This window comes from Myotis nattereri (genome assembly GCF_964212035.1).
Source record: "Myotis nattereri genome assembly, chromosome: 7".
NCBI lineage: Eukaryota > Metazoa > Chordata > Mammalia > Chiroptera > Vespertilionidae > Myotis > Myotis nattereri.
The window spans coordinates 6,128,872-6,379,485 of record NC_138082.1 but is presented as its reverse complement, the minus strand read 5'-3'; the positions used below and the strand labels follow the sequence as shown (position 1 = coordinate 6,379,485).

The 250,614-nt window shown below is 46.9% G+C and overlaps 1 protein-coding gene across 1 annotated transcript; it reads left to right on the top strand.

The window, feature by feature from the left end:
• Positions 1 to 78,729: 78,729 nt before the first annotated feature.
• On the top strand, positions 78,730 to 250,066 carry HECW2 (HECT, C2 and WW domain containing E3 ubiquitin protein ligase 2; the record flags this gene model as incomplete). The annotated part of the gene is made up of 28 exons (XM_081095984.1): positions 78,730 to 79,018; positions 122,290 to 122,397; positions 128,509 to 128,603; positions 133,314 to 133,380; positions 138,294 to 138,463; positions 141,150 to 141,292; positions 145,543 to 145,643; positions 146,069 to 147,463; positions 148,891 to 148,986; positions 153,045 to 153,195; positions 154,427 to 154,530; positions 155,050 to 155,174; positions 162,188 to 162,373; positions 176,801 to 176,935; positions 181,157 to 181,259; positions 182,480 to 182,576; positions 195,867 to 195,950; positions 200,104 to 200,213; positions 209,959 to 210,079; positions 211,742 to 211,855; positions 223,054 to 223,206; positions 225,128 to 225,226; positions 228,482 to 228,611; positions 229,611 to 229,757; positions 230,618 to 230,732; positions 233,664 to 233,749; positions 234,764 to 234,876; positions 248,328 to 250,066. The coding sequence occupies 28 exons, from the start codon at positions 78,730 to 78,732 to the stop codon at positions 248,437 to 248,439; spliced, it is 4,749 nt and encodes a 1,582-aa protein (XP_080952110.1). The 3' UTR covers positions 248,440 to 250,066.
• Between the last annotated feature and the right edge of the window lie 548 nt (positions 250,067 to 250,614).

The window sequence follows — 250,614 nt, the reverse complement described above, 5'->3', positions numbered from 1 at the left end:
CTCCTTTGCGTAAGAATCGCCTGTCTTTCATAGTTCAATGGCAGTGGTGGCCAGTAGGTGTTCCAAGTAATTATGGCTGTCACCTTTTCCATACTCCCTTACAATCCTCAGAAGCTTGGTCAGCATGTCTGAATAAGAAGAAATGTATGTATTTCTTTTATAAGTAGGATGACTATGTAAATTTTTTTTGGTCCAGACAAGGACATTTCTGAGAGTAAAAAGGGAGCACCAGATCAAGAACTATATAACCCAGGGCTCTCCCAGGAAAACTGTGAAATATGGTTGTCTTAACTATGACCCAAGTCATTAGTTTTTTTTTAAAAAAATATTTTTATTTAATTTAGAGAGAGAGAGAATAAGGGAGATGGAGAGAGAGAGAAGCATTGATGTGAGAGAGAAATCAGCTGCCTGCTGCACACCCCCTACCAGGGATTTAGCCTGCAACCCAGGCATGTGCTCTGACCAGGAATCGAACCAGCAACCTTTCTGGGCACGGATGGTGCTCAACCAACTGAGCCACACTGGCCAGGGTGTCATTAGCTTTTATACAAAGAATACCCATAGGATAGAAAAATGTCCTTAGCTTCTAGATTAGTTCATCACATATACATATATATGTGTGTGTGTGCGTGCATATATACTTATATGTATATGTTTATACAAATATTGATCATATATCTGTAGATATGTACATTATGGGGTTGAGATGAACCAGTTAAGAAGGCCTAGTCCAGCGCTTCTCAACCTGTGGGTCGCAAACAATGAAAATACATCCTGCATATTAGATATTTACATGACGATTCATAACAGTAGCAAAATTACAGTTATGAAGTAGCAACGAAAATAATTTTATGGTTGGGGGTCACCACAGCATGAGGAACTGTATGAAAGGGTCGCGGCATCAGGAAGGTTGAGAACCACTGGTAGTCATTTGGAAAACTGGCCTTCATCATCTCTTTCAAGGATTGACTTCTCAGCTAAACTCTCAGCAACCAGCCTTTCCAAACTTGAGTTCATCTCCTCACCTGGGTAATTGTAATACCCATCCTGTTGGTATAATTTTCTTGCTTGAAAATCTTCGCCAGCTCTCCATTTTCTGTTTAAGTCTCAAGGTGAGGTCCCAGACAGTTTGGTGGTCAGAAAGAAAAAGCAATGAAAAGTTCCATTCATTCATTCCACTACTATTTATTGAGCCCTCCTGTGATTCAGTCTCTGATCTAGTTGCCGGGAACTACCAATGAGTAAAACAAAGATCCCTGCCCTTGTGAAGTTTTCTTTGTATTGGAAATGGAGGGGTGGGAGTGGGAGACAGATAATAAACCAAATAAATAAGTAAATTACATGGCATGCCAGGTAAGGAGGCAAGTGCTTTGGGAAAAAGAGAAAGTAGAGCAAGGTAAATATTGTTGAGCAGGCTTCATGGTGAAAGAGACCTTAACAAAGACTTAAAACAGCGGTTCTCAACCTGTGGGTCCCGACCCCTTTGGTGGTGACCCTTTCACAGGGGTCGCCTAAGACCATCCTGCATATCAGATATTTACATGACGATTCATAACAGTAGGAACGTTACAGTTAGGAAGTAGCAACGAAAATAATTTTATGGGTGGGTCACAACATGAGGAACTGTATTTAAAGGGCCAGAAGGTTGAGAACCACTGCCTTAAAAGGAGGCGAGAGGCGTTATTCATGTAGATACCTGAGGGTGGGTGTTCCAGGCAGAGGGAACAGCCATTGTGAAGGCCCAAAGGTGAGAATGTTCAGAGGTTAGCAAGATGGGGTGGGGTGGCCAGGGGGGTGGTTGGAAATGAGATCAGAAAGGGGGTGTAGGAGTGACAGAGCATGTATGAGAGTGTTTGTGATTGTAGCAGAAAGCCCCTCATGTCCTTAAAACTCACAATATTAAACATGGTGTCTGTGCTATAAACACTGCACTGGTTAACCTAGCTCACCTTACCCAGGGTGCCCTTTGTCTTGGTTAGTATACTTCTTATATCACTTGCTTGTTCATTTGTTAAAATACCATTTTGGTTGTCGCTGGTCTTAAGCGGGCTCCCCATTTCACAAAAATACATCAGCGGCTCAAAAGTGGTTCATGGAAGAGTGACAGTAGTGATGAAGATAGTCATGCTAATGCCACAGTTCAGTGCATCATAAACATACTTAGAGACCCGAATCTCACTGCAAAGATAAAATGCGAATCTCTGTGTCTAAAAACAAGGGAATCTGTGGGAGCAACAATTTCAAAACAGTACCTGAAATTGACAAGTGCCGATGGAAGTGTGACAATGGTCTCAGAACTGTTTATCGTAGGGTTTACCATCCCTTTGCTCCTACTCCCCCGTCATCGCCTGTTATGAAACGTTGTCTAACCGTGGCACGAAGCCATGGGTGTTTTGGTGTCATTTTCAAACAAAGCACAGTGGCTTCTCTGTTACGCGATTGAAGTTTTCCAGGACACGCCCACAATAAAGCTTTCCATGACAAAATTAATGGATGCCATTGCTGCATGTAGGGAAGAGACTGGAACTCTGGTAGCATCGTTCGGGGATCCTTGGCGCAAAAGTGAGCCATATTATTGAAAAGACACTTGGAAAGTCAGCGGGGAGGTGAGAGACACACATTATCCTTAGAGAGAAACCAGAAGTTATCGACAGAATTCCTTTGTCAAATGACACGGTTGGCTGTTGCATCACATCAGTGGAGTAAGAGTGAGAGAGCGATTCCTATCAAGTACACGCCAGTGGGTATTTCGCTTTCTGGCTGGATGAAACCACCGGTGTCATGCAGAGGATGAATCAGCTCTTGGCATCTGTTCAGGGAGGAGTGCTTGGCGCGAGGCTTTGTTTATCCCCGAAAACCCGAGCGATGAGGCGAAGAGGTCTTTCTTTTCGTGAGCCATTATGCATGAACCTGGAAGGGTTAGTCAGGGGGCAGGACGACAATGCACTGGTTTTATGTTCAGATAAGAAGGTGGTGGCTTTGTGAAGAAAGGAAGTTGCACCTAGAAGCCCATCTGCAGGCTGCTCCATTCACAGAGAAGGTAAAGGGCCTCTGAACTTGAGGAAATACTAACAGGAAGAGGGGAAACTGGATGCAGTGACATTGGGATCCCTGTGTAGGTGCGTGCAGTGATGGGCAGGGAGTCTAACACTTCTCCACGCAGGTGGATGCTGGCTGTTTAGGGAGTCGCGCTCATGTCATATTTTGCCAGTGGAGTAGGAAGTACATTTATTTCTTCACGACAGTGATTAGAAACGAGTTCTCTCACATCAAGTGGCATACCACAGTGAGCCATGCCAAGGACGGGCAGGGAAGGAAGACTTGTTAACAAAACATTGTGCCACAGCCCTAGCTGGTTTGGCTCAGTGGATAGAATGTCAGCCTGTGGACTGAAGGGTCCTGGGTTCGATTCTAGTCAAGGGCGCATGCCTGGGTTGTGGGCTTAATCAATGAATCAGTGATTCTCTCTCATCATTGATATTTCTATCACTCTCTCCCTCTCCCTTCCTCTCTGAAATTATATATATATATATATATATATTTTTAATTATATATATATATGTATATGTATATATATATATATCTCAAACAAACAAAAGTTCTGCTACAATCTTAGCACACTCTCTCCCTCTCCCTTCCTCTCTGAAATTATATATATATATATTTTTAATTATATATATATGTATATGTATATATATATATATATATATATATATATATATCTCAAACAAACAAAAGTTCTGCTACAATCTTAGCACTAGGAACTTTTTTTTGTTAAAAGAGTAGGAGGTCTCGCCCCGACTGGTTTGGCTCAGTGGATGGAGCGTTGGCCTATGGACCGAAGGGTCCCGGGTTCGATTCCAGTCAAGGGCATGTGCCTTGGTTGTGGGCACATCCCCAGTGGGGGGTGTGCAGGAGGCCGCTGATTGATATTTCTAGCTTTCTATCCCTCCCCCTTCCTCTCTGTAAAAAAATCAATAAAATATATTTAAAAAAAAGTAGGAGGTCTACACTGACCGTAATGGGTTAAGGCGGTAATTTTTTCAGTAATAGACAATCCTTTCAATACTAAGCATACTCCTTGTCAGTGACCCGTTGGAAGAATGAAAGCACAAAGAAATGGAACTTAGGCCCAGGAATTCCACTGGGTATTTGGGAGCCTATAGAGACCCATGGTGGGAGGAACCTGGGCTTTGGGATTGTGCTTTAAGATACTGGGTGACGTGGGGTACAGGTACGAAGAGGTCACGTCGCAATTGGACATGACCTTTCGTACACTTTTGCCTTAGGCTTGGCCTCATTTCAGACAAATGGACTTGATACTCAGAGGTCTTCAGGACATGATGTGTATTGCCCCTGACCTCAGCTAGAAAGCATGAAGGGTCTCTAGTTTTCTTGGGTTCTCTTTGCACAGGCCTCCCACCTGGAATGCCCACCAATTCTACTTACTTCTCCAGGCTCCACATCTCCATTGTCTTCCTGTAAGCAAGTAAAAACAGTGTTTTCATCTTCTTCTCCCCACCTTACCCTTCTGAAGAAGAAGGCATTCCTAAAAGTCAATGCGGCTTCCTTTACCAGTGCTTGACCGTAATGGTGGGGGTAGAGTGAGCATCATAATTGGGGAGGGGAGGGAAGGGACTTTAATGGGAAGTGTGTTTGATTTGACATCTCCCCCCTCCCCCCACACCCCTGATGCAGATATGGCACCCTGCCTGGGAATCACCAGTGTGGAGCGATTCGGTGGTGCTTTAGGGGGTGCCCTGCTTGTTCCTGGTAGTCTTTTTGCCAACTAGACTTCAAGCACTCTGAATATATGGCACGTTGGCCGACCCCTCTGTATAATGCCAAGTATTGATCACAGAATGAATGTGCAATAATCAATGCCTGATGGCTGAAGGAACCATCTGCTTTTTCTTCTCACAGACCATTATGAAAGGCTGTTATTTATGTGAGTCCGATATTAAGTTGGCACAGATGCTGAAAGATGAACATTTTTGTCGTTTTAAAATGGCAGGAAGTCAAGTCTTGGAGGTCTCATTCATTCAGAAAATTCTCATCGCAGGAACCGCCTTCTCCTTTTGTAAGTTTGCTGACTTGTTGCTCTTCTAAGTGCAGTTCACACACCAGCAGCATCTGGTCACCTGTTAGACACGCAGACGTTCAGACCCCGTGCCAGACCCACTGAATAAGAAATCAGAGTCTGCGTTTTAACAAGACCCCCAAACGTGTTGTGTGCACGGTGAGTTGGAGAAACACTGTTGTAACTCAGAACTCAGGAAGTGAGCAGGAACATTGACCTGCAAGGAGAAGTCATCTGGAAATGAAGGTCTTTTGGTCTGTGGGTGAGGTCTTCAATGCTGTCTGCCATGTGGCCTGGACTTAGACTTCTTGGAGCAGGTTGCCAGGCCAGCAGATGCCCCTGCAGGCGCGCCCTGGAGGAATTCAGTAACTGGGTGATGCCCAGATGATAGACATGACGGTGATTCCGAGGAGGTGAAGCAGCTGTTGGAGCGAGACACCAGGAGACCTTGGCAAAGGTAGAGGACGTGCCCACCCAGGCTACAACCAGAGAGAAGGGAGGAGGGCATCCCTTTATGATTAGAAAAAACCTTGACTTTCGGGATTTGGACTCAACCCCTTCAGAGGCAGCCGGTCACAGATGAAACCACCTGGATGCGTTGTGCGTGGAAAGCCTGTGAAGTGGTGAGGATCACAGAGAGGAGACATTCTTTTTTAAAAAAAAATATATTTTATTGATTTTTTACAGAGAGGAAGGGAGAGGGATAGAGAGTTAGAAACATCGATGAGAGAGAAACATTGATCAGCTGCCTCCTGCACACCTCCTACTGGGGATGTGCCTACAACCAAGGTACATGCCCTTGACCGGAATCGAACCTGGGACCTTTCAGTCCCCAGGCTGATGCTCTATCCACTGAGCCAAACCGGTTAGTTAGGGCAGAGAAGAGACATTCTTTATCCGAGGACAAAGAAGTGTCACCACTCAGCTCACCCAACTGTTGCCACATGGGAATTTAGTATTTTCAGAGTTTTTAAATGAAGCTGAAGATGTCCATTTGTATGTAAAGCATCTCTTGACTGTAATATGTTGGTTATTAAAATGTTTGTAGAACAGCTCAGGCCACACAAAATCCACATGTTTCCTGCATCTGTTTTACAACCCCGTTCTGGAGCAACAAAGCATATGAGGTGGCACGATTCCTGGCTTTCTTAGGGCAGGGCACCAAGCACAGGTAGAAGCGTTACCGTCCTGGAGGGACCCTTTGGGATTTTTACTAAATAAAAGAAAAAATGTTGGCCGGCCTGGCTCAGTGGTTGAGTGTCCACCTATGAACTAGGAGATCATGGTTTGATTCCCAATCAGGGCACATGCCTAGGTTGTGGGCTCGATCCCCAGTGTGGGGCGTGCAGGAGGCAGCCCATCAATGATTCTCTCTCATCATTGATGTTGCTATCTCTTTCTCCCTCTCCCTTCCTCTCTGAAATAAATAGAGATATATTTAAATAAAAAAGAAATAAAGATATAAAAGAAGGGAACTGTGTTTGCTTTGATGACCTGACTTAAAATATAATATACTAGAGGCCTGGTGCACCAATTTGTGTATGGGTGGGGTTCCTCAGCCTGGCTGGTGATCGGGGCCAATTGGGGCCATCTTGCCCAGTCCTGATAGGGGGTGGACGTCTGGGAGGAGGGACCACAGGAGGTTGGCTGTGGGAGCTCACTGACCACCAGGGGCAGCTCCTGTGTTGAGCATCTGCCCCCTGATTGTCAGGGTGCATCATAGCTACCGGCCGGTCATCCAGTAGTAATGATCGCTTAGGCTTTTGTATATATAGATACCTGAAGAACCTCAGTAACTAATCGTGTTTGAAGGAAAGAGGTAGATGTCTAAAGGAATAAAACGTAGGCCCTGAAAATCTGAAATGGAAGGAAGCCTGGGTTGGGATGCTGGTAGGAATGGAGAAATGGATGTTTCTCTGCACCCTCAGGCTAGGAACACACACTGCAGAGGGCAGTCAAGGCCGGGGGGCTAGACCCTACCTGGACCTTCTTGTGCTGGGAGAGGGGTGTGACTGGAGAGAGAATTTGAGTTAATTTATCTTTGGCATCTAGTTGTTGATTTGGGCAGCTGCTAATATTTGATGTTTGTTGGAATTGGGTTTTTAATTATAGTTTGCTATGTTAAAATTAGCATTTTGTATATTTTGAGAGTGAAAACTAGGGGAAGGAATCAAAATTCTTTCCAAAGACTTATTACTGATTTTTTTTTCTTGTTAACAACAAAATTTCCTGTGGGTCTGGACCTAGCACGATATGGGTCAGTGAATGTTTGTTGCCCTGAGTGATTTAAGACAAAATATAATTTATTTTCTCTTTTGCTAAGTCATTCTGTAGGTATTCATTTTCCTTAACGGATTAAAAAAAATAACAGCTTTATTGAGATATTCCATACCATGAAATTCACCATTTTAAGGTATATCATTCAGGTGGTTTTAATATATTTACAAAGCTGTGCAACTATCACCACTGTGTAATTCCAGAACCTTTTTTCATCACCCCCAGAGAAGCTCAGTGCCCATTAGCAGCCACTCCCCAGGCCAGGGCAACCACTACTCTGCTTTCTGTCTCTATATATTTGCCGGTTCTAGACATTTCATATTAGATTTATATACTGTGGAGTCTTTTGTGGCTAGCGTCTTTCACTTGCCATAATGCTTTCAAGGTTGACACCTGTTGTAGCAGTACTTCACTCTTTTCTAGCCAAATAAAATTGCGTTGTATGGGTATACCATATCTGTTCATCAGTTGATGAACAGTCGAGATGTGTTCACTTTCTGGCTATTAGGAATAATTCTGCTGTGAGTGTTTGTGTAAACGTTTTTGTGTGTCTATGTGTTTTAATTTCTCCTGGGTATACACCTTGGAGTAGAGTTGCTGGGTTGTATGGTAACTCTACTTTCATCATTTTGGAGTTTTGCCAAACAGTTTTGCAAAGTGAGTGCACCCATTTTTACAGTCCAACCAGCTATGTTTACAGGTTCCAATTTCTTTATATCCTTGCCAGCACTTGTTGTTGGTTTCCCTTTTTGATTTTAGCCACCCCAGTGGATGCGAAGTGGGATTTCATTGTGGTTTTGATTTGCTTTTCCCTAATGGCTAATTATGTTGAGCATCTTTTTGTGTGCTTATTGGCATTTGTATATATTCTTTGAAGGAATGTCTGTTCAAATCCTCTGCTGATTTAAAAATAGTTATTTATCTAATTACTTTTATACTAGAGGCCCAGTGCACCAAAATTCCTGCACTCGGGGCGGGGGGGGGGGGGCAGTGTCCCTCAGCCTGGCCTGCACCCTCTCGCAGTCTGGGACCCCTCGGGGGATGTCCACCTGCTGGCTTAGGCCCACTCCCCAGGGGACCGGGTCTCAGCTGGCAGTCAGGAGTCCTTGAGGGATGTCCGACTGCGGGCCTAAGCTGCAGTTGGACATCCTTAGTGCTGCTGTGGAGGCAGGAGAGGCTCCCGCCACTGCTGCTGCGCTCGCAGCCATCAGCCGGGCTTGTGGCTGAGTGGAGCTCCCCTGGTGGGAGCGCACTGACCACCAGGGAGCAGCTCCTGCATTGAGCGCCTGCCTCCTGGTGGTCAGTGCGCATCATAGCGACCGGTCATTCCCGGTCGTTCCGCCTTTAGGGTCAGTTTGGGTCGTTCACCTTTTATTACATAGGATTGTACAGACCCTTGCGAGACATATGACTTGAACAGTTTTTCCTGTTCTGTGGACTGTCTTTTCACCTTCTTGCCGGTGTCACTTGTGTGTTCCGTGTCGTACCTATCCTTGTTGATCTTCTGATTGTTCTATCCATTGTGGAAAGTGGAATAATGGCCCCTCCAACTGTTGTTAAATCGGCGACTTCTCCCTCCAGCTCTGGTCGTTTTTACTTTTGTATTCTGTAGCCTTTTTGTGAGGTACAGGTATGTTTATGCTAATCATTATGTATGTTTTTTGAATTTACCCACTCTTTTGCTATAAAATATCCTTCTTTCTCTCTATTAACAATTTTTGTCTTACTGTCTATTTTGTTTCATATTAGTATTCCCACTGCAGTTCTTTTTTGGTTACTGTTTGCGTGGTATATCTTGATAAACTTTTACTTTCATCCTACTTATGTCTCGGAATCTAAAGTGTCTCTTTGATGCAGCATATAGTTGTATCATTTAAAATATGTATTCTGACCATCTCTGCCTTTTTACGGAGGGCTTATTTATATGTAATTTAATTACTGATAATCACGTAGCATATGTTTGCCTTCTTGCTATTGGTGATCTGTGAGGTCTTCTATTTTTTTTTTTTTTAATTTCCAGATTCCTCCATGACTGTGCTGTCTTGTGTTAAATATATATTTTCTAGTGTGTCATTTAAAGTCTGTGGTTGCTTTTCTGGAGAATTTTCATAGACCTTTACTTCATCATTCCTGAGGCTATTATGATTTTTTGGGGAGTTATTTTCTTAGTGGTTGCCCTGGGGGTTACAATGAACTTCTTAACATAAAACAAACTAGTTCAGATGAATTTCAACTTAATTTCAAAAGCATACAAAAACTTTATTATAGCCCCATTCCTTGTTTTATGCATCATAAAGTCATCAGTCCACTTTTATAATTATTACCTTATTCAGTTGTCTTTTAAATCAAATAATGCTTCAGTGAACATAGGGGTGCATATATTCTTTCAAATGAGTGTTTCGGGTTTCTGTGGACATATTCCTGGAAGTGGAATTGCTGGATCATAAGGCAGTTCCATTTTTTGAGGAAACTCCTCCTCTTCTCCACAGTGGCTGCACCAGTCTGCAATCTCACCCAACAGCACACGAGGGTTCCCTTTGATCCAGACTCTTGCCAACACTTGCCGCCTGCTGACAGGGGCGAGGTGACATCTCCTTGTGGTTTTAACTTGCAATTCTCTGATGAGTAGTGACGTTGAGCCCCTTTTCTTCATGTCTCTTGGCCGTCTGTATGGCCTCTTTTGCCGAGACACTTTTTGATTTACTACTTTATTTTCTGTGGATGGGCTGTATTTCCTTGTTTATGTGTGTGTTGTAAGTTTTTATTGGGAAATGGACATTTCAAATAACATAACATGGGAACTCTATGTCAGATTTTCCTCCCTCCCCAGGGTTTGGTGTGTTCTTTGTTTCGTTACTCTCGCACAGAATACTTCCGACACTTCCAGTCACCAAATGTTGGACGTTCCCCCCACCAAGCAGTTCTCTGACGCCAGATGGGTGCCCTACAGTTTCACTCAGTTCTGACACCATCTACCCGGAGTCGCACCAGGCCCCACAGTGAAGGGCTCAGTCTCTTGACCGCTTCCCATCTTCGATGCCCAGGTTGCCCACAACTTCTGTACGACGTGGCCACACACCTGAGGTTCCCATGACCTCCTCCCCTTTGGGTTATTTTGCTTTGCTAGAGCCGCCCACAGAACTCAGGCAAATATGTATGCACGTTGACCAGGGTATCAGAGGATGTGGGAAAGGACATAGGTGAGCAGCCAGAAGAAGAGGTACATAGGGCGAGGCCTGGGAGGATGCTGAGTATGGGAGCTCCTGCCCCGAGGAGATGGGGTGAGTCACCCTCCCAGTGTGGACGCGTTCATCCCCCTGGAAGCTCTCCAAGCCCCATGCACGAGGATTTTTCAGAAGGCTTTATCAGGTAGGTGTGATGGAGCATGAACTCCATTTCAGCCCTTGTCTTTTTCAGGAGAATGGGGGCCGGGGGGAGAGGAGCCATCCAGGAGCTCATGCAGAGTTGCCTCATTGGAACAAAAGACATTCTCATCACCTGGAAATGACAAGGGTTTCAGGAGCTCTATTTTTTTAAAAATGTTTTTATTGATTTCAGAGAGGAAGGGAGAGGAAGGGAGAGACAGAAACATCAGTGATGAGAGAGAATCATTGACTGGCTGCCTCCTGTATGCCCCACAGTGGGGATGGAGCCCACAACCCGGGAATCGAACCGTGACCTCCTGGTTCTTAGGTCGACATTCAACCACTGAGCCACACCGGCCAGGCAGCAGCTAGACATGAGGTCCAGGATGGCTAGGCTCACTGAGCACTTTTGTTTTGTTTTGTGGCTCTGCCATTCCTTAGGGTGCTGTCATCGTCTGTGGGGTTGAAGCTGCCTCAGCCCCACATGTGGGTTCCAGCCATGAGAAGAGAGGGAAGCATGTGGATTGGAAGGTGCATGGACCACTTCCACTCAGGTGATAACTTGGTTCACCAGTGAGCAGCTTGGCGAGCACTTGGTCCATGACCACACCTCAACTGCATGGGCTGGCAGATGTACCCTCTGGCTGGATGGTCATACGCCCAGCTAAAGCCATGTTCCTAGGAAAGAAGCAGAGAACAGATTTTGGGCAATGCCTGGCCATCTATCTGATACTTAACTTATCTGAATCTTCATTTCCTCCTCTCTAAAATGGTGGTAATAATAGTCTCTCCTTCAGACGGTTGTCTGGAGGGTTCGCTAAGGCAATACATATGTTATGTATTCAGTTTCTGGCATATAAAATATGCTTAATAAAGATAAGCTTTTAACTCTGAAGATATTTTTCTAATGACAAGAGCAACTATTGCTGTTTTTGTTTTTAATGCTGAGAGAGCTCAAGCAATGCTGACTTTACTTCAGGAAAATTGTACTTATTTACTTTTGGAAAATGGAAAGCAGTGAAAGGCACTGAACTGAATACATGGAGATCACAGATAGAGAAGCGTATTGCCTAGGCTTTTTGTTCAGCTTATTTTTTTAAAAGTATTATTAATGAAATGTTTCACACTATTTCTTAGAATGGTTTTAATGTAGATAACGCATAAATAGGTTTTGAGGTAAGTAGTCCATTAGAGCAATTTAATTTCACTTGTGAAATTTTAGTTAGATTTTCCTTTTAAAATGGGTCATCGCTAGAAGCAGTTCATTTATTTGGCAAGATATTTTTAGCATATAGGTTTGCTGCAGAAGTGAGAATTCTAAAATGCCTCTCATTTTAAACGTTTTTCTTATTGTCGCCTGGGGAAATAAACTATGAAACCTCTTACTAACTTAAAGGAACTCCCAAATTTTTTATTATCGGTAGTTTTAAAGATATACAAAAGGAGAGGAAACTTACTAGTATTATAAACTGCCTGATTTTTAAAGTATGTTTTGCATATTATTTGCCAGTGGCGGTTAGAAAGAATCATTTAAATCTATAACAAATTATTGTCTTTAATCTTTCATAACCAGTTATTATTTTGAACAAAGAAAGATATGTTTATTTTGGGTTTTAGTTTCCATATTCATTTTATCTTGTCAATTGTTAAGGATCATTTATTAATATATTTTAAAACGAGTCCAAGCAGAAGCCATTTTTTGGTCCAAAGAATAAAGGTGAAAAGCCACCAGGCAGTTATATGGGGGCTGTCATTAGTGATGTAAGGTTGTACGTTAATTTGGTTAAGTCAGAGTCTGTTTCCATTGGAAATGCATTTTAAATATGAGAAAACTGACCTTTAAGTCTATTTGTGTATTAATACCTTACTTTGTTTTATGATAGGAACATAAGAAACAAACAAGTGAAGAATATGTTACGTTTTGGCTTTGTTAGTTAAATTTAGCATCTCTAAAATGTGTTCATTTGCTGCGTAAGAATGCTTCCTTGGTTTTCTATGTCTGGGGCCAAATGCCAAAAGAGATATGCATGCCATCTGTTTTGTCACCATCAATTTTAGAGTAAATTTCCCCAATTCAGGCTGATATTTAATCCGCAGCTTTTAATATATTTTTTTTATCGGTATATAGAATCACGGCTGGCTTATTTTGTGGTGAGCTCACGATGATCGTTACATGTGGTAAGACAGGGATGGAGTCTATGCACCCACCAGCCTTGTAGTCACCCTGGCTGGACTTCGTTGTTAACTTGAGGGGAGCCCTGGGCTAAGACAGCCTTGACTTTTACCAAAGGGCTCCTCTAACTGTCTCTGAAGAAAGAGATTGCGTTGGAAAAAATCGAAAGCCCAGAAACAAAAATTAGCACTAGCTTTAATGTATTGCCTACTAGACTACCCTGCTCATTACACTTTTGATGCTCTATTATACTTTCAAATACTTTTTAAATCACAATCTATATGGATTTGTAATACTGAACGCATAGTGCAGAGATAACTGTAATTGTTACCTAATTCCAAGGACAAACTTCTGCAGTAGGAGGCATGAAGTTGTGGAGCTTTTATGGGAAAAATAAGGCTGAGGGGGAATACATTTTTTTCTTTATTGATTAAGGTATTACATATGTCTTCTTCTCCCCGTATGCCCCCCTCCCAGTCCATGCCCTCACCCCCGTAGCGTCTGTGTCCATTGGTTATGCTTGTATGCATGAATACAAGTCCTTTGGTTGATCTCTTACCCCCTCACCTCCCGCCTTCCCTCATAGGTTGGACGGTCTGTTCGATGCTTCTATGACTCTGGATCTATTTTTTTTTCATCGGTTTATGTTGTTCATTATATTTCACAAATGAGTGAGATCATGTGATATTTATCTTTCTCCGACTGGCTTATTTCACTTAGCATAATGCTCTCCAGGTTCATCCATGCTGTTGTGAATGGTAGGAGTTCCTTCTTTTTTACAGCAGCATAGTATTCCATTGTGTAGATGTGCCAAAGTTTTCTAATCCATTCATCTGCTGATGGGCACTTGGGCTGTTTACAGATCTTAGCTATGGTGAATTGTGCTGCCATGAACATAGGGGGTGCATATATCCTTTCTGATTGGTGTTTCTGATTTCTTGGGATATATTCCTAGAAGTGGTATCACTGGGTCAAATGGCAGTTCCATTTTTAATTTTTTGAGGAAACTCCATACTGTTCTCCACAGTGGCTGCACCGGTCTGCATTCCCACCAGTAGTGCACGAGGGTTCCTTTTTCTCCACATCCTCTCCAGCACTTGTTTGTTGATTTGTTGATGATAGCCATTCTGACAGGTGTGAGATGGTACCTCATGGTCGTTTTGACTTGCATCTCTCAGATGACTAGTGATTTTGAGCATGTTTTCATATGTCTCTTGGCCTTCCGTATGTCCTCTTTCGAAAAGTGTCTATTTAGGTCCTTCGCCCATTTTTTTGATTGGATTGTTTATCTTCCTTTTGTTAAGTTGTATGAGTTCCTTGTAAATTTTGGAGATTAAACCCTTATCACATTGGCAAATATGTTCTCCCATGCAGTGGGCTTTCTTGTTTTGTTGATGGTTTCTTTTGCTGTGCAGAAGCTTTTTATTTTGATATAGTCCCATTTGTTTATTTTCTCCTTAGTGGGAATAAAAATTTAATGAATGTTAAAAACATTTTTCCTTCATTTTTGATCATTAATATTGAAAACTTATCTGCAAAAAAGCGGACAAAAGAAGAAAAAGCACTCATACACTTCTCATTTGTACCGATCAACTGTTACTTACCTATCAGCTGTTAACATCCTGTCCTCTCTACATATCTATATATTTTTTTCTGAGCTTAAAAAAGTGGTTTGCAGACACCATTGCACATCACTTCTACATACTTTTATGTTTCCTAAGAATGAAGACATTTTTCTATCATACCCCAAATTATTATTATTGCTATTATCATTGTTGAACCTAAGAAAATGAACCATAATTCAGTGATACCATTGTCATGTATGTTTCATATTGAAATTATCCCACCACTTTTAAAAAAAACCCAGGATGCAATAAAATGTCATGCATTGTGCTTGATTTTCCTTTGTCTTCCTTCTGTTTTGTTTTGTGACATTAATTGCTTTGAAGAGTTTCGACCAGTTGTTCCACATGTTGGATTTGTCTACCTGTTCCCCACTTTTTAGGTTCAGGTCAAGCATTTTTGGCAAAGAGACAACTGAGGTGATATCACCCACTGCACCACACCAGGAGGCACACGGGAGCTGAGTCTCTTGCTGTCGGTGATCATGGAGTGGGGTCTCCTGGTTAGTGGTGGCCACCGTAGCCTCCCCATGTACCAGCGCACTTGTCCTTTTATGACTAGTAGGCAATCGGTGGGATAATGCTCAAGATCACCTACGCATCCTGTTCCTTAGTAATCTTTCCCTGTGTCTTCCACGGTGGCTCAGTGGTTGAGCGTCGACCTATGAACCAGAAGGTCATGGTTCAATTCCCGGTCAGGGCACATCCCGGGTTGCGGGCTCGATCCCCAGTAGGAGGTGTGCAAGAGGCAGCTGATCAGTGATTCTCTCTCATCATTGATGTTTCTATCTCTCTGCCCCCCTCCCCTTTTCTCTGAAATCAATAAAATATATATTAAAAATATTTCCCCAAGTACTTCTAGCTGTCAGATGTGACTCTTACCTGATCAGTTACACTGAGGTTGCAAAGGGGTTATTTTCTGATTGTGTCATTCCTGTTGCATCTGATAGTTGGCATTCTGCAAGAACTTCTCTCCCCCGTCCTCCCCCTACTAGCATGGACTCATGGATTCATGGATTTTTAAAATGAAATCTGTCATCATCGATTGCCAATATCATCCCGCTGGATGGGCCGGTTATCCTAAATCTGGCGCCTCTCATGTTCTTTACACACGACTCCTGGAGCCTTTGAGCGCTTTCCCGCTTTCGGGAATGAAATAGAGGTGTATTTATTTTCTAACAAAGTAAATCAAAGCATCCTGGACTCTTTACACAATTAAATTTCCTCCTATTAGCAACTGTTGGATGGGAGAGGCTGCTTCCCTGTCGGTCAGGGTGTGTGCATCACTCGATTTGCTGAGTGTTACGAGCATATCCGGAGGCCAGTGTTTGGTGTCTTTCCCAAAGCTGTCCTTTTCTGATTTCCGATTCAGGATTAAAACCTCAGAGCGATGCCTCCTGGGACCGTGTGTGGTCCCGGAGAAGTGGAACAGCGTGATGCTGACGATGGAAAAAAGCTTTGGAACCGCCCTCCCCACATGCACCTTCACTGCCTCTCCCTCCGCCCACACACGTTGGCAATACTGTGTTCACTGGTGCTCACCGGCCATTGTCTTTCACAAATTTTAAATGGGAAAACCGCCACTACTTCTCTGCTGCCCACGTTACCTCCTTTTCCTGCTCCCACCTCTCTTCAAGTCAGGGGTCCTCAAACTTTTGAAACAGGGGGCCAGTTCACTGTCCCTCAGACCGTTGGAGGGCTGGACTATAGTATATAAAAAAAACTATGAACAAATCCCTATGCACACTGCACATATCTTATTTTGAAGTAAAAAAAACAAAACGGGAACAAATACAATATTTGTATTTGCATGTGGCCCGCGGGCCGTAGTTTGAGGACCCCTGCCTTAAGCGTTCATGAACCACTGAATTGCCTTTGAAAATGGTGGTGTTTCTAGTTGGGGAGAGATCGGAGTGGGGGAGGGAAGGAGCTGGGAAGAACCTCATTCCGGTGGACACTGTTCCATCCATCCGTGTTTCCCTATATTCAGTGTAACACCTGTGACTCTAGCTGTGCAGCGTTATTCAGGCTGCACTTCTCCCTTCTTGGCCACAGGGTGCTTTTAGGAGACTCCACCCAACACCTCGCTGAAACCTGGACACGCTGTCTACAGCATTGTCGTAACCCACCACGGCGGCAAGCCCGTCATAAAGGGAATGGTGTTTGGCATGACTTATTCCTGGCGAAACCCTGTTGTGTCCTCGGGAAGGCCTCCTCATTGCCCCCGAAGTTCTCACAAACTACTTGCCCGTTTCAGAGGTTTGCAGGCGGGAAGGAAGCTCTGTGATTTCCAGAATCTACCCTTTCCCCTGGCCCCTGGCCCTGTCTGGGCCTTTTCTTTTCTTTCTTTCTTTCTTTCTTTTTTTTGCAGCTGGATGTTGGCTGTGAGCTAATCAGGAAAAACTCTGACCAAGACGTCACAGTATGGGCCTCTTTTATGAAAAATTATTTTTGAGGACCCGTCGAGAAGATGTTTGCAGACTTCCTTTGGAGAAAAGCTGACTTAAAGGAATGTTCTGGAGGTGCTTGTCAATTATTATTGCAAAAGAGAGGTCTTGTCATTGAACTAGAAAAAAAATTTATTTGTAGGTTATCAAAAAAATGAACACACAATAAGGAGTTTCTGTAATGCTCAGTTCCCGGGAGAGAAGCGGGGAGCGCCGGCGTGAGGGCCTCGGTGAGGACACGGGTCGGACACCTTTGCTTCTGGTGGCTGGTCTCGGGGTGGCAGCGCGTGGGCGTTCGCCAGGCACGCAGGACCTTAGCGCCATCGGCCCTGCCCCGTCAGCTTCCCCCGGGGCGCATTCGCAGGCGGGGCTGGCGACAAGGCTCATCGCGTGAAGTGCCCTGGATACTAACGGGCATGCTTACGGCAGTCCAGAGTGAACGCGTTGCAGGCATTGATTGTAAACTCTTGATTCAGTATGGTTGTCAGATACTGACCTTCCCTCTCTGCTCCTAAGAAGCTTTAAAGAGATGCTTTCCAAATACCAAGAGTACTATTTTTAAATATATTTTTATTGACTTCAGAGAGGAAAGGAGAGAGAGAGCATTAGCGGTGAGAGAGAATCATGGATCGGCTGCCTCCTGCACGCCCCACACTGGGGATCGAGACTGCAACCTGGGCCTGCGCCCTGACCGGGAATCGAACCATGGCCTCCTGGTTCATAGGTTGATGCTCAACCACTGAGCTAATAAAAGTGGGGTTAACTGATAACTCCCAGGGTGGTTGTGAGATTCTGATGAGATAAAACATTAAATGTCTACTACTGTGGCAGGCATAGGTGTCCAATGAATAATTGGTACACACCACTGTATACTAATTAAGTATAATATTAAGTATGTTAAATAACTTCTTACCAGTTGTTGTTTTTTCATTCCTGCCCCAGCCAAATGGAGTAGGGATTTAAGTAGCTTCTGACTTGCCATCAGATATATTTCCAAGTGATTCTTTGCCAGGTCAGCATCTGTCATTGCCACCAATGGCAGACATGGGCCTTCAAGGCGCGGGGCTTTCCACCGGGTGGGTTCATCCCTGGATCACAGCCAGCAGGGATCACGTGTCCGGAAAGTTTAGAATATTCCAATTTACGCAGAGGATATGCCCACATGTAGTCAGAGTCCGGAGAAAGAGCGGCGATGTGTGAAGCAATGACATTAACTCGTGGTGAAAGGGCTTTGGTGAGTTAAACATGTCTGGGTGGTTGCAGTATGTGGAATCCTTTTCCCTGAGGGAGGCGATGACATGCAGGACTTGCTCATGTAATCCCCCAGAAAGGAAATTTTCCTTTTCAGTTTAGAAAGGATTCAGAATTCAATGTAAGGCTCTATGGCCAAATTCAGCTTGCAGTGGGAAGCTAGAAGGTACGGCACAAAATCCCTAATTTATCAGCGTTGTTGCTGCAAATGTTTGATTAGAACCTTTCCCCTTCTCTCTTCTCTCTTGGAGCCCGGAGCCACTTCTGAGCCCCGGGTCTCTGATTGTAGACAAACCTGGAATGCCTTGATTGTTTTAAACTTAAGTGGTTATTGTTTGGAATTTTCTTTCCAAGTGTTTAATCAGTGTCTGCGTTTCAGCTGCTTTTTCTTCTCTTCCTCCTCCTTTTTATTTTATTGTCCAGCCCTTCCTTTTACCATTGACCTGAAGTGTACTCTTATCTAATAAAATTTTCTATAGAACTCATGCCATTTATGCAGTAAATGTTTTGATAGGGCCTATGCTTGTTTTTCCTTCTTAGTTTTACATGAGGGGCAGTCTGTGCATTCCTGATGTAAGCTGTTTATGCTTGGTGTCTTTATTCTGGGTTTACTGTACAGGTTTATTTATTTATTTATCTTTTAAACGGGAGGGGTGAGTGCTATGCCTTGTACTGTGGTCTTTATTGTTTGTGGGTCTGTTGTCCAAAGCAGGGATTTTTTTTTTTCTGATCGCTTGTCCTTGTGTTCATTTTATAAGGTTGAGAATTTATTTCTGGGTGATCTAAAATTGCTGCAGTACCAGTAGTAACTTTCCAACACAGCAGTTTTGCACATCACTGAGTCTACTGCTTATTGTTCTTCTAGGCTTACCTTCTCCAACCACTGACTTCGTATTCGTGGACCGAAGTGCCCCAAAGCCACACTGCATGCTGGGAAGTGTAGTTGGTGGGAATTCAAGTGGACTTGGTCGCAGACAGGAAGTGTTGGCATAAGGGGGCTCCCCGCTGCCTTACGAAGCAGTATGAGGGAGCAGTTTGCTTCTCTTGGTGTGCAAAGCCTGGATTCTGGTGTGGGGGATGCATGTTTTTGGGGTGCGTGGGTGCAATGCTCCTGTCTTACTACCCACTCATTCACTTAGGTCTCAGGGCTTCAGGTGAGAGATGTCTCTCCAGTGTTTTGATAGTCGTGGAGCCATTTGTTGAGTTTCCGTGCTGTGGAAATGTCACCGAGAAGACAGTGCGCCGAGGGGAAGTCAGGGGTAGCTTGCTTTCTGCCATGTTTTTCAGAAATCCTGTTAAAAAGTCCCTCACCCTTGTCTGCGGTGTCTGGGCGGTGCCTTCCTGATGAGCAGCCTCCTGGCCTCTCTGTTGCTTGGGGCGGAGTCATTCGCGTGAGATGTCCAGGTTGCTGACCGAGGAGGCCTATTGGTTACGTGGAAGTGACACTCTGAGGGTTGCGTGGGTTGGATATAGTTGATGGCTCACATGGATGGTGTCTGGCTGAAAACCCATGTACTATATGGGGTGTCAATTTGATTGTCTATAAGGCTCTATCAGAATCCCCTTTGGTCTAGTGCAGTGATGGCGAACCTATGACACGCGTATCAGAGGTGACACGCGAACTCATTTTTTTGGTTGATTTTTCTTTGTTAAATGGCATTTCAATATATAAAATAAGTATCAAAAATATAAATCTTTGTTTTACTATGGTTGCAAAGATCAAAAAATTTCTATATGTGACACAGCACCAGAGTTAAGTTAGGGTTTTTCAAAATGCTGACACGCCGAGCTCAGAAGGTTCGCCCTCACTGGTCTAGTGAGTTATCAGCCTGAAGACTTCTCAGAGTGTTACTTTGCAAATCAGAGTTTCAATGCAGATGTCTCCTAGACCAACAATTTGTTGCAATTTTCTACCATGTTTTCTTAGTAACTGCTTCATCTGCTAATAAGTAGGATGGCAATTGGGTAGTCCAATTGCAGGGTGTAAGGCAAGCATCTATTACCATGTTACCATTTGTAATGCTCGATTTACTTGTTTATTCGCTGTCTCCTCAGAAGTCTAAGCGGTGGACATATCTGTTTTATTCTGCACCCAGAGCCTCCTGTGTTTTCTGGCATATGATAGATGCTTCATACATATTGGCCGAGTGAATGAATGAACTTGCAAGCCACGGTACCTTCTCAGGCTATAGGGGGCTTGTATTTATAGACTCACGTTTTTGACTTTTGTTTGCTCAGCCACAACTTTGACGAACTTGATTCCAAAACCTCTTCCAGGTGTTGTAGAAGCATTGCATGTGATCCGCACAGTTCTAGAGATGAGTAGACTTTGAACCAAATTGTGTTTCCGGAGAAGAACCTGGGTTTGCATGTGAAATGTATGTTCTCATGACTTGCAGGAACAGTTGGTAGCTTCCAGCCTATCTCCATTGGGTTCCCAGAAGGCAGTTGTGGTGAAACGTAACAGCCCCTGGGAAGGAAGGGGGTCGTGTTGCCCTTTCCCCCCACCACAGCCAACTCTCCCGGGGCTTGGAGCCAGGCCGGGCTCAAGGAAACCGTTTGGGTCAGGTGGGGTGGAGGTTTGGAGAGGTTTCTGGGTCCCAGGCTTGTGCCGCGGCGCTGCGGTCTCAGGCTGGATCTGGGATGCCTTCCTCCTGATTCTCTGAGGAGGAGGCGGCTTCCCCCTCACTGCCTGCGGGCCTCCACCCTGTCCCACCGAAGGGAAGGGCAGTGGAACCACGCGGCGGCGATCCTGGCCAGCGGCAGAGGAAGAGGAGAGGGCGGGTGGGGAGGGGGGCTCCCGCCAAGGAGTCAGGTCACTGGTGGACCCCGGGGAGCAGAAGGGAGCAGGGCTCCCCTGTGCCTCTCAGAGCGATCGTGTTGGGAGAAGGTGAGTTGGGGAACAGAACGACTCCTTTGTGCCGTCCTCCGTGCTTTGTGTTTCCTCTTTCAGTAGCAGGACTTCTCTGCTAATGGACTACCTTTGTTTCTCTGAAGCTGAAGGTCAGCTCATGGTCTGTGGGTGAGACGGATGGAGGCCGTCTGGAAGTTCTGGGGAGAGTGGAGAAAGTAGGAAGCAGTTGCCGTGAGGTTGGACCAGAGAGCCGCCTTGGGACAGGCTAGAAGGGTTTCCGGGCCACTGAGGGCCTGAGGGCTCCTTCTGGGAATGAAGTGTGTCTGGCCCGAGCCTGGCGGTGCTGCATCACATCCTTCAAGGAGCCTTCTTCGACCCTAAACACTCAATTCTGATTTCGCACCTACCTCTCTCGCCCTGCTACTCCTCTGTCAGCCTGGGCAGGAACGTTAGCCTCCCTGCATCTTTTCCCTCAAGGACAGGGCAAGCCTTCTTTCTCTGTAGGACCTAGTGCTGTGCTCATCTCATATTAGGCTCCGGGTTTCATGTGAATTAACCAAAACAAGGGAAGAAAAGGGGAGAGGCGATTCAGGATGGTTATTGTCATGAACGCTGTAGAGTAGCGAATGTTCAGAAAGAGTGATCATCAACAGCAAGAAACGCTGGGAAAAGGAAATCAGGGAAGAATGAGAAGTAGTGCGTCTGTGAAGGAAGTCGGTGATGACCGCGGGGAGCAGAGTTTCAGGCAGAATCCGCACCCAGAAGTCAGATCGCAGGGGCTGATGAAAAGAATGCACGACTAAATAACATGATATTTCCTCAAAGCGTAATGTGACTTTCAGTTCACATTCTCTTCCAAACGAGGGAGCAATTATTGTACATCTAAGTTTAAAGGAAATGTATAGTCATGTTTCCGGTTTAAAGAAAGGCACCGGAGACTACATTTAGATGACTTGACACTGAATAGTACTGCAGGGTGCCGATCGCCGTCAGCTCAAAATAATTCACAGGCCAAAGCGGCACATCTTGGGGAGGCCTGCTCTGAACCCCTTTAATATAGGAGAAGCTGTTTTATCATTGAAAGAACTTCCAGCGAAAATGCCGTGGCCGAAGTAATGTCTTAGTTTCCCTTTTTATTTAGTTCATTTCTACTCCATAGAGAGACGTCTAGAGCAATAGAGAAAACACCTTCCTAATTGTGATTCGTTTTGTAGGGGAATCACATCACTGGTAGGACTTGAATTTAAGTTGGGATTGGAACATAAAACTGGTTATCGAGACCAGGAAATGAAGCTTGGGAGGACCTAAGTTGGTAATGTCCTCGGAAGACTATAAGGTCAGTCTACATCTGCATGGCCAGCGCGTTAACCAGTGGGTGAGTTCATCAAACTAGTGTCAGGTGCCACCTGAGCACAGTTCCGAGCCGTAAGCAGGCAGACAGGGTCAGCATACCCAGACTGTCCAGGTAAGCAGATCTCCAGTACAACTGTCAAAGGAGCAGATCTCCAGTACAACTGACAGAGGAGCAGATCTCCAGTACAACTGACAGAGGAGCAGATCTCCAGTACAACTGACAGAGGAGCAGATCTCCAGTACAACTGACAGAGGAGCAGATCTCCAGTACAACTGACAGAGGAGCAGATCTCCAGTACAACTGACAGAGGAGCAGATCTCCAGTACAACTGACAGAGGAGCAGATCTCCAGTACAACTGACAGAGGAGCAGATCTCCAGTACAACTGACAAAGGAGCAGATCTCCAGTACAACTGACAAAGGAGCAGATCTCCAGTACAACTGACAGAGGAGCAGATCTCCAGTACAACTGACAGAGGAGCAGATCTCCAGTACAACTGACAGAGGAGCAGATCTCCAGTACAACTGACAGAGGAGCAGATCTCCAGTACAACTGACAGAGGAGCAGATCTCCAATACACTTGGCGAAGGAGCAAATCTCTAACCTTTGAAAACCCAACAAAAATTGGGCAGGCCTCCGAGATCAGCACAGCCCAGGATGTTACTTTGTGCTCTTTGCTTTAAGGTCCCGTGTTCATCCGTGAGGACTGGCACCTTAGACGTTGACAAACGACGATCCCCTCAACCTCTGACTCATGCCTTCCCTGGCCTCTACCTGGTGGTTCACACACCTTGTGAGAAATGGCCCGGGGTCCAGTTCAACCTAGAATCCTATAGCGTGGCCCGAAACATACCCGGTCCGTTGGTAAATATGCTTTGCTGGGAGAATCATTTCTTGTTCAGTTCTTCTGGGGAAATGTCTGTGGAGGCAACGCTGGAGCAAGTTGCTTTTATTAGAATCTGTCTACGTAGATAGAAACTTCAGCCAAAAAGTGCCTTTTTTTGGTCAGGAAAAAAACACTATAAAAGTAAGTTTTAGTCAGAGTAGTTTTATGTGCGGTATGGCGTTGATGTAGACATTGAAGGATGTGGGAATGTTTAAAAAGAATAAGAATGGTACCTGTCAGAGAAACTATGGTTTTTACCAGCAAAATTGGGTGGAGGTTAATGAAATATTTTTGCAACCATTAAAAAAAATGTAAATATATGGATAAATCTTACAAACATGTTGAGGATAGAAGACCCCAAATAACATGACAATATAGTTCTACACCCATAGGGTTCAAAAATAAGTAAAACCCAACTGTATTGTTTTGGGATGTATTCAGCTGTGGTAAAACTCCGAAGGAAAGGGAGGAGGTCCCTTTCCTAAAAGAATGACCGTAACCCTCCTGGAGGAGGGAGGGGTGTGTGATGGGGAAGGGGCGGGGCACACCAGGACTCCTGATTACAGGCAGTGCTTTGTATTTTCACCCACATTGCAGTCCCACAGGTGTCCACCTTACAGTTGCTTGTTACATTGTGCCCTTATGTCTTCTGCATTTTCTGTACCTATTACGTTTTCCAATAAAAAGGCTTTAGAAAGAGGTAATGGCCGTAGTGAGTATGCAGTCTTTGGCCTCAGATTTAAAGGGCTCCTAAGTGTGTGTTAGGGGTTGAATGGTGCCCACCCCCAACATTCCTAAGTTGAAGTCCTAACCCCCAGCACCTCAGAATGAGGGCTGATTTGGAGATAGGGACTTCACTGAGGTGATCAAGTTACAGTGATGTGACCGAAGGTGGACCTCAACCCAATATAACTGGGATCCTTATAAAAAGGGGAAATGTCAACACCAAGCGAAGACAGGGGAAGATGGCCACCTAACCAGCCAAGGAGAGGGCTTGGGGCAGACCCTTCCCTCGCAGCCCTCCGGAGGGACCAGCCCTGCACGCCATGACTGTGGACTTCTCGCCTCCAGCACCGAGACAGGCTCCGTGGAAAGCCAGCCAGTTTGCGGTGCTGGTTACGGGAGCCCTGGCAGAGTAGTAAGGATTTACTTTATCTTTCACTCAGTGACTTTACTCATTACTGTGACCTGTTTGGGGGTTTTTCAAAGTAGAGCAGGGACAGCTACTCTTCCCCATGGGACTTAGGAGTCTCTAATTAAGGCGACCGAAGAAGGCTAGAAACCAGGATGTGGCTTATTCTCAGGTCATCGAGCTTTTGTTTAATACGATGGTTACCTAATTATTTTTTCAGAGCCCTGTTTTTGGTTTTGTTTTGGCCTTTCTCTTTTTGTAAACACCTGTGCGTTTCATGTAGCGACGTCACGGTGGATTTCTTATTAGTGCTCCTTAAGCAGTGAGTTGCATTAGCTTAGTAACCTCATCCATGTGGACCAGACCTCACGCAAGTGTTCTCAGATGATGGGAGCTGCTCAGGGAAGGAGTCCCCCAAACGATGTTGGACAGCACAATTCCACTCAGTTGCCCCCCGTGGCTGGTGTGGAATTTTGTTTCCTTGCTGCCCTTGAAGCTGGGCATGGTCATCTGAAACAGTTTAGCCAACAGGGGAAGGGTGGGCTGCCATTTCTTTTCCCTCCTTCCTGCTGCCAGGGACATGGTGAGACTTGAAGCAGTCATGCGACGAGGAATGTGAGCTCTTCCTACCTGGGCTGCTTGCCTCCGGACTATGAAATGTTAAGACACAAACATGCCCCTTGTTCAGGCCACTGTACTTTCCAGTGCCTGTGCAACAGCGCCTGCATCTCCAACCCCAGATAACGCACCCAGTGGTTCGAGGAAGGTGAGGGCTATAGGTTTCCCATCAATTCCCTCCGTTGCCTCCATGCATTAGGAAAATGCATGTTTGTTTATAAGAGGGCATAAAAATACACCTGCAACCCATTTTGGGAGTTTAATGAAATGTGTGTGTCTGCCCCTTCGGGCTTTTATTTGCTTAAGATGTTCACCTGAGGCAAACATGGTGAGTTGTAGGGGAAGGATTCAGTTCAGCACAGAGCTGGCGTCGGACCACCAACACAGTCCAGATAAACTGCGCGAGTGTGGACCCAGCCGAGGCCCTGCTCCCGGGTTCAGCCTCGTGAACGTGCTAGTTCTGCCCCTCCGTGGACTGGTGGGGTGCCCCTGGAGTATTTCTAGCCAATTCACAAGTCGTGGACATCTCAGATTTCAACAATACGAGCCCATTTCTAAAGTCCATTTTGGTAACTGACAACCATAGTTTTCTATGAGAGGTAAAGATAGCTGAAAAACTTACAGTGGCTGTCTCTCAACGTGGCCTTTCGATGAATTCACTCTTCATAACGAGTTGTAAAGGGAATTTCAGACCACACAGGAGCTGTAGTACTTTCCTGATAGCTTAGCTTCTTGCTGAGTCTTCTACTGTCTTTCTCTTATGGACTGCCTTTCCCCTAGAGCCCTCATAGCCTTTTGTTATTTGTGGCTTTAAAGTTCCTGTTTTTACTTTCCCTTAAATTTGTTTCTGTTCTTCCACTATATGATGGCTCCGTATACAAGCTGCATTAAAATACCCCGAGAAAGGATCTGATGGAGTGGCTTCACCACCGTTCAGTACACTTTATCCATCCCACGGTCTCCTGCCTGGCCAGCTTGAAGGCCAATGGTCTATCTCATGTCCGGCCTAGAGCTGACACCTTTAGGTCAAACACCAACCCCTGGGCCAGATAGTTGTAGTCAGGGTTGCAGGGTAGATTTTACAAAGGTTGAAAAACTGATGCACAAGGAACTGTTTCCGGACCCTTGTTCTTGAAGTGGGGCAGACACCAAGTTTCTAGGAGTCCTCTCCAGAACTTTCCTTGACGCTGGAAACCAAACAGCGACATAAAGGTCACAAACCAGGTATCCTGGCAACATTCGGACAAGTGGAGTGAAGTAAATCCACAAACTATATTTACGGAGTGTCTTCCAGACACTGTGCGAGACCCGTCATCAAGTCATCCAAACTGTCATCCTTAGTAAACAAATGGTGACGACAGCTAGTGGGGGAGACAGCCATTTGTTCACTCTCTCCCTGGCCTGGTTAATTAGGACAGGGGCTGGGGGCGGTCCTCGGAGAATCCAGTGCACACGGGATTTGTGCCCGAAAGGATGGAGAAGAGAGACACACTGAGCCTTTATTTGCATAAAAGGTAGCTACAGTAGGACATACACTCACAAAGATTCACACTTTTCTTGTCCTGTGAATTTCTTACAGCAGTGAGCATAAACACCTCCTCATCCTCAAAATGATGTGGGTTTAAAGAATCCACCTTAAAGTATAAGAGCTATATGCTCACCTTAATTGAAAATATTAACATATTCTGACAGTTGGAAACTGTTGAGTTTTGCTACAGTAAGTGATTTTTTTTGCTGTTGGAATTCACTGGAAGGAATTCATAGCATTTAATTTAGAGGAATTAAGAGTTCTCTTGGGTGTCTTAGAATTTAATAATCTATGTAGTGGCTTTCGATTTCTCTCAGTACTTGGGATCCAAACATGCATCTCCTTAAGAACTTGAGACCAAGGGATGGGTATATGATTGCCCTCTGAAGTTAAATGGAGCGGAGCCTGAATGGCTGATGGCTTGCAGGGTGAATTGAATGTGTCAGTGCAAGTGGGATTGATCAGGAGTCGCAGAAAGATGTCCGGGGATGAACGCTGGCCTGCCCGGGGGTAGATATGATGCTCTGAGTTACTTTAAACCGGGGGTGGGGAATATCCAGCCCGCGGGGAAATCGTTTGGTCTGGCCCTGCCAAGGCATTAGGGGTGAAGCCGCTCATAAGAAAAAATCAATCATGGTCATTGTTAACCCCCTTCCCTGCCCCCACTTTTGTCAGTTTGTAGTGGTTTTATTCTGTATTTCCAGATTTACATATAAACAGCCTGAGCTTTGGGACCTCTGTGACTTATGTGCATACTTTGCTGTTTTTTCCACTTTAGAACCATAAATGTCAATGTAGAGCCCCGCATATAATTGCAAACACCATCAAGTCAAGAGAAATGACTAAACAGCATAAAGTCAAGAGAAATGACTGAATTAAGTTTCCTTTGAGCTTGTCTTATATGTGTATATTGCTTTTAACAATCAAGACTTTCATTAGAAAGGGATGTTGCTCGTTTTTACTTTAGCTCATTATATGTACTAGGGATTTGGGTTTAAAATTGGTCTTTTTCTGGGGGGAAGACACACTCGCACGTTCAGCACATGCTGTTGAAAGAACTCCCAGTCCTAGTTTCATACCCAGGAGGATCAGTGATAAATATCCACAGTTAAGTTGAAATAGAAAGCAAAGGATCATGGGATTCTAGAATTGCTGGGGTCCCTGGGAGAGGTTCTCTGCCACTGTGCTCAGCAAGTGCACTAAAAAAAACCCTTCATTGTTGAAAGTATTACATATGTTCCCTTTTTCCTCCCATTGACTCCCTCTAGCTCACCCCCCTACCACCCCCGCCCTAGGCCTTCACCACCCTATGGTCTGTGTCCATGGGTTATGCATATACAGTGGGGCCTTGACTTACGAGTGTCCCGACTAATGAGTTTTTTGAGATACCAGCTGTCTCTCCACCGATTTTTTGCATTGAGTTGATAGAGTAATTTGAGTTAATGAGCTCCTTAACGAATTCGGTCTAGGAACGAATTAAACTCGTAAGCCAAGGCCCCACTGTATGCAGAAAACAAGTTCTTCGGTTGATCTCTTCCCACATAAGTTAATAATTTTGTATGGCCCTCAAATGAAAAAAGGTTCCCCACCCCTGCTAAACTAATGCTGATTAAACATTCAAATCATATTATGAACTCTCCTTACTTCCATTCCATTTTCTCTGACAAAACTCTTATGTGTGAAACAAGACTTCCTTTTGTTTGCAAGAGGGAATTCTACCTCCAAGTGGCGTAAGCAAGGAAGGGGACCCATTCTCTCACTGATGCCAAGTTCAGGGGGAATCCGGTCTCAGGCGTGGCTTGGCGCCGAGGTGAAATGATAATGCCAGGCAGTGGCTCTCTCTGCCTCTTCGTCCTGCTCGCCTGTTCGGCTTCATGTTCAGTCATTGCTCTCTTCTTGCCGTGACTCTCGGCATCTCCCTGCTCATATCCTCATCGGTTAGTCATCCCACCCATCACCGGGCAGTTTCACTCCCTGACTGGCCAGTCCTGGGACAAGTGGCCATCTAACCGTCCAAACCAGGGGTCCTCAAACTTTTTAAACGGGGCCAGTTCACTGTCCCTCAGACCGTTGGAGGGCCGGACTATAGTTTTTAAAAAAAACTATGAACAAATTCCTATGCACACAGCGGCGGCCCGCGGGCTGTAGTTTGAGGATCCCTGGTCCAAACCATAGGTTCTCTCAATGGGGAGCGAGTAGTTCTCAAAAGCAAAGTTTTGTAACCAGAATAAAGGGATAGGCAGAAATGGCCGCTTTCCTCTCTCGTTCTGTGCTTTGGTTTGCATGTAATGTGCCCACAGGAAGAAAATGCACTTGTCTCCGTGTTAAGTGCTTCCATGCTCCTGGACAGAGCCTTCCCTGTGAATTAAGACATTAGCAGTGTGTGTGTGTGTGTGTGTGTGTGTATGTGATGTGTGCATACATGTGTGTGGCATGTGTGTGGCGTGTGCATGCATACATGTGTGGTATGTGCACATGCATGTGCGTGTGTGTGGTGTGTGTCCGTGCGCGCGCGCGGTGTGTGTCCATGCGTGTGTGCGTGTGTAGTGTGTGTGTGTGGTATGTGTGTGGTGTGTGTGTGTGGTGTGTGTGCATGCATTTGTGGTGTGTGTGTGTGGTGTGTGTGTGTGGTGTGTGTGCATGCATTTGTGGTGTGTGTGTGTGGTGTGTGTGCATGCGTGCATGTGTGTGTGTGGTGTGTGCATGCATTTGTGGTGTGTGTGGTGTGTGCATGCATTTGTGGTGTGTGTGTGGTGTGTGCGCGCGTGTGTGTGTGTGTGTGTGGTGTGTGTGCGTGTGTGTGGTGTGTGTGTGGCGTGTGTGTGTGTGGTGTGTGTGGTGTGCACCCACACTCATAGGTAGGTCTGATGAGTTATGATTGGGTGAATTTACCCTGAGAGATGTGTCTACTTTGACTATGGTAACTGATTGGGCTGCAAAGCCTTCCGGAGTGAGGGGCAGAGCCTGCCCTGGGCAGACAGTCTGAGGTGTGAGACCCTGTGGAGGTGACTTTTCCTTGCTGTTCCCCTGGCTTGTTCCTTTGAATTCCCACCAAGATGACCACGGTGTGTGTGGCGTGTCAGTTTCTAAAAAGCGCGTGGCCACAGGAAGATGCGCGTTCCCACCACAGAGCTGGCTGTCATCTAGCCAGCTTTCTGTTTACTACAAATACTCGCTAGAGACCTCGATTTGACTCGCTGTCCGAGAAGCAGCCCTGTTTCTCTTCCCATCCTACTTCCTGCTGTGCAAATAGGACTTGGGCGGAATTCATTTCCCACAAATGGAACCTGTGGACTTGTACCGTGTCTTCTGATCTGAGGTGAGTCTTGTAGACAGCATGTGTAAGGGTTTTGGTTTCCTATTCACTCAGCCGCTGTACGTCTTTAGATGGGAGCATTTAATGCATTTGTAGTGAAAGTAATTGCTGATAGCCCGGCGGGAGTGGCTCAGTCAGTTAAGCAGCATCCTGTGCATCAAAACGTTGCCGGTTCCCTTCACGGTCAGGGCGCATGCCTACCTGGGTTGTGGGTTGGATCCCTCGTCGGGGCACCTACAGAAAGCAACCGGTCTGCTATGCAGGGGCTGACCCCACAGAGCTGGATTTGCTCCAGCAGGGCTCTGATGCCCTCTGAGCCTGCCCCTTGAGTGTGCCACGTGTGGAGTGCCACGTGTGGAGTGCCACGTGTGGAGAGGTCGGGTGGCGCTTCGCTGTGGTTGGAAGCTGTCCACTGGGTTCCCTGGCTCTGCTCTCCCTGCCTCCCACCCAGAGTTGCAGGCCAAGATCAGCGGCTCCCTTTGTCCTGCCCAGGGCCACGGGCATAGGCTGATCTGCAGATGGCTGCTCCTTGTGCTGGGCTTGGAGGTGCCCAGGGGAGGCCCAGCTGTGCACCAGGCTGGCTGCTGCAGCGTCGGGCCTGGGGTCACTTAGCCGGAGGTACCGGTACACCAAGGCCAGATGCTGCTTGCTTGGGGTTTGTGAGCCTTTGAGAGATTTTTGCTAAGTCTGCAGCATGAGCCTCGGCAGGCTGTTTGTATGTATGGAAAAGCCACTGGGAACAGCTTGGATGGGCCAGCATTTGGGCAGGGCTGGGTATTAGGGTGGCATGAACAGTGTTAGCCAGGTTGATGGAGACTCAGATATGGCACCTGCCTGCTGGATCAGTGAGGGGAGGGCCCAGAAAAGGAACAGTGGCCTCTGCCAGCACTTCTGTCTGGGAGAAAGCTGCCCCTCCTGATGCCAGACAGTTCAGTTCCTTCCCATATGTCCTTGGCACCTTTCGAGCTCAGAGTGAGTGAGTCTAAGTTGGTATGTGGGCCCTTTAAGAGAAACTGCCTGTGGACCTCACCCAGCCACAATATCTGCTGGTTTTCACAGCCAGAAGTTATGGGGACTTCTCTTCCCAGCACTGGAACCCTGGGCTGGGGACCCTGATGTGGGACTGGGACACCTGGTTCTCTCAGGGGGGACCTCCATAGCTGAGATATCCCTTCCAATTAAAAAAAAATATTTTTTATTGATTTCAGAGTGGAAGGGAGAGGGAGAGAGAGAGGGAAACATCAATGATGAGAGAGAAGCATTGATTGGCTGCATTCTGCGTGCCCCCTAGTTGGAATGCAGCCCTCAACCTGGGCATATACCTTGACTGAGAATGAACCGTGACCTCCTGGTTCATAGGTCAACGCTCAACCACTGAGCCACACTGGCTGGGCTCCCTCCCAATATTTAACTGTCCCAGGTTCTGTGGCCCAGCCCCTTCCGCATCTCCATTCCTCATACTAGTCTCAGTGGCTTCTTCTGACATTCTCAGTTATGGATTTCCGTTCAACTAGACTGTGGGAAGTTCTGAGTAGTTGTTCTGTAGTTTAGTTTTCATTCTGATGTAGTTTTGGGAGGATGGGAATACAGTGTTTACCTACTTTGCCATCTTGACTGGAAGCCAGAGAGTGTTTACTATAAAGATACGGAGTGGCGGAAGGGCACACACGAGCTGAGGAGGGTTTTATCGACAGTCTCTTGCCACAATGCTAACTTCCCAAGTGTTCCTTATTTTCAGTTCCTGATACATTCTCCGTCATGTAAATAGGATAACCAGCCATTCCTTGTGTAATCTTTCTGTGTGGGGATTAAAAACACTGTATTTTCTGATAGTGACCTCTATTTTTTTGTTTTGTTTCATAATAATGTATGATAAAAGACGATGGTATTTTACATTTAGATTCCTTAGGCACTAATATTCCTTCTATACTTGGTTACTAAGTACTGATGAATTTCATCGACTTAATAGATGTCTTTAGCTTAGGAACGTAAAGAGCAATGGGTAGGTCAATGGGTAGAGCAACTACTTGCTCTTTCAATTTTTAAAAGCTTACAGGAATAATAATCAGTGATAAAAATATGTGTCTATTGCCTAACATTCGGAACCATTTTTTTATTGTTGACAGTATTACAGATGTCCGCCCCCTTTTTGCTCCCCTCCACCCAAGCCCCACCCCACCCCACCCCAGGCCTTCCCCACACTTTTGTCTGTGGCCATGGTTATGCATATCTGGACATTTCCGTTCCCCCTCTCCCCCTGCCCCCTACCGAGGTCTGTTACTATTGTGTTCCATGCACCCTACCTCTGGACCTGACTGCCTAACATTTTACAGATGTTTCTGCCATCCAAGCCTCCCACTCCCGCGAGGAGGGGTGGGGGGAATATTCCCATTGTACACATTTGTGACATGAGCCTCAGGGGCCCCGCAGGGGGTGAGCTCCTTCCACGGGACGTTAGGCGTGTTCACAGTTTCTCTGCCTACACATCTGTAGCCCCGATTTAAGACCCTAGGGTACTTCTGGGCTTCTGCCACTATGCTATTTGGGCAATAATTCCTTCCTTGCTTTTAGGACAAAAAAAAAAAAAAAAGGAATAGACGCTTCCTTTTCAGATGACCACTTCTCACCGTTGGAAGGACTCCGTGTTGTTGTTCAGAGACTTTTTTCCTCATCTCCGAAGAGTATGTCTGACGCGCCCAGGAAGCTGCCTGGCAGTGGGCTGGTCTGTCCGGAGGCGGCAGCTGCTTCCCAGGCAGGTTCCCGGCTTTCGTTTCTGCCAAGTTTGGATGAGCAGCCTGCAGGCTGGCCCCTGTTCTGGCTCATATCACAGGGTTGTCCTTCAAATAAAAGCAAGGGTACCTGGGAGGGAAACAGACGAGCAAAAATGGAAGTGTCAGAATCTGGTGGCTCAGGGTACATTTGCGTAGTTGTAAAGTTTTCAGCAAGATGTAATTAAAAAAAAAATGCTCAAGGTTGGGCGTGGAGGGGGCGCTTGGCTAAGTCTGTGATTACCTGAGCTCCCAGGTGGCTGCCCGGGTAGAAGATAAGATAATCCACGTTGGAGCCACACTCTCTCCTAACTGTAAAGTGGGCAGTTCCGCAGAACTCCTTGGCAGTGCCCTCTCCGAGGCTCACTGAGTGTGTGGGTACCTTTCATGTTGCCAGGGCGAATCCGAGGCCGCTGCGATGACTAGCGAATTATCCTTCGTATTTCCCCCACCGCCATTCAGCGTTTGGGAAGTGTGGTCCAGAACTACTGTGTTAAAATCTCTTGGGTCGGGCCTTAGCCGGTTTGGCTCAGTGGATAGAGCATCCGTCTGCAGACTGAAGGGTCCCGGGTTTGATTCCAGTCAAGGGCACATGCCTGGGTTGCAAGGCTCAATCCCCAGTAGGGAGGGTGGGGGATGCAGGAGGCAGCCTATCAATGGTTCTCTGTCATCATTGATATTTCTATCTCTCTCTCCCTCTCCTTTTCTGAAATCAATAAAAATATATTTTAAAAAAACCTCTTGGATTGGGGGCTAGGATTCTTAATTTTAAATGAGCTCCCCAAGCATTCACAGATGCTTTTCAATTTGAGAACCACTTTCTCCTTCCCCATCTTCTTGTTTGCCTTTATCGCAAGCTGCTGAGATACACTGCTTTGTGGGGCCAAATCGCTTTGTGGAAGGGGGTGGGAGGATGCGGGGAAAGATCCTATAAGGTAGAGAAAGAGCGGAAGTTCTTGGCTGTCTCCACTAGTCTCTGTGTGTCTCCTGAGCACTGGTCAGCCACACCTCAGCCCGGCCTGCTCTCCGCCCGGCTCATGCTGTCCCTGCTTTTATGAGAAATCTTTTAATAATGAGAATCATCTGGGCTTTGTCTGGTCTGCTTGGCAGAACTCTGCGGTCTCCCAATCCTGTTCCAATTGAATGACAAACCTTTGGATCCAGCGGACCGTCCCCGGGATGGATGTTTGAAACCCTCTGGGATCTGTTGCCCACTCTCCAGCCTGTCCCATCGTCTACACAGCATAGCCCTCCTTCCAAGCAGGTCCCCCTCCCCTTTGGTCCTGTTTTTGCTTATGTCTAGGAGCACAGTTTCCGAGGGGCACATTTCGAGGCTGATTTGGGTTCTGTGGGAACTGAGTTGTTTCCTAGGAGCAGGGGGCCCTGATTTGGATGAAGGGGGAAGAAGAATCGTTTTCGTCCTTCTTCCTAGGATGGTTATGACTCGAGGCAAAATTAAACCGAAAGGAATTGGTTTTTGCCCTCTCCTTCCCTTTCACTAGTTTCCCCTGTTTTGGCCTCGGCATTTGATGTTAGGTCATCAGGCTATGAGATGGGTCATGTGTGGGGAGCTCTGGGCTCGTTCCGTTACAGCAGCGGCCGCTTTGCACCCAGCACCCCCGCCGAGGCAGCCAGCAAAGGCCCGATGAATTGCAGCGGCCCCCCAACGCCGCGGATTGCTGCTCAGTTTACTCAGGCAGCACCCTGGCCATTTGGCGGATTAATGGTGGGGGTAACTGGCCCGCAGCTCTCAGTTCCTCGTCCAGGAGGAAAGTTGGATTATGTGCCTCCTGAAGACCACTTGCCACTGAACTTTTCAAGATGTTTAATCTCCTTTTCTCCTTCACGCTGGCGGTGAGTCCTGGATGGGAGCGTCTAGGCCTCGAATGGTAGACTCAGGTGGTTAGCGAGACATTGTTATTGCCCGGCCGGCGTGGCTCTGTGGCTGAGTGTTGACCTATGAACCAGGAGGTCATGGTTTGATTCCCGGTCAGGGCTTCTGCTCCGGTTGTGGGCTTGATCCTCAGTGTGGGGCGTGCAGGGGGCAGCCGGAAAAAAAAAGAAAAATTGCTATTTTTTTTATTGCTCATCTTGCTCCTTATCAAGAGAAGAATTCTAGAAGTTGATGGGGGCATAGCTCTACAGGAAGCAGGGGTTTTGTGGGGTGGAGCATGACAGCTCTTCTCTTAGGCAGTGTGGTGAGAAATGGGCTTCAAACACGGCCTTTTGGGGGCCGGCTCTCTTAGCTGTCGATGACGGGGAGTGCTTTCAGGGATGTCTGACGGCTTGCTTCCTTAGCTGCTTGTGCGGATGGGTAGAGACTGAAGGAGACCACATTCGTTGAGGAGTTACCGGCTTTGCTGCTTTAGTGTTTGCCATTTCAAAAACTCCCCCATTTAGATTCGGGGGCCGTGTGGCAGCTGAAACAGGAATTGACTTTGCTGTCCCAGGCCTGTGGGAGGATGGTTTGCCTCTGATACAATCTGGGGCAAGAAAAGCACAAAAAGTGCCCCATGTGTCCCGGGTCACCCTGTGAGCCAGGGGGCCCACTGAGCAGGCGAGTGAGTGCCATCTTGCCTCACCGCAGAGACTGGCAGGGGAAGTGCTGTCCCAGGCTGGGACTGGCGGTCGGTTGCACAGGTTCCTGGGAGCTACTTTTAGCTCTTTGAAACATTTCTATTTCCAAGCCCCACATCTCCCTCCTGCGTCACCGCAGCTGGCCTACATTCGCCAGAATATGTAGTCTCCCGTCTGATATTTATGGGAGATGGAGGGAGGCCCAAGGGAATAGAAGGGATTTAGCTACCTCAGCCCCCTCCTTCTCATTTCTCAGGCTGAACGCATTCTTTCATGGTCTGTAGGTAGGTATTATTGAAAGAGGAGAAAAGGCCCAGCCAGCGTGGCTCAGTGGTTGAGGTCGACCTATGAACAAGGAGGTCCTGGTTCGATTCCCGGTCAGGGCACATGCTCAGTTACAGGCGCGATCCCCAGTAGGGGGCATGCAGGAGGCAGCCAATCAATGATTCTCTCTCATCATTGATGTTTCTCTCTCCCTCTCCCTTCCTCTCTGAAATCAATAAAAATATAAAACAAAAACAAATAAACAAACAAAAAATGCCACTCAGCCAGTGTGACTCAGTGGTTGAGTGTCAACCTATGAAGTAGGAGGTCAAGGTTTGATTCCCTGTCAGGGCACATGCCCAGGTTGCAGACTTAATCCCCAGCAGGGGGTGCTCAAGGCAGCCAATCAATGATTCTCTCTCATCATTGATGTGTCTCTCTCTCTTTCTCTCTCCCTTCCTCTCTGAAATCAATAAAACTATAAAAAAAGAGGAGAAAAGTAACACCCCCCCTCCAATGTTTCGCACTCACCATATTGAGACCACAGGGCATGTTGCTCGTAATTTACCCCTCACTAATGCTGACGTATAAGCAGCTCAGTGTGCGTGGCAGGGAGAGCTGCACCATTTAAGGACAACTCGGAGTAAAGATTTTTGCTGCACAAGGACAGGAGACCCTGACACAAATAGAGACTCCTTTACAGCCGGACTGACCCTCCCTGTGTTCAGGAAATAGGACTGTAAAACTAAAAATAGAACTGCCATATGACCTATCAACCCCACATTTGGGCATTTACCTGAAGAAATCTAAACCCTAATTCTAAAAGACACATGCATCTCTCTGTTCATCGCAGCCTAAGTGTGCATCGCTAGATGAATGGGTAAAGGGAAGGTGGCACATACATTCAGTGGAATCTTACGCAGCCATATAAAAGAATGAACTCTTGCCATTCGCAACACCATGGGTGGAACTAGAGGGTATTATGCTAAGTGAAATAAGTCAGACAGAGGAAGACGGACACAATATGATTTCACTTATATGTAAATTTCCAAAAACAAAATAAGTGAACAAACAAGACAGAAACAAACTCATAGATAAGAGGACATTTTGATAGTTGCCAGAAAGGAGGCGTGTTGGGGTGATTGGTGAAAAAAGGGTAAGAGGTTAAGAGATACAAATAGCCAGTTACAGAAACAGTCACAGGGATGTGAAGTATAGTCCGTGATATTGTAATAACTGTGTGTGGTATCAGGTGGGTACTAGACTTACTGGGGTGAGTGCTTCGTAAGATACATGAATGTCTAACCGCTGTCCTCTATACCTGAAACTAATAATGTATGTCAACTGTAATTGAGACATTTAAGAAACACCTGGATGTTGTAATTTATACGTATTACTTTCCAGTTGTCTGCTCTCACTCAGTTTAGGACACATAGCAGGAACGTGTTAGTGGACACATCTGATCAGTATAAGCAACTGAAAGCAGAGTTCTGGGAGTAGTGCGTGACAGTAAACCAGGGAGCGGGAATGAAAAAGCCGAATCACAGCCCAGCCCAGCCGATAGCTCACGATCAGTATCCAAACAGCAGATGCACTGGGTTGGCCGGCTCATGGCAGTGAGGCTATACACGATCTGCCGTGACCGTGTTTCACAAGGCTAGTATTATTATTTTAGGCCCGAGCAAAGTCTGGTTTCTTGTTCTGGATGCAAAGCAAGAGTGGAAGATTGTAAAGCTTTCATCTCAGGCAGTTCATTAAATTCGGACTCTGCTGTTGACCTCATCCTGTTTTACAGTGAGGTAAGCAGAGCCAAGAAGTCAGCCCGGTTTAAGGTGACGGTAACAGCGCTCCTTGCCTATTTAAACACATGGCCAGTGGAAAACAAAGAATGAAATGACACCTACATATTTATCTTCTGGTGCCATGGACAAGGGTACGTATGTTTAAGGAATAGGAGCCTTTCCATTCGACAGCCTGCAGATTGAAGGGCGGGGGGTGGGGGGTGGGGGGGGGCGCAGGCGGGAAAGGGGAGAAAGGGAAGTGAGATACAGGTAAGGAAAACAGAATGTGAGCTGTCCCTTGGCTGCTGTGATTCAAAGTAACGTCAAGGGGGAGAGCTCTCTGTGGTGGCTGAGGCTGCTTCATATCATGGAAGTGGCTCTGACATGTCCGACATCAGCGATAGACATCAGTGTGCGAGAGACACAGCACTGGGAGTAGAGAGGGGTCATTGGTTGCTGATTTCCAGCCAACATAGGGATCTCTCTTACAGTTTCTTTATAGGGGAGAAGGTAACTTGGGTTTGAACATTTTCACAACATTATAATTTACTTGTTTATCAATAGATCAGTCTTCATGGAGAGGGAAAGAGAGCATGGATGAGGCATGCCCACTGTCTCAAGGCCCTGAGCATGTATTCATAACAACTATTAGTATTTACCTGTATTTTCCCGTGTACTTGCTGGGTATTCCTATCCCCCTCCAGTGTACCATTCTCGGTCACTCCAGGCATCGCGGGGGAATGCACAGAAGCCAACAGCTCTTTGAGTCCTAGGGTGTATTACTCAAGTAGGACGGTTTTGCCCTCTCAGTACTAGCACATCCTTTCTGTCCTAACTGTTAGCTTAATTATGTGCAGGAACATCGATTCCTTATGGTGTGGTTTATAGTGTGTGGTTGTAACCCTCGGCCTCATTCCATTGCTGTTTCTGAGAAAACTATTAGAGAGCGTCTTGGCCAGAATGGCTCTCATTAGTCAAATCACTCTTTCAGCTCTCCGTAACCACAGCTCCCTGCACAGATCAGTAAAACCCTACTTGACAGTCTTGGGGGCATTTCGCTAAGGCAGATCAGAGAAAACCCATCTGCTTTCACTCAAGTCTTTGCATGGGAGATTTAAGTTGTGAATTGGGAGTTCTGCAGAATGCGAAGTTGTAAGGATGTAGAATGCTCTGTCCTCTGGCTGGTGTCGGAATGAGAAGAACCAGGCAGGACCACATAACTCGGATGAAGAGTGGGCGAACAATGAAGCAGTGATGGGCTGACAATGCCTGGGATGTGCACAATACAAGAGCCTTCTTTTCTCCTTCGTTTTGTTTTGCTTTTGGAAGGAGCGTCATGTTCTGGTCGGTGGAGCCGGGGATGAAATGCCAGGTTACCAGGGTTCTAGTCTTGGGGCTTCTGTCATGGACTCCCAGCGTGGACCTTGAAAATCTATTAACTTTTGGTTGTTTCAGGCAGTGAATTATTTTTTAAAGTGGGGGAGGCTGAGTGTGTTCTGTCTTCCATGTAGCGAACAGGATGGTAGTAATTTAAGTTATGTAATTTAAAAATGATATATTTGACTTGGTTTTCCATTAATTAGTCCATTTCCCATAGTGTAGGGACCAGTGTTAACGTAATATTTAATTAATTGCTTGGAAAATTCATCACACACTTGTGCAGTGACATCATTTGAAGAGATATATTTAAACGTCTGTATCATTTTTATTGAGGGAAGAATTTGGCGTGTTAAGTAATGGCCCAAATGATCTCCTGGAAATATAGGCGAACATTAATCAGAGACGCCACCACCATCCAGTCGCCCTCGCCTCCATCATCAGCATCGGTTGAGCCCTTGTGATGGGACTCATTTTCTAGAAGAGGAAAATGAAGCTTTGAAAGGACAGCAGCTCAATCTTTTACAGTCTCTGTAAACAAACAAAAAAAGGAAGAAATCGTTATCATTATACTTTTTAAATGTTGAAATACTAAAATTTGGAAGCCTGAGAGTCTTCATGTCTGGGAGCTTTCTTTAAGCAGTAATTTACATAACTGCTTATAAAATTTTAACCAGGACATAAAAAGCACTTAATGTTTCTTTAAATTTTTCACTGGAATAATCCTTGGAGAGGACTGTAACTCAAGTTTCTCTGAAATGCATTATTCATTCATTCATTCATTCATTCATTCTATTATTGGCCATGCTATTCCAGATGTCCCCCATGCCCTCCCCCGTTTGCCCACCTGCGTCCAGCCTCCCTCCCCACTGCCCGCCTTCACCACATTGTTGTCCATGTCCACGGGTTAGACATATTTGCATATACGTTTTTTGGCTAATGTCTTCCAGTTCTCTCCCCTCCCCCCTGCCTCCCCTCTGAAACCTGTCAGCCTGTTCCATGTTTCCATACCTCTGGTCCTATTTTGTTCGTCAGTTTATTTTGTTCATTAGATCCCACGTGTAAGTGAGATCATATGCTACTTGTCTTTCTCTGGCTGGCTTATTTCGCTTAGCATAGTACTCTCCAGGCCCCTCCATGCTGCTGTAAAGGATAAGATTTCCTTCTCTTTTCACAGCTGCAGAGTGTTCCGTGGTGTAAATGTACCACAGCCTTTTTATCCACTCATCTCCTGATGGGCACTTGGGCTGTTTCCAGATCTTGGCTATTTATTGTAAATTGTGCTGCTAAGAACATAGGGGTGCATGCATTCTTTCTGATTGCTATTTCGGCATCCGTAGGATATATTCCCAGAAGTGGGATCATTGAGTCAAAAGGCATTATTTTTAATATTTATGCAGCTGTAGCATTCTATCTTGTATATATACACACACACACACACACACACACACACACGCACACATACTTAAAAACTCTGATTTAAGTCATTCAACACTGGTTAACATTTGACATTTCAACAAAGTTCCCCTTTGCAGTGCTTTCAGCATTGCCTCCCGCCCTGAGTGCGGCTCCCAAGTTTGGCAAGTACACTCTTAGGTCGCTTACAGTGCTGGGTTAGCATGAAGGGATTAAAATGTGTCACCCATAAAGTCAGTTATGACTTAATAACTAATGAAAGGTGTTTTTTTTGTTTTGGCTTCACTTCATAATAAGTGACAAAATTTAAGAGAGGTGGTGCGAGATAGCAGAAAGTGCTTTTTAAAACACCTTCACCTGAGGGTATGTTTTTATTGATTTGAGAGCGAGAGGAAGGGAGGGAGCGAGGGAGGGAGAGAGAAATATCGATCAGCAGGGGTCAAACCCCCAACCTTTTGGTGCACAGGACGACGCTCCCATAAACTGAGCCCCGGGCCAGGGCCAGGAAAATGCTGTGAAGTGACCACCGTGGGCCTCTTTCTGGTCCCTCCACTTCCCAGCACTGGACCTACAAGAGAACCGTGATTCTTCATGTGTGAAATGGAGCGTCTGCTGCAGTAGATGGTTGTGAAGATGAAAGGAAATGATGCCTTTCTGCTTGTCTGGCCCCTGCCCGATGTGTTCACAGCCATTGGGTTTGGCAGGGGTACGAGCAATGCCAAGGGAGGGGACGCATGGCTTTAGCATTGCGTACGTACTTTCTCCTGTGTATCCTCACTGTGCTGTTTCACGTCTTAGCTAGCGCTCTCCTGCTCACCGTGCGTTTTTCTGACCTCGTAAATAATTTTGTCTTACGTTTGGTGAGCTATTACTCACGCATTTCCTTCTGTGGGAGCAGCACATGGGTCGGAACTAGATGGCATTTCCGGAGACCTGCGTGCCTCCATGTGACCTGTTCTGCGTAACCCTGGGGCATCCATGCACGTTCATTAAACACTGCCGTTGGAAATCCGCTCTGAGTATTGGGTTCCAAACTGACCTAAGCAGTTCTGGGTGTGCAGCACTATTGGGCACATTGGCTTTGATAGACACCTGTAACTTCCAATCATTAGGAGTGACTTTCTTACTGGGCTACAGTGGAAGTTTCAGGCTTCATTCCATGGCACATAAAGACGTGTATTAGCAAGTAGGTTCAAAGCCCTCATGTAATCTGCTCTGTCAGCGCCGGATTCCCAGCCATCCGTCACCTTGGTGTCCCCTAGGGGCATGTGACGCAATGCAACCCTTGGGTTATGTTCAAGTTCACTGTAAATTAAGTATGTGCTATAGATAGTTGATGAAAGAAGTCCTCAGATCTTTTAAAAAAAAAGTATAACCGTTTCCACCCTAATTACAACAAGTTGTACTTCCGTTCACTTGTAAGACACATGAAAATATAGAAAAACATAAATGTGCCCGATTCCCATCACACTGGTTTTCTTGGCTTAATTGTTCTTCCCCCGCCACTAGACCGCTGTACCGATTTTTCGGTAATTTCCACACAAAGGTGGAATATTGGCGCTAGATGAAAGGTAGACCTATTTTCTACAATGTCTCCAAGTTCCACCTTATTCTAACCACTTGTTTGCATGTAACTAACATTTTTCTATATCATGTTGGTTTTTTCTCTTTAATGCTCAGGAGCCCAGGGATAGGGGACAGTTAGGTTCAGGGCCTCAGGTCTGGCAGGATTAAACCTCATTACCCCAGTGTCCCCTGGAAGCAAGAAGAAGGTCAGAATCACGGGTAGTCTGTGAACCTGCACACCTCTTCCTCTGAGTGCTTCGGGGAGCGTTTGCCTTTTTGCCATCAGGGGACTTTTTGCCATCAAGAGTGGAGTGGCGAGGAGACGTGCCTCCGAGTGTAAGCAGTGACTTCCGTTTCAGCGGAGCGTGTGATGGAATGTCACGCTTCTGTGTTTTCAAGAAAGAAGAGCGCGTGCACACAGATCGTAGGCCGACATGCTGATGGCCGGCCGCAGCTGGCTGCCTCACGCTCTTCCGTGTATTCGTGTTTATTTGGATTTTTTTGGCCAGCGGAGTCACCGCTGCGTCATTGTGGGGACGCTGCTGACGGAGGCTTTGCATCCTGCTGTGCTGGGAGCCTGGGAACTGGGTGGCAGAGGAACAGCTCTTTCCCAGGAGGCGGGAGTTCCAGTCCCGCCCCCACCCCCTCTACGGTGTCAGGCTGGAAACGCACCTGCTCTTAACCCCTCCCCGCCTTGGCCCTCACTGTGGCCCAGGGAGAGTCCGATCCCTCCGATGGCTGAAGGTTGCATTAACTGAGATGGTGTATACAAAGCACCTGAATACACGCTAGCTGTTATTCATATTAGATGCATAAAGCATGGTTATCAATGGAGTCAGTTCTTGTCCCGAGGCGGCCCCCTGTTGGCTCCCTCTTGGTGCTCAGCTCTGGACATGCTGCTGAGAACAGAGAAATGACCTGTCCCTTCCGATGACCCGGTTTTCCCAGGCGATGCTAGCCTTACGATACCTGTGGCTTTGCCTTTGCATAGCTCCCCTGTTCTGGAATGTTCTCTCACTGTTTCTTCAGTCTCACCTATCCTAATCTGTAATCGTGTACTTGTGTGTGTGCTCACTGATTTACTACCACATGGATGTCTGCTGGGCCTTCTCTGTTTTGCGCGCCGCCGAATGTTCACCCCCAGCTGAGTGAGGCCCGTGCGCGTTTGCTGGGGAAGGGAAGTGAAGGAGTTGGTGCCGCGGGCTGGCGGGGGTGTGGGATGGGTTTGCGTTTGTGCAGTGTGCAGTGCAGCAGTCACGGTGACTGAATTTCTACTGGGATTACTCCGGAAAATGAATGGACATATTGATTGATGTTTTGGTAAATTGATCAATTACATTTTTGGTGCTTGTGTTTTTCACATATTTAGGAATGTCATATGTTATCATACCTATGTTATCATCACTCAGATTACAAAGTCCAATTTCTGGAGATTTTCAAGAGGGTATGGGAGAAGTTCTTACTAATTGCTTGCTGTTATAATTCGGAGGTGGAAAGTAAGTCACCATTAACTTAGTTTCTACTAATTAAAACTACAGAGCTCTACCATAATTAGAACTGCTTGTCCATAGCTCTTTTGGGCTTTTGAGCCTACCATTAAAAAATAGATGGCTAAATAAAAGGAAAAAATACTATAATCCCCATATTTGTAGAAAATAACTACTAAAATCCTACTTTAAAAAAAAAGCCAGTCTCTTTATGAAGTATAACAATGAAGGAAATATATTGAAAGAAAATCTTACAACCTTATGAACCATTTTTATTTTTCTACATTTGAGCTAGAAGCTTATGTAAACATTTTTCAGTGTATTTTTGCCCTGACTTTGGTAGAACGGTTTCTTACAGAATAATAATGGTGGTTATTTGAAAGCTCAAGATGAAAATATTTATAAAAAGAAACCCTGTAGGAAGTAGTTAATGGCGTTCTCTCCAGAGATGGGCAAAATATGGAGGGGGAATGAATATAATGCGTGCTCATCCCCCACTAAGATAACTTTGGGGGACATGGGGGTGCAGGGCAAAGAAGCAGAAGGCTGGAGAGAGGCATTCCGGGGTGATTTGCATATCCTCAGAAATGTTAGTGGGAGGCCGGGATGAAGGAGTTAAATCTTCTAAGGAACCAAAACACTGTTTTCTCTAATTATACCCCCACCTACGCATCCTCCACACAGCCCTCCCCCCACACGGGTGCCTTCATAATCCATGGATTTTGAAAGTCAGACACTTCATGGGCATGAGCTGTCGTGAGAATCCGGTGGTTTTCTTTCATGGGCCCTTCAGTTGGGATCTTGAAGGAAACGTCTAGTGGTTTAGTTTTATATTTTAGCTGCATCGCAGGGACGGGTGGAAATATTTAGCTCTTTTGTCTTGAAGGTACCCGGAGACTTGACAGACACGAGCTTCTATATTTGACACCGGGTGACTTACTAACTGCTCTTTTCCTCCCCTCCGCAGGGGTAGCAAAGGAGTAGAAAACGGCTTAGAGAAAGTAGGCCACAAGACTTAACAGAAGAAAAGCAAGATAATGTATTTATGTCTCCGTCCATTTTTTTCAGACTCTGCTAGAGACAGTTGCAGGCTAAAAATATCTGCTTGCCTAAAGTGGTTCATGTCCCCCCGACCCCCAACATAAATTGTCCAACTGGTGTAAGCAAACAGTCCTTAAAGTACACTCGCCTGTTACAGAATTTCCCGCAACAGTTTACAGCAATGAGCCCAGGTTCCCAGGGCCCATGGGAGTCACAGAGGAATGTTGGCGTCATAGGAGAAAAGTAGTGGGACAGACTATTGTGAGGGTCAAGGCCGGAGGATAAAGCCTATTTGTTAGCTTAATTTATAGCCTTTACATATTGAGACATACGGAGGGGAGCCTCCATGTGTACTCCTGCCTGAACCTTGCAGATATTAGGAGTGGACCTGCATAAGAGGTGCCCCGCCCTCACCCTTCACCGCCTGCTGGTGTTGGAGGGATCAGGGCTGGGTCAGAGCAGGCCTCTCCCCCCAACGTAAGCTGCACCGGGCAGGGACCCTCATGGCTTCTGCTCACTATTGTTTCTTACAACAATGCCTGTTGCATACTTACTGAACGAAAGGAGGAGTCATAGGATCTGAGCACTGTGGGAGGGAGGGAGTGATTGAGCAGTAGCGGGGAAGAGCAGGTATGGACCCTTAGCAGCTCCACTGGGGTGCAATTATGTGTCATAGTTCACCTGTGTCAGGATATGCTCCCATATCCATTCCCTTTGGATCTTATGAACTCTGAAAATTTTTGTGTCATTTAGGGACCCTCAAATGTGTGACTTTGACAAGATGTTCTTATTTGACTTGGTAGCATATTCTCTCTCTGAGGGAAGGGAACTCCATGATAATGTCTTGATTCACATTTTCACCACAAATATCCATTATAGGGTGGCATGTAATTTGATTACTTTGGAAGAAAGAAAGAAAAAAAAGAAAAGAAAAAAGCAAAACAAACATATAAATAAAACCCTAGACTACCAGAGTTGGTTAAATGATGACATAGAAGCAGGAAATCAGTATAAAAACCACGGTGATTGATCATTGAGACGAAATTTTTTTAGCACAATGGAAACATTAGGTTTTCTGACTCTTTTTTCATGTATGTGCTTGCATGGTTTTAAAAGCATTTCCTAAAATAAATAACACCGCCTATGGGAATTAGATTCAGGGAAAGGCAAGGGCATTCGTAACGAAGAATGCTAAACTCAGTGTGACCTAAGTGACTCGTTGGCTTGTCATGGAAATCATTTGGATTGCTGGGAGAGAATGTGAAGTGGGATTTGTCCTGTGTCCTGGTCTTTTTTCAGGAGAGCATCCCATAGTTGAAGCTTAGTAAAATGTTTTATGCTGATCTCGTTTCTGGCTTTGGAAAATCATGCAGCAACCTTTTTACCTGATGTTCGAGAGAAGTCTAAGTACTCATATCTCCAAACCAGAAGGTAGTTTTTCTCTCCTATATTTAACTAGAGGCCCAGTGCATGAAATTCGTGCACCGGTAGGGTCCTTAGCGGCTGCCGGCTATTGGCCGGGGCCCTCCTTGGTTCTGCGCTGCCCCCTGGTGGTCAGTACACATCATAGCGAGTGATCGAACTCCCGGTCGGTTGAACTCTCGAGGGGACCCTTTGCATATTAGGCTTTTATATATATAGGTTAGAAGTAAGCCTAAGTCACTTAATGTTTTCATTTACAATAGGACTTGTTGGCTTGGACACTGAGTCTTTTACATGTTGAAGGAGTATTTGAAAAGTTGAACACAGGGGAATCTCTGTGCTCTCGGGAATATAACTGTAAAACAGTTGGAGGACTTAGCCTGTTGGTGCTAATTTGAGAACTGGTAGTTTGTTCCTAAAAAAAAAAAAAATCTCTTTTCTGTCAGTTTCTGGAATTGTGGCATCTCTTCTGTCTGTTTAATACCATGCAAAATTCGAGTTTCAAAGAAAACATTTCAAAAGTGAGTCACCTTTTAACTTATAATTTTAAACAATTCTCATTTTACAGTTTTCTTAAGAGACAGATAAAGAAAATGTGTTTCTGCCTCTACTAACAGATTATTTTTATTACATGAAACTTCTGTGTATTATTTACTACTTAAACTTCTGAAAAGAGACACCCTCTGAACAAGGATTAAATTAAGAGGCGGTTTTACTATGTCATTATTTGCACTCATTGATCTTTCCTCCGTATCTTTCTCTGCCAATACATTCCAAAGAGTAAAGGCTTTATTTTTGGAAGTGATTTTAGCCCGCCGATGAGGGGAGGGAAAAGGAGGATGTCCTCACTGCTGGATACTTGCCCTCCATCTGTGGGTGCCATGTTCCTCAGGCCACGCCTACCTTCATCTTGATTTCTGAAGTGTTGAGTTTTGGGTAGGTGACTACCTTGTTGGCAGAGAGAGGGCAGAGGACAAAGAGAAGTAGCCGTGGGGGAAATGTGGACGAGAAATGGCAATGCAGAGGGGACAGTGGGCTCCCTGACCCCCAGGATGTCTAGGTAACTCATTTCCAGTGCTGTTCTGAGACAGCGTTTGGTGGGTTTTGAAAAACACAGTGTGCTGAATTGTCATGAAAGCTGAGGTTATTCAACTTCAGGAATTCAGTGGTAAAGTGGTAAAGTGATGTTCATGGTGCTAGTTTTTCTTTCTCTTAGATAGCTTTGTTTGACAGAATAAAAAGTCATTTACTCTGTGTTAGTCCCGGTAATGTTTTTGGAATTTTACTACTCTGTGAAGCTCCAAGGCCTGCCGTTCACTCTTTTGATGGCATTAGTGTTTGGTCTTTTTTTCCAGCAGTGGGAGTTGTTTCTAGGAAAATTCGGTGAAATGCTCACATCTTTTACTGGTGGAAGATTTCATGTGTGTAAGTACACATGTATTTTATGTGTTTATGTGTTACGGAGATCAGCCCACTGCGAATGCCTGTGTTTTCTTTCGGTCGTGAGATGGGGAACTATGCTTTAAGTTCCCTCAGTCTTGAGTTGTATCAAATCATATGATGGTCTTCTAACTAAAACTTGAAATTCAAAATGCTGGATCTTTGTCAAAAAACTTGAAGGCAACAAAGGCAGCAAGTTCTGTAGTTCATTGTGTTTTCACATGTATTATGTCATTTAATTCTCACAACTTGGAGCTGTAGAGGTAGCACCATTCACTGAGAATTTCAGTGATGAGCAAGGAGCTTACTGTGTCTTTCTGTTTTGTTTTGAGGAGGCCCTTCCTTCCTTCCTTTCTTCCTTCCTTCCTTCCTTCCTTCCTTCCTTCCTGCCTGCATGTTTTTATTGATTTCAGAGAGGAAGGGACAGGGAGATAGAAACATCATTGATGAGGGAAGATCATTGATCAGCTACCTCTTGCACACCCCTCCCTCCTCCCCTCCCGGGGGATTGAGCCTGATACCCAGGCATGTGCCCTGACAAGGAATCAAACCCTGACCTCCTGGTTCACAGGCTGACGCTCAACCACTGAGCAACACTGGCCGGCAAGCATGCATTTTAATATGTTTTTGAGTCCAAGCAAACCCCAGAATTCAATGTAATTGGAACCTTTCCCAAGTTAAGGACTTTAAATCTGCCTTTGAGAAGGTTACCAGTGAAGATCAAAGATGTGGGAAACTGTGGATTCTAAGATTAAACCCAGCATCATTTTCTAAGTTAGGCCCCTATCTAAATAGCTTTTCTTATACCTTCTCAAGTCTTTTGAGGGTTCCCTTACTTTGAAACTGTTAAATGCAAAGAGCATTATTTCCATTTGCTTGTCCAATGTGTTAAAGTTAGCCAACTAACTAACTTGATTTAAGAAAATTAAGAGTTCTTAAGGCTGGCAGTGGGCCAATGAAAGGAGTGCTTTCATCTCCTGCAGTTGGAATGAATTTACGCCTTTTGGGGAAGCAGTTTTTCAGTACATCCTGTGAACTTTAAATAGGTGACCTTTCAAAATCCTACTCTGCATCCTTCTTCTAAGAAATAATCAGAAGTGCATGCAACCCTTTATGCACAAAGATGTTCACCATAATCTTGTTCATAAAAAATGACCTTTGGGCTAGTGCCAATCAGTGGGAGTGGTTAGAAAACTATGTAATATTATATTTACATAGCTTCCAAAATGACACATGCTGAGAATTGTTAATTCAGTGAGAAAAGAAAACACGTTTGCTAGGATGTTGAGTGACAAAACAAAACAGGTTGTAAGATGTAGACAAATCCCGATAATCGGGAGTGACAGCAGCTTGAAACTCCAAGATGCCTTCAGCTCTCTGATGAGCTGGTGCATTTTCATGGCAGAAGAGCGGCTGTGTGATTCATTCAAGTCTGTGGCCGTTCATTTCCCCTTTCCTGGGCCAGGTACTAAGCCGGGCCCGAGACACAAAGATGGAGAGCCTAACATCTCCAGTGTCTGGCCCGGCTGGTGTGGCTCAGCGGTTGAGTGTCGATCTATGTACCAGGAGGTCACGGTTCAATTCCTGGTCAGGGCACATGCCTGGGTTGCAGGCTCGATTCCCCAGGAGGGGAGTGTGGGAGGCAGTCGATCAATGATTCTCTCTTATCATTGATGTTTCTACCCCTCTTTCCCTCTCCCTTCCTCTCTCTGAAATCAATAAAAAGATATTTTTAAAAAAACCTCCAGTATCTGCATGCAAACTTGGTATTTGCTCCTGCGTGTTCAGTGGCGAGCGGCGGAGTTCTAGGTAAAGGTCACGGCCTGGGTTTCTTTCCTGGGCGGACGGCCTTGTTTGCTTTAGGAATCAAGGTGGGACAAACCGGGCATAGGCAGGAAGCCGGGAAATGCAGTTTTCTTTAGGGAATTCTAACTGGACAGGTTCGTCTGAGCAGTTTCAGTGTGTGTATGTTGGGGGAATCTATAGACTGTAGAATTGGGAGTCACATTGATACACCTTTTAATGTTGCCTCCACCATCTCCCTCCTGGGGGCTCTGAGCGTGTTGGTTTGTATTCATCTAGGCCTGTGGTCGGCAAACCGTGGCTCGTGAGCCACATGTGGCTCTTTGGCCCCTTCAGTGTGGCTCTTCCACAAAATACCGACTTCTGCGCATGGGCCACGAAGTTTCAATCGCACTGTACGTGCATTCCCCCACGTGGTATTTTGTGGAAGAGCCACACTCAAGGGGCCAAAGAGCCGCATGTGGCTCGCGAACCGTGGTTTGCCGACCATGGGTCTAGGCCATTGGTTCTCAACCTTCCTAATGCCGCAACCCTTTGATACAGTTCCTCATGTTGTGGTGACCCCCAACCATAAAATTATTTTTGTTGCTACTTCATAACTGTAATTTTGCTACTGTTCTGAATCGTCATGTAAATATCTGATATGCAGGATGTATTTTCATTGTCACAAATTGAACATAATTAAAGCATAGTGATTAATCACAAAACAATATGTAATTATAATTATATGTGTTTTCCGATGGTCTTAGGCAACCCCTGTGAAAGGGTCATTTGACCCCCAAAGCACTTGAGAACCGCTGATCTAGGCTATCCGTTGGGAGAGGGCCCATCTTCCCGACTTACCTGAGAATTCCTAAAAGGCAGGGACTAGCACCAAGACTTGGTCAACTTTAGGTTCACGTCCCCTGGCGTTTGGTAGTGTGTGGCAAAGGGTAGGCACACAATACATGCTTGGAAACAACGCATTAGTGATAGAGTCTCAGTTAACAATTGCTGTCACATGGACTAGATGGATGGATGGAGAAAAACCAGGCTGACATTTGAGTTCTGTACACATATACGCCCCTCAGTGCCGTCATGCTCAGGGGTGAACTCACAGGAGGAATGTTGGTCTGTTGTATAGGCCAGTGCAGGGATACAGTGTTTTATATCTGCTGCCTCACAGGGACCTAACAGGTGCGAGACAGACAGAAACCTTGGCTCCTCGGAAGAGAAGTTCTATGCAATTCTACACGGGGAGTTTGCCGCTTTTAACTCCAGTGGGAGTTCGTTGGCAAGTGAAGAATGAAAAAGGGCTTAGGGTTCAGAGGAGACGACATGTAAGGAGAATATGAGTGTGATGGTTACAAAACATACTTGAGATTAGTCAGATTGGTAGAATATAAACACATGAGAATTAATGGACAGGTACATGTATAAGTATGTGTATTATGCGCGTATATAAGAAAAAAATTAATCAGTTTTCTCCTATCAGCACAAGTATATTGCATTTGGGGTTAATGAAGATGAAAAATAAGGAAACAATCAATATAGGTTTTCTTGAGTCTGATGTTTCAAATACTGTACTAGTTTCTGAGGCTACCATGATCCCAGGGTTTTATATTTTCTTAGTGTTACAGGGCACAGACACACACACGCACACCCACACACTTAAACTTGAAACTAATATGTGCAAGCGTGTACTCTAGGAATTTCAGCCAGTTTTTATTGTTATTTTGGAGCAGGTCTAGAATTTTCAGCCTCTCTCTGTTGTCACTGACAAGCCGTGTGCAGTCAGGCCTGGGATGGAAAGCATTTCATTTTAGAATTAAAGCCCATCTAGGTCAATGAAAGACGGATATTTGGAAAGGTAAATGATAGGCATCAGTGGCATTTCTTGCCTATCGCACAAAGTCCCAAATCCTCGCTGCCTTTTTAACCTCTCCAGTCTGGTTATGCCCACGGTGCCACATCATGAACGGTCCGTGGTAGCCAAGTTTTCTCTCAATTTCCTGCCTCTTCTTCCCTGCTGAGTATGATGCTAGCTGCCCTGTGCCCTGTGCTGAGAGCCTTCTGTCTCTTATCTCAGAAAATCCTAGTGGTGACTAAGATAGTTGCTGTCAATCTCTTGTGGGTTCATGGTTGTGTCCAAAGTCACACAGCTAGTTGTTGTCAAAGTTTACGATCCACCAGGTTCTGTGACCATAAGCCTGGGCCCCTGCTGGCCTGCCTTCCCCACTGCCCCGACGGCCCCGTCTCTCTCTGCTGGTCTGAATCCTGCCCATTCCGCAGGCCGGGAACATGAGGTTTGGTGCTATTTTGACTTGAAAAGTCATGATGATAGTAGAAAAATAGGAAAATCCTGGAAGGCAAAAATAAAAAAAAATTAGAGATCTAGCCACGTGGAGAACATCTTACATACATGACATTCATACCTTTCCCCCTAGTTTTATACGGATGCAGGTGTATTTGTGTGGCATGTGCATGTATGTGTGTGAATGTAGAGTCTTTGTGATAAGCTTAAGAGTTTAATGTGTATGTTCTTTTGAAATGTGCTTTCTTATTATGTAAAAATGTATCGTGGAATGAACATTTCCCAGTGCCGTTAGATACGCCTTTGTAACATCATTTCAATAACGACCTCCCCTGCTTGTGGCAAGTGCAGTAAGGCTCGCTGCCCGTCACTCGGTCAGCTCGGAAATGTAAAGAAGTCACGGAGCCACGGTGCTGTGTCAGTGCTGTGAGCCTTCCCCCCTATGCTTGGTCTCCTTTAAAAGCTGTTTCCATGTGGGTGGGCATACTTGTCAGTGCTGTGACCTTACTGGTGTTGACTGTAAGAAGGGATTCATTTCTGCTCCTTATTAGACGCCTTGGAGAGGGAGGCCTGGGGGAGACCCCGTGGGGAACATGAGCAAGCTGGCTTAGAGGCGTGTCGGTGTGCTGCTCAGTGGGCCTGTGCCCGTCTCACCGAATCCTCTCTGCTCTCAGAATGTGCACATGCCGTTTCCCACTTTAAAGATGAAATATAGCAAATGGGGTTTCAAAAACATCGCGGTCTTTGAAGCTATCCTATGTGTTACTTGCGAGTTCTAGGACTGCACCCCTGCCCGCTTTTGAGAACTCAGGCTTGTTCCGTTCCCTGGCCAGCTAATTGGAGAATACCTAGTACAGGCATCCCGAGAGATCCAAATGCGATTGTCCTGAGAGATTCCAGGGTTCCCGGGAACGCTGGGGCCTTTGCCACCATTGTCATTGGGGCTGTACTCCTGGGCGCACTGCCTCGTCATGCGTTGATCTAGGGCAGTGGTCCGCAAACTCATTAGTCAGCAGAGCCAAATACCAACAGTACAGCGATCGACACTTCTTTTGAGAGCCAAGTTTTTTAAACTTAAACTATATAGGTAGGTACATTGTTATTAACTTAATTAGGGTCCTCCTAAGGCTTAGGAAGAGCCACACTCAAGGGGCCAAAGAGCCGCAGTTTGCCGACCACGGCTCTAGTGGAATTGCTGTCTTTATGTGGAACTTTTATCCTGTAACAATATCAAAATCTTGAGCCACGCGCCGATGGTCAGCACTACAGTTTTGAGATGATTCAGTTCATTCGATATGTGGCTCCTGTATTAGAAGACAACCAGGTCACAGTCGAGTGGCCTGACAGGGCGTTGCCTGGCCCAGTGTGGCATGTAATTAAAAAAATGTATTTTTACTGATTTCAGAGAGGAAGGGAGAGGCAGAGAGAGAAAAAAGCATCAACGATGAGAGAGAATCATGGATCGGCTGCCTCCTGCACACCCCCTCCTGGGGATCGAGCCCACAACCCCGGCACGTGCCCTGGCCAGGAATCGAATCATGACCTCCTGGTTCATAGGTCAATGCTCAATCACTGAGCCACACCGGCCGGGCTGGGTGTGGCATCTGACTGAAGGCAGTTATCTGTAGACCCTCTCCTGCAGGGCTGTGACCCAATAGACCAGCGTGTTTTCCTGGAGAGAGAGAGTGGCGTGTGGCTGCACGGAGAGCTGGGGGCTGACATCAGCATGTGGGAAACTAGGAAGCAAGGTCTGCACAGGGTCACCTTTCCCAGGGGTGCAGGGGCCTTTCCTTAGGAGCTGCCCTGCGCATCATCGCCCAGGGACGGGGTATAGGGACGCTTACCCATCTGTCATGGTGCCGCTTGGACAAGAAGAGCAGTTTTTAAAACCCTCTGTTTGAGGATTTGGCCTTGGCCCTACTTGCCTAAGGAGGAGACGAGCAGAGGTGAAGCTGCGTCCGTTGCTCTGCACTTGCCTTTGGGGTCACGTGGGGAAGGGGGCACTGAGCGTTTCCGTTCCTGTGTCACAGCCGCAGCTTCGTCACTGCGTGCAAATACCATCCCCTTCATCTGGCTCTGCACACAGGGCGAGGACGCGGCAGTAATGAAGGCTGCTTCATCCCGTGTCTTCTCCCCACTTCTGTCCCTTCCCGGGCTTGGTGTGGCCGCAGGTTTTGTTTTTGCTGTTGGGACACGTGCGTGTGTCAGGCTGGCAGAGGCGGGGGCCTGAGGGTTTCCCGGAACCACACTTTCCTCTGCGCCCAGGGCACTGCCTCTGCCTCCTGTGGCCTGTGCCATGGGCTTGGCCTCCACCCTGCACGCCCACGGCGAGCTGTCTAACTGCGCAGCCCACACTCAGCATGGATGTGGGGAGCAGGCAGGCAGCTCAGTGGGGGGGCTCCGGGGAGCTAGGGACATGCACCCAGAGATGTGTGCCCCCGGTGAGGCCTCGTGGCGTGGCTTCGAGTGTATGCATTTCCTTCCTCTCTGAACTGCTCTTGGCTCTTCTGTTAAGTCCTTCCTCCCTCCCTCTCTCCCCTCTTCCTCCCTCCCTCCTCCCTCCCCCCTCCCCTCTATCAGGGCAGTCAGCCCTCACAGGAACTCTGGAGTCAGAATCAGACCTAGAATGCCACCACACTCCTTACAGAATTCCCAGGAATCCCCGTGTTCCCGCACCCTTGCTGTGCGGTGCAGGTGGGAGGGATGGATGCTATATTTGGTATTGCTGAGAGGTAGGTGCAGTGCGTTGTGATGAAAGAAGCCAGTTCTGAAGTGATTTAGGACTTTGCTTTCTGTGTTTTTGAGAATTCCAACTTCTTACTTATTTTACTTCTTTCTCTTTCTCCTTCATTTTTCTAAGTATCTTCCTGCCCCACACTTTTGGTCATATGGTTCGTCTTAAAACTCATTTTTTATTTTCTAATGAATTAGTTTTCAAGCCCTTATTTTCCTTATCATCTCCTTGGCCACTTCTCTTCCCAGTCTCTTTCCCGGACACCTCTTCCTCAGGCTCCTTGCTCTACTGATGCCCTCCCTGTCTGTCCTTGACCTGACCTTGACCTGTCTGTCCTTGACCTGACCTTTTTCTCTTCCCATTTCAACTCCGTGCTCTGCCCCGGACTCAGTGCCTCTCAGCGGCACCTGCTGGAGATCTCGACTGCGATGCTTCACAGATAACTCACCCGCAACATGCCCGGGATGGAACTCATCATTTTCTTACAGCTTCTCTTTTCCAGCTGCTCTTTCTCTTGGGATCCTGCTCTTCGGAAAACGGGGGTGAGGATGGGGGGGGAGGGGGAAAGGTGGGGGAGGTTGTCTGGACTCTTCCTCCTTTCAGTCATTGATTCCCCAGTCAGTCACTCCCAAGCCCGATGGCTTTTCCTCCTTAATAACTGGTAGCTGTCTCCGCCCCCCCCCCCCCCCCCAATCCCCCGCCTCACCGCCCGTGACCTAGAATCCTGCGGTAGAGCCTGCAGTGGCTCCCAGCTTGCCACCCACCCAGAGGACAGTCTGCCACAGTGAATATGTAACCTTTGTGCTTGATCACCTCCCCATCACTTCCATGGTTTTCAAGATGAAGTTGAAACTTTTGAGGGCACATTCGAAGGCCTCTATGATTTGCTTCTTCAGGTCTCATTAGCCTTCTGGTTGCTGTTTGCCGCACACCTCCCCCATCCTGAAAACCCGCTCGCCGATGCACACACGCACTCTCACTGTTCCCTTCCCTTTCAGGTGAACTGCAGTTCCCGGACATGCCATGTTCTAGCTTCCTCTTTTGTTTCTGCTTGTTGGTTTGGTGAGTCTAGGGGGTGGGAGCAGGACACAGCTGAAGCATACCATGTTTTCTGTATTGAACATGTCCTAATAAATGGTCCTCTGCTTTGAGACTCCGGCTGTTAGGTTCATTTACTCAGTCTCATGCACTTGAGAGAAGAAATTAGGAACTTTAGTAATGCTTTCATCAAAAATTTATCTATCCTGGGATGACCTGTTCCATCCATAATGTACCTGGTAGGAATTAACCCTAAACAAGTAGTCAGTAATGGAGACACAGTGCAAATTGTTCGATAAATCTTTCCATTATCTGATAGGAAGCGGCAGATAGCCCTCTACCGAAGCTTTGCACCTTTTGTAGAGATGAGTAGCTCCCTCACCACAAGTCACAAAATAAATGTCGGCATCAGTGGGCACTGCCCAAGGCCCATGACCTTTCCTGAGGTTTCTGAGCTGGTATCCAGCTGAGTGTTTGTGAAGGATTCTTGGAGAAGGCCTTCTGTGGTCCAGTATGAGAACGTTGCCATCTTAGGATAGCAATGCCCACTCTCTTAGAAATATATCCATTTCCCTAATTTATGGCTTCATGATATTTGTAGAATCCACCCACCGCTAATTCTGCTTCTGCCAAAATGCAAGCCTTGTAGTAGCCGGCTGCTGTGCTTTCTTACCCTGCCTGCTCACTGCTGAGCTGATCCATGATCCATGGGACTAGTCATCTCATTTCCACTGAAAGGTAAATTTAATTTTTATTATGCATTTCCTAAAACCATATCCTTTCTGTTATGAATTCAGCCGGCAGTTGGCTTAAACGCCAAGGAGTTTACTTTGAAATGCAGCCTCTTTGAACAGATATTTATATAATAAGATGATACTCCTGGGTTTTACATAGAGTCTTTCTCTTCTAAAGGGCCTTTGCCACAGATTTTCTTTGTTGGCTCCTGCAGTTGGTTCTGGAGAGATTCTGGCTGTGCTGTGATAGGCAGAGCCCCACCCCCTCGCCCAGGCTTGGTGCTGGGCCATTTTCTACACGTGCCCGGCCTGCTCCTGGGCGAGTACCCAGCGCTGACTCCGCTCCGGTCACAGCGCGCTCTCAGCGTCCCAGGCTGGGCCCTGATCCCACCCTGGATTTCTAAGGAATTTATTCTCTCTCTTTTTCTTTTCCCTTCTTTTAAAAACAAACACCCAGCACTAATAAATCCAGGCTCGGTGCTACCCTGGTTGGCATGCCTGTCACCCTTTATCTTGAAGGCTGACAGAAAGTTTCATCGGTAGAAAGTTGGCAGACAGCCTGTTCTCAGGCGGCAGCTTTTCATCCTGTGGTTCAAGATATTTTTCACGTAGAAATTCTCTCTTCAAAACCCAGCCGTCCTCTACAATTTCTGTTTTTTCCCTCCAGGGTTTGGGTATAAGTGGCTTGGACGGGTGGTGGCTAAAATCGGTTGATGGTCATCTTGAACAGCGGTTTTTGGATTTTGTGCCCTGTCAGTAAATACTTATTTACACATGAGGTACACTTGCCACTATTAAAGAGCATATTATAAATTGTTATATAAATTAATATAAGTAATTCATACTTGTGTCTATTATGTGTACGGCAGACAAAATCTAGGAATCAAAAGGATTTGATGAAAAAAAAAATACTCATATTTTCTTCTTGAGCCCAATGCCCCTCACTTTAGAGAGCACTGATTTAGAAAGCAAAGGATGATTCAGTGCACCCCAATTCTTTTTGAGCTACACCACTCATCCCAGTTGGATGTTTCTGAAGGGTGAAGTTTTTAGTAAACTTCCAAATGAATATAACGAGTACAGCCTCTGGTCAGAATTCATTGTTCTGAGTTATCTATTCAGGGAGTGTGGTTACCAGTTCACCCAGATAAAGTCTTCACTTTTATTATGAAATATTTAAGACATACAAGACGTGTCTACCACCTTAAAAATAAAACATCACCTTCCTCCTGCAGAGGGATCCTGCCTCCTGATTGGCTGTTTCCATGCACTCATAGACCTAGGTTTGGCTCTCAAACAATGTGCTGTTTTGCATTTTTAAAATTTTATGAAAAACTTGCATACATATATATATATATATATATATATATATATATGGTATGTATTTGTCTACCACTCTGAGCTCCTCCCGATAGTTTCAAATGGTTTGGGCACCTGCAGTCCCTCCCTCCTGCAGCCTCAGGAGTATTTCGTGCTCCTGCCCCTCACGGCACTGTCTCCATCTTGTCCCTGTGAATGCTTTGGAAGTTCCCAGAGGTGGCGGGATCTTAGAATTGTTGGTTCTTACAAGTTCTGTTCTTGTCTTTTTTTAAAAAAATTCTTTATTGTTGAAAGTATTACATATGTCGCCTTTTCCCCCCATTGTCCTCTCCCAGCCTGCCCCTGCTCCCCAAGTTCTGCTTACTTAAAGTAAAAGCTCATCTTACTAGCTAAACTCATACCATCTGAACCCAGGACAGAATAGATTTGGATAACTTTTTGGAGAGGAGAAATTTGGAGGGCAGTCAAAGAGGTGTACGTACTTTCCTCATGCCTTACCTGAAGCTGCTGATTTGAGGTCCCTGAAGCTTGGAAAGAGATGTACACAGTGGCTTCTGGGCCAGTGGGAGCCAGCTCCAGCACACCACTTAAAGGGACCCCCACTTCCTAACTCAATATCCAAGTCTCAGCAACAAGTAATAGGTTTGAATAACGTGATTTCCCTCAGTATGGAACTCATGGGTGTGGTGGAGCTGTGGGGGGTCATTCATTGGTCCTCAATCATTGGATTTTTCTAGTATGTGGGTGTGATGAAAAGAATTCTTAGAATTTAGACTAATTTTCTAGTTTCTAAAAAGTATTCTTTTTAAGCATCTCTGTTATAGAGGGATTAAGAGGTGATGGGATTAGAGGTTATGAGTAAAGATTAATAACTGCCTATTTGGACAGCCCGTGAAAGCAGTTCTTTGAAAGAATATATGCATAGCAGATATTTAATAAATATTTACCAGATGATTGATCTAAGGAAAGAGCCAAAGAGAGAGGAATAATTCCTTCGTGCACTTTGGAATTGCACAAGGATAGAGGAATGTCAAACAAGGAACTGGAAAGCTTCATCCTTATTTGATGTCCTCTTGGCTCTAGGGTCAACCAGATGGCCAAGGATTTGCCTGGCACCATTATGAAACATGAGTTCATTTGAACTTAATATAAATCTAGGTATTTGAGAAAGTGGACTAATCTTTTTTTTGGACAAAGTAAAAGATAAGCAGGTTCCCTTAAGCAAAATTAGGTAGAAAAGCAGTAGAAGAGATGGTGAATATAAGAGCATCCTAAAAATCACTGTACAGTTTGGGCCCATATTATCCTGGGCACATGGTTATTTTTGTAATCTGTTCTTATTTTGGAAGGCTAAAGTCACTGAATCTAGTTGTTTTTTTAAAAAAATTTATGATATTTATGATTTTGAATTTGAATCCCTAATTAAAGCTAACTACTGCTTCATAGATAATCCAGCTAAGAAAGTTGAAGCCTGTTGCCTTGAATAAACACAGCTGAATTAGGAAGAAGGCTAGCTTTGCCAAAATCTTATTTTATAACTTGAAGTTCCAAAAAGCAATAGAAAACCAACTTCATAGCATTTCCCAAAATATTTCAACCCATATGCTTAAAAAATTACTGCCAAATACTTTAATTTGTTAGTAAGAAACAAAATGCATTCTCTTAGAGCTGTGCTTTGGGATTGGCCCTTCATCCTCCACTGAGGTGTATACAGAATTGCCTCTCCAGGAGGGAGTTAGCAGGACAGGCAAATCCCACCCCCTTCTTAGAGCAGTTGTTTTATAGACAAGTAATCTTATCCTATTTGCAGGTTTATCATCCTGTTCCCTAGCATGTGCACATAACTTATGGACACAGACAATAATGTGATGAAGGCCTTGGAGGGGGAGGGGGCAGGTGCAGGGTGTAAGGGATCATTTGGGGGGGAAAAGGGGACATCTGTAATACTTTCAACAATAGAGATAAATTAAAAAAAAATTGTCAAAGCACTAACCCATTTGCCATCCCTGAATTCTTATAGGTTTGAGCATAGCCATTGAGGTCATTACAGGCTGAGCCTTTGCCTCAAGTTTTCCTTTGACGTTTTCCTCTTCTTGATAGTTTTGTAATGGATAGAGGACTGAATATCTGAGTTTAGTCGTCAAAAACCTGTCATTTGATATCAAGAAAGGAAATAGGAGTCTGCTTTAGTTTGGGTGGAGCCTTCATGGTTGGTAAACACTACACAACACAACACAACACAACACAACACAACACAACACAAACACCGATGATACTTGGGATTCTAATTCCTGGCAAGACCATTTGGCCCTGGATCCACACTGCATTTTTCCCCTCCTATACAACATATCCAGTTTTTTAGGTGGGAATTCTGGGGTATATTCAAAGGCCCTAAAATGAGAGTTAAGAGAAGGCAATAACAGCTGGTGATAATGTGGAATCACTTGCTTTTTTTAGGTGCCATTTTCTTAATGGAACTGTTGAAAGATCCAAAATGAAATAAGGACCCCCAAGTGGGTGGCAGTTTTACTGTATTCCTCTTCAGAAGTATTGGTAAAGGAGCTTTCAGAAATATTTTAAGAAGCATAGAGATGGCTTTAAAAGTGAAATAAAAAGACTTAACTCCTCAGAGGCGGAGGAGGGAGGCTGGTGTGGGAGCTTAAAATAGTACTTACCCTCAGTTCTTCCTGTGAAGCTGCCGGCACCATTTGATTTTATTTCTTGGGTCCAAATGAAGCTCAGATAATGAATGCTGCTGATTGGTTCAGTGGCCACTGTGGATTTTAAGGAAAGAGAGTCCCTGGACAGGTGCTGTTGCCGGGCGGCTGCCGTGTAAAATGTGGGGAGTCTCAGGGGGAGGAGGACCTGATAGAATTCCAAGAACAAAGAGAACAGGTAGTCCAGTTAAACCACTTTGGAAAGGGTCTCACTTTATAATGTAAAATAGGATAGTGCATAACCAAGTTTAAAAATATATATGTTTTTATTGATTTCAGAGAGGAAGGGAGAGGGAGAGAGAGAGAAACATCAATGATGGGAGAGAATCATTAATCAGCTGCCTCCCTCACACCTCCTACTGGAGATCTAGCCCGCAACCTGGGCATGTGCCCTGACTGGGAGTCGAACCGTGACCTCCTGGTTCATAGTTCGATGCTCAACCCCTGAGCCACACCAGCGGGGCTTATATGAGCAAGTTCTAAGCAATGATGCCAGCTGTCGCTCTGCAGTTACTACTGTTAACAGTCATAATGACAGCGATGCCAGTCTATGTTAGTATCGGAGGAAGCCCAGCTCCATAGTTCTTAATTTTCATTTCTATTAAAATTCCCACTTTGCTGTTACAATTGAAATTTAAAAAATATATATTTTGTGCAGGGTTGCCTGACGATGCTACTTTGGATCTGTTTCTATTTATTCCCAAACATTCCAGACACTAGGGCATTTCTCTCTCTTCCTCTCTCTCTCTCTCTTTTAGGAGAGCTCATCTCAGGCTCAGTGAGCCATGCTAACAATTACACTTGCTAGAACCAGTGCCTGTTATAATAATCACGGCAGCCTTGCGTTTGTTCCAATCTCACGGAGGAGGTGAGGCGTCCTTTCTATGCCCACAGGGCTGCTGTGGCCCCTGGTGATGTGATCACTTGGGAGGCAGACGTGGATGACTGCATACACCCGTGCCTGATTGCCAGTAGCGACTACAGAACTTCTGCCAGGGCTCAGAAGCTCAGGCGTGAGTGCCTGGGGAACTGGAGAATCGGCCATTGCTTTCCCTGCTGGTGGGAGTCAGGAGGTCTCTCTCTCTCTCTCTCTCTCTCTCTCTCTCTCTCTCTCTCTCTCGATTGAAAGTCCCCCTGGAGCAGGGGACAATGAGCAGGTGAGAGCTGCGTCCTCCGGGCGCCCTTCGCCATCTGTTTCATCTGTGTAGGCCACACCCTGCAGGCTTTTCCTTTTATTTCCTGGTCTTGCCATTTGCTCACCACTGGGTCTTCTTAGCTTATACATTTCTAATGTAGTTGAGATGATAGAGCACGGCTGTTTTGACCTGATTTGTGGCCAGTAATACTCATACTGCTAAGAATGAAAGATCATTTTATTTTTTCCAGTGTCTTTTTTTTTGGTAGTGGTGGTGGTGGTGGTTAGGGATTTCTTCAAGTTAAAAGTTTCTCATTTACTAAAAATTCCAAACTGCTTTATAAATAAATGGCCTTAAAGAAGACCTATTAATGAAAAGGAAACCTGTTCTGGTTACATTTCTGGGAAGTAGTGATTATATTGTTTTAAGATTCTGTTTGGCTGAGACCTGATTAAAGCATAACCAGGAATTGGCCATCTGGAAAGCACTATTAATGGAGCCAGAAATGTCATTGTCATCTTGAATCATCTAATAGAATTTGCACTGAAAAAAAATACAGTGGGTTGAGTAGAATCCAAAGTCTGCAAAAAAGTCTGGTCTTCCTACTTCTATTCATTTTGGGGAGCTAATTTATTTTGCCTGTCTTTGCTCATTAACAGTAATTCCTCTATTACTTATGTGCAGAATTTAACATTTGACTTTTGTAGTCCTGTGCTGGTGTGTTTTTAATGTCTTCCCACTGGACTGTAAGTTTCTAAAGAACATGAATGGAGTCTTTTTCCTTTTTCCATATGTTCCTCAGTGCCGGACATGGTCCCGGACATAAAATAAACGTGTAACGGACACCTAGTACTTAGTCATCTGGACACACATTAGGTCAGTGTGTTATATTCTCGTTATCTTCATCAGCTGATTTCATAGTTTTCGCTCTGGCGCTTTTCAGAGACTTGTATTGTTTTCTTCAGTCAGTACCTAGCAGTGCCAAGTCACAGATTTTCATCCAAGGGGGTGAGGGTGGTGGTGGGGTGTAACAGTTTTGTGGTTATAGGGGGTTTTTATTTATTTATTTAAGACATGTTTTTATTGATTTTTAGAGAGAGAGGAAGTGAGAGGGAGAGAGTGCTAGAAGCATTGATGAGAGAGAATCATTGATTGGTTGACTCCTGCACACCCCCTATTGGGGTGTCATGCCTGGGTTGCAGGCCCTGACTGGGAATCGAACTAAGACCTCTTGGTGCATGGGACCACACTCATCCAACTGACCCACACCAGCTGGGCTATAGTGCGTTTTTGAAAGTTCGTTGTGTAGAAAAGGAAAACAGAAGTAGGGAACATGATTGTTCTGATGTAAGCGAATCACAGCCTTATATGTTTGTAGAGCTGGGAGATGCTTTGGGAAGTTAGATGGTCCTACTCTTTCATTTTTATAGATGAGAAAATCCAGGACCCGTGTGATTTAATGACTTAGGTGAGGTCATAGTTTATAGAAGTCTGGAATTGGACAATAGTGTGAGTAGGATAGGACAATCGATTTATATTATTTCTGGATTCCCTGACCCAGAACGTATTATTGTGGAATGTATTATTGTGTGGCTAGATATCTGAGAAACGCACACATTCTTTACCAGTGTGATATTTAAAAAAGAAAGTCTTTTGCCCGGCCGGCGTGGCTCAGCTGTTGAGGGTCAACCCATGAACCAGGAGGTCACAGTTGGATTACCAGTCAGGGCACATGCCCGGGTTGCGGGCTCGATCCTCAGGAGGGGGCATGCAGGAGGCAGCCTTTCAATGATTCTCTCTCATCATTGATGTTTCTATCTCTTCCTTCCTCTCTGAAACCAGTGAAAACATTAAAAAAAGGGAAAGTCTTTCAAAAGATCTTTCATATGCTGATATATTGAACCACTCTGCAAGATGACATTACATGGAGCTAAGATGACAGGTGCCATTCCATGTGGATGAGAAATGCGGCTCATAATTCCAGGTCTACCAATTTGAACTGTAGGAACAGAAATCATATGGCACTCAGAGACTCCGCGGTGCTATTCAAAAAGGAAAGGATTAGAGCAGATTCTCTCTGAGAGTTCTTTCAGTTCTAAGTCTGGTGTTGAAATGAAGCAGTGGTCAACATGTGGCACTTGACACAATCAAAGCTTTACGGGATCAGAGTAGAGACGGATGTCTAGTGTCTTATCAAACGTGTTTGCAGCTCAACACTCAGAACGTAATGTCTCGACTCCGTACCGTATCTGTTCATTAGGCTCTGTTGATGCTTCTCCAGATGATTTCTACTTCTCAGGCTTAATTTGGATATCTCTCTTCTCCGCTTGGAGCTCGTTCAAGGCATAGGAATACCAGGAATAGATGCATATGAACCAGTAGACCTACTATTTAGGAATCTTTGGGTCCATCCAAATGAACAGCCCATGCACAGGTGTTATCAAAGAACAGCCTGGACGGTGTGGCTCAGTGGTTGAGCATCGACCTATGAACTAGGAGGTCGTGGTTTGATTCCTGGTCAAGGGCACATGCCCAGGTTGTGGGCTCGATCCCCAATGGGGGGTGTGTAGGAGGCAGCCGATCAATGACTCTCTCTCATCATTGATGTTTCTCTCTCTCCCTCTCTCTTCCTCTCTGAAATAAATAAAAAAATATTTTTGAAAAAAGAATAAAGAAAACTAGGTTGTTTACATTTGAAGCATGTTTTGTGGAAAGTGCTATAACTGCTTTACTGGGTAGTTTTGTTAAATTGGTGTATGTTGCCTCACTTTACATTCCATTCCTTCGAGAAGTAAATCCCGAGTTTCTTAGCCATGCTCACTGCTGCTCAGGGGAAGTGTCCCAGGAGGGTGAGTAGGAAGGCCGTCTGGGCATGCTTCAGTGTCATTCTACCTTGGCCTGCGCTCTGGGATAGGATGGCTCTTATTTGCTGATTGTGGTGATTTCCAGGAATCCACCTCTCACCAGTCAAAGCTCCAACAGTGTCAGCAGCGCTGGGGCCCTGACATTTCCCTGTCTTTCCTCAGGGGACGGTTGGTCAGCCATGACTCCCAAAGGACCCTCTGCAGTCCGTTTATAGAGTGCTCTTGGAAGACGGGGGGCAAAGGCACCGTGCAGCCAGTGGGGGGCAATGTTTGGTGATGGAAGATGATGTGTATGGTACCAGCTCATAGCATGAGATCTGGCACATTTTCAGTCCTCAGTAAATATGTTATTATTCTGCTTTATAACTTTGCCTCTAGGTTTATAGACCTTAGGCAAGCAGCAAACAGACGTATGTATGTTGTTAAGACTTGGCGAGGTCCTCCAGAATATGTGATTTAGTTTAGAGTTTTAGCACAGTGTCCTCTCTGTTGTTTAATGTGGGGAAAAGAAGCTAACTTGCTCTGTGATCAGAGTATCCTCTCGTTTTGTGGCTTAGCAAGTAGCATCTTAATTTGTATGTGGAGGATTTTATATTTAGAAACAATTCAGGCTCCTTTTCAGAATGTGGGATTGTGGGATGTGGAGAAATGGCATTATTGCCTTTTGAATTTCTTTTGCTAATTCACAAATTAGAGTAATATAATAATTTTTATTCTATACTTTATATTTCCAGTGTTAAATATTACTATGGTTTTGTGGTGTATGCAAGATTAGTTGGTAAAATTTATTTTAACTTAAAATATCGAAGAAGACTTTTCCTCCCAAAGAATGCCAAAATTTAGAAACAACACAGAACTTGTATTCCAGAATACTTGGTAAGAAAAATGTCTAGAAAAAATTGTCTACACATTTTATAATTTTGAATTTTCAAATACTTTAAAAATGTTTTTATTACTGTAGAGTTATGAATGAGATAAGGGTATTTATGACCTTTAATATTATTCAGCTTTGTTTTAGAAATTCTAACCAGTACAGGTATCCTCCCAAAATAAATCAGGAAGTTAGAGAAATCACCATTAGTAAATGATATGGTTGACTACTTAAAAAAATAGGCCAAGGAAATGAAATTAAATGAAAGGGTCTATGTTTAATCCCAGTAAGAATCAAAGATGCAACTTAAACAAAAATGATATTTGTTTTTACCTTTCAGATGGACACTATCTAATATAATATGAGCAAATATTTATTGAATACTTATTGTGTATTAGGTATGCTAGTAACTCACTTACTCATTAAAAATAACCCTTGCCCAGCCAGTGTTGCTCAGTGGTTGAGCATCAACCCATGAACCAGGAGGTCACCATTTGATTCTGGGTCGGGGCCGGGTTATGGGCTCCATCCCCAGTAGGGGGCATGCAGGAGACAGCTTTTCAATGATTCTCTCTCATCATTGACGCGTTTATCTTTCCTTTCCTCTCTCTGACATCAATCAATCAATCAATCAATCACCCTCTGAGGTAGGTATAAAGATGTAGCCCCTGCTTTATAAAAACCTGCAGAAATGTTGAGTAACTTCTCCTGGCCATGGAGCGAGTCCAGGACTGAGCTGGGAGCTGCGTCCAGCTTAGATGCTACTTCTAGGACCCGTCCTCTTACCCACTGAGCTGCCTCCAGGATGGAAAGTGTTCCGTGTCAGGGAAGGTGTCTGGGAGGAGACAGCCCCCCTGCACTGAAGGTGTGTGGGGTGTTTCTTGCACCTCCTTTCTGAAGCTTTTGTGGGAACGCTCTTCAACACCTTATGATCCAGCAATTCCACTTCTAAGGAAGTAGCCAGGCAAGGGTAATAATGAATGTGTGAGATGTGTGTACGGTATGGTTTATAGCAAACATCTGAATGGCCATGTCGAGGGAGATGTTGAGCTACATTATGGCACATCATCAATGGAAAGTCTTACGACCGTTTAGAACAGCCGTGGGCAAACTACGGCCTGCGGGCCGGATCCGGCCCGTTTGAAATGAATAAAACTAAAAACAAAAAGACCGTACCCTTTTATGTAATGATGTTTACTTTGAATTTATATTTGTTCACACAAACACTCCATCCATGCTTTTGTTCCGGCCCTCCGGTCCAGTTTAAGAACCCACTGTGGCCCTCGAGTCAAAAAGTTTGCCCACCCCTGGTTTAGAAGGATGGTACGGTGCTGTGTGTACGAATACGAATACCTGCATGATGTTCTGCGTGGAAAAGAGCAGGTGACAAAGCAGTCTGTACTGTGGCACGGCCTCATCTTATCTGTACGTCTGACTCGCTGTGCGTGTGTCTATAGGCCACAGTGCCGTGGGCTGGCATCTCTGGGAGGTGGCATTATGGCTGATGGCGATCTTCGTTATCTTTCCTCATCTCTTTTGAAATTTTATAGTAGGCATGTGTTATTTTTATAATTGGAACAAAGCTCTAAAAGTATTTTTTTCCCTTATTTTCTGAGCTCTTCAGTTTCTGTGAAATTCGGTTGGCAAGGGTTACCTGGGGTTCACGCTTCCTGAGTGCAAGGCCGTCTTTTGCAGGGAGCCCTTCCGGAAGCTCCCCAGTGACGGATTCCCTGCACCGAGCTGCCCAGAGACGAGGTGTGCCGTCGTTAGGGGGCGCTCATGGGCTTTGGCTGTGCCCTGACAGGCAGCGCCCACCCTCGCTGGCTCGAGCTCCCTGGTTTACACGTGACGTTGTCCATAACCTGCTTTATAGAAAGAGAGAACTCTGTTTGTGTAGCTAAATAGAAACTGCCAATGAAAATGAAAGCAGGGGATACTTTCCAGCTGCCTTTCACATCAACAAGTGCCATTCATTAATCATCAGGAATCTTTGGCAAACAGTCAAAATATTTCTTCCGTGATCATACATGCAGGTCCGAATCAGTGAGTCCTTTCCTTCGTAAATCTTTGATGGAAACCCTCGCTAAGCTGTGCTCCATGGCACACCCGCCCTGGGTTTAGACTGGGCTGGTATTGAGGCCTGTTGGGAGTGTTTATTTTTTACTTAGCCGTTGAGCACATGCGCTTAAAACTACTAATTTAGTGGGCTGCGTTCTTTCAGGGTCTTCTCTAGGAGTAATTCATTGTCTGACAGGCCTCAGCATCAACTCAGCCAGAGACGGCCCCGCCTGTGTGGCTCAGTTGGTTGAGCACCGTCCCATGCACCAGGGTGCCTGTTAGGATTTCCTTTGATTCCCAGTTGGGGCACATGCCTGGGTGTGGGCTTGATCCCCAGTCGGGGGAGTACAGGAAGCACCCCATCAGTGTTTCTCTCTCATCGATATTTCTCTCTCTCTCTCCCCCTCCCTTCCTTTCTCTGAAATCAGTAAAAACATATTAAAATAATTAGATTAACAGGGTAACGGATAAGTGCATAGTGTTTTGAGACCCCCCCCCCCAATCACAACCAGTTTTATTGATTTAATGTGTTTGAAACTATTATGTAAAGCCATGGAATCTTTTTAAATTGAATAATGTAGCAGTCTAAGAAAAAAAATAGATATTTAATTTTATTTATAAAAAAATTTATGGATTTATTTATTTGAATAGATTTTAATCTATGGATCAAAATGCCTTTTCTTATAGTATATTGAATTTGGGAGCAGGAATCCAATTTCTATAAATTTGATAAGTGAGAATATAACTTGACTCATGGAAGCAAATGAAATTTCTGAGCGTCTTTAGAAAGAGATTGGCCATTTTACTTGCAGTCATATAACTTTAATTGATATATGACCTAATTAAAATAGGTCTGTCCCTATTTTGTAAGAATGATCTATTCTCTAGCAGTCATTCCACCAGGCTTCAAACCGTACTCCATTCGTATGTTCTCGTTTGTTCTGGGGGATGGAGAGGAGGAGACACTAACCTGCTCTGTGTGAGGACTTAGCAGCGATGGCGAACCTTCTGAGCTCGGCGTGTCAGCATTTTGAAAAGCCCTAACTTAACTCTGGTGCCGTGTCACATAGAGAAATGTTTTGATATTTGCAACCATAATAAAACAAAGACTTCTATTTTTGATATTTATTTTATATATTTAAATGCCATTTAACAAAGAAAAATCAACCAAAAAAATGAGTTCGCGTGTCACCTCTGACACGCGTGTCATAGGTTCGCCATCACTGACTTAGGGTCCTGGAGTGGGAGCATCGGGCCCTGAGAGCCAGTGTGTGTGCGTCTGTGCCTTGGGGTGGAGGGAGCTGGTGCTGCAGGCAGGTTCCCAGATGTGCATCACCAGTCTCTTCCTTCCCCGTTTCTAGGATAAGCCATCACCATCTCCCTTTTTTTAAAAAAAAATATTTTTATTGATTTCAGAGAGGAAGGGAGAGGAAGAGAGACAAAGAAACATGAATGACGAGAGGGAATCATTGATTGGCTGCCTCCTGCACGCCCCCTACTGGGGACTGAGCCCTCAACCCGGGCATGTGCCCTTGACGGGAATCTAACCCCGGACCCCTTCAGTCCATAGGCCGATGCTCTATCCACTGAGCCACACCGGCCAGGGCAGTCACCATCTTCCTTTACACAAACTCAAAGCCATGGAATGTGACTCGGCACTGACACAGGAGAACTGCTCGTCTTAGCTGACTGCAGGGTTTCTCTTCTTTCTTTTTTTAAAGATGTTTTTATTGATTTCAGAGAGGAAGGGAGAGGATGAGAGAGAGAGAGACATGGATGAGAGAGAAACATCACCTGGGGATGGAGCCCGCAACCGGGGCCTGTGCCCTGACTGGGAACCGGACGGTGACCTCCTGGTTCACAGGTTGATGCTCAGCCGCTGAGCCACGCCGGCCGGGCCCCGCAGGGCTTCTAGGCACAAGTGCTTGCTCGGGGATCTTTTAAATATGTATGTAGTCAGTATCCTGTAAGGATGGGTGGGTGCGAAGAGACCGGCACAGGAGCCGATGTCGGCCGGGTCTCACTCTGGAAGGGCTCCCAGCGGGAAGCCACGCTTTCGGCCTCTGCGCTGCCTGCTCTGTCCCCGGCGGAGCCCGTGGAGCCTGTCCCGAAAGAGGGAAGTCGCGGCGTCTCAGCAACACGATGGGCTCCTAAAGTCGACCGATAATAGCAAACCTGTGGCTCATAACAAATCAGTAAGTGGTGACTTCCTAGGTCTGCGAAGCTCCAGGAGGTGGGCCAGGAAGAGAAGGGGAAGGCGGGAGGAAGAAGGCGAGTCAGGTGACCCGGGACTCGGCTGTGGGGCGGGCTGCGCTTGGCACCTGCATTGAAGGCACTGGCTTTAAACCCTGTAGAGAGATGATGTCCTCTTTCCCCCAGTTGTGTGGGTAACCCTGGGAGCCGCACGACAGGGCCTTGTTATGGAAGCCACGAGAAGCTATGGCATCCGGGAGGGCAGCAGGCCGGAAAGGCGCCAGTGTGGGCTGAGCTGTGCCGCCCATCAGCTCGGTGCCTTTGTCTGGAAGTAAGATCTGGAATGAGCATTTCCATCCCAGGGTAGCTGTAGAGGTAACGTGGGGTGAGGGTGGGGCAGGAGGGGCCAGAAAAGCAGGCCCATTAAAGTCAATCGCATTTCATAGAAAATAGGGTGAAAAGCGTTGGATTTTTGACAAAAGTTCGAATTATGGGAATCAGTTTATCTCACAATAAAATGTAGAGGATAATCACAAATATGGCTTATTTATTAGAAGGAAACAGAACAAGTGACGTGTTGAAATTTTTAGAGGGTTGGGGGGGTTGTTAACTTTTTCAAGACAATGGTATGAGAACACATACTGATATTTGTCGTTCTCACCACAATCATGCGAGTCACATTACAAACACTACACGGGTGTGTGTGTGTCTGTCTATCTGTCTGTCCCTTCCTACGGCCTCTCTAATCCTGTAACATTCAAACTGCTCTTCACTTTCTTGTCCTTCAGGTGTCAACTCTTCTAACCTTGCCAGACCCTTGTTAATCCGTGGCTTTGCTGCAATGCGATTCAAGTCGTTTTTCACAATCCCTTTCATTGACTTTTCTGAATTCCTGAATCTTCTGTCAGTTCATGCAGCTCCTCTTTGCCATCCGTTTATTGTTGGACTGTCGGGATTCCGCGAGTGACTGACTGACGCTGGGCTGTGACTGGCAGGCGTCAGCTGTCATTGCGTGGGAGAAATGGTGGAATGGGGACCAATTTAAAAAGTCTCCAGCTCACTGTTTTGTGTTTGTCTTTTTTCTTTTTCCTTTCTTCTTCCGCTCCTTAATTGAGTGGAGGTGGATAATGACTCTGTAGCTAAAAAGGGCCTCTTCTTGGTCAAAAATGTTTGGAAACTAGTGCTATGAAAAGGCAAGTAGTCCTCTGGGGAAAGCTTTCAGACCTGTTTATCCTAATGCTTGTATCGAGATTAAACTCGGTATCATGGATAAGGGGGATCAAGCTACGGAAAGGACTGGGCCTCTGCTGTGGGGGCAGGAGGTTGCTCAGCACCTGCATTTACGACATTGACTTTAAACGCTGAAGAGAGATGATTTCATCTTTCCTTTACTCGTATTTTGCATGTTGATGTTCAGTTAATTTTTTTGGTTCTTCTGGATGATTCTCTATGCCACTGGGAATCTCTGAAATTGTGTGGCTTTTTCATTAGTATTTAAAATTTCATTTTTTAAGCCTGAAGACTGTCAGTTCCTTGAGAATGGAGTCTTTTCTGTCGCAGCCTGGAGGTGGAGCAGTGCCTGGCACATAGTAGGCGTCGAGAACTGTTTGTATGAGCCTCAGGTATGTTTATGACTTACATGGGACTCTCTAGCATGCTTATTTCTTATTGTTTGATGTCATCCCTTATCCCTTTTCCTGTTCTCCTGTGACTTCTGCTGACCTCTGTAACCATGGCGAGCATCAGTTGGTAATCTCCGACTCTGAAATTTAACCGGTGTGTTTGCAGCTTCTGCCCACAACCATTGCCTTGTACCAGTGAAAGGACTTCAGGTAGAAATCTTACTGTGGTGGCAAATCACTTGTGATGTTAAAAACAATAAGTCACTTAATTGAATGGACATTGTTCTAGGTCAGTGGTTCTCAACCTTCCTGATGCCGCGACCCTTTACTACAGTTCCCCATGTTGTGGTGACCCAACCATAAAGTTATTTTCGTTGCTACTTCATAACTGTAATTTTGCTACTGTTATGAATCATCATGTAAATATCTGATATGCAGGATGGTCTTAGACGATCCCTGTGAAAGGGTCATTCGACCGCCAATGGCGTTGCGACCCACAGGTTGAGAACCGCTGTTCTAGGTGCTCTGCCAAGAAAATCATCTCAATAGAGTTGCCAACTAGAGCGAACATCTGCCCGTCATTTCCAACTCTCCGTGAAGCGTACACTCAGTTGGCGAGAGACACTCAACGCTAGAGAGACACTGGGTGTTAGAGCGTGAAAAGTCCCGTGGAGGAGAACTAAAGCGGGGGAAGGGGTAGGTAGTGTTGGGGCCGTTGGAATTTTGCATGGGATGGCCGGGGAAGGTCCTGCTTAGAGGGTGGCATTTGGTAAAAATGTGAAGGTGTCACAAAGTGAGCCATGTGGACGTTGAAGAGAAGCTCTTCTGTGGCAGAGGGACTCGCAGATGCAAAGGCCCTGTGGTTGGTGTGGCTGGTGCCTTCTGGGAGCAGCAGTGGGGCCAGGGGAGCATGAGCATGGGCGGCCGTAGTGGTAGATGAGGCCAGAGAGGACCAGGGGCCAGATCATGTGGGCGTTGTGGACCGTTGTGAGGGTTTTGGCTTTTACTCTGGGAGCAGTGGTGGCTACTGGAGGGAGTTGGGTAGAGAGTAGATGATCTGACTGGCATGGGAAAAGAATCACTCTGGTTGCTGTGTTGAGAATAGACAGCAAGAAATCAAGGATGGAAGTGGGAAGGAGGCCATTATCTATTCAGAGGACAGATGATAATGGTTCGGACCGCAGTGAGGTCAGTGAAAGCTAATTCCTATCTTCCTTTACTTTGTCATTGGATTCTTTCTTTGGCCTAGCGTTCAGGCCATGTTTCCAGGGCCTTTTCGTATTTTCCAAGGCCCAGCTCCATTTTCCTCACTAGGCCTGCTCTATCTAAACTCTGCAGCCCCTGCTGATCACTTCCTGTTGTGAGCGCTTACTGACGTGTGCACCTACACCTTAGTATCTAAGGCAATTGCTTGTTCTCAGTGTCTTTCCTGTACGCTGATTTTTATTTCTTTTTATACTGTAGCAAGGGCCATTTTATTTTACTTTATCTTATTGTTGACAGATTTACGGATGTCTCCTATCCCCCCGCTTTCCCCTCCTCCACCCAGGCCCCCCCCCCAAGGTCTTCACTTCCCTATTGCCCGTGTCCATGGGCTCTGCATATAAGTAGATAAGTTCTTTGAGGTGTCTCCCCTCGGCCCCCAGCCCTACATGGAGGTATGTCAATCTGTTCCATGCCTCCGTGCTTTGGGTCTTACCTTGTTGGTCAATTCGGTTTGTTCATTAGATCCCACAAATAAGTGAGATCATGTGGTATTTATCTTACACTTTTCATCACAAAGGAGACACTTGATTCAATAGATCCTGTTTAGATGGCCAGCTAAGTCTACAAAAGTCAACGTGTATTCATACTGTTGATTCGACTTTTTATATCCTTCTTTTCTCGTTAGTAGCTGTTAACTTCATCTATTCATAGATTTGAAAAACATTTACTAATCACTTACTATTTTGTGGAGGAGATGCCATGTAAGAGAAATAGTAATTGTCCTCAAAGAGTTTGTCGTTGCCAAGAGAAGACATGCATCTTCCTAACTAGACAATGAGGCATCGTGATGTCCAGAGGCGATGAGCCACGTGAACCAGGCCACTGGGACTCAGCCATGGAAAGGTGCCTCCGGCCGGGTGCTCTCCAAGAGGAGAGTGGCCCTCACACCTTGAAGGTGGAGCAGATGCAGAAGGTGGAGAGAATGGTGTGGGCGGTGCTGGGTGTGCTAAGCATTTTCACGGGTAGCAGAGTAGATAAGCGTGTGCGGAAAGTGTGTATGGAAACTGCATGTTTTCTTAAGGAAGCATAAAGAAACCCACTCCAACATCCACCCTCTCCTCTCCACCCTGACCCCTGGAGCCGCCCTTCAGACCCATGCCACCCTCACCTCATTGGGCTCTGCAGGGCCTGCTGACTCCAGGCCTCAGCTCCATCAGCCTGAATGTCACTGCCTGTGAGAGGCCTGCCCTGCTCACCCTACTGACATTCGGTTCCACCCCTGCCCCTTAGTTCATCTCCATCATGGTCCTTTAATGATCCTGTTTAGCTTATTGGGAGTGTTGTCATAAAATGCTCCTGGGAGAGAGTACATGGATTGTCCAGGGGAAAATAAGAGGTCAGAGAGGCCTGCTGGGAAGTGATGGTCTACATCTGTGGTCGGCAAACTGTGGCTCGCGAGCCACAAGCGGCTCTTTGGCTCCTTGAATGTGGCTCTTCCACAAAATACCATGTGTGGGCGCGCGTACAGTGTGATGGAAACTTCGTGGCCCGTGCACAGAAGTTGGTTTTCGGCCTGGGCAAGTCTATTTTGAAGAAGTACTGTTGATATTTGGTTCTGTTGACTAATGAGTTTGCCGACCACTGGTCTAGATGTAGGACGTGAACTTGGCTTGGTGCTGCTGTGGCAATGGGGATGGAAAGGGAGGAGCATGAAGGATTAACGATGTCTTTTGTGAGTATAGCAGACAGGCTACCATCACTAGTGTTTATATAGGTGTGACCTCTGGTGTTTCCTGGAATATACAATCGTATTTAAACGCGGTTGGTTATCTTTTCTAGCAGCTTTCGACACTCAGTAACTAGAAGCTTATGTTTTGTGTTTTCTCTTTGCAAGGAAAACTTTCCCACGCACATGTGCTTCCACCCACACAAAATAATGCAGAATTCTGAAATAGCTGAATTCCTTTGACCAACTATTGGTAATTATCTGCAGTTTTAGCTGAAGATTATGCTTTGGGATGTGTTCATGCAAAAGAAAAAAGGCATTGTTCCCCCTAAGGATATAGAGGGAGTACAACTTTAATGTCTTTCAGAAGAGATGACTCTAAAATGAATTGATTCCATTTCCCTCACATAACTCGTCAATATTTGCGACTAGACAAGCAAACCACCCACAGGACTGGTTATGAAAACAAAGAACCTTTCTTTTTTTAATTCATACCGGCATAGACCATGCCACTTCCTCTGTACTTCCTGAAAAATAGGTGGGATTTTAAAAAGGTCTTGAAAATATATGAAGTTTTGGTTTCCACTTTCCTAATGTGACATGATGTTTACAAATGATTCTTGAGATGAAGTTTTGCTCTTCTTGTTTTAATAGCATTTAAGAAGTATAGATCGATGTTTAAAAAAAATTGGTGTCTGTGCCAGTGACTATCATTCCATGAAGGGACTCCCGACAGTCTGCCCTCCACTATTGAGATAAATGAGTAGTTTGCTGCCTTTGTTCTCCCCACACTCGCTATCCTATATTCTTTTTAAAAGTTTTTTAAATATATTTTTTATTGTTGATAGTATTACTGATATCTCCCATCCCCCCCTCCCCCCCCCAGGCCCTGCCCACCCTCCTCGTTATCCTCTGTTCTTATTTAAGGACCTGTCCTTTGGGTGCTGACATTCTGTTAGTGTTTTTTTTTCATTTTCCTTTATTTTTGCCCAGCGTTCATTTCCTCTTCTAGGAACAGCTCACTTCTTTTTGAGGCTCCGCTTCTCTCCCACCGCCTTCGGCTCATCAGGTGTCATCTGAAAAAATTGCCGGGAGAAGAGCCTTTTCTCAAAGGGCAGCGGCCTGGAGGGGAAATTGCGCTTTCTGACATGTCCCACCTCGAGGGAGACGTGAGGGCGGCCTCCGTCAGCCCAGGCTCCCTGTCCAGTGCCCTGAAGTCATGGGCGTGGACTGGCAGGCTGTCCAGGAGAGATGCTTCTGGCCTTAAGGGTTTTACCAGCACCTCCTGCCGGGCAAGCTAAGCACTGGTTGCGATTATGTGTGACACACACCGAGGAGTCACTGTGCTTTCTCTGAGCAGTGGGCACAGTGCACCCACCGGGCAGTTTGGGAATGGATTTCTTAGTCTCAGATGCCAGCTGGCATGATGGGTCTCTGCTTTCCTAGGTCTCTCACACCCTCCTTTCTGCAGGCGAACGGTCTTTAGTGTCTTTTGACATCAAAATAGTTGTTCCCCCTTTTTTCTCTCATTTATGTAGTAAAACGCACATGGAGTTTGAAGCATAGTGTAGTTGAACAAGGTTGTGCGCGCTTGTGTGTGTGCGTGCGCGCGCACGTGGCCCGTGTGTGTGTGTGTGTGTGTGTGTGTGTGTGTGTGCGTGCGCGCGCGCGCGCGCGTGTGTGTGTGCGTGCGCGCGCGCGCGCGTGTGTGTGTGTGTGTGTGTGCGTGCGCGCGCACGTGGCCCGTGTGTGTGTGTGTGTGTGTGTGTGTGTGCGCGCGCGTGTGCGGTGTTTTTGGAATTTGAATGGTGAAACAGGATGCTAATTATTATTATTGGTTTTATTTATCAATGTCCAGCGTAGGTTAAGATCTGGGCTGCATTTCCAGTCTATAAAAATCACTTGATCTTGAACGTGTTCCCTTCAGGTGAGGTTTAGTGAATTGACATTGACCTCCAAACGCTTTATCGAAAGTATTTTAAGTAAAAACCCTTGCTCCATGTCTTTGTCATCTGCTGCCGCCTGTGTCTTCTAAACAAAAGCTGCTGCTTTGGGCACGAAGTTGTTTACTCAGGTGTTTTGCAGTTTGCTTGGTAATTGCATCTCCCTTGACCTCTGGAAGTCAAGGGGTTGCGTGCTCCGTGTTGCGGAGGCCGGTGTCTGTGCTGGGAGGGGCAGCGCAGTGCAGCCCTCATCACAGGTAGGAGAGGGAGGGCTTTTGGGAGAGCTGCCTCCTGGGAAATGGTGTCCTTTGGGAGGGACGGAGCACAGAGGGTGCCACCGGAGGGTTATCTAAGAACTCTGAAGAACTGCTTTCTGTTTAACAGATACGGTGGGGACGACTCAATTTTCTTTACTACATGGTTTATCTTCTGAGCTTTTCAGAAGAGCGTGGATAATATGCTGAAGAAAATTTGCCTTTCCCATTGCAGAAGGCGTAGGTATGAAGCCAAGAAGCCAATCCGGAATTTTTAGATTCCAGTAGGAAAAAATGAAAAAAAGCAGCCATTCTGGTTGGTTGAGTAGCACTAATTTTTTCATATGCGAACATTGCATTGATTAAGGTAGTTCTAGACTACAATTTTGAACTATAAAATTTAAAGTGGTTTGATTTTTTTTTCATTTTTATGAGACTTTGCAAATTCATTTTTGCATGGTGTTGGACATTACCTTTCCTATAAGAGAAAAATGAAATTTTCCAAAGCAGGTTTGGTAATAGCCGCTCACTGTCATCTAAGCATTCTGACTTTATTTATTTTCTGTTGATCTAAGCTGTCTGTGTAAAGTGAAATATCCGAATGAGGTTTTTAAACACTGACCTAATAAGCCTTTTAGAGATTCATTGGCAGGGTCAGTTTTAATTAGTAAATACTGAGGCCGTTATGAAGCAGAAACTTACATTTGAATATTGGTTTTATCCCTGGCCTCCTGCTAACCAGGAACTCGCGCCCACCCTCACGGGAGTCTCTGGGACATAGTTACTGAGATACAGTGCAGTGACTGCAAACTCACCCAACACGGGATTGAGTCTTCCCAGCCTTCCCAACGTTTCTGGGATTCTGTTGTCCCTTAGATGCAAAATCCAGAATTTAGTCCTAATTTCTTTTTCACTTTTACCCCCTGTATTCAATCTGTTGCCAAGTCTTTGGGCTCTTTTTTTTTTTTTTTTAAATATTCCTGATTGCTATTCCGTTTTTTGTGTAACTGAAGTCCATTCTTCAGCATTCAGTGCCAGATGCCTTGAACCAGGTGGCTGCTAATTGGCTCCCCACCTCTGCTTTCCTCCTCCGACCATCACCCCCACTACACGCTCAGATCAGGTTTCCCAGGCGTAAGCTTCATAGCGGACTCCTCGGCTCAAGACCCTGGGGTGGTCTCTGCCCGTTACTCTTGGTGAGGTTCCCACTGACTGACTCCCCGTTCCGTGCCGTAGACCCTCCTCCTCCTCCTCCTCCTCCTCCTCCTCCTCCTCCTCCTCCTCCCATCTCTCTCTCACCTCGCACCTCACCGCGTGTAGTCACCAGTTCGGGAGAGGTGGGCTCCAAAAGTCCTTTGACGAGTGGGTTGTTAGGAAGTTGGAATTGCATTTTTATGCAGAAACAGTTCCTTAACCGCGGTGGCTGAGCCAGAGCTGTGTTACTCAAAGGCCCGTGGATCCTGGGGCAGCCGATGTCTGAGCTCTGGGAGCTGGAAGCCACGTTGACGAGGGGGGCGCGGCAAGGACCGGCTGCTTTTCTCCTTTGTACTGAGCACTGGGTCAGCCAGCACTAGGGAAAGCTGATAGTGTGCTTCGTGTGCAAAGGGTCTTCTTTCTATTGTTTCCTTTTTAAAAAATTAAACTTATTGGGGCGTCTTTAGCGTTTAACGTCTGTTCTCTGTTTTTCAAGTCCTAGTGTTACTCTTCCCAGACTCTAAGCCAGAGAGAGCTACTCCAAACTGAATAAGGCATTAATTCAGTGATTAGAATATCTTCCTATTAAAATAACAGTAGTTGCTTTTAAACAATGTTTAGGGGATTATAATAGACATACAGTATTAGTTTCAGGTGCATAACATAGTGATCAGCATTTATATACCTCGCAGAGAGATCACAAGAAGCCCAGTAACCATGTCATACGTAATTATGACGATGATACTGACTCTCGTCACCATGGTCTTGCATGGCACATGAACGTGACCTCCATTTAGTAGGTGAATCTGTCCAGGCTGGGTGAAATGTAAATATATGAAGCGATTGACTTACAAACTCAAGACTTATGCCCTAGCCCCGGTTTGGTTCAGTGGATAGAGCGTCGGCCTGTGGACTGAAGGGTCTCAGGTTTGATTCCGGCCAAGGGCACATCCCCGGGTTGCGGCTCAATCCCCATAGGGGGCATGCAGGAGGCAGCCAAGCAATGATTCTCTCTGATCATTGATGTTTCTCTCTCTCTCTTCCTCTTCCTCTCTGAAATCAATAAAGCAATATATTTTTAAAAAAGACTTGCAAATAACTTGTGTAGGTATCTATTTCATTCGTCGGTTTATTTTGTTCATTAGGTTCCACATATAAGTGAGATTAAATAGATCCAGAGACATGGAAGCCTGGAACAGACTGACGAATCTCAGAGGGAAGGGGGGCAGGGATGGGTGGGAAGACATTAACCAAAGAACTTATATGCATCTATGCATAACCCTGGACACGGGCAATAGTGCAGTGAAGGCCTGGGGAGGGGGAATGGCGGGTATGGGGTGGTGGGGGTCTTTGTGGGGAAAAAGGGGAATATCTGTAAAACGTTCAGCTGTAAAGATAAATTAAATAAAGAAATAAATAACTTGTATATATTTGTGAATGTCTTAGAAAGAGTAAGTGCCGTGTGTGCCGGGTGCTGTAGTTTTAACTATGACGGCCTCTGTGGTTACGGGAGGGGCTCCTGAAAGAGACGTGAGTGAGTTACGTTCCCATGCGAAGGAAACCGAGCAAATGAACTTGTCCTCAGTGGCCTATTTCAGCTGTTTGCATGTGCCAGGTTTTTGTGTCCTGCTATTTTGAAATGTAATAGCAGCAGCAAATACTTATGTGATGGGGGGTGTGGCGGGGTGGGTGGTGGTGGAGAGGATGCCGTTCTGCAGGAGAGAGGACACACCTACAGGGATGGTGGAGAAACCCCTGCTTCCTGACTGGCTGGGAGGAGCTGGGTGGAGGGAGGTCGAGGGCCTTGCCATCCTCTGACCTCAGCGGCCTCTGACGCCATCAGCTGACGGTGGAGTCGAGCCCGGCGCTCACCCAAGGCTTTGTGTCGGGGAGCTTAGCCCTAAGTCCTGTGCTGCGGTCCTAACGCTGTGCTTGCCTGTCCCCAGCTGTGTAGGAAGCCACCCTCGGAGAGGCGGCCGGGATGGCCGGCTCGGCCCGGGAGCACCTGCTCTTCGTGCGGCGGCGGAACCCCCAGATGCGCTACACGCTGAGCCCCGAGAACCTGCAGAGCCTCGCCCAGGGCTCCCGGCCCGAGAACATGGCCCTGCAGCGGGCCAACAGCGACACGGACCTGGTGACCTCCGAGAGCCGCTCCAGCCTGACGGCCAGCATGTACGAGTACACGCTGGGCCGCGCCCAGAACCTCATCATCTTCTGGGACATCAAGGAGGAGGTGGACCCCAGCGACTGGATCGGACTGTATCACATTGGTGAGTCACTCAGCGGGCCGGCTGCGCCCGGGCCTCGCGTGTCTCTGCGACATTGTGCTTTTCTGTGTTTTCTCCTGTAGACACGCTCACACGGGTCAATGAAGGCAGCGGGGCCGGGAGTCCTTTCTTCCTGGCCGGAGGAGGAGAGACAACAGTGTAGGTACCTTTGCTGATAGGAAGTCTGTGGTCACCTCTCTCTCCTAATTAAATTCCCAAATCTGCAGGTTTTACAGTTTTTTTTCTTTTTTTAAACTTCCTATTACCCTTGAGGAATAGTTCCATTTTGGAAAGAGGGGGCCGTTGGCATTTATGGGTATTTTTAAATGGATGGAAAAGACAATCTAGAGTTAGGTAACTGATCTGAGAAACTGCTCTGTGTTTTCTGAGGTTGAATTTCGTTAAGAACAACGTGCAGTCTAAAGTATGAGTTCAGAATTCTTTCATGTGTCCCCGGTCCATTAGGTGAAGAAAGTGTCATATTCTTCTAACATATGAGTTAGAAATAGGTTGCTCTGTGTTTTTATAAACGAGTCCCAGCTCTCTTCAGGTAATTTGTATTCATAGGTAGGTGAGTGATGAATAATGTGTCCGAGAAAGTATGAAGTCTGCTTATTGGAAAGCAAAGGTCAAAACTTTCTCACCAGCCAGTAGGAAAGCTAAATCAAATTGACAGTGAAATCTAACATTCCCCAGCATTGGAGGACTTGTTCACTGAATGAAGGGAATTAAAAAAAATTAACATTCGTTATTTTATTAGAAAGACTTCATTGCTTTCCATGTAGATTATAAACAGCATTTTTGGGGGCTTTTGTAATAAATAAATTAGGGGGAAAAGATTGGTTTATGGCAGTGCTTCTCAACCAGGGGCGATTCTGCTCCCAGAGGACATTTGGCGATGTCTGGATACGTTTCTGGTTGGTACAGCTGGCGGGGGAAATGGGAGACCAGGGATGCTGCTAAATCTACTGAGGCGCGGAGGACAGCCCCTCACAACCAAGGCTTACCTGCCCCCAACTGTCCCCAGTGCCACTGTTGGGAAACCCCGTTTGAGGCAAAGTGACAGACATCCTTGTTGAAATCATATTCATGTTAAACCCACTCGCTTTGTCTTTCTCTGGGACCAGGAGTTTTAAATTAATTAGTTTGTATTTACTGTTGTATCTCTAAATGTATAATCATGCTGGATAGCAGGAAATCTAAGACAACAAAAAACATCAATGACTTTTTCTTTTTTTTCTCTCTCTCATGACAACAGGGGGAAAGTCTTCAGCGATCAGCATTTCCCCCAAGTGCGTTTAAATACACTTTCAAAGTGAGAGGCAGGTCCATGACGTAAACATGATATTTTCATTGATGGTACCTGTTAGGTTCACAAAATATTTTACTTTTTTGGCAGTAACTCTTTTGGTTTTTATGTAATTCCACCCTTTTGGATTTTATAAACTTTTTTTTTTTTTACTTTTCTCATAATGCTTTTTCCTTCCCTCTTATTTTAGATTTCGCAATGCTTAGTATGAGACTACAAATAGCATACTGTGTTTTCTTAAATGCTTTTTTATGTGATACTAGAGGCCTGGTGCATGAAATTCATGCATTGGGATGGGGAGTTCCCTCAGCCCAGCCTATGCCCTCTCACAGTCTGGGAGCCCCACGATGGATTGCCCCTGCAGAGGGAGGCCCTGCCCACCCACCGCACCTCACTGGTTGGAGGCTTGGGCCTCCCTCTGCAGGGCAATCATGGGGCAATGGTTGGGCCCCCAACCAATCGCATTGCACCCGCCTTGGCTGGCCTGGTGCCAGCGGGTGTCATAGCGTGGTCTTCTGAAAGGTGATCCAGATGGTCGTTCTGCTGTTCAGTTGATTTGCATATTACGCTTTTATTATTATAGATTTCTTTGGGACATAATCAGTTTTATTTCTTTATATGATTTTTCGTGGGTGTGAATGATTTAATCTGTGAGATGCTAGAATCACTTAAGACATTGACTCCTGTTACTCCAGACTTTCTGCCCTGCCTTCCTTTTTGTTTCCCCACTCCACTTGTTATATTTCTCTATCTACACTAATTCCAGAAGGAAATAAAGAATTCATTTTATCTCTGGGTGACCAAAGCCACAAAGTATTTGTGTTCTTATGTATAGTTTTCTGGAGGCAGAAATAGAGTCAGAGTTTTAAATCTGGAATTAATCTAAGGATTGAGCTCAGAAAGTAGAATTGGGACAGAAATCCCTTTTTTTTAAAAAAATATGCTTTTATTGATTTTAGAGAGAGAGGAAGGGAGAGGGACAGAGAGATAGAAACATTGATGAGAGAGAATCATCTATCTGCTGCCTCCTGCATGCCCCCAATTGGGGATCGAGCCCGAAACCCAGGCATGTGTCCTGACCGGGAATCAAACCAGCAACCTTTTGGTGCACAGGACGATGCCCAACAAACTGAGCTACGCCAGCTGGGGCAGGATGTAATATCTTAAGTTGTATCCATGTGGCAACCATAAGGCATCAATCAAGAGGCATACAAGCTAAGGATGCATAACAGAACATTAGAAAGAGCTTGGGCTGGTGCTCCAAAGTTCTTGCTATATGCGAGAAAGGCTTCCCCTCTTTGTTTAAGTGCTAATTCATGAGGCTCTCTCATCCCAGCAGTTATTCCTACCTGAGCTGCTGCGGTGGCTGTACAGAAAGACGAGAAAGGCAAAGGAGATGTGCCAGTTGCTTTAAAGGCAGGGCGAGGGGTGAGCGGGCTACCGTGGTAGTTACTGCTTCAGGGAGAGCGCGTGGGGAAGCTTGGATAGAGGTGAAAACCGCTCAGATGTTTTGAAAAAGGCAAAGCAAAAACTGCTTTGCAAACGGTAACTCCAAGTCGTGGGGAAACTTTGAAAAACTGAACAGGACTACTAGTAATCGGAAGGATCTTTCAAAGGAGTCATAAAAACATGCACGTTTTCTTGGGCGTTATGAAATGAAGACAGGTGAGGTGCTGCTACATTTGGAGAAGACCTGAAAGAAAAGGGAAAAACGCAAGGCCGGGAGGCGGAAAAGAGTTTTGGGGTCCCGGTTATGTCAGATTTAAGGGTGTCAGGGCAGAACAGCTCTTGAGCGCTCCGTGAAATAGATGTGCTGAGTGCGGGTTTCATAACAGCAGCACGGACGTCAGGAATAGCTTCAGATTTCTATACCTCGTGGTGGGAAGCAGCCGCTCCCCTTAGGTTGTGTCCTGAGAATCTGGGCTGTCTCCTAGCAACGCTTAGCTTTATTTGTGGAACAGAGAGTGGTCTCTATAGAAAGCAGTTCCCAAGGGGAAGGGCTGGGTCGAGCATCGCGCTGGCGAGGTGTCTCTTATTGGCACGCTCTGCATTTTGATTGTGTTTCTCTTGGCTTAGTGTTTCTGCCTCTACAGTCTGAGTTTTTTTATTTATTTTTTATTGTTGATGCTATTACAGATGTCCCCCACCCTCCTCCCTCTGAGTTTTGTTTGGCGAATTGTTATAGTCTACACTATATAACTCACTCCAGCTGACTTTCAGCACTACGAATCTGGAGGGAAAAATAGATCCTCCTGGATCAGACACATCCATCTTCCTCTAGCCGTTTCAGGCAGCACATAGGTCCTGCTGGGAATACAAAGAAAAGCAGTTGAAAGTATCAAGACACCATCTGGGGAAACTTTGGGTGTAAACATGGCTCTGGAAGCGAATGCTCATTACCGTTTCTCACAGAGACCCCGAGACTTGCAGTGTAGCCATATGATAGCCCTGGAGCTCCACACTGCAGCAGTTCGTGCCCCGGGTGTGGTTGTTGGAAATCACCAGCGTTATGGTTTATCGTTGGTCTTGCACATGAGACTTGCCCCCTCGCATTTGACAGTGCCACTCATCGCCGCCTCCTCAGCTCGCTAAGTAACAAGAGCCAAACCGTTGGCTAAGGTGCCCAGCTCAGTCGCTTTCCCTGAAAGTCAGACAGACACCCTTCAAGCAGGAGGCGGAGCATATGACAGCGATTGGGGCTCGCACCCTGATCCCTCCGAATGCTGGGTCGTGGGCTGGTTTTCTGACCACTCAGAAGGAAGACACTTCTAAAGGCTTCAGTTGCCATTTCTCATCTGCAGGCGACTTCGGGCACGTGAACAGCGCGAGGAGGACGCACACTGTGACAATGAGAAGTATAGCTGTGCACCTGCGCGGCTCAGAGTGCTGGTCTACCATCAGTTTGTCACTAGATAAGAAGCTTTCTCCAGAATGTGGGTCGGTGTAACTGCTTCACTTCGTTAGAAAACCTTGCCATTAAAAATGGTCTACACTAAATAATGGGCTTGATGTGGGTATTTGATATTCTGGCGCAGCTTCTTATCTTGTCAGGGGCCCCGTCACGTGCAGTTGACCAGCATTTGCCTGGACCACACTTGGAGTGCACATCTCAGTGCCCACGTGTCCATGGTATCTTCAAAGATGAGTGGCAAAACAATTGTATTTTGACTCTGCCTTAAAAAAATAGCATGGCTGGTAATAGCCTATGACATCTTTCATATATCTTTGCATTTGGTTAGTAAAATAAGGTAAGGTCACAATCGTTAGCTAAGGCATTAAGATCCTATATTTCATTTATTTACTTTTTTATTTCTATTGCGCACAGGTACAAGTTTAATAGATAAGTGGAGGTGAGCATGAGTACATAAAGGATATAAAAAAATAGAGGTGCCTCTTATTTCAAAGGCATATTCTAAGATCATATATTTTATAGATCTAAAATTCCAGCGTGTTAGCTGATATTTTATGGATAAACACTAAGATCCAGGCCTCAGCCGGGTTGGCTTAGTGCAGCCGTGGGCAAACTACGGCCCGCGGGCCGGATCCAGCCCGTTTGAAATGAATAAAACTAAAAAAAAAAAAAAAAAAGACCGTGCCCTTTTATGTAATGATGTTTACTTTGAATTTATATTAGTTCACACAAACACTCCATCCATGCTTTTGTTCCGGCCCTCTGGTCCAGTTTAAGAACCCATTGTGGCCCTCGAGTCAAAAAGTTTGCCTACCCCTGGCTTAGTGTATAGAGTGTTAGCCTGTGGACTGGAGGGTCCAGGTTTGATTCCAGTCAAGGGCATGTACCTCATTGTAGGCTCAATCCCTGGCCCTGTTCTCTCTCATATCAATGTTTCTCTCTCCCTCTCCCCTCCCCCTCCCCCTCCCCCCTCTTCCTCCCCCTTCCCCCTCCCTCCCCCTTCCCCCTCCCTCCCCCTCCCCCTCTCCCTCATCCTCCCCCTCTCCCTCCCTCTCCCCCTCTCCCACTCTCTCTTAAAAAAAAAAAATCAATGGAAAAATATCCTCTGGTAAGATTAACAACAACAACAACAAAAACCTTAAAAAGCTAAGATCCGGAAGGGTGATGCCATACAGCTAGTTGGAGGCATTCGAGGCTGGGACTTGTATTTGGTGTCCCAGTCTTCACTGCTTCCTCTCTGTGGTGAAACACGTAGTCCATTGTTTTCTATCCTGTAGTTATCTGCTCAACACCTTCATGATTGTTGCAATACTGGATTATCACCAGGACTGTTACTGTTTTTTTAAACCACCTGATGAAAACAAAACGAGTGATTATCTGCCCTGATGTTGTCCTGAGCAGTAAGGCTCAGGAAAAGTCGTCTGTGTGAGGGACAGTCCTCTCTTGCATGCAGCACACTTGGAGAAATTCTGTTACCAGCTGTTAAGAGCGCAGGCTCTATAGCCAGACAGACTAGTAAATCCAAACTGCTTACTAGCTGAGTGAATTATGTAATCTTTAAAACCCAGTGTCTTAACCTATAAGAAAAAAAAACTAAGATAAGTACCAATAGGCCCTGGCTGGTGTGGCTCAGTCGGTTGGGCATCGTCCCATGCACCAAAATGTTGTGCACATGCCAGGGTGGCAGGTTCAGTCCCCAGGAGGGGGTGTGCAGAAGGCAGCTGATTGATGTTTCACTCTCACATCAATGTTTCTCTCCCTCTCCCTTCCTCTCTCTCTCTAAAAAAAAAAAATCAATAAAAATATATTTTTTAGCCCTAACCAGTTTGGCTCAGTGGTAGAGCGTCAGCCTGCGGACTGAAGGGTCCCAGGTTCGATTCTGGTCAAGGGCATGTACCTTGGTTGCAGGTACATTCCCAGTAGGGGGTGTGCAGGAGGCAGCTGATGGATGTGTCTCTCTCATCGATGTTTCTAACTCTCTATCCCTCTTCCTTCCTCTCTGTAAAAAATCAATAAAATATATTTTAAAAATATATTATTTAAAAAAGTACCAGTATCATGAGAATTAAGTAAGATAATGTGCTAAAGCTGTGGGGCTCAGGGTCAGGTACTGCTGATTGGAAACTCTCGTCATTATTTTGGCCATTAGTAACAATCATAAAGTCATTTCCTGGGAGTCTTAAGCTGAAGTATAAGCTCACCCACAGAATGAAACACAAGAAGAGACTTCCACATTAAGGTGTCCCCTTCTGGTAACAGAAAGCAAAATCCATTCCTATGACACAAAGCACGCGGAATCACATAACTCTTAAAGGATGAATGCTCAACAATGCAGTGCGTAAACTTGAGTGTTCTGTAGGTTCTAAACCAACAGGATTTTCAAGGTAATGGGAAAACTGTAGTTTCATCCGAAAGTCAATCAAAGGGAACAAAGAATTCATGTGCTGGGCATGTGGTTTTCAGAATAGCTGTCAAAAGCAGCGAAGAGTGTGTCCGTTCTGGAGCTCATGAGGCATTTTACACGATTACTGCCAAGGAAAAGTTGCTTTGGGTCACGCCTTTGCTGTTTAAGAATATTTTTAGAAAAGAAGAGCTTTGCGCATGGAATGGTTTTGGCACAACCTCACTCCGAAGTACTTTCTGTTACCTAGTTATACAGGGTGGGGCAAAAGTAGGTTTACAGTTGTTCTTACGGAAAGTCATACAATAATAAGTGATAATGCAAGATGAAACTGTTTCCCATACTCACAATGTAAACCCACTAGAATGTTTGCCCAACCCGGTATTAGTCAGAATAGGTCGGCCTGTGCTGTAGAAATGAGCTAATCCCGAAGCCTCAGTGGCTTAGGGAACAAAAGATGATTCATTGCTGATGCTGGTGGCCAGCATGGGTCGGCAGGGTCTTGCTTTGTCCTGTCATGTAGTGATGCAGGGCCACCACCCTCTTGATTTTTGCCAAATTGGGTGATGGGAGGCTCGGCCAGCTTGTCATTACACCGTCTGGAACACAAAACCTCCTGAGGCAGGTGTCAAGGGGAGAGAGCGCTGGGGACTCTTACACCAGCTCCCCAATGCTATGGCCTCGCGGTGACATTTTCACTCCTGCTCAGGGCCGTCGTTCGGCATGAGCTTCAGGATCTGCCCAACTGCCAGGGGCCTGGGAAACGGGAGACGCTCTTAGCCATTGAGCGAGCAGTCAGTGTCTCTGCCATAGTAGAGGTCTGTGACGTCTTGCTAGCAATGTGACTGCTCCACTGGTCTGTTCTAAAGCCTAAGGCATCCTTGCATGGTCACTGCAAGAGATATGGAAGCATGAGCAGACTGTGGAACCTCAGAGGTAAGGAGGAGGATGGGGTGGGAAGAGATCAACCAATGAACTTGTATGCATATATGCATAATCCATGGGAACAGACAATGGGGTGATGAGGGCCTGGGGTGGGGGACAGAAGCAGGCTGGAAGAGGTTAATGGGGGGAAAAGGAGGATCTATGTAATACTTTCAACAATAAAGATAAAAAAGGAATACATGCTGGGGTTAGGCGGTGTCATACTTTGGGATACACTTTGCAAGGCGATCAGGAGATTGAACGAGCGGCCACGCCCAGGTAGGACCACGGACAGTGTCTGACATTGTGGACTCACAGCAGCAGTGAGTAGAGCTGGAATTCGCGGCATTGCATTGGAGCCACAGACCATGGCAGACCTGTCTTTTAGTACACACATTGGAAATTTCATTCACACAGAAGTCCATGTGTTCAAAATAGTTATGGAAGACTTTCCTGGACAGTTAATGCTAAAAAAAAAAATTGTATAGCTCAGTGTATCCAAAGAAACTTTAGTATATATTATTTCCTAACATACTGGTGGCAAGTAATATTTGAATTAGGCATTCTTCTGTCCAAATATTGAGATGATTTTTATTTTCTATCAAGTTATGCATATAAATTCCCCAGTTAATCTCTCTGAAATAATTTTTAAAGAACTATCTATGTTTAACTGTGTTTAAGATTATAATTAAAGGGCTGTCATTCTAGGTATTTTCCCCCAAAATTATTATACAATATGTTGACCATTTGCTTCCTGTTTGCCTACCCATGGTTTCCATCTTCAGTATGGAAATTGCTGTATTTTCATATAGATGTAAATTAATTTTCTGAATTTAGCATGCTGACTATTTTATACTCTCATTTTTGTGTGTGTCTTTTCCTGTTCTTTCGTTTCCAAAATCATGTGTCTGCTGCTCATGCTGTCATAGATGTTTTTTTCTGGAAGTTGCATGTAGTTTAGCATGAAGAGTATACACAGTGTTTTTGAAATTCTGAAAAATGTTCTTACATATTCATAATATAACTGTTATTAAATTATTGATGAGTCAAGGAATTAACCTTTTACTCTAAGGAATAAGTTCTACTTTTGATGGTACTATAGTTATAGCACTAAGCTACGTACAATTAGAAGCCAACATGTTACTGAAAGACTATCCTAAAAGAAACAACCTTGAAAATTCCAAGTGAGAATTTACATTAAGTTAACTAACAGGATTCTAAGTATTTATTCTCTATCTTCTTACAGCATCCAAATAGATTTTTTTCTTTAAGTGTATGTCTGTGGCATGTTTTTAATATGCTAGAACATTCCATGTTGAAAGAAAAGCCTTAAGAATTCAATGAACATTTGGAAGAGGTTAAATTTTTAGTGTTGGGCCACTTGACAGCCGTTGTTTCTGTTTGCTATAACTGCCCAAACCTGTCATTCCTGGGCCATTTCCAGGAGGTAAACAAGGTGATCCGTGCCTGCACGTGGCCCATGGGGGCTGCTGACCTGAGCAAGTTCGCAGGTCAGCACATGTGATGTGACTTTCAGTTTTCCGGTCCATCATGTGATTCATTTGCCTGAATAGAGTGCCATGAAACTAATGAAATTTCCTTTAAACAATCGTTCTTATTGCCTCTAAAGATGTCTTTCTAAGTACAGCAGTACTGCTCAGACAAGCAGCAACAATATCACCTCTGCATTGTGTGACGCTGTGCATGGGAGGGACCTCATTGCTCATGAGTCTCACCCAAGGGTGAGGAAACTATATTACTTATTGAAGGAGCGTGAATGTTGGTAGGGAGGTACTGTATTTTTATCATTTGGAATCATCTATATATATAAAAGGCTAATATGCAAAGTGTCCCTGCAAGAGTTCAACTGGAAGACCGGGAGTTCTATCGCTCACTATGACGTGCACTGACCACCAGGGTTGGTGCAGAACGAAGGCCCCGGCTGGCAGCTGGAAGGTCAGAATTGGTCCTGATTGCCGGCCAGGCCTAGGGACCCTACCTGTGCATGAATTCCATGCACTGGGCCTCCAGTTAAAATATATGATTCGTCGGCTGACATTTATTGTAACCTTAGGTCACAGAGGTTTTAGGTTTTGGAAGGAAATTACTGCTCATTCACCCCACTGGCCTCGTGCTACATGAGAAACCGAGGGTGCAGGTGGATTAAGGAATTATGCCCATGGTTGTCAGTAAAATAGACAGAAAAAAACAAAGCATCTAATACAGTGATGGCGAACCTTTTGAGCTTGGCGTGTCAGCATTTTGAAAAACCCTAACTTAACTCTGGTGCCGTGTCACATATAGAAATTTTTTGATCTTTGCAACCATAGTAAAACAAAGACTTACATTTTTGATATTTATTTTATATATTTAAATGCCATTTAACAAAGAAAAATCAACCAAAAAAATGAGTTCGCGTGTCACCTCTGACACGCGTGTCATAGGTTCGCCATCACTGGTCTAATAGGACTTTCCTCTGCAGCGGGGTCCGGTGCTGGGTTAGTTCCTGCCGGGATTCTGAGTGTCAGGTTGCCTTTGAAAACCTGTCGGAATATGACTTGAGTCCCACTGAGTCGGATTTTCTTCAGTGTTGGAACGGACTCCCATCTTCGCCTGATGGCGGGTTTAGGGGCTGCTTCTATACAGGTCCCCTCTCATTTAAAACTGAAACTCTGCTCGGCCCCGGGGATTCCTGGAGGCTGCCTGTTTCACGGTCCCTCTGGGGCGGACACTCCGGGTCTGAACGGTCCCCGTGCTGTTCCGCTGGCGCCCTTTCTGTCTCTCCTCTCGGACCGAGAGGGCTCCTGCGGGTACACCAGGACGGGTCCCCGGCATCTGCTGCGCCCTCTGAGCATCATCTCGTCGGCGAAGATTAGTAGATGGTGACTCAGTTCCTGTAATGGAAGCTCATAGGGATTTATTGTATCAATCGTCTTCGGCACTGTCGACCGTAAAACAACCCTGCAGTACACACTGTCCCTTTGCCCGGGCAGTACCTCAGTGCAAGCTTTTTATTGCAAAGCCGTCACAATGTTTTTATTGCAAAGCTGTCGCTGTTGTTCAGGGACTTCTCTTCCCAGACACACAGAAATGCTCTCAGTTCTGCTGTTTCTCACATTCCCTTGTTCCCTTCCCAGTGCGCGCCCGTCTGTGGGCCTCTCTGCTGCATATGAGGTGCGTGGCCCGGGACTGTCTGATCAAAGTATAAGAGATGTTGACGATGACGATGATGAGGAAGTTATGTTTTAGCAGGCAAAGAGCCCATTCTTCTATTTCTGTCTGCTTCCCTGGCAAGGATAGCCCATGCTTTTAGAGAAAGTATGTGTTGAGTTAAGGAAAAAGGACGCCAACACGAACGGTGGGGAAAGGAGCTGGTGAACGCAGCCTGAGCCAAGGCAGAGCGTTCCTCTTAGCTGACGTTTGGAGCTGGACCGTGGCGCAGGGCTGCACCGTTTCTGCACAGGAGCGAACATTTTTGTGACTTGATGTGACCAGAGGACTTTCCATCATCTCAGAGTGACCAGAACAACCTAGGCGCTTGCTCTCATTTTACGCAGTGCCGAGCGAAGAACTGGTCCTGCCCGGCAGAGGAGAGCAGGCAGCGGGTACAGAATAACCTTGCTTTGCCTGGCCGGCATGGCTCTGTGGTTGAGTGTCCACCTAGGAACCAGGAGGTCACAGTTCAATTCCCGGTTGTGGGCTCGATCCCCAGCGGGGGTGTGCAGGAGTCAGCCCATCAGTGGTTCTCTCTCAACGTCGATGTTTCTGTCTCTCTCTCTTCCTCTCTGAAATCAATAAATATATATTTAAAAAAAGAATAATGTTGCTTTCAGTTGTACCCTGTGAGTGCCGCTTGCTCAGTGGAACAGTTCACTAAACGCCCGATTATAAAATGCATATGGGAGAACATGGGGCTAACCCTTGTCTTTGGAGTTCGGAGTGGAGAAGGCATGTTGGGATTAGCTGGGCTTGCTTTTCCAAGTTGCGGATGGAGGTGTTGCAGGGATGGGGGACCGGCAGGGCTGTATCTCCGACGCAGAGGAGGGAGTGACTGCCTGTGCCTGGGCAGAGCAGATGGAGAATGGTACCCACGGCGGGGAAAGCTGCCTTTCTCGGTGTCTTCCTCTACGTCTAGCCGACGGACAGCTGTGTTCAAGTCCCTGGAGAGAACCGCTTGTGAAGAATATGTATGTGGCAGCAGGCTCTGGGCTATTTGTGGGAAAGCAAAACATGTCACTCAAAAGCAGCCAAGGAGAGAGCCAGGAGGCCGTGTCCTCATGCTTTTGGGCAACATTGGTGGCTGCGCTGGGTGCGGAGGAGACTGCAGAGGAGTGATCATCACCAAGGACAACTAACAGCAGGCCGGGCCCGCCTCGGCCCTGGAGGCGTGCTGTGCATGGTGGCGGAAGTGAGGCCACCTGTCCCTGAGAAAGGCCTCGGGTTTCTGTAGGGACCAGCGGGAACCAGCGGGCTAAGGGAGGTGAGGGATGGAGCGGGTGGTGTGTGTGGCTGCGGGGCACCTTGTAGAATCAAGGAGCGCTCCAAACGACAGTGGGAGAGAAGGCAGGAGCGAGGTTTTCCGATTGGGGACTTCCCTCCCACGTTTTCATGATCGTGTGTTCATATTTAGAGAGTTTTCCAGGAACAGTCCGTGTAGTGCTTAGAGCACCGATTGCAGCAGCTGACTCATCATGCCCCCTCCCCGGATGGTGGAACGTGGATGAGGAAGCTAAACAGGTTCATACGTTACTTAACCCAAGATGGACAGACGGTCACAGCATTTGATCAGAGTTGCCTTAGGATTTCCTAACTCAGTGCACCTGTGATGTTCAGGAGCCACTGAAGACTTGTCCCTAAAACATGGAGCTTCTAATCCGTGACACCCTCTGGTGTTAGTCTTGAATGGTCTCATGTGGCTCGGTCCCAACCTCACAATTAGAATAGCAATTCTTAGGGGACTGGGACTGTGTCCTCTATAATAGAGCTGTTGTTGGTGGTGTTGAATCATGTCTCCCCCGCCAAGTTCATATGTTGGTGTCCTAACCCTAGTACTTCACAAGGTGACCTCACTTTGCAGAGGTGATCAAGTTAGAACGAGGTCATTGGGAGGCACCTTAATCCATATGACTGTTACTCTTATGAAAAGGGGGAATTGGGGTGAAGACGTGAAATACGGATAGGACGCCATCCGAACATGAAAGCAGCCACCTGTAGCCGGACGACCCCACCCATCACAGTCCTCAGAGGAGGGGTCTGTGGGCGCCTGGTTTCACATTTCCGGCCCCGGAGCTGGGAGACAGTGCATGTCTGCCCTGGAACCCCCCAGTCTGTGTGCTGTGTTCCAGCAGCCCTGGGAAATGAAAAAACAGACGTTTCCTTACTAGCAATGTAACTAAACAATTCTTTTTTTAAAAAAATATATTTTTAATGATTTCAGAGGGGAAGGGAGAGGGAGAGAAAGATAGAAACATCAATGATGAGAGAGAATCATTGACTGGCTGCCTCCTGAACACCCCACACTGGGGGTCGAGCCCACAACCCAGGCATGTGCCCTGACCGGGAACCAGGAATCGAACCCTGATCTCCTGGTTCATAGCTCAACCACTGAGCCACACCGGCTGGGCTAAATAAGAATTCTTTTTTTTTTTTTTTACTATTAGTTAAGGTATTACAAATGTGTCCTCATCCCCCCCTTTAACCCCCAACCTCCCCCCCACACACAAACTCATGCTCCCATCCCCCCGTTGGCTAAATAAGAATTCTTAAGCTGAGTCACATGATTGTCTCTCAGTGTAATTTGATCAAATCTATAAAGCGTTTCAAGTTTAAAACGCCTCCTCGGGAGCTTTAAGGTCTTCCAAGGCTGCCCCCTCTCCTGCCTCAGTAACGCCCCGCCCCCCCAGCACCCGTCTTCTGAGCTGGGCACCCTCTGGCGAGTCTCCTTTTATGAACAGTGCCCTGAGGTCTGGGCTTTGCCGCCCTGACTCATGTCCAGGGCTATCCGCGCTTCTACAGGGCCTCCGAGTGGGACCTGGGTTGCTTTCTTAAGCTCCTCTTGCTTTGTGGTTTCTTCACTTCTTCTGACCAAAACAACACATTGTTATCTTTAGAAGTGGTTGCACCCACGAGAAAAAAAGCACGCGGGTTGAATTGACCACAGAGCCTGGCCCTTAGATAAAAGATGCTGCTACCTCCCGCTGAGCTGTTGCATTATGGGCGTTTGGGGCTCAGAGTCCGTGTTTAGGACGGGCTGCTGTGGTCACAGCTCTCAGCACACTCTCTCCTTGCGCTGTACATGCAAGTTTACAGACTGGCCACGTCTTAACCGTGTTTGGGTTCCCAGTGCCTAGTACGCAATTCCAGTGCAATGCACGTTTGTTGGATCAGCGAGCATTTAAAAGGAAAAGGGGGACTCCGTGCCCTGAACGGTGCACGTGGATCGGACATGCAGTTGAATGCTGGGGCATGGTGCACCTGAAGCGTCCTCTGGTCTTTAGCCTCGGAGTGTTGCTGGTTTGGAGAAGGCTTTAGTCCTCGCCTGGGTTCCGAGGTTTTGTGGGTCCTCTATTCCTCGGAGCTTTAGGAGTTGTTTTCAGGGTTTGGGCACCTCTGGTTTGACGGGGAGAGGGATCCAGATAACCCCTCCGCTTCCCCCACGGTCAGTAAAAGCTCTGTTTCGGTGAGTTCGATTGGACATGCACGATCATTTTCTAGAATCCATTTGAAGTTTAAGCTCTATTTTTAAATTCTACTCCCTCTGCCTGAATTTTTAAAAATCTGGCTGTCAGCTCACTGACAAATTGGATGATGTTCTCCTCACCACTGTTCGGGTTATGTCCAAATGGACGGTTGCCATTTGCCAATTAAATACTTCCTCTAAACGTGTCCGATGCATCTTTTTTTTTTTTTTAAAATATATTTTATTGATTTTTTACAGAGAGGAAGGGAGAGAGATAGAGAGTCAGAAACATCGATGAGAGAGAAACATCGACCAGCCGCCTCCTGCACATCCCCCACCGGGGATGTGCCCGCAACCCAGGTACATGCCCTTGACCGGAATCGAACCTGGGACCTTTCAGTCCGCAGGCCGACGCTCTATCCACTGAGCCAAACCGGTTTCGGCCCGATGCATCTTTATCTTGAAGAGCGGGACGGGCGGATGGGGAGACGCTTACGGAGCCTCGCCTCCGGGAGCGAGAGCCCTCGGCAGAGCAGCGAGGCATCTGCATCGTTTCATGACCTGGCTGTGCCCGCCACACTGCCGCCTCCCATCACAGAGCCGTTCAGAGGGGCCCTTTGCTTCTCGGGGAGAAACACTGACCTGTCATTGGTTGCCCATAGGCCAGCCCCAGGTTGATGAACCCCTGACTCTACCAAACCCGGGAATTTACTTTAGCGGATCCTCTGTGCTTCTTGTGCCAGGTTTTGTGGGTGATACAGTTTCTACGATTAAGGGGCTCACTGTGCAATGGGCTCGGCATGCCGGCCTGGGTTCAAGGCAGGAACCCGGTATTGGTGCATCGCTTCTTCTACATCTTATTCGCAGCCTGGGCTGCTCACGTCTGCCCGTGCCCACAGGACTCCTGATGAGCCGTACGCTGAACCAGGTATAGAAGTAGCACCTGCTTGACAGGTGTGGCCAGGGATGCCCTGTGGCCCTTTAGCCTAAGTCTACAGGACCCTCCTGGATCAGCTGGAGGTTTCCTGGGAATTAAAAAAATGTTTCAGAGAAAGGAAGAAAGAGGGAGAGAGAGATAGAAGCATCCATGATGAGAGAGAATCACTGATTGGCTGCCCCCTGCGTGCCCACACTGGGGATGGAGCCCACAGCCCAGGCATGTGCCCTGACCGGGAATTGAACTGTGACCTCCTGGTTCATAGGTCGACGCTCAGCCACTGAGCCACGTCGGCCAGGCCAAACTGAACTTGAAAAAGAAAAATGTAACTCAGGAGTTAAGGGGTCCTGGGAATTTTAGGACCATGGTCATGTGTGGGCCGCTTGCTTGGCCAAGGGCATGAGACGGAAGTGCTCTCATGAATGCAGGGGGATGGGTCTGCCTCGGAGCTGCCCAGCGCTGGCTTCTTGGGCACTTCCTGTAAGAGGGTGCAGGTGTCAGGGTGGGTATGACCCAAACCCAGAGCCGTGCAGTTCTGATGGGGAGGTCAGAGAGGATCGGGAAGCGATGTGTGTGATGTCTCTTACATTTTAGTCCACAAAGCCGAGGTCCCTGGACTCGCTCCATCTCCCATGGTCAGTGAGTGCGACGTCGGGGTCCGGGCTGGAAGCAGGCCTCGTCTCTGTCCTGCGACCCTTGCATTGTGTGTTGTGCCAGGAACCTCTGCGGCCAAGCACTGCTTTCAGTGGTGTGTGGGGAAACTGGCTCTCTCTTTTGAAAACGCTCTCAGCTCTGTAGTGTTACAGATCTCCGTGCACAAAGACTCCCCCATAGCCGATCGCAGGCTCCCGGCAGCCTGGCAGCCAGCGTTCACAGTTCCCGAAGCTCACAGCTGGCTCCAGCACACCGCCGGCTGTATTCTCCCGCCTGTTCTTTTCGAGGCTGTTGGTGGCAGGATCTGTACCAGTGCCGTGTGACATCGGTAGCCCTTGTGGTGACAGGAGAGAAAACAGGGTGATGAACAGGAGCACCTTTTTCATTGATCAGCTCAGTGAAAACAAGTCCTCTATTCCTTGGATTCTGTTTTCTCTATAAGACTCCGTAGTCTTCTTGAATTAACTGATCATAAATACAGCATGCTGAGGGGTCATGTTTATTTTGGTGCTAAAGCATCTTGAAACAGTCAAGTTGTGGGACTTGGAATTTGCTGTTTATAAAGATTTTGCATCTTGAGACAAAGTCCAGTGGAGGGAAGGGTACAGAACATTTCCTATCTGTCTATAATTTATCTATCTGTCTGTCTATCTATTGAACATTTTCTATCTATCTATCTATCTATCTATCTATCTATCTATCTATCTATCGAACATTTCCTATCTATTGATCGATCTATCTATCCATCCATCCATCATCTACCCATATTCACCCTTTATTATTGTACCAAAACCATTCTGAGGAAGGTGGCGACACCTCCTGACGTCCTGCTTTGTCTGCCGCTTGTGCTGCGTGCTCACGCTGTAGACGCTCCCCACCTGTTAGTCACTCAGCAGCCGTCTGGGTGGTCAGACCCACCGCTGATACCGCAGTGCTTGAGTTCAGGTCGCCCCGTGTACTTACCAGCGCCACAGTCACAGACATTTCATTTCCGTCTATCGTTAAATTGTTCTGTTTGATCAGTTACTGTTGTTAATCCGCCACGGTGCCTAATTTATAAGGTGAACTTTATGGTAGCTCTGTATACATGTATGTATAGGAAAAACAAGGTACCGCAGTAGCATCCACGGGGGCTTTGGCGTGTATGCCCTGTGGAAGGGGCCCTTCCTGTGCGCCAAGACAGGAAACACGAACAGCTCAGGAATGGAAAGCCCTTTGGAAAGTAATGCGAGTGCTCTGAGGGTTTCTCCGCAGGGAAACAGGGTCATTCCGTTATCGAGTGATAAACGTTGGCCCGGAGAGGCATTCGAAGTCTGGACCTTTCTGTAGTCGGACAGGTTTATGGGTGTCGGGAAATGTGAGCCTCGTTTTCTTCTACCAGAAGATGGGGGCGGGGTGGGATGCCACCGGAAGCACTGATCTTGGGCGACTGTGAGTCTAAATCACTTCTGTGGAGCATCTTTGTAAAATGAAGTCTGGAGTCCGTAGAAGGTGTTGACAGTGTGGTGCTGAAGGAGGAGGCATGCTTGATACACAACCCGAGTGAAAGCCCGCAAAATAAAAGTCTGCCTTACAGTCGGGCTCCTGTATGCAGCCAGGAGACAGCCCTGCTCCTGTGTGTGTGTGTTTAAGTTCTCTCCCAAAGGGCTGAGGCCCTCCTGCATTTTGTTATTCTTCTTTCCTGTGGATTTCCTTACGCCCACCCTGTTATAGCCTTGGTTATCTTATCTTCCCTGCAGGGAATGACTTTTCCAGAATGTTTTGGTCCATTTCCTTGAGAGCTTTTAAGCGTCGGAATTTTTCTCTCTGATAAAAGATAGCTGTACAACTTGAGGGAAGTGACGCAGTCCCCTCACACATACTATGGAAGTCGCCGAGGACTTAGCAACCAAGCCACATTGTGCAGGAGCGAGCTGCGTCGTATAAACGTCTCTTTGAAAGGACGTTTTGGAAATGGTGGCATCTTGAAGATCTGCAGGTCCGCACGCACTGAATCTTTCATGGGATGAGATGAATTTTTAATGGCGGAGTCTGGCTCTCCCTGGAAGTCTTCCTTCAGAGTCCGCGTGTCTACCCAAGTGCATGTGAAAAGCAAAAACAGTTAGTGGTCGGTTGCTTTATTTGTTTAATCATGTTCCTTAAAATGTATTTATTGAACACTTTCTTGCACGTCACATCAATTGTCAAAGAATCAAAACGTAGATTGGGGTGTCATTTTGGTCTGTGGCTACTTGGTACTTGCTAGCTCTCTCTTTGCCCATGTCCTGCCCTACCCAGCACAGGTAAGGTGGCCATTAGCTGGGAGCCACAGAAGAATACCATCCTCACCCCCCACCCCCCGCCCCCCAAGACAAAGAAATCTGTCAGTTAATTCTTTATCTGGTTTACAGATATTTACATTTCCTTCATGAGTACATATTTGGCCTTCCAAATTAAATTGTTGGCCATAGAAATTTTGTTTGCTCTGTTACAATGTGTTTTGTTTTGTTTTGTCTTTTGCGGGGGGAAGGGGTTTGGTTCTGTGTCATTGTTAAAAGTACACTGAAGTCATTTGTGTTAGGTAACATAAAAAACATGTCATTCCACATGGGCCTTTATTCACTCTGGGAAAAAAGCTGTTAAATCAGTGGTTCTCAACTTTCTGGCCCTTTAAATACAGTTCTTCATGTTGTGACCCAATCATAAAATTATTTTCGTTGCTACTTCATAACTGTAATTTTGCTACTGTGATGAATCGTAATGTAAATATCTGATATGCAGGATGGTCTTAGGCGACCCCTGTGAAAGGGTCGTTCGACCGCTGAAGGGGTCGCGACCCACAGGTTGAGAACCGCTGTGTTAAATGAATGACTGAGAAACATTATGGAACATGATATTTCTCAGGGTACTGAACAGTCAAAGCAAAGAGTTGAGGTGCCCTGGCTGATTTGGCTCAGTGGATAGAGCATTGGCCTGTGGACTGAAGGGTCCCGGGTTCGATTCCAGTCAAGGGCACAAGCCTGGGCTGCAGGCTCCATCCCCAATAGGGGATGTGCTGGAGGCAGCCCGTCAATGATTCTCTCTCATCATTGATGTTTCTTTGTCTCTTTCCCTCTCCCTTCCTCTCTGAAATCAATAAAAAATTTAAAAAAGGGAATTCTTTAAAATAAAAAAAAGAGCTGAGGTCAGCACCTGTGTGGAGGTGTACCGTGGACAGCATTTACCTTGGAAGTCTCTCCCAGCTTTTCCTGTTGGACACCAGGCCCAGAGTTTCCTCCTGCTCAGGACGCCCGGCCCCAGCGCAAGTCCAAGGTCTCTTAGAGGGCAGGTACCATGCAGCTGCTTGGTTGCTGACTTTCTGCCTGCAGCTTGCCATTTCTTTTTCCTTTAGAAACTTGGGGTTATTATGGCAGGTGTTTTTCCTCAGGAAGCCTCGTTATTGCTGGTATTCTCTCCGTTTGATGATCCTATAAGAGGGCACCATCCCTTGAGTCAGTGTCCTAATTTTTAAATTTATTTATTTATTTATTTACTTATTTATTTTGAGTCAGTGTTTTAACTTAGGTGGGGCATTTTGTTTTCCATTGGAAATCATATTGGTGAGCAAAGTATAGCAATTAATAAAACTCTTTTTCTAAAATTACAAATGGATGGCCTTTAAATGTTCATGGTTCATGTGAACACCTCTGTGAATGTACATTTGCATCTCTGTGTATAAAACATCTGAGACGGGTATGTTGTTACCGACATGATTTGTTGGAGCGTTTGGTAAGGGGAGGGAGAGATCCATCTTTTTAGATGTAGAGTTTTAAAAAAAATTTTTTATTTAAAAGTTCTTACAAGAGTATTATATTTTTTTGTAAGATGAGCAATGCAGATTGTTTCTCTTTCTCCACCGAAGAGAAAGCTTATTAATGAGGGGGTCATATGCATAATAACGCACACACATGAACACACATGCATGTAGAAATAAACATTGAAACAAAAAGGTATCATGCTATTCTCCTGTTAATTTTCTTTTGTTTTCACTTTGCAGCGTGTCTTGAATTTCCATCCATCTCAATATTCATGATACCTTTTAATAATACTTTCAGACTTTGCCATAATACTCCCTTCTATGCTTGTACCATAATTTATTTAGCTATTGCCCTATGGACGGTCATTTGGATTGGTGCCAACATTTGATATAACAAATGATGCGGCAGTGAGCATTTCCACACTTACATTTTTTGAGTGTTTGTATCGGTATTTCTCAAGAAACAATTTCTAGGCATGGAACTGCTCAGGCAGAGAATGTGCACATTTAATCGGAGGGGTACTGCTACATATCCCTCCAGAGCCACTGCATCCATTTAACAAAGCCTATTATTCAGCATGAAATTAAGTCAGAAGTTGCTCAAATGATAGGGGTTATAAGTCTGCTGAATGGTGAGGGCGTACATCACAGATGAAGTTGTATACCTTTCCAGGTTGCATGGAAATTTAAACTTTGTGTTTTAGGTAGATACCGGTTAATGATAAAATAGGAATTTGTTTTAAATTCGTGTTTTGCGTTTTCTGAGAATGCGGTTAGTGGCCCAGAGAGAGGGCAAAAGGGTCACCATTGGGTCCGAAAACCTAGGTGCATTAAGGGCATCTTTATAGGAACAAGATGGCATTTAGTCAGGTTTTCATGATTTTTAAGTCAAGTAGCTGAAACTGGGATTCAGTCCAAGGAGAGGACTTTGTGCTGGGACAATACAGATCTGTAGGCTGAGGAGTAGAAGTAGAATAACAAGGTTTCCTGTGCATATTTGGTTTATAAAAATAACCTCTTTGAAAGTACACATTCAAGTCGCAAGTATCCGTGCTCAGAGCTATTTCTGGGCTATCCTGTTCCAGCCAGAGGACTTGATTTTAATACAATGCCCACGCTTATCTTTGCGCTCGCGAGCAGGAATGCTCTGTCTTTTCCAGAGGAATGCAGGCATTAGTCACCCACCCCTCTCTGGGCCCTTCCTCTGTCTGTCCCATTTCCTTGCTGATGTATATGGAGCAGGAGGGATACAGTTTCTCTGCAATGTGGGCAGTTATGGTTAGGCCATCCCTTCTGCAAAGGCCTCAAGAATCTGTAGTGAGGCAGCAAACACTATTTACTGTGATTAGACAAATTGTTGAGCCCGGCTGGTGTGGCTCAGTGGTTGAGCGTCAACCTATGAACCAGGTCACAGTTGGATTCCTGGTCAGGGCACATGCCAGGGTTGCAGACTCCACCCCCAGTGTGGGGCGTGCAGGAGCCAGCAGATCGATGATTCTCTCATCATTGATGCTTCTATCTCTCTCACTCCCTCTTCCTTCCTCTCTGAAATCAATTAAAAAATATATTAAAAAAAGAAAAATTGTTTAAAATTTAAAATTTAGTTCTTATATTTATGAAAAATACTCCTTTAAACTTCCCGAGGGAGGAGCCAGCTAATTTCTTATAAGACAAATTGCAGTGCTTCTGGATTCTAGCCTACGTTATTATTCCAGGGGTTCCGGTTATTAGTTACTCTTATAATCCAACTAGAGGCCCGGTGCACAGATTCGTGAACGGTGGGGTCTGGCCTGCCCCTACTGAATGGCAAACATTTTATTTTATTTATTTCTTTTAAATAATTCTTTATTGTTGAAAGAATTACATATGTCCCCCCCCCCATTGAACCCCTCCAGTCTGCCCCTGCCCTCCCTGCCCCAGGCCTTCGCCACCCTATTGTCTGTGTCCATGGGTTATGCAAGTATGCATACAAGGTCTTTGGTTGATCACCTCCCATCCATTCCACCCCCACCCCTACTTCCCTCTGAGATTCCGTACTGTGTTCCATGCTTCCATGTCTCTGGATCCATTCCGTTCATCAGTTTATTTTGTTACTTAGATTCCACATATGAGTGAGATCATCTGATACGTGTCTTTCTCTGACTGACTTATTTCACTTAGCATGATACTCTCCAGGTCCCTCTAGGCCAGCGGTTCTCAACCTGTGGGTCGCGACCCCTTTGGGGGTTGAACCACCCTTTCTCAGGGGTCGCCTAAGACCATCGGAAAACACATATATAATTACATATTGTTTTTGTGATTAATCACTATGCTTTAATTATGTTCAGTTTGTAACAATGAAAATATATCCTGCATATCAGATATTTTCATGACGATTCATAACAGTAGCAAAATTACAGTTATGAAGTAGCAACGAAAATAATTTTATGGTTGGGGGTCACCACAACATGAGGAACTGTATTAAAGGGTTGAGGCATTAGGAATGTTGAGAACCACTGCTCTATGCTGTCTCAAAGGGTAAGAGACCCTCCTTTTTAACTGCTGCATAGTACTCCATGGTACAAATGTACCACAGCTTTTTTATCCCCTCATCTACTAGTACTGATGGGCACTTGGGCTGTTTCCAGATCTTAGCTATTGTAAATTGTGCTGCTATGAACATAGGGGTGCGTACCTTCTTTCTGATTGGTGTTTTGGGTTTTTTGGGGTATATTCCTAGAAGTGGAATTGCTGGGTCAAATGGCAGTTCCATATTTAATTTTGTGAGGAAACTCCATACTGTTCTCCATAGTGGCTGCGCCAGTCTGCATTCCCACCAGCAGTGTACTAGGGTTCCCTTCACTCCACGTCCTCGCCAACGCTGGTCATCTGTTGATTTGTTGAAGGCAGCCTGAATGGCAAACATTTTAAAAAAATAATATTTGCAAATGAATTCTTCTTTCTTTCAGACCGGCATTGTGTAGTCTCCTGGGCTTTAGAATCAAAAGACCCAAGTTTATGTCTAGCCCCCCTGCTAAGTATCTGATCTGGGTAAGTCACTTGACTGTCTGCGCCAGGACCTTCGATGGATCCTCCACCTGTCTGGCTCGTGCCTCTCCTTCCAGATGGTCTGAACTCTGTGATGATGGGGAGGGGTGTTGTTTATTGACTTGCTAAAATTACATCCCCAACCCCAAATTCAGGCAAAGAGATGGAGGAAATGTATTTTTCTTAAAGAACAGATACAGTAGAATTTCATTTCCCTCTATCTACCTGATTTATCTTTTGCCATGTAATGAGAGAAATAGAAACCGGCATCTGCTCTGTTTTCACTGTTATTATCTGTAATGTTTTCCTGGGGTAATTTTCTAGCTAGGTAAAAGTTTTGTGTGCAAGGAGTGATGTTTTCATGCCTTCATTTTTCGCTCTTTATTTGCTGTTGTTTTGGTGTGGGTTTGTACAGCTTTTGTGTTTCTGTAACATTTTCCAGCAATATTTGTGAATCATAGCGGTGACATTTGACATTTTTGTATTTTATATTTTAAGGGGAATGATTCGTACTTTTCCATTACCTCGTCTACTTCTGAGATTTATAAGCTATTATTTTGACGTTTTAGAAGATGGACTATGTTGTGTTACATTGCTGAGAAAACACTAACAAACAAGTCTCTCCTAAGTCCTTGACTTGAACACTTACTATTAATTTTTCTCTCTTATACATCACATTTCTCCAGGCTTCTGTACCTAGTACTTCCCTTAGTAAGTATAAAACTTAAAGTTGAAGAACTAGAAAGGTCCTTAGAGACCGCAGAGCCCTGACACAGGAAGCAGGTGTCAGCTTACCTGCCTGAGCTGAATGCGGACGCTGAATAGAGTGGTATCTTTAGTGAGATTGAGGTTTTATTCTGGCAAGAGTTATATGATCCACTAGGGATGTTTAACATGGGTAAGGGGTGAAGAACACTATTCAATTCAATTCTATTCTATTACCATCTTAATATAATCTATTTTACAGGTTTAAAAAACTGAGTCCAACCCTGGCTGGTGTGGCTCAGTTGGTTGGAGTATCATCCTGTAATTGAAAGGTGGCGGGTTCAGTTCCCGGTCAGGGCACTTCCTTGGTTGCAGGTTCGATCCCCTGTTGGGGTGCCTGCGGGAGGCAGCTGGTCAATGTTTATCTCTCACATTGATGTCTCTCTCTCTCTCTCTCCTCCCCCTTCCTCTCTCTAAAATCAGTAAAAAGCATACCCTTGGGTGAGGGTTGAAAAAAAAATCCAAAAGGGAAAATAATTTGCAAAGTTCAAATCAGAAAATCCTCTTGTCTAAATACTTAGCCCATCCATCACATAAATAAGAGCAATGTGTTGGCCTGGTGTGAAGTTTTTAATCTACTCTTCTCCAAGTGTCTGGTTGGCTATGGTGACAGGCTTCGTAGGAACCTGGGTTTGTTTCCCACCCGGTGAATGCATTGGCCCCAACAGGCATTGAGTATGAAGCTGTTGTATCAATCAGATCAAGGTTGTAGGTGGCACTGGTTCCCCAAGGAGGCTGACAGCGCACTCTCAGGACTTCCCTGCCACGTTAGGAATTAACGGAAGTGTGATTCCTGTTTCACAGATGGGAAAATCAAGGCACAGGCAAGAGTAGGACCCCTCCCAGGGTGGCCTCCCAGGGTCCCTTCTGGCGTGGTTAGCATTTCATGCATTGACGCCTGCCCCTCCGTGGGAGGAGTGATCAGCAGCTGCTGTGAAGTCAGAATACGTGATAGTGTTGGGGAGTACCAGGAGCGCTCGCACAATGTAAACATAATTCCCTCTGAGAGCTAAATTCTAACGTTGACATATTGACCGTGCCGAGTGGCCTGAAAGAACTTGCAAGGCTCTTGTGTTTCTGAATCACGACAGCAGCCTGTGAAGAGCGGGGGTTCCAAAATCTGGGGGCCCGGGTTTAAGTTCTGACGTGGCCATTTGTTCTCTGTGATGTTGGGCAACCACTTAATTTCCTTGAGCCTCAGGTCCCCCGTGAATAAAATGGGTTTTGTAATAGGGTCTACCTCATGGGGTTGTAGGAAAAATGGTCAGAGCCGATGAATTAAAAGTACTTCATGCAATGCCTAACATCAAGGAAGCACTGAATCAATAGCTATTATTATTCCAAGCCCAGGCTGTAGCAGACCCAGTGTTTTGAAATATTATGGAAATCAGTCAGAAGGGGTTTTGGAGAGCTGTGGAAGCTTGGAGTAAACAGTGTGGTCCCGGGCAGTGTCCTTCTAATCTCTGGCCTGAGGATGAGGCCCGTGTGGTCCCAGGGGCCAGACCTGCATGTGGGAGATGCTATTTGCTAGAGACCTTTAAATATCCCAGGTCGCGCCCCCTACTTTGGAACTCTTGCTACCAAGCAAACTTACCATGATGACTTGGCTTCCTGTGCAGTTTTCCTAGAAGGCTAAAAGATGCAAGAACGAGGCCTCCTTCAGAGTGACATTTCTCCTTTTCCCCCCATTTTGTTTGTTAGTTTATTTTGTTCTTTAGATCCCACATGAGTGAGATCATGCGGTACTTGTCTTTCTCCGACTGGCTTATTTCACTTAGCGTAATACTCTCCAGGTCCCTCCATGCTGTTGCAAATGGGTAAGATTTCCTTTTTTTTTTTTTTTACAGTTAAGTGGCGTTCCATTATATCAGTGGTTCTCAACCTTTCTAATGCCGCGACCCTTTAATACAGTTCCTCATGTTACGGTGACCCCCAATTTCATTGTTACATATTGAACATAATGAAAGCATAGTGATTAATCACAAAAACAATATGTAATTATATATGTGTTTTCCGATGGTTTTAGGCGACGCCTGTGAAAGGGATGTTCAACTCCCAAAGGGGTCGCGACCCACAGGTTGCGAACCGCTGCCTTATATACATGTCCCACAGCTTTTTATCCACTCACCTGCTGACGGACAGTTGGGCTGTTCCCAAATCGTGGCGATTGTAAATAACGCTGCTGTGAACACGGGGTGCATATGTTCTTCCGAATGAATGTGTCGGGTTCTTCAGATAATGTTCCCACAAATGGAATCTCTGAGTCCTAGGCAGTTCCATTTTTTAATGTTTTTACAGTAACTCCGTACTGTTTTCCACGGTGGCTGTGCCAGTCTGCATTCCCACCAGCAGGGCACGAGGCTACAGGTCCTGTTCAGCGTCGTCTGACTTTCTGATTCTGACCGAGTCCAGGGCCTGAGGAATTCAAAGCTCCTGCTGATCTCGGTGGGGTGGGGTGGGGTGGGGGTGGGGGAGAAGGTTTGGAAGGTGGGTGGGGTGTCACCACGGCACAGTCTCTCCAAGTGCTTCCTCCCGGCTGTGTGTAGGTGTCATGTGATCGAGGTCTCTGGTCACATTCGTTTAGGACACCGTGGAAGTCTGAAGGCCTCTGGGAGCTTTATATTTGCTGATGAGTGTGTGGGCGCTAAGGAGTGTGGTGCCGTGTCCACCACATCCCACTCTGATGTGACAGGGAGCCCCCTTTCCTGGTGACTTCACTTGGGCTGCCCCAGATGCGTCTTAGAAAACGCTGCGCTCCTAGGGAAATATCTCTGTAAGAATCGCTGGTGGCACATCCATTTGCCTGCCACAGACGGTTCCGCAACCGGACAGTTAACTTCATCCGTGGAACATTCTCCAGTTAATGGCGTGAGGCCGCTGTGCCACATGGAGAGAGAAATCCGACGGGTGTGAGGAACGTGTCCCGCACGGCCCCCTGGCCCGGGAAGTGACGCGCCGCCCAGATCGCACTGCGTCACGGTTTCTGATGTCCCCGTCCGCGCTCCGCAGTCCGGGAAGCAGTGCTTTCCTGCCGGCCGCCAGGCCGTCCTGTGGAGGGGGCTGTGCTCCCGTTCAGTTTCTCAGGGTGCTCCTCCTGGCGACAGCAGCCACGCCCAGTGCTAGTCCTCCCCGCCAGCAAAAGCTAGCCGATGCCACCTTCAGAAAGCAGCTGTGTGGCCCTGGCCGGGGGCTCTGTGGGTTGGAGAGATGTTCCTACACCAAAGGGTTGCAGGTTCGAATCCCCATCAGGGCACATACCTTGGTTGTGGATTTGATTCCCTGCTCAGGGCATGTATGAGAGGCAACCAATCGATGTTTTTTTCTCTCTCTCTCCCTCCTTTCTCTAAGATAAATAAAAACATATCCTCAGGTGAAGACTTAAAAAATAAAAAAAATTACTCAACATCATAATTCCATTGGGAGCAGGTGTCTTTGGGTTGGTGACTCCAGTCCTTCAAGTTTTGAATAGAATTTTAAACGTACTCAGATTCAAATGAGTTTTCTTTTGCTTCAGATTATTTTTACTGTCCCCTTCCCAGGTAGATCCTGCATCTGTTTTGTCCTCTAGGGGTGGCTTATGATGGATGCTATTTGTGGTTTTTAGTATCTTGAGACAGTATGTCATTACCTACAAGGTTACTTTTCGGGGCAACTCTTGATAAAAACTTTTTGATTTGAGTGCTTCATAAATTCACAACATAAGTCATATTTTAAAATGTCAGCATAGTTGATGATTAAAGACAGATTTGCATGGAAACGCAGAGGGTATAGAAAGACAGAGAAGTGAGTCATTTTTCTCTCTCACTGCTTTTGTATTTCTCTGTCACCCTGGGCCAGATCGAAGTCTCATTTCTGATGATTAAGGTAATGCGAGTTCATTATAGACAAGTTGGAAATTAAGGAAGAATGTGAGGAACGCTTAGGCCTTCCAGCCAAGCAATACTCACTATGAACATTTTGGCATAGTCCTTTTTCAACTTTATTCCAATAAATATTAGATGCATATATATTTAAGCCCAATTAAGTTACTGTGCTTATAGCTCTGCAGTGCATTTTTACTATCCTTACTATCTCATGAGCATTTTACGTGCCATTAAACGCTATTTGGAAAGAAAATTAATAATTTGGGGACATTGTGTGATGGCTTACCTAATATCCTATAATATGGCTGTGACGTGATTTATCTACTCATTAATTTTTCGATGCTTGTATATATAGTTTATAATTATTACAGACTGTGACACAGTGGCCACTGAATTTATATAATCTTGAGTGGCACGTGTTTCTTGAACACGCATGTTATTTAGTTTATTAATGCCATGGCAGGTTTTTTTTCTCATGTATAAAACAATCCTGACTTTCCTGGTGTTTCTGCCCCCCCCCCTTGTACTATTATCTTTTACTGAAGGATGTTATTAAATTTAAAAAACAATAGCTTTTTAAAAAAGCAACTTAATGAGTTGTTTATACATAAACACAGACTGGAAGGTAACATTGCAAATCCTGATGATCCCAGTTTATAATGGAAATGCTCACAGGCCCTTAAATAGAGCTGGAGCTGGGGCGGGGGGAGGGCCGAGTGGAGGGGACGCGGGGGCGTTGGTACAGCGTGTTCCAGGAAAGGCCGTTTGGACGAGCGCCATCATCTTTTCCCGAGGTGTCTTGTGATTTGGGTTTTATCTGCTCCACTTCACCTTGCCCAGAGTGATTGCTGAAACACATGCAGGCAGCACAGGAAGGGGGACGAGCATGGCTGTACTTCCTTAAGCCGGTTGAAGAAAGACCATTCTTTTTCTCCAAAGATATTACTTGACTGTTACTAACTGTTCGCGTCGGATAACCTAGATCCGGTGACCCCAGAGGTCAGGCCATCTAGCAGCCGCCTTCCTGGTGGACTGTCACTTGCCACAGAAATAAATTCTAAAAACGTCTCACGATATTTCAGGGACGCGGAGTCTCCCCTGTGGAGATCAGTAACACGCAGACCGAGCGTTGACGGAGTGATTCTATACGCCGTGCTCTGCAGTCCCCTCAGACGTGTGCTGCTGTGTGGTGTGACCCCGTTCTGTAGCCGAGGGAGCTAAAGTTTAAGACTAATCAAGGTCACAGAGCTCCTAGATGTCCATGTTAGCTGCGAACCCGGGCTGTTCTGTATTGCCTACAGGTCATCGATTTCTCAGTCATCTAATTAACTGGCTAAATGAGAAAATGTCTCCTATTGGATTTAAAAATGTTAAGAAAACAATGAACAAATGTAGTATATGACCATTCACAACTTCTAAGCCTTACAGAATGAAGCTGGGCATTTAAAATGTGACTTTTTTTCTCATTTAAAAAGGGGACACAGTAACATGGGGGGAGGGATACTCATTTTTCATTCATCCTGGCTAGCGATCGTGGCAAGCAGCGTGCATCTGCTGCTGCTGAGCCTGCGTCTGTTGTGCACACAGATGCGCACCCCAGCTTCTCCGTCGCGCACCCTTTAAAAACTCGTGTTTCGGTCACAAGGGGAAGGTGATTCTTGGCGACACTCAGAGCCAGAGTAGCCGCCGCCAGCCCGGCCGAGGGACCCGTTGCTGACGCAGGGGCTGTGAGACTGTGTCTGGAAGTTAACATTCCTGCTGTCTGCAGGCGGGGCTCCCGTGAGGGAGACAGTTCAGGAGGAGGCAGGAGGACCGCACAATGAGATCCGGGCCCCAGGGACTTAGGATGGGAGGATTTATTGACACGCGTGCTTCTTGTGACTGTTGTCATTGCCGGATCTCATGAACGTCATTAGGTGGCTGCTAGGGGCTCCGTGGTAAGATGACTGGTAAGACCTGCTTTTTGAGAACAGCCTGAAACGATAGTTTCATGTCAGCAAAGATTCACCGGTAAGGGGTAGATACCCTCTGCGTACCCTCTTGTGGTCAAGTTCATCCCTGAACTTTCCTATTCTGTAGTGGGATCGTGGAAAGGGAGAGACCCACATCACTCTTACTGGTGGGTGCCTGGCAGAGTTCCGACACCTCACATCTGCTTGTGTGTATTGGTCCCTTAGAAATGGAAAAGCGAGGGTCCTTTGTTCTCATGTATGAAAGCATCGGGTCAGAATCCCGATATTTTGTCTCCGATGGACATTGACCAAGGGATTTCCGCAGCCACGGATGGTGAGAAAGTCAGTTCTTTGGGGACTTGACTCTCTTCCAAAGCATAATGAAAATTTCCCAGGCAAAACTGCAAAACCCTAAGGAAGTCACAGGCCCACATCTCCCCTCACGGAACTCAGAGGAGGAGAGAAATGCAGCTGGGAAATTGCGGCGGCTCCTGACCGTCTCTGCATGTTCCAGCCTCACCTCTGGGCGCCCTTGTGAAGTGACTAGACCTCGCGGAGCCCTTTCCCCGCCCTGGGGCTAGTGCTGCCTCTCAGAATTGCTGAGAGGAGCCTGGCCGGCGTGGCTCAGTGGTTGAGCACGGACCTATGCACCAGGAGGTCACGGTTCGATTCCCGGACAGGGCACAGGCCCGGGTTGTGGACTCAATCCCCATTGTGGGGCGTGCAGGAGGCAGTTGGTCAGTGATTCTCATCATCGATGTTTCTACCACTCTCTCCTTCTCCCTTCCTCTCTGATATCAATAAAAATATATTTTCGTAAATTGCTGAGGGGATTCTGTCAGTGAATGATCCTGAAACACTGAGCACAGTTCATGACCCCTGGTGGGCGGTAGTTAGCTGTCAGTGGGAAGATTGTGCCCGTGGGAAGTGTGTAGGTAAGCTTTGCCGGACTCCAGATCTGAAATTGAGCTCTTTCTTGCCGTGCTATGTTGCGCGGGCAAGTTACTCAGTCTTTCTGTCCTCCGGCTTTCTTAATCTGTGTGTGTGTGTGTGTGGGGTGTCGGAATAACTGTGCCAGAGGTTACTCTGAGGATTACATGCGGGAACGTGAGGACACACTCCCAGGGCCTGGAATGTAGCGTTTCTTATTTTTATTCAGTTGGATCGCCTACCACATCCTAAGTCAAATGAAAATAAAAAACACAACCCACGCAGTTCATGGATATGTGTCTGTTTTTACTCTGTCCCTTGCTCTGTTAGCAGCTGTCTCATCTTTCATATGTTTTCAAAACTGCTTTCTGATGGACACACGAAAGGATGTGTATTCCCACTGGGAGACTTGGGGAATCTGAAAACACAGTGGAGGTGCCACGAGCATTCATCTGGCTTTTTAGCGAACGTGCTGTCAGAGGGAAGAGCCGCCAATAAAAATGGGGGCAGATAAGCAGACACTTGCTGCAAAACACAAGTCATGCCCGTGCGTGATGTCAGACTCAGAGGCTTGCAAAACGCATAAACACAAGGGAAATTCATAACGCGCTTTCCAGGACAAGGGCGGTTCCTTCCTGATGTGCTAACCTCGGTTCTGTTTTGTGTGTTTGGAACCAGCATAAACTGTTGACTTTTTCCATTGTCCATTCGTATTGCAATCTAAGAATCTTGTCTTTGCTCCTCTCTGTATGTATGTCTCTTCAGAATGCATAAATCTTTCGCCTTTTCCTCTTAATGCATGTCCTGTGAGCTTTGGGAATAGGCTACTTGAGTTAAATGATGTCTTTCATTTCCGATGATTAATCCTTTCAGCACTCCCGAGTAGCCTCCTGGATCGATAGCTCAGAACGCTGAGAGCTGTGATGATCAGTGGGGTTTTCGGAAGGAGACCTTATGGAGATGGGGCAAAGGGACAGTGTCCATTCCCTGATTAAAAATTTTTTTTATTGATTTCAGAGAGGAAGGGAGAGGGAGAGAGAGAGAGAGAAACATCCATGATGAGAGAGAATTATGGATCGGCTGCCTCCTGCACGCCCCACATTGGGAATCAAGCCAGCAACCCAGGCATGTGCCCTGACTGGGAATCAAACCGTGACCTCCTGGTTCATAGGTCGACACTCGACCACTGAGCACACTGGCCAGGGTAAAGAATTCATTTTCTATCTGTTATTTAGTGTTTCTCTCTCTCTTTCTCTTTCTACACTTGTCTTATTCACAAGTATCCCCAAGTACATGAAAATGCTGAGGTGATGAATGCAATATTAGTATTAATGGGCTTCCCCGTTTTGTTTGTTGTTGTTGATTTTTTTTTTTTTGGCCTTTCTTCTCAGAGTGTTTTGGTTTGGGGGAAAGGAACAATAGCATATGTAAATTTGAGGGTTTAATACTCACTTCCCTGGCTGTACCTTCTCAAGCCTACCATTGACTGCGATTGAGAGGGTGCTGGCGGAATGGCCTGTGTTTAGGAAATACCACCCCCGTGAAGGGGAATGTGAGTACGATGGCCTTAGGTGTAAACACCAACGTTCATCTAACCTCCCTTGCTTCTGTAAATTTCTTTCAGCCTGGACATCTCCTTTCATTGTGACCATGGCTTGTGCTGTGGGGAAGTAGGTTTCCTTTACACAGGAAAATAGCCTGTTTGTTGTACATAGACATCAGTGACGTGTGGGTGGACCAGAATCTAGCGTTCAGCTAAAGTGGCACATCTGGAGAATGTTACAGCAAAGGCATGGAGGGCCAGAGTGGGGGAAGCATCAGGGGGTGTCCGGAGACCTGGGCGTGAGTGGGGCAGCAGCTGCACCTGCCCATGTGGGTGAGCTGCTCCTCGGCCCAGGGGAGAGGCTGATGGCCCACAGCTGGGAAGCAGGCAAGAGCTCAGGGCTGCACACTTTCTCTGAGGATGGAAGCAGAGAGGCTGGTGTTGAGAAGTCCATTGTTCAAAGGCTGTGGTCGTCTTTGAAGCCAGCAAATGGTCCTTTCTAGATTTATTTTCTCTAATCTCCTACTGACGCCTGAGGCCACTGTGGGCCCATTGGCCACTGTGAGCTAGTGAGGTCGCTGGTGTCTTTTGAAGGAGGCAACTTATTGTAAACTAGTGGCCCGGTGCACGAAATTTGTGCACATTTAAAGGGAATTAATTAGAGGAAATATTTTAATATTGCTATTTGCCCTTTCTCTATAATAGAAGTGTCAGAGATGAAAGAAAATTAGTAAAATGTATATGAAAATAATATATAAAATTAATAAATAAACAATAACAGCGTCACGTCCCCAGCCAGTGCTGGGTGGGGGACACAGCCTCACATCCCCCAGCCTCGCCACACACGCAGCCCCACCCACCTTCACCTGCCACACATGCAGCCTCCTGCTGATTGGTCGTTACGGCGTGAGGGCGTCAGGACCATTTGCATATTAGCCTTTTATTATATAGGACAGCAGTTGGCAAACTACGGCCCGCGGGCTGGATCTGGCCCGTTTGAAATGAATAAAACTAAAAAAAAAAAAAACCATACCCTTTTATGTAATGATGTTTACTTTGAATTTATATTAGTTCACACAAACACTCCATCCATGCTTTTGTTCCGGCCCTCCGGTCCAGTTTAAGAACCCATTGTGGCCCTCGAGTCAAAAAGTTTGCCCACCCCTGATATAGGATGAGCATGGGACTGAGTGTCATTCAGATCTAACATTAAATCCCGGCTATTGTCACTTTCTCTCTGTTTCCCCAATCATGTGGGCCTAGTAACACCACCGCTCAGCCCCGGAGCACAGAGACACCCGTTAGAGATGGAAGTATCTACCACGTGTCCCTGGTACATGGCTGGCATGTTGTAAGTGCTTGCTGTTACTGTTATTTGCTAGGACGCACCGTCACACCTGCAGTGTTTTGTCCTGAGACTCAGTTGGGTTTGCATGTTCTGATCAGGGGTTGCTGATTCTGGAGTTCCAGGCTTCCTGTGTCCCCTCAGTCTATTCCAGAGCCAGCCCAAAGCTCTTTGGTCCCTGGAAGCTTCATGGCAAAGTATATCTGGGTCAAGGGAACGGTAGAGAAGAAATTGCAGCCACCAAATGTAGAATGGAGCTGAAATCCAGTCTGCCTCTCTACACAGCAAAAGCACGTGACACTCGATATTTCATCTTGCTTTCCTGGAAAGTTCGCTGGGAAGATAGGGTCTTGCAGCCTTTGATCGCATTCACCCATCAGCCGGCACTTGGAATTGCAATGACTGCCCTTCCGGCCTCTTTCTCCATGAAAGCAGGTGCATCGTACCAGGGACCGCCAGCCTCTCCCCAGCCCAGGCCAAGAGCCCCAGCTAGAGCGATGGTCGCGTGTGGTTTTGCATTGAGAGTGAGCTCTGGGAGCGACTTCTGGCTGATAAGCACGGTGTTGGCTTTTCACGGGAGTTCTGCGGTGTTTGAAAAAGTTGTATTCCATTTTTATGGTTTGAAATCACAAGTCCACCAACCCCATTCTGGATTGGTGAGGGTGCTGGGAGCCTGTGTTAGCAACCTGACTGAAAGTGATATCTGATCATGGAACCAGTAAACTGGAGTTCCCAGATGGTGGCCACTCTGTTCTGAGTAAATCACACCCAGAGTTCTCCTCTTCACGATAGCAGTCAGCTTGTTGACATCAGCCCACTCTGAGAGTGTGTGTGTGTGTGTGTGTGTGTGTGTGTGTGGACACATAACTCATTCTCTGGAATTCTCCCATGGAAAGCACAGGAAGGAAGCTGAGGGGAGGATGGGGCGATTGCATCCTGTACCCTTTGCAGGGGTGTGGCCACCGCGGCCGGCTGGTCCGTTATGTTTTTTCACTTAGGATGCCTGAGCGATGATAAGCCCCGAGGAGAGGCGGCCGCGGCCCTCAGTGTGGCTCCGGGTGGGACCGGAGGCTCCTGGCAGAGGTCTGCGTAGCCTCTTCTTTCTCGAGCTTGGGGGGAAGAGGAAGACAAGCAGGAGCAGCAGTGAGGTGGGCCCGCTGAGCTCTCAGGGCCACATCAGGACTCACGACCCCCCCGCACGTCCGTCCGCGCCCCTCCTGTGACCGACGTTGCCCGGGGGTAGGCCAGGTGTACGGTTTTAAGGAGAACGAAACCTGTTTCTTCCCGCTGCTTCCTGAGTCGGGTCTGAGAGGATGGCGTCCACCCTGGCAAAGGCGGAGAGGGACGCCGTGGGATTGGGTGAGGTAAGGGATCAGAAAGCTCTGGGGGGTGAACCGCACTGTCCCCCGATTTCCACGTTCTCTCCGCCTTCCTCTTTGAAAGGTTCTTAGATGTGGTCCCCCCCAGCGGGCATTGGGACTGTTCTTCACTTGCTATGCGGGGCGTTCACCACATTCAGTCACTGCACAGTTCTCACAGCAGATCGGTGCTGGGGCTCAGCTACTAAAACTTGTGCAAATAAAGACGCAGTCCCCTCACTGTGTGTTCCTGGAGTCCCGCTGGTTCTCGATGAATCACTTCGCTGGGATGCTAAGCACAGGTTTTACAAGAATGCTTCTGAAACGGCACTTGATTGAGTCTAAATAGATTTCATGATGGGTTATCTGCCACCAGAATAATATTTTGTATGGATTTTAAAACTCTTTTATCAGGGAATGAGATGTTTGAAGAAATTTATTTGTGATGTAATATTTATATGGACAAGTATTCATGGAGAGCCACATTCTGGAGGCTGACTGATTTAGTAATGATCTTACAATAAAACTTGAACTGGAGGATAAAACTGTGTCTTTTAGAGAAGATTTTCTTGTGGCACTGTGGCAGACTGGCCAGTTTTCCTAGGCCGGCTAGACCCGGTTTAATGAATTGTTTAAACACTGCAACGATTGCAGGGCAACGTTTCAGTTCTACTTTGATCCTTTACTAGCTAGTGTTTCAAATGAAAATTTTTATTTCTTGGCTGGAAAATGCCCACCAATGGTTCTCAAGGGGGTGGGAGTGTTATTTGCTTTATTGTCCAATAGGATGCAACTGGCATGTAGTACCTGAGAGCCAGGGATGCCACAGCTCCTATCACGCACTGGACAGACCCTCACGGAGAATTACCTGCTGGAATGTCAATGGCACCGCAGGGGGCAACATTGGCTCATGCTCAGTTTAATGAAAAACACGTTGATGATTTAGTAAAGATTCGGGCGAGCCGTCTGACCTCCGAGAAGGTCATTCATCTTCTGATTAAGTCATTTTGGGGAGGGAGCAGCCACGTCGGCAGAATGATTCTTTAGGGTCAGGAGCAACGCACGTTCCAGAAAGCGTGCTCCCCCAAGCTCCTCGTTAATATTGTCAGGCCTAGTGGATTAGCCCCCACATTAGCGATTGCAGTGCCCTGTCTTTATAGTATGAGCTCATGAAGATCAAGGCCGTCATTCACCCCTAACCGGAAGACGTTTTTGTGCTGAACATGAGATTCCAGGATGGCCCTGCATTTCTCGGAATCCTCCGCTGCCGTGTGTCATGCACCAGTCACATCCTGTAGGGTGCAGAGGTTGCTTTTAAACTCCCCCTGGTATTAAAAGGGATTATCTTTGGGTCAGAGCTTAGTGTATGCATGGAATTTAAAAAAAATAATGAGAGGAAAGAAGCTATGTAATCAGAGCTTCGTCATTCCTGGCAGCTTTCACACACACACACACACACACACACACACACACACACACACACACACACACGGCGCTGAGACAGTGTCCCCAGTTAGACACACTGTTCCAAGTCCCAGTTTCTGCGTGGTGGGAGGGAGGGCGCCTCTGCCTGAGGCTTGAGGGAGCCAGGCTGAAGGCGTCACCAGCAGGACTTTAAGCTGCGAGCACCGTCCCATCCGAGACCTGGGTGTGTTGAGACGCTAGGAGACCGTGCCTGTGTCAGGGCGTAGCGACTGTCCCTGTGCGAACGCCTGCAGGCGCATTGAAAGCCATTGGACGTCCTTTGCTTAAGAAAGCAGTCTCCAAAACCACACGGATAAGCATGCTTCTGTTTTGATTTATGTATATTGATGAGCAATTAGAATGAAATACATTTACTTAAAACAAATACACTTAAAATGTAAAAATGAACCAAGTGAAGCGGAGGAACGGTGCTTTCGAGTATTAAAAATAAACATAGACGAGAAGTAAACAGGTGGGATGTTTACTTTGAAAGAAGGATGAAACGAATGGAAAAGTTTAAAAAGCCCACCTGCTGAGCTCCTGATACGCGCCCGGTTCCATGCTGTGCCGCGGACTCCTCAGCCTTCTGAGCTGGGAGCTGGCGTCATTTCCCAGAAGGAAGAGATGGAGTCTGTGCAGGGTAAGGACTCGTCCCAGGTCACAAACCCAGTAAATGGGAGAAGTAAAGTCTAAACTCAGGTCTTCTGTGTCTTGAAGTTCTGGGATCCTCCAGTCCCCTGCAGACAGCCTGGCAATGCCATTACCAAGAGGCGTCCTTCCTGCATGGCACCTGGAATAAATGATACGTCCCTCAAGACCAGAAGCTCCTGCTCTCGATGCAATGCAGAGAGGGTGTGTGTGGACTGAGGGCCAGTGCTAGCCTATAGAATAAAAGCCTAATATGCAAATTGTCCCCTTGGGCAGTGGTTCCACTGGGAGTTCAGACACTCGCTATGACATATGCTGACCACCAGGGGGTGGCATGGAACATGGCGGGCATCGATGATACGGCACTGGCAGTGGGCGACAGTGGAGGCGCTGCCTGCCCTGATGGGCCCTGATGAGAGTGGGACCATGCAGGATGGTGGAGCAGGTGAGCAGGTGGCACCAGGCCAAGGTGGGTGCGAGTGGGGGCCCGATCGCCCCGTAGACAGTGACCAGTGCCGCCCGACTCCCAGGCACTGAGGGAGAAAGGGCAGATAGCAATATTAAAATATTCCTTCTAACTCTTTCCCTCTCAATGTGCACAAATCTGTGCACCAGGCCCCTCGTGTTACGTATGTGCCATGAAGTGTTTCACGGAGTTATAAGTGACCGGTCAAGGCCGAGTGTGGGAAGGTTGGACTTGCAGGAGCTGTTTGAGTAAAGGGAGGGAGGAGAAGAGCCTGGTGGACTTTGAGTGAAATTGCAGGATGGAGGTTTGATTGGAGGGAGCGCAGCGGGGATGAGTCACCTCCCGGGGTCACGGGGCTGCAGCGTCTGGACCTGGTGTGCAGCCTTGTGCACCAGGAGTGGCTATTTATAGCTGCCCAGCTCTGTCTGCACAGGAAGGATGGGTCCGGGGGAGGGTCATGTTTAGGTGATGCTCCCACACTGGGTGCTTTGCCTGGGCATAAAGCACTGGGGCCGTCCTCGCTTATCCTTGTGCCGTGCACTCTGCAGGCAGCAGCCAGAAGGATTTTTTGTAAAAGTGCAGGTCATGTCCCTCCCTGCTTTCGGTTCTTCAGTGACTTTCCACGGTCGGCAGTATGCAGTCCAGGCTCTTCGCCTGGCCCAGGTGGACAGCGTGCTGTTGTGTCGCGGAGCGTGGCCTCTGAGAAAGCAGCCTGTGTTCACTCTGCGCGTAGATTCAGGATCCTGGGCAAATTCCTTCACTTCTCTGTGCCTTAGTTTCCCCATCCTTAAAAATATGATAATAGTGTCTTACAGGATTGTTAGCAGAGGGTTTTGAGAAAATGTAAGGAGGGATTATTTTAAAGCAAAATAAAAGTTGTAAGCATTATTTTTCTTTATTCTCTGACACAATCTGTCTCATGGCACCTTTCTCCTAAAAGTTCTCATCTTTTCTCAACTCCCCTGGGTTCGCTGATAGAAAAGTGAGGGCTTTGAATACTTTACTTGCCTATTTGAATTAATAAAGGCAAAACAGTGGAACAGTGCCAGGCACATAGTAAGCTCTGCAGTGTTCAACATTCTTATTGAGGTCCTCAAGGTGGCCCCCTCATCTCTGACTTCATCTTGCCCCAAATTATGGGCCTTTAGAAAAAGGTCATTTACTCTGTTCTTTTTCGTGAACCTTCTGTAGCAACAGGAAAACTTGTTCTAACCTTGGGGCACGAAGTAGGATCGAAGCATTGTAGTGTCATTGTTACAGAATACTAGAGGCCCGACGCATGAAATTCGTGCAAGGGGCTCAGCCCTCCCAACCATGGCGGCTTACCTTGGCCCTCACAGCCCCGGCTTTGTCCTGAAGGTCATCCGGAAAGACGTCCGGAAGATCTTTCGGCTGTCCAGTCTAATTAACATATAATGTTCTTATTATTATAGATTATTGATGGGCCTAATATTGGATCTTGTGCTAAGGTGTTTACCAAGCTACCAAATACTGGCCATCCTTGACTACACCTTTGAGGACTATGTAGAGGAAGACAAAAGACCTTTCCTCTATCCTCCTAGGTTCAGGGACTGGGCCTGCAAATCAGACTGACCAGAGACAGATCAACAGGAGGAGAGGCATATACATCTCATTAGCTGCACATTTTCTATTTCTGTGTGCATGGAGACCCTCATGAAAATGAAGGGTCAGAGATGTGGTTAGTCTCAGGAGCTCATATACCATCTGAACAAAGGGCAGTAAGTTGTGGAGAAGTAATTAGCTAAAGAATGGGAGGTTTTGGCTTCTACGGGAGGTAAATTGTGGGAAGGTCCAACTGTCCCCAAGGCCAGACTTGCAGACCTGTCCTGTAATGTGCTGGTGTCTTTTTGTCCCGTCCCTGGCACATTATAACCATCCAACTCTTCTGGTGTCGATAGGGAACTTTCCATGCAAGTGGCTCCAAAGCCCTCGTCACCCGTGGGTGCCCTCCCAGCGGGTGCCTGGTGTCAGCATTGTAATCTCCAAGCACGCCTGTCACGCACACTCTTTCTTCCATCTAGTGGGGGCTTCGGTGGGTGGAATTGTCCATCTAGGGAGGTTGGGTTAAACACGAATGCCACATTTTCACCTTCATCTGGAAGTTCGCTTATGATTCTCCTAGCACGGAGTAAGGCTGGTGCTCTCTTTGGTACCTTCACTGGTAAAGACTCACCCCTCCCCACAACGTCGTCCGCATCTCAAAGTCATTATCAGAGTTTTCTTCTCACACTGCAGTGGATTCCACAACCTGCCTAGTACATGCTGGTAAATTTGCGAAGTTCTACGAGTCACGTGGTCTCTCTGAGGGTGTGTACTTGGCCCGCGTCTGGAGTGATCATTTAGATTCAAATTGTTGCTCAGTGTCAGTCTCCCAATCCCAAATCCTTGACAAGGCACCTGATGTCTGCCTGTAGCCGGAGTAAAGCCAGGCCCCTTCACGATCCAATCTCAGGACATAGTTATACTCAACATGTATTCGAAAGGTAATTTAAAACCAATTTAGATATTTATGCCATTTTTGGGGGAGAAAATGTAGGGAGGGATTATTTTAAAGCAAAAGTTGTAAGCATTATTTTTTTTTATTCTCCGACACAGTCAATCTCATGGCATCTTTCTCCTAAAAGTCCTTACCTTTTCTCAACTCCCCTGGGCTGGTTGATAGAGGAGTGAGGGCTTTGAAAACGTTATTTTCATCCTATTTTTATCTCCAGTATTGTATGGAGGTTTTGGAAATATTAAGATAGACACTGAATCATTTCCAAATCCAAATTATGTTTGGATATCTTTGACATGTCTGGTCATGTCTCCTGTATATCATTTTATTATCTTAAAAGCCGATTCCTGAACATTTTCGTGAATCAAAAAACCACATACAGGAGAAGATGATTTTTTTTAAAGAAAATTTTCACACTGACTTTTGTGTATCAAATATTATGGGGAAGGAAGAGTTTGAAAAAAAACATAAAAAGACTTTATGCTTACATTATGTTAGCTTTTGTGGCACTTAAAAAAAGAATTCAGTTAGCTTTTAAAAATAATAACTGTTTACAATCCCATTATAGGATAATAGAACGAACCCTACTTCTCCAGGCTGCAGGGTGTTATGTTCTGGGGAACTGTCACTGCTGAGTTCAGCTCTAAGTATGGCCACTTGCTTGCTGCTTCCGATGACCATCCATGTACCCCCTCTTACTCCCCCAGAAAGAACTCTGTGAGGTAAAACAGTATGTCAGGGAACAGAGAAGCCAAGGAATGGAGGACAACTTAATGACTGGCTTACGTGTGTGGCTCTCCCAGAGGATAGCTCCATATGCCTCTCCCAAAGACTCTTCCCATTTGATGGACCCAGAGCTGTGTGAACTGTGCATGGTCCCCGGGAGCACTGGCCATTCCTCCTCCGTCCCCTTTAGCGCGTCCTGAAGTAGGCACGCCTCTACCCTGCTGCTCTTCACGTGGCCGGTACCTCCTGTGCCAATCTTCTCCTGCACTGCCACCTCCTTATGGCAGGAAATGGGTGTTCGTGACCTCCGTCTAGGCCAGCGGTTCTCAACCTGTGGGTCGCGACTCCTTTGGGGGTTGCATGACCCTTTCACAGGGGTTGCCTAAGACCATCCTGCATATTAGATATTTACATCATGGTTCATAACAGTAGCAACATTACAGTTATGAAGTAGCAACGAAAATAATTTTATGGTGAGGAACTGTATTTAAAGGGCCAGAAGGTTGAGAACCACTGGTATAGGCACGCGGCAAATGCCTTTGCACTGAGGGAAGGAAGGAAGGAATAAGCTAACGGATGAAAGGGACAATTGCCAAAGAGATGTCCACTGTCCAGAGCTTTGCTGTAATTGCCCAATTTCCCTGGAAATCTCCAGGAGCAGAATGTTCCCAGGTGCGGTGTGCGTCGTACCTGGGTCGGAACCACCTGGTTGGGGTGCTTGCTAACATTCAGATTCCTGTCTTTTTATTCATTACAACAATAATAGCTTTCACAGGAGTCCCACCCAGGAGGCTTCCACGCACATCGCACCGGCTGGAACGAGACCGCATGCCACCCTCAGCTGTGAGGGATTTGGAGAGAGAAGCAGGGGTAACTGGGCTCGTTGTTGCCTTGGACAAAGGTGGGGCTCCGTGGGCATGGAAGCAGCTCAGCGGATGGGCAGGGAGCAGCACCTGCCCTGAGGAGCCCCAGGACATTCCTCACGGCCAGTTTTAGGCGGCTGCCTGCGTGCCTTAGAAAGATCAAGGCTGTGGTTGCATTCCCGTGATGGACGGAGTCGGGTCCTTGTGTTTGTTGGCGTGTGGAGGTGATGCCCTGAATGGGTTATGCTTTCCATTCCTGTGAAGGACCATGGCTGCTCCTTGGACTTTCATGGAAAGAGTCTTTAACTTCTAATGTGCTGAATGCCAATCCCATGAAAGGACCACCCTCCCCGAGTTCCCTGGCTTGTCAATGTGATGAAGCCGCTGGGCTCCCAGGACAACGGCAGGCGGAAGTCTCTCAAAGCTGGGTGATCCCAGCCTCGCTTTTTGTTTCTTTTGCGCTCCAAAGAAGAGAGGTTTGGCCCTGGCCGGGTGGCCCAGTCAGTTGGAGCGTCGTCTCGTGCACCAAAAGGTTGTGGGTTTGATCCCCAGTTGGGGCGTGTACGAGAGGCAACCAGTCGATGTTTCTCTCTCGCATCTATCTGTGTCTGTGTGTGTCTCTCTCCCTAAAAATTAATAAAAACATCTCCTCAGGTGAGGATTAAAGATAAGAAGAGAGGGTTCTCCTCTGGGGTATTCCCTTGGGCTTGGGATCTTTCCTCTTTCTCTCCATTTTTCAGTGGCGCTCTTGCTTCACCCTGTCTGGTTGACCCCTGCTCTTGGTTACAGTGCACCAGTAATCTTTCCTCCTGGAAAAGGGATTTGGGGAAACAAATGAGGTGCATTAGGCCTAGCCGGTGTGGCTCAGTGGCTGAGCATTAACATGTGAACCAGGAGGTCATGATTCGATTCCTGGTCAGGTCATGGTTCGATTCATGGTTCGATTCCTGGGTTGCAGGCTTGATCCCCAGTAGTGGGGGGTACAGGAGGCAGCTGATCAATGATTGTCTCTCATCATTGATGTTTCTGTGTCTCTTCCCCTTCCTTTCTCTCTGAAATCAATAAAAATATATTTATAAAAACCCCCAAAACAAATGAGGTACATTGGACGGTAAGAGCCAGTGTTACTGTACACATTTTTGTGCACCTGTAAACCTCTGAAGGGCCTCCTTTCGCGTTTTCAGTTCATTTCCTCTTGTAGGCTCTAGGACAGAGCTTCAAACTAGTGGGATGTAAGCAAGTTATATAGAACTGGAGGCCCGATGCACAGAATTCGTGCAAGGGGCTCGGCCCTCGCAGCCCTGGCTCTCAGCCCTCTCTCGCAGCCACTGGCAGCCCTGGCCGACCCTCAGAGCCCTGGCTTCGTCCATAAGGTCATCTGGATGGTCGTCTGGAAGGTATCCTGGACGGTTGTTCTGTTGTTCGCTCTAATAGCATATTAGCTCTTTATTATGTAGGATATGCATTCCTCAGCGCTCAGGGTAGGGGCGGAGCCTGGGCCACCAGAGTGTCCCCGCCCGCCATCTGAAGTTGTGAGTGCCTCTTCCATCGACCCCAGTGTGCCTACAAATATGACCGTTCTCTGTGTCATGAGGTCAGACAGCTTGGAAAATGCCACGTTCAGGCCTGTTCCCTGGCTCTTTCTTTCTATCCTCTTCCCTTTGGAGGTCCAGATGCTGCCTCTTTCCTCTTCTTCCATCGGCTCGAGGTCTCCTGCCTTTGGCGGTTTGTGAAAGGTGTTCCTAGCAGACCTGGTGCCGGGACGCTGTCTGTGGCAAACCTGGAGTGTGTCTGACTCCGTTTTATAGCTTAACGTCCCTTTTTGTCCCCCACGTGGAGTCTTGTTATATTCTCCCCGCTCTGCTCTTCCCTCCTTCCATAAAGATTCAATCGATGGGGCTCAGCCCCTTTCCTACACATCAGCTCGGCCCCCAGGCTCTGCTGTGCCCTTCGCTCTCTGTAGTCTTGTTGTTGGCCACACTGACCGACCTGGCCAAACCCAGAGATGCCACCGTCTTTCCACCTGCACCCTCCCCAAGTCCCCCGTAAGATGCAAGTGTAGAAACTCAGTGTAATAATCTGCTGGGAGTCGTCATTCATGGTAGTGTTCATTGATATTTCCCGTTCATCTTTATCTTAGAACTTGTATTGGTCTTTGAGCTGAGGAAGGACAAAGAGGTTGTGATGAAGCTGAAAAGTGTTTCTTTGTTTTTTTTCAGATGAGAATTCTCCAGCCAACTTCTGGGATTCTAAAAACAGGGGTGTGACGGGGACACAGAAAGGGCAGATTGTGTGGAGGATTGAGCCCGGGCCCTATTTCATGGAACGTAAGTAACCAAGTGTGAAATAGATGTTGGTGATGCGACATTGTCTACATATGCAGGAATCTATGGGGTCTTTTCTGAGTGCTATTTAAAATGTTTTTTTGCTCTGATTTACATACACTTATACCATAGAACTCCAAACTGGAAAATGTATTATTTTAGAAAAAGCTCATTAGAGAATGTTCACATATTTTGAAAAGTGTGTGTGTATTGTATGAACGTATGATTTATAAATTACATGTGGCTATTTTAATACTTCACACATTTTTATATACCTTGCAACTACATTTGTAATTCATATTTAATTATTACTAATTTTAGAGAGCAGGAAAAACAATTCAAGATTTAAATTTAAGCATTTAACTTAATTTAAAATTTTTATTTGCTAACTCTGCTATTATTTTTCCCAGCGGCAGAATAACTTTTGCATTTGGGTCCTGGTTTTTACAAGTGTGGGTAAGATAGTCTGGGACTGCTAGAGAGGTCTATTTACTGCTATAGAGGTCTCTTTACTAGGAATCGAAAATTGCCTACCGATAATTCAACCATGCCCCAGTTATCTGATGTTATATTCATTTGTACATGCAGATGCTTTTACATAGCACACATGATTCACAGAAATATGTCATTCCTTTTTATTTTGGATGAAGCGGAGTATCTATACTTCCCACTAATATTATTGAAAACATAGTAAGTACATTTTTGTGGAGTAGCTAGATACTACTGTAAGCAAATAATTTACTGGTTGGTCTAGGTTAATGTCTACACATACAGAATTTTTCCTTACTGTAGACAAAATTGGCTCTAAACACTTTCCCAGTTATTTATCTCTGTATAACAATTATCCATACGCAGAGTGTTTAATCCAGGAGAGTGTGGGGTTGCTATACAGGGAGTGTACTTACTACACCTTAAAATATAAAGTAAGGTTTGACTGAGTAGCAACTTGATGTAGGCACATTATTAATGCACATGAAACTTCTGCAGTATAACAAGTTGTTCTGGAAGATTAGCAGCCATTATTTGAATTGCCATCAGATTATTTCTTCCACATTTTCACTGGGGGGTCAGCATTCTAGAGCTTCCTCTAATCCTGTTTCTGACCCTTAAGCAATGCCTTCTTTTCAGTTCAATTTCTGGCTAGATTCTCTCGTTAAATCTCAAGTGGGATATAATTTTCAGGGAAAATGGTGAGAGGGAAAAGGCAGATACATACAGCACAGCCCCAGCTGAAGTCATGGCGGATGGGGAAAGCCCCTCAGGATATGTTTGCCAAAATGTGAGAGGCTGTTTCTGGGGGGTGAGGCTATGGGTGCTTTTTCCTGCCTTTTTCTACTTTACTTTCCAACCGTGGCCCAGCTGGCATTACTACCTAAGCCATCGGAAAAATAAATGATAAAAGGCTATGGGGGAAAAGGGAATGGGAACACGCCAAGCTTCCTCTCAGGGTGATTCCTCCTTTGAGAGGGTCCCAGGGTTTGAGAGGCTGACCTGGCTGAGAAATATCACCAACTGAACGTCAGGGGAAAAGGTGAGGCAACCTTCGTGTTGGCTCCCAAGTGCAGAAGGCTGCGGCAGTGATCACCCCGGGTGGCGCGTGCAGATTCATACTGTGGGGTGTTCCGAGATGAGTAACTCGGAACCCCGGGAAGAAGTCAGTACCACGTGCTGCTGCCACTTGGAACAGTATGTGTGAACAACCACCACCCATGGACAGACGGTCTCAGTGTTTGTGACTGACTTTCTTTCTGCCTTCGAAAGTGGTAGAGGTTCGGGATGTCCTGGTTGATGAGGGGCTAGTAAACCTCTCTTTCTCTGAGAAGGTTTTTCTTTACTCCTCCTGCTAGTACTTAATATCTCTCCCTCTCTCTCTCTCTTCCCCTCCCCCCTTTCCTCTCTCTAAAAAATCAAGAAAAACATATCCTCTGGTGAGATTATGAAACATTTTTTTTTTTTAAATCAGGGGGTGGCTGAGTATGTTAGACAGTTTTTATATTTTTAATCTTTGGTCTTGAAAACTTAACGACACCAAAAAACATTTGCTTTCATCTTCAGACAGAAAATTTTTATCTTTAGCTCATCAGAAGTCCAGTCAAAGTAAAATTCCCCAAAAATTGACCTAAATTCATGGAAAAAACCTAGATTTGAGCACGGAGCTATTTCTGAATATAAAGATGGCTTCCGTTTGTCTTGATAAACCCCTGCAGGAGGCAGGAGGCAGGAGGCAGGAGGCCGGGCATATTATTACGGGACCTGCCTGAATGAACTTGAAGGACAAAGACTGGTTTAATGTGGGGTAGACGACGTTGCTAGGCATTGGAGAGGAGGACTGCTTCCCTCTGCACTTGTCATCGGACTGTCAAATATTCCTCAAATGAGCTGATGCTCGCAGAAACTGGGTTGCTCATCTCGGCGGTGTGCATTCTTGAGTTTTGAAATGTAAGAGGTTTCAAAACTTGTCTTGGGTGAGACATGCCAGAATGTCTGTTCCTGTAGTCTTTTATAGACTACTAGAGGCCCAGTGCATGAATTCGTGCACAGGTGGGGTCCGGCCAGCCTGACCTGATTGGGCCGATAAGGCAGGGCCGGCCAGGGGAAGGGCTGCGGGCCGTTGGCTGGTTGGCCCCGCCCCCTGGTCAAACTCCCCGTTGAACTCTTGGTCGAGGGGACAATTTGCATATTAGTCTTTTATTATATAGGATGATCATTCATTCATTCATTCATTCAGACCTGCTTTCTCTCCTGCCTTCCTCCTGTCTGTTTGTCCACCTATATGTGCAGAAGCCATTCTTGGGTAGATGGATCATTCCTTGTTCCCTAGTCCAGATCCTCTGTCTCCCCTGCCTGTGAGCAGTGGGCTTCTCCCTGTTCTGATGCTCGGTCATCGCACCTGCATTGGCTTTCCCCGTCCTTACATCTGTTTCTCGCAGAAATAGCTTTTTGTTTTCCTCTTGCAGTGAGAGGTTAAAAATGTAGCTCAAACAGAAGGCTGGGCCTCAACAGCCCTTTCCACCCTTTTGAGTTTTCTTTCCAGTTACTCTTCTCATAACAAATGTTCAAGGACATTGGTCAACATGCTAGTTTCTCTCTTACTCAGAGGGGCTGTATTTTAATCTTGAGTGACCTAAAGCACTAAATAATATTTGGACATGACAGCTCCCACCCACATGGAACATTCCCGTATTTTCGGGACAGGCATCTTTCCTGGTGTCCTGCTCCGGGACCTGGCTGGTTTGAGTCCAGGTGCCAACAGCTGTTCTGTGTTTTTCTCTCTGGGGACCTGCTGTGTGTTTGCTTTTGTGACGGGTGATCTGCGTCAATCCCTGTGCTTGGCCCCACCCAGGAAGCCGTGGGAAGCTGTTGGCTCTGCCCTATTTGGGGTGATCATGCCCATCCACAGAATCTGTTTTGTTCAATTCAGAGTAAATTCATCTTAGAGGTCACTGAGACTCTAGTGCAGTGATGGCGAACCTATGACACATGTGTCAGAGGTGACACGCGAACTCATTTTTTTGGTTGATTTTTCTTTGTTAAATGGCATTTAAATATATAAAATAAATATCAAAAATATACGTCTTTGTTTTACTATGGTTGCAAATATCAAAAAAATTTCTCTATGTGACACGGCACCAGAGTTAAGTTAGGGTTTTTCAAAATGCTGACATGCCAAGCTCAAAAGGTTCTCCATCACTGCTCTAGTGTATCACTGGGGTTAGAGATTTGGGTTATAGCAAGGAATAAAATAGCACCTAAAATGGGCCAGCTGGTGAAGTTGGCCTGGCTACCACTATCCTACAGATAAAAATGAGCAGCCCAGCCGGCATGGCTCAGTGGTTGAGCGTTGACCTATGAACCAGGAGGTCACGGTTTGATTCCGGGTCAGGGCACAGGCCCAGGTTGCAGGCTTGATCCCCAGTGGAGGGCATGCAGAAGGCAGCCAGTCCGTGATTCTCTCTCATCATTGATGTTTCTATGTCTCTCTCCCTCTCCCTTCCTCTCTGAAGTCAATAAAAAAATATTTTTAAAAAATGAGCAGTCACTTGTTTTGTCTTGGAGTGTGTTCCCTCGCTGACTGTGTAGAGGAGATGGCACCCTAACTGGAGAGTTCGGGGAAGGTCTTACACAAATGCACGTCTGTGTGTTGGGAAGCGAGCGGCTCGCTCCCTCCCGTTGACTTGGCCATGGAGGCCCTGCTGCAGGCGGATTCGGAGTCCTGGTCTCCAGCGTTAGGGGGGGACGCTGATGCGCTCCTGCCCGCAGAACCCAAGGCTCACGCCCGCCACCCGGCTTGCCCGGCTTTGACGGCCTGTGCGTTGTGCTGAGCCGTGTTCTTGACGAATACGTGCTGTTGGTCTTGGGAGAAAGCAGCCGGGAGGAAGTTTGCTCAGGTCTGTGCAGCTGTCACAATGCCGTCACACTCAGAGCCCCGCGTGGGTGTTCACGCCGGGTGTGTCCCGCAAGGGGCGGTGCCAGTGAAGCTGGGATGCCCACGCCGGTGGCTCCTCAAAGCCCGCAGCTCATCGTTCCTGCCTCGGCCACTCCTCGCTCCCAGCCTGCTCGTCTGTTAGGTTTCCCATCCGCAGGTTTCCGTCCCAACCAGGGTGTTCTGTGAGCCTTCCCGATCCCGCGTGTCCTCACTGGTCTCTGCCTCCCGCCTTCTCCCGCCATCCTCTCTGCCAGTGTCTGTCTCCTGCGCTTCGTCAGGCCTGTGGCTCCACCTCCACACTCCACCACCCGCCAGACCAGATGCCTTCCCCGGATTCTCTCACCCTGCCCGGCCTGGGGCGGGCTTGTTTGTGATGGGTGCGGGGTAACAATCCTCTGCTCGGCAGCGCTCGCTACATTTCGAATCACCACAGTGACTCACTTTCGTGATGGAAAGACTCAGTATTTTACCTCATGACAAGACTGTTCTTTTTTCATTTCATCATGGATAGGAAACGTGCAATAATATAAATTCCTAAAAGAGGATTTTTCTTTAATTGATGTATTTTTTCTCTTAAAACAAGTGAACCAGATACTCCGTGGAGGTCATCGGGGGCAGCCGGGAGGGTCCGTGGGAGGTGGACTTCCTTGGGAAATACGTCCAGTGGCTCCCCCTTTAGTGGTCCAGGGGACTCAGTGGAGGAGGCCGCTCCTGTCGGCGGGCCTGGCCCTGGGGCTGCCCATCAGCATCCCTGCCTGTATCGGATGACACCTGGGGAGCGAGGCATCTTGCGGTGACACTTCCGTGACTCAGGCGCGCTGTGCACGGAAACAGCCCAGTGCCTGTGCCATCTACCTGTGCTGCGTTCTGACTTCACGATCTTTGAAACTGTTACTTTCCAAAATCAGTAAATGACGTTTGTATTGCTCTTTATCGAGTTCAGATTTTACACATATGAAATACATATATGCTACATACATGTGTAATAGATATGAACACACACATAACCTGTGGATATAGATCTCCACATACATCTGCATCTGCATCTGTCTTTTCACGTGCCAGTAGTGTCTGTACCAGTGGTTACTAAATTTGATCCCTGTCTGGTAGCTGCATTTAGATCACTTGGAAATTTAAAATAATGCATGTTCCCAGGCCCTAACACCGCATAGTCTAAGACAGCATTTTCTCATACGTGTTAACCTGCTTTCTGTGTCCGTGGACAGCTGCAGCCTGTCTGTATTGTAGAGGTTCAGGATGAAGGCTTTGATACCTAAGGTCGGTTTGAGTCCTGACTCTGTCATTTCCTGCTTGACCTTCAGCACATCACACTCCATCTGCAGCCTGGGGACAGGCCTTTCTGCCTCCCAAAGTGGGTGTGAGGTGAAGGGGCCCTGAGACCAGAGATACACCTCCACGCAGGGCAGCTGCCCTAGCCTCATCTCCACGCGGTTTACTTTGTGGCACGTTGGCGCATTATCTTCTAATACGTTCGAGGGTGTCCTTACAAAATCCCGGAGGAGCGTCTGAGGCCAAGTACGAAGTGGCATAACCAGCCCATTGCCTCCGCTTGGAAAAGGAGGGACCATTCAACGACTCAGAGTAGGGCTTTCTGAGAGGCGGTGTGGGAATGGCCTCCGCTGGTTGTTCCGTGTTTGAATGACTGTGTTTCTCCAATCCATCTGCAGCGGAGATAAAGATCTGCTTTAAGTACTACCACGGCATCAGCGGAGCCCTGCGCGCCACCACCCCCTGCATCACCGTGAGGAACCCCGCTGTGATGGTGAGTCCTGCTTGCTGCTTCCTGGGGTGGGCGGTCCCTGGGGCCTTGCTTTCTGTTTCTGCACCTGCAGCTCTGGCAGATGATGGGGAACATTGAGAAGGAAACACAGGGCATGCGGGGGCGTGGGGGGGCTCCGCTTTATTAAAGGGAATCACGTGCACGCTGGCTTACCTGCATCCATCATTCTAACCAGTGGGAAAACAGGATTGGATTTATATCAGCTCTGTGTGGTCAGCTCTCCATGAAGCAAATTCGTGAGTGCTCCACTGTGGGAGGGGTTTCAGACTCCACTGGGGTCGGTAGGAGATGGTAACATTGCATCTTCACGTGCATTTGATTTAAGGAGCTCAGTGCGCAGAAGGGAGAACAGTCGTGACTTAGCGTGTGTGCTTCTGCCTGCTGCTCAGTGAGCTTTCACCCCAAAGGGAGTGTGCGGTGGGGATCAGGCATGTGCTCTTCCCAGGAGGCCTCAGTGCCGAGTCCCTCTCCGGCAGAGCTGGGGTCCGGCGCCTCCAGAGACCACACAGAGTGAGGCCAGCCGCTTCCCCAGGCCCTCGGTGGAAGAAAGAGATATTTAACTTAGATTTGGAGGACATCGTTGGTTTTGTGGACCCTTGAAGGGAAAGTGTGTCCATTTCTAACCTGGTACTTCCCGGGGGATTCCTTTTCTCAATGTCGTGATTTTTCACTCCATCCACTGACCTTAGGGTCTCACCGCCTCACAAGGTGCACTCCATTGCTCACGGGCGATTGGACTTAGATAGTGTAGGGCAGTGGTCGGCAAACTCATTAGTCAACAGAGCCAAATACCAACAGTACTTCTTCAAAATAGACTCTCCCAGGCCGAAAACCGACTTCTGTGCATGGGCCATGAAGTTTCAATCGCACTGTACGTGCTCCTGCACGTGGTATTTTGTGGAAGAACCACATTCAAGGGGCCAAAGAGCCGCATGTGGCTCGCGAGCCACAGTTTGCCGACCACGGGTTTAGGGGAATTCCGAGAGTGTAAGAGATGTAAATCATTACACTTATATCCCTCGTTCGTAACATTCAGGTCATGGAAGTATAGAGGAAAAATACTGACTCCCATAATATCGAATCTTCATGACGTGTGTGTGTGTGTGTGTGTGTGTGTAAATGTATAGATGCACGCACTTTTGGAAATAGGCATGTGGCCAGGTTGACTCCTTGAGGTTCAGAAAGTAATCTCTGCCGATGGCAATTTGCACTTGTGCAGGCCCACCAACGCCCTATCAGCCCGTCCTTCCCTTTTTCCACTCATGCGAGCAAATACTCACTGGGTGCCAGCTAATGCCAGGCATCGCACTCACCACCAGGATGAAATGATCAGCAAAACACAGTGTTTGTTTTCACCGGTCTCGTGGGGGAGGAGAGACATCAATTAAGTTACATTATAGTTATTTGAGTCTAAAGACAATGAGCGGGAGTAAGACGGGGCTATGAGAGCACGTACTGTAGGATTTATCCTGATCAGGAAGGTGTTGGAGGGCTTCCTGAGGGAGATGTGTTTGCAGGACAGTCTGAAGGATGAGTAGGAATCACATAGGTGGAGAGAGGTAGGGAAGAGCATTTTAGGCCGAGGGAACAGTATGTGCAAAATCCGCAATATTAAGGACTGAGCTCACATGTGAATTATACTTGAGTGCCCATCGTAGGACACGTGGTACGGAATAGGAAAGAACAACCCACATGTACTATATAAGGCTTGGAAGCCCACAGGAGAATAACAGTTGTTGACTACAGCATCTGCCGTGTCACATAGTCAGCACCGGCACACGCTTTAATTAATATTCTAAAGAGAAAAATTGCAAAGCCAGAAGGGTGGCGCCGTTTGTAATAAAACCCTTTGAAAAATTAACTGTGTGTGAAATTAGGCAATCACTTCCAAACACGATTTTTCTGAACTCAGAGTTTTTATTTATTTTTTTTAGACTTGAGCAGTTTCAACAATCAGCTATCATTGAAGGCAGCGGGAGTTCACCACCGGGTGAACATTGATCTCATTCCATTGATCTTTGCATTGAGATTATTCTGTCAATCCTGTGGCTCGTTTGGGGATAATTAATTTGCTTCAGACAGTGTGTAGAGCACCTTAAAGGCTTCGTCGATACAGCGCTTGCGATCAGAATAGAATACTGTGGTTCCGAGGGTGACTCACAGGATTGGCGGCCAATCGTTTCCCGACCAGGCTTGAGACGGCCGGGTCTGTAGCCAGAATGACAGGCTGTGCCACGCGGGCGCCTCCCGTGGGGGTGAGCGCTGTGTTTGTGTCACAGCGTGACGGCCGCCCGGGGCACGGCGTGTGGCCTGTGTTTAGTTATTGAGACGGATAAGCTGCATCGACAGTCACAAGTCCCACTTCGAACAGTCCCGGAAGAAGTCGCTGGGAGACTCCCTAGGGAAGGAAATGAGCTGCCACCCTAATCTGCTCCTTTCTCACACATCCTTCTGCGATGAGTCCAGGATACAAACCGTTGTGCCCTCCCTGCCGCTGGGGCTTTGACGTCACTGTCATTCATCAGAGTACACAGCGATGTGTATCAGACGCTTGGAACAGGAAATCCTTTGGCCTCAGGGACAGGCAAAGGCCACCGTCACTCACGGTCATGCATTGTTTCTGCACTGGGCTGACAGTGCTGCTTCTGGCTTTTCCTGGAATGAATCTGGGGAGTGAGTTTATTTAAAAACCTTTCTGCAAACAGCCAGGGCAGACGTGTTTATTATCCTATTATCGCCGGTGCCCCCGTAGCTAGAAGGATGTGGTCATCGGTGGTGACATCGAATGCTCTGGGTATTCTTTCAGATGAGCATTTTGCCACCATGGTAGGAAAGGACAGTGTTTATCTGTGAATTCTGTGAACATTGTTTCACATTAACCTTTTGCCGGACAGTGAATCACATTTTAAAAATGAGAATCTAAGGGCAAATTTTTCGTTTCTGTAATGTCTTATAATATTTTAAGTAGGTTTTCAGAAAACCCATTTAAAGTTTATTTTTAAAAGAATATGAACCTTTTCAGCCTTCTTTAACTCACTTTGGGTGAGTCTCCCTTAGCAGGAAGGGTCATCGTGTCTTTGGGGGCGGTACAGCACACAGGGCCATGGGGTCCATTTGAGGGGAGGCCATGACCTATGGGGTCTGGCTGTCTCAGCTGCAGACTGTACTCCCTTGCTGCTCAACACTCCACAGTCCAGGGTTGTGCGTGGTGAAAGCAGGACGCGGTAGTGACCAGCCGTCAGTAGCTTGGCTGGTTTGCTGTTGCCCCGCTGGTCAACCTGGGGGTGATGAGTCGGAGAGGTGGCACACAGTGTAATAAAGCATACGTACTCACCGAGAGCCAGCCCAGGGTCATCAAGGAGTTGGTTTGATGGGCAGAATGTAAAAAGATACCTGGATGGGACCCAAGGATACTGCAAATGACATGATCAGGAAGCAGCTAAGTGCCACACAAAATAGTTTTGACTAGGTTACAGGAGGTGGAGAAGGAAGTAGAAATTGATACTTCAGAATTGGCATGGAATTCATTTCCAGTGGTTCTCAACCTTCCCAATGCCACGACCCTTTAATACAGTTCCTCATGTTGTGGTGACCCCCAACCATAAAATTATTTTCATTGCTACTTGATAACTGTAATTTTGCTACTGTTATGAATCGTAAGGTAAATATCTGATATGCAGGATGTATTTTCATTGTTTGCGACCAACAGGTTGAGAATCTAAGGGCAAATTTTAGACGTTTTCCGGCTTTTCTTGGATTAGTGAAAGTTTTATTTGTTGATGGCATAAGATTTTTAAAGGAGTGTGGGGAGTGTTCCAAAGATAAAAGATGGAAGGGTGCAATATAAACTAATGTGGTTTCACTTTTCCAACCATTCAACATATATTCTGCCTTCAGCCTGTCTTTTACAGTATTGCAGCTTTTTTTTTTCTTGCTTTTTTTAGAAAACTATGAAATTTTGTTTCCTAGTATGCCATAACTTGAGCACTAATTGTACATAAATTGAGGGAAAGGCTAAATCTGCTATGTGGTCTATAAATGATTGGTTTCAATGAGATAATTTACTCGAAAGCTTTTAGGAAAAGCTTTATAGCACAGTGATTAGTACAGCAGCATTGAGAATGCCTATTACCACTAATCATAACAGCATGTGCCATCTACCTGTAGCTCAGTATTATAGGAGCCTCCAAAGGGATGGGACATCCACGTGGCCACTCACAAATGTTTGGCGAGAGAGCATCATTCTACATATGTATGGATGAGTCTGGTATAAATCACGTGTTTAGTTTATTCTAGGGTTTTCTAAAACGTCTGAAGGAATTTGATGTTTGATTATTTTTTTAACTTAAGGAATGTTTTCATATAGTAATAGCAATATAAGTACATTTACTATCTATCAACTATCTTAGCAAAGAACTAAAAGGACATAAAGTAAGTTGACTCATATCCCAGCGAATTTAGAAGCTGCTACCAGTCTCATTTCGGTTAAAGATGAAGTTAGGTGTGATCTTTCTCTCATCTCTGAGAATCTGCATTGTGTCTCAATTCCAAGCCTTGTAGCTTATGAGAAGGCATATACTACATGCATGTTTGGTACGAACATCATCACATTGGCAAACATACGTGATTCCCCAGGACGGCTGAGCAGCCTCAGACCCTGTGAAGCTTCACACGCGTGTTTTTTGTCTGCAGATGGGGGCAGAAGGAGGTGCTTCTGGAAGCCCGCATTCCCGGAAGCTCGTCAGCTTCACGCTGTCCGGTAAGGCTGCCTTTCATTGGCGCGGTGTCCAGCTTGAAAGTCTGCGATTTTAAGGGCATCAATAGTCCTTTCTTTCACAGATTCTCATATGTTATAGGTGGACTAGTTAGTTATTGATCGGGGGGGGGGGGGGGGGGGTCATACTTCTGAAATTCAAGTATATCTTTTACCAGGATAAAAATAGATCATTGATATAAACTCAGAAGTTATTTCTTCTAATGAGTTTTCTGGTGGGAAAAAGGCTGTAACTGTGTATAGTTACTTTAAAAAAAAAATCTGTAATGTCATGTGTTAACCACACATGAGGACGTTGGTTATTGAAGATGATTTGTGCTTACCTCATCTAGAGAAAGGGAAATGTGGAAACGAGGGGGGAGGGAAGCTGGGGGAACCCCAGTGTCTGTGGAGGAATTCACATAAAAATAGAAAGTGGGCATAACAATTGGTTTTGTTGTTTTCTGGTTGCTGCAATATTTTAATTGCTTGTTTGTGTATCATAAAACGAAAGACCTGGTTGTGAGTGGGAACTCATTTGTGGTTTACAAGGTTTATGTCATTGAAACTAGCAATTTAAAAAAGCATAGAAAAAAATCAGTTTACCACCAAAGGGAAATATTTTTTTCATAGAACATCAGTTTATACAAACTGAAAAACATTCACACAAGAAAATAAAAACACCTCTGTATGTGTATGTGGGTTTCATGGTCACATGTTACTTCATATGTAGGGGACTCAAAAAGTTTGAAAGCCTTTGATTTTTAAAAAGTTAATGGGCAGTCATAAAGTCAAGAATTTACCAAGACAGTCAGTATTTGAAATGGACTTTCAAAGTCGACGACTGTGCTACAATACATCCAAAATAAAGCCTGACAGACGTCTATCACTTCAGATGCTTTGCTTTCATTTTCCATCTGTGTTGTGCTTCTCAAATTTAACTTCAGTTTACTTTCTTAGCTGCAAAAAAAATTTGCATGAAAATATATGTTCTCACAAGTGAGAGTCAGCAGGCCGATCTTGAAAACAGACGTGGCAGTGGCGCACCCTCGTCGCATCTGACTGAAGGGCGCACGGAAGTCGCTGATGGCTGCCATGGCCTGCGGGGACCATGTCCGTCCTAGCAGAGGAGGCACTTCCTGGGAAAGCTTGCTTGGTTTTGTTTCCTGGCGGGTCTCGGCAGTGGTGAACTGATGACTGATGGCTCAGACGTGGCTAGTGCATATGTTTTGGTTGGAACCCTCAGCGTTGACACATGTCTAGGTTTTCAGCAGGGCACGTAGGCGCACCACTGCCTGTGACACTCCCCTGTCCCTTCATCTGTCTGTCTCTTGAGAACATGGCAGGTGGCGACTGTACCTGAGACCTCACAGTCCTGAGGGGCTGCAGGTGCACAAGTCCTTTCGTTATCGGTGGGGAGCACGAGCCAGCCTGCGTGGCTCAGGACATTTAGGTTGACCACACCATGGTTTCTTAGTGTAGAAGCATCGCCCTGTGCTTCCAAGTGATCAATATCATTCTGAATAGGATACGCACAGCCCAGGTGGCGTGGCTCAGTGGTTGAGCGTCGACCTATGAATCAGGAGGTCACAGTTCGATTCCCGGTCAAGGACACATGCCCGGGTTTCAGGCTCGATCTCCAGTAGGGGGCGTGCAGAAGGCAGCTGATCAATGATTCTCTAATCATTGATGTTTCTATCTCTCTCTCCTTCTCCCTTCCTTTCTGAAATCAATAAAAATATTTTAAAAATGATACACACATATTGATTTTGACTGCAGAGGGGTGCTAATTAACTCACTACGGGAGAATGAGCATCTAGAACAGCAGTTCTCAACCTGTGGGTCGCGACCCCTTTGACGGTCGAACGGCCCTTTCACAGGAGTCGCCTAAGACCATCCTGCATATCATATACTTACATTATGATTCATAACAGTAGCAACATTACAGTTATGAAGTAGCAACGAAAATAATTTTATGGTTGGGGGTCACAACATGAGGAACTGTATTTAAAGGGCCAGAAGGTTGAGGACCACTGATCTAGAACATGAAAATCCCAGGACATTTTCCTAAAAAGTAGGGGCATAGCCAGATGTTTCTTCTTTAAACACAACTTCTTCTAATGTCCCACCTCAGTACACGTGGCGGCTGGCTAACATTATGTCCTGTTTCCTACCATGTGGTCAGATATGTGCAGGTGGTAGACAGAAGTGGCTAAAACGACAGAACATGAAAACAAGTCTCTAATTCTGAACAAATTAATCTGGTTGTGGCATATTGACAGTGAGTGACGACATTTATCCAAGAGCATTTGAGCCCTGTGGAGTGGCTGCCTGCAAACGCTCTACTCTTGATTATCTATGGATAAGTAGGGATACAAATAATTGAACTCCACAGCAAAAAACAAAAACTGTGTTTTCCCTGGCTGAGTTGGTTGGGGCATCATCGCATACACCAAAAGGTCATGGGTTTGATTCCCAGTCAAGGCATATACCCAGGTTGCGGGTTTGATCCCGGGACAGTGCATGTGTGGGAGACAACCAATTGATGTTTCTCTTCCTCTCTCTCTCTCTCTCTCTCTCTCTCTCTCTCTCTCTCTCTCTCTCTCCCCCCTTCTCTCTTAAAAAAACACACAACAAAACAAAAAAGAAACACCAATGTGCCAAAAACAAAACAACTGTGTTTTGATTAATATCTTAAACCTCGTCTCCAAATAAAGCTGTAAACCAGGATATCTACCATGTCATACCTTTGTGACTTTGAGTCCTTCATTGGTCTATTAGGTGATGCAGATATTTATGAGCAATAAGGGATATAAAAGGCAAAAGGGAGAAAAAAGAGCAGAGATGTGACGGGTGAAGGAAACTGGGTAATCAGACCACACATAACTGGTAGTTGGTTGTATTTCTTAATGAAGGTTTATCTGTACAATGTCCCTGGTGGAAAACTGGTATGAGGGTTAACAGTGACTTCTTTCATCACAATGGCTTCATCTTCTGGGGAAATTCTTTGTGTTCAAAGGAATGTTTTGCATAAAAGATTTATTAGCTCTGTCAGACGGTGTGGCAGCCATTTCTGTACATGTTATTCCTCACTTATTGCAAAGAAGTCGATTTACTATCTAAAGAATGTTATTTTTCTGTCTTTGAGTCCGAGGCGAGCATAAACAAGAAAGGTAAGAAAATAAGTCTGTAAATTGCATTTTCTCTCTCAAGGCTGGCTATTTTATGCCAAAGTAAGCCCAGTAAAGACACGCAGCGTTATTAAACGGGTAATGAAGTGCAGGCACACTGGGGAGGGCCAGGGATGGGAGCGGTCAGGCTCCCGAGGGGACAGCAGCGTCGCTCCCGCCGGTTCTCAGGTCAGTGATCTCACTCTGTTTCCTGCACGCTCTTAACATCAGGTCCTGTTGGTTGAATGTTTCAATCTTTGCCAACATATTAAAATAAGTTTTTCTTTTGTGTGTGTGTATATTTTTTAAATTATTTTTTGGAGAGGAAGGGAGAGGGAGAGAGAGCTAGAAACATCAGTGATGAGAGAGAATCATTCATTGGCTGCCTCTTGCACGCCCCACCCTGGGGATTGAGCCTGAAACCCAGGTACGTGCCCTTGACCAGGAATCAAACCTAGGACCCTTCGGTCCACAGGCTGATGCTCTAGCCACTAGGCCAAACCGGCGAGGGCTTTGCCAACATATTAAACTGCCTCCCTCTACTGCCAGTTGTGTGTCATCAGACTCTCCCGGTCTGTTTTCATGGCACAGACGTCTAGACCCCAAGTTCCTGCTGGTAGATGAGGGCATGAGCTTCCTGTAGAGAGCAGGGTTCTCTGGGCAGCCCCCGGCCAGTTCTGTCCTTCGAAGAAAGACTTTGTGTTTCAGAAATGGGATTGAGTAGGAAGACTTTGGAGACAATTTAGGGTCACATGACAGGGTCTCTTCCCCAGCTGGTCTGGGTAACCCGGAGGCCTTTGGAGGTTCATGGGCCACCTGCAGGTTTCTGTCTGCACCATAGGGCGGGGCCTCCTAGCCTAAGCATCACCGCCTGAGGCGACCTGGAAACAGTCCGTTCTTCCAGACACTTCAAGGTCCCTCGGTTCTCAGGCCGACCCTAGTCACACAGATGCTCTCAGAAAGGTGCAGGGGGCCCAGGGAAGCAGCTTCGTTTCCTGACGTGTGTGTATCCCTAAGCCTGGCCTTTTAAAAAAAAAAGTGTCATTCTCTTCACAAACCAGACTTTAGCCAGAACTTTTAGCAGCTCGCATAGTGAAATCACAGCTGCTGCCGAAGATGAGACATGGAACATTCGTTCAATATTTAAGTGACTTTAGGCTATTGAGGGAGTAACCTCACAGTTATTTAATCCAGTCGGTAGCATTCAACTTTCAGAAATATTTCTGGTCTCCCCGCTTCCCTATCATGCATGGCATTTGTGGAAGATATGCGACATGGTGAATGTGTGCAACTGCGTGTGTGCTCTGCAGTGTCCGCCCCAGTTAAACATCGGTCAGTGCGTTTCCTGTATGTATGTCGAAGATTCATGTTTCTCTCATGAAGGGACCAATTGGTGTTTCGTTTTTTTTAAATCAACAGTTTACTGAGGATTTCTCTCAAGACATTGTAATGCTGGTTGCCAACCCACATACACGTTAGAATCTAGGTGTGTGAGGTGGGGGTAAAGTTTGGTCTCACTTTTGCAGCCTGCTAGGAGGCCTCTCTGCTGGGGTGAGTCACGACCTGCCTGAACTCACTCACCTACGCGGTCGCAGTATGAATAACGGTGCTGTCGTGTCACCAGATCATTTCTGTTTAGCGCTGCCTGCCTGATTATTTAAGAACAATTGTCATTGAGCTGCTTGTCCTTCTGTCTCTTTTCCTCTGCCCTTCTCTTCCCTTCCTCCCTCCTCTCCTCTTTCTTTAAAGATCTCAGAGCTGTCGGGCTAAAGAAAGGGATGTTCTTCAACCCGGACCCTTACCTGAAGATGTCCATCCGGCCGGGGAAGAAGAGCAGCTTCCCCACCTGTGCCCACCACGGGCAGGAGCGGAGGTCCACCATCATCAGTAACACCACCAACCCCATTTGGCACCGAGAGGTGAGGTGGTCCCCAGGGTCCGAGACGTGACCGAGGAGGAGGTGGCCAACTCCAGCCCTTTCCTCCGGACTCTGTGCAGCATTGAGCTGTGTACGGTGTGAGCAGGAGGTGTCTAGGGGGCCTGTTGGAAAGAGGGCCCAGTGAGAATGAGATATTCCCTCTAGTCGGGGCTGGTCTAGGATAAGGCAAGGGAAGCACCTCTGGTGCACAGTTTATGGTAAAGGATGCCAAAAGACTCAAAAATCAAAAGAAATACTTTAATGCAATGTGTGTGTGTGTGTGTGTGTGTGTGTGTGTGTGTAGCTTTTGAAAATTTATTCTTATTGATTTCAGAGAGGAAGGGACAAGGGAGAGAGAAATAGAAACCTCAGTGATGAGAGAGAATCTTTGATCAGCTGCCTCCTGCATGCCCCACATTGGGGATCAAGCCCACAGCTCGGACACGTGCCCTGACTGGGAATCAAACCGCGACTTCCTGGTTCATGGGTCGACGCTCAATGTCACGCCAGCTGGGCTGCAATATATTTTTTAAAAAGTCAAAATCAATGCAAACAAATGATGAGCACAAAGTGTCAACCTGTGGAGACAGGAAAGGCCCAGCAGCACTGTCTAGCAGTCATGTTGGACCTTGAGGCAGAAGGAGAAGTCAGGGAGATTGATGGTTTTTATTTAAAACGTTGGTGTTTTGTTCTGGCATATATTCATGCAAATTAAAGGAGTTTCCCCGCCTGCAGGCCTTGGCGCCTGTGTCTGGGATTTCTTGATCTCGGGAAATTCAATGCGCTACGCAGAGAGTGAAGCCAGATTGTGTTGGTGGTCCTTAGGCTCCCTCCCGGCTCCCTTATGCTTCCAGTCGGCTCGGTGCCGCGTGTCAGGGAGGCCTGGCGAGGGGCTCTCCTTAGAACTACAGAAAACCCCGAGAACGAACAGAGACCCCGTTTCTCCTCGAGTGAGGACAGCCGTTTCTTTGGGATCAAGACATTTCCAGTACTAGATAGTGTTTCTGGGTAAACCTTTGTTGGCATAGGAATCACACCGATAATTAAAACATTCCCTAACTGTTTATGGACAACCATGTTCTGACAATGTTGTGGAAGTATTTCATTGGAGAGGGAGATAACTCAGGGGACCTATAACCAAGTGGAGAAAAGATATGGCTCTTAGGAGGTCTTAGGTTATTTAAACAGATAAAAGCATGTTTTTATTTATTTATTTATTTATTTATTTATTTATTTATTTATTTTTTACAGAGAGGAAGGGAGAGAGATAGAGAGTTAGAAACATCGATGAGAGAGAAACATCGATCAGCTGCCTCCTGCACATCTCCTACTGGGGATGTGCCCGCAACCCTGGTACATGCCCTTGACCGGAATCGAACCTGGGACCTTTCAGTCCGCAGGCTGACGCTCTATCCACTGAGCCAAACCGGTTTCGGCGAAAAAAGCATGTTTTCTTATTCCTGGTTTTAAAAACAAGTACTTAACTATCTCCAAAATAGTAAGTAACTTGTAAAGGCGGACCACCGAATTTCAACACGTTCGAAGCCTAGAAAACATAAAATTTATCTCAACACGAGCGCTAGCAGGCACAGAGTGCAATAATTAGCAATCACTTTATTTTCCTCACATTTGATATTGACAAAGTTCTTACCGACGTGGCCAGTGCAAGCCTGAGGGGGGGGGGGGGGTGTAAATATTTACTTGAATATTTACCGAGGAAACCAGGGTATTCTGTAGATGTTTCTACTTTAGTAGGGGTATTTGAACCCATGTTGGGCAACTTCTACATAACATGGGATCAGGAATGAAAATTGCTGTTAACCAAATATTTCGGTTCATTCTAAACCAGTGATGGCGAACCTATGACACGCGTGTCAGAGGTGACACGCGAACTCATTTTTTTGGTTGATTTTTCTTTGTTAAATGGCATTTAAATATATAAAATAAATATCAAAAATGTAAGTCTTTGTTTTACTATGGTTGCAAATAGTAAAAAATTTCTATATGTGATATGGCACCAGAGTTAAGTTAGGGTTTTTCAAAATGCTGACACGCCGAGCTCAAAAGGTTCGCCATCACTGTTCTAAACCATCCTATACCAGCATGTTAAATTTCAAAGAATTAAGATACAATAAATATATGAATACTAAAATTGTATTGTGTACAATTTAATATTTGGTAACATCTCCTAAAACTGTTGAAGCAGGAAAGGATGTAGTAAGGGAAGGGGCTCCCTTTGTCATACAGATCCCTAGGTTGTTGGGTTTGTTTTTTTTAAAATATATTTTTATTGATTTCAGAGAGTAAGGGAAAGGGATAGAGAGACAGAAACATCAATGATGAGAGAGAATCATCGATCGGCTGCCTCCTGCACGCCCCCCACTGGGGACCAAGCCTGCAACCCAGACATGTGCCCTGACCTGGAATCGAACTGTGACCTCCCGGTTCATAGGTTGACGCTCAACCACTGAGCCACTCCAGCTGGCCAGCTGTTGGTTTTGAATCATTGTGCATGTTAATGAGTCTGAGTGAATAAAAGATTGACAACAGCTGTAGCTCTTTCTAGCAATGTGGACTCTGTACGTCATTAAGATTTAAAAGCGATGACATTTTCTATCATAATAAATGATGTAATTTCCTGTTTGTATTTTTTTCTGAATCGGCCTGTTATCTGTTTTTATTTTCAGAAATACTCCTTTTTTGCACTTCTTACCGATGTCTTAGAAATTGAAATTAAAGACAAATTTGCCAAGAGCCGTCCTATCATCAAGCGTTTCCTGGGGAAGCTGACCATCCCCGTGCAGCGGCTGCTGGAGCGCCAGGCCATCGGGTAACCAGCTCCCCCCCCCGCCCCAACTCCCCAACACCTCCTGGTGGGCCTTTTTTGGGGGGAGGGGTTTGCACAGAAGCAGCTGAAATGATGCTTTCCTTTCTAGCCCTAGGCCTTTGCTCACTGATAAGAAGTGATAACACATCTCTTTTAAAAGTGGAAATGCTCCTACGTGAAAACGTGCAGGGCGAAGCACTTTGATTTAGTGATGCACCATTTGGGGGTGTCTGTCTTTTCCAAGGTGGCCTGCCGCGGGCATTTCTGCACTCCATCAGTGCTCAGCTGGGTGGAGTCTTTTGGAATCTCGCTATAAAGGCCTCTCCCCAAGTCAGGATCCTGGTGTCGAGTGGACACCTCCCTGTCCGGGGTGATCCCATCTGGGGAACTGGTTGACGGTGGGACTCCTAGACATATACCTTCACCCAGGCAGCTGTCATTTACGTGTGCTGTCTGTGAGCCTTCCGTAAATGTGAATAACGTAGGTAAGAAATCATAACACGCCTCCACCCCTTGTTACAAATGGCCTGTCGATGTGTACGCGGCGAGGCCAGCAAGCGCAGTGACACTGGCGCCTGAGGCAGCACTCGGACCCTGGTCATTGTAAGAGAACGTGCTGAACATGTGGCGGTTGCAGTAGTCGTAGCAGTAGTAAGAGGAGTAATAGTAGTAAGAGGAGTAATAGCAGTAAGAATAGTAATAGTAGTGAGAGTAGTAAGAGGAGTAAGAGTAGAAAGAGTAGGGACAGCGGCCATGTCAGTGTTGGCAGCATTAGTGGTTGTGCTGTCCCAGAAGAACTCGTCCCAGCAGAACTAGTGAACAAAAGAGATGCCGAGACCCGCTCTGTGGCAGGAGTTGAGCACGTGACACGCATTCGCTCATGGCATCCGCTCAGCAGCTCTGGGAGGTGAGGGATGTGATCACACCCATTTCAGAGATGAGGAAGGAGAGGCTTGCCAGCAGGTGGCGGAGCTGGGAGCTGAGTGCGGGTCAGTCTACAGCCCCGTGAGGACCGGCCGGAGCATCCTCTGGTCCAACAGCCTGAGGGAGGCGGGCACCGTGTCCCCCTGCAGCTGACTCACGGGGCTGGCACCAGCGCTTCCGTGGGCGTTGTCTTTCTCTCCTGACGAATAAGGCGTTTAGGCCAGGTCATCTCTAAGATGCCGTAGAAATCAGAAACTAAGAGATTGCAATGGATTCTAGTTCTCTGGCCCTCAGAGGTGATGGAGTTTGGGGGTGAGCCAGCCCACAGGAAGTATAAATCACACTGAAATTCTAGCAGCTAGTTTATCAGATACAAGCTGGGAGATGCGCTATTTTTTTTTAATGTGTTATTTTTAAGGATAACATTGATTGCTGCAAGTGGAGATAATGTACTTTGGTAAGTTTTTAAAATTATTTTTAGGGTTTATAGAAAGTGAGTGATTATAAAGCGTGAGAATAACTATGGGAAATGTAGCTACCATTTAATTTATATAATTATATAATTTACATAATAGAAGGTGTAATTAACAAATGAGACTCTACTTATGGCAGAAGTGTTCGTTGACATATGTCAGTCAGAATGATCAAGGAAAGATAAAACCTTGTCAGTGTGTGAAACCTGTTGACTTGCCGGCTTTTCATTTAGTGGTCTTCTTCTTCTTTTTTTTTTTTTATTGATTTCAGAGAGGGCGGGAGAGAGAGAGATCCATGCTGAGAATCATTGATTGGCTGCCTCCTGCACGCCCCCTCCTGGGGACTGAGCCCGCAACCCAAGCATGCGCTCTGACCGGGAAAGGAACCATGACCTCCTGGTTCACAGGTCGGCGCTCAGTCCCTGAGCCACACAGCTGGGCTCATGCAGTCTTTGGAAGATCGTGGAGTCCACGTGTGCCGGAAGGAGGTCCAGCATGAATGGACAGCAGAGCAGAATTACGAAATATTTCTGTACACGAACAGTGAGAGCATTGCCTGATACGGAGGTCCAGGGACTGGCTTCATTAAGTAAGAATGACATGGACTACAGATTGGTAGGCCAGATGTTCGCTTCGAAATACATGTTTCCGATCAGATTATTGCTTCCCATCTGCTACTTGTTGAAAAATCCCGGGTCTCCATTACCCTGTGTGGGAGGCCGAGACGGTCGGACACAGTGGGGGCTCCCGGGGGCGGTGCAGGGTGAGCTGGGGCTCCTCGAGATTCACCTGCTTTGGGTGCCTTTGCGTGAAGCCGGCCGTTTTCAGGGAGGGCGGCCCTGCCTCTGTCCGGGCGCGTCACGTCCAGGCCGCGTCATTGCTGCGATGCCATCGGTGAGGAACGCTCCGGGCAGGTAGTGAGAGCTCCTGGGCACTCACTCCCTATCATTACAGCGCATGCTAGTGTATCATACACCGTTCACGGTGATGTGTCCCGCCAGAGGCAGGATGAGTCAGATGGGACGTGGTGAGAGCAGGGACGGGCTTCCGTGTTAGGTGAATCCCTGTTCTGACCCTGGCTCTGTTCCTCCCTCGTGTCTGGCCGGGGGCAGGCTGCTTCTCCTCCCTGTGCCGTCGCCTCTAGCCAACAGGGCCTACCCCAGAGCATGCTGGGAGGGGTAAAGAGCAGAAGCAGGCAGAGCCCCAGCGGAGTGTGAGTGACACACAGGGAGACTCAGTTTGGGGAAACAAAGCCGTTTAGAAGCACCAGTCAAGACAAGAGAAATCCTCGCCCCGTTTCTAGGGAAGAAAAAGAGAAAGGTGAAGGGTATAGTATTGTTTTATGAGATTCTTGCTATGGAGCCAGAGAACTTCACGGGAGCTGGACTGGGATTGCACGTTAATTAGCAGGTGCTCCCTTACACAGACAGCAGCTCCTGAGCCCTGTGCTGAGGAGGCGGAGAAGCACCAACAGTGATGCAGATTAACCCCAAACCGCCTGCTGGGGCCCTGCGGGGCGCTGCGCTGCCAGCGGGGAGAGGCACGGTGTGTCCTCCTGCAGCTGCCAGCAGAGGGCAGTGTGAGAGCGGAAATGGAGTGATTGGGGGCCAGGCCATGGTTACTTTCCTTATTAAATGTAGGTCAGACGCAGAATGAAAGTGGCTTGCATACCAAGAAATGATGTAATTGCAGTTGACGTTGATAAATAGACACGGAATTGAAAAGGCAGACAGTTCCATCCCAGAGGAGGCTGGGAGCCCGAGCCAGGAGCCGAGGTGGGGCAGAACCTGGGCCTGCCCACATGCGGTCCCCTCGGCACGCCTGCCAGGGCAGCAGCGAGACGCACCCCAGGGACACATCCAGCTTCTCCAGCTGCCCATCCCCGTCGGCGAGGGCCAACTCCCCTTACTGTGCAGGTGGACGGGGAGGGTCAGCGCCCGGCCCTCACTCAGCGGGAGCAGCTGTCAGGGCGTGGCTGCCACCTCCTGTCCCCCGGCTCCCATTCTTCAGAACACGGTGCCCCCCAGGACCGCGTGCGTGCGAGAGCCCTGGCCTGCGGGTCCTTCCAGAACCAGCTTCCTGACGTGCTCAGTGCCAAGGAGCCAGGCCCACTGTGCCTGCACCTAGGCCTTTCACAGCTCCTCCGTGATTCTCAAAGTGTCCTCTCCCTGGGAACCCTTCACAGTGAGAGCGCGAATCAGTGGACTTAAACACACACACACACACACACACACACACACACACACACACACGCTGTATTGCATTTTCTGCTTTTACTCAGAACTTTCCTTCTAACAAGATTTCCTTTTTTTTTTAATGTATTTTTATTGATTTCAGAGAGGAAGGGACAGGGAGAGAGAGATAGAAACATCAGTGATGAGAGAGAATCTTTGATCGGCTGCCTCCTGCACGCCCCACAGAGGGGATTGAGCCCACAACCCGGGCATGCGCCCTGACCGGGAATCAACCGTGACCGCCTGGTTCATAGGTCAGTGCTCAACCACTGGGCCACGCCAGTTGGGCTGACCAGGTTTCTTTTTATCTAAGTATTCCCTTGTTCGAGTGAATAGTATTACACTGGACTCAAACGTGCCTTTGAGACTTTTATTTTCTTGCTAGGCCTGATGCACGAAATTTGTGCAATGGGCTCGTCCCTCGCAGCCTGGGCTGCCTTGTCTAGAAGGTCGTCTGGACGGTCGTTCTGCTGTTTGGTCTAATTAGCATATTAGCTCTTTATTATATAGGATGAGTCTGTAAGTGTCAAGTATATGGGATTCGGGGCGGGGTGGGGGGTTGTGGGAAGAAGACGAAGGCTGGCACCAGTGTAGAAGGACGAAAACCCTTTCTCCTCTGCAGCGACCAGATGCTGAGCTACAACCTCGGCAGAAGGCTGCCCGCCGACCACGTGAGCGGGTACCTCCAGTTTAAAGTGGAGGTGACGTCCTCCCTGCATGAAGGTGAGATGCCGGGATAAGTCCGTCCCTGTGGGAAAACGCGTTGCGTCTTCGTGGTCAGTTTGCATGTGCATAGGATCCAATGGGTGCCCTGTTCTGAAAACAAAAACAGCAGCCCAGTGATGACCTGGGGAAGGTCACGCAGCGCCGAAGAGCCTGCTTGTCAGAAACGTATCTCAGGTGCGTACGCCCGCATGTGGGCGCCAGGCGGTCACCTGTGCGCAGTGGTGAACGTGTGCACTCATACGTCAGAGTGACCGGCAACAGGCCGTTCCCGGTGAGGCGTGAGTCTTAGCGAGTCGGCGATGCTGGGAAGAGGGCTCAGGGGGAGGACTGCATCCATGAACTGATGGTTGACGAAGGGATAGGACATGAAAAGTTAATTTGCGAGAGGGCTTGGTTTTGATGAACGCTGCTTTCTCTTTCAGATGCCTCCCCGGAAGCCGTGGGCACGATGCTCGGGGTCAGCTCTGTGAACGGAGACCTGGGCAGCCCTTCGGACGAGGAGGAGATGGCCGGGGCCCACCCCGACGGCCCGGCCTGCTCCAACGGGCCCGTGTCCGAGGAGAGCGCCGAGGGGACTCCCAAGCACTCCTGCAGGACTAGCTCCACCCTGGACATGGACGGGGAGGATCTGACCTCCATCTCCTCAAGGAACTCGCCGCCTCGCGGTCGCCAGGACTCACTCAACGATTACCTGGATGCCGTGGAACACCACGGCCCCGCCAGGCCGGGCCCCGCGCCCTGCGCCGAGCGGCCCAGGGGGGCCTCTCCGAAGCTGAGGAGCAGCTTCCCCACCGACACAAGGCTCAGCGCCATGCTCCACATCGACTCCGACGAGGAGGACCACGAGCTGCAGCCCGGCCTGGGCTCCCCGTCGTCCCTGGAGGAGGAGGGGGGCCTGATCATGTTCGGCGGGCCAGCGAGGACTGACGACGGGAGCCTGTCCTCTCAGACGAAGCAGGAGGACGCCCCGCTGGAGACCGAGGAGGCCCCCACGCACGATGCCGCTTCCTTGGAGGGGAAGCCGGAGGGTCTCCCCGAGGAGCTGGCCGAGGGCTCCTCCCCAGCAGGCCCCGCCCCAGGGGACAGCAAAGAGTGTCCAGAGTCTCCGGCCGGCGCCGACCAGGACCAGGACCAGGACCAGGACCAGGACCAGGACCAGGATGGCACTGAGCCCTGTGGCTCCCAAGAGGTGGACCCGCCCACGAGTGGGGCAGACACGGGCACCCCGGACACGTCGGGAGGGAGCCGGAGGGCCACCAGTGAGACCGAGTCCCTTGACCAGGGCTCGGAGCCCTCCCAGGTGTCCTCCGAGACGGAACCCAGCGACCCCGCCCGGACCGAGAGCGTGAGCGAGGCCAGCACCAGGCCCGAGGGCGAGAGCGACCTGGACGGCGCGGACAGCTCCTGCAACGAGAGCGTCACCACGCAGCTGTCCTCGGTGGAGACGCGGTGCTCCTCTCTCGAGAGTGCCCGGTTCCCGGAGACCCCGGCCTTCTCTTCCCAGGAGGAGGAGGAGGACAGGGCCTGTGCGGGGGAGCCCCCCAGCGGCGGCCCCGCCCGGGGGGCGCAGGAGGCCACGTGCGCCCCTGGGTCCCTGCCCGCGGTGCACATGCCCAGCGCCGAGGAGGAGGGGCCCGGGGCAGAGGCGGCCACCTTCCCCGACCAGGACGAGGGCGGGGAGGTCTGGCAGCGGAGGGGCAGCCTCGAGAGAGCGGCGGCCACTGTGGAGAGCCAGCCCCAGGAAGAGGGCGATGCCGGCAGCGATGCCCAGGCAGCTGGTGAAGGGGCCGCTGCCCAGGAGGAGGGCGCCACTGGAGGTAGGAGGTGGGGGACAGCGTGGCGCTTGGCTCAAGCAGCCTGCCCAAAGAGGCGTCTGATGGTTTTGTCCCTGAATGCAAGTTATGCTGCAGGCTGACTGTGGCCTGAATGCTTCACCCCGGGGCTCAGTGGTTAGCGTTGTTATTTTTCAATGGACCTTTTATGCTGAGATAAGAGGCCTGCCAAAGAAGTCTTGAGACTTCGATGATGGATCTTGAGGCTCCACATCAGGAATACGTTATGGGGACCTGCTCTCCCCAGGAGGATGGCCCATGGGGGGGGGTGCTGGGGCGCCCCGTCCACACAGGACAGGCCTGGAGGGCCTAGATGCCCGAGGGCAGGTGCGTAGGTGTGAACTGCACGGGCACACACATGCTCAGCAACGAGGCCCTTGTCTGGGCAGCATAAGAGCAAAACCAAGCGTCCTAATGCATTTCTGGTAGGACCGGAGTTTGTAGATACAAAACCACGCAGGCCGGCAGCTTCGAGGTCAGTGTGACCGCAGGGGTTTTCAGGGACCTGAAGGTTCACCTGCTCGCGTGAGACTTTCAAAGGAGAAAGGAGTGTGGGCTTGGCATCAGGTGTAATGTTTTTGCCGTGTCTCTGAGTGTCTTGGGGGTGCAAATGCACACATAAAAATTGTATTGTGTGTCAACGAATGTGGCTCAATAGGATGATTCCTTAAAAAATGTTCCATTATAGATGCACCAACAAATCAAAGGATAATTTCATTGACCTACATAGCACAGACTCAGAACTGGGAAGGGTTTTCTTATTCTGAAATTCATTTTTTTAAATATATTTTTGTTGATTTGAGAGAGAGAGAGAGGAAGGGAGAAGGAGAAAGAAGGAAGAGAAACAATCATCCATGGGCTGCCTCCTGCACGCCCCCTACCGGGGATCAAGCCCACAACCTGGGCATGTGCCCTGACAGGGAATCAAACTGTGACCTCTTGGTTCATGGGCCGACACTCAGCCACGGAGCCACACCGTCCGGGCTGTAATTTATTTTCCCAGTTAAAGTGTGCCTTCCTTTTCTTCCTCCTCCTTCTGTTGTTTTGTTTCCTTCATTACCTTGTGGCCATATGTGTGGAAGGTGACCCTGGTGACCCTAAAGCATTAGTGCATGACCAGGATAAGGGTGGGGTGGGGAGGGGCTGGGGAGGGGAGGGGAGGGACGGGTACAGATGGGCATCTCTCAGGAACCCTTTCTGACTCAGCATTCACCTCCTGTTTTACTTCTGGGTCTTCCTATGGGCAATGAGACTGGAGAGATAAAGGAGACCAGCCCCACGATGGATGTTAGGTTTTTACTACAATATCATACTACTGTGTTTCTAGTCTGTGTGCTAGTTTTGTTTTGTTGTTTAAGGTTGTTGGCACTGAGATGGAGCAGTACCTGGATAACTTGTACCTTTAACCCTAGGTTCTCAGGCCAACGACCACCAGCCACTGCGCTCACTGCCTTCCGTGCGCCAGGATGTCAGCCGGTACCAGCGGGTGGACGAGGCTCTCCCACCAAGTGAGGACTGTTGGCTAAAGGGCTCCCCCTGACCAAGGGGGGCAGGGGTGACAGGACCCTGGGGACCTGAAAGATGGGTGCCCAGGCCTATGGAGAGAGCAGCCTCTCTTAGGTTCAGTCTCTTAGGAAAAGCGTCTGTGTGGTAGACGGCTGTTTATCCACGGGCAGCGTTTTAAATCACTAAGTCCAGGCGCCTGGGTTTTCTTATACAGAGAGGTGTTCGTCATTTCAGACATTAACCATTTATTTGGAGCATGACCGTTGTCTGGCGACATGAAAGATATTTCGCTTCTTCCATGTTCAGGAAGCGCGTATCCCGGGAAGGCTGAGGGCTGGGGTGCTGGGAGCTAGCTCTGCACCTGCAGCCACAGGTCCAGCGATGCCCACGGCCAGGCGTCCCCGGGCATGATCTGAACACTGCACGCCCCTGGGGTTCCTGAAAGCAGTATTTCCCCGCGAGAGCCAAGCGTTCTGATGAACAAAAGTGACACTCAGGAGCCACTGCTTTTGGGATCATATTGTTGGAAAAGACATTTTTCTACCGTATTGCTTTCCCTTCTTAGTCCCCCCGTCTCACCCATCTTATATGTGATCCTGGCAAGAGGCGGACGCCTTTGGCCTTCTGAACTTTAAAAGTGATGGGACCTGGGGGGGCGGTCAGGGGAGTATGCCTTAAAGGCCAGCATGTGAGTGGTGAGGTTCGGGGAGCGCCGGCAGAAAAGCAGGGTGGGGCTATGTCCAGTTTGTCCAAATACTGGCCCGACCATTTGAAATTTTGCTGTGCACATCCCTTGTGCATACACCTGGATAGCTGAGGGCGGCTACTCCCAGGAAACATGTATTTTAAGCAGTTTTTAAAAATCAACCAAGAGATTAATCCTTGTGTCATCATAAGCAAGGGGGGGGGGGGAAGGGGGAGAAAGAACTCCCTTATTGTCAACTCTTGGAGAAAAGCTCAGAGGCAGGAAAGAAAAGTATTCCCGGGAGATACTTAGATCTCATGGGAGGAGAGTGAATTGGGAACATCAGGGGCGAATTCCGAGGAGCTTCGTGTAGATGCGTGTGTGTGTGCGTAGCAGGTAAACAGAGTCATGGGGCCTGGAGGGGGCACCGCCTCGCACCGCACCCCTGCGTGGATAGAGGGCGGGCCCCCGGCCGCATCCAGTTGCTGTGATTTTTGCTGGACCATGATTTCGGCCTCTCGATTGTATTTTATAAAGACAGGTGCTTTCCTGCTGAAATGACGACCGCTCTTTGTGATCTGTCAGTGCATTTGTGCACACGCTGCTCTTTTCATTTCCTAAATACATTTCAGGATTTTAAAAATAGGAGCCATTGGTAGTTCATTTGAATAAGTGGATCTATTCAGAAGTAAAAAGGCAGTGCAGTAGTGTATCCGATTTAATGAGTGACCGATGAATTGGGAGGAAAAGTCGTAAGAGTTGTTTCCTTGAGTTCAACTTGCAAAAATGGAGGGGGGTGGTGATGTGATACTGGATAAGTTAATAGATTGAGGCCTGAGCGTACCTGATCCCTGCTCACCTCTGTCCCCACACCGCTTTGTCTCATCCTTCAGATCTTCTGTTTAATCTTACAGTTTCTACTACGTTTAAGGCTAAGGAAACTCTTGTTTTCTAGGGTTTAAAAGTGAGTTTTGAGGAAAGAATGGATACTTTTCATCTAAAAAGCGACTTTTGTCAAAATTAAAGATCAAGGCACAAAATATACAGCTATTTGAGATCCTTTACAACTTTTTATTCAAACACATGAGGCAGAGAGGACCTCAGCCTGCTGCACCCCCAAACCGAGTGCACCTGCGCCACCAGCCCCCACCACTGGCACCTCCCAGGCCTTTTCCCCCCTTCCTGTCACCCACCGAAAGGGCAGGGACCTGCTCTCTAGGCGCCAGAACCATAGATCTGATCCACTGACTTTTGTACTTCAGACCAATATTTCTTGGGGAAAATTCTTATTTAGTTTGTTCAAGGAAAAAGTTCCATCTTTGAAGACAAGTTTTTTTGCTTTTTTTTTGCGGGGGGGTCAGAAAATGGCAATGTGCTTTCTTTTCGGCTTTAGCTGCCAGAAAATTTAGGCAAATTGTAGTCATCACCTTATCTGGGGAGCCTGGCGGCGTCTCTCTTCTGCTTCCTGCTCGTTGCTTTCGCTCTGTTGTCATCCCCAGGTGACCTATCCTGTTTGTTTTTCACTGGAAGCCGCACACGTTCCCGGGGAGGGGCGGCCGTTTGTGTCCGTGGACGGTCGGTTGGGTTTGATACCGTAGAGCAGATGCCTGGGGTAGGGCAGCTCCACGGAGAGAGGGCCGAGATGGGAATACTCGGTTCTCAGAAACATTGGGATGGGAACGTATGCAAGGAGCAGAGCAAAACCACGGAGTGGCCCTGAGGGTTTGGAGAGTGGGCCCTGGAAGCGCGATCCTGTGGTTGCTCCTTGTCAGCGGGCGGCAGGTTGGAAGTGTCCTGTTGAAGGGGTGCGGCTGGGCCCGAAGAACTCAGACCCTGCGGGCTGGCTCCTTGTGCGTCTGTTACCTGGGGGCTGCGTGGCTCCGAGGGGTTTGTGTTGTCTGTGTGGTGCTTTTCCTCAGCCCAGTTTTCCCTTCCTTTGCCACATGTCAGACATCCTAATGTGTTGAGATCAATGAAAAAAAGACCTTTTGCTCCTCCCCCCCTCATATCCCCCTCTCCCACTCCCCCCCCCCCCCCCAGGCAGCCCTCCCTGATTGTCTGGTGCCGGCTGGGGTGGCGCATGCAGCCTTGCCAGCCCTCAGACTGGGGGAATACGTGCCTGTTCGCCTCCAGAGCACTGCCATGGTGGTCGGGGCAGACGTGCTTCTGCCCGGTCCCCAGGGCGAGGCCTGTGGTGTCTGTGGATAAGCTACACAATCACAGGAGTGTTTTGAAATAATCAAGCTGCTTAGGAGAAAGGGGCTTATTAATGCGGAAATATCATGAGGATAGAAGTAGAAATGTGCGAGGACTTGCCTGGTTAAGGAGCAGACCTCGGCTGTTTTCCCCTGAAAATTACTCTTCCCGACTGCCACCGATTCTAAAGTTTTGCCTTTTGAAGACATGAGCTCATGCTCTGGGTATTTTACTGGGGGAAGAGCCTTGGACAGGGTCATGGAGCCGGGGCGTGTGGCTCCGAGGACCTGTCTGCCAGCTGTGTGCACGGAACATGCACTTATATGTTTGTTTACAAAGACGCACACACTAAATCAGTGAGACCGCTTACGCACACGGTTAAACAGTCTTTTAAAACATCGCGCTGATTGGGGGTGGGAGGCAGGTAGTTACCCTCGCTCTGACCATGTGTTCATCTTTGGAAACGTGCGGATGGAAGGGCGGAGCCAGCGATGCTGTGTGCTGACTGGGTTGCATTCTTTCCTTCTGAAGACTATTTACTAAAATTGAACGTAAATATGCGCATGGAAGTTTCCAGCGGTGAGATTTTTTTTAAATTTTTTAAAAATTGATTTCATAGAGGAAGGGAGAGGGAGAGAGAGATAGAAACATCAATGATGAGGGAGAATCACTGATGGTCTGCCTCCTGCCCGCCCCCTACTGGGGATGGAGCCTGCAAGCTGGGCACGTGCCCTTGACTGGAATCAAACCTGGTACCCTTCAGAGCACAGGCCGACGTTCTATCCACTGAGCCAAACCGGCTAGGGCCAGCTATGAGATTTTTATGTAAGTTGGGGGAAAAACAGGAAAAAAAATCTTGCTTTGGGGAAAGCAAACAGCAATACCAATTTTGATGGAAATATCTCAAGCATTAGGATACCAATGGCTTGTATTTTTAAAATACTGGTGCTCATCTCTGAAGGATGAGTGTCGTGGGCAGATCTGTACATTCAGAGAGTCTTTAAAGGGCTGACATTGTGCACAGAGGATCTGGTCACTAACTGGGCACAATAGATTCAGGTGCGGACGGAGGGGAGGTGGCAGATTATGCGGGGAGGTCACGAAGCGGGTGCTGAGTGAATGGACCACGTGGGCAGCTAGGCTCCTCCTAACCCCTCTGGGTGCGTTGCTGCTGTCTAGACTGGGAGGCGCGCATCGACAGCCACGGCAGGATCTTCTACGTGGACCACGTGAACAGGACCACGACGTGGCAGCGGCCCACGGCGCCCCCGGCCCCGCAGGTGCTGCAGAGGTCCAACTCCATCCAGCAGATGGAGCAGCTGAACCGCAGGTGAGGGCAGCACGCGCTGCCCCGGGTCTGTGCTGGGGTTGGGCTCATGGTTACCTGGTGCGAGGTAGGAAACGCGGGTGTCTCGCTGTCATCTCCGCGTGTCCTGTCATTAAGGTGTAGGTGCTACGTCTTTTGATTCATAGGTTTCATTGAATGTCTCTTGGTTAAAAAAATAATAATACCCCCCCCACACACCACCACCACCTACACCACATGCACACACACACACACATGCATGCGCACACACACGTACACACGGCTGGTTTGGAAACTGGAAAGGAAATGTATGATGCTGACCCTGTTCGTCAGCCCAAGGCATTGCTTTTTAGTAAGCCAAATACGCTTTTAAATATCTAGAACCCCCACTCATGCGTGATACATCCTTATTATCAGTGGGAGCTTTTTAATCTGTCCCTTTTCAGGTACTGATTGCTACAGAGCAAAAAGTTGTTTCTTCTTGAACAATAGAGGGATTTAGTTTTCTTTGGTTAAGGACCACAATTGTTTTTTCTCTTCTAGGACACTTTACTGATGTCTTTTAAGTGATTTAACTACATATCAATAATTGAAATTAAGTATATACAGCATTTTGTATTTGATGTACACACTTTCATACCATAATGTTACATACTGTAGAAAATTGCATAATGAGAGAGATAATTCCCATCATAGATCAATTTCTGGGCTAAAAGTTCTTTGGATAAAATCCAGTAACCACTTATATCAGTGTGCACCTGTGTTCTTTATTAAAAACTACTCTTATTGATTTTAGAGAGGGAGAGAGAGAGAGAAACATCACTGTTGAGAGAGAATCCTTCATGGCTGCCTCCTGAACACCCCACACTGGGGACTGAGCCCGCTACCCAGACATGTGCCTGTCCTGAATCAAACCGTGACCTCCTGGTTCATAGGTCACTGCTCACCTACGGAGCTACATCAGGGCTCACCTATGTTCTTTATTGAGGGACCTCAGGAGGAATTCGAAGTGGAAAGATGGCTGTGATGGCCACAATTTTTAAAAAATTTGTTAGGAAAATGTCCACAAGCAATGGACAGAAGACATCCAATGCGACGTGATTTATTTAAGTGAGAGATGGCCTAGCCTGTCAGGGAATGGAGGTTTGGGAGGAAGGGGCTGAGGCAGGGATGACAGCGGAAACTTGGGGCTCGGGGAAGGGGTTGAGCCCCAGATCTCAGGGCTGCTGTGATATGACAAAGCTCCTGCTTTTAGGTATCAGAGCATCCGCAGAACCATGACGAACGAGAGGCCCGAGGAAAACACCACCGCCATCGATGGGGCCGGGGAGGAGGCCGACTTCCACCAAGCCAGCGCAGGTACGAGCGGGGAGTGTGGGGGGGTGCTGGCATAGCACAGAAGCAGAACACAGATGAAGGAAGGATTGCCAAAAAGTGAGGCTTTTCTCGTAGAGAACTTTGGATCTTCGATACGATCTGGTAATCCAGGTCCAAAAGCAGAATTCGCCAGGGACCTCTTCCTCCTTAATCCTGGACTTTGTGTCAGTACTGAGAAAAGAATCACAAACCCACATAGGAAATAAATTACTTTAATCTCTGGATCTGTGGGCTGGTGGGCAAAGATCGAGCCTGGTCACTTAAAACACCATCGGACGCATTCCGGTGTGAGCTGGTCAGAAATGCCCTCACTTTCACTTTAGTCTGATCACGAGCCATCAGGTTTTCTGTGTGAATGTACATCAGAGATGGAAGTGTTGGGCGATAAAGCAATAGAGCAGTGATGTGAGTGATGAAGGCGTCCCCAGGTGGACGCGCGTGGGTATGTTTCTGCTGCGTGGACCGCTCTCCCTGAACGCCCGTCTGGTCTGCCTCTCGTAGACTTCCGCCGGGAGAACGTCCTGCCGCACTCTACCTCCAGATCCAGGCTCACGTTGCTGTTACAGTCTCCCCCCGTGAAGTTCCTCATCAGCCCCGAGTTCTTCACCGTGCTACACTCGAACCCCGTGAGTACCGCATCGGGAAGGATGTGCTGGAAAAAGCGGGCCGTAGGACATCTTCCCCGTGTGTGTGTGTGTGTGTGTGTGTGTGTGTGTCTGTGTGTGTACATGTGTATATGTGTGTGTGTGTGTGGCAAAGTAGGAATGACGATAGCCAATGTTTGCCGAGCACCAGGTGTGTTCCAAGCACCATGCTAAGCACTCTGTATGATTTGACCCATTCCTCCCAAGTTTTGAGTTAGATGAAAAGTCCTTGTTTCCAGATGAGGAAACCGAGGCACAGAGAGGCTGAATACTATCCCCGAGGTCCTACCGCCGCTCAGTGGTGTCGTGGAGGGTGACGTTTCAGAGATAGTGACTCCAGGGTTTATGCTATTGAGGACCATCAGGCTGCAGTTTTTAAACTCAGTGGACTTTTATAAATACATGCATATTCTTGGTCTCCAGACGCTAGAGATTCTGGTTTAATAGGTGTAGTGTAAGTCCCAAGAGCCCCCTTTTTTTAAGACCCCTTCAGTGATGCTGATGTAACTGGCCTCTGACCCATAATTTGGGATTTCCACGTATAAAGAGATGTTGCATTTAACGGCGTCACTGCCTTCGGCACACCATAATTCACAGGACTGCTGACAACTAACTTACTTTAACGGGTGAGCAGTCGCAGCAGGCTACAGGTTTCTTGTTTATTTGGCTTGCATGTTAGCTTTGGTTTTCCGTACTCTTTTTGTGGGCATGGTTTTAAAACTTCTTTTGCTGGGAAGCCCATCTTGATTTTAAACAATTCTTCCTAAAGCATTTGAATTGTGTTTGCTTTTCCTGCCTGAACTGCATTCGTTCCTGGCTGTAAAATGATCGATGTTGTGCATCTCAGCACATCTGCCAGATTGAAACCCTGCTGGGTATTTCCCTGATTTATGCATCGTAGGAATTATAGTAGCTGGATGTTTCTTGCTCATGGTCTCAAGATATGAATTTATGGGGATAAGTCAGCCAATTTTTGGTAAAAGGCATTACTTGCTGGCAATTCTTTTTTTTTCTTAGGTTAATGGAAAATGTTACAAAACAAACTTTTATTTGGTTTCCTTATTTTAAGATTTATTATCTAGCCTTTTTTTTTTGCCTGAGTTGTTTATGATCTACAATTGCTCCAATAAATTTCCTGTTTATATTATTGAAAATGTTCAGCATACTAAAGGAGTGTATTAATTTAAAAGCTTTCCTAGTTCTCTTTTTTATGATTTGAAGTTATCAGTTTATGTGTTAAGCTAGTCATAAAAACATAGATTTCATATAGCAGTATTTTACTTAATCATCTTTATTGAGAAGAACATAATTAAGTAGATATATGGTTGTTATAACTCTAAAAGAAAAACTGGAAAACAAAATATTGGTGTGTTTTTTTCTGTTTTGCATTATGGTTGCTTTAAGACATATTCTACTGCCCTCTGTTGGTTGTGATCAGATTTCTTCCAAATTGTCCCAATAAACCATTTCTCCTAATAACTCAAGATTTAATTATTAGTGTCATGTCTTTTATGCCTGTGTGTGTCTAATAATTCTCACACATAAATATATCAATTATATGCAACTGAATAATGTTGCCAACATACATGCCAAATAATTATTACTCTGGCTTTTAATAAGCTCTAGAAATACATTAATTCCACCGCATAAACTTTTTAGTGCTTAACCCCTAGAGTGCCAGGGAGTGCAATTGTGCTCCTCCTGTCTTTTGCCAAAAGTGCCGGGAGCGCTATCAAAGCTTTGAAATGGCGTCCAGTTCTAAGTCTGCTTTTGTTAGTGATGATGATATTGCTAAATATGTCAGTGTAGTAAAGGTTTCCTTAAGTTTTTGGATACGTAACTTCATTTACTTGCGATTCATAATTTTTTTCCTAAACTGCTGTAAAATCAGCAAAAATGCCTTGGCAATTTTAGCATATTTCTTAGGATATTGGTTGGCACTCAAAGAGTTAATGAAGAAAAACATTGTTCTAAAATATATAAATATATTTTTGCAAGTCAGGTATTGCTACTATTGCAAAATAGATGAATTGAGATAAGTTAATAACTTTGGTCAAGAAGTTAAAATTTCCCTCCATTTTACTCCTTAGCTGGATGAGAACAATGTAAAATCCCTTTTATTAAAAATATAGACAAAACGTGTAAGATAGAAATAAAGACAGACTGTAAGGCAGGGCTGTTTCCATATCCTAGCAATGTTACTTGATTTTGTTTATAATGAACTTCTTTAAGGTGTACGGATGCTCACATCTGCTCCCACAGGTGAGAGGTATTTGCTATAGATGCAATGATGATATTTTTCAAGTGTGAATTTGGAAAAACTATTCCCGATGAAGGACTTTTGAAATATGAAAGATAGATTTTGTTTAGCAGTAACGTGCTTACCTGTGTTATTAAACAGCACAGACCGGGCCAGGTGATACAGGACATACAGTCACCGTAAAACAGCAACAGCAAAACCTGCCACAAAAGGAATCAGTTGATTGACACAAACTGGATGTTTACATGTCCGTGTCTTTTTCCGCTGCCCAATGGCAGTAGCACTCCCCTCCGTTTCTCTCAGTATCTTTCACTTCTAACACCTCAGATACTGAAGCAGACGACACGCATTCCGCTCTAAGGAGTGTGACTCTAACACAGCTGCACTGAGACATCCAGGTGACCACTGAGCTGACTGACCGGTCACTCAGCCATCGGGCGTTCCTTTCTTGCCGGGAAGACATCACCAGTCAGGAGGCTGGGAAAGGGCGTTTTGGGACAGAGAAGGACTAACCAAAAAGTATGTTTTAAATCACATCAAAGGAAAGCAAAACCTGTGCCATTTAGAGATTCAGAGGGGCTCTGCCTGCTATTAACAACCGACTGCCGACTCGCCTTACATCCAGCAGCTTCCAGGGAGCTCAGCCTGGGCGTTGCCCCGAGACTGTGCTGTGAAGCAGGGCCCGTTGCCCTACCCTAACCTCCTGCGTTTCAGGTGGGAAATCACATCCCTTCACAGTGAAGCACCTTTTTCCGTGAGACCCGGACACAGCACAGCAGAGAACCACCCCCGCACAGAGAGGGGGCCTCACCAGTGAGGACCACGAGACGAGAGAGGACAGAGGTCTCTTTTCCTTGTCGCTGTCGCGCTGTCGCCCCGGTCCCCCCGCTCCGTGTTCCTGGCTCTCCGGACCCCTGTCCTTAGTTCTGCCCATCCTGTCGGTGGGGTTCAGTGCCTTCACCCCCTGTGGCCTCTGTTTCCCAAACTCTGCTTTCTGCCTCGGCGAGCCCCTTCCTCCCTCCTGCCCCTGCGGTTCTCCTTCTCCATCCTTTTGAGTCATCAGGCCGTGCTCATCTCTGTGTCCTCGAGGTCTTTAGGTCAGGGCTTAGCACATAATTCATGAAAAGGGATGAGACCCTTCTTCAGTTCATAGGAAGATCAAGATCATCCAAGTTCTCTGAGTAGAAAACAACTTCACTACTATCATTCATCTGTTACAGATATGGTAGGTATAGTCTCACACATATTCATTTACTTACGTATGCTTTGTATTTTTAGAGTTATTTTTACCTCTTTATAGATCTTTTAGATCCTTGTCCCACTGGATTTGAATCCTACAGACTTATGAAGAGAGCAGGACAGTTATCATCTCATCCTACAGCTGGGCCAATTGAGGCAGAGATTAAATGACTTCCTTTGTCTCTGTCATGAGTGACAGGACTGTGACTAGAATCTTCACTATAGGACAATATTAACTGAGTGCATTAATATGTTTTTGATTCATATATATATATATATATACACACATATGTACATAAATATATGCACATATACACAAATAGTATATATATTGAATAACATGTAAAAGATATTAAAAAATAGAATAGACTTATCCTATCTAATAAAAGAGCAGTATGCCAATTAACTGTCACTCCAACATAAATATGGCAGTGCCCAGTCCACTGGAGTCCTCCAGTCCCGGGGGGTGGTTGCAAGAGCAGGGCCTGCTTGGCTGTCGCTGTGGCAACCTGGGAGCAGCCAAGCGGACCCCCTAGACAGCAGAGAACCATGGGGAGCGGGCCTAAGCCGTCAGTAGGACATTCCCTGAGGGCTCCCGGATTGGAGAGGGTGCCGGTTGGGCTGAGGGACCCCCTCCCTGCCCCACTGTGCACGGATTTTGTGCACTGGGCCTCTAGTATATGAATAAACCTATCTGTAGTTTCTTCATCAAAGGGTAGCGTCTGGAGGGGTGTTTCTGTTTGGCCAAGTGTTCTGCATGGGCCCTAATAGTCACTGCATGTTGCACAGCCTGGGAAAACCACTGGTGCTCGAGGTTGCTTGCCAGTTCCTAAAGAGAGAAATCTTCCTTACACTTAATTTGCTTTGGTCGATGCTTTTTGCAAAGATCAGTTGAGCTTGGCACTCTATTACATGTCTCATTGAGTGGAGAGGAGGAAGATGAAAGGCCGTAATTAATTAGAAGAGCAGCCTGAGACTCAGGTGCGGAGAGCTGTCCAACCCCAGGGACTCGCTTCCAGCCGGAGGCTGGGGTGGGCTCCTCACCTCATTACGGCCACTGCTTGTCCTAATGAAGTTCTGCTTCTCCCCTGTAGCGAGTGAGGAGCAGTCCTGATGCTCCAGATAAAGGTCAGGATGTGGCCTATTGAGTTGCTTTAATGTGGAGAGAGAGAAATGAGGGGATCAAGGGATGTGCCGATTTATAACAATGGCTAATGTAACGATTTATTGGATGGAGTTATCCCACCATCATTTGTCCCCGAAGAGACGTACTGGGGACTGTGACCTGGGAGCTCATTGCTGTTGCCACCAGACAGGCCGGTGTGGTCTCGGGCCTCTGAGCTTGCAGGGGCTTCTGTGGAAATAGAACGCCGCTCAGAGCCAAGTGCAGCAAACAGATGCCTTGCCGAGTGTTCGTTCAGCGCCAAAGCAGGGTCAGCCATGGGCTAAGCTATTAATTAGCTAACGTTCGCCTCTCACAGCCTTCGACTGCTTTTATTAGCCTCCGTCTCTGCTTTCATGCTATCGCCTTCTTTTCTCTCATGCCCTCTAATTGCCCACAGCCCTGTGCAGGCATGCCAGCTTGGCAGACTCTGTGCTGGGCACCTCAGTTTCTCACAGCTGTCAGAGCCTGCTTTCGGTTAGGCAAGTTGAAATGTGACCTCAAAATACTGTATACTCAGGCGTATTAGGGAACTAGACTACGCTAGTATTTGAGAATGGTTCAATGTGTTCTTCCTTCCTTCCCTCTTTCCTTCCTTTCCTCTTGAAAGGGAGAAAATATTTTAATGCAAAATAAAAAGTATATAGTGAGTGAATCAATCAGAATAACCACATAATAGTTTTATACTAGAAGCTGGTGCACAAAATTTGTGCATGGGTAGGGTCCCTAGGCCTGGCCGGCGATGAGGGCCGATCTGTGGAGTGACTGGCAGAGCAATCGGGGGGCCTCCACTGGTACCCACCTTGGCTGGCCTGGGACCTGTGGGCTGGGGGCAGTTCCTGCATTGAGCATCTGCCCCCTGGTGGTCAGTGCACATCATAGCAACCGGTCGTTCTGCCATTCGGTCGATTTGCATATTAGGCTTTTATTATATAGGATAGTGTCGGTTACATGTCAGTAATGGCAATAGCACATCTCATTGACAAACTAACAAAGCTGTGTTTCACATTGCAAATTGGATTGTCAGGGTTCTATGATCTCTGTAGCCACTCAGAGCAGAGACCCCAGGGGCCCAGGCTGGGTCCCTTTACAAACATTGTCAGTCACTGTGCCAAAGGAAAGAAAGCTCAAGAGGGACTCAAGATTGGCAATGAATGTGTTAACCTGGACATGCCATGTCTCAAGGGACCCTGGACACTTAGGAGCAATGTGGACGGTCCTCATACTCACTTATTTTTATCCTCAGTCACTACCACAGTACTGGGCATGGCAGCGGCAGAATGAAATGATGTCTAGGGATTCTGGTTTCTGTGGGGTTTGCCTTAGTCTGTCTTGCATGGAAATTAACATAACCCAGAAAGTAAAACCTGTAGGTCTCCAGATCCAGGGAAGAGGGATTGAAAGCCCTTTGAACAGACCTGAGAATAGAGTTTAATTCCAGGACAGAGCATTCCTGGCCAGGTCAGTTTCAAGTTATTCCTGTTCACTCCTTGGCACATGGTATTGTGCCGTGAATGTTTGTTGGCTGACTTCTATGTGGACCACCCATGGCTTAGGGTCCATTTTCAGGATATTCCTTAGGTAGCATAGAGATGAAGACTGTGGCGTTTTTGACAAAACACTTTTTTGTGTGGTGGTGTAGTCGAATTTTATTACATGTGCATTTTCAATAATATAAATTGGGCCGTGTGTGTGTGTGTGTGTGTGTGTGTGTGTGTGTATACACATATACAGGAAAAATGGAAAGAATATATATATGTAAGAGGTATAAAGTCCAGATAGTGCCGTCTTCCATTCCATTCCCTGAGCTTATGCCTCACTCCCCTGTGGTCTCAGATGGACACAGCTCAACTGTGAGAGCAGCTCAGCCCCACTGCATGTGCTTCTCATACTCAAGCACATGGCTGAGCACTTTCCCCACCTGACTTCTAAGTGTGTGCCAGCTGCTTCGTGGGCACTCACGCGAGTGATCTGTCCCGATGCTGGAGGAAAGCTGGCTCTTCAGGGGCTCACTGGAAGGTGGTATATTTGTCTTCAGCCTGGTGTGATTTTGACTATTGTTTTTTATGCCTAAAACCGACGTTAGGTAAAAACATTGGACCTGACAGTCCGTACAGAATGAGACTCCATGGCCTTCGTACTCACTAGACACCTAGACCTCATCGGGAAAGACGGCCTTTCTGTATGATTTTGATCAAAACATGTTGTTCTGTGTGTGCGGGTCTAGAGCTCGGTGGGAGCCTGTCTGCCCACCAGAGGAGTAGACACACCCATGTGTGTATGTGGCTCCTGCCTGCCCCAGGGGTTAACCTTGGTTCTCCATCCTTTCTCCAGAGTGCCTACCGCATGTTTACAAACAACACGTGTTTGAAGCACATGATCACCAAAGTCCGGCGGGACACCCACCACTTTGAACGCTACCAGCACAACCGGGACCTTGTGGGATTTCTCAACATGTTCGCCAACAAACAGCTGGAGCTGCCCAGGGGCTGGGAAATGAAACACGACCATCAGGGCAAGGTAACATGCAAGCAACCCGGGCACACGGCCCTGCCCTTCGCGTCGGCGGGGGGCCCTTTGTGAGGTGACACAGGCCATCTCCTGGGTTCGAGCGAAACCTGGACCAGCAGGCTGTCTCTAAAACGGTCACCACACACCTCGGAAGCAGTGTGTGCGGAGGACGGCGTAGGGGCTTTTGCTGGTGAGACAGTCGTGTTTGCCTGGATACGCTTCCCCCTGTAACCTCTCACCATCTTCTGCTGATCAGAGAAGAGGTGTCTTCGGTGATGACACTTCCTTCTCCCAGATAAATAGCTCGTGTGATGGAGAGTTGGATAACAGTGGTAGTGCTTGGAGACGGTGGCTAGGAGGTTGCTGAGCAACCACACAAGGTGTGCCTTTGTGACGCTGTCCGGGTTTGGGCCTAGATCCCGGATTTTGTTAGCACATCAAACAGGAACACAGGTGGATTCGTGTAGCTGGTCACACAGGCCGGGGGGAGCTACCTGTGTGGTTACTTCCTTTGTAGACGGTGAACCGGGAAGCCAGGTTGTAACCAGGAGCTCGTCACATGAGCACGAAATCGGAATGAGGAACTTTGTCATTTTTGTAAGGGGTTCCTCAGCTGAGATGCTATTTATCTGATTCTTGTTTAGCGCCGCTGCAAGCCATAAACATTCTAAGCTTTTTTATATATATTTTTTTTAATTGATTTTTTTTTTACAGAGAGGAAGGGAGAGGGATAGAGAGTTAGAAACATCGATGAGAGAGAAACATTGATCAGCTGCCTCCTGCACACTCCCCACTGGGGATGTGCCCGCAACCAAGGTACATGCCCTTGACCGGAATCGAACCTGGGACCCTTGAGTCCGCAAGCCAACGCTCTATCCACTGAGCCAAAAACGGTTAGGGCCATTCTAAGCTTTTTATATGTTTGAGCTTCTGTCAGCAACTCCATAGACAGTACTGCTATCATTACTGCCAGGTCCAGGTATGGAGCCTCAGCGATTGGTTGGTGACCTGCCCAGTGTCACAGGGATGGGCAGGGTTGAGCGGTGCCCTCACCCGGGCTGCTGGTCGGAGGCACCATGTTCTCCATGCAGTAACCGCCTTTAGCATCCTTGTCTGTAGAAGGACTTTATCTCACTTGTGGGTGCGGAGGATTAAAGTGACCTGGTATCTGAAGTAACTGTGCTTGGCTCATTCATTCAGTAAACATTTATCGAGCCCCTAAGCAAGGCAGACAAGCCAGCTGCTTCCTACAACTGCGTGCTCCTGGGAAGAGGCGGGAAATAAACAAATAATAAGGAAATAGCATGCCAGGCGCCTAGTCATGCTATGATTTAAAACAGGGATGGGGACCGTCCATCCTATGGGCCGCATAAGGCCTGCGAAATCATTTGGCCTGGCCCTGCCAAGGCATTAGGGGTGCATTAATGAAACGTTTGACCACAGAGAACAGGCTAATTTTGAAGTTGATAATTTTGCCTGGCCCTTGAGTGATGCTATAAATATCCAAATGCTCTCGGCAGAGAAAGGTTCCCCACCCCTGGCCTAGCTGGTCCCAGTGAGGACTCAGAAAAGCACTGATGGTGTTGTGCCTGGTGTACAAGAGCCCCGGCAACCAGCATTCATTTCTCTTCTCATCTCGGCCAGGACGTTTGCCTGGCGTCAGAGAACCACTGGCCCGGGACCCCCCAGGGGCGATAATGCTGCCCACAGCTGGCTCTGTGTAGAGACTTAACTTGCTCAGTCAGTTGCACCCTCAATGAAGGGGCGCGGGAGCTTTGCACATGGGGGAGGAGGGCCCTTCTGCCCGTCCTAGCCTGCCTGATGCCCTCAGGGGACAGCGCCATAGTCACAGCCCCTGGACCTCGAGGACGGTTTCAGTTGCATTTAGGGTGCTGTTGCCGATGAATTACGATTGAGGGTTAAGGACAAGTTCTGTCTCATAGCTTTTATAAAAGTTTCGATGGTTAGACAGCAGTAAATGTGATCTCGGCATGTGAGAAACCACGATTCATCCTGTTCCCTGAGGGCTGTGGACTCAAGGTGGGGGGTGGGGGTGAGGGGGTGTGGAGGCAGGTTCAACCGAAAGTCGTAGGCATTGCAACGAGCCCTGAATGTGGGCTGGGGCTGGTAGACAGCTGACCGCACAGTCCACTGGTGGATTGGCCATTGGCTGCCCTTTGGCATGGCAGACAGACCAGGACCCCTGCCCTGTGGGCAAAACAGATTATCAGCCAGGCCCGAACGCCTGTTACTTCAGCCTCATCTCTCCGCTTCCTGCGTTAGGACTGGAACAGGATTTGGCCTAAGCTGGACGCCTTCGCTAGAGCAGGTGTGCCTTCCTGTCACTCCACCCCCCTCCCCCCCTTCTTGTACAGGTGACTAACTTCCAGTTAAAGGGACTTAAAGGGACCCTTGGGGGAGGCTCGTGCAATGTCAGTGCCCAGCTGTGCTGCCAGGTCACAGCTCCCACCCCCAGGCAGTGAGTGGGTTTGCTCCCAGCCCTGAAATGCTAGCCCCCCTTTTATTAAGGAATTGCTTTGCTTCCAGAACATTGAAAGGGAGTGAACTTCTTTCCATTTACTGTAATGTCAAAAGCTATCCAATTACAGTTACTTTCCTACCATGCTGAGTGGCTTCTGGACTTCACATGGAATAGGGTGTCCACATCCTCAGCTACATGAAAGGATTCTTGAGAGGAACTCTCGCCCCCAGCTCGTGGGGCTGCTGAAATCTGGCTCCCTCTTCTCTTCCCAAGTGCAGCATTTTCCTTTCACGTTTTCATGTAGTCGTTCTGAATGCCTACTGTGTGCCCGCCACTGTGATGTGCGTTCTGTGAGAGGCAGTGCTGAACCCGTGATGTTGTGAGCACTGAGATTCGATCCTTTCATGCTCACAGCAGTCTTGTAGATCGCTGCTCTGTTTACCCACATTTTAAATGCTTGTTTTATTTTTTTTTAATTAATTTTAGAGAGAGAGGAAGGGAGAGGGAGAGATAGAAACATGGATGAGAAACATCCATCAGCTGCCTCCTGTACGCCCCCTACTGGGAATCAAACCCAGAATCTGGGCATGTGCCCTGACCAGGTAGCCAACCAGCAACCTTGTGGTGCATGGGACAGTGCTCAACCGACTGAGCCACTCTGGCCAAGCTCTATCCCCATGTCATAGACGAGGAAACGTTTATAGAGGAGGCGCAGCATGGTGGAAGGGATTGACCCAGGCCCCACAAAGAGTACCAGATGGAATGGAATCTGAACCCAGGCAGCCCAGCTCCGGAGCCGGTGCTTGGACCCTGCCTCTCGCCAGTGAGTGGGGTCAGTTCCAGTGCAGGGAGGAAGAGGCGCTGTGGGGGGTGGGCTCTCGGACACATGGCGGAAGGCACCCAGGGGTGAGCTGCTCTCCGCTCTCCAGGTGTGAGTGGCCAGCCCTTTCCTGCATCCCCCATCGTTATTGTTTCATGTCGTCTGTCTCCATCACGTCATGGTATACTCGTTAGTGTGTTCTGTCTTCCCAGACAGATGTCCCCTTCCTAACACATTGCGGACCAGTTGTTTCATTGCTAGCTTTACCCAGCGGCCAGATAAGTTTCTATTGAAGGAGTACAAAAAGCGTTTTATGTAAATGGTAAAGGCACGCTTTAAAATTAAATACCCTTTGCATTTTGAAGTTATTTATTACATGTTCTTACAAGCTAATATCTTTTTAAAGAATTCTCGTGATTGGCCACAAGCTTTAGAACAGAAAACACGAGAATTCTTGTGATCTGTCCGCAATATGTTAAGAATTCTGTTATTATTTTTATTTTTTGTTGGTGGTGGGTTTTTTTTCTAATTACCTCCTTTCCTACCCCAGTGCCTGTCACATAGAAGGTTCTCAAAACAAGTTTGATGAATGAATGAAAGTCAGGCATCTCTGCACAGGACGAACGCCAAGCTCCCTCCCTACTCACCACCACGCCCTCCCCCCACCCCCCATCCCCCGCCCCTTGCGCTCACCAGAAGTCCCTGACAGGGTCCCATTCCAACTCTCCATGACCCGCTGATTGACCCCCATTTGACCTCTCTTCATGCATATGTTGTCCTGGATTTTTCGCATTACATGTTTGAACAAGGTAGTAATTATGCTTGTACTGCACTTTAGTTGTCTTCAATTTTGAAGAGACTCTTTAATTGCTTAAGGCCAAGGGTTTAAATTGGGTGAGAGTCCACAGGATTTGGGCAGACTCCTTGGGGGAGTTCTAGGGTGAAACATGTCCTCATTCTGAAACAAAACATAGAAGCAAAGAAAGTTGCCCCGTACAAAACCATGTCTCTGCTTGCTGCCTCTGGTCAGAGTTCTTAAGTTTTGGCACACCCTCAGGCGTGTGGAAATCAGGGGCAGTTTGGGATCTGGGCGACAGTTATGTTTTTGCAAGAACGATGTGACAGCGGCGTTAAAAGTGACTCGTTTCACACGTTTCTGGTCCTTGGCTGGGTTTGATCACTGGTAGGTAGATGCCCATGGGGAGCACATGCCTCGCAGACAAACGTGGGCTTTAATAAGGACAACCAGGTGCTATTTAACTTAGGAGTGCTCTTTCCTCCGTCCTTCCTCTTGTTGACCTGATGAAATTAAATCTGAGAAAATGATGCCACAGTGGGGGCAGGATTTCTAGCTCCATCGCTATCTCACCTGACCTCCCTGAACCCAGATTTCTCTAAAGCAGCGGTTTTCAACCTGTGGGTCGCCAACCTGTGGGTCGCGACCCCTTTGGGGGTCGAACGACCCTTTCACAGGGGTCGCCTAAGACCATCGGAAAACACATATATAATTACATATTGTTTTTGTGATTAATCACTATGCTTTCATTATGTTCAATTTGTAACAATGAAAATACATCCTGCAGATCAGATATTTACATGACGATTCATAACAGTAGCAAAATTACAGTTATGAAGTAGCAATGAAAATAATTTTATGGTTGGGGTCACCACAACATGAGGAACTGTATTAAAGGGTCGCGGCATCAGGGAGGTTGAGAACCACTGGCCTAAAGGGAGGCTGAGTAGCCTTCTGTCCAGCCCCTGGGGCTGTGGTGAGCATCAGCTCAGGTAATAGAGGGATTACAAATGGAAGAAAAAACAATGATGATTATAATGATCACAATGGGTTCAGTCATTTACATAACATTACTTGACAGTACGGTGCCAAAGATAAAAACTGTACAATCAAAACTTCTCCCCGTTTATGACTTAATTTGGGGAAAGCAAGGTTATAGAATAAACAAACTACCTCCAAAATAAAAGGGACTGTTGGATTTTATTATTGTATTTATTTGTAGCCAGGAGTGCTGCTAACCTGGTTACCCAGCTCCCCAAAATCTTGATTTGAATAGTTGGGTAGAAGTAAGCATTTATAGAGAATGATAGCTGGAGACTTTCATCAGTTTAGAATTGTCCGGAAATGATGAAGATTTGATGTTAATGGCTGAACCCGCACTCTGATGGGAAGCGCACTGGCCTGACAGAGGCTGTGACTGACAGGGTCCCCGTCTGTCTCTCAGTGACCTGCGGCCGCCCTGACCGTGGTGCTCCCACAGCATGGCTTTCTGCACCGGGGGCCCCTTTTGTCGCTCTTGGTCTTCGTTGTCCATACTGTTCATGACCAGGACAGTCTGCCCTCGGATGCTGCTCCTCCCGGACTGGCTCCTGCTTTTCTGCACGAGTGCTCTGTTCCTGTGCTCATTCCGTGTATTTGCTCTTCTGCCCTCTGCTCTGGTGGCTGCCATCTCCACCAGCCACGGTCATGAAAGTGGGATTTAAAAAAAATATGTATGTATATTTTTATTGATTTCAGAGAGGAAGGGAGAGAGATAGAAACTGATGAGAGAGAATCATTGATCGGCTGCTTCCTGCATACCCTGCCCTGGGGATGGAGTCCCCAACCCGGGCATATGCCCTTGACTGGAATGGAACCCGGGACCCTTCAGTCCGCAGGCCGATGCTCTACCCACTGAGCCAAATTTGCTGGGGCAAAAAGTAGGGTTTTTAAAAACATCCTTAGCAAGATAAGTAGCGTTCTCCTGGGAACTGGATCTGACATCAAATGCGCACATTTGCACAGAATCATGCACTTCCTGTAGAAAGCCACTACGCACTCCTCCCCAGACTGCTCCGCCCTGAGTGCCTCTCACCCGGACTGTGGACAGTGTGCTCCAAGCGCTGGCCCAGGGCCTGCAGGGTCCGGGGCCCACTGGCTAGGTTCTGGCATGGGATGCCTGGCGAGCTGTCATAGCAAAGGTAGGATTCGAACTGCACTTTGAATGATGAGTGGGATGTTGAGAACAAGAGATTATGAAAGAACACCCAGATTCATGTTGTAGAGGCAGGAACACATCAGGTGGGTATGTTTGGTTCGTCTGAAGAAGTATGAGCACGTTTCAAGCGACTCTGTATCAGCAACACACACACACGCACATGCACACGCACATGCGCGCACACACGCACATGCACACGCACACACACGTACACACACACACACACGGCAGCTGATGATATGTTTCCATCCCAGGCACCAGACCCAAGGAGAGACGATGTTAGGTAAGCAAACACCAGTGTCCCAATTCCAATAGCTGGGCGGGAGGGCTCCCTCTTCTCAGCCTTTCTGTTTTATCCAGGTCTTCAGTCGAGTGATGAGGCCACCCACGTTCGGGAGGGCAGTCTGCGGAACCAGTCTCCTGATTCAGATGTTAATCTCACCCACACATGGCAGGCACACCCAGAATAATGTTTGGCCAAGTGTCTGGGCACCCGTGGCCCAGTCACGTGGACACATAAAATGAGCCGTCACCGACCCACAGCAGTGAAATAAGCGCAGTGGCAGCTCCGTGGCAGAGAGCTAAGCGTGACGGGGAGAACGAGGTACCACGGCACGGATCACTAGAGAGCGCTATGATGTTTGTTCCTGATAGTCACAGAATGGGTTTATCACTGGGTTTAATTTTTTTAGAAAAAGTGTTATATTGGATTTCCCTGTCAGGTGTTAAATACGGAATCCCTATTTCTCTCCTTGCCTCTTTGTTTTGTACTCTCAAACAGTATTAATGGAGGGTTTTCCCCCCCAAATCATTCTACTTGTGCCTAAATTGAAATACTAAGAAACAGTGAGGTTTAAAAAAAATATATCACACACTTCCATGTTTCCTTTTTTAAATAAAAATGTAAAACGGCAACCATTTTATTTTAAAATGAAATATCCTTTCCAATCGTTTGTTTTTTTCCTACAAAACAAACAAAAACACGTGCTATCATATCTTCCAGCTACATTGACATCTATTTCTATGTCCAAGCTTTGTAACTCTAGGGGCTTGTGAGTTTGGATGTCAGATTGGGGTTTTGAGTATCAGAATGGTCCAAATACCCAACTTTGATAAACATGACGCACGGCAGTTATGGTTATGAGGGTAGATGTTTTTGGAAGAGAACAAATATTTGAACAGTGAGAGGGGCCACAGTCTGAGCCTACGTGAGGGCTCTCATTTCCCCTGACCCTAGTGGCCCCTGTGGCGACACAGACTCTGTTCCCATCCCCCATGAAGCGAATGGCCACAATGTATTGGGTCAGGTTCAGCTCAGTGAATAAAATGCAACTTAATATGGTGAGGTCTCCAGTGAGTACCAAAGCCTCTTAGCAGGATAAGTTCTGTACCTTGAAAAATAGGTTTTGGGGGATTTTTTGGTCAACTCCATCACTACCTTTGTTATTATTACTATTTTTTAAATCCTCACCTGAGGATATTTTCCCACTGATTTTTAGAGAGAGTGGAAGAGAGAGGGGAAGACAGATGTGAGAGAACACATTGATTGGTTGCCTCCTGCTCGCCCCCCAAGGAGAAGCCTACAACCAAGGTACGTACCCTTGACCGGAATCGAACTCGGGACCCTTTGGACCGAAGGCCGACACTGAGCCAAACCGGCTAGGGCTGCATTTGTTATTTTTGTGGCACATTCTTCAAATGCTTTGAAACCACTAATATCTCTTTGTGGTGGTTACCTGGCTCAGTCACCTCAAGTTACACAGTAATCACGTGGAGATGGAATTAAACTCTAAATGTCTATATAACACATGGTTTTTAGACAATCTCTTGCTAATTTTAAAGGCGTAAAAAGATGTTAGGTCAAAAACAAAAAACAACCCCAATAAATACACGTAGGGGGCGACGGTAAAGAATCTTCCTGGGGGAGGGTGCCTTTCGAATGAGAGAATAGAGCAGAGATTGCTTTTGTGAATTTACTTCTGAGTAAAATGCTAGACTCATGGAATCTTGAAGGAATTGCCCAAATATGGAGATGGCCTTTGCCTTTATTTTTAAACAGTTATCTTCATGACCTGCAGTGGGTCTTTTTCTTTTTTGAAAAAAAAAGTAATTTGCTATTTTAAAATTTCATGGCAATGACCTCTGCGCTACCTAAAATGGGCGGATTTGGAGGACTCCATTCTCAGCTTCCATAGGAATGTGCTGGTAGCTAACAGCCAGCTCTCCCGGGTGGGGGTGGGAGGGCTGGCGTCTGGCACTTGCCCTTGCCCCTGGTGTAAATTCTCCTGTCACAGCCAGTTTCACACTGCCAGCAGCGTTGTCAGCCAGCCCACAGGATACCTTACAACTTCTCGTCAGCTCTTATGAGCCAGACAAGCCCTCCCTAGAATATTCTAGCTCTCCTATACTATTTCCAACACCCAAACACCTCCCATCCCAGCATACACCAGTAAACTATCTCTCCTTTAGCTAACATTTCACATCTAAAGTGTTGGGGGACAGTGAACTTACCCACACCTACTAACCAACCAGCTGTTTCTGGAACTTAAGCACCATGATTTCTGTTTTCTCTCTTAACAACTTTATTTATTTACTTTTAAAATATTTATGTTGATTTGTAGAGTGAGAGGAAGAGAGAAGGAGAGAAAGAGAGAAACATTGATAGGAGAGTGAAACATCAATTGGCTGCCTCCTGCATGCGCCCCCCCCGCCCCCGGGGATCAAGCCCAAAACCCAGGCATGTGCCCTGATTGGGAATCAGACCAGCAGCCTTTGGTGCATGGGGCAGTGAGTGCCTAGCCAACTGAGCCACACCAGCCACCTCCTAGCAACTTTAGATCTCTGATCACCGCAGTTCAACCTTCTTCTTTAACTTTTCTTGTGACTGATACACGTATCGGGAAATGTTTGGGACCACTCCCTCCTTCACGTGAACCAAGTGGTTGAAAACATTAGCATGACTATTTTTTACTTATAGTCAACTGTATCTTTAAGCCTTTTTCATCTCTACTGTGGGTAATGGGATATAATACGGAGAAAAGAATCACGTAATTCCTTATACTTAGGGAGATACCAGGGGACCCAGGAGCTGAGAAGGAATTTATATTTTGGAAGGGAGGAGAGGATGTGTGCATACATATGATCTTTATAAAAATTAAAGTTGATTTTTTTTAACGTTTCTAAGACTTTATAGAGTTGAGAAGCCAGAAGTTAGGACAGACTCATTTCGCAGGACTTCTGGCTTGTAAGTTGTTGTTCTCTCATTGTTTCCATGGCTCTTGTGAGAAAGGAGGATAGAAGGGCTGCTGCCCTTTCTGTGGCGTAGTTACAAGTGCTTTGGGCTGCTTTTTGGTTTTGTTTGTTTTTCTTTTCTGTTTGTTGACACAGTCTTTTAATATGGATTTCTGGTTTGGCAGAATGTTTGTTAACTGGAAACCATTTCAAACTTCTGTCAGTAAGATTTGTTGTGATACGGATGGCCTTTTCTTTTCTTAAAATAATAGAAGCTTTTAAAAAAAGAATTGTGTAAAGAGAGAAGCATATTTTGTTTGGCTCCACCAAAATGCCCCTCAGCTCCGGGCAGCCCAGCGCTCCTGCCTGAGACCAGGCCCGGAGCGGGCAGAGGGGAGAGGGTTGCAAAGTGAGATTTCGGTTGGGGTCCGTGCATTCCTTTCCTTGTGACTGACTGTGTTGTGGGTCGTAGTTGGCCCAGCACCGGGCGGCTTGAGGGAATTTCCTTAATGAAACTCAGCAGTAGGAGGTCTGTGTCCTTCAAATTTGCTTTGCTCGTGGCTAATCTGAAAAAGATGCATTTTTTCCGAGACCGTTGCTTTTTTTCCCTGGAGTCTGCATTCTCAACATGCGGCTCACCAGGACAGAACTTGTCGGGACATGTTAGATACTTTCATAAACACAGTCAGGCTACTCCAGAATGGTGTCATCAAGTGTCGCCCCAGTTTTATTTGTAAAAAGGACGAGGTCAGTGTCATGACTGGCTTGAACCAGTTCAGGTATCCAGTGGGGAAGGGACCCACTTTCCTGGCATAATTGTGTGTCAGAAATAGAAACGGCAAGCCTGCACGTGGCAGTGATTTCTCTACGCTTTCCTCTCGGCTGTGAAGTGGAATGCGTGTCCCCAGCCCCCCTGTGACCTGTGTGGTCCCCTTACGTGGATAAAGCAGAGACCACGGACACCTGTCGAAGGCCGCATGGCGGGTGGAGCAAAGCCGGAATGCTTGCCCAGGAATCGCTTCTTTTCTAAAAAAAAAAAAAAAAAAAGTATTTTTTTAATTGATTTCAGAGGGAGGGAGAGGGAGGGAGAGATAGAAACATCAATGATGAGAGAGAATCACGGATCAGCTGCCTCTTACACGCCTCCCACTGGAGATTGAGCCCAACCTGGACATGTGATGGAACCGTGACCTCCTGGTTCACAGGTTGACACTCAGCCACGGAGCCACGCCGGCCGGGCTGTGCTTCCAGTTTTAGGAAGATCATGTGTCCTCCGAAACGCCGAGACCTCCGTGGACAGAGAGGATTTAGTTTGTAGCCGAGACCCATACAAGGTTTAATGCACAAGATTTCATTCTCTCACATAAAGAAGTTCAGAGAGAGGAAGTCAAGGGCTTTCAAGGTGGTTCCTTGAGTTGTGAGAGCCATTCTTCATCTTCATGGCTCCACACGGCTGCTGGGGCTCTGGCAACAACACCCTTGTTTTGGGGAGCAGATGGATGAAGGGCAGAAGCAGGGCCTGACCTTGTAAAATCGCCTGAATAAGGGGCGGGGGTTCCCAGAATAACCATGTGACGCTCTCTTTGTATCTCATCGCCCAAACTTAGTGTGGGCCACACATGCCTACAGGGAGCCCAGGACGGGGAGCTTCGTGGCTTCTCCATCCTTTCGAGCCTTTTCTGTGGACGATAGCCAGAAACATTGCCACCCTCGGAAAAATGTCTCAGAAGCGAAAACTGTTACTGTTAGTCATGATAACAGTAACTCATATGTAAGGGATCACAGGCGCTGTCTTCCGCAATTTATATGAACCATCTGACTTCACCTTCCCTAGATGTGGGTGGTATTATCCCCATTTCACAGAAAAGAAATGGTGGTTTAAAAAAAGTTACGTTTTGCCCAAGGTTCTGTCTCTAGTAAGGGGTGAGCCGGGGCTCAGAGCCAGATTTGCCTTTTTCCAGATCCCAGGCATCCAATCACTGCGCTGCCTTCTGCCTCTCAAGTGTTAGTTAGCTTGGTCATTCATTCATGTCGGCCCTGGGATGGTGTAGAACCTGCTATCCTATTTGTGGTTTTATAGTCTTTAGCTCTTTACCCTTTCCACCCAACACACACACACACACACACATTTATTTTTCCAAATCCTTAAGTATGTCTATGCTTCTGTAAAAGAACGTGACTTTCTATACTTGGTTAGGTCACTGTAAGTTGTCTTTCTGTATTTGGGTCAGGAGCCTGCATGCTAGCGTTTTGGGCGGTTTAGCGGAACCCTGGGAGCTAGTGGTGATCACAGAGTGAGTACGGAAGAGCCCTCCCCCCCAGGCATTGACAGCGCGATTCTGTAGAGGATGGGTTTTAGACGAGCCTCGGAACATCCAATTATACTGTGACTCTGCATGTGAATCAGAGCTGCCCTGGGTGTGCACACCCAGGTGTCCCGGTAATTACAGGTGTATCGTGGTTACCTCCAAATGGCCACCCACCCCTTCAAAACATTCCCAAGAAATTAGGCAGAGTAAACAGGCAATTCTATTTTAGTACTCCTTATAGTTTCCCCTTAAGCAACACTGCTTATATAATGATTTTGGTAATGGAAGCTGAATCTTAATTCACATAAAGCAGGTATGGGGTTAATTATAATACCGACTAGAGGCCCGATGCACGAAATTCGTGCAAGAGTAGGCCTTCCTTCCCCCGGCTGCCGGCACCGGCTTCCCTCTGGCACCTGGGACCCGGGCTTCCCTCGCAGCCCCAGCTTCGTCCAGAAGGTCGTCTGGAAGGACGTCTGGTCTAATTAGCATATTATGATTTTATTATTATATATTACTTTGAATGTCCACTTGTAAAAACAATTCATTTCCTATCTTATGAAATTTTGAATAGTGGCAGAAATAATAGACTATTGTATTAGAAATCTGAGTCAGATGGGGCCGGTGGTGACCTTTGACTGAGCCTGCTGATACAAGCCTGTTTAAGGGTTACCCTCTGTGTGTGTTTTCCACAAGGACCAGGGAAGAAAGACATTCTCCTGACAGGTGAGGAGGAAGAGAGCTTTGCCCAGGGCTGCAAGGCTGGCGACACTGTCTCCTCCTTTATTCCAGTCTTTGCCACCTGGACATCGGCTATCGAGAGGAGGGACGGGCAAGGATTCTCATCTTGTCCATTTATCAGCTTTGTTCTCTAGTGCGTCGACTCCTTGGAGTTATTTCTTTACAAAGAAGTCCTTTTTTCCTATCTGGGAGCTCCCTGCCTGTGGTTGCCCCCCGTTCCTGGTCACGTGTGTACAGAAGCACATGTGTGTACAGAAGCGCTGTGCTCCATCGTGGGAAGGACTGTTTCTGGAAAGGCATGAACGCAGTGGGCACCAGGGTCTGCCTGGGCCCTCTCATTCCGAGTGTGTAAGCTGCTTCGGTAACCGAGCCCCCTCCGTTCGAGAAGTTGGTTTCTGCTGAGGCTGTTGGCCTGTCTCAGGTGCCCTGAACCCTGGTTAGCGAGTGAAGAGTCTCCGGGCTCTCCGCACAGTCCCTTTCCTCTTGGATGACCTGATGAGCTTTATCTGATCGTGGGAAACATGTTTCCTAATTGTCCTCGAGATCATGGGCTTCGTTATTCCCTGGAGTGAATTTCACTTGGCAAACTTACACCACTTGGCTCCTGAAGACAACGATAAGTAGCACTTGGTGTTGATCTGTAGAATTAAACAAACAAACAAACAAAAAGGTTAAAAAGAAGGCTTCCCTACCCTGTATGCAGTCCTTCCCTCAGCACTGAGGGAAGTGGCTTGTGCTCATTCATGACGTCATGTCACCAGGGATTCTGCCGTGAACACAGCAGGCGTGGTTTCCTCCCACTTATTATGGGAGACATGTTTATTATGAAAGAGGGGACATGTTTTCATAAGGAATCTACAGAGAGAACTTCAGGGGCTGGCCCAGAGTCACTGTATCTGATAACATTTGTATGAATGCGGGATTGATGGCAAAACCGGAAGGCAAGGAGGAAGATTTTTTAAAATATATTTTATTGATTTTTTACAGAGAGGAAGGGAGAGGGATAGAGAGTTGGAAACATCGATGAGAGCGAAACATCCATCAGCTGCCTCCTGCACCCCCCCCCTTTACTGGGGATATGCCCGCAAACAAGGCACATGCCCTTGACCAGAATCAAACCTGGGCCCTTCAGTCCACAGGCCAATGCTCTATCCACTGAGCCAAACCGGTTAGGGCCAGGAGGAAGATTTTAAAGTCTTGGAAACCCGGTCGGAGGGTGGGATGTTTCTCCATTGGTAATGGGTAGCCAGCGGGGCTCAGGATTGGAGCAGGGATGTAATCTAGGCACTCAGAAAGCATAATTCTGATCCTAGGTGCCATCCCATGAGGAAGGGCAGCGATGGGGGTCCCCTGAGGAGCTGGCGATGTTTGCATGCCCAAGAGAAAGCCCTGAAGTAACGGGCTGTGGCCAGGCTGGGCCGGGACAGAGAGGAGACACTGCCATGGGAAATGGGGGCTGGTGCTGACTGCATAGGAGAGGCAGCCGATGGCGTTGGGAGTTTCAGGCGAGCAGACTTTGGGAGTAATTCTGGATGCAGTAAGCGCTTAAAGAGCATCAGTTAAGAGAAGCCCGAATGTGCTCTCATGTGACTTCTTTCTCAGATCCTATCTTTGATGCCTATCGCTTGGAGTTATTTCCTAAAACCAGGAATAAATTGCCTTCCCGCTCTCCTCATTCCAGATCCAATGGAAACATGTCTTTCTCTGTTTTTGTCTTTTCAGGGGGTGTGGGGGCTTTAAGGAGAAATTCTCCCCAAATTAGGAGAAAATGGAGCTAAGACCATTACTCACAAGTGAGAAGTGGCAGCTCAGCTGAGAAGTGTGTGGCGTGCACTGACCACTGCATGGCTTGTCTCCTAGGCGTTCTTTGTCGACCACAACTCCCGGACCACCACGTTCATCGACCCCCGGCTCCCCCTGCAGAGCAGCCGGCCCACGAGCGCGCTGGTGCACCGGCAGCACCTGACCCGACAGCGCAGCCACAGCGCGGGCGAGGTGAGTCAAGCCCGGGGAACCCCGACCGACCGGGGCTGCTGACCCTGGTACCCCCGACTGGGGCCGCTGACCCCGGGACCCCCGACCGGGGCCGCTGACCCCGGGACCCCCGACGGGCTGCTGACCCCGGGACCCCCGACCGGGGCCGCTGACCCCGGGACCCCCGACCGGGGCCGCTGACCCCGGGACCCCCGACCGGGGCCGCTGACCCCGGGACCCCCGACCGGGGCCACTGACCCTGGGACCCCCGACAGGCTGCTGACCCCGGGACCCCCGACTGGGGCGGCTGACCCCGGGACCCCCGACCGGGGCTGCTGGGTGCTCCAGGGGGTGATGTGTGGCTCCCCCGCCCTGTCTCGCTTTCCTGGTTTGACTTAGAGATGCTCATGTGGAGGCTGGGGAGGGCTGGGATGTTGACAGGGCTTCTTTGGAGACGCATGGAGCCCACGTGCCCAATAGAAGAAGCAGCCTATCGGAGGGGAGAGGAAAGAAACGAGAGGTTTTCTTACATTCAGAGGCTAGTGAGAGAGAATTCATAATGTGATGCAATACGTAAGAGGGGATGATGAGCCTGACTGGTGCGGCTCAGTGGTTGAACATTGACCTATGAATCAGGAGGTCACGGTTTGATTCCCAGTCAGGGCACATGCCCTGGTTGCAGGCTCAATCTCCAGTGTTGGGTGTGTAGGAGGCAGCCAATCCATAATTCTCTCTCATCATGGATATTTCCATCTCTCTCTCCCTCTCCCTTCCTCTCTGAAATCAATAAAATATAAATTTACTAAAAAGTGGGGATGAGCCCTTTTGCCCACCTAAGGGCAGCTTCACAGGAAGGAAGGAACGTGACTTGTAGTGGGCTAAGTTTGGGTGAAATGTCAGGGATTTTCTGAAGTGAGGCTTGGTGGATTCCATAAAGATCTCTGGCCAAGGCGGGGGGATTGTGGCATTCTCACTCAGTAATATTCTTTAAGATTGAGTTGTATCTGAGAGTTGATTTATGTACTGGAAGCGTCCAGAGAAAATGGGTAGAATTAAGAATTCCTGAAATTTCTATTGGCTGGTGTGCAGGGACCCATGGCAGCCACACGAGGGCTCTCGAATAGCCTAACAAAACCAGAAGTCACCCTTTCCTGCTTCTCCTTTTCTATAGAGGCTTAAATAAAGAAAAGGAATCCTGGAGGTCACATTTCTTCTCCTTCTACGGATGGACGTCTGCTTTGGATACATATCCTCACTTCATATGCATTGTTTCTAATAATTCCCTTTGACAGATTTAATTCAGATTATTTTCCTGCACGCCTCTTCCACACCGATGTGCATACCCTATTTTCAGTACTGTATTGCGAGCCATATACTTCTGTAGCTTCTATTATAAGAAACAATTATAAGTGCTGTGAGTAACTGGACTTGAGACATCAAAATTCCCCTCTGGAATTCCCCCTCATCCTCTCCACACTGGCTCTCATGCGTCCGGCGTGTGTGCTGGTTGTAAGTGCAGACACAGAGGAGTGTACAGGAGATGCTCATATAAACATGGTCTACTGCAGGATGAGGCAGCCACAGAAATATGTATGCTTTACGAGCAGCTAATAAATCTTTACCTTGCTCTCCTGCAAGCCTCTGTGGTGCAGTGGGCGATGCACACAGCATTCATCTGACAGGCAGAACACTCACCTTTGGACCCGTGCATGGCGCGGAGCAGTTAGGGCGCTGCCTGCCTCGCTGCCGTGGCCAGTGCACTCGAGCCACTGTCTTATCTCGACTTTACCGCATGGAGCTGACTGCTCACTGCTCAGGGCTGTGCGCGTGAGATGAATAGCTGGACTCACATTTTCTTTCCATGATCTAGACCAGTGGTCGGCAAACTGCTGCCCCTTGAGCAGCCGTGGGCAAACTACGGTCCGCGGGCCGGATCCAGCACGTTTGAAATGAATAAAACTAAAAAAAAAAAAAAAAAAAGACCATACCCTTTTATGTAATGGTGTCTACTTTGAATTTATATTAGTTCACACAAACACTCCATCCATGCTTTTGTTCCGGCCCTCCGGTCCAGTTTAAGAACCCATTGTGGCCCTCGAGTCAAAAAGTTTGCCCACCCCTGCCCTTGAGTGTGGCTCTTCCACAAAATACCACGTGCAGGCGCGCAGGTACAGTGCGATTGAAACTTCGTGGCCACACTCAAAGGGCCAAAGAGCCGCATGTGGCTCGTGAGCCGCGGTTTGCCGACCATGGATCTAGACTAGTTCCATGATCTAGAAGTAGCCCGTTGTGGGAGAGGGGCCCTAAGGTGCACGTTAACATTTGAGTGACCATTGCTCTTCGCCTTGATGGACACTGAGCCGTGGGGAGAGGTACCCCATAAAGACGGAGCGTTGGGGCCCGCCTTGTTCAGCCTTTTTGAGGGGACACGTGTCCTGGCACCGCGATGGAAGGTGCACTTGAGGCAGCGACAGGCTCAGCTCTCAGGGCCTCCCACGGGCTGGCCACCGGGCAGGAAGGAGGGGTGGGGTGTGGAGTGGACCTCCGCTGTCCTGGGAAGTGGCAGCAGCAGCATCCGGACAGGAGGGAACGTGCCTGTGGGCGATGGCAGCACTAACTCTGTGACTGACACACGAGACGCAGTTCACCCTGGAATCCCCCCAGACCACGGAGTCGCGGGGATTCATGCCGCGCGTGGGCCAGCAGCTCCCGAGAGGCAGCCTGAGAACCGTTCAGTCCCATGGACAGACGGGCTTCCCAGCCCCGCTCCTCTGCTCCGTTTGCAAACACGCAGGTGGGGGGATGGCGGCATCTCTTCCATCCACCGGGTGATACTGACCCACACCTGCAGTGGCTGCATGGTGCTTGTTTCAGTGATACGCGTCCATAACATATGTTCCCGTCCTGTGTTCTCATCGAGGAGAGAGCAGATGAAACTAAGCCTAATACAGATGAACAAGCATGAGTGATAAATGCTTTCAGGAGGGCCATCTGCTCGACACTGACCGTGGGAATATCCCCCAGGGATGAGCAAGCCGTGCAGGGCGGGGAGACATTGCCAGTTTCAGGGCCTTGAGAAAAACTCTCACCAAAGCCCACTCTGATGCCCGATGTGCAGATTTGAATGGGTGAGAGGAGAAGCTCTGTTTGAAAGGTGCCGACGTATAAATCCAGTGTGTTATTTTGCCTTTCGTTATCTTAACGCTACTGTTCCACTGTTGTCTTAAAAGGCTCGTGTGATATCAGGGTGGGGGACGCTAACACGGAGCGAAAGCAGTATTGGCATTTCCTCTTCAGAATATTTTTTGTTTGTCTGCTGGTATGAATGAGTGTGTGAATCTATAATAGGCCCCATAACTAATTCAGGTCAGGGCAGCCCCATTTGGCTCCTCCACACCTGCTATGATTAGCTCCCTGGGTGGGAGGTTCAAACCAGAAAGAGCTGCTGGGCCGGGTGCTCTAATAGGCAAGCGGAATTGCTCCTGAGCAGATAATGCACCGGCTCAGAAGCCCACATGGAGACATCTGCCCCAGGCCCCTCCTCTGGGAGGCAGGATCCCCTGACCCACCGGGGAAGGCAGGTGCCCCCTGGCTCTGCCGAGATGCGATGTGTTTGTCCCGCGCGGGTCTTTGTCCGCGTGTCCCGTGGCAGGTTTGGGTTCTGTCGGGCGGAAGTCATCCCTGCTGAGCAGGTGTGCTGTTTAGCTCCTGCAGCCCCATCATCGTGAGCATGTGGAGCTACCCCTGTGCCATACAGTGAGCAGTCAGTGCCCCTGCCCCTCTCATGGACCCGGATGTCCTGCCCCTCCACTCAGTTCAGCAACTAAAGCAGAGCTTTTGGGAATCTCGAGCCAGCTCCCCCGCTGGCATCTTTACTGATCGGTTGGTATCTACCAATGCTCATTGCCCTAGCCGGTTTGGCTCAGTAGATAGAGCATTGGCCTGCGGACCAAAGGGTCCTGGGTTCAGTTCCGGTCAAGGGCACGTACCTTGGTTGCAGGCTTCTCCCCTAGCCCGGGCCCTCGTCGGGGCGTGTACAGGAGTCAACCAATCAGTATGTTCTCTCACATTAATATTTCTTTCTGTCTTTCCCTCTCTCTTCTACTCTCCCTAAAAATAATGGAAAAATATCCTCGGGTGAGGGTTAACCAGAAAAAGAGCAAAAAGAAAGACGTGGCTCAGGTGCTGATAGCAAGCACGCGAGGTCTGGGTGCAGAGCCTAAGGGGTGCTTGTGTCTGCAGGTAGGAGAGGATTCGCGACACGCGGGGCCGCCCGTCCTTCCCAGGCCGTCCAGCACGTTCAACACCGTCAGCAGGCCACAGTACCAGGACATGGTTCCAGTGGGTATGGCACCCCCTCCCAGAAACCTCCACCCTGCTTCTTGCGCCAGCCTGTCCCGTGCATGCTGTGCTGGCACTGCCCCCTTGTCCGCCCGCTGCTCTTGCCCTGGACTCAGAAACTCTGCGTCATCCCCAGGAAATTGATCCGAATCCCAAAGCACTTAGGTCTTGTACAATCCTCTAGGACAGTGGTCGGCAAACTGCGGCTCGCGAGCCACATGCGGCTCTTTGGCCCCTTCAGTGTGGCTCTTCCACAAAATACCGACTTCTGCGCATGGGCCACGAAGTTTCAATCACACTGTACGTGCGCGCCACTCAAGGGGCCAAAGAGCCGCATGTGGTTCTCGAGCCGCGGTTTGCCGACCACGGCTCTAGGAGGAGATTTTTTAATGCCATGCTCTGCCTTTTCTGACTAGAGCTGTTGCATTAGATTGTTGAAGTTAAAGAAAAATAAGTTGTTAAGGGTTTCTGATATTTGAGAATTCACTCAGTTATGTGATTTAAATATACCTATATTTCTGATTATAAATAAATGTAATCAAGATGAATCATCTTAAGTAAAAAAAAAACTAGTTTTCTTGATAAAAAGAGGTATGACAAAAGCCCTTAATAAATTTTAAGTAACTATTTTTAAATTTCTATGGGCATTAGGCAACCTTGGCTAAGATAAAATTTTTTTAACGGATAGTTGATATTGCTGATTATGTTGTAGGTGTCGATATAGTTGGTTTGGTAAAGCGCTGTGTGTGGCCTGATGGCACCTATTCCCACATAGAATTCGGGAATGGCTTGTTCTCTGCATTTTGGTAGTAGCGGTTGCTGGCTACTGTTGCATTTTGGGGACTTGTTCTGCCTCTTCACCTCCCTGCATGGCTGATATGTAATCAGAAGATAGTTATCTATTTCTAAAAGTTACTTATGAAGTTGATTTTGATAAGCAGTGGCTTGAAATGATTAATAGATAGAATCCTGGTGATCTCACCTTGCTAGTTGATGACAAATATGACTCATCAAATGAGTAATGAATGGTAAAGAAAGTCACACTGGATAGATCTAAGTCCAATGTTCATAACAGCATAGACACAGCGTGGAGTTTAAGTGTTGGTAGTGGCTTGAGTGCCAGGAGTATTAACCCCAAAAACAGATTTTTAAAAAGTTTGGATTCGTATGCACAAAACGAATAGCAGGTTGTTTGTAAATGTTGTCCTGTTTTCTGATTTTCAGCTTATAATGACAAGATCGTTGCATTTCTGCGCCAACCCAATATCTTTGAAATTCTGCAGGAACGTCAGCCTGATCTCACCAGGAACCACTCACTCAGGTAACCATAGTATTGGCGTTTGGTGCAGAGTGCGTACGCCCCAGCTTTAAATCTTCAGGAACAATGGTCATCGTCTTGGAAATTTACTCTTTCTCTCTGGCTTGCTGTCCAGAGGCATCTGGTCACGAACACTTCATGTCGTCAACGCCAGGTCACTGTAGTCCTGGGTTTTCTCTGTTAAGTACAAGGATGGAATAAAATTGACTAAAGAACCCAGAACCTTCTTTAAAGAATATGAAAAAAAAAACACCCACAAAATTCACAGCCAAGAATGCCCCCTAGATGTGCAGATTATAATGAAAATAACAAGACACGAACCTTTTTGAGTAGCTTGAGAAAACAAAAACAACATAGAGCTTGTTGAATTGAGATTCATAAAACCCTAGACTTGGTATTCGAATTTTTCCATAATAAAAACACAGCCGAACCGAGGAGGGGACCCGAGGAGGGAACCCGATACCGTCTACAGTCCCGCATTCCCCTGCACGAACCCTTTCTTCTCAACAGGCCTTCCACGCCTCCGGCTTCAAGCCTGGTTGTACTTTCCTGAAAACATGCTGCTCCTTTTCCCTGGCAGGATTTTTCTCCTCTTCTGCGTTGGGCAGGAAAGACCTTGCCTTCGGAACTCAATGCCATCCGCCCCTCCATGAGCGGTGCACCCTCCCTGTGTATGCTCCCTCTCAGGAACGAGGCTAGATTTTCTCAGCGTCCATGGCGAGATGGAAAAAGTGGGAGTTAAGGCGGACAGTCTGCCAGAACTCCAAGCCCTTTGGGTTTACACGCCACATTCACTGGTAGAAATGGGTCTGCCCTGGGGTGCCATCCTGACCCACAGCAGGGGCCCTCAAGTCCTTCTCTACTTGGGGTGCCAGCCTGTGTTCATCAGGATCATCTGGGAGCTTTATGAAGTACAAGGTGCCAGGTCTCATCGCCCCCAGCTCCCCTCCCTTCTCTGAAGTTGTACCCCCTAGTCTTCCACACCCTGCCCAGAAGTTTCATTCAGGAGGTCTGGGGTAGAGCTCAAGCATTTACTTTTTAAAACCTCTCTCTATAATTTCATTGGCGCTGCCAGGTTTAATAAGCTGTGGTCTAGACACTTAATTGCCTACTTAATCATGTAATATATCAACTTACCCTTCATACTATTTTGGTTCTGTGACTTTTGTGCTTTAATTAGACTTTTGAGCCTTTATGCTTTATTTTTAATTCCATTTTAAGCTCCTTACAAATAGGGATGTTATTCAAATCATTATTTCTCTTCTTTATGCTCAAATATCTAGAGTAGCATTTTGCATATAGTGAATATATATATATGTGTATATATGTATACACATATATATATTTGTTTATTTGAAAATAAATTACCAAATATCCTTCTTATGATGTTCTCAGTCTGTCTCTATTTTTTCCTGAGGTATTTTTGACCTGCAACATTATATTAGTTTCAGGTGCCCAACATAATGATTTGATATTTGCATGTACTGTAAAATGATCACCGCAATAAGTCTAGTTAACATCTGTCACCAAACATAGTTATAAAATTTTTTCTTGTAATGAGAGTGTTAAGATCTCTCTTAGCAACTTTCAAATATGCAACACAGTATTATTAACTGCAGTAGCGATTTTCAAACGGTGTGCCACAGAATTTTTAGAACATGCAATACTATTTAGCCAGGGGCACTGTCCTCTTTTTCCTTAGATTGCCAAATAAAAAATGACAACAGCCCCAGACAGTTTGGCTCAGTGGATAGAGCATTGGCCCATGAGCTAAAGGGTCCCGGGTTCGATTCTGATCAAGGGTATGTACCTCGGTTGCAGGTTCCCCGGCCCTGGTCAGGGTGTGTGCAGGAGTCAGCCAATCGATGTGTCTCCCCCACATCGATGTTTCTTTCTGTCTCTTCCTCTCCCTTCCACTCTCTCTAAAAATCAATGGAAAAATATCCTCGGGTGAGGATTAACCAAGATAGATAGATAGATAGATAGATAGATAGATAGATAGATAGATAGATAGATAATGGATCTCTCTTTTTAAAAAAATAAGTGACAACAGCCAGCACAACAATATCTGTCCATTGTGAATACATTACAATTATTCCGATTTATTTTGTCAGATCAGCAAGAAATAGATTTCTTGGTGTGCCGCAGACTTTCAGTGCTAAGCTTATGTGCCATGAGCTGGCTGGGAAAGGCTGAAGATCACTGAACGAAGGTCACCATGCTGTCTGTCACGTCCCAGCACTTGTTTCCTTTACCACCGGAGTTTGTACCTTTAGACGCCACCCATTTCGCCCTCCCCACCCACCCCGCCAGTCTGTCAGGTCTCTAAGCTCGTCGTCACCTTCTAAAGGTCAAGTCTAACACGGCAGCGGTTGCTTACCCAGAAATCCCAGTTTCCCATTAGTTGACCTCTAATCAAGTCTGAGTACTTTCCCCAGCCGGGCACGCAGGCTGCTCTAACTCCCACCAAAATCACCAAACCATGCACGTTACCATCCTGTACATTTGTTTACTGTGGCACCCACTCGGTCATGCATGGTGCACCAGAGGGTCTTGCGTAAGAAGGCCTAGTTAATAAGACTGAGAAATGAGCTCCCGGTCATCTCGTGAGAGATATTGCGGATTGTGGGCCACAGAGCCTTGTCATTTCTTGCTAACAGTTCAGTCAGGATCTGCACACCATTTTCCAGCATGAAGAGCAGCCATGTTTGGGGCATGTCTGTTCCACTATTGATTTTTGCTGTATTGTTGCTCTTAGGACGAAAACAGTTCTGCAAAACGCCATCTTTCTTCAGTAGCTCTGTGTGGGCCAAAGGAAAATATCAGTGTAGAGTCGAGCCTCAATGTTTCCCCCCAAACGCGAAAGAGTAAAAAGGCATCCCAGAATGCACGGTCACTATGCTAGCACAAAATAGTTTCTAATGGAATCTGCTGTTTACATGTATGTTCAGGTAAAGTGAGAACTTATTAGTGAATCAGAGGCATTTCTTACAAACGAAGTATGCATCCCGTCTATGTTAATAATGTATTTTTTGTCTCTCTCGGTGGATTTAAATAGTCACGGAAACTGTCTACAGCAAAATTAACCTAAAATTAAAACCTCCTTGTTCATACACATCGTCCCACATACAAATGGATACTATGAATGTACCCCATTGAATTAGTTAATTAGTTATTACTATCAGTTCCTTGGGACACATTTTACTGAAAACATTCTCGCAGGCTCATAAGCATGTCATTATATTAAAAATCAGGTGCCTTATGTGTCTGACTTTGATCATTTATCATAGAAATGGCTTAATAGTATACCATCTGTGCTTAAAGTATTTTAAAATATCTTGTTTTTTTCCCCTAACACAGTGGTAGGCAAACTCATTAGTCAACAGAGCCAAATATCAACAGTACAATGATTGAAATTTCTTTTGAGAGCCAAATTTTTTAAACTTAAACTATATAGGTAGGTACATTGTTATTAACTTAATTAGGGTATTCCTAAGGCTTAGGAAGAGCCACACTCAAGGGGCCAAAGAGCCGAAGTTTGCCGACCACGGCCCTAACATATTGATTCTTATGTATTTACATTCCAAATCAAGTGCAAGCTACATGAAATCAAGGTCAACGTCTTACTCATCTTTTTAATCCTCATAGGACTCAGAGGGAGCAGGTCCGAGTAAGTCCCTGGGCAGGCCCTTTAAGAGGAACTGCCTGAGACTCCAGAAGACCTCCCCCCCTCCGACTCCCCGCATCTCACTCAGTCATAATCGCTGCCGATTTCCACAGCCAGAAGTTATAGGACCTTCTCTTCCCAGCACTTGAACCCTGGGCTGGGGGGCCTGGTGTGGGGCCAGGGCCCTTTGCTCTCCAGGGGGGACCTCCTCGGCCAAGACATCCCTCTCTATTTTCATCCCCCACACGTGGGTGTCAGCCTCGAAGTGGCTGCCTCTCCATCCACATCCTCAGCTATAGGACTTCTGCTCGCTGGGCCTCAGGCGATTCTGAAGCATGGTTGTTCTGTAGTCTAGCTGTACCTTTGAGGTGGTGGTAGGAGGATGTGAGCATGCACCTGCCTGTGCGGCCATCTGGACTGGGCAGCATTATTTTGCATATTGAGATGAACTTTTGAATAATGTTCTCAACTTTTAAAATACATAGAGAGTTGGCCCTGGCCAGTGTGGCTCAGTTGGTTGAGCATTGTCCTGTGGACCGAAAGGTCGTAGGTTCGATTACCCATCAGGGCACATACTCAGGTTTCAGGCTTGATCCCTGGTAGGGGTGCATGCGAGAGGCAACCAGTCGATGTTTCTCTCCCTCTCCTCCCTCTCTCTCTAAAAAGCAATGAAAACAGTTAAACTAATACATTGGGATTTTCACAGGGTTTGTTTTTTATATTTACTCTGGATACAATTAAAATATACTTTTCTACTTTCTCTTTTACAACCATAACATTTTTTCGTGTATTGAACCCTTTCATTTCTTACAATAAAATTTTCTTGTTTATTTAAGAACTCAGCATTTCTTGTCTCGGTTTTCCAAAGCATTTTATGTTTTTCTTTCTGTTGTGGGTGGATTTTTTTTTTTTTTAAGTCTTCTAAACAATGATTACCAAAATGTGGGAAACCACTAGTTTTTATGGTATTCTTTTCTGGAAATTGGTACTTCGAGGTTTTTTGTCCTTGCCTTGACATTTTTCATTACCGTTTAGAAAGCACTGCCATATCCTTATCTGTCCCTTTACACGCTTTTTACTGGCTTGCTCTTCCTAATTGCTTCATATTAACTAGTTTGTTTGTTTGTTTTTTGATATATATAGTTATTTTAAAATCAAATGACAGGAGATGTAACAGTTCCAATTCCTCAATATATTTTCATTAAACCACCTGTTATCAAATACATAATAAAATAGTATAATTCATATGAAAATGAAATTCTCTAGTTATACGTTCTAGTATATCCTTGATGCTCATTCCTCAGAATCACGATGGACTTAGGTCCAAGCTCTTGGAGTGCCTTAGGTAAGGGGTCTTATAACCAGATTCTCGTGTGTAATAACTAACCTCCACTTTTCGAGCTCAAACGGGCTCTTCTTCATTGATAATGTTCCCCACTAGGTATTGAATGATGAGAAATGTAAAACCTTCATATTTGTTAACTCTTCGGCACTCACAGAGTTATTTCAGTTTTATAGAGAGCCCATCATTTTGTCGACTGCTTATCATAAAAGTACTCAACAAATGTTTGTGGAATGAACCAAGACAATCAGCGTGGTTACAGCAACCTGCAGAAACAGGAAAAGGAGTCTGGCCCAAGGCTTCTAATTTGGTCCTGTTTCCAATAAATCTTACAGCTCTTGAAAAATGAATAAATAATTATGAGGCCTACCTAATGATATACACCATAGCTAAGAATTATTCAGTGCCATCACGAAATAGGTTCCATGATAAGTATTTTAGTTTCATTCATTCATTTAATCCTTCCCACAAACAACCCTTTGAGGCATGCACTATAATTATGTTTATTTCAAAATGAGGAAGCCAGCAAAGAGAGTTAAGTAACTCTATGTTTCAATTTTATTTTTTAATTATTGTTTACATTCAGTGCTTCTCGTGTACAGCCTAGTGGTTCGACAATCACCTACTTTACAAAGTGTTCCCCCCAATATTTTCAGTACCCACCTGGCACGGTCCAGAGTTATTACAATCTTATTGATTATATTCCTTATGTTGTGCTTTACATCCCATGACTATTTTGCAACTACCAATCTGTACTTCTTAATCCCTTCATCTTTTTCACCCATCCCCCCCAACCTCCCTCCCCTCCAGCAACCATCAGTCCGCTCTCTGTGTCTATGAGTTCCTTTCTATTTTGCTTATTTGCTCATTTTGTTCTTTAGATTCCACGTATATGTGAAATTGTATGGTATTTGTCTTCCTCTGACTCACTGACTTCACTTAGCATAATACCCTATAGGTCCATCCATGCTGTCACAAATGAGAAGATTTTATTCTTTTCCATGGCTGAATACTATTCCATTGTGTATATGTACGTACCACCTCTTCTTGATGCATGTGTCTGTTGATGGGCACCTGGATTGCTTTCATAGCTTGGCTATTGTAAATAATGCTGCAGTGAACACATAGTATAATCATTCGAATGACTGTTTGGGGTTTCTCTGGATATACAAGATGTGGCAAAAGTAGGTTTACAGTTGTGAGTAAGCAGTTTATTCTTGTATTATCTATTAATTATTTTATTATTTTCCATATGGACAACTGTAAACCTACTTTTGCCACACCCTGTATATACCCAAAAGTGGAATCATTGAGTAACGAGGCGGTTCCATTTTTAATTGTTTGAGGACCCTCCGTACTGTTTCCTACAGGGGGCGCCCCAGTCTGCGTTCCCAGCAGCGCACAAGGTTCCCCTTTTCTCCATGTCCTCAGCAACACTTGTTGTTTGTGGATTTATTGATGATAGCCATTCTTATGGGTGTGAGGTCATATCTCATTGTGTTTTAAATTTGAATTTCTCTGATGATTAGTGACATTGAGCATTTTTTCATAGGCCTGTTGGCCATCATTATATCCTCTTTGGAGAAGTGCCTATTCAGCTCCTTTGTCTATTTTTTGATTGGATTGTTTATGTTTTTGATTGTTCAGTTGTATGAGTTCTTTATAAATTTTGGATATTAACCCGTTTTTGGATGTATCATTGGCAAATATGTTTTTCCATTCAGTGGGTTGTCTTTTTGTTTTGTTGATGGTTGCCTTCACTGTGCAAAAGCTTTTTAGTTTGATGTAGTCCCATTTGTTTATTTTTTCTTTTGTTTCCCTGGCCCAAGGAGATGTATCAGAAAAATATCGCATGAGAAAGGTCTGAGATCTTACGGCCTATGCTTCCTTAGAGGAGTTTTATGGTTTTGAGTCTTGCATTCAAGTCTTTAATGCATTGTTAGTTTATCGTATATGGTGTAAGAAGGAGAGAAGGCAGGGGTGGGTGGGTGGATGGGTGGCAAGAGATCAGCCAAAGAATTTGTATGCATATATACATAACCAATGGACACAGACAATAGGATGGTAAAAGCCTAGGGCAGGGAGCTGGGGCTGGCTAGAAGGGGTCAATGGGGAAACAAAGAGGATATATGTAATACTTTCAACAATATTTTTAAAAATGAAGATAGTCTAGTTCCATTTTTTTGCATGTATCTGTCCAATTTTCCCAACATCATTTATTGACTAGATTTATTTTACCCCACTATATATTCTTGCCTCCTTTGTCATATATTAATTGACCATATAGGTGTGGGTTTATTTCAGGACTCTCTATTCTATTCCATTGATCAGTATGTCTGTTTTTATGCCAGTACTGTGCTGTTTTGATTACAATGGCCTTGTGGTATAGTTTGATATCAGGTAATGTGATACCTCCAACTCTGTTCTTCTTTCTCAAGATGGATATGGCTATTTGGGGTCTTTTGTGGTTCCATATAAAGTTTTGGATCATTTGGTCTAGTTCTGTGAAAAATGCCATTGGTATTTTGATAAGGATTGCAGTCAATCTATAGATTGCTTTGGGTAGTATAGACATTTTAATGATGTTAATTCTTCCTATCTATGAGCACAGTGTCTGCTTCCATTTATTTGTATCTTCAATTTCTTTCTTTATAGTCTTCTAATTTTTCAAGTACAGGTCTTTTACATCCTTGGTTAAGTTTATTCCTAGGTATTTTTAAAATATATATTTTTATTGATTTCAGAGAGGAAGGGAGAGGGACAGAGAGATAGTAACATCAATGATGAGAGAGAATCATTGATCTGTTGCCTCCTGCATGTCCCACTCTGGGGATCGAGCTAGCAACCGGGCATGTGCCCTGACCAGGAATCAAACCATGACCTCCTGGTTCATAGGTCAATGCTCAACCACTGATCCACGCCAGCTGGGCCATTCCTAGGTATTCTTTGATGCAATTGTAAGTTCATTGTTTTCTTAGTTTCCTTGTCCAATAGTTCTAAGTAACTCTTTACATTCTTATCAAGGAGCTGATTCATATCCATTTACAACAAATATTTTCCCCCAAACATATGGCTGGTTAATGTCACTTCTGTGTGTCTGTAAGTATACTGTGACCGTAATGGACCAGTATTTCCAAATCTAACCTCTATAATAGGACAGAGAAAGGAAAGCTGGTCCTGTCACTGCTTGGCTCCATACAAGTCAGACTGGACCCTGTGACTGCAGCAAAGACTGTGGATTAATGATTGGTGCTCATTTTCCTTCCTTGGCATCCCCCGCTAGAGAAGTCCTGGGGATTTCTCTAAAACTGCCCTCGGGGAGTTTTTAAAAACCCGTGTATTTTTGAAGGTGTTCCTGAGCTGGGTCTGCAGGAACCATGTGTGCTGCAGAGTCTGCAACCCAGGGCTCTGTGGTTTAGAAGTGTTGCTGCTTCTGGTCGTTTCTGATCATGTGCCCTTCTTCAACTTCAACAAAATGTTGGCTGGTTCCGGTGGGAGTATTTTCTGTGGGAATTCCGGTCTTGAGACTATGTTGATTGTCCTCAAATGATCTTCTGCTAGGGTTCCTCCGCTGGGGTGATTCTCTGTGCTGGAGGAAGTGGTCGCAGAAGGCTAATTATTATGGGCATCGGAGGCAGCAGCAGCCAGCAACTTTCTCCTGAGGTTCTCACTAGACAGTTGAGCCTCATACCACCGTTGTGAGCTTTCTTTAGAAGGGATTGCTCCTTTGCCTGTCTTTGCACTTCCCTCAGGGGGTTCTGTTTGAGTTAATAATCCGAGGTCTGCTTTCTGATTGTCTTTTTCTCTGCCACAACAACAACAACAAAATGATGGCAAGATAGTTTCTTCTGAGTGGACTCAGAGAAATTTGTTCGGAGCCAAGTCTGTCCTTTTGGGGTTCACTGATCCAGTGCCTGGCTTGCATTTTACCGAGCACTGCTGTGCGCACAGCCCCGGGGTAGGCACTTGGGGAACACAAAAGCAGAGGAGGAAGGAAGGGCTTTGCCCTCAAGAAACTCGTGTTTCAAAAGGAACTTAAGCTCTAGCTTCCTGGCCCTGTGGGAAAGTGATGGAGGAAGTGCTGGGATGTACCCCAGAGTGCACAGAGAGGAGCAGCAGCCATGCAGGGTAGTTCACATGATAAGCTGTTATTTGAATATAACCTTAATCCTCATTACAAGCCAAGGAAGTGGCTTTAAGGTGAAGGCAGTAAAGGAAGAAATTGGAGGACTGCCAGAGTCCCCATAACTCTATGCAATATAAGATCCAACTGGATAAATATATTAATGTAACTTTCCAATGTCCCCCTACTAAGAGTCATCGTATCTTTAACAATATTTCTCAAACCTGTTAGTTTATTTCAGACACTGAGTGAACTCATGGAAATTTGTTAGGAGCCAAATCTGTTATTTCTCACTCTACGAGGAAAAGAAATATGTCAGGTCTACAATGTAGACTTTAACCACTTTTATTTTATTGAAACATAAATGTGTACAAATATAAAATATGCATAACCTTTTTATCTCTGTACTTTTATAAACTATAAAACCAAGAGACGTATAAATTAAGTAAAAACTTTAAAAATCAAGTAAAAACTTAAAAAATCAATCACACTTGAACTAATGAGAAGACTTGGTTTCTCAGAGACCGAATCACCAACGTTGGGACCATTGTCAGGGGACAGATACATTTGGGCTTTTCGTTTCAGTTGTGTTTGACTTGATTGTTGTGATTTTGCATCTAATGGCCCATCACCGGCATCTGTGGCATTATCGTGGTCACCATTTTTCCTTCTTAACAAATAGCATAAATTTTGTCTGCCAATTCATTGTTTTGATGAGCAAATTCATTCAATAGTGTGCCCCTAAATACAATGCTGAAGAGAACATAGGTCCTTCAATGTACTCTGTGATGGTCTTACTGCCACTTTTCTATTTGTAAACTATCGTAAAACATTTGTTCTTAGAATGAATTGCGACATCTTTTATGCTTTATTTAGTATAAATACCTCATTTATTTTGAAACCCATCTATTTTGTTTTCTCTTTAGCCTATGGCAGCTTAGAGATACATTACTTAGCCTTACTTCAGCATCGTCATTATGCAAATTAATGCTACAAAAGAAAAGTTTTGTGTTTTCAGTTGGTAAAGAATTGTGCATGAATAGTAGGCAAGGGTGGTTGTTATCACAGTTACCATTAAGGCCTTGCTGCAGACCGAAGGGCCTGGCCCTGACGCTTTGAAGTTAATCTCTGATCACTTGGCAGCAGCTGTCTTATAAATGCAAACATGGGAGCCAGAGTCACATGGCAGTGTTCAGTCACAAATGCCATGAGATTATCTAAAATATGCGTACCTCAATATCGGCAGTTTTGATTATCAAAGTGAAAACAAAATGTTTTAATTGTCCCAGAACTCAAAGATTTTGTCTGTAGATTTCTGGTAGACAAGAACACCAGTTTGAGAAATACTGGTCTATAGAATGTTGGTCAAATACCCGAGGACAAAGAAGTAGTTCCCTTATTTTTTTTTTTTCATTTCTCAGAAAAGATTGGTGACATTTCTGAGTATAGCAGCTGACTTCTGTCTCGTTCTCAGCCTTGACCTGTTCCCTTCCCCAGTGCCTACTTTGTTTCTACCCTACAAGGCCTTAGACAGGAGTTTATAGGCTAGGGGTGGGCATCAGGCCTAAACAGAGTTCAGCTAACTGAAAGTAACTAAGTGTTTTCATGTGATACTAGGATTTCCCACTGACTTTCTCTCTTTCACGGTGCCGTGAACTCTTTGCGAAAGGGACTGTAGGCTTACCATGTATTGGATTCCTGGTGTGTGATAGATAGCACGCCTTGCACAGAGGAGGCACTCAGAAAATGTATGCTGAGAGAATGCATGAATATTAGTATAAGAAAGTACTTAGTGGCCTGATGTACATCAGATGACATGCTCCAGTGTCTTGTTCCTGGAAGCATATGACCGATAACTTGTCTCTGTGATGAGTTAGCTGGTCCCTCAGGAAGCTAGTCTCAGCCTGCCTCGGCTCGATCGTTGCCTCAAGAATCAGGCGAGTGACCTTCACTGCTTAGGAGTTAATATCTGGAAAGTGATGAACAATTTCCCACTTGGCACGTTTCCTTTGGTGTCTTGGCTTTTCCTCAGCCTGTCACCCTTGTGATTCAGAACCATGATCTTTTCCTTATTCACGGGAAACACACAAGCCACAGTCCAGAGCATGAGATCCTTGTCATTGCCCCACCCCCTCTGGGTACCTCCAGGCAGAGAAGTGGGGGAGAGAGCTCAGCCTGTTTGCTTTCTGATTTTGATCTGTTTGCCTGGTTCACTGTGATGATAGACTTAGGAGATAAATTGTGTATTTGTTGGAGATAGATTTTGATTCTTCAAGATCAAAGTATAGTGTTACTGGCCCTTAAAGAGTACTTCTTTGTTTAAATTATTGTTTATTTTTTCTCCAAGATAACTTTTCCTTGTTAGCTTTTTTAAACCAACTTTTATATTTCTTACCCAAAAAAAAAAAAAATCATTCACCAGATAATGGGCCTTGGTTTCCATCCTGTGCTTTAGACATGGGATTGGAACACTTGGGGGAAATGTTCTGCTTGGTTGGAGCCTCCAAACTGAAATAGCGTTAAGCAGAGAGCTGGGCTTTCTTACACACAAGTCTGCCATTGTGTGTGTATATATATATATATGGCTACTGGTAGTGAAGGACAGACAAAACTGGCCATGCCAAAGGTTAGCTGCTTCATATGCTAACATGTTCTGTAAAATGGATCTAGCCAGAAGAAGCCGGGAACTGAACTGTTTATCTAGTGAGCTGTGTTTGTTGAGAGAAAATCCAGTGACTTTCTGTGATTAGGGAATTTTCTTGTCTCAACAATTAAACCTCGCCTTCCACCTCATTGCCTGCAGGCCTCTACATAGCTCAGAAGAGAATATGGAATTTGGAAATGCAAATGGCAGTGGAATTTTACTAAAATAGTAAACAGGGAAACAAAATGCTCTGTAGATAAGAACTAAATCTAAATAAATACTTACATCTAAGTAAGTGCTTAAATACTTGCTGTTTCATTGCATACTGGAATCTGAGTACATTGTCATTAGTCCTTAGTGTAAGACATGCTTCTGTTGGCCCCAGTGCTCCTATCAAATGCAATGCTTTCAACATAATTTATATTCTTATTTTTCCTCTCATTTCATAAAAAATAATATGGTTTGCTTTGAAATAGCCCGGTGTAAATCAGGGGATACAACTAGGAAAAATTTTATTAAAATTGTATTAATATAAAGAATTGTAAACAGTAACATGACTCATGAAACAAACAAAACACCTGATGTTATCACATGTATCTGTAATAGAACGATGGTAGAATAGTGCACAGTGTGGTGTTGGATAAGAGTTTGTAGAAGCGTGTGTGCCTTACACAGGTAGACACAGAATCTCTCTCTCCAACTGTAGTAACTGGAAGTGTCTCACATTTTCAGTTATTTGAAAGAACCGTCTGCTCTTGTATTGAATATATAATGCATCGATGCTACCTGCTTCCAAGTAAGAATGTGCTCCTCCCATATAATCTAAAGGTTCTCTCTCAGGAATATAAATGACTATCCCTACACACTCACTATTTGAAATAACAGGGAATCAGCCTGAATGATCTACCGTTGATTAGATTCAAGCCCACCACAGGCTTTAACTCAAAGCCAAGACTGTGTTTTCTTGGTTGGATGACACTACGACCTGTAGTAGGACTTGGGCAGCAAAATAGCAGGCAATAAAAGAATCTTTGTGTGTATATATATATATATATATATATATATATATATATATATATTTTATTGAATTTTTACAGAGAGGGAATGAGAGAGAGTTAGAAACATCGATGAGAGAGAAACATCGATCAGCTGCCTCCTGTACACCTCCCACTGGGGATGTGCCCGCAACCAAGGTACATGCCCTTGACCAGAATCGAACCTGGGACCTTTCATTCCGCAGGCCGACGCTCTATCCACTGAGCCAAACCGGTTAGGGCCAATAAAAGACTCTTTTCCAGCATTAGGACTGGCTAATGTTGACCCCCGTGAGGTTGTCCTTGAAGGCAAAGACCATGTCTGCCTTGGATGTGTGTTCCTAGGGTGTCACACCGCAGCTGCCACATAACAGGTACCCCAAAAATCATGTGACCATCATTTAAAAAATTGGTGCCTAAAGCACTGAGTTATGTCTCAAAAATCGACTACATAAATCGTGAACCGCTTCTTCGCTCGAACAGGGAGAAGATCCAATTTATTCGAACGGAAGGGACCCCCGGATTGGTGCGTCTTTCCAGTGATGCGGACCTTGTGATGTTGCTGAGGTAGGTGACGCTCATTCTTGAGCTAGAAAGGGCCTTATTATCAGGTGTCAGGAGCATTTTAGAAAATAATTTGACAGCACTGGTAGCCTTTATTCCTGAGTTCTTGGGGGATGCTCACTTCCCGAGGTGGATGCTGGTGTAGTGGTCCTTCATTCGGATCGCCGTTCCCATCACGGGGATGTCTGATTGTTTTTGCCCTGCTGGTCGAGGAGGTGGCATTAGAGCAGGGGAGGGTCTGTAGAGGCCACTGCATGGAACGTCCCATTCACAGAACGGAGCAGAAGGGTAGATACAGCTTACCCCTTCAGCATAGAAGAGGTCATGTTTGTATTTTCTTTCAGATTGTGTGTGTGTGTAACTTGTGCTCGGTCCCCTTTTGCTGATTCAATACTGTTTATTTACTCTATGGTTTTGGGAGTTTAGGTCTGAGAAATCAGATCAAGTTGAAATTTGGTCTCTGGTCCTCACTTTCAACTTGATAGCCCTTCATAAAACCGACCAATTGTGTTTTCTTTGCTGCTGGTTAGAGTACCTTTGGTCTTAAATTTTAGAGTGGTTTCGAGGGGAAATAGCCAGATTTCAAGAGCTCTTTTCATTTTCAATATTACCCTTCAAATGTAGGAGGCCAGAGTAGAACAATGCTTGCTCCCCCCAGTGGTTGGGACACCCCACCAGTGTGACCTCCATAGAATGAAAGGGCAAGTCATGCTGAGCCATGTCAGTCAATATTTTATTTATCCCAGAGTGCTAACAATCTCATTCATGTTATTCATAATGATCTTGGCCTGAGCCATTTCTAACTGCCTACTTGATAGTTGCCATATTTTAAAAACTAAAGCCAAAACGTTAGTTTCTTTTACTGGATTTTTGGAGCATAATTCATTGGGATATATTCACTTTCCATAAAGATTTCATTTCACTGGATTCTGAATAAGACCTATGGTAGAGGGGTTCCTTGACCGCAAGAGGGTGAGCCTTGCCCATGGTGTATTGAGCTAGTTCTGAAAATAGGACAGGCTATGCCAGACAGTCAGGAAGACGATTCGTCAATTAATATGGAATATGGTGTTTCTTCCATAGTTTGGTTGGAAATATTTGGATGATCAAATGTGTTTATCATTTTAATAATACAGTGACACAGTGTATTAGTTGTGCTGCTTAGTAAATGATCTTTAATGATTACTGAAACTTTTGGGGATATCCTTAGCTCTTTACTTTTAATTTTACTTTGGAGTTAGAATAATTTGAAAGAGTGACTGTGAACTCAAGCAACAGATTTGTTGCTAATAGGGGAAGACTGACTGTTTTTATACTTTGTCTATTTCTTAAAAAGAGAAATCACTCCTGGTCCAATGGACTTGATTATCAGCAGCCTGCAGTGTAGAGATAGATGCCACAGCTCTGGGAAATGATTCCATTCAAAAATAAACCTGTATCAGGCTATTTTCCAATATAGATATCATGAAACCTGAGAGTTCTTAAATGACCTTGCTGCATCTGTTATTGATAATTCTAGTTCATATATCCTTTCACTAACTCAACTCATGTAAAAAAAAATATTTCTCTGTTAGAGCTCATATAGGAAATGATAGATAAATTTGGCTACATTTGAATTTTAAAATTTACATAATGAAAGACACCATATATGAAGACATAAAGAAAGGTAACAAACTAGAAGAATATATTCATAAGGCATAAAAATGATATCATAAGTACATAAAGAATGCCTTTAAATCAATTTAAAAGAAAAATGGGTGAAGGCTAGAAAAAGGCATTTCATAGAAATTGAAGCAGCAATAACCAGTACACTTATGGAGAGATGCTCGCAGTCATAAAATGCAGTTTCAAATAATAAGATACTAGTTCACACTGTTCGATTTGAAAAAAAAAAATCAGAAGCCTGATAATTCCAATTGAGAAATTGGGCCTCTTTTTTTTGCCTGGACATGGTGGGATTGCCATTTCTAGACCCTCTTCGGAATACAGTTTGGCAATGTTATATATTAGTATAGTTGAAAAGGCATCTGCATTATGACTGAGCAATTCTAATTTCAGTTATGTTACCATGTTTATGCTAAAACACTCTTTTACGTCTGCCCAAGGTGTTCACTACACCATTACTGATAAAAGCACAAAGTTGGGGAGAAGTAAATATTTGGCAAAGGAGATAGGGATAAATAAACTTGGTTCATAGAATGACCTGCTGCCTAGCAGGTAAAAATAATAAACTGCATCCTTATGCACAGACAAATCTCAGAATTATATTGTTGAACAAAATGTCCAAGGATGCTCTGTACACATACCCATTGTAATTTTCAGCGTTGCATCAGGCAAAGCTATATATTTTTTATCTATGCCTATGTGTTGCTAAATATAAGACTATGGAAGGATACCTATTAAGGTTGTGAGAGAGGAGAACAAAATATACACACTTGCATGCATATATATATGCACACACACTCATATGCATATATATGCATATATATATGTGTGTGTGTACGTAAATGTACACATACACAGATGTACACATATGCATGCATGTTTGTCTTAAGTAAAAATAAAGCACAGGTGTAGATGTCTGAGGAGAGGGTGCTAATCCCTCCTCTACAATTACGTTAGCCAGGACTTTGTGGTAGCACCTGTTACATGGGACTTCTCACTAGCGATTCCCTTTAAAATCACATTCAATGACTACTGACTTACTGAAAAAGAGAAATGGCCATTTCACGGCTTAGTTAGGCATTAAACATATGATTACTTACCGCTTCTGTTCCCAAACCTTCTGACTTCCATAGTTTAAAAGTGGAAAGATGGCTTTAAAAATATCTTGTCTAAAAGTGCCTTTGCTACAGTGGCTGGTCCCACAGATGTGTGCATGTGGGTGAAGAAGGACAGAAAGGCTATGGAGTTGTCATTGCTACCACCCGGGGTTTCCCAGCCTCGGAAGTGTAGCCGCTGTGGGCTGGATATGCCTTTGTGGCAGGGAGCTAGTCTGTGCGTTGTGAGATGTTGATGGGCAGCCTAGCCTCTACCCACCAGATACCAAAAGCACCCCCTCTCCCAGTTACGGCAACCAAAACGGCCTCCAGCATCATTCAGAGTCCTCGGATGGTGTGGCGAAGGGCAGCCTTGCCGGGCTCAGAAGCAGCGCCTGGGGGGTCTTTCCTTAAACCCCTACAAGGTTAAACTCTTGCCTCTTTTTCTGAATATCTTCTGAAAACAAGGAGCAGGTTTTAGATTTGGCCAAGTGTAAAGGAAACCTATTTCCACCTCTTAATTAAAAAACTCTTTATGGTTGTTTTCATTCTATTTTAAGTGTTTGTTTGAGTTAGTGCAGTGGTCAGCAAACTGCGGCCCCTTCAGTGTGGCTCTTCCACAAAATACCACGTGCGGGGGCACACGTACAGTGCGATTGAAACTTCGTGGCCACACTCAAGGGGCCAAAGAGCCGCATGTGGCTCGCGAGCCGCAGTTTGCCGACCACTGAGTTAGTGCAATCAATACTGCTTTTCCTTATCATCATCTGTATGATATGGGATCCCAAGATACCAGGTATCTGCTGCCTGGCTTTTAGAAGACTAGTGGAAACAGCAGATACGGGGTTGGGTAATCTAACATCAAACCCCCCCCCCCCCATTTGAAAACCATTATGAAGCTAGGGGGCTGATTATTTGGGAGCTATTTTGTTTTCTTTTGCTTTGAACGCTCCTTTTAAGTCCTGAGCTCCGAAGGCTGAGAGCCGCTGTCTGTCTCTCAGATGAAGCTGTGAAACATGCTTCGTGTATCCAGGAGGGGCTCTCAACAGATGTCTGTTGTGTTGGACTCTTATTCCCAAATGACAACACCCAGGTTCTCTTGCACACGAACATGTGAACTCACACTCACACATTAAAGTGGCAAAACAGAAACGACACTGTCCGACGTCGGTAGGAAAACACAGCAGCCACAGGTTTCTCAGGAGCGGCCCCGGCAGCCAGCCTGTGCGGGGACTGGCCAGCCGGCAGAGGGACAACGCTCCCCGTGGGACGTGGGACGGGGACGCGACCTCGGGTGGGGCGGGCCAGGAGGAGAGAGCGACCGTCTCGGCGTGGAAACACGGCCTTTCCCCACCTCGTTGGCTAAAGTGCGCATTTTGTTTCTTGTTTTTCCCCAGTTTATTTGAAGAAGAGATAATGTCTTATGTGCCTCCACATGCCTTACTCCACCCCAGCTACTGTCAGTCCCCGCGCGGCTCCCCTGTGTCCTCTCCCCAGAACTCGCCAGGTGAGTCCACCTGCAGCTCCCGGGTTCCCCGAGGAGCGAGCCCTAGGTCAGAGTTGTGTTCTGCGTCAGGGCCGGTGCAGGGACATTCGGGTGCATCTTAGGGCCAGCCCGGGTGCATGCCATGGGACACGCTCTGTCCTCTGGAACTGGCGTGTTTCCCGGGAATTCATGCTGACAGGAAGGTAATGACGTTCCGGAATAGCAAGGTAAAGGCTCGCCGGGCGGCCTAGTCAGAGACAGAACTTACTCTTCACTCGGCGGTGCCCAATATGCCTTGGAAAACGTTAGGGCACAGAATACTGTGTTAGCTTTTTGCACTTAAAAGGTTTTAGTTAGGAGGCTGATTCAAGGAGTAATAAAAAGAAATCTCTACTTTCGAGAAATAATAGAGAATTGAAGCTGGTCAGCTTCAGGGACTTGGAGAGTTTTCCCTGCAGTCGTCACTGCCTGCACTGCATGGGACAGCGAAGGACCCGTGGGCAGACAGAACGTGTGACCGATGAAACAAACGAACATGTTTAACTTCAAATTCCTTTTGAAGGAGGTATGTTGTGAATGAAGGAGTGACTGGTTGAATGGAGGAGTGAATGGATAGATAAACGAATGAATGAATGAATGGTAGAAAATGCAGCTTAGCAAATGAGTGCTTTTTAAAGGAGGGTAGTCATGATGTTGTAAATCAGCTGCATTATCCTCATTATAGGCAATGCATTGTTCACACTTTCACAGCTTTCAGAATTTAAAACTATGTTACTGGGAATCCACACTCCATATGTATTACGAAGAGCTGTTCTGTGTTCGTTGATATGTAACATGTGTTTTCACATATTGTTGTGATAATGAAGCTACAGCCGACTCAAATTCCTCAAACAGGAAAAGGTTCATTTACCACAGATTTATTGAGCATCATCTATGAGCCAAGCACTGGTGCTACAACGATGAATAACACACTCTCTGCCTTTGAAGGATTCATAGTGGGCCAGTGAGTCAACGAATGACTCTGTAAAGCTCTGTGGTCCGTCCTGTATTGAAGAATGTGTGGGAACACCGATGTGGGAACACATCTTCCCTTAAGACTAGGGGTGGGGTGTTTAGGGAAAGATGAAGGTCCCAGGTATGAAGGGGGGCCCTGAAGAACGATGATGGGAGTTTACCAGGGAGACCAAAGGAAGAAGGGCTTTCATGGCACCGAAGCATGAAAACAGTTTAGGGCAAATGGATAGGGCAACGCGAAGGCAAGTTCCCAGAGCTCAGACTAGAAGATAGACTAGGGCAGTGATGGCGAACCTTTTGAGCTCAGCGTGTCAGCATTTTGAAAAACCCTAACTTAACTCTGGTTCCGTGTCACATATAGAAATTTTTTGATATTTGCAACCATAGTAAAACGAAGACATATTTTTGATATTTATTTTATGTATTTAAATGCCATTTAACAAAGAAAAATCAACCAAAAAAATGAGTTCGCGTGTCACCTCTGACACGCATGTCATAGGTTCGCCATCACTGGCCTAGGGCCTGTGGGTCATCGACGCTGTCCCTTGTAGTCCATGTGCAGCCCCTAAAAATGTATAAACAGAGGAACGTCCTGTTTTACAAAGACCAGTTTGGTGGCGATACAGAGGATGGATTAGAAAATGAGAGACTAGAATCAGAGAAACTGTTCAGAAGGCTGTTGTGTTGACCCAGGTGACATGCTAAAGAGCGGGACTGGTGACGATAGAGAAAAGGGAATTAATTCGAAAGGCACGTAGGAGGGGGAGAGCCCAGGACTTTGAGTTCAGGTAAGGAAGATTCTGAGGTCCCAGCACCCAGATTGCTAGGCAGGCGGTTACCCCATTTACCCAGAAATGAAAAGGATTGGCCTGGAGGGGAGCGGGGATGAGTTTGGTTTGGATGTGTTTCCTGAGGAATCTTCGGAGATATCCAGGCACAGCTGGAAAAGACCGCCATGGAGCTCGGGAGCAGCTGCTGGGAACAGGGGTGCGGGTGGCAGCGGGGCCAGAATGAGAGGAGAGGAACGAGGGAAGACAAGTCTGTGGAAAGCAGGGAAAAGGGGGATGGTCACATGAGAAACCCCAGTGTTTCAGTGATGGGCGGAGAGAGAGCCAGTGGATTTTGGAACAGAATTAGGAAAGTCTTTTCAGAGAAGCCAGGTTTCAAGGAGGAGGGAGCGGTTAACCGGGCCCCATCTTCAAAGGAGTCATGAAGGATGAGTCTGAGAAGAGGCCATTAAATTGGAAATTTATGAAATTGGGTATGGCCTTTGCCAGGGCAGTTTCCGTGAAACCATCGGTCACAGACTGGAATGTGACCGGTGACAGAATGATAGAGGACGTCAGGAGGAAGCCAGGAGGGTAGACTATTGTTTTCGCCAAGTGTGGAAGGAGAGGAAAATAGGACAGTACCTGGAAGGAGAAGCGGCGTTCAGGAGGGGGTTTTGGGGGCGGGGGCGGGGGGCGGGGGGCGGGGAGCTGAGCGTCTCTGTGTCAGGCCCACAGAGGCCAAACGATGTGGGTGGGAAGAGAGTGGCCACTTGAATGGGGCGGAGCAGCAGGCGGCACAGCCCAGGCCGGGGGCAGGCAGGACCCTGGGGGCCCAAGCACCGGTCAGCTTGGGACACAGGAACAGAGCAGGGACACCAGCTTGGACGATACAGGTTGGGACGACAGCAGTAGATGACGCGACAGGTAAGTTTCAATGTGACATAGACGTTTGATGCCAGCGTCCGGGGGAGAAATTGCTGTCATTCACAGCTGGCCTTCGTCTTTGTCAACCGTGTGTGACGTTGGGCGATCCACTCCTCCCTGGCCTTGAATTCCTGTCCGGTAAAATGGGAATAATAGTGGTCGCCTCCCCTGGTTACGTGGAGGAAACCTCGCTGGAGAACACCATCCCAAGCATCCAGGACATATTTGTTTACTCCTTTTTTTTCTTCTTTTTTTCCTTTCTGGAAATAGGATCCTGAAAAGTAGCGTTTGTCAATATTTGAGCCATTAATAACTGCAGCATGTCAACCCATTTCTTCCTGATGCGCAGGGCCGGCCGCCTAAATAGTTACTCATTCTGTTGGGTCTTTATTGTAGCTGGGGCCCAGGGTGGCGTTCAGTTGGGTTGTCCCTCTCCCGGTGCTTCATGGGTAAAGAAATGAAGCCGTGCGGGTTGTCACTGATTCCAGCCAACGTTCTCCTCCTAGGCCTTTGCTGAGGCAGCCTCCCCAGAAAAGGTAGATCTCGGGGTGTCCCTCTGAACCCCCCCTCCCCCGGAGGCGCGGGCCGGGAGACTGGCCAAGCATCTTGAGGCTCATGTGAACATGCGACGTGATGCCTCTATCAATCACTTCATTCCATCGCCCATCACCATGGCCATGAGGAGTCCCTGGTGGGAATGGCCCGCCTCCTGGAAGCAGGTGTGGGATTACATTCCAAAGACAAGGAGAACCCAGGCAGACCCCCCTTGCCAGTAGTGCTAGTGGCGGCTGTGACTCCCAGGGAGAACCGTCCCCATGCTCTGGCCCCCTGGTCCAGTGGGTGTGGTTTGTCTCTACAGTTGGCTGCACTGCCTGGCCCGTGGGCTCACTAACTGATGCCACGTGACCCCCAGGGGGACTCGCTGGCCGCCTTCCTCCTCTTTCTCCAGGTGAAAGAGACTCTCCTACCGGTGTTTCCCAAGTTTTCGTGAAAACACTTCCGAGGGGTTCTGAGAGGTTGTCTGGTCCTCCTTGTGACTAGAACGCCACCCCCTGAGGGTGTGGGGATGATGTAAAAACCTCCACGATCATGAATTTTAACGATCTTCTTCTCAGAGCCCTAGGACCAGGTCAGCTGTCCATGTTTCCTTATCTGAGTGCGGGACAGTCGAGGGCAGCGGGGAGGGGCTCCGCCAACGGGGACTCGCTGCTCTTTAGCTGTGAGAGCGCCGCTGAACACCTGTCCCCATGTTGGAGCGGGAAGCTTGGCTTTCCTGGGACCTTGGATGCCAGTCCCGGCCTTCGTGCCCTCCGCCCCAAGCACCGTATGGTTTGTGATGTCCGATCCGGGCCCAGGAGGAGACTTAGGGGCCGTAGGAGGCTGGGCATTTCTAGGAACTTAGATGCAGCAAATCCCCCATTTAACGAATACTGTGGGACGTGTGCTCACGCCTGTGAACGTTCCGTCACCTAAGCTCTGAGTACGAGGCACTTGGTGGTTTAAGGGACCATCGCACGGCGCTCCCGGTCCTTGGCCAGACCTGGGCCATCTGGAGGCGACAACAGCCCAGGTCCCAGGCAGCCCAGGTCACAGGTCCCACTGAGGAGCCACGTGGGTCTTTCCTGGAGCTCGTCTTGAGGGCCTGGGGTGGGAGAGGGAATGATTTCTCGGACCCCACGGGAGATTCTCTCTTCCTCTCTCTTTCGGAAGTCTTAGCATCTTAGCTGCTCCTCATCTCATCGCCTGTTCTTCCCACAAACATCCTCCCTGTCTCTCTCCCTCCTTTCCACTCTAATTCCCGCTCCCTTCCCCCATCACCCCACTCTCCCTGGAGTCGCTCTGCACTTATTCTAGAAGTGGGGTTCCACCCCTTCTCTTTACTCTGCCCCCCAAGGTGATCTGCCTAGGAATGGTAACTGTAGGTGTCCCTTGTGGGGGATGGGGACCTGTGGTTCCAGAAACAAGGGGAAGGGAAGCCGACCGAGTATGTCGGTCACAGCTAAGAGGTGGTGGTTGTTGTCGCTCGCCTCCCTGTCCCCCACCCCAGTGCTCTCAGGGGTGCCTGTCACTGGCATGCCCTTTTGCTCTCCCCTTTTAAAATCCACCCTGGTCTGAGAGGCCAGACTATCCAAGGGTTTTTAAAAAAAACAAAACCAAATAGTATGTAAATGAAAGCATGAGCCGGCTCAAAACAATGACCTGAAGGCCTGTTCCTCTTGGGAATAAAGCAAAAATGTGAAGACTGCAGTGTCTGTGCTTCTAGCCAGGTAGTCTGGAGGTGTGAGTGTGTGAATGTGTGTGTGTGTGTGTGTGTGTGTGTGTGTGTGTGTGGTTTTCCCTGTTAATTTCCACTGCGGAGCTATGTTCCAGAAGATGGAGTCGCCCAGAAATTACTGCACAGCTTGATAGTCTGTTCTCATTCACTGACAGAATTTTTTGAAAATGTCATAGAGAGTTTTCTTTTTAGAAAGTGAACCAGGGTAGAAATGAGCTCTGAGCCATCCCCGTACAGCAGCCTGGGGCCATGTGGGACGAGGCTGAGCTCACCCCCCATCCAGGGCCGCTAATCCTCAAGGCGGTCGGGGCTCCTGGGGGCACCTCCGGATAATCAGAAGGGACCCAGGCGTCTTAGAAGTTTGATGCAGAGATTTTCCTAGTACCACCCCAGGGATTTTTTCAGGTAGAATTCTGGAGTTGCTATGTGATGATGCAGGTTTGTAACAGTACGTAGAAATAGGGCGGCACTAGATGGAGGGACTGTAGGTCTGCCTAGGAATGGTAAAGGAAAAAGAACCCTAATGTCTGTTACTGAAATTTCTTCTTGCAAATAATTAGCGTAGCGCTGACTACCCTATGAAGTCACCCTTCATTGGGTCACTTCCTGAATGTAGCAGCGTCCTGAGTCTGACTTCTCTGTTCAAGTCCGTGAAGTCGCGCTCGGTCCGAGTCTTGGATCCGGAGCCTCGCGGGGAGCTGTGGCCGCAGTGCTGCTCACTCCGCTCCCAGAAAGATCCTGTTTTATTTCCACAGCGGAAGTACCGGCGCTCCTGCCCTGGAATGTCTTGGCAGTTGCACCTGACGTGCATTCGGAGTCTGACAAGGGCCAGCGGCCTAATTCCCTGTAATTTCTAAGCCGTGAAGTAATGGGTAAATGGTTTTTTCATGATAGAACTATTAGCAGAAGCATTTCTTGCCTTTAACGACGTCTGTCCCCAGAGTCTCCGTAATGGAGTCACGTCAGCGGGAGCATCAGTGGAGTCAGAGCTGTTTTATTGAGGCCCGTGTTGGTGCTGATGAATGCATTATGGGACTCCCCACATCCTCTTAAGCATCTCAGGTTACACGCCAGCAGCATAAGATGGGCTGTTGTGTTTCTGTTTAAGGAATGAACTCCTAAAGAATCACGTTTCTTTTGAGCCTGGACGATTTTCATTGGGGTGCTGTGTTTTTCCTTTCCTCTTCCACGATCATGCTCTCGAACACGGATTCATGAGTCTGCTCCGAGCTGCCTGGGTTTACTGGCCGCCTTTTCTCAGCCGGCAGCGCTGACAGCCTCATGCTGCACCCCTGAGGGGACTTGGCACGTGCTGCCCTGTCCCTGGGTGTCCAGGAGTGTCGGTCGCTGGAGCAGATGCTGCCCAGGTGTTTTGTGGGTACCTTTGCCCTCCCAGGCGGAGAGGGGGCGGCGGATAATGGTTCTCATGCTTGGAGTTGGTGGAGAGCCCTATAAAACACTTAGCCAGGCCACACCCCCAGGAGTCTGATGTCCTGTCTTGGGTGTGGCCTGGCCAGGGAGGTTTTTAAGCTTCCCAGGTGATCTAATGTGCAGCCAAGCTGTGGGGACCACTGCCAAGGAGTCCCTTCTGCATCCCAGACACTTAGATCGAGGTTATTGGTTTTCTTTGTGACACCGCGCTTAGCTCTGTGGGTAAGAGTCATCGCTATGCAGACAGACCTCTGGGCAAATCGATGATCAATAGCAGTGTGTCTGACCGTTCCTAAGCCCCAGCGCAGGCCCCGGGCCCTCGGTGCCCAGCTCCATGCAGACAGTGGCAGGCACCAGCCTCCCTCCCCACACCCCGCCCACCAGCCTCCCTCCCCACACCCCGCCCACCAGCCTCCCTCCCCATACCCTGCCCACCAACCTCCCTCCCCACACCCCGCCTACCAGCCTCCCTCCCCACACCCCGCCCACCAGCCTCCCTCCCCACACCCCGCCCACCAGCCTCCCTCCCCACACCCTGCCCACCAGCCTCCCTTCCCACACCCCGCCTACCAGCCTCCCTCCCCACACCCCGCCTACCAGCCTCCCTTCCCACACCCCGCCTACCAGCCTCCCTCCCCACACCCCGCCTACCAGCCTCCCTCCCCACACCCCGCCTACCAGCCTCCCTTCCCACACCCCGCCTACCAGCCTCCCTCCCCACACCCCGCCTACCAGCCTCCCTCCCCACACCCTGCCCACCAGCCTCCCTTCCCACACCCCGCCCACCAGCCTCCCTTCCCATGCTGCTTTGGGTGTCAGATAGACCTGGCTCAGACCCCACACCCACCATTCACTGGCATGTGACTTCCATTGCCTTAGTTACAGTGGTGATGGTGGAAAGGGTAACAATGCCTGCTCCCTAGACTTGGGAGGACTCCCCAGGATTCTCTATGCAAAGCGCCTGGTCCCTAAGCCAAAGCCGGCACTTAACCAGCGAACGGCAGTGGTATTGTTCTAAAAACTTTATTTTTTAAGTGCTTTTATTGTTTTCAGAGAGGAAGGGAGAGGGAGAGAGAGAGAGAGAGAAACATCAATGATGAGAGAGAATCATCAATTGGCTGCCTCCTGCATGCCCCCCACTGGGGATCGAGCCTGCAACCAGAGCATGTGCCCTGACCTATAATCCAACTGTGACCTCCTGGTTCATATAGGTCAATGCTCAACCCCTGAGCCACGCAGGCCAGGCCTAAAAACGTTGTATTAGCACGAGAGTTCCTGCTTCTCTCCTTCCCTACTGGTACCCGTTCTTATTTCACATGGCACATGGTCCCCTGCGTCCCCACCCTGCAGTCCAGGCTCACCGTGCCTCAGGCCTCCATGCAACTGCTCCTAACTGGCCTCCACCCCATCTTCTCTCTTTGCCACCCTGCCTCCCACTGCTCACTGCATCGGGCCCAGGCTCCTCAGCCGCGTTTTCAATTCCTCTCATAGTTTGGCTCCAACCTTCCACTGCTTTCCCTCCCCACTCACTCCGCCACGGTGTTTCCTCTGCTCTGTGAGCGGGTCTCCCGTGTCTGCCGACCACACTCACAGGGCTTATTGGACTCACGCTGCCGCCCTAGAGGACAGATCTACGGGGTAAAGGCCTGGCTCCCTCGTCTTCCCCCTTTGTTCCCTGTCATCCTCATTCACTGTCCCTTCCCCATAACCGTGATGTCAGTGCGCATGCTGGGGCCAGGCAGCCGTGCCAGCGCGTGGAGCGCACGCTTCCTCTGATGGAGCAGCGGCCCGCGTAGCCCCAGGAGAGTGCACGCCAGCGGCTGCAGGAGCTCCCGACATTGTCTGGAGGAAATATGTATTTTTTTTTTACTTGAAATCTCCTCATTTTTAAATGCTGAAAAGTTAATTTAAAATCTTTAAAAATGATTTTAATGCGAACAAGATGGATCACTAGGTCTGGGTCCAGGCCCAGGGCAATAGTCCTGTCCTCTGCTTTATGGTTGGCACGCCATCGAGGTTAGGACTTCGCCAATTGTTGGACAGGTTTGATTGCTGACTTCCCAGCCACGGTGCCCACTTCGGGAACCCTGTCTGACTCATTGTGAGCTTCCCTTGCTGAATCTAGCATGGTATTAGCAATGAATGACCACCACTGAGCTGATTCATTCATCAAAGCAATACTTAATGAGCTTACTCTGGTGCGTAAGGCACAGGACTTCGGCATGTCTGTTTTCTGGTTTCTCTCATTGGGTTGTGAAATCTCTGGTGGAAATTTCCAGTGTCCTTGTCAGGGCCCTGACTCCCATTTTCATCACCGATTCTGTACCCCGGCGTGTCGGTTAGATACCTTAAGACCCAAAGCCAGAGTTTTCTATGGAAAGAGGAACTGTTACTTCTACATTTTATTAGTGATACTTGTCATATGATGAGATATTTTTTAAAAAAATCTTTAGGTAATCTGTAGATAATCACAGTACTTGGCACATATTAAGAGAAGCAGGGGCTGTGTGGAGGTGGGCAAAGGTGGGGGGAAACGGGACATCTGTGACAGTGTCAACAATAAAAGCAATAAATACGTTCACATTGTTATGCAAAAAGAGAATGCAACAAACGGCAGTCTTATTTACTCTGTGCAACCAGGAGACGTGCCTTCAGCAGTTATGTCTGAACTCTGTTTTTACATCCAGATTATTCTACCCTGCGGCATCAAATGCGTGCAATTATGCGTCTGAAGCAATTCCTAGTTAGGGTGCATACCCGACAGAAATTTCGTAGGTTTTCCATGGAGTAAAGGATGGGAACTCACTGCTCTTACTGTAGACACCGCATACTTTTCACATGATAACTTCCTGTCTAATTGCCATGATATCATCTCAGCAGCCAGCAGAGACATTCCGCCCTCCAGCCAGCACTGGGCATGAGTGATCCAGCTTGGCTGGCAGCAGCTTGGGCTGAAGGGGAACATGTTTGACCAACACATGGCACCATCTTAACTACCCAAACGGCTCCGCTCTTTTCGACCAGCATGCCACCAAGGAGCGCAGGGGCTGTGTGGAGGTGGGCAACGGTGGGGGGGGGGAGGGGGACATCTGTAACAGTGTCAACAACAGAAGAAGTCAGTACATTCACATGGTTCTGCAAAAGAAAAAGAATGCAACAAGCGGCAGTGTTGTTTGCGTAAGCTCTGTGCAGCCGTTAACCTGGACAGTGGGGAGCTGCAGGAGCTGAGCGCATTGATGGCCCGCTTTCACATGTTCCCTCTGGTCTCAGCTCTGATGATCTGTGTTCATGGTGGCATGATGCACACCGGGACGTTGCGCAAGGCCATCCCTCTCTCTGTGGTTTGCCGTAGGTACGCAGCGTGCCAATGCCCGGGCACCAGCCCCTTACAAGCGAGACTTTGAAGCCAAGCTGAGGAACTTTTACAGGAAGTTGGAGACTAAAGGATATGGACAAGGCCCCGGGAAATTAAAGTAAGTCAGAGCGAAACCAGCACAGGGTCTGCTGATGGGGAGAGGATGGGGTGCAACTGGGCGTGGTTTGCGGCGGACGACCACCTTGGTTTTAGTCGGTGTAATTATTTTGGTGTCTGTACGTGGCAGCACCATACATCACACGGTTCTGGCATTGAGCACAATTAAGCTTAAGGTTTTAAAGCAAACAGTAAAGAAACGACCACATTCCATGTAAAAAAATGTTAAGGAAAAGTACAGGCTGCCCAGCTGTTGAGCACCGACCTGTGAACCAGGAGGTCATGGTTCGATTTCCGGTCAGGGCACAGGCCCAGGGTGCAGGCTCCATCCCCAGTAGGGGGCGTGCTGGAGGCAGCCGATCCATGACTGTCTCTCATCATTGATGTTTCTCTTTCTCTGACTTCCCTTCTGACATCAATAAAACTGTACTTAAAAAAAAATAATAATAAAATTTTAAAAAATGACAGGCTGATTTACTTGTTCTCCTGAAAAGGATCTCTGTTGGCTTAGCGTGGACTCGTTGGCTCTGAGGCCGTCGCGATGTCCTGCATCGCTCAGCACTGTCTCCTGAGCCGACCCGAGTGTGGGCACCATGCTCAGCATGTCGCTCTGTGGACTAAACTTCACTTGCCCAACAGCGCACCTCATGAACGTTGTTTCTGCCTGTCTTCCTTCACCTCCATTTAAATGGGGAAATGGAAGCGGCCTCACGATGTGTGGGCAGAATGATGCTCATTCTCTACGTGGCCCTCCTGCCCTCATCCCCCCTCCAGCCTGCGCCAGGGCCTCACCGAGGTCACGTGCCCCCTGAGAGAGGATACAGGAGGGAGCGTTGCTACTGCAGTCCCAGCACGTTCCGGGTGCCCGAGAAAGGGTCCAGAGGGCAGCCCACAGCCCACGCTCGCCACCCCCCCAGGAGGGCTCACTTGGTTAAGTTAGCCGGTCCACTTCCCTCACCTCAGAGAACACCAGCCCGTCCAACACCATGCCTCTCAGAGCCTTCTCTCCTGATGTTTCTCTTACGAAGCTCTTGATCTAGCTTTCACCCCTTGGCCTCCACATTACCTCCCTTTCCATGGCTATTGTCACTACAGGCAAATTGGTATGTGCTCAGGGATGACTTCAACTGTCATTAGGACAAGTGGATTCATGGGCCACAGGTATCAGTCGTTTGTATCTGTCACTTAGGGAATCTCAAGATTCCCTTAATTTAAAAATTAAGTCAAGCACAGCGGTAAACTCCTCTGCTTGGGAGGACCCAGAGAATTTTTTTCCTCTTGTTCTCACAGTCAACTCTCTAGGCTCTTAGTACCTCAATTCCTTGTCTAGGGGCCCTCGGGCTCCAACCATGACCTCCTGGGGCTGTTCTTCCTTAACTCAGCGCAGGGTTGTGCCTGTGATGTTGCCCATTGTCCTTGGATAGAGGGACTCGACCACTCAGAGGGCCTCTCGGGGTTCGCAGGTCATAGGTGGGGTGCCTCCGCTATCCGCGCTCCTCTTACGCAGCAGTTGCTGGCACAGAGCGATGGCATGAAGTCACTCCTTTTAGCCTCGTTAGTTATGGTAAATGGAAATTAAATGGCAAGCGCCCAGTCCTAGAAAGATAAGGATTAGGCAATAATCCTTAATTAATTTTTTTTCAAATTGTCTCCTTATGGACAGGTTAATCATCAGAAGAGATCACTTACTCGAAGATGCTTTTAATCAGATCATGGGCTACTCCCGGAAAGACCTGCAGAGAAATAAGCTGTACGTCACCTTCGTCGGGGAGGAAGGGTGAGTGGCACAGAGAAGTGGCCAGGCGGGGGGGGGGGGGGGGCGGGAGGGGGGAGCACAGGCTGGGCTCCAGGGCGGTGTCTCACCACATCCTCGCTGCGGCCGCCTGAAACAGGAAACCCTTCTGGCAGGAAATGCTGCTCTCATACACTGAAATCTCGTGGCTTTTTTTTTTTAAAGGCCTTCTCTGGTTTTTAAATTATTTTGTATAGAAATTCTCTGGTAAAAACTTCTAACTCCTGAGTATTTTTGAGAGCAGCGTTTGGTTTGGTCTCTTCTCTACTTCTCTCCTAAAGGGAAGTGTGGGCTTTGAGGGGGTAAACACCAAGGAATTGCTTTTCAGCATCTGTGCTCTTGTTACCTACCCTGGGTGCCCAGCAGAACTTGCTCTGCCTGGTAAATAAATTCCGGTTCAGCATCGCGCATTGGAATTCCGCTCTTCTACCCAGAAGCCTCCGCAGCAGTAACTGTTGGGTCTTGGTTCTTACTGTTCTCTCCTTTGAGAGGGCAGCACACCTACCGAGATGGCTGCCTGCCGGAAGCAAAGGTCTCCAACCTTCCACGACTCTTGCCTGAGTGTGCTCATGTAGATAAGGGTCAGGGAATGAGGAGTGAAGACTCGCACCGTCTTCATTGCATCCGGGTAGACGTGGCAGCTGTTACATAGCACATGAGAGATGACAGCTCTCCTGTCTCCCAGGCCCCTTCCTCTTTCCCCATTTCAGGGCAGGGTTTCAAGTTCCAGCACCTCCAGTGTAGCCCAGCCATCGCTACAGTGAAGTAAACAAAACCCCACACTGGTGCCTGAACTCTGGTTGTCTTCTCCTTGATTGTATTGATTTGGATTATTTCCCTCTCAGTAATGGCCAGGAATAAATTGTGTTAGATTATGGAACCATAATAGTAATAGCCAACAAATTAAACCATTCAGTATATGATTCATGAAATGGAGGCTCCAATGTATAAAATAACTGCATGTCCCAGTGGAACCAGATTATAGCAAAATTGAGATTCACAACCAGGTCTTAGTTCTTCATTCAGTCCTCTTGGCCCAACACTGGGATGTAGGCAAAACTCCTGCACTCTGGTTTGTCTGCATGTTTTTCCTACCCATGGATCTTTCCATCATTTCAACTAGTGCCTGCTAACGTCCGCTCTTCATGTGCACTGTTGTATAGTCTCCCTGCTGAGACTCGGTGAAAGGGAAACCTTACGTGGGAAAGAGCTTAATGTGACCGAGTTGCACAGAAGCTGCCTGAGACCTGAGCCCTTCATCCCTGACGTGCCCCAGTGGATTTCTCGCGTCTGTTCGTTGGCTTAGAGATGCAGGTGCACAGTTGAAAATGCAGACAAATGTCTTTAGCCTCATCACAGGTATGCATGGGATGCCAAGTATTTCCTGGCAGAGTCAGCCTGGTTTGAATGAGCACACTTCTCCTCCCCCAGAGCGCCAGCTGCCTTCCTTCATTGCTGAGATCTCAGAGATGCAGGGAAGAGGCTTGGGGAGCCCTGGGACTTAAGTGTGAACGGAACAGGTGCTTGTGATGTTTGGTCATCCTCATGCAGCCTCCCTGGGATCCAGACTGATGACATCTGCTCCTGGGAGGAGGCCCAGGCTGAGTGGGCCTGATAACTCTGGATTTGATCGCCACAAATGTCCAAATGCTTCCTGCTTCTATCGCCTGTCTTCCACCTATAACCCCAGAGGGAAAATAAGAGGAGACATTGAGGTGTGAATTTCAGTCATCAGAAACAATCTCTTAACTCTGTGATTGCCAGAATGGCACAAACAACAGTGAATGACAGGACATTGTCCTGTTTGGGGACAGGAAGTGTGGAAGTATGGGAAGTAGGGACTTCCAAAGAGGCAACAATATACCATTTGAATGGCCAAAGATGCAAAAGACCCATAATCAGAAAATCATAAGACATTGAAGAAAGATAATTGAAGAAGATACAAATAAGTGGAAGCATATACCATGTTCATGGATAAGAAGAATTAACATAATTAAAATGTCCATACTACCCAAAGCAATCTATAGATTCAACACAATTCCTATGAAGATGCCATGGTATATATTTCACGGACCTAAAATATTCCAAATATTAATATGGAGCCACAAAAGACCTGAATAGCCATAGCAATCTTCAGAAAGAACAAAGTTGGAGGAAATCATATTATGATATCAAACTCTACTACAAGGCCATAGTAATCAAAATAGCCTGGTACTGGCATAAACATAGACATATAGATCAATAGAACAGAATAGAGAGCTCAGAAGTAAACCCACGCCTTTATGGCCAATTATTTATTAACAAAGGAGGCAAAAACATACAATGAGGTAAAGATAGTCTATTCAATAAATGGTGTTGGGAAAATTGGATAGATACGTGCAAAACAATGAAACTAGACCATCTTCTTACACCATATACAAGAATAAACTAAAAATGGATTAAAGACTTAAATGTAAGACTTGAAACCATAAAAACCATAGAGGAACACATAGGCAGTAAGATCATTGGACATTTTTCTTAGCAATATTTTTTTCTGATATATCTCCTGCAACAAGAGAAACAAAAGAAAAAATAAACAAGTGTGACTACATCACACTAAAGAGCTTTTGTACAGTGAAGGAAACCATCAACAAAATAAAAAGACAACCCTACTGAATGAGAGAACACATTTGCCAATGATACATCTGACAAGGGGTTAATATCCAAAATTTATAAAGAACTTATATGACTGAAGACCCAAAAAACAAGCAATCCTATTAAAAAAATGGGCAAATGATCTAAATAGAGACTTCTCCAAAGAGGACATACAGGACATACCAAAAGATGCTCAACAAAGATGCTCAACATCACTAATCATCAGAGAAATGCAAATTAAAACCACAATGAGATGTCACTTCACACCTGTCAGGATGGCTGTCATCAATAAATCAACAAACAAGTGCTGGCAAGGATGTGGAGAAAAGGGAGCCCTAGTGCACTGCTGCTGGGAATGCAGACTGGTGCAGCCACTGTGAAAGACAACGTAGAGGATCCTCAAAAAATAAAAAGTGGAACTACCTTATGATCCCGTGATTCCACTTAGGGAATATTATCTCAAGAAACCTGAAACACTGAATTGAAAGAATATATGCACCCCAATGGTCATTGCAGCATTATTTACAATAGCCAAGATCTGGAAGCAGCCCAAGTGCCCATCAGCAGATGAGTGGATAAAAAAGCTGTGGTACGTTTACACCTGGAATACTGCTCCGCCGTAAAAAAAGAAGAAAGTCTTACCTTTTGGAACAACATGAATGGACCTGTAGAGTATTATGCTAAGTGAAATAAGCCATTCAGAGAAAGACAAATACTGTATGATTTCATTTATATGTGGGCTCTAATGAACAAATTAAACTAATGAACAGAATAGAAACAGACTCATAGATACAGAGAACAGACTGGCAGCTGGCAGATGGGAGGGAGGTTGAGGGGCTGAGTGAAAAGGGTAAAGGCATTAAGCAAAAAACAAACAGACACACAACATAGCACCTCACAGACTCAGACAACACAATGGTGATCACCAGAGGGAAAGGGTGGTGGGAGGAGATAGAGGGGGTAAGCGGTGCCAGAGGGGACTAGACTTTGGGTGGTGAACACACAATACTATATATATATGGTGTCCCCCCAAAATGTGTACACACACTTTGAATAATAATAAAGGCAGTGTTTATTAAAATACATTTCATTTTCAAAATTAAGCTATCAACTGTTAAAGTGTGTCTACCTTTTTTGGGACATCCTGTCCATATATAGTATTATAGAACTGTACACTTGAAACCTATGTAATTTTATTAACCAATATGATCTCAATAAATTCAATAAAAACTTTAACCAAAAAAGAATAATGCATCTGCCTGTACTCCAAAAAGGTGTGAATTTGCAGATTTGCAGAGACTTTCGCTTTGCTTTAAATCAGTGGTTCCCAACCTTACTTTGGCCATGCCCTACTTAAGCATGTAAAATCCATGAGCCCCCCCCCCCCCGTGACATATAACTCATATTACTCAAAAAGTGAGCTCCTATTCACGTGGAGGAAGCCTAAAAGGCCATTAACTTGGTCTAGACCAGTGGGCGGCAAACTCATTAGTCAACAGAGCCAAATATCAACAGTACAACAATTGAAATTTCTTTTGAGAGCCAAATTTTTTAAACTTAAACTATATAGGTAGGTATATTGTTATTAACTTAAGTAGGGTAATCCTAAGACTTAGGAAGAGCCACACTCAAGGGGCCAAAGAGCCGCATGTGGCTAGCGAGCTGCAGTTTGCTGACCACGGGTCTAGACAAGGTTCCAAAGAACATGGTATCCATGAAAGAGAAAAATAAAAGAATGAAAGGACAGGTGAAGTACTGAGGAAGAAATCACTAAAAAATTGTTAAAAAAATAATATGCCGAAACCGGTTTGGCTCAGTGGATAGAGCGTCGGCCTGCGGACTGGGGGGTCCCGGGTTCGATTCCGGTCAAGGGCATGTACCTGGGTTGCGGGCACATCCCCAGTAGGAGATGTGCAGGAGGCAGCTGATCGATGTTTCTCTCTCATCGATGTTTCTAACTCTCTATCTCTCTCCCTTCCTCTCTGTAAAAAATCAATAAAATATATTTAAAAAAAATAATAATAATAATATAAAGTGATATGAAAAAATAGCAAATAAAGTTTCAAAACATATAGTGAACTGAAATGCACAATATATATTTATATACTGTATCTGAGGCCCCTAGAACCATAAGAAAAAAATTCACTGTTAACTCATTTTTGAATTGCCCCCCTTAAAAATCAAATTGTCCCCCTATGGGGCATGTGCCCCATGCTGTGAACCACTGCTGTAAGCTGTTTCTTTGCACGGACCCAAAACATGATCTATAGATTGAAATGAAAAGCTGAGGCAAGAAAAATGATGGGGACATTTATAGTCAGAAATGTACAGGTGAACTACAAATCCCGGGTGAAGTAGAATTAATCTGAGACTATTGGTGATGCCTCTATTCAATTTAAAAATACAAAAATAATTCAAGAACCTGTTCCTGTGTCTCACTAAAATAATGCTTCACGTTTTACTTGGCTTTTTCCAACAGTCAGCGGTTTCTAGGCAAATCACTGTGATTTACTTTGGTCAGAGCTGGAGGTCTGTTCTCGTCATTGAAGTTTCCGCCCCACTTGAGTTGGTTATCTGCACTGGCACAGTGGGGAGGCGTGCGTGCCAGCAGCGGTGGCTGGGCTGGAAACTGAGTCATCTTGAGAGAATGTGGGGGAGACTGCAGGCCGTGGTTGCTTCCTTCCGGGGGGCTTCTGTCTGCCTGGAAGTTGCTTCTTTAGGGAGGGGTTCAGTGGGACACCACCTGGTCTCCAGCGTGTCATTGTCTTCTGACTTCAAAGTCCTAGCAACCGAAGCTACGGGGTGGCAGGAGCCAGCTAGGAAGGCTATGGTGTTCTGACCAGGCATCCTGGGCCCCGAACTTCGCAGTCAGCAAAGCAGGAAGGCAGCGGTGGCCTTGTAAAGAGAGGTGTTTGCACTGTGACGGCCCCACCTCCTCTTTTCCTCCGTGGCCAACTCTGGGCAAGGCGCCTTTCTCTGAGAAAGAATGAGTTCATTATATGTAGGGAGCCACCTCAATGACGTCAGCCAGCTGTCTTGCAAAGCCACACTGAGACCAGGGAGGGGATGTGAGCAAACCGTGTTAGCGTCAGGGTTCAAGGACAGAGGAGCTCTTCCTGTGGCCTTTCTCCTGAGACAGCAGGTGAAACCACTGGAGAAGGACCCTGCTGTAGGTAGGCCGAGGCTTGGAGTCACCGGGTGCAACTCGGCTTGTCTTCCTCCTTGCTCCCAAAATCCCTCCCTCACCCATGAGGCCTCGGGGAGTAGCTGCTGCTCTAACGAGGTGGGGCGGATGGGCAGGTGCACAGGCGTGTGTGCCTGACCCGGCCTGTAAGAAAGCCACGCTCTCTGTCTTCCTGAAAACCTGGGGGACACGGTGATGGGACTTCCCATTCCATCGTCTTCTCTCATTGTATAGTCTACTTCCCTTGGAATACTTTGCTTTCAGTGATGTTTAGTTGCACGTCAAGGACAGGAGAATGAAATAAATTGTTGTTTTTTTAAAAAATATTTTTATTGATTTTTTACAGAGAGGAAGGGAGAGGAATAGAGAGTCAGAAACATCGATGAGAGAGAAACATCCATCAGCTGCCTCCTGCACACCCCCACTGGGGATGTCCCCACAACCAAGGCACATGCCCATAACTGGAATTGAACCTGGGACCCTTGAGTCCGCAGGCCGACGTTCCATCCACTGAGCCAAACCAGTTAGGGCAAATAAATTATTCTTAACAGATATTGGAGGACACTAACAAGTTGGGCCATGTCAGCCCGGCAGCGTGATGGTGTTTAAATGCTTTATCAAAACATAAATAAATAAATAAATAAATAAATAAATAAATAAATAAATAAAAATGCTTTATCAGCACTTCTCGGGACTCAAAACCGCACCGCCCCCCTGAAGACATCTGTGCTGATTCCGAAATGCCCTGGCAGGCAGCTGCTGGTGGCCCCACACCCGCTGTCGGAGTTTCTGCATTTCCGTGCCAAGCCTGTCGCTGCAGAACCAACCGAACTGGCAAAACAGGAATGTGGCAAAGGATCCCTGGGACATGAGTCAGAGGAACTATTTACATGGAGGAGGTTGCTAAGAAGCCAGGAAGCACAGGCACAGGTGCTTGCTGGGACACGTCTGTTGGATTAGGTCGGCCTGTCATTTGTAGATACAACCGGCTCTCTGGTGTGCAGTCCTGGAGTTTGGGATTATAATCAACTCAAACTGTAAAAGCTGTGCTGGCCCTGGTTGGACTCCATCCGGGCTCCTGGAGTTCAAAGCAGTGGAGAAGAGCCTGACCAGCTCAGGGTGATACATTTTCCTCCCGGAGAACTGGTAGCTGTGTTCTCTCTTGGGGGACGGGGAGGGGAGATGTTTTTATTTTTTGGCTTAACTTTTCAGGAAATATTTTATGTGATGGTCAGCCAGATCCAGCTGTTGTCATCAGAAAGGAGCCCTTCAGTGAGGTCCCTCTTCGTTGTCCTGACAAACTGGACCGTAGTAGATGCTATGACACCTGGAAAGGGCTAGACCAACGCCAAGCTCTCTAAGGCTCATTCCCTTGAGTGATTTATGACGGTATTTGTGAATGGAGTTAGGGATGGGCACAGCCTGTTCATGTCATTGAGTCAACATACCACTGAAGGCAAACCTGTGCCAAGTTACTCACTCTGCCAGGTGCCAACTCACCAGGTAAAGGAGGTTGATTTCTGTAGAGAGCTCCATGCGTTGGTTCAACAACATATATGGAGCCCCTACGGGATACAAAAATGAGAACGACATAGTCCCTGCCCTCAGTAATGTCGACGTGTGCACAGAGGAGGCAGACGCACAAGCTGCTCATTATAATCCACCGTGAGCGTGGTGTCACTAGACAAGGGGTGGGCAAACTTTTTGACTCGACCACAATGGGTTCTTAAACTGGACCGGAGGGCCGGAACAAAAGCATGGATGGAGTGTTTGTGTGAACTAATATAAATTCAAAGTAAACATCATTACATAAAAGGGTACGGTCTTTTTTTTCAATGCGGGCCGTAGTTTGCCCACGGCTGCACTAGACACTGAGAGGCCAATCTCAAAAAACCTGCTATTTCCAGCGGAAGGCCACAGCTGAATTTTAAGCAGCTAAAAAGCCATTTTACTTTGACCAGTTGTCTCTTTGTACGAACAGTGACTCAAAGTATGTGGCTTGTGTTTCAGCTGCCTGTGACCCTTAGGATCGGGGCCGGGATGGTGTCCGAGAGCCCCCGCGAAGCTCGGACCACTCACTCGGAACCTCACGCTTAGTTGTGGCCACGCCTTGAGGTTGCATCCACCCTAGAACAGTGATGGCGAACCTATGACACGCGTGTCAGAGGTGACACGTGAACTCATTTTTTTGGTTGATTTTTCTTTGTTAAATGGCATTTAAATATATAAAATAAATATCAAAAATATAAATCTTTGTTTTACTGTGGTTGCAAATATCAAAAAAATTCTCTATGTGACATGGCACCAGAGTTAAGTTAGTATTTTTCAAAATGCTGACACGCCGAGCTCAAAAGGTTCGCCATCACTGCCCTAGAATGTGGTAGTCATTTCCCATTTCCTTGGAGGAACCTTCACTCAAGAAGGGGATCTATCGTAAGCCAGTTGTTTTAATGAATTAGCACGTTCCTTCCACTTTCTCCTGTAACAGGGGTTGGCAAACTTGTACTGAGAAGGGCTAGATAGTAAATATTCTAGTCTTTGCAGGGCCCTGGATTCTCCATCCCTCACACTCAACTCTGCCTTCTTAGCAGAAAAGCAGCCACAGACAAACAGACAGCACATACATGGGCATGGCTGTGTGCCAATAAAACTTTATTTACAAAGCTGGGAAATGGGCCAGATTTGGCCCCCAGGCCATAGTTGACCAACCCTGGTCTAAAAGTGACTTTTTCTTGTTAGTCTTGGACATTTACAATGTCCTGAGGGTAGGCTGTGAGGAGTGATGGGTGATGGGGTGTGGGGGGTGGGGGTCGGGGTGTGGTCAGGAAGCCAGCGTCAAGGCCCGGACCCTCCACCGCGCTTTCATTTGATGCCAATCAGTGATTTCCTTCAGTCCCAGTCATCTCAGTAAACGAGGAGATGGACAGAATGGCGTCTAAGCTGCCGGGGACCATTGGCATTTTCTGTTTCTGGAAAGACACAGGACCTGATGAAGTTCACCACTGTAGGACATTTAGAGAGAAGGTTTGCATCCACCGGGACCTGGGTAGACCGGAATCATGGACTCCATCTCAGAAAGTGAAATGTAGTAGGAAAAAGCATAGCGTCCAGCACTTGGGTTCTGAACAGATTCGGTGACATACAGACAGGACGGGAGAGCCCGGGGCTGCAGCCGCCCAGGAGAAAGGTATGAGCCGATGACTCAGCTCACTGTGAGTCAGCAAGGCGGCTGCCCCACGGGCGGGCACTTCTCAGCTGCACTCACGGGGAAAGGTGTGCAGGAAAGGAGAGCAAAGCCCTGTCCGAGCCCCAGCGGAGAGGACCGCACCTCCAGTCTTAGACCCCGCCTTGTAGGTCAGACTTGGGCCTGGAGCAGATCCCAGCAGAGGGAATTCCCAGCCCCTCCTTGAGGGGGTGGGAGAAGAGGCCTGTTGGTGAGTGGGGAGGGAGAGAGACCAGGGATATGAAAACTGCTGCACATAAGAGTTCTTACAGAAAATGACTTTTCCAAAAAAAGTGTCTATGGTCAGCATCCAGATTAGCACCCGGAGCATAACAGGCTCTCAGATGTTTGCCGGGAGAAAGCCTCTAAGTATGTGAAGAACACTCAAGTGGAAGAAGCATTCTGCTTGGTGGCGGTGGCGTCGGAGATCAAATTAGGATGGAAGGAGGAAGCCACGGGGCTGCCCAGCTCAGCACCCGGGAGATGTAGTCTGTGCCCTGCACCCGGGAGGCCCCTACACTCTGAGCAGAGCCCCCCGCCCCCCTGAACTGGGGGCCCCTCCAATTGCATCCACTGGGGTCCAGTAGGCAGGAATATGGACTCGATCTCCCCCGAGGCGGTTTCAGTATGTCACCTTCAGGCCTGAGAGGCCGCTAGGCTTGCGTTTCCTGCACACACAGGCTTCCTGGCCGCCCACACTCTGTCGCCCACAGTGCAGCGTGCGCAGGGGCTGTCTGAGAAGGCCTTCGCTGTTACACAGACTGGCATTTTTTATTTTAATGTCTACGTATTTCTTTTGATGGGTATCAGGAAAAATAAAGCTAGCACATCATAATTTCAGAGACATTGTGTAAGACAAGGCTGCGCTGAAAAAGCCAGTGGCTGTAAAGTTGACTGCATGAGAAATATGAAGGAAACAGCATACGCCTGTATTCAGATAGGGCACACATTGAGAAAGCAGTTTGTGACTAGCTGACGTCTGTTCCAAGTAAATTCTCTGAAACTCTCAACTCTGAATAAAAGTCATGTTATGTTTCTTACTCGTCTCCCAGCTCCATCTGCCACCTATACCAGGATTCTTTTCTCTATCACCCAATTCCATCACTGGACAAGACTCAGATGACTTCCTTTAAAAAAAATGCAGTAGGGCCCGTGGAGGAAATTCCATAAGAGGCAAAAAGCAGAGTGAGCCAATGAAGTCTTATAAAAATCCCACCACCCCAACATACCCACTGCTTCCATTCCCCTCCCCGTCCCTTCCTGTCCCTGAGCCCAGGCGTAGGCATTTATCATGGGGTGGGCGTCCTTTATACTTTTTGCTTTAAATTTAACGTATCCAGTTGCTTGTTGCAAACGCCTCTGGACAGCATGTCTTGCTCTCAGCATTGCTGGCCACTTGTCATTCCTCAAACCTAACATAGTCATTTTTCCTGCTTCTCTTTGTCCTTAATGTCCTTGTGACTGAGGTGGGATTTACACGGTAGGTCGGTACTAGAGTTTCAGCCTCTTCTCCAAATTCTTCCATGATGAAGCTTTTGACACTCTCATTTTTCTTGTCTATAATCTTCCTTGGTGTTTTGTAATGTAAAGTTTTCACTGGAACTCTATCATTCCATTTTCTTTTGCCTCTGGTCTTCCTAGGGGGTCTTTCATCTGTAATAGCCTCTCACCCAAGGCACTCAAGTCTCCTTCTCCCCCATTTAAAGGTGTTTAGAAGTCCCCGAGGGAGGAAGGACTCCATGTCCCTGGAGGTAGGCAGCTCAGGCCTCTGGTTTTGCCCTCTTTCAAGAGAGCATTCCCACTGTTCTCCCTTTCCTTATAGCCTGGCCCCGATCACTGGAAATATGTACCTCTTCATATCTGTTTACACCATCAAAGTACGTACTGCCTGCTGCATCCCTTATCTGATGTGTGGCTTTCATCTTGGATGTGCTCCCCATAAAATGTGCATTTCGCTGTCCTGGGCCAAGACATGGATGCGCTCAGGAATTCGGATGGTCCTGTTGGTTTTGGACAGTCCTGGAATGCAGGCGGTTGGACTTGCGATGCGTGTTCTGTGGAAAGCTGAGCTCCGTAGAAAAGGCGTCTAATGTGTAGGAAAAAATATACAACTGGTTGTTCTTTTTGTGGATTTCTTTAAAGGCTGGATTACAGCGGACCTTCCAGAGAGTTCTTCTTCCTGGTGTCCAGAGAACTCTTCAACCCATATTACGGCTTATTCGAATATTCGGCCAATGACACATACACAGTGCAGATAAGTCCCATGTCCGCTTTTGTGGACAATCACCATGAATGGTAAGTAAATGTTTCCTCAACACCTTTCTTCTGCTGATTTCTGTGATACCCATTTTTGTAGGAATCCTTGATTCTAACACCTTTTTCCTCAGAGAAAATCATGTTTTCTTATTGCCCTGGCTGGTGTGGCTCTTACTTACTTTTTGTTAACCCTCACTGGAGGAGATTTCATGCATTGTGTGTGTGTGATTTTTTTAGAGAGAGGGGGAGGAAGGAGGAGAGGCAGAGAGAGAGAAAGGTTGATGTGAGAGAGACACATCGATTGGTCGCCTCCCGCGCACACCCTGACCAGGGCCAGGGATTGAGCCTGTAACCGAGGTCTGTGCCCTTGACCGGAATTGGAATCAAACCTGAACCGGGTAGGGCCATATTTTCAATTAAACATCTCATTTGACTCTGATTTTTCTTGTCAGTCTCAAGCAGGAATAGATTGTGTTCCTTTGGACCAATTTTAAGTGAGCTGGGTAGAATCCAAAGGGTTTCTCCCATTAGATGAAGGTTATGGATGATGTTAGGTTCCCAGCGAGATCTCCAGGCCCCTCTCTGCTCCCTGAGCTCCGGGGGGTGAGGGTGAGTAGGGCAAAGTCCTGCCCCGAGGTCAGGCGGCTTCTAGAGCTGCCCTTGGGCAGCGGCTAACACGGGGAGGGAGAGGGGCTGGAGCGACTGAAGGCAGAAGGGCAGGCGGTGGACTCACAGCAGTGGCCGCTCGGACCCGATTAGCCACCTGAAGTCTGTGGCCTGGGTTTGCCCCTTTTTCTAATTTCTCACACACAGTCACCAAGAACAAGTGGCACAGGAGTCCCGTCTGGGCATCATTTATTCTGAAAATCCCCGATTGTGCTCTGACTAAACGTCCTTACGTTTTTAAAAAATTCCTGCATGTACAGACTTTAGTTTTATAACCCAGTTTACTTGTTTCTGCTCATTTTCACTGATAGTGACAAAAACACACACACACACACAACAAAAAACCCAAGGACTCATGAAAAAAATTGAGTCATGAGGTTAGTCTTGATGGGTGGAGGGCATCACTTTTAGGACTTATGTTTCAAATGAACTTCCGTTTGGCTCCAATTTGGAGTCCTCCCAACTAAAGCTGTTGCAGTTGTGCTAACACCAGCGGAAAGAAGGACAAACAAAGCTGCCGGACATCTGTCCCCGGATGGCTGCGAACCCTCCTGTTCCACGGGCAGGAGGGAGCCGGGTGGACGCACGCTCTGGGAAGGCATCCGACCTTCGAAGGGCTGGAAACGGAGTACTTTTGAAAGAGAAAACGAGGGTCCATCTCAAGTCAGCAAGCCCAGTCATCACAGACATGTTTAGTCAAGTTTCCAAAGTGATTCAGAATGGACGTGAGCCTCGAAGTTTTAGGGAACAGAATGTGCCAGGAGGAAACTCCCGCAAATGCCCACATGCATGGCTCTTGGCGGTGACAGTGGTCGGGGCGGGGCTTGGGAGAGCACAGGGAGAGGCACGCTGTCACTGTGAGACTGGGGTTTTCTCCAGGGGGGGCTGCTGCTGGGTTGGCATGAGAGAAATCCTGCTCGTATTCATGCAAACAGATGAGAAGACAGCGTTTCCTCCTCCACCACCGGCCTCATTCTCTCGGTCCCTTGGAAGCGGCTGGGGGAATTCCGCTGAGTGCGCACAGGGGACTCCCGGTGGCCGTGCGGGTGCAGATGGCAGACGCTGTTGGCACGGGGGAAGGGGGAGCAGCGTGTCTGTACATATGAGCGAGACACCTTCCTTCAACTCGTAGATGTGACTATTGGCCTCGGGAAGACAGCCTAGGGGCACACACGCGCCCGTGGCCCGGGAGGCAGTTGCTCTTGCACAAACACAGATGGTCCAAATCCAGTGAAACCATGTAGAACCTGGTCCGTGGGGTGTAAGTGACCGCGTGCGTGTGTCTCCTCCGCAGGTTCCGGTTCAGCGGCAGGATCCTGGGCCTGGCGCTGATACACCAGTACTTGCTGGATGCCTTCTTCACGCGGCCCTTTTACAAGGCTCTCCTCAGAATGTAAGCGTGTTTTCATGGCTCGTGTCGTTAGCGTGTAAGGCTGCGGGATTGCCCTTACTGGAAAGGGTTCCAAAGTCTGTTGTTACTAAACTTAAGAGGGATAGGTTTCTGAAACGAATATAGCTAGTACTGCGTTTTTCCTGCTTTGGATCCTTTCCTTCTGTCTCGCCCCCAATGTCTTCGTTTTGCTGCCCTTCAAAGAATTGATCCTCACTTGTTGCAACACATGTTTCTGAAAAACAATCGTACTTCAACTGCAGCACTGGAATTCCTGTGGTGGTAATGCTGATTATTAATAGAATAGTTGTGGGTTAGCCTGGGTGACTCACAGTCCTCTATCTGTTACATGATGCACTTTATATTTTGCTTTATGCACACTTTTAACTGCTTGCTCTTAGTCCACATTTCCATTCTCCTTTGCTTCGTTTTTGTCCTATTTTTGTTTGTGTGTTAGGGCTGGGCAGTCCTGTATTTTTCCTGAGATCTCCCTGCATGCAAAACGGGACCTTCTGGTGGCAGAGGAAACACTGGCATTCACAGAACTTTTCTTCATTGTTGTCACAATGGAAGGTTGCAGTTTTTGCCAAATGTCAAGCCAGACAGTTTCTGCCCTGTAGTCAGTAGGAGCTGACAAGGCTGAGCAGGAGCAGGCGCCTGTCTGTGGGGTAGTGGCTCACACCTGCAATAGGACAGCACAGATGGTTGGTTCTGTGTAGCTCATTCCCTGTAAACAGGAGCCTAGACCGCAGATGAAAATAAGGTGTGCATAGGGGGCTCGTACGAGGGTCAGTAGGAAGAAGCTTGCCATCTTCCCTGTGGGTATCTGGGCAGAGGAAGCCCTGGGCAGCTGGCACTGGGCACCTTCTTCCGTGGTCCCCCAGCTCCTGTTGTATCTTCCCATTTTATGGCTTTATCTCTCATCTTCTCATTTGGGCTTTCGGTGAGAGCAATCTATACCAACCGTTGGCACACCCTCCACCCACAGTGCCTGGCTTCTTTCCGCCAGTAACCTGGCGAAGCTTTTAAAGAATATTGTTTCGACCTTATCTTAATGGGCCATCAGCTGCTTTTGGTACTGTTGACCGTCGCAACCCCCACCCATGTGTCTTGAGTCTGACCTCATGGCATCCATGGCCCTGTCCTCCTTCGATTTTATGTCTCCTTGGTGGGCTTCTCCTCTGATTTTCCCTTATACCTCAGTGTTCCAGAAGCTTCCATTCTTGGCCTTCTCTCTGTGTGTGTGTTCTCATGGGGAAATCTCTTCACCAGTTTCCTCTCCTTCTGATGCTCAAGTCAGCACTCTTGGTTTTGATCACCCTTGAGTTGTAGGCTGAAGTGGTCAACATGCCACTGAATGTCTCCCACGCATGTCTCGCGGGCACCTCGAAATCAGCGTGGCTGAAACGAGACCCCTCACTTTTCCCTGACCTGAAAGTGTACCCTTTCCCATGTGCCCAGTTACAATTCATGGTCCCAACAGTCTCAAGTGGCTCTGGTTGGAAATCAGCAGTCACCCTCCATCAGGAAGTAGGAGGTGCCCAACTTCCCCACCTCCTGCCCCATCCACAGGTCCTTTACGCTGCTTATTCCTGCGAACTTGTTGTGGCTTCGGGGATTTTTTGACTGGTAGCCCTCAAGACGAATTTGAGTTGACTTGCAACATGAGTTTATTTGCTATCCCTATTTTAGATATCATTCTTTATACACCGCCGCCCCCCCCCCAACAAACCTATTTACTGATTTCCACATTTGTCTCCTAAATACTTTTTAAATTCATCTTCTCTTTTCCATCCTCAATAACTGTGCCCTAATGAAAACCCTTGTCTTATTTTTCCCAGATGACTATGGTGACGTATAATTGATCCCCACCCTTTTATAACAACCGCACCTCCCCTTGTTTTAAGTAATCCTCCGGACTGTCATTTCCAGAAAAACAATTGAAATTCACATGACACAGCTGACCATGGTACTCCCTAAAGCCTTTCAGTCATTCTGAATCACCAAGTCCCTTAGAATGGCCCGCTCCCAGCTGCTAGGCTCATTCCCTGGACATTCCATCGAGCGGGTCATTCTCTGGTCCTGCCAGGATGCTGGAGTATTCTGCATACTCCTTGCCTTTATGATTTGTTCCTGTTGTTCTGCTCTTCTCCTCCCCCCCCCCCCCGATTCTCCTCTTCACCCATCCCCTTCACCTCTCTAGCTTTTAAACATCCTGCGAAATGTATCACAGGTATCACCTACACCAGAAAGCTCTCCCTGAGTCTCTAGGTCGAAGTACATGACCTTCATGTTTGCTGTGAGAGCTCTCTGTAGCTACCTTACCTTCTTTTTTTTTCTAATGGGAGTGTAACATACCTATACACCATTGCACAAATTATAAGTGTTACCCACCCTGGGCTATCACTAATCACCTTATATTAACTCATCAATTTGTGTGCCTGTCTCCCCAGCTAGACCATTATCTCCTGGAGGTCAATTAGTGTTTAACAAGTAGCTATTAAGAGATCTGGAACACAGCTGAGGCCTACTAAATGTTTAGACTGAACCAAACAGCCTGACCTTTGAAATTGGGCTGACGGGAGGGAATTTCAAAACAACTGAAGCAAATCAAATGTTACCACCTTCCATTTCCATAATAGTTACTCCACCTCCTGTAGATCCTCTCTCAGCAGGAAAAAAGAGGAGAGAGCTATAGAAAACCCTTATAATTATAGAGAGACTTTGGGGCTTGCTGTTTTCAGAATCATGGAAAAAGTGAGAACCATGAAGAAAAAGGGGATGTATGTAAACGTGGACCATATCTGGTCTTTAGGGAGGAAAAGCTCACGTGCATTACCGAAACATATGAAGAATTTCTAATTAGGACAACACTGTATACGACAGTGTAACATAGCCAAAAGGGCACTGGACCCAAGTTGTCAGCCTGAGTTCCAGTCTCTTCTGGGGCACGAGTTGTGGGTGACTGTGCTGAGGCCGTCACTCATTGCACCTCCAACTCTCTCTGTCTCTGACAGGTCAGACTGGGTGATTCCTAAGATGTGTTATAAACATCCAGGATGTTAAAATTGTATACCAAATTTCTAACTGATTTCACGGATTTGGTTACTGCCTTTGACTAATAAGTACATTTCAGAAACCAGTGCTTATTGTGTTGATCTTGTTCTTGTCTTTAATTCTTCATTTCTTTCCTCGTGACTCTGGGTTTTTGCTGTTGGCCGTGCCCACGTGTTTATTCGCATCTGTGTGTCATCCTAGTCTGTGTGACCTGAGTGACCTCGAGTACCTGGATGAAGAGTTCCACCAGAGCCTGCAGTGGATGAAGGACAACGACATCCATGACATCCTGGACCTCACCTTCACTGTGAACGAAGAAGTCTTCGGGCAGGTCTGTGGGTGTGCACAGCTGGTGTCTCAGTGTGGTGACTGGAGGCGGCTGGTCGGTGAAGAATGACTTAGTGGCAAAGATCAGATGCGCATTTACGTGTGGCTTGCTGGGTGGTTTAAACCCCGGTTTGTGTACAGTTACAATCATCATGGTGGCAAAGATGATTCTCATGCCAACTGCAGATAAAGGTGTTCTAGTGTACAGAGTGTGACAGCTATTTGTGTGTTGTAAACGTTCTTTTTATTTCCAACTAAAATATCCATGTAAGATATTAAAATGTGCCTTAAACACAATGTTTAAAAGTCCATGCTACCCCAGAGTTGAATGTTAAATTACTTAATTGGCACTGGGATTTAACTCTCATTCATATTTCAGAACCGAAATTGGTTATTTCAAAGCTGAGGGAAAGTAAACAATATTTTAGTGAGGATTTGAAAATATTGACCAATCAACCAATGTTGATTTTTTTTTTTTTACAAAGTCGATGGAAGGGTTGCTTAAAAGATTTCTTTCAGAAATTACATAGTAGTTCATAAGTAATAATCTTATTTAGACATTAATATTTGGTTGCTTTTCTGGATTTCGTGTTTTGGAAAAGAAGTTCTCCATTTAATGTTCACTTGAATGTAATTCTGTTTCCTTAAAGTCAGTCTTTACTTAAATATGGGCTTTCTATGTGTGGTTGATTCGGAACCCTAAAGGAATTTGAGAAAATGTGTTTTTGTCAAATATCCAACTAGCAGTGGCCCAGAATCTGGACCCAGTTTATGGTCATTTAAAAGGCTTATCTGTTTAGTCAGGATTTTTAAAACTTAACCTTCGCCACTGGCAATACATGTGTTTTAGCCACGGAGGCTCTGGGACACCCGCTCAATGCCCGGTGTCACTGAGCCGTGGCGTGAGCGTGGGCCCCGGGCGCCCCTCGCACCTCCTTGCGGGACAGCGTTCTCACCCCCTCGAGGGCTCGCTTCATTGTCAGCCCTCTTGTGCTGACCCCAGATCACGGAGCGCGAGCTGAAGCCCGGGGGTGCCAACATCCCGGTCACGGAGAAGAACAAGAAGGAGTACATCGAGAGGATGGTGAAGTGGCGGATCGAGCGCGGCGTGGTGCAGCAGACGGAGAGCTTGGTGCGCGGCTTCTACGAGGTGCGGCGCCAGCGGGCGGGGCGGTGGTCCTCGGGCCCATGTCCACGGGGCCGCAGCCCGTCCCCTGTGCTTCCCCGTGTGCTCTGCTTACGGCTGCTCTTTCCATGTAAAATGTCCAGTGCTTTGTCCTGTGTGTTTCAAGAGCACACACAGAAAGCTTCATGCCAGTGACAGGAGAGCATTGACATAAAACGACCTGAATTCAAACAGCGTTTGACAGTTCAGAGACCACGGGTAACATTTAAGTCATGCATCTCGCATGATGGATGCAGACAGTCACATCTCATGCTCCACATGTGAAATCTTGAATCGGAGGGTCTGCACAGGCGTTAACAAGGATGCAGTGTCCGTGCGACTTCTTCCGTAGGAGCACTGGATCTTTTTATTTTAAAAATATATATATATTTATTGATTTCAGAGAGGAAGGGAGAGGGAAAGAGAGATGGAAACATCAGTGATGTGAGGGACTCATGGATACCCCCCACTGGGGATCGAGCCCACAACCCAGGCATGTGGCCTGACTGGGAATCGAACTGTGACCTCCTGGTTCTTAGGTCGACGCTCCACCACTGCGCCACAACGGGTGGACAGCACTATATCTTTTTTAGAAAAGAAAAACAAACTAGACTAATCAGTGCTCAATCATAAAACAGAAATTCTGCCGAGAGCCATCTCATCGACCTTGTACTAAAAATACCTTATATGTGTGTCGAGAGCTTTGCCGTGTTTTTAAAGCGCCTACAGGGTGTATCCATCATATTCCCCAGATTCCATGTGCCCTCCTTTCCTGACGAGGCTTAGTGATCGCTGGGCTTCCTCCTGGTGCCTAATCCGTGCCCTGTATTCTTGCTGTCCCGTAGGTGGTGGATGCCAGGCTGGTCTCTGTGTTTGATGCGAGGGAACTAGAGCTGGTCATCGCGGGCACCGCCGAAATAGACCTGAGTGACTGGAGAAACAACACCGAGTACAGAGGAGGTGACACTGGGCTTGGGGGTGGCTGGGTTCTAAGCTGGAGAGCAAGGGAGGCAGAAGGCTCGGCTGCTGGTCCGAATCCGGGGCAGCAAGGACACTTGTACCCTAATCATAGGTCTGACGCCTCTCCTTTGGGACCTTGGGCTAGGGACATTCCCTTCTCTCCCTGGTTACTGCACCTGCCCAGGGGAGGAAGGCCTGCTTACACACCATCGCAGGATGTCATAACGCCTCATTGTGGGTGAGGAAATGTGCCCATCAGAGCACTAATTAGTTGCTTTATGGTGTTGGTAGGGAAGCAGCAGGGAGCTGGCTCAGACTCCACCTGTAGTCTCCCTTCGCTCTAAAACTCTCAGAGGCCCACCCTCTGGACTTCCTAGTAAGCAAACGCCGTGTTCCTACATTTAACTGATCGGCTCAGCAGTTGTACCTCACAGTGGAAACACGTGAATGGAACAGGACGTGCTTCTCAACGTTCAAGTGGTTTACTGAACAGGCCCGTCCCCAGTCAGGCCTTATGTCCACTAACAAGGAAACTGCTGGAAGGGTAGCTAAACACTGCACTCCAGGACCCGCCACCAAACGGGAAGCGCTAGTGGTGGCGTTTGCATAGAGCAGTGCAAATTCTCAGTAACTGGGAGCGCAGCCATTGAAGTTGGATGCTGAGCCCATATCCTTTAAAAGGACCGGATGGTAGCCCAGAGCTACAGTTGTCGCCAATGAGTTTAAGCAAAGGAAGAGTACAGTTCCTGAAATTGCATTATTGCAAAGCCCTTGGGGAGTCGTGACAAGTAGCAGTTGTTTTTGTGTAGGTTTTGGTTTTGGTTGCTTCCCTCAGAAGAAATCAGATGTGAGAGGTGAGCACTAGCTCTGAGCTTGGAGCGTGAAACCGACAAACTTGAAGTCACTGAATTCATCCCGAACCGTCCTCTCGCTACCTGTACATTGAAACAGAAATTCAAGGAACAGTTTTAAAAGTTCGGAGTAAAACCTAACTTGACATTTGCTAAAGGGCTTTGGCTTTTGCTTCTGCCTGTGCGTGGCTCTTCCGGCTGGTGCTGTTGCCGGGGGCCGTCTGCTGGCCCGTTTTCTCTGCAAGGCCACGTTCAGTTGCGGTTTCCGTTGCTGCTCTTTCTGCAGTTCAGCTGCCGTAGCGAGTCTTGTCCATCGGCCCACAGTACAATCCATAGACGGCCTTGGTTACTCTAACTCGGTTAACCAAATACACTCACTAACTAGAACACAGTTTCTCCAACGTCTGCATAACTTGCACGTTACCATAAACAGTACCAGCTCATTTCCCCCACCCCAGGCGATTCTGCTAGCAGTGCCATTCACCCCGTCAGCCACTCTTGTATTTATACAGAATAAACTTTGATTCACAGTGTATGACTCATTGAGTACCTATTCCTATGACTATTGTAGAGCTTATCAGATGAACGCCTGGGGAGGAGCGTGCTGAGGGGTGGGGCACCCAGCTGCCATGCCTGCTAGCCCAGCTCCATGGCACTGCGAGAAGAGGGGCTCCCCGCCCCTCGCCACATGTCCGTGAGGCAGCTGTTCATGGGGGTACGATGAGACACTCCTCCTCCTCCACATGGCTTGGCACACACAGCAAAGGAGAGGCAGCAAAGGGCCGGTGCGTGGGGTCAGAGAACGTCAAGGCTGTAAATCAAGAGCCAGCGCACTGCTTTGTAGACGGAGAAGCTGTTTGCTCAGCACCAAAGAGCTGGCCCTGCGTCCCCACGCCCAGCCTGGTTTATTGGCCCTTCACTTGGATCCTCCCTTACTCTTACTGGTTGAAGAGGAAGCAGGAAGGAAGGATCCCAGATCCCAGATACTGCAACACGGGGACCATACTTCCTCCAACCCAGAATTCCCATGGCTTGATGCACACTGATGGACGGTGTTAGTTAACTGGTTTGAACCGCTAACTGAACCTTCATCTCTGAGCCGTGTCTCTGAGCGTAATTTTTCTTTATTGAAAGGACTGGCATCTATAACCACTTCCTTAATCTACTCATGGGATGACACGTTTAACATTTTATTAAATTCTACTTAAGGATGGAATAAAATTAACATTTAGGTTGAAGGTTATTGGGGATTTATTCGTTGAAGAAATTAAAGTTGTACAATTCCTTTTCCTTTTCTATTACTAAAAAGTAATTTGATTAAACAATATGAATGTTATATGTAGTTTTAAAATATTTTGCCATTATGTACTAATTTGTATAATTGTTTTTTAAAATAAATTTTTATTGATTTAAGAGAGAGAGGAAGGAAGAGAGAGAGAGAAACATTGACGAGAGAGAAACATGAACATCGATCGGCTGCCTCCTGCGCGATCCCTGGCCGCACCTCCCACCAGGGATTGAACCCGCAAGCCAGGCATGTGCCCTGACTAGGAATCGAACCGGTGACTGCGTGGTGCATAGGTCCATGCTCAACCATTTAGCCACACTGGCCGGGCAGTATATTTATTTAATTAATGTGTCTCTCCTTTCCCAGAAGCCCTGTGAGGGTCTGATTTCTTGGCCACTGTACCCCCAAGCTTCATACAGAATTTGGCATAGTGACCCTCACAAATTATTTCTTAAACGAATGGCCCAAAGAGTTAAGCATTTCCAGTCACAGCGATTATGTTCTTCAGAGGCGATAGGGTTAACAGCCCTCACTTTTTATTCTTCTCTCTACTCGCTGTATTTGGTGACACTATAAGGAAACACGGCCTCTTGCTGTCACTCAGTGCTGTGTTTGCTGGGCTTTTGACCCTCATACAATCATGTTTACGGTGTTCTCCTTAGTCTTAAATTATCAATGACCTTTAAAGAGTCCAAGACGATGACATGTGTCCGGAGGTCCTTTGTCAGTGTGTCGTGGTGGCTTACGATAGAAAAGCCAAAGTAACGCAGGCTTTTGTGATTGGTTTGCTAGGGTACCACGACAATCACATTGTAATTCGGTGGTTCTGGGCTGCGGTGGAGAGATTCAACAATGAACAACGACTGCGGTTGTTACAGGTAAGACGCCATTGGTTCATCTTTTTAACGCATTAGTAGAATTATTGTTGGAATTGCGTGTTTTTAACACTTGCTAAGGACACCCAATAAATCCATCCCGGGTTTATGTGCCAATGCGGGGTGCATGGTTTCCAGACTCTTTGGATGGCACAGTCCTTTGGCTCCATCACTGGGCACCATGGCCCCAGGCAAGTCCAAGCCTTTGAGGAGGGAGGCGAGGAAGTACCACCTCCCGTGCAGGGACCCGAGGACGGCCTCTGCCTTCAGGGCAGCGTGGCCCTTTCAGAGAGAGTCCCGGGCCCTCCGCAGCCCAGCACCCTGAGCCACGGGTGCTCCCCGCTCGGTCCCTTAAGAAGTGACCCAGTTCCTTGATAAAGAGCCCTTTCTTTGCCTCCTTCTACCTTTCAACAAATTAGAGAGAACAATGCAGTTGAAGGACGCTGGGAAAACGAACTCATTTTCTTGTGGTGTTTATCGTCACCCCGGCAGTTGCTGGTGGGTTGCAGCTAAAGGGACATCAGACACGAGGAAGCCTTCTGGATGCTCAGACAGAGCCTTACCCGTAGGCGGGTCTTAGCTGCTCTGCATCAAGGACCTGCCCCTCACGTTTGCAGGCCCAGACATTCTGTATTTTTTCTTTCATCATCATTTTTTAAAAATCCACCATGAGCTGATGAGGGGCTGATGCTCAATAGACTTAGGCTAATTGATGCACCTGCTTTATTCACGTGTAGTGGGAACCACCCCTGGTGTAGGCTCCCGAGCTGGTCAGCGGTACAGAGGCTTTCTCTTCTCAGGCCCCCACACCTTTCCCCTTACAAGGCCCTGTCCTTCCTCGGTTCTGTGTCAGATGCTCGGGGATGGCCGGTGCCCGGCATACGCGTTGTCCCCAGCTTCCCCGCGGCGGGGCGGGCAGTGTGCTGCTCCTCCGGGAGCTGTGCCTGTGGGTGATGCGGCCTTCCTGGGCCGCTGGCCGCTGGGCCTCACCGCCTCCTCCTGTTTTCTCTTCGGCAGTTTGTGACGGGCACGTCCAGCATTCCCTACGAAGGCTTCGCCTCTCTCCGAGGAAGCAATGGCCCCAGAAGGTTCTGTGTGGAAAAGTGGGGGAAAATCACCGCGCTTCCCAGGTAAAGTGGCAACAATAATTCTTTACTGTCCCCACGTTGCTCTAGGAAGTTATGTATCTGTACATATATGTGTGTGTGTGTGTGTGTGTGTGTGTGTGTACATATATATATTAGTGACTGTTTTATGTTAAAAGTTTGAGAGAGTGAACAAGCTTTTAGAATAAGCTTATTTCATTTGCTGATTTATCTTTCTAAATGAGGGGGAGGGATCTTCCTGGTCATAGTTAACATACATAAACATATAGCTCAAAATGTAAAATGCAGCAAGACCAAAGCATTTGTTAGCTTTATCAAAGCCACGTTGGTCATCATTACGATTGGGGCTCTAACTTATATGGTTCCAGAAACTCTTGGTGTGAAGTTTATATTAATGACTAGTTAGAATCCCTTCACTTAGAATCACCGTGGTGGTTTCTGCAGAATATTAAATCATGTGACTGTGCTGTATAGCTCGGTAGCTTCCGTCGTCCATGCCTTAATTGCGCCGGAATGCTCTCTGCATTGCACTCTCATTCATAACAAGATGACATTTCCTTCCCATGGAAAAAGGGGCTTCCCTGTTGCTACTAATATGTGTAAGGGTCTTACCTTACCGCCGTAAAGGTACAGCACTGTTTATGAACCAGAAAGCGTTTGGAGTTGAATGGCGGTAACTGGAGCAGAAGAACTGGAGGGAGCCAGTGAACAAGGGCGGATGGAGGAGTCAGTGTTAGGCCTTCTTTCTCCGATCGGCGGTGATAATGTAGAATTTTTGAGGTAAAAAGGACCTCAGATTGCCTCTCATTTTACTGCCAATAAACCTGCACTCTAGAGAGGCTGAGCGATCTTCCCACGAGTTCATCCTCAGTTTCCTCTAAGCACGAACGACTTTAAGAAACCTGTTCACAAGACTTTCTTCTTGGCAACTTCAAAACGCTGGTTTTTGAGAATCATGCTCCAGGCATCACACCTGAGAAACGGATGCTGAAGACACAGATGCAGAGAGCAATGCATTGTGGGAGCCCAGGGCTGCCCTAGCCTCCTCCGCCACCCTGGTGCTCCTCAGCCTGTGAGCAGAGGTGCTGCACTGAGACAACCAGGTACCACCTGGTGTACCCAAAACACCTGGATACCAGTACCACCTGGCACACCTGGCGTTCCACTCTCAGCAGCCTGTAGTTCCATCATTTAAAGGATTATTCTATTTTATTTGTGCCTAAGTTGTGTCCTTTTCCCCCTTAAACTCATGTTTGTATCTAAAAGCAGATACACACACAATAGATAGAGAGATAGATGATAGATAGAAAGATAGATAGATAGAGGATGGATGGATGGATGGATAGATAGATAGATAGATAGATAGATAGATAGATAGATAGAGGATGGATAGGTAGATGATAGATAGATGATAGGTAGATAGATAGATAGATAGATAGATAGATAGATAGATGATAGATAGATAGATAGGTAGGTAGATGATAGATAGATATAGATATAGATAGATGATGGATAGGTAGGTAGATAGATAGATAGATGATAGATAGATGGATGCAGCCTTTCACCCTGTGGAGAAGCTCTGGCCTGGGCACCAAGGAGGCAGGAAAGGGCGGGGCGATTGTGTCCCTTTCTCGCGAGGTCTGTTTCTGCGAAGATTTGCTTCTGGAAAGCAGGTGGGACAACCTGTTACAGGAAGCAGACGGATGGCTGTTTGCCTTGAATCGCTGCAGCTTCCACCACACCTGGTGAGCGGAGAGGCAGCCGGGACAGACGTGCAGCTGTGGCTCCAGGGCCTGGGCTCTGTCCCAGGGCCTCCATGCCCCAGGGCGTCCTGGAGAAGTTGCTCAATCCCCCTGAGCCTGTTTCCTCATCTTCCCTGGAGGCTGGTCATTCTGAGGATTGAATGAAATCCTTCTCTAAAGCATGTGCTGCCGGCCCTGGCGCCGATGAGCATCCGGTCAATGGCTGGCGGCTGCCATCACGGTTTCTGTGCCATCACCTGTCACGTGTATCAGGCAGGAGAGGTTGGGAGAAGCCCGGGGTTGGGGAGTGAGAAGACCTGGTTCTAGTCCCCCTTCTGCCACCACCTGACTCTGGGGCCTAGACGATCTCTTGCTCCCTGGACCTCCGTTTCCTCACCTATAAAAGGCCAGGGGGTGGCGGGGGTGGGGGAGGGGAGGGGGAGGTGGCATATGAGGTTTGGTTGAGCAAGAAGAAACGCCAGCCGACGGTGGAAGACTCTCGGAGGTCGGGCTGGAGTCGCCTTGTCACTTCCCCCCGGAGCTCCGGGAAGTCTGTGCTGACTCATGGGCAGTGCTGTTGCCAACACACGGTTGGGCAATCGACGGTGTTTCTTCCTTTGTTATGAACGGAGGCTGGTTCTAGATTCTTAGTTTCACCCAGATTATAAAATCGCATAAAGAATGACAATCTGAGGCACAGCAGGAAGGCAGTCTGGGTTCCTACTGGTCTACCAGAAGCTCCAACTTTTCATGTCTGCGAGGAGGAAAGAGCTGCCTGGCTATCGTACTGCACACTAGTCTATGTACCTAACCCAGCGCACAGGCATGGCTGCTGACCTAAGCCCGCCCATGCACTGGCTCTGTGATCCTGAGCAAGGGTCTAGGGGTCCCCCCCCGCCCCCCCGTGAAGAGTAGGAGCAGCAATGCTCTGCTCAGGGTACTTGTGACGAGTGAGGTCATGTGTATACCCATCCTCAGGGATAGTAGGTCGTCTTTGATCTTTCTCACCTTTTATTCTGAATCTTCTCTAAGATTCAGAATGTGCTCCACAGGAAAAGTACATTTGGAAAAAAATAAATAAAAGGAAGAGCCTCTTTATCAGCAGTGATTTCTTCACCGATCACAGTGTCATCGCCTTTATGCAATGTGGGGTGTTGCCGGTGTGAAAGGGCCTGTAAGCTTGGTTTAAAGGGATCGTCCTGTATGGGGAGCCCATTTCTCCCACGACCAGAACAGAGGCACCCAAGCATTTCCCATGCATTTTCCCGATAGATTTCAGGTGCAGATTGAAGAGCTGGTTTGTCTCATGCTGGTCAACCCCAACTTGGTATTTCTTTTACTTGTTAGTGAGATGATGTTTATTTAAAAGGTACAGGATGGGGGGATGTCCTTCTTGTTCAAACAGTCGATTCTCTGAGAGGCCTGGCATCATCTCGGGTCGGGCACGGGAGGCTGTGCCCTGGAAAGCCGGCGGGGCTGTCAGGGGTGGGGGCGGGCAGCCCTGGCAAACTGCAGGGCTTCAGTGTTTCTAGAACAAATGAGTCCCCTCTTCTCTCAGGCTTCCTCACCTGGCTTTGCGGTGGTGGTAAATACAGCCCTGCTCCCCAGGGGTCCGAGGAACGTCCAAGTGCACGCAGTGGCCTCTGAAGCCAGTGGCATGGCATCCATGCTCCTTTCTCTCTGTGGGAGGAGAGGGCCTGGAGCCCCGATGATGAATGGCTGTCTCCACAGAGGCTCCTACCACACACACTGCGCGTCCTGGGCCTGCAGTTGGCAGCTCTCTCTGTGCTTTGCGTTTCCGTAGAGTTCCTGTCTCCGGGGTTCTGATGGGCTTCGGGGGCAGTAAATTCACGTCAGGGCAGTTGCCCTTAAACACCCCGAGAAGCGGGCGGCTGGCAGGCCAGCCTGGACAGTGCGGGGCCAGCCCTCCGCAGCCTGGTGTGGAGCTGCTGTGCTGCTCTCTGAGGTCCTTGCCGAGGAGGAGGGCAGACGATCCGAGAGCTTCCATCCTGATGTTGTCCTCACCGGCGTGCGCGTGGGTTTGACCAGAGGGGGAAGCATGCATTTTTCAATGGCTGAGTCTGGAGGTTAATGTGAATGAATTGCTGACCCAGATGAAGAAATCAGAAGCTCCAGTTCATTATGAAGTGGGTAACTCAGGGAGGCGGCTTTTCTGGTGGAATAGAAACTTAAAAAGATCAAATTATCTTTGAAAGATAAAAGGCAACTTTTTTTCATTTTTAAAGCTCTGCTTTTTGTTCTTATGAAAAGGAAACTGTTCACCAAAACATGCCAAGAAGTTAAATATGTATAAAATCCACGACTGAGAGAACTGCTAAACATTTTGAAGTGTATGTTTGCACTCATTTCTATACACACACAGTTAAAACCAAAAATACAGTCACACGCATATACTGTTTGTAACTTCTTGTTTACCAGGTATCACTGATCATGAGCATCTTTCCATGTCATTAACTATTGCTCTGCATCATCAATAATTCAGGTTTTTCCTCCTCAGTGCAGAGAGCGTGGTTGCCGACAAAGTGAGCTGCCGGCTGGGACATGGGAAACTGACTGAGGAGCCTGTAATATGGCGCCACTTTCTTCAGTTAAAAGTGCCTCAGAACAAGAGGTGGGCACTGGAAGGACCCCTTGGTGCCCCGTCTTTTCTGTATTTGCCTTGAGGTACCTCCCCGGGGGCTCCCCAGTCCTCACCACCTGCTGGTCAGCTGAGGTGCCTTGTGGTCTGAGTGAAAATCGGCAGGAGATTCTCAGATATAGTCAATTCCGAAGTTCAATCTTTGACGTGAGGTCCTCTTCGACTCCTGTCCCTTCGTCCCTCTCATTCCGTTCTTATTGTCGGACAAGAATATTTTAGGTTTTTACTTTATTCTGTGTGCTAGCAAAAAGGTGTCCGCGATGTCTAGTAATAGTACGTAATAACCATCCTCAGGTGCCCTGTACCTTTTGGACTGGTCTTTACTTTGGGAAGCGGGTAACATGGTCACAAAAACATGCTGTGTCTGAAAAGGGACTCTTCGGCCATTCATGTAAAAAGTAGGGCTGCGGAACTAATTTGTGGTTATGTAACGGAATGAAAGAAATCTGAATTGCTGCGAGACTCAGAGAGCAGGACAATCCATGTCAAGAGGACGAGTGGCCTTTGGGGGCTGTCCCACAAGTCATCCTTTCAAGTGTACATTTGTGAGGGACAGACAGGACAGCTCTTAAGGAGTGGTGACCCCCCTTTCCTTGGCTCAAGGGCAAAATCTAGGTTGGGTTCATCTCTTCCTATCACCTCTGTCCATGCCTCAGCACCTCTCACCTGGACCATGCAGCACCTGCTGCCTAAACGTCGCTTCTGTTCGTGCCTCCTGTGTTCCTTCTGCGCTCAGCAGAGTGATGTGAAGTCTCAAGGTCACTCTCTCCCCTGCTTACACTGAACAGACTCCTCGCTAAAGATTACCACCTGGTAGGCGGCCTGGTCTGGCCTACACTCCAGCCTCAATATATATGCTCTCCCTCCGCCCGCGACAGCCAGCAGCCTCTTTCAGAATGTGCCAAACTCGATTCTTCCTCAAGACTTGAACTTGATGCATGAACTCTTCCTGCCGGTTCTTTACTGGCAGCTCTTTCTCATCCCCAAGGTCTCAGCTCGGACACGATCTGCTCAGAGAGGTCCTTCAGGCTCCTGTCCCAAGAGCACCTGTCGCTCTGCCACACCTCGTGCCTTCAGAGGACCTACCCAATCCAGTCATTGTGTTCAGTGATTGGTGTATCGTGGATGGTCTATTCCCCCGCTAGGATAGAACGCTATGAGATCAAGGGCCTTGTCTGAATGGAACGTGGCTTTGCCCCCAGGGCATAGTCCTAGCAAATAATTGGCACTCTGTGAATATTGTTTTCCTTAAATGATTGAATGTTTAAACTGGCGGTGACTCTGGACCACTCCAGACAAGACCTGCCACAGTCGCTTTGTGTCTCTCTGTCCTCATCTGAACCATTGGGAGAGATACTAGTCACATCACAAAAATTATTTTAAAGATAAAATGAGATCACACATGCGAAGTGTGTAAAATGATGCCTAACGCATCATGCAATAAACGTAGCCCGTATTGTTACCGTTCCTAATCCCTAGCCTTCAGAGCTGGCGTGGCATTCCACAACCTTTGGGTGTGTAAGCAACGTGCTGTCTGCCCCCGGGGTGTTTCTGTTTCGTTGGGACTTCCAGGGGTGCTCAGCCTGGAACAGCTCCTTACCGGGGCTGCTTCTATTGCTTTAATTTCTTACCGTTAAAAAGTATGTACTCTTCATCTTTCCCACGACCACCCACAGGTGAAGAAGCTACCTGCTTATAAGAAATTAGAGGCCCATTGCATGAAATTTGTGCACAGCTAGGGTCCCTAGCGGCTGCCGACTGCTGGCCAGGGCCTGCCTTCATTCTGCGCCACCCCCTAGTGGTCAGCGCATGTCATAGTGAGCGATCAAACTCCTGGTCGGTCGAACTCCCGAGGGGACACTTGGCATTATATATATTATCACATACATATGATAGCTTGAAGCCTTTCTTCTCCTAGTTATCCCTGGATGCAGGAATTCCCATGCTGGGAACACCCTCCACTTTATTTATAGGCCCCGGTGCCTTTTAGCCAAGGTGACCTAATGAGGCCTTAAAGTAAGACATTAATTCTAATGGGAACTATTAAGGGCGCTAACAAGCCTTTAGGTATTTGTCGTGCATTTACTGTGTGCAGAATCCTCGTGTGGGAGATGCACGTTGGTCTCTGTCCATGTGGACCACAGAGGGATAAGTAATGGATCTTTAAATGAACAGATAACTACAGCCTTGGCACCAAATGGCACATGACAAACTAGTGGGGTAGTAACTGCCGTAGAATTCCTTCCATCGATTCACATTCAGAGGACACCTGGCGAGGGTTGGGGCTGTGCTGGGCCACCGTGGGTCACACAGAGCTCTGTGCACTGTCTCAGCAGGAATTCCTGCTGTAAGTCTCGTGGTCGAAGAAAGTATTAAGGGGGGTGGGAGAGAAATTGTGGGTATTTAAAGAGTCGTAACCGAGGCTATACCTTTATTTGCGTTCATGAATCTCCTTGGGCTGCAGAACAATCACCGGATTACTGAATGGCCTGTTATCACCGTGCAGCTGGCCACTTTGGATTTCTCATGCTGAATACAAGCTCTGAATCCATCATCCACCCCTACCCGTTTCCTGTCTTGGTTAATGGCACCTCCGCCATATCGCTGTCCACACCCAGACCCCAGCTCCCACCCCTCCGTGGGATGCGTGGGAAGGCCTTTGCATGGACACCCCTCACTTCCTGCTGTGGCCCCGCCTCCTCCTCTGGCGTCAGGTCCAGCCTTGGCTCCTGTCATTCAAGCTCTCCTACCTCTCAGGTTTCCCGATGAGGCAACGTTCCCTCACACTTCCCCGGTCCCTGTGCTGCAAACATGCTGCTCCTCCTCCACCAGGAAAAGCCTGCACACCTACAGATGCTTCCCAGCTTGGCGCTGTGGGCTCTGCAGAGCAGACCTGAAACCCGCCGTATTGTGACGGATTGTGTGCAGGCCCAGGTGAACCCTGCGGTCGCTTAGACAGGGCATCTGTGGTCTCCTGGGCTAGGGAGGGCTCCCGGTTTGGTGAGCAGAGCCGAAGCGGGGCTGGATCTCAGCGCCTGATCTCAGTGGCCAGGTCCCCGAGTACAGAGCACGGACTGCATGACATTGAGGTGGTCCCAGCTGTCTGTACAAGTTGCTGCCTGAGTGTAAACTCCTCGTAGGCAGAAACCAGACTGATATCCTCACCTGCCGGCAGCAGCTCAGTGCCCAGCATGCAGGGCGAGCTCAGTAAGCATTGTTCAATGAACAGAGGAGTGAAGGAAGTGGAATGCAAATTGAAAAGTACTTTTTATTCATCACGGCATTTTGTATGGGAACGACAAGCTTTCAGAATATGGAATCTTCAAAAGGGGAAATAATAAAAGAGGTTCTGCAGGTGACCGGGTGTGGGTGCTGCCTGAGCACCCCTGGGCCTATATTAGGAGGCTCTGGAGAGCCCAAGGTGAGCCCCCTTTGCCTGCTCCCCTCCAGGCCCATTCGGCTCCTTCCTGGGAGTGCCCTGGCCATACAGCTGCAGGCACCCATGACCGCAGGGGACAGCCGGGGGTAAAATGGGTACTTACAATTGTGACCTGACTGGTCAATGGGGTCAGGAATCCTCACATTTCTAGACAAATCTGTATGTTCCAAGATCCCTTAGGAATTTTCCAGAATGCTTTTAATTATTTGATGCAGAGGCAGGAGTAGGAGGAAGGAAACTGAAACTCTGAAGAATTAGGCACCAGGGACAACTGGAAAAAAAAAAGAGAACTTTGACAAAACACTTTCTAAATTATATTGCAAATAGAAAGGCTTTATTGCATTCAAATACATCTTATTTCTAGGACAGCATTTACTGTCCTTTTTTCTCTCTCTCAACTTAAAATCCTGATTATGGTTTTTTTTGTGTCTTATATTTTGAGTCCTTAGAAACTACCAAAAATTACTTCTGAGAAAGTGGGGACTAAATGAATAAGTAAGTACAGGGAGAAAGAGAGAGAGAGAGAGAGAAATACAGTGAACCAATCTGTGAAACCCTGGTTGTCCTTGTGATACTAGGCCCGCTGGATTTGGGTAACAGACTTGACCGTCGATAGGAAAGAAGAGAGGGTCCGAAGTGACCTGGTTAACGTTGGAAGAATCCAGAAAGCACCAAGAGATCTGTGAGGCCAGACCTGTTGTCTGGAGGGGGTTACACATTCTCTATGTTGGTGCCACAGGAGCCACAGACGGGCTCAGGCCCGGCCTCCGCGAGTGGCTCTGGCTGCGGAGGACAAAATGAGGTAAACTCATTAGAGCCCGCGCGGGGCCGCCTGGGAGAGATTTGAAAACTGTCCTTTCGTGGAGCCTAACGGGGTGTGCGTTTGCTGCCAATATCAACATAGTCCCGGGGCTCCTGTTCTTTTCTGCTGGAGTTTTCTTGGGACATGGAAGCGGGGGAGGGGTGTGAAAAGCCTCCCAGGATTGTGTTTTGTTTTGCTTTGTGTTTTTTTTCCTTCCTGTTTTTGGCTCATACAGCAAGTCGATGGTAAACATTGGGCAATGTGCTTGACCGCACGATTCCTCAATTTCCTCATTAGCAACGCTGTCTTGTTTATGAGGAGTTTTGAAATTCTTTGCAAGTGCACAGAATGCGGTGTGGCAAGCCGGCGCAGATATCTTATTTCCAGCCCACTCGGTGCCTCTCTGCAGGGGAGACCACCTGCCTCAGGCGCACTTGGAGTGATTGTTCACAGGCAGGTCCCGAGGCCCACCCCAAACCTTCTGAATTAGCATCTGGGGGGGTAGGGTGCGGCCCCAAATCTCCATTGTAAACAAGCTTCCTGGTGATTCTTATCACTCAGAGTAGCTGTTTTCTGGGGAGCCCGAGGTAGAGCTAAGCGCCTGAAAATCCCCTGGTATCTCCCAGGGTTTTTTGGATGGACCCAGTGTGGACCATTTTCCCCAGAGCTACTGCCTAGTGGCATTGAGCAATCCATTTAAAGGCCATTTGAAGCTTATTTGGCTAATCCCTGACCTCAAAATATATGCAATCTGGTAGGAGCTTAAGGACTAGCGTTCGCTGTCAGGGATGGGGTGAAATTAACAGGCGTCCGAGAATGAAAGAACTGAACCAATGAGCATGAGTCCCCCTGCTTTGGGTTTGATGCTGGACTTCCCCTAGGAACCCAAGGCTGAGGTCCCGGTCTTGATTTGGCCACTGACTCAACTTTGACCTTGGGGAAACCATTTAATCTTTCTGCAGTTTCCCCCTTCACAAGATGTACTTTCTCCATCCTCATGAGATATTTGTCAGAGGAGCCAGCCAGCTTACCAGCTTACTCAGAAGAGACATTTCATTACGGTAACCGTATGTTCTGCAACCAGATGTACATCAGGAGGCAGGGATAGCCTCCGGTCACGGATCAGTAACTTCGAGATTGTCCTGACCGAAGAGGATCAAGAAAGTTGTCCAGTCCCTCCCTTTGTGTTGAGATCGGAAACCTCAGAGAAAAGAGTACGCAGGCTTATGGATTTGTGGGCTAACATAGTAGTGTCTACAAAGATGATGCAGGGACGGCAGACACAGGCAGGATTCCTGTTTCTGTGCTCAGGAACCTGGAGAGCGAAAGGCCGCTGTTCACCCCCGGTCTTGCCCCTGTCTGCCCTGGACGGGTGGGATTCTATTGAATGTCAGGACACCTGCCACCTCTCCTTGGACTGGGAGCTTGAGACCTGTAGGCATTTTCTGTTGCTGTAGAACACATTACCACACACACAACAATTCACAACAGCACACAACTATTACCTCACTGCTTCTGTGGCTCAGAAGTCCAGGTGTGGCTTGCTGGGGCCTTTTGCTCAGTGTCTCATGAGGCGGAAATCATTTTGTACAGTATTTTGTACAGTAGCCAAAAAATGGAAACAAGCAGATGTTTGTCAACATGTGAATAACAAACTGGCATATACATACAATGGACTGTTCTTTTTTAAAATATTTTTATTGATTTCAGAGAGGAAGGGAGAGGGAGAGAGAAATAGAAACATCAATGATGAGAGAGAACCATTGACCGGCTTCTCCCGCACACCCCCCCACATGGGACCGAGCCCACAACTCGGGCATGTGCCCTTGACCAGAATCGAACCTGGGACCCTTCAGTCCACAGGCTGATGCTCTATCCCCTGAGCCAAACTGGCCAAGGCTACAATGGACTGTTCTTCAACCTTAAAAAGGAAGGAAATTCTGACCCATGATACAACATGGACCTGGAAACGGATATGCTACATGAAATACGGCAGTCGGAAAGGACAAATAGTGTATGATTCCTTCTATGTGAAGTCCCTAGCATAGTCACATTCACCAAGACAGGAAGTAGGATGGTAGTGGCAGGGACAGGAGAGGGTGGAAGTTGGTGACCAATGGGCACAAAATTCCAGTTGGAAAGACGGGAAGATGGAGATGGTAGTGGTGATGGTTGCAGAACAAGGTGAGTATGCTTAATGCCACAGAACTGTGCACTTGACAGTGGTCAACAGGACACATAGAATGTGCTGTATATTTTATCACAATAAAAAATTAAAAGAAAATGAACACGTAGATCACAAATCAGAAAATGTTACAAGCAGGCTGATCTGGGGAAAGATGTGCAGCCTAGTTGGTAACCAAAGGAAAAAAATTAAAAATTTTATTTAAAAGAAGTACCATCTTGCCCGGCTGGCATGACTCAGTGGTTGAGCGTCTACCTATGAACCAGGAGGTCACAGTTCAGTTCCTGGTTAGGGCATATGCCCAGGTTGCAGGCTTGATCCCTAATGTCGGGCATGCATGCGGCAGCTGATCAATGATTCTCATCATTGATGTTTCTATCCATCTCTCCTTCTCCCTTTCTCTCTGAAATCAATAAGAATAAAAATATATTCAAAAATAAAATAAGTATCATCTTTTAGTCTAATGGAATAATGAATGTTATGTGTCTAACACAAAATCTGGAATATAAGTATAGTCAGAACATATTTCACTTCTCTGCTGCTTCTTCCCCTTCTCCCTAAACAAAGATAAAGTTTTCATTTAATCTTTTTATCCCAGTGTTTTACACAAGTAGACAGGACTGCCTTTAGAATGCTAGTTCCATTTTTTGAAAGTAAAACCTTTTTCCATGAGGCCCAAGTTGAGGTTCCAGTGTAAAGAAGGTATAAGAATTATATTAAATGCAATCCTGAAATAGTTTATTATATCACAAAAAGGTATTTGGCTGCAAATATTAATTAGATGATTTCCCCTCAAAATGTCCTAGAGTTTGTAATAACAAGAGCTGTAAACTCTGAGCTAGTGCTGTGGCTGTGCCTTAAAATTGGTCTTCTTATAACCAAGCCCCTATAGGGCTTCTAATAGGCCATGTGGGCACACACCTGCCTTATTTTTTTGTTCTCTCTCAATTTCCATGAGTCATGATTCTGTCTTGGCAACTCAATGAAGGCAATTAGAGTGACTCTTTTTGATGATCAGGAAGTGTAGTTAACAATACGTCTCTTATTAATTGGTCAAACATGATGAGCCACGCATTGTATTAAGCATGTTTCTGTCATTTCATTTAATCCTCATCTCCTGAGACAAATGATGTGACTCTCTTTTTATTGGGGAGAAAATTGAGTTTCAGAGAGTTTTAATAACTCACTCACTCCACATCCTGGTTGGTAGAGCTAGGTCTCAAACCTCTGGTCGTCCCACCACCACACTACACTGCGTCCAGGGACATAATTTATTTATCTCATAAGTATACAAGTGATATATAAGAACAAAATTTTAAATGTGACTTTGTAAAAAGAGCTCATTTTTAGTAAGATGGATCTAGAAAGCCCTGGTAGTGGACTTGCAGTGATGTGGATAAAGAAACAACTGCAGGGTTGGTTTTTCTCCTCTCTGTCCTCACACTCATCCAATTTTTTTTCTTTCTTTCTACACAAATTGTATTTATAACTTGACCACTTCTAACTAAGACATAGCTCTTGATATTACATATTAATTCAGGAGCATTATTTTTAGAGATGGAGGGAGGGAGGGAGGGAGGGAGGGAGGAAGGAGAGAGAGAGAGAGAGAGAAGAGAGAGAGAGAGAGAGAGAGAGAGAGAGAGAGAGAGAGAGAGAGAGACATTGCTTTGTTCTTCCACTTATTCATGCTTTCATTGGTTGATTCGTGTATGCACTCTGACCAGGAATTGAACCCACAAACCTTTTACAACAGAATGATACTCTAATCAACTGAGCTACCGGGCCAAGGCAAGAGCATTTAAGCCAAAGTTTAGCTCTACAAACAAGCTGTTGTACATTCATAATAAAGTGCCTTCTGTTCCATATCAAAGTGTAGATTTGCTTCCTGATAAGATGTATTATTTGAAGACGATCAATTTTTTATTGTGATTCAGGTGCAAATAACAGGAAAGCATAGTTTTCCCCTATCTAGGCAAGAGAGGGGGTGTATTTCTAAAAAAGAATACTTTATGTAATGTTTTAAATGGCCATTGTTTTGCATTGTGATTTAGGAGAAAACAGATTATACACCAAATTCAAAGGCGTCGGCAGTGGTGTCCTGACTGACAGGAAAGCCCTGCCAGGGAATTTCCGGAGAAGCCACACCATGGCCAGGTCTTCGGAGACACTCCGTGCCCATCCTGCCCCAGAAAATGAAAACCCTTGAAACCATAGATTTTCTGAAACATCCACGCAAATGCCAATTCTGAAAATAAATTTCTTTGCAAGAGTCTATATACATGTCTGTTAAAAGAAAAAAAAAAGTAATGTCAGAAGAGAAACAAAAAACCAAACTTGTCTTTGTAATTCTGAGACAACTAAACAAGTAGGAATATGTGTGGCAAATGGATAAGTGGTTGTGAAAATAGAAAGAAAATACACTTTTTAAATATCCGTTTCCCCAAGAGAAATTTAATTCTGAGTTTTTGTTTTCAATTCTGAATTTCAAGTCAAAATATTTTCAAAGTTTTCTCCAAAAGGAGAGTGAAAACAGACAAGAAACCAACTTGCTTGTGCACGTGTGCGCACACGTGTTCACACGCACACGCACAGGACAATCTCCTTTTACCCGAAGCATTCTAAGCTCCATGTGCTTCTTCTGTTCGCAGAGCTCACACATGTTTCAACCGCCTGGACCTCCCCCCGTACCCCTCCTTCTCCATGCTGTATGAGAAGCTCCTGACGGCCGTTGAGGAGACCAGCACCTTTGGACTTGAGTGACCGGAAGCCCAGTGCCCGGCTGCGTGGGGACAGGCGGCTGGGGAAGCTGCCCTCCAGGATGGCCCACCCCCGGGAGGGTCAGAGCGGGCTTCCGTCTGAGTAACGCCTTCACTTGACAAGCCTAAGCCACGTGTGGGGACTGGATCGCGGTGAGGAGTCCTCTCTGAAGGATGGGGGTGAGCTTGATGCCCAGGGGACAACCCAACAGTCTTTCAATCAGCAGGTCCTGACTCCCACGCTTCTTCCCATTCGTTGCGTCCCAAGACCAAGATGAACCTGTGCGGATCAGCTCAAGGTCACTGTGCAGGGACTTGGGAGAATCTTGAAACTTAACCTTGAACGTGATTCAAGCCAAACCGCAGCCCTTGACCCGATCTCCAAATTAGTGCGAGTTCAATAATGGAATAAAAACACGTGTATTTCCCAAAAGTACCTTTGTGTGAGCCCCACGTTATCACAGAATATTCCTTTTCTTGCTTATGTGTGCCTGCATGGTGTTGCACGCAGGTTTCAGCTTCCACGGGACCCGAGTGGAAATGAAACCAAGTCAACATGAGGCAACTTTAAAGATTTGCAATAAGGTGGTCTATGACGATGGATATGCAAAGTGGTCTGTGTGTCATGGCCGGAGACAAACTGTTCCACAGTGAATTACTACCGACAGATTGTATGCTTTCTAATGCATGGAAACAATTTTAAATAACTAGCGATTAACTCACAGCATATCAGAAAAAAGTCCACGGTGAGTTCTGTTCATTTTTTTATAGGTTCATGACATTTATGTTCTGTAAGGTGTACATAGGAACTCACCTGTCCTACTGTTCGTGTCGCCGGACCCATTTCCATGTCCATGCTTACTTGGGCATCATGCCAGTAGGTATCCTCTTAAGCACTGTCCAGGGAACCAAAGGGCCTTGTATTTTTCTAAAGGTACAAAAAAATTCCCCGACATATTTTGCACTGAATGTACCAAAGTTGAAGGGACGTTACAAGATGACTGACAGCAACTCCATCACTGGGCGAGTATAACAGGAAACAGCTTTGAAATTCAGACTTCTCCACAGTGCCATGTCTACCACTACAGGACTGTGCATCTAAGTAATAATTTTTTAAGACTCACGATATGTGATAGTACGATATGCATTTATTTAAAATGCATTAGACTCTTCCATCCATCAAATACTTTACAGGATGGCATTTAATAAAGATATTTCGTACCCCACCCCACCCCCCGCTTTTTATTTGTACAGCATCATGAAACACCAGGCTCACTGAGGGAGCCATCAGCAACACCTAAGGGGTCCGCTCTCTTTAGTAACGAGGATTCCATCTCCCTCGTCAGTGAAGACGTCACAGACGGAACCCTCCGTGCTCTATTGCCAAGCCTGCATTTTCACCGATGCATAAATTCCTTATCAACATAAGGAAACGTCTCCTAGGATACCTCGGACATTGCATGACACCGCTCATGTTGCACTTGCTTAGTCTTCTCAGAGGGTGTCCTTCGTTTCTACTGCTTTCGGGGTTTTTCCACATCGTTGTTTATTTCTGGACGTATGGCCATAACTCATCAGAGGATCGATGCAGCGAAGTTAAATTGTGAATAATAAAAGCGTTGGATTAACATTTGGTTTGCCAGCCTATGGTTTTACAGGCATTGCCCGACCACTTCTCTGAGCTCTCAGTAGCCGTGGGATCCTCGTTGGGGGATGTTGGCGGTCTTACACTTTGTAAAGGTCACGTGCGTGGGTTATGTAGGTTGGTCTTAAGAGCAGATTGCCACCCCCCCCCCCCCCGTTGGGTGAGCTGCATTTACTGCTGGAGTCTCGAGAGAAGAGCCACTCAGGCTGCGTTCCTGCACTAGAGGCAGATGCTGCTGGGCGGGGAATGTTCTGAAATAAAGACCCCCAAGCCCGCAGGTGGGGAGGGAAGGGGTACCTGTGTCCTGTCATTGGACCAGAAACTACGGGAAGAGAAAAACTTTTAACTGAAACAATTAGTGTGAAATTACTGACCATGAATGTAAGTATTTTTAATTTTGCAAATTATTTTTACTAGATACAAGGGAAATCATATACTATACTTTATTTAAAAAACGACATTTTTTATGGTAATGTGATGTTTCAGAGCCGGCATTCTCTAAACAGCTGAAATCGAAGGTGGCATTTCTTTCAA